We start from the raw sequence: 236,738 nt of genomic DNA on the forward strand, positions 1-236,738 counted from the left end.
CCATTTCCAAAAATGGCTTCATGGAAGAATTTCTAAGGATTATTTGCGTTAATCTTCAAAGCTTTTGTGGTAAAAATAATTTGGGGACATATTGAATTAAGGATAGTCAAACGGGTTAATCATTTAAGGAGATTTTCACAAATTCAGACTCAAGGGCCTAGTGCCTAAACATTCTCAAGAGGAATGAGGAAAATATTTCTTGTGCATTCTAGATATACTTCTAAAATTATGGTAAAATATGTATAACAAAATTTACCATTTTAACCATCTTCAAGTGTACAACTCAGTGGCATTAAGGACATTGATAATGTTGCACAATCATCACCACTATCCATTTCCCGAACTCATTCATGTCAGACAGGAATTCTGTATTTATTAAATCATAGCTCCACAGTTTTCCCTCCCAAAAGTCCCCAGCAACTACTAGTCTCAATGAACTTACCTATTTTACCTACTTGCCTCATATAAATAGGATCATACAATATTTGACCTTTTGTATATGGCATATTTCACTTCACATAGTATTTTCCAGGTTTATCCATGTTGTAGCATGTCTCAGAATTTCATTCTATTTAATGACTGGATAATGTTCCACTGTGTATATGAACCCCATTTTGTTTTATCCATTCATGTATTGATGGACATCTTTTTTTGCCCATCATTTTCCTATTGTGAATAATGCTGTTATGAATCTTGGCATATGAATATGTGTATTGTTCTATATTTTCATAAATAATCTTTTGTGATATATAAATAAATTTTTGGAGCACTTTAAAATTTAGAGATCAGGAGTTTCTATCATGGCTCAGCAGTTAATGAACCCAACTAGTATCCATGAGGACGCAGGTTCAATCCCTGGCCTCACTCAGTGGGTTAAGGATCTGGTGTTGCTGTGAGCTGTGGTGTAGATCACAGGTATGGCTCAGATCTCAAGTTGCTGTGGCTGTGGCGTAGGCAAGTGGCTAGATCTCTGATTGGACCCCTAGCCTAGGAACCGCTATATACCACTGGTATAGCCCTAAAAAGACAAAAATAAATAAATATATTAAGTTAAATACAATTTAGAGATCAAATAGAAATTAATGACAACATACATTTTGAAGAGTTCAATGTTTTATTATCAGCATTAATATTTGTTCATACTGAAGATTCAGGGATAAAATAATGGACAGAAAACTGGAATGTAAGCAAGACCACATGGATATATCATAAATATATAGGAATGTTTTTCTGCTTATTATACTAAAAATATAAAATTACATCAAATTACATCATTATTCTGTACTTAGTCTTTCTGAATATACTTTTGGTATTAAATACACAGCAAGTACTTATACTTCAAGATTCTGCCTTTTTCTTTAGCACTGAAAACATGCTTATCCTTGGTTAATCAGAATCAGTTTCAAAAGGTAAAACTTAAAGGTAAGCATGGCATTTAGTGCTTTAGACTGAAATTCTTGCTGGGCTGGCTGCTTGATGATCGTTCTCGTTCTTTAGTAATTTCCATTTCAATTTTGGCTTTGATTTTCTCCCAATCTATTTGCAGCTGCAGTAGAGGAAAAGAAAAAAAAAAAAGATGATTATATCTTATACGACATTTTTGTTACCCCAAAGTAATCAAGAGTAAATGAAAATAGAATGTATGACTTCCAAAAGATTAGAGAAAAAGAAAGCAAGCAAGAAAAAAGGAAACAATGCTCCAAAAAAATAAAATAAAATAGCATTAAGAACAAGACCTAATAGGACAATTATCACAATAAATAGCCAAGATTCTCAATGATACAAAAGACCAGAATCTAGTTGTAGGTGTTCCACTAAAGATACATTTCTCCAAAGAAGACACAGAGATGGCCAAAAGACACATGAAAAGATGCTCAACATCATTACCTATTATTATTATTTTTTTGTCTTTTCTAGAGCCGCACCCACGGCATATGGAGGTTCCCAGGCTAGGGGTCTAATTGGAGCTGTTGCTGCCAGACTACCAGAGCCACAGCAACTAGGGATCCAAGTTGCAACCTACACCACAGCTCATGGCAACTCCGGATCCTTAGCCCACTGAGCAAGGCCAGGGATTGAACTTGAAACCTCACGGTTCATAGTTGAATTCATTAACCACTGAGCCACGACGGGAACTCCAACATCACTAATTATTAAGAGAGATGTAAATCAAAACTACAATGAGGTATCACCTCATACCACTCATTAAAAAGTCTACAAATAATAAATGTTGAAGAGGGTGTGGAGAAAAGGGAACCCTGCACTGTTGGTGGGAATGTAAATTGGTGCAACCACTATGGAGAACAGTATAGAGGTTCCTCAAAAAACTAAATATATAACTACCATATGATCCAGCAATTCCACTCCTGGGCATATATCTAGAGAAAACTCTAATTCAAAAAGATACATGCACCCCAGTGTTCACTGCAGCACTATTTACAATAGCCAAGACATGGAAGCAACCTAAATGTCCACTGACAGAGGAATGGATAAAGAAGATGTGGTATATATACACACTGGAATATTACTCAGCCATAAAAAGAATGCAATAATGTCATCTGCAGCAACATGGATGGGCCTAGAGATTATCATACTGATTGAACTAAGTCAGACAGAAAAAAACAAATATCATATGATATCACTTATATGTGGACATAATAAAAAATGATACTGGAGTTCCCGTCGTGGCTTAGTGGTTAACGAACCCAAGTAGTATCCATGAAGATGTGGGTTTGGTTCAGGGCCTCTCTCAGTGGGTTAAGGATCTGGCATTGCCATGAGCTGTGGTGTAGATTGCACACACGGCTTGGATCCAGAGTTGCTATGGCTGTAGGGCAGGCCGGCAGTTACAGCTCCAATTGACCCCTAGCCTGGGAACATCCATTTTGCCTTGGGTGTGGCCCTAAAAAGACAAAAGCCAAAAAAAAAGAAAAAAAAAAAAAAGATACGAAAGAACTTATTCATATACATTACTGTATAAAATATATGATTAATGTCAACCTAGTATATAGCACAAGAAAATCTACTCAATGGTTTGTAATAACCTATATGGGAAAAAAGAATGGATATATTTATATTGTATGACTGATTCACTTTGCTCTAAACCTAAAACTAATACAACATTGTAAATCAGCTATACTCAAATAAAATAAAATAAAGAGTCGAACAGGGCCTTAGGTTTCTGCTCCAATACCTCAGGGACCAGAGGGGAGGGGCAGGTAAAGGTGGACAGCTCTCCTCCAAACAAGAGGGAAAATGGACAGCTCTGCCCATCAGGCCGTGTTTCAAACGGGTCAGCTCTTCACTGTTTATATATTGAAGTTTCCATTAGACGCCTAGCTATGAAGAAAGATAGGGGTGCATTTGCTTCCCCAGAGTATAGTCTGCAAAAGTGCCTCCTTTGCAACAACTCTTAAAATAACATGAAGACACAGTAGTAAGACAATGATGAAAGATATTAGAGGAAGTACTGGGAAAGCAAGGCTGAAAGAAATATAAAAAGAATAACTGAAAAGTGATAACATTTTTATCTGTTTCCAGTCAACCATCAGGTCCCCCAAAATCCAGCCCTGCCCCTCCTCTAAATCATTAGTGTTGGTATTAGAAGTGGACTCTGCCCTAAGTTCTATAAACAATTTCTTTAGGAAAAAACATTCTACTGTTTTAAAAACTTTGGTCAGCACTAATTTAGGAACGTCTGTCCTCTCAGGCAAGAGATGGGAAAAATTGGGTCCTAGATTAAACTAACACTTTGAAATAAACCCAAACTCCTGAGATTGAGCCAAAGGTGAACAGGCTTTCACCTCCATGTAGGGGAGCTGAGTGGAATAAGCCTTATTATCGCAGACTGCGATACCACTTGCTGCTTAAACAGGTTTATCTTAAGTAACTGAGACTAATTTAACCTTAACAGGACTTCAAGTCTTTATTTTGTGCTGGCAGTAGAGTGAATTAAGTACTTGGTTCTTTTTTACTCTCCTTTCTCTGTATTTTCATGCAGTAATTTGGGGATATTTTTGGTCAGTTTTTTAAGATTATCATTCCATACACTTGTCTATAATATGTAAAATAGATGCATTAAAAGAATCCTTCTTACAGAATATAAATGCCTGTGCTAAGATGCAAGTGACAGCTCATTGAAAGGCAGAGCAAACACTAGATTATTTGAAAGACTCATTTTTCAATCAGGCCAGAACTTGATGTTTTTTAAATCATCTTAAGAAAACATCATCTTAAGAAATCATCATCTTAAGAAAACATTTGCAAATAGAAAGACAAAACTTGATGAATGCCTTGGCCTTCTTCCAGCCTTAAATTGACTTATATATGTTTCTCAATCAATCACAATAAAACCATAGATTGATGATAACACTAAACAACTGTTGCTTGGCTGTACCAGACGTGCATCAAGTAGATTGATGACATCTATATTAGTTATTTGTTACAGTACAAATGAGCGTGTCAGTGACAGCTATCCCACTGAAAATAAATGTTTCACTTTCACTCTGGCACTTGTCCAGTTTTAGAACAATATTCATCTGATAATTTAGTCTCTGGAAGAGTGTTTTTAATAGTGGGTTTTAGATAAGGATGTATTCATGACAGCTGTCAAGGGATTTCTACACTAAAACACAGCCTTTTCTATTCTACAGAGTGTTAATACAATTTGGCACTTCTTATCCTAGTCCCTAGCCAGTCAATTCTTCTTAGTCACATGGAAGTAATTTCAAAATCATATCCAATGGCTCTCCATCCTCCACCGCTGAAAATCAGATTCCTACTTTACAGAGACTATAGTGGCCAGAAGGCATGAATTCACCTAATTTCCTTCCTTTCACAAAAGCAGGTACATCTGTATCCATCCTTATCTCCTTCCCTTCTGTCTCAGGACAGCCTTTTCACATAAAAGTCCCTGATCTCATCTCTTCGACTCTTTAGCACATCTGCCTTCAATTATCTCCTACACATTTCAATTTCCTTCTCCTCACTGGTTGCTTCTCCTCACCCTTCCCTCCCTATTCTGTCTCTCTACAATCTACCACTTTCATTCTCCTTTTCATTCTCAACTCACCTCCTCTCCCCAGACCACCGTAATATGACTGTATTCCTGCTACCCTTTAGAAACTTTTTACTAACACCACCACGAAGTGTTTTAATTCCTCATCCTAAACACCATCTCTATGACTCAATTACTCATTCAGTGAATATTTAACGCTCCCTATATGCCCAGGATTGCTTTAGGCTCAAGGATTCTGCAGTGAACAAAAAGATAAAAATCACTGCCTTCACAGAGAAAGAAACAAAAACAAATAGTGGTAAGAGTTCTAGAAACAGGGGAGGTAAACAGTGCCAAGGAAGGAGTTAGGGGTGGGGGCGGGTGTTGTATTTCAAATAAAGTGATCAGAGAAGGCCACCCTGAGAAGTGGACATGGAGACCTGAAGATGAGTGAGTGACTCCATGGATATATCTGGGGAAGAGCACACTGACAGGGATGAAAAAGGCCCTGATGTCCGAGCAGTCCCTGGACCTTGCTGACCACAGCTCTTTGAAAAATCTCTCAGTACAATGTTGTTCTCTTCTGGGTTTTTGCTCTCCTTTCTAAATGTCCTCAGTCTTTTTTCTCCTTTATCCTTCCTCTTGGTAACTTCTTACCTGTCAGGGTTCACGGGGGTTCCAACCACAGCTTTTTCATACTTTCCCTAGGAGATTTCATCAACTCACAGCTTCAATTATACCTAAATGGTCATGACCCTAAATTTATCTAGTCCTGATTCTTCCTTTATCAATACCCTTCCATGTTCACATTGATATTTCCATCTGCCCACTAGGTATCTCCGTCTAGATTGGGTCCACCCCACAGGGACTTCAAACTCAAAAAATGGCGTATTTTCTTTTTTTTTTTTTAATTACTCAAATGAATTTATCACATCTGTAGTTGTATAATGATCATAACAATCTGATTTCACAGGATTTCCATCCCACAGCCCAAGCACATCCTCCCACCCCCCAAACTGTCTCCTCCGGAGACCATAAGTTTTTCAATGTCTGTGAGTCAGCATCTGTTCTGCAAAGAAGTTCCGTCAGTCCTTTTTTCAGATTCCACATGTCAGTGAAAGCATTTGATGTTGGTGTCTCATTGTATGGCTGACTTCATTTAGCATGATAGTTTCTAGGTCTATCCATGTTGCTAAAAATGCTGGTATTTCGTTCTTTTTGATGGCTTAGTAATATTCCATTGCATATATGTACCACCTCTTCTTGATCCACTCCTCTGTCGATGGACATTTAGGTTGTTTCCATGTCTTGGCTATTGTAAATAGTGCTGCAATGAACACTGGAGTACATGTGTCTTTGCGAGTCATGGTTTTCTCTGGATAGATGCCCAGGAGTGGGATTGCTGGATCAAATGGTAGTTCTATGTTTAGTTTTCTGAGGAATCTCCATACTGCTTTCTACAGTGGTTGCACCAATTTACAATCCTACCAACAGTGTACTAGGGTTCCTTTTTCTCCACACCCTCTCCAGCACTTATTGTTTGTAGACTTTTGGATGATGGCCATTCTGGCTGGTGTAAGGTGGTACCTCATTGTGGTTTTGATTTGCATTTTTCTAATAATGAGTGACACTGAACATCTTTTCATGTGTTTCTCGGCCATCTGTATGTCTTTTTTGGAGAACTGTCTGTTTAGATCTTCTGCCCATTTTTTGATGGGGTTGTTTGTTTTTTTGGTATGGAGCTGCAGAAGTTGTTTATAAATTTTGGAGATTAATCCCTTGTCGGTCGATTCATTTGCAAAGATTTTCTCCCATTCTGTGGGTTGTCTTTTTGTGTTGTTTAGGGTTTCCTTTGCTGTGCAGAAACTTTGAAGTTTGAGTAGGTCCCATTTGTTTATTTTTCTTTTTATTGTCAATACTCTTGATAGGTGGATCTGGGAAGATGTTGCTGTCGTTTATGTCAGACAGCATTTGGCCTATGTTTTCCTCTAGGAGTTTGATAGTGTCTGGTCTTATATCTAGGTCTTTAATCCATTTGGAGTTTATTTTTGTGTATGGTGTTAGGGAGTGTTCTAATTTCATTCTTTTCCATGTGGCTGTCCAGTTTTCCCAGCACCACTTATTGAACAAGCTGTCCTTTCTCCATTGTATAGTCTTGCTTCCTTTGTCATAGATTAGTTGGCTGTAAGTTCATGGGTTTAATTCTGGGCTTTCTATCCTGTTCCACTGATCTATATGTCTGTCTTTGTGACAGTACCATGCTGTCACTTCTGTTGCTTTGTAGTATAGTCTGAAGTCCGGGAGCCTGATTCCTCCAGCTCCATTTTTCTTTTTCAGGATGTCTTTGGCTATTCTGGGTCTTTTGCGCTTCCAAACAAACTTTAAAATATTTTGTTCAAGTTCTGTGAAAAATGTCCTTGGTAATTTAATAGGAATTGCATTGAATCTGTAGATTGCCTTGGGTAGTATAGTCATTTTGATAATATTGACTCTTCCAATCCAAGAGCATGGTATATCTTTCCATCTATTTGTGTCATCTTTATTTTTTTTTTTTTTTTGTCTTTTGTCTTTTGTTGTTGTTGTTGTTGTTGCTATCTCTTGGGCCGCCTCCGCGGCATATGGAGGTTCCCAGGCTAGGGGTTGAATCGGAGCTGTAGCCACCGGCCTACGCCAGAGCCACAGCAACGCAGGATCCGAGCCGCGTCTGCAACCTACACCACAGCTCACGGCAACGCCGGATCGTTAACCCACTGAGCAAGGGCAGGGACCGAACCCGCAACCTCATGGTTCCTAGTCGGGTTCGTTAACCACTGCGCCACGACGGGAACTCCTATTTGTGTCATCTTTGATTTCTTTCATCAGTGGCTTGTAGTTTTCAGAGTACAGGTCTTTTGTTTCTTTAGGTAGGTTTACTCCTAGGTATTTTATTCTTTTGGATGCGATGGTAAATGGGATTGCTTCCCTAATTTCCTTTTCTGCTTCTTCATTGTTAGTATATAGAAACACTATCCATTTCTGAGTATTGATTTTGTGTCCTGAAACTTTGCCAAATTTGTGGATAAGCTCTAACAGTTTTCTGGTAGAGTCTTTAGGATTCTCTAGGTATAGTATCATGTCATCTGCAAATAGTGATAGTTTCACTTCTTCCTTTCCAATTTGGATTCCTTTTATTTCTTTTACTTCTCTGATTGCTCTGGCTAGGACTTCCAGTACTATATTGAAGAGTAGTGGCAAGAGCGGACATCCTTGTCTTGTTCCTGATCTCAGTGGGAATTCTTTCAGCTTTTCACCATTGAGAATGATGTTCACTGTGGGTTTATCGTATATGGCCTTTATCATGTTGAGGTAGGTTCCCGTTATGCCCACTTTCTGAAGGGTTTTTATCAGAAATGGGTGTTGGATTTTGTCAAAGGCTTTTCCCACGTCTATTGAGAGGATCATATGGTTTTTATTCTTCAGTTTGTTAATTTGGTGTATCACACTGATGGATTTGTGGATATTGAAGAACCCTTGCATCCCTGGGATAAATCCCACTTGATCATGATGTACAATCCTTTCAATGTATTGTTGGATGCGGTTTGCTAGTATTTTCTTGAGGATTTTTGCATTGATGTTCATCAGTGAAATTGGCCTGTAGTTTTCTTTTTTTGTGGAGTCTTTGTCTGGTTTTGGTACCAGGGTGACGGTGGCCTCATAGAATGAGTTTGGGAGTATCCCTTCCTCTGCAATTTTTGGGAATAGTTTCAGAAGGAGAGGTGTTAGCTCTTCTCTAAATGTTTGATAGAATTCGCCTGTGAAGCCATCTGGTCCTGGACTTTTGTTTGTTGGAAGTTTTTTAATCATAGTTTCAATTTCAGTTCTTGTGATGGGTCCATTCATCTTTTCTATTTCATCTTGGTTTAGTCTTGGAAGATTGTACTTTTCTAAGAATTTGTCCATTTCTTCTAGGTTTTCCATTTTATTGGCATATAGTTGCATATAGTAGTCTCTTACGATCCTTTGTATTTCTGTGATGTCTGTTGTTACTTCTCATTTTTCATTTCGAATTTTATTGATTTGAGTCCTCTTTTTTGCTTGATAAATCTAGCTGGGGGTTTATCAATTTTGTTGATCTTTTCAAAGAACCAACTTTTCGTTTCATTGATCTTTTCTATGGTTTTCTTTGTTTCGATTTCATTGATTTCTGCTCTGATCTTTATGATTTCTTTCCTTCTACTAACTTTAGGTCTTGTCTGTTCTTCTCTCTCAAGCTGCTTTAGATGTAAAGTTAGCTTGTTTATTTGGGCTTTTTCTTGTTTTCTTGTATTGCTATAAACTTTCCTCTTGGAATGGCTTTTGCTGCATCCCATAGGTTTTGGAGTGTCCTATCTTCGTTGTATTTTTAAATTTCCTCTTTGATTTCTTCAGTGATCCATTGTTGTTTAGTAGCATGTTGTTTAGTCTCCACGTGTTTGTATTTTTTGCAGTTTTTTTCTTGTTGTTGATTTCCAGTTGTATAGCATTGTGGTCAGAAAAGATGCTTGATATGATTTCAATTTTCTTAAAGTTACTCAGGTTGGATTTATAGCCCAGGATATGGTCAATCTTAGAGAATGTTCCATGTGCACTTGAGAAGAATGTGTATTCTGTTGCTTTTGGATGGAATGTCCTATAAATATCTATTAAGTCCATCTGGTCTAATGCTTCATTCAGGGCCTGTGTTTCCTTATTGATTTTCTGTCTGGTTGATCTGTCCATTGCTGTAAGTGGGGTGTTAAAGTCCCCCACTATGATTGTGTTATTGTCAGTTTCTTCTTTTAAGGTTGTTAGCAGTTGCCTTATATATTGTGGTGAACCTGTGTTGGGTGCGTAGATATTTAAAATTGTTATAACATCTTCTTGGATTGATCCTTTGATCATTATGTAATGTCCTTCTTTGTCCCTTAAAATATTCTTCATTTTAAAGTCTATTTTGTCTGATATGAGTATTGCTACTCCAGCTTTCTTTTGATCCCCGTTTGCATGAAATATTTTCTTCCATCCTGTCACTTTCAATTTGTATGTGTCCCTAGAAGTGAAGTGGGTCTCTTGAAGACAGCATATATATGGGTCTTGTTTTTGTATCCATTCAGCCAGTCTATGTCTTTTGGTTGGGGCGTTTAGTCCATTCACATTTAAGGTAATTATTGATATGTATGTTCTTATTGCCATTTTATTAATTACTTTGGGTTTGTTTTTGCCGCTCTTTTTCTTTCCTTCTTCTCTTGTTCTTTTCTGTCTATAGAAGTTCCTTTAGTATTTGTTGTAAGGATGGTTTAGTGTTGCTGAATTCTCTCAGCTTTTGCTTATCTGTGAAGGTTTTGATTTCTCCTTCAAATCTGAACGAGAGCCTTGCTGGGTAGAGTAATCTTGGTTGGAGGTTTTTTCCTTTCATCACATTGAGTATATCATGCTACTCCCTTCTAGCCTGCGGAGTTTCTGTTGAAAAATCTGCCGATAGCCTTATCGGGGTTCCCTTCTTTATTATTTGTTTCTTTTCCCTAGCTGCTTTCAAGATTTTCTCTTTGTCTTTAATTTTGGTCAGTTGGATTAATATGTGTCTTGGGGTGTTCCTCCTTGGGTTTATTTTGTATGGTACTCGTTGTGCTTCCTGGATTTGAATGAATGGTTCCTTTCTCATGTGAGGGAAGTTTTCAGCTATTATCTCTTGGAATACTTTTTCTGTCTCCTTCTCTCTCTCTTGTCCTTCTGGCACCCCTATAATACGGATATTGGTGCATTTAATGTTGTCCCAGAGTTCTCTGAGACTCTCTTCATTTGGTTGCAATCTTTTTTCTCTTTTCTGTTCTGCATCCGTAATTTCCACTAATCTGTCCTCCACCTCGCTTATTCGTTCTTCTGCCTCCTGTATTCTGCTGTTAGCTGCTTCTACTGAATTTTTTATTTCAGTTATTGTATTTTGCATCTCTTCTTGTTTGTTTTATATCTTGTATCTCTTTGCTCAGTGTTTCCTGTAAGTTATCCATCTTTGCCTCCAGTTTATTTCCAATGTCTTTTATCTTCTTCAGCATCAACAGTCTAAAGTCTTTTTCCTGGAGGCTGAGAATCTCCTCATGGCTTAGCTGTTTTTCTGGGGTTTTTTCTTTCTCCCTCATCTGAGTTATAGTTCTCTGTCTTTTCATTTTTATAGGTTTTTGGTGTGGTGACCTTCTTACAGATAATAGAGTTGTAGCCTCTCTTACTTCTGATGTCTGCCCCCCTGTGGCTGAAGTCAGTATGGGGGCTTGGTGTAGGCTTCCTGATGGGAGGGGCTGATGCCTGCCCCCTGGTAGGAGGAGCCGATTCTAATCCCTCTGGTGGGTGGGGCTTAGTCTCTGGATGGGATTAGAGGCAGCTGTGTGCCTGAGGGGTCTTTAGGTAGCCTGTTTACTGAGGGGCAGGGCTGTGATCCCACCTGGGTTGTTGTTTGCCCTGGGGCTTCTCAGCACTGATGTTGGGGCCAGATTTTCTCAAAATGGCCACCTCCAGAGAAAGGCACACTGCTGAATATTCCCGAGAGCTTTGCTTTCAATAACTTCCCCCATAACAAGTCACAGTCACCCCCTGTTTTCCCAGGAGATCCTCCGAGACCTGCAGTCAGGTTTGACTCAGATTCCCTTGGAGACTTTGCTTTGCCCTGGGACTCAGTGCATGTGAAAGTCTGTGTGCGCCTTTTAAGAATGGGGTCTCCATTTTCCCCAGTCCCGTGGAGCTCTTGCGCACAAGCCCCACTGGCCTTCAATGCCAGATGCTCCAGGGCTCTTTCTCCCTGTGCCAGATCCTCACACGTGAGAGTTTGATGTGTGGCTCAGAACTCTCACTCCTGTAGGTGAGTCTCTGTGAACCAGTTAGTTTCCAGTCTGTGGAGCTTCCCACCCAGGAGGTATGGGGTTGTTTATATCGTGAAATCGCCCCTCCTACCTCTTGATGTGGCCTCCTCTTTTTCTTCTGGAGTAGGGTATCTTTTTTAAGGTTTCTGGTCCATTTTGGTGAAGTGTGCTCAGTCTTTATTTGTGAATTTCGTTGTTTTTAGGAGAGAAGTTGAGCTCCAGTCCTTCTATTCTGCCATCTTAATCCCATCTCTCAAATGGCGTATTTTCATGTATTCAAACTCAAAAGCTCCAAAATTCATATATTCTCATGTTCCTCTCCTAGTCACACATACTAGGGATTTTGAAGTTGTTCTCAAATGCCTCACCTCACCACCTCTCCTCCTACTCCCAAAGCCCTATTAAAATCAGTCCTACTACTGATTTTTTTCTTACATTAATCCTATCCATTCTACCTCCTGGTGAGACTATATTATAGTAACCTCCCAACTGGTCTCTTAGTCACCACCCTCACCTCCCATCCATCTTCCATGTCAGAATTTATCTTTCAAGTCATTCTCTCTCTCTTTTTTCTTTTGTCATTTTAGGGCCACACCCATGGCATATGGAGGTTCCCAGGCTAGGGGTCGAATTGGAACTATAGCTGCCAGCCCACACCACAGCCACAGCAATGCAGGATCTGAGCTGTGTCTGCAACCTACACCACAGCTCATGGCAACGCCAGATCCTTAACCCACTGAGCAAGGCCAGCAGGGATTGAACTTGCACCCTCATGTTTACTAGTCAGGTTTGTTAACTACTGAGCCACGACGGGAACTCCTCAAGTCATTCTCTTGATTACAAACCTCCAAGTCCTCACCATTGCCTTCATTATAAAGTCTACTAACACAGTAGTAAAACTCTTCTATCTGGTCCCATCAATATTCCAGCCAGACAGGGCCCAGGACCCAGGGCAGTCACATACTCCTTCACCATTCTTTGAAGACCCCACACATGTGCTCTTATTATCATATCATTTAATTGACTGACAAAATCCTACTCAAGCTAATTTTGTGGGAATTCCCGTTGTGGCTCAGTGGCTTAAGAACCTGACTAGTATCCATGAGGATGCAGGTTTGACCCCTGACCTCACTCAGTGGGTTAAGGATCTGGTGTTGCCACAGCTGTGGCATAGGTTGTAGATGCGGCTTGGATCCTCCGTTGCTGCGGCTATGGTGTAGGCTGGCAGCTGCAGCTCTGATTCTATTCTACCCCAGCCTGAGAACTTCCACGTGCCACAGGTGAGCCCCTCCCCCAAAAGAGATAATTTTGTGGGGTATATAAATTAATTAAATTAAATAAAAACTAACAAATACTAAGTACACAACTCTCAAAGGGGGCAAAAAAGATTTGTAGAAAATTATGTTTCTGTCTCTATTTAGGAACTGGGATTTTAAAAGGGAAAGTGATCATGTTACTTCCATTCAATAACTTTATATTAATCTTCACATAAATTCAATATACCTGATTTGCCTTATGAAACCCTCAGGTCAATCTCCCTTGTGCTTTGCTACTCTTTCCCACTTTAGAGACTTACCTCTCCCTAGAACATGTCCATCCCCACGTCCACCCTCAGTCAGATTCTACTATCCATCCTCTAGAGCTCAGTTCAAATAGCATTTGCTTTGCTTAGAAAAATCTTTGTTGATCCCCTCACTGTAAGGCAGGTTTCCCATTCGTAAAGACTTATGGGACCATGTACACTATCTTCAAGGCGAATATCACAGTTGAAATTAACAATTAACTGTATGCTTAACTATCGCCTCTATTTGAATATGTTTCATGAGAGTCAGTGTCTGCCAAGTTGACTACTATATCCCAAACACCAAGGAGAGTACATTGTCTGTAGGAGGCACTCAATAAATATTGAACGAATAAAAGGTAACTAATTACTGAGCAAATGATCTATCACTTAACAATCTCTCACTATTTATTTTCTCTCCTGTTTTTCACGTTTTCTTTTTTAAAAAAAATTTTATTACAGTTTATTTACATTGTTTTGTCAATTTCTACTGTATAGAAAATTCACTGTTTTTTCCCTTTCTCCTAGCATAATGCTTTAAACATTTCCTGGTTCTTATACTTTCTTCTTGCACAGAGTATGTATTCAGTAGATTCAGACTTAAAAATTATTTTACAAATACTTACTGAACACCATTGTAGGTCAGGTATAATAACTCTCATGGGTTCTTAGAAGATGGTACACCGTGTACAGATCTCAGATTTCCATATTTTAAACTAGAAATGTCCAAATGACATTTCATTGCTTATAAATATGAATGCATGTTAAACTTCACTTTTCATAAATTTTTATGTTATGCATTGTGAGCCCATTTGAATTCACCAGATTCTATTATAAATTTCTCAGTGTTTTTATTTATTTAATTTTTCCACTTTTCTTTTCTCTCTCTCTCTCTCTTTTTTTTTTTTTTTTTTTTTGGCTGTGCCTGCAGAAGTTCCTGGACCAGAGAGCAGTAGACCTGAGCCACTGTGGTGACAAAGCCTGATCCTTAACCTGCTGTGCCACAAAAGAATTCCTCCCTCAGTGTTTTTAAAATTATCTTTTTCTATTCAATTCTTAGTTCTGAAATAAAGAGTTTATACAATCACAATTTTGGCTATGATAATTTTTAAGTCAAAGATAATTTTAAAATACAGCTTTATGATTTCTAGTTAACTTCCAAATTACATCGATGAAGAAGAAAAGTAGGAAACGAGAACATAGTGCCAAAGGGAGTCAAAGTAACCTATATAGTTTCAGGATGAGAAGAAAACAAAATTCGAAAAAAAAAATCCATGTTGTTCTGATTATTCCACTTTGAACACCGTTGCTACTCCTGTGTTGAGGTATTATATTTTAGTAATAATTGAATACATATATAATGAAGAGGAAGATAAGAATGTTAAGTTTTTACTATCTGATATATTATTTCCTTGAGGGTAAAACTACATTTTCTATGTCCTCAAAAGCGCCTAATGTGAACATAGTGAAAAAAATATTGATGACAATGATAATGAAGAGGAAGCAGTGGAGTATCAATTCACTTAAAAACTATACAATAAAGTAAATTTAAGGTGGGTGTCTTTCTTTTTTTTTTGCTTTTTAAGGCATCACCTGCATATGTAAATTCCCAGGCTAGGGGTCATATCGGAGCTACAGTTGCCAGCCACAACCACAGCCAGAGTAATGCCGGATCTGAGCCGCATCTGTGACCTACACCACAGTCCATGGAAACACTGGACCCTTAACCCACTGAGCGAGGCCAGGGATGAAACCCACGTTTTTATGGATCCTAGTCAGGTTCGTTACTGTTGAGCTACAATGGGAACTCCAAGGTGGGTGTCATTTTTAACATACTCTCATATTTTCAAAACTGATATAAATAAGATTAAGTGACTGGTGTTCTCTGGGTGCTGAGCACTGTAGTGGTGGTGGCTGCTGTCATATTCTGTGAATTAGAGGGAAGCCCTCAGAGCCCAAACTCCCAAAGGATTAATATCAATAGTAAATAGTTCTGAATCAAACAAAACAATTTTTGTGGAGCTTCTATAAATATGTCCCTTCCACCAGGAAATCCACAACTTGTGTCTACCCTGGATCCAGAAGTTGCACTGCAGAACTAAGACTGGCCCCAAAGGCTTTATTACCCTGAAAACTTCTGAAGTTCAGAAATGTGGATCATGACACTCAATAGTCTAAGTAAAGCAAATGGATAATGTTGCCTTTAGTAGGTTTGTCTCTCTACCACTTCTCAAGCTTCCTCTAATATATTCTGCCTCTTACGATGAATCATAACATTCCATTTTATTCTGTCCCCAAGGAAGAGTACTCCCACATAGTCTATAAGCTCTATAACCACGAAGGCAGAAACCATATCTGATTCAATACCCAACGTAGTGCCTGGCCTAGGGTGAGTACTCATTAAACATTTTTTGAATAAATGAATGAATAAAAGCATAAAGAAATCAACTGGTTCACAGAGCTGGAAGTAAGGTTGGCCCGGTCTTGGGATTACAAGTCTCTTGGATCTGCATGGCCAGAGGTGAGCTCCATTTCTGCTGTTTGAGTATAGAAGGATCTAGGCAGGTGGCCACAATCATTTCTGCCCTGGGACAAACTCTCTTGTTCTGGCTCTCCTTGTGGGCTGATATGTACTGGAATGGCTATTTTCTAACTGGACTGATGAAACTTTAAATTCTGGTAGGAACTTGAGAGGCAAAGGGGTTGTTAGCCTTCTTTGGTTCTAGGCAGTGAAGTCTACCTAGGCTAGGCACCTCTCGAATTGCAGCCTACTCCCTAGAATCTGCAAAGTGACAGAGTATTCATTTTCTGGCTACTGCCCTCTGTGCTTATATCTACCCCCTGGAGCAGAAAGGGCAGCTGGTGAAAGACAAAATTGAGGTATAAGAAGCCTTTATCCCAGCCATTTCTATTGTTTTTCTAAAAATTTCAGTTAATACACAACCTTAACACAAGCTGAATATTATAAAAACAGACATGAGTTAATCAAAACATGGCAATGAGTCCAGAAAAATATTCAGTAATATAATTATACAGTCAAAATGTAAGATGGTAACATAGAAGGGGAAAAAGTAGATTTTTTAATAGATTATGGTGAGAAGTATTAGATTTTGTCTCATTAAGTTAAATAATATGTACTTATAAGACACACATTATAAAATACTGCATAATACTTACACCTTCTGCATACTGCAGGTATCGCTTATTAGTTTCCTGCTTACCAAAGGTCTCTAAAAACTTCTGACGGTAAGCAAGCACTGTATCAACATGTGTTTTGTATTTTACTGCCAATTCAAGTGCCCTATAATGAGAAATAAAACAGATTATCAGCATTGCTGAGTTAGCCTCTATCGGCAGTAGAGTTTGGGGGTGAGAGGGTGGGACAAAGGGTCTGTGCTGTTCCCTCAATATGTCATTCGCTACCTTATTCATCTTGCAAATTCCAATTTATACTTCAGGGTCCAGACCAAACATGATCTATTCTCCCTGACCAGCTCTTCTTATGGAAATAAATGACCATTATATCTTATCTTGGATACATAATATTTTATACATACTATTATTACAGCCCTGCTTACAGTGTATTATAATCATTATGAATCTATCCCTTCCACTAACCTATACATTTATTGAAGGGAGATCTGGGTTTCATTTCTCTTTGGTGAGTACCACACAGTGTTATGTATGGTAAATGTTGATTGGAAAATTCATTGAAATCACAGTAAAACTCAAGTGAATGAACTTCCCCATTGTAAGTGGTTTGACTATCTTGAGTGTTTTTGTAACACTGTAATGATATTCTGTTAATAATTCAACTAAATACTATAATATTAAATTACTAGTACAGTAATATTTAAAATACTATGAAAATAAAATTTGAGGGATAATAAAAGTCTGACAAAATGCCTTTTGCCTTCGATTCTTATGAAAAGTTAACAGCCACTTAAATCTTATAATCCAATTAATATCTATTTATCTATATAACTAAGGTTTTAAAAAGTAATATATTATTTAATAGCAGACAACAACTAAATGAATTGCTAAAAATCAGTAGTATAACACCAAAGACACAAAATCTATATATTGATAATTTGGAGGAAGATGAAAAGATTATCCCTCAGTTCCAGGGCTATTTTTACATGTAGACTGTGGATAGCACCTCAGCCTGTGATCCTGTGCATAACTCATATTAGTGAGTCAGGAACAAATGAGTAGAGTATAGCTCTCCTACACTGTTCACGCCACAGCCACAGCAACGCCGGATCCTTAACCCACAAGAGTGAGGCCAGGGATGATCCTGAATCCTCACGGATCCTAGTCAGATTCGTTTCTGCTGCGCCACAACAGGAACTCCTCAGCTGGTTTTAAAGTATGGGAAATGGTCATCATAATAGTCAAAATACCTTTTTTCTCAAGTTCTCTTGCTTTCTAATATGACCAGTCATGTTTTATCAGTCAACTATTATAAACTTGTTGTTTTAGACAAACTGACTACTAACTAGAATTTTTGCAATGTGTTCAGTAGGAAAATGTGTTTCATTCTTAGCATGCTTTGGTTTGATGTAAACTAGTCACTTTAAAAAGTATTTTAGGAGTTCCTGCTGCGGCACAACAGGATTAGCAGCATCTCTGTGGCTCCAGGATGTAGGTTCAATCCCCAGCCCAGCGCACAGGTTGCAATTGCAGCTTGGATATGATCCCTGGCCTGAGAACTCCATATACTGCAGTGCAGCAAAAAAAGAAAGAAAAAAAAAAAGCATTTTAGATACTATGTCTGTAATAAGTGACAACTGATAGACAATTGAGATATTAAAGACTTAATATGAAAAATTATGAATGCAAGTCATGTGTAACACAATGATAATGCCAAAATTCAGTATGATGATTTTTTTTTTTGCTTTTCGGGGCCACAGGTGCGGCACATGGAGGTTCCCAAGCTAGGGGTTGAATTGGAGCTATAGCTGCCGGCTACACCACAGCCTCAGCAACGCCAGATCTGAGCCAAGTCTGTGACCTACACTGCAGCTCATGGCAATGGCAGATCCTTTTACCCACTGAGCAAGGCTAGAGATAGAACTCGCATTCTCATAGATCCTAGTCAGGTTCGTTACTGCTGAGCCACGACAGGAACTCCAGTGCAATGATTTCTTACAAAAATATACTGGCGTAAACAATATTGCTAAATCCAAGTGTCAGTATTTGCTACTCATCACAAACTCCTCACAAAGTGCCCTCATTCCTCTGTGATTTTAAGTCTTTCAGAGAAAAAGATAAATAGGAAAAAAGGTAGAGGTACTAGAATAGAGAGGAACAAAAGTAGGATACAGGAGATAGCAAAAAACAGAGGCTCAAAAGATGAGAAATAGAAGTAAAGATGTCTTAATCTTTCTAACTCTCTTTCATCACCCCCCCTCCCCAATATATCCCAAGGTTCTGATTCCAGTGATGTATGTGCAAGTGGAAAGTAGGATGAACCACCCCTTTAGCACCTCAGAAGTTTCATTTCCCATTTTTTTCTTTATGATTGTACATGATGGGAGAAGGAGTTCTTGACTGCGCAAAACCAGAAGTGTTCTAAGTGGGGAATACACAAGCATCTATTCTGGGTTAAAGCTTTTCAAAAATTCCAAAGTGATACTTTGTCATGGAACATCAATATACTTAATTATGTAGAAGGGACAAAATATGATGCCTAATTTTGCATTTACATTCTAGATACTAAGTATTATCTATTATTATAGTCATTATTACTATTATAAAATATGTATTAATTATCTGATTGAAGAGAAAGGCTAAAAGTAAACATTCAAATGATATGTGCTATTTTAAATGTTCTCTAAAAGCACACACTGGGTAAAAAATGTTTCTTTACCACACTTAGGAGGGAATTTACTCCAAATTATATAAGAGTTATGGGAACAGTATGTCTCTAGCTTTAAAATGGTTATTTGGCAACCAAACAAATGTAACATTAGATTATGGGGCTGGAAAAAATCCATATATCCTCTCTGATTTTAAATAGAAGGAAGTTATATAAAAAGATGTTATAACTTCAAAGTATAATTTTTTTGCATAGCTTGAATGAAGCAAAATCACTTGTTATAACAGTATAAGTACAGATACTATTTTTATTAATACTTCCGTAAAGGATTAATATGCATACCTGGAGTTTCTAGTTTCTACCTCCCTTAACTTCAGTTTCTGAAAACAGATTACCACCAAATGTCCAAAGTAAATGTCAAATAGATAACTTGCTTACATGTAGCCCTTCAAGAATTGCATTTTATTAGGTTGCAGGCAATTTTCAAATTCAAATATAAATGAGAAGCACAAACCAGCAACACTATGCTTCTCAAACAGAAGATTTAAGCAAATGTAGAAATTCAGGGATACTAAAAGCAATCTAATATATTTATCACCCAATACTTCTATCCCTCAGGAATTCTGGAAGGATAGAATTAGAATATCATCATAATTGATAATGGATTTGGTCAATGAATATCAAAGGTTGCTAACATCACACACAAAAAATGACCTGTTGTGAAAATACAGCTAATACCAATTCTGATGGATCTGTAATCAAAAGGAAAAAAAGAAATTTAAACCTAAATGTAATCAAGTTTCTACATTCAACATCAATTCACAGCTAACTTGGGGGCAAAAGAACAAGTTTTAAATGACACGGCAAAGACTCAATCAACAAAGTCCAGATTTTGGGAACTTCTACAGGCCCAGAGGGGAAAATTGTAAGAAAACACAAAAAAGAAATGAGAACCTATAGATTAAAAGAAATTTAAGAAAGTATCAACCAATCACAATGTATGGCTCTTGCTTGTCCCTTGAATCAAACAAACCATAAAACAAAACAAAATATTTACGAGACAATCTGAGAGATAAGAACACTGAATAAAATTATCAACTTTTTAAAGTGTGATCATGATATTGTGGCTGGATTAAAAAGCCTTGGAGATACATATTGAAATATTCATAGATAAAATAAAATGATGACTGGAATTTGCTTTTTAAAAATTGTGGGTAGGGATAGAGGAGGAACAGAGATTATTTACAAATCAATGGCTGTGAAAGCTGAGTATTGGGTACATGGGGATTCATTACACTATTTCCTCTACTTTTTCATATTTGAAAATTTCGATAATAAATAGTTTTAAAGCTCTATCTTTTTTATTCCCTTCTGTTCTCTTTTGCTGAGTCCTCCTCTTCAACCAGACCATTAAGTGTTGAATTCCAGGAGAAATATGCCTGCTGCCTCTTTTTTCATTCTCTAACTTCTTGCAGGTAACCTCGGCCATAACTATGGCCTCAACTACTCCAAAGGCTTTCTCTCAATGCCTAGGACCTCTCCTGAACTTGACACCAGTATATCTCACTCTCTGCTGCACCTCATGAACTGGATGGATGAAGGTAATTAAGACTTAATAAATCCAAACTGTTAGACAGCTTAATCACCACCCCACTCCCCCCTGGCCCAATCTACCATTTAGTACAGCTTTGGTCTACAAAGATACCCAATGTGGGCTTTCCCTGCTGCTAGAAGACATAGACAAATTAAAGCCCTGACAGAATTGCCTGGGATATATACAACACTGAATATTAAAAAAAAGAAAAAACAAACAAACCTCAAAACCCTATTTGATAATATAAACCAGTTCTGGAAGTCTTAGTTTATGAGAATGATTACTCATTCCCAGGAGAAAAGGGAAATACATGTGAAAAGAAAATAAGGTCTTTTTAAAAAGACCACCATCAGAGTTCCCTTGTGGCAAAGTGGGTTGAGGATCTGGCATTGTCATTGCAGCAGCACAAGTCATTGTAATGGCATGGCTTCCATCTTTGGCCCTGGAACTTTCATATGTTGAAGATGTGGCCCACTCTCCCCCCTCAAAAAAAGACCACCATCTACATAAATAGGCATGTAGAAGTCTTTTACTCAAACAATCAATCACATAATTTTATCATTCATCCTATGTTTTAATATATTTGCAGATGGGAATTATTCTACTCTCTAATTAGGCCATTCTTTGGATTATGTTGTTATAAGTTGATTCCTATTTTAGGTCCAAATATTTATCCCTCTTACTTGTACTTTTTATATTAGACATATCATTTAGAATCAAAATTATTATCACAGAAATTTGCTGCTTTTGTTCATTGCAGTATCCCCAAGTGCCTAAAACCTGGCATGCTAGAGACATTCAAATAAATACCTGAAGAATGAATAATAGCTACCAGTCACTGAAGGCTTACTATGGGTCAGACGATGTTAAGAGATTTTCACATACTATTTTAATAATACTGACAACAAACATGTAGTTTTTATTATTGCCACTATTTTAAACACAAATAAATTGAGGCTTACAGAGCTTCAGTAACTTGTCCAAGATCATGGGGCTAATAAGTACAGAACCAGAAATCAAACTTTATCCCAAAGCCTCCATTTTTAACTACAACATTTGTCCTTGTCCCATTCGGCAGCCCTTTTAAACAAGTCAATAAAAAGGATGAGATATTTCACGAAAAGACTGTTGGTGGGAGTTCCCTTTGTTGTTCAGTGGGTTATCAACCCAACTAGTATCCATGAGGATGCTGGCCTCGCTCAGTGGGTTAAGGATCCAGCGTTGCTGTGAGCTATGGTGTAAGTCACAGATGCGGCTCGGATCCCACATTGCTGTGGCTATGACATAGGCAGGTGGCTGCAGCTCTGATTCAACCCTTAGCCTGGGAACTTCCACATGCCATGGGTGTGGCCCTAAAAAGACTGTTGTGGTTGTTGTTGTTTTAAGCAGATCTTCATGTAATATTTAAATACAACTGGTATGATAGATGCTTAATAAATATCTGCTGAATGAATATGCAATAGGAAAAAATATGCCAACTGGTTAAAGAACTATCTGTAGGAAGTGGAAATGAAGGCAATACATAAAAGTTTCTCAAGTTTCTTAGCAATGATAACTACTTCTGCTGATTATTTGAAATCATTCTTATCTAGTTTTTTATATTTGTGTTAAAAGTGATACGAATTATGGGCTTCAATGAAGTGAGTCAGAGTTCGGCGGTGATATGTGAAAAGATCACTATGACTACAGTGTGAAGAATGAACAGATGAAGGACAAAGCGGATGCAGGGAGATGAATGATGAGGTTATACCAAGAAAAACTTGGATCAGCTTAGACAAGGGTGCTAGTAGTGAAATAGATGAATGCCAGAGGTATTTGGGAGGGCAAATGGTTGGCAACTGGAGTAGGTGGCAGGAAAAGGAGGATAAGGAAAATGTCAAAAGTAACTCCTAAATTTCCAGCTTTGGGTAGACTGAAAATATAAGATAGATTACTTTGGAAGAGGACCAAGTTTATGAGGGAATAAATATAAATTTGAACTTAAATATCTAAGACATCCAGTGGAAATGTTGAATAGGCAGGTGGATAATTGGGTTCTGGAAGCAAATATGGGCAGGACAAGAGTTCCCATTGTGGCTCAGCAGGTTAAGGACCCAATGCTGTCTCTGTGAGGATGTGGGTTGGATCCCTGGCCTTGCTTAGTGGGTTAAGGATCTGGTGTTACCACAAGCTGCAGCGTAGGTCACAGATGTGACCTGGATCTGGTGTTGCCATGGCTGTGGCATAGCCCTCAGCTACAGCTCCAACTGGACCCCTAGCCCAGGAACAGCCCTAGAATACGCCACAGGTGCAGCCCTAGAATATATGTACATTTGGGCAGGATAGAAGGCTAGAAGAGAGATGCTGTTTTGGAATCTTAGGTGTATAAATAGTAATCAGAAGTCTTGAATATTGCTCCTTGGCCTTTAGCAATTTATCAGGCAAGCACAGAGGTCTACCAGCACTTGACAAATCCACGGGTTTAGAGTTTAGATGAAAAGCACAGAGCATAAGAGTAGGAGATGCCAGGTAGATAGGAGGAATGGAGGAGCACCCAGAGTATGCTCTTGCCCCATTTCATTTTGTTTTCCCTCTCTCTGAGATCTAACGTATTTATTGACACTTTAAACCTTGTTTTCCAGTTGATTCTATTTCTCCTTTGTTCCTTTCTTATTTTGGTTGGATGATTTCCTTTCATTTTATCCTTGTGTCCTCTTCTTTTTAGTTTTTGTGAATGTAATGTTTGGTTCGGATTTGTGGTTGCCCTGTTTTTCAAGTATGTAAACCCCTTCCTATATCTGCTTGCTTTAGCCTGATGGTCATATGGGTTCAAACATTCTACAAAAAAAGAGTCTACCTTTTATTACTTTCCTTCCCCACATTTTATGATTTTGAGGTCCTTTTTTAACATCTTCATGTTGTCCTTTTTCTGTTCCTTGTGTTTATCATCTCTTTTACAATAGTTTTTTTTTTTTTTCCCCTTTTAGATCTGTATACTGGCTTATTTCAGTGATGGCTTTCCAATTATGATTTCTACCACTCTATTTCTTCTTACTTCTTTTTTATTTAGAGGAGCCCTTTCAGTATTTCTTTTAGAATGGGTTTAGTATTGCTGTATTTTTTTAGATTTTGCTTGTTGGAGAAATTTTTTATTTCTCCTCCTATTTTATTTTTTTATTTATTTTATCTTTTTGTCTTTTCTAGGGCCACTCCCATGGCACATGGAGGTTCCCAGACTAGGGGTCTAATCGGAGCTGTAGCTGCCGGCCTAGGCCACAGCCACAGCAACGTGGGATCCAAGCCGCATCTGCGACTTACACTACAGTGGATCCTTAACCCACTGAGCGAGGCCAGGGATAGAACCCCCAACCTCATGGTTCCTAGTCAGATTCGTTAACCACTGCACCATGACGGGAACTCCTCTCCTCCTATTTTAAATAATATTCTTGCTGGGTGGAGTATTCTATGCTGCAAATTTTTCCCTTTAAGAATTTTGAATATATCTTGCCACTCTCCTGTGGCCTGTAGTGTTTCTGTAGAAAAATCAGCTGATAGCCTTATGGGGGCTCCCTTATAATTAGCGCTTTGTTTGTCTCTTGTTGCCTTTAGAATCCTCTCTTTAACTTTTGTCATTTTTATTATATGTCTTGGTGTGGGCCTGTTTGGGTTCAACTTGTTTGGGGCCCTCTGTGCTTCCTGTATCTTGATATGTTTCCTTGATTTTTCTTTTTCTTCTCCCTCTGGAATCCCTGTCATGCATAGATTGGCCCACTTTATATTATCCCATAGATCTGTTATATTGCTTTCATGTTCTTTCATTTGGTTTTGTCTGCTGTCTTGATTGGGTGATTTCCATGATTCTATCTTGCAAGTCACTAATTCATTCCTCTGCATTATTCATTCTGCTCTTTATGCCTTTAACTCAGCTTGCATCTCTGCAAATGAATTTTCTAATTTTTTTGGCTCCTCCTTTTATTTTCTAGTTCCTTGCTAAAGTAATCTGCATTACTCTTCATATCTGTTCTTAATTCCTTCAGTATTTCCACTATCTCCTTTTTGAACTCCATGTCTGCAGAGGTCTGTTTCATTATTTGCTCCTTCAGGTGAATTCTCCTGTTCTTTTAATTGGTAATGGTACCTGAGCATCTTCACTTTATTATATATATTTTTTTTGTTCTGTGAGTTTACTGTAGTCTTGGAGGGCTATTTATATGCATGAGCACTCCTGGGTATTTTATTAGGGCTTAGTTTTTATTTTTAGGGTGCTTCGCATGCTTCCAGGAAGATGGAAGCAATGGGCAGGGCTAGCACCTAGTCCCTGGTTGCTGGACTCTTGACAGTGGCTAGGATCCATAGGAAGGTGGCACAGGCTGCTCCTAGTTGCAGGGCCCTGGGAAGTGACAGTGATCAGGAATGTGTAGGTAGCGCCTGGACATGTGGCAGTGGCAGCAGCAGGATGGGTGTGTTCCCAGGGGAGTGAGAGCAACAATGGGTGGTGCTCAATTGCAGTGTCCTCTTCTTTTCTGTCCTCTGAAGTGACTGGGACCACAGGTGGTGCCTGTTCACAGACCAATAGTGGTGGTGGGCCATGCCCCCCTCTGGTGTCTGAGATGGCTGCTGGGGATTGTCCCTGCTGCCTGTAGATCATGCAAGAGGTGCTGCATCGCACTTAGCCCCCTACTACCCTTAGCCCACACAAAAGGTACCCACCCGGTCACGTGTAGCCTGCACAAGAGGCACCTGGTCTCCTGTAGCTGGAGCAAGTGGCGCCTCACCACCCATAGCCTGTTCTAGAGGTGCCCCACCCTCTGAGAGTCCGCAGGGAAAGATATTCCTATAGCAGTCTGCCCCTTCTCCTGCCCTTTCCAATGGTCTTGCTTCTCCTGCAGGCCCAGACCTCCTTCAGGGTCCCTTCAGCTGTGGCATTACGCTCCCCAGCCTGTGGCACAAGGCTCCCTAGCCCCTCAGGCTGTCTCCACACAGCCAACCCTAGTCCTTTCCCTGGAACTGACCACTGGGGCCTGAGTCTCAGTGCCCAGCCCCCACCTTGGGTGTTTCAGGCTGTGCTGTCCAAGGTTGTGGTGCAGATGATCTGCGAGGCTCTCAATTTGCTTTGCCCTCCTCAGTCCAGCTGCTGCGTTTTTCTCCACAACTTTGAGGTCCCTCCATCTTGGCTGATCTCCCTGTCAGTTAGGGGGCTTCCCAGGATGTGGGTTCCTTTTTTCTTTAACAGTCCCCTCTCAGGAGTGATAGTCCCATTTTGATTCCTTTTTTCTCTTTCTTTTTTTTTCCTTTTGTTCTACCCAGTTATGTGGAGGGCTTCTTGCCCTTTTAGGAGGTTTAAGGTCTTCTGTCAGCATTCAGTAGATGTTCTGTGCAAATCATCCTACACATAGGTGTTTTTTTATCTGTTTGTGGGAGAAGGTGAGAGCCATGACTTACTCCTCTGCCATCTTGATCCTCTCCTCACTACTATTAATGTCAATAAAATGGAATTCCTAAGTAGGTTGTAAGCTTTTTAAAATAAAAATGATTTTAAAAATGTTTATTATATTGTATAATGTTTATATTGTATGTAAATGTTTATTATATTGTATGTTTATTTCTATTGTATGTATAACATGTTATATAAATAGCAATGCCTAACATTTGTCAACATATATATTTTCTCAAAAGCACTGGTTGAAAATATGCTATAAATATCATTCTTCCCTATTTTTCATGGAATTCATAGCTTAGTAATAGTATATACAATAGTATATACAATTTTCTATTAGTTCTTTAATACAGAGTTTTAAAATATTATTCATACTGTCTCTTTCTGAACTAGTTACTTTAATATTTATGAATTATGAATAAATTGAGGACAAGAACTGGCCTATTCATGTTTGTAGAACCAAAAATATCTTTCATGATTCTTCATATAGCTAAACAATGACAACAAATTTGTGTAAATAAAGGATAGAAACACGGTGGCTGAATTATATGAAGAGTATAGAGCATTAATGTATAAATTTATGTCCATAACAAAATTAACTATCTTTTGTTACTTTATTAGCCATTTTTTGTTACTTCTATTCAAGGGGAAGATAGAGATAGGCTATCTATAAATATTCTAATCTAAGGAAATTATAAGTAAGGAGCCAGGAATTGTAAGATTTATGGGTTATTTTTGAATATAGATAGAGATAAAGATGATGAAAGACATTTCAAACCTGGAGAAGTCAACATGCCAACTTTTTTTTTTTTTTTTTGTCTTTTGTCTATTTAGGGCCACACTCACGGCATATGGAGGTTCCCAGGCTAGGGGTCGAATCAGAGTTATAGCTACCACCTACACCATAGCCATAGCAACTCAGGATCTGAGCCGCATCTGTGACCTACATACACCACAGCTCACGGCAACACCGGATCCTTAACCCGCTGAGTGAGGCCAGGGATCTGAACCCACAACCTCATGGTTACCACTCGGATTCGTTTCTGCTGTGCCACAATGGGAACTCCAACATGCCAACTTTATAACACAGTAACATTAGGTGTATATAAGCACTACAGACTTGTTCACTGAGGGATACATACCTGAGAGAATGAGTAGAGAAATCTAATATGTCATGAAGAAGTGCAACTTGCCACTGAGTCTCAGAAAGAAATCTGTCCCAAAGCCTAATGTGATGAGGAAGGCTACAGACCACTCCATGTTACAAATCTTTATGTTATTTCTTCCTTATCTCCCCAAGTCTCTCTTGGCTCCTCTCCCTGCCTATACCAATCTTTCATTGGATTTCTCTTTTTTTCACTCATTCTGCAAATGTAGTTGATGTCTTCTCACTCCACACATTCCCCAGGCAACTGAATCCATCCTTCTGGCTTCAACTACCATCCATTTGCTGATGACTCCTAAATCTACATCTCTAGTTCAAATCTTTCTTGAGCTCCAGGTCCAATAATCAATTATCATCACATATCTCTTCACAAATATTTCAAATCCAATATCCCTTCCAAATTTGCTAATATTTGTACCATCATCTATCAAGTTGCCGAAATCAGAAATTTTGGAGACATCCTAGACTCTCTTTACTTCTTCACAGACAACTTCTAATCAATCACAATTCAGAGAAGGCAAAAATATTTAATGGCAAACTACTCAACAATATAATTGTGAATAAATTTTATGATATTAGGAAACTACTAAGTACAGTGGAAAATGTAATTTACTAAGTGGTAAATAGAAGAATACATTAAGATCAATCAGGTTTGGAATTGATGAAAAACATATTACCTCTCCCAGTTGTAGAGATTAATATTGATCTGAATCGCTTGATAAACAAGGCCAGCCTGAAGAAGTACTATTTCAGCCTCCTGTATGTTCCCACTAAACATTAACATGTGGGCCATTTTTGATTCTTTAGATGGAAGATTTTTTATAGAATTGATGTACTGAACCTTATCAATCTAAAAAAAAAAAAGAAAAATATTTGAAGTGGATAGTAACAAATTATGGTAAGAAAAACACACAAACATATACACATAAGTAAATGTTATTTACTTCACCAATTGCTGCATAGGCTATTTCTGCAGTAGTCATATCTTGATTAGCAACTGCCATAGCAGCTAGGCAAGCCCATATGGTTTGTTCCTAAAGTGAAATATGAAAACAGTTATTTCAACTACATGGCTGAACTGCCTTAAAATAAACAATGAATTAAAATAAAGTTGTATTTTCATGAAAAAATAAAAAATCACTGAGCATGACTAATAATACTAAAAAATTTACCGAGCATGACTAAAATTACTGAAAAGACTAATAATAAATTAATGATGTGGAAATTTCACTGTGGCTCCTTTGTTGAAATATACTAAGAACACAGAGAACTTTTTTGAATGAAGTTTTTTGAAAACATTCATTTCTAATTATCAAAGGTTTATTTTGAACTTATACTTTTATGACAACTCAAGGTTCTAAGCCCTCCAGTCTTTTTGATGAGATGTCGAAGACTACAACTACAAAGAACCAGAGGAATAGAGAGATTCTCAGACAATGCTATTGTAGCAGACTGCTGCCAACAACACATTGTAAGAAAAAGCATCTAAAAGTTCTTTCACAAAAGTCTACTCTAAGGGAACTAACCAATGTAAAGTAAGACTTCTGTGGTCAAATATGCTTGGAAAATACTTGATTCAACCAAAAAAAACAAAACAAAACAAAACAACTAGCTGCAATTCTTCCAGCCCTTAGCTCTTACTGTTTTTCATTTTGCACAAAGATATTACATAAACTAATACACAGTATATACACAGTTATGGATCTGAAATGTAAAGTACCTTAACAAAACGGCAAAGTCTTACAGCATCTTCCCATTTTGAGCTGCTTACATATTCATGGAGAATCGCAGGATATGGTGATATGCTGATGTGAACCAGTGAGCCATCAGCTCTTCTTACAGTTACCTGATTTCCAACAAAACTCACAATACGGGGATTTTTACTAAATTCACTGTTGAGAAAAGGCAAGGTGCAATTCATATTCTGAGCAAAAAATGAAATTTAGTGAGTTGACCTCGACATTTATCTGAAATCTCCAACCCTCCAAAAGTTAACTCCAGGGAGAATGTATATATTCAAATATGTGTGCATGTATATATATATATATATATATATATACATGCACACATATAAAATATATAGGCTTTTTAGGGCTACACCCATGGCATATGGAAATTCCCAGGCTGGGGTTGAATCGGAGCTACAACTCTCAGCCTACACCACAGACACAGCAACGTGGGGTCCAAGCCACATCTGCAATGTACACCACAGCTCACAGCAACCATGGATCCTTAACCCACTGATCGAAGCCATGGATCGAACCTATGTCCTCATGGATACTAGTTTAATTCACTACCGCTGAGCCAAAATGGGAACTCCTCAAATAAATATTTGAATATACTTGCTATATACACTTAGAGCAAAATATATAAACATTTTAACATGGAAAAAATTATTATGTATTTGAGAACTATGACTAAAAGCATTTGAAATTTTTTTCTAAGTCTTTAAGGTAAATCATACAAATGATAAAGCACTTAGCTTCAACTTTTAAAAGTATAAACATTAAAAATTAAGCTGATTCCAAGATTATTTTCTCATAATAACAAGAAGTGAACTTTAAAAGAAACTAACTTCTTTTCATTAGTTTAAACACTTTTCTATATGATGCCTCTCTGATTTTTTTAATTAAAATTTTTTTATTTGTTTTTTAAATTTATTTTTATTATTTATTTATTTATTTGTTTATTCTTATCAAATAGTTCCACAGAAAAGAAAATCATGAACTTGGAGAATTTTTTTTTTAGGGTCGCACCTGTGACATATGGAAGAATTCAGGCTAGGGATCAAATTGAAGCTGTAGCTGTGGGTCTACGCCACAGCCACAGCAACACCAGATCCCATCCGTGTCTGCGAACTACACCACAGTTCACGGCAATGCTGTATCCCTAACCCACCGAGCAAGGCCAGGGATTGAACCCACTTCTTCATGGATACTAGTTGGGTTCATTACCACTGTGGCACCACAGGAACTCTGATGTCTCTCTGATTTTGATATTCAAGCTAATGTGAGCTTGAATATTAAAAATGAACACAAAATAGATCTGAAATTTAAGTCAAGATTTAGAATTGAGAAGCCTTTGTATTCCTAGTTTGTCAAGAGTGAAAGATCTTATTTCTTGCTCTTTCTTAGAGAATTTAGGAATATAAATGCATTTGATTTTCTGAAACATTTAAAATTTAAAAATAACCTTTTCAGTAATCTTATATTTTTTATATTTAATATCAATTTCAAAATTTAATTCTAGGGAGACATCCTTGAAAGTCTCAAGGTCCAAAGAGAATCTGGGACAGAGTAAATGCTGTCACAAAGTTGTGCACCACAGAAAAATATTGAGTGTCTATATTAAAATCACTAAATCACATTGAAAACACTGAGTTATCATTAAACAACAGTAAGCTTCAAAATTATATTCATATAAGTAACAAATAAATATAATAGTATTATATGACACTTTCAACTTGATTCCATCACTTGAACCTCATAAAACTAGTTTTAGCTGAGCAATTTATTTAGTTGACTAAGTGAAACACACCTTGCAGGACTGAAATTAGAAGGAAAAACATGACACTCTTATTAGTTCATTAACCACAATAACAATCCCATGAAGTAAAATGTTACCTTGCATCCCTTTCATATAATGTTTTAGGCAAAATGTCTCTGTCCACATAAACCGTATTGGGGTAGTACCACACTGTAAATCGAGTATCCTGAAGTCCACAAAGGATATTGCATGTGTCACTCCATGCCAAAGTATGCACCATTGTTCCTTATTTTAAAAAGAATGTGAATATACTATTAGTTTCATTACATAAGTATTAAAAATATATTTTTAAAATCAATCGATGTGTAAGACTCCAACTGTTGGTAGGTATGACTATTTTCTAAGCATATAATGGTGAAAACATGCAAAAATTCACAAAAAAATTTATGGAAATATTTAAATATTTTACCCAGAGCCATTATATTTTTAATCTACATGTCTTTCTTTCAATTCCAAGTCAGCTGTAGCAACTAAAGACTTGCTATTAAAATGGAATTAAGTAGCTAAGAAATGTTATGAGACCAAAGCATTATTATTAAATCTATTCAGGTAAGTAAGCTATTTAGTGTAATATATGACAGAGTAGGCCTGAGAAAACTGAAAGTAATCAAAATTTTAGGAGTTCCGTTATGGCTTAGCGGGTAACGAACCCAACTAGCATCCATGAAGATGGGGGTTCAGTCCCAGGCCTCGCTCAGTGGGTTAAGGATCTGGTGTTGCTGTGGTGTAGGTCACAGATGTGCCTCGGATCCCAGTTGCTGTGGCTCTGGTACATGCTGGCAGCTATAGCTCCAATTGGACTCCTAGACTAGGAACCTCCATATGCCACTGGTGCAGCCCTAAAAAGACAAAAAGACAAAAAGAAAAAAGAAAAAGAAAAAAAAGTAATCAAAATTTTAAAAGTATTATAATTATTTTACCAAGTTTGATAATTTGTTCTTCCTTCCCAAATCGTTTCACTGAAGTGATATAGAGATCTCTATTTTTATCAATGAAAGCAATTTTTCTATCATTGGTAAGTCCCTTTTGATCCAGAGCAATTTCCAAAATTTCATTCTAAAATTAAAAAAATGAAAATTCTGGATTAGTTTCAGTGCTTGACATGAGATTCATTTTATTATTCAATTACAAGAACACTTGAAGCTAAAGTGTATTTTTTTAATTTACAAGGGAAAGATGACTATTAAAACACTATAAAATAATGAATATTCTGAAACTCTGTAAGCTGAGACACACTTCCAATGATCTTCCTGTCCTACCTTTAGTAGACTGGGTGAAAGGATGAGGCAAGTCTTCATTGCATGAGAGGTCTACTTTGATTAATAAGTGTCTTATACCAAAATTTACTCTAAGTAGATGGCCTATATTTTAAGGATTAGTAAGAATGGATTTGTGAAAATATCTTCTGTTTTAAGAGCCTTACATTTTATAAGGCCCTCACATTTATTTCCTGTGAAAGAGGAAATAATCTTGTGAGGTAGGCATTATACTTTGTTTGTAGATGAGAAGACGGAGATCCATAGCCATAAGTGATTCTGCTCAGAAAAAGCTGTTAACAAACAAATTTAGAATTTACAACCCAGACTTCTGACCGCAAGATTACCACTCTATCCATAATAACAAAGTATTTCTGGCATGTTGCATTAATCTATTCTACTGCTATACTAGCTGGTGAAATGAATTACCATGTAATCTGGAAATGGCTCAGTATGAATCCATTTCAATTCAATCCAAGGATTTATTTATGGCTTACTGTGTCTAAAGACTTGCTAGGATCTGTGAATTTAATAAGCATCTTGAAGAGTTCCCATTGTGGTGCAGGGGAAAAGAATCCGACTAGTACCCATGAGAATGCAGGTTTGATCCCTGGCCTTGCTCAGTGAGTCGGGGATCCAGCCTTGCTGTGGCTGTGGCATAGGCTGGCAGCTGTACCTCCGATTTGACCCCTAGCCTGGGAACTTCCATATGCTGTGGGTATAGCCCCAAAAAGAAATAAAAAAGAATCTTTATACACCACCAAGTTATTGTATCTAAGTGTACTATCATGATACCTTTAAAAAACAAAACAAAAATACACACATACTATTATCCAAGTTGATGGATCAGGATAAGGCATATACCAGATCATAATACATTTTTATAAAAATTCTCCTCCAAATACTGTAGCTTGTATTTTATGGAAGAGAAAATTCTGTTTAATGTACATCAAGATACATGTGAAATATAACCCTTGGTATTTTCAAAATGGAAAACTTTCAGAGAAACTAATCTTTACAACAAAGAATTGCTTATCCTCACCATCAAAAGTACCTAGTATATGTTTTTAAACACTTTTAAACAGATATGACCTCCTCTCTAAGAAATTCAAAAGCAAAAAGGGACAATAATAATAATGTCTACATACACAGATAGTGGAGGTGAAGTTTCACCCTTCTCATTCCCTCTTCATTCAGCAGGGCTTCTCCACTATCCCCTTGTACAGTTCTACTACTTCCACTTTGTTCTATTTCTTTGGGGTCACTTGTCACAATAGGACATAAACAGCTTCATGGTCAGTTGAATTTTCTCCCTTACCCTACACTAATATGCATTTAATAAAAGACAGACTTGAGTTATAGTTTTTTTGTAATGTTTTTTAAAAAACTTCTTCATATATATATTTTTCTGCTGTACAGCATAGTGACCCAGTTACACATACATGTATACATTCTTTTTTCTCACATTATGTGTTCCATCATAATTGACTAGACAGAGTTCCCAGTGCTACACAGCAGGATCCCATTGCTAATACATCCCGAAGGCTACATTCTGCATCTATTTACCCCAAGTTCCCAGTCCCTCCCAGTCCCTCCCCTTCCCTCTTGGCAACCACAAGTCTATTCTCCAAGTCCATGATTTTCTTTTCTGTGGAAAGTTTCCTTTGTGCCATACATTAGATTCCAGATATAAGTGATATCATATGGTATTTGTCTCTTTCTGACTTACTTCACTCAGGATGAGAGTCTCTAGTTCCATCCATGTTGCTGCAAATGGCATTATTTTGTTCTTTTTTATGGCCAAGTAGTATTCCATTGTGTGTGTGTGTGTGTGTGTGTGTGTGTACCCCACATCTTCCTGATCCAATCATCTGAACATTTGGGTTGATTCCATGTCTTGGCTATTGTGAATAGTGCTGCAGTGAACATGTGGGTGCATGCGTCTTTTTTAAGTAGAGTTTTGTCCAGATATATGCCCAAGAGTGGGATTGCTGGGTCATATGGTAGTTCTGTGTATAGTTTTCTAAGGTATCTCCATACTGCTCTTCATACTGGTTGTACCAGCTTACATTCCCACCAACAGTGCAGGAGGGTTCTCTTTTCTCCACACCTCCTACAGCATTTGCTATTTGTGGACTTATTAATGATGGCCATTTTGACTGGTATGAGGTGGTATCTCATGGTAGTTTTGATTTGCATTTCTCTAATAATCAGGGATATTGAGCATTGTTTCAAGTGCTTGTTAGCCATCTGTATATCTTCCTTGGAGAACTGTCTCTTCAGGTCCTTTGCCCATTTTTCCACTGGGTTGTTGGTGTTTTGCTGTTGAGTTGTATAAGTTGCTTGTATATTCTAGAGATTAAGCCCTTGTCAGTTGCATCATTTGAAACTATTTTCTCCCATTCTGTAAGTTGTCTTTTTGGTTTCTTTTTGGTTTCCTTTGCTGTGCAAAAGCTTGTCAGTTTGCTTAGGTCCCATTGGTTTATTTTTGCTCTTATTTCTGCTGCTTTGGGAGACTGACCTGAGAAAACATTTGTAAAGTTGATGTCAGAGAGTGTTTTGCCTATGTTCTCTTCCAGGAGTTTGATGGTATCTTGTCTTATATTTAAGTCTTTCAGCCATTTTGAGTTTATTTTTGTGCATGGTGTGGGAGTGTGTTCTAGTTTCACTGAGTTACATGCAGCTGTCCAGGTTTCCCAGCAATTCTTGCTGAATAAACTGTGTTTTATCCATTTTATGTTCTTGCCTCCTTTGTCAAAGATTAATTGACCAGAGGTGTCTGGGTTTATTTCTGGGTTCTCTATTTTCTTCCATTGGTCTGTCTGTCTGTTTTGGTACCATACTGTCTTGATTACTGTGGCTTTGTAATATCGCCTGAAGTCTGGGAGAGAGATGCCTTCTGCTTAGTTTTTGTTCTTCAGTATTGCTTTGGCACTTCTGGGTCTTTTGTGGTTCCATACACATTTTTGGATTGTTTGTTCTAGTTATGTGAAAAACATCATGGGTAATTTGATAGGGATTGCATTGAATCTGTAGACTGCTTTGGGTAATACGGTATTTTTACAATATTAATTTTTCCAACCCAGAAGCATGGAATAGCTTTCCATTTCTTTGCATCTTCTTTAATTTCCTTGATTAATGTTTTATAGTTCTCGGCATATAAGTCCTTTACCTCCTTGGTCAGGTGTATCCCCAGGCATTTGATTTTTTGGGGTGCAATTTTAAAAGGTATTGTATTTTTGTATTCCTTTTCTAATATTTCATTGTTAGTATACAGAAATGCGACTGATTTCTGAATGTTAATCTTATATCCTACTACTTTGCTGAATTTGCTGATCAGTTCAAGTAGTTTTGGGGTTGAGTCCTTAGGGTTTTCTATGTATAGTATCATGTCATCTGCATACAGTGACAGTTTTACCTCTTCTCTTCCTATTTGGATGCCTTTTATTTCTTTTGTTTGTCTGATTGTGGTGGCTAGGACTTCCAATACTATGTTGAATAACAGTGGTGAGAGTGGGCATCCTTGTCTTGTTGCAGATTTTAGTGGGAAGGCTTTCAGCTTTTCTCCATTGAGTATTATATTTGCTGTGGTGTGTCATGAATGGCTTTTATTATGTTAAGGAATGTTCCCTCTATACCCACTTTGGTAAGAGTTTTTATCATGAAGAGATGTTGGAATTTGTCAAATGCTTTTTCTGCATCTATCGAGATGATCATGTGATTTTTGACTTTTCTTTTGTTAATGTGGTGTATGACATTGATTGATTTGCCATGTTGAACCATCCTTGTGAACCTGGGATGAATCCCACCTGGTTGTGGTGTACGATCTTTCTGATATGTTGTCGGATTTGGTTGGCTAAAATTTTGTTGAGAATTTTTGCATCTAAATTCATCAAAGATATTGGTCAATAGTTTTCTTTTTTGGTGGTATCTTGGTCTGGTTTGGGAATTAGGGTGATGGTGGCATCATAGAAGGTCTTTGGGAGTGTTCCTTCTTCAACCTTTTGAATAAGTTTAAGGAGGATGGGTATGAGTTTCTCTTTGTATGTTTGGTAGAATTCTCCTGTGAAGCCATCTAGTCCTGGACTTTTATTTGTAGGGAGCGTTTTATGACATACTCAATTTCATTTCTAGTGATTGGTCTGCTCAGTTGATCTATTTCTTCTTGATTCAGTTTTGGCAGGCTGTAGATCTCTAGAAAGATGTCCATTTCTTCTAGGTTGTTGAATTTGTTGGCATATGGTTGTCGATAGTATTCTCTTATGGTTTTTTGTATTTCTTTAGTATCCGTTGTGACTTCTCCTTTTTCATTTCTTATTTTGTTTATTTGGGTTTTTTCTCTCCTCTTCTTGGTGAGTCTAGTCAGAGCCTTGTCTATTTTGCTTACCTTTTCAAAGAACCAGCTCTTGGTTTGATTGATTTTGTCTACTGTTTTTTGAATCTCTATTTTATTGATTTCCTCTTTGATCTTTATGATTTCCTTCCTTCTATTGACTTTAGGTTTTGGTTGTTCTTCTTTTTCTAATTCATTGAGGTGGTGGATTAAGTTGTTGATTTGAGATTTTTCTTCTTTTTTGAGGAATGTCTGTATTGCTATAAACTTCCCTTTGAGCACTGCTTTTGCAGCATTCCATAGATTTTGAGTGGTTGTGTCTTCATTATCATTTGTCTCGAGGTATTTTTTAATTTCCTTCTTGATTTCCTCATTGACCCACTGGTTTTTTAGTAGTATGTTGTTTAGTCTCCATGTAGTAAGTTTTTTCTCACTTCTTTTCCTGTGGTTGATTTCTAGTTTCATGCCATTGTGGTCAGAGAAGATACCTGAAAAAATTTCTATACTCTTAAATTTGTTGATGTTAGCTTTGTGCCCCAATATGTGATCAATTCTTGAGAATGTTCCATGTGCACTTGAGAAGAATATATATTCTGATTTTTGGGGGATGTAACGTCCTGAAAATGTCAATTAAGTCTAACTTTTCTATTGTTTCCTTTAGAATCTCTGTTGCTTTATTGATTTTCTGTCTAGAAGATCTGTCCATTGTTGTGAGTGGGGTGTTAAAGTCTCCTACTATGATTGTATTCCCATCAATTTCTCCTTTTATGTCAGTTAATATTTGTCATTGGTATCTGGGTGCTCCTATATTAGGGGCACATATTGATGATTTTAATGTCCTCTTCTTGTATGGATCCTTTAACCATTAAATGGTGTCCTTCTTTGTCTTTCTTTATGGCCTTTGTTTTAAAGTCTATTTTTTTCTGAGTATTGCAACTCCTGCTTTCCTGTCTGGTCCATTGGCATGAAACATCTTTTCCTATCCCCTCCCATTCAATCTATAAGTGTCCTTTGCCTCAAGGTGAGTCTCTTGTAGGCAGCATACTGAAGGTTTTTGCTTTTTTATCCAGTCTGCCACTCTGTGTCTCTTTATTGGAGCATTCAGTCCATTGACATTTAAGGTGACTATTGATAGACGTGTATTTACTACAATTTTAAACCTTCTTTTCCAGTTGATTCTATGCTTCTCTTTTCTTTATTTTTTTGGTTGGATGATTTCCATTTATTTTATGTTTGAATACTTTTCTTTTCAGTTTTTGTGAATGTATTATCCGGTTTTGATTTATGGTTGCCCTGTTTTTTAAGTATGTTAACCCCTTCCTATATCTGCTTGCTTTAGCCTGATAATCATATAGGCTCAAACACATCCTTAAAAAAAAAAAAAAAAAGTGAAAAAGAATCTAATTTTTCTTACTTCCATAGCCCACATTGTATGAATTTGATTTTTTTTTCTTTTTCTTTTAACATCTTCATAAGCCAGATCAGTATGCTGGCTTATTTAAGTGGCTGCTTTCCAATTGTGGTTTCCTCCATTCTTTTTTTTTTTTTCTTTGTTTAGAGAAGCCCTTTCAGTATTTCTTTTAGAATGGGTTTTTGTATTGCTGTACTCTTTCAGCTTTGTTTGTTGGAGAAATTCTTTATTTCCCCTTCTATTTTAAATGCATAGAGAATTCTATGTTGCAAATTTTTTCCTTTCAGTGCTTTAAATATATCTTGCCACTCCCTCCTGGCCTGTAGTGTTTCTGTAGAGAAATCAGCTAATAGTCTTATTGGGGTTCCCTTATAATTAACACTTTGCCTTTCTCTTGCTGCCTTTAGAATCCTCTCTTTACCTTCAACTTTTGTCATTTTTATTATAATATGTCTTGGTGTGGGCCTGTTTGGGTTCAACTTATTTGGGGCCCTCTGTGCTTCCTGTATCTTGATATCAGTATCCTTTAGATTTGGAAAGTTTTCAGCCATAATTTCTTCAAATATATTTTCAATCCCCTTTTCTGTCTCTTTTCCTTCTGGAATTCCTATTATGCGTAGATTGGCCAGCTTTATATTATCCCATAGGTCTTTTATACTGCTTTCATGTTTCTTCATTTGGTTTTCTGTCTGCTGTACTGTTTGGTTGATTTCCATTAGTCTATCTTCCACATCACTAATTCATTCCTCTGCATTATTCATTCTGGTCTTTATTGCCCTTAGTTCAGCTTGTATCTCTGCAAATGAATTTTCTAGTTTTTCTTGCCTCCTCCTTATATTTTCTAGTTCCTTTCTGAGGGAATCTGCATTTCTGTTCTTATCCTTTCTTTTTTTTTTTTTGTTTTTTGTTTTTTGTCTTTTGTTGTTGTTGTTGTTGCTATTTCTTGGGCCACTCCCGTGGCATATGGAGGTTCCCAGGCTAGGGGTTGAATTGGAGCTGTAGCCACCGGCCTACGCCAGAGCCACAGCAACGCAGGATCCGAGCCGTGTCTGCAACCTACACCACAGCTCACGGCAACGCCGGATCGTTAACCCACTGAGCAAGGGCAGGGACCGAACCCGCAACTTCATGGTTCCTAGTCGGATTCGTTAACCACTGCGCCACGACGGGAACTCCTGTTCTTATCCTTTCTTAATTCCTTCAGTATTTTCACTATTTCCCTTTTGAACTCAGTCTGTCAGACTGCAGAGGTCTGTTCCATTGCTGACTGCTTTAGATGAGTTCTCCTGTTGTTTTAACTGGGAATGGTTTCTGACCTTCTTCATTTTGCTTGTGTTTTTTTTTGTGTGTTTGTTTTTGGTTTTTTTTCTGTGAATTTGGGTAATCAAACTGTACTCTTACAGGTCTATTTCTATGCAAGAATACCCCTTTGTATTTTTTTGGGGGGTTACTATTTTTTTTTTTTTTTTTTTTTTTTTTTTTTTTTTTGGTGTGGGCGTTTGAATCTTTGCTGTCTCTTTCTTTGGTGTGAGCAGTCTGTTATCCCCAGGATGCTCAGTGTGTTTTCAGGGTGAAGGGGGCAATGGGTAGGGCCAGCATTCAGTGCCTGTTCATTGGGCTCTCAACAGAAGCAGAGACCTGAACGAAGGTGGCACAGGTTACTCCTATTTGCAGGGCCCTGGGCAGTGGTAATGAGCTCTAGAAGGATCTGCAAGGTGACCAGAGAATTTGGCTGTAGCTGCAGCAGGGTGTGTGAGTTCTCAGAGGGGGTGAGAGCAATAAAGGCTTGTGTTTGATTGCAATGCAACTCCTTTGAGGTGATTCAAACCACAGGTGGTGCCTGTTCAGGGACCCCCTAGTGGGAATGGGCCCTGATCGTCTCTAGATTCTGTGATAACTGCAGTGATTTGCCTCTGCCACCTGTAGACCATGTATGAGGTGATCCGTCTTACTTAGCCTACATGGGAGGTGCTGCACAGGCTGTTCCTAGTTGCAGGATCCTGGGAAGTGCCATAGATCTGAGATAAGGGTACTGCCCTGAACATTCAGTGGTGGCAGCAGCAGGGCCGGTGTGTTTGCAAGGCTGCATGAGTACCAATAGTTGATTCGATCACAATACCTTCCTCTGAGATGAATGGGGCTCCAAGTGGTACCTATAAATCATGCAAGAAACACCTGGTCCTGCTTAGCCCCCATGGGATGTGCTGAATAAGGCACTCTTAGTTGCAGGTTCCTAGGAAGGGACAGTGATCCAGCCTCTGGGCCCCTCCCAGAATGTTTGGCAGTGGCAGCTGCAGTGCGTGTGTGTGTGTGCTCCTGGGGAGCGAAAGCAACATCAGGTGGTGTTCCCTTGTAGTGTCCTTCTCTGTGATGCCTTCTGAAGTGGTTGGGGCTGCAAGTGATTTTTGTTCAGATATCCCTAGCTGTGGTAGGCCACGTGTACTTCTGGAATCAGGGATAATTTCGGTGGTTTGCTCCCACCACCAGTAGGTCTGGTCCACCATGGGCTAGCAAGGGGCTTCCCACTGCTGGAAACACCATCTACCATGGGCTAGCAAGCGACTTCTGGTCGTGAGGGGTTGTGCCTGACAGGCTTAATCTAGGGTGTGTAGTACAGCTTCCTGCGGAGCAATGCAAAGCACTGAGCAGCTTCTGACAGGGCTGCGGCCGGGAGCTATTCAGAGCAGCGCACAGCTTTCCTCCTGGTTGGGGCAGGCCCGTACGGCTGCAAAGTGGAGCACAGCTTCTCTCTGGTTGAGGCAGGGCCCAGAGTGCACCTGGAGTACTGCAAAGCAGCACATGGCTTTCTGCAGTGTGCGGGGCGAGGTGGCCCGGGAGCTATGCAGAGTGGAGCAGGGATTTCCCTGGGTCAGGGCAGGGCCAGGAGCGCTGCTAAAGCACAAGGCTTCTCCAAGGTGGGGGTGTGGCCCAGAGTATGGCTTCTCCTCTTCCGACTGGGCAGGGTGCTGTGCTGGACACTCTGCCCTCTGCGATGGGGGTGGCGGGGGCGGGGAGGCGGGGAGGGGGTACTGCGTGCAAGCATGGGCAAAAGGAGTTTTCTATGGTGGTAGCCTGCCCCTTCTCTCCTCTCCCCAACAATGGCGCCTTATCTCTCCTGTGGGTCTGGACCTTCTCCCAGGTTCCCTCCGCAGTGGCTTTCCACTCCCCAGCCCTTAGTGTACAGCTTCCCCTGGCGGCAGCGCACTGCTCCCTAGACTCAGGCTGTCTCCACACTGCCAGCCCCAGCCCACTCCCAGGGACTGATGTCCAGAGTCTAGGTCTCAGCACCCAGCCCCCACCTGAGCTTCTCAGGCTGTGGTGTCTGAGCCAGTGGTTCAGATGATCTGTGCTTCTTTCACTGTTTTTTGGTTCTCAGACCTGCTGCTGCGCTTTCCTGGGCGTCTGAAAAATCCCTCCAATCCGCTGATCTTTCCATAGGTTTAAGTGGCTTCCCAGGGTGTGGGTTGCCTTTCTCCTGCACAGCTCCCTCTCGGGAACGCTTGTCCCATCCTGATTCCTTCTCTCTCTCTCTTTTCTTTTATTCTACCCAGTTATGTCAAGAGTTTCTTGCCCTTTTTGGAGGCTTAAGTTCTTCTGCCAGCATTCAGTTGATGTCCTGTGCGAGTTGTTTTACATGTAGATATATTTTTTTGATGTGTTTGTGGGAGAACGTGAGCGCATCCTCTTACTCTTCCGCCATCTTGCCTCTCCCCGAGTTCTAATTTTGGCTCTGTTATTTTTTGGGGAAGATCTCAGGTTTTAGTATCCTCATGTAGAAAATAAAATTTTTTTTTCTGTATGCTATAGAATGCCATATTTTATTTTTTTCCTTCTCTTTTTTTAATAGCAAATTTTTTATTATAGTATAGTGACTTACAATGCTGTGCCAATTTCTGCCGCACAGCAAAGGTACTTAGTCATATATACATATATATTCCTCCCTTATATTATCTTTTATCATGGTCTATCCCAAGAGGCTGGATATAATTCCCTGTGTATACAGTAGGACCTCACTGGTTATTAGAATATCAAATTTCAAAATCCTTTGTATTCCACACAGGGCAAAGAGATACAAATTTCCCTTGTAATTGAGTGGAGTGTGAGATGAGGAAGTCACCTCCACTCTGCAACATTAAAATTATAAATTTTTTTTTTGGTCTTATTTTAGGTCTGTACCCCCAGCATATGGAGGTTCCCAGGCTAGGGGTCTAATCAGAGCTATAGCCACTGGCCTACGCCAGAGCCACAGCAACGCGGGATCTGAGCCTCATCTGCCACCTACACCACAGCTTACAGCAATGCCAGATCCTTAACCCACTGAGCAAGGCCAGGGATCGAACCTGCAACCTCATGGTTCCTAGTCGGATTCGTTAACCACTGAGCCATGACAGGAACTCCTAATAAAGAAATGTTTATTAAATAACATTATTATTATCTCCTAAATAAAGAAATGTTTATTAAATCTATTAAAAGACTCTCATTTCAATCTTATTACTGCATCTTGAAAAGTTGAGAAATTTACACACTTTCTTTAGGCTTAATCCTACTGAAAAGGAAAAATTCTTACATAGCTTTGATTTTTTTTCTATTTTATCTATTTAAAATTTTTTATTATAGTTGACTTACAATGTTCTGTCAATTTCTGCTGTCCAGCAAAGTGACCCAGTTAGCTATGATTTTTAATGATTATCATGGAGATGATGTGGGGAAATAGGCATCTGATGCATTTACCAGTGGGAATATAAATTGATACACTATCTTTGTAAGATAATTGGCAATATATTAAAAAAATTTTTTTTTCCTTTTTATGGCTGCACCTGCTGCATATGGAAGTTCCCAGGCTAGGGGCAGAATCAGAGCTGCAGCTAAGGCCTATGCCACAGCCACAGCAATGCCAGATCCGAGCCACATCTGTGACCAACACTAAAGCTTCCAGCAATGCTGGATCTTTAACCCACTGAGAGGCCCCAGGGATGGAATTCACATCCTCTGGGAGACAGTGTCAGGTTTTCAACCTGTTGTGCAATGAGGGGACTCTGACCATATTTATTAAAATTACAAATCCTCATATCTTTGATCCAGCAACAATATTTGAAGAATTTATGCCACAGATACACTAACATATGTGTAAGAAGATAATCATGCGAGGTAAATCATCTTGGCAACATTGTATTAGCAAAAGCCTATAAACAACTTAAATGTCCATCATCTGGGCACAAGTTAAATTCTGATACAGCCATAAAATGTTATACTATGTAGTGGGAAGAAAAAGAAAACAGAAAGCACTTTATGTATTTATATGGGAAACTCCAGAAAGAGTGTCGTGTGAGAAAAGGAAAGTGCAGATTTGTATATTATATTTTTGTAAAAGAGGGAGAAAAGGACATATGTCAGTATTGTCTGTGTAGGCACTAAAAATCTCTGGAATGATATAAGGAGATTAATAATAGTGATTACTTATTTGGTGGAAAGGAACTGTCTTGACAAGGAGCAGGTGTAATAGGGAGACTTTCTCACTGTATGCTTGTTTATTCTTTTTCATTTCTGAATCATACGCCTATATTATTCAACTTTAAAAATAATAATTACAAAAAGAAGAAAATATACAGTACACTTCACTAGCAGTACTGAACAATAAAGTTAAAAGCATCTTTAGATGCTTACTAGAAGAAAAACTTACTAGAAGATGAACTCAGGGAGTTCCTGCTGTAGTGCAGTGGGCTAATGATTCGGCATTGTCTCTGTGGCGACGTCAGTTTGAGCCCCGGCCTGGTGCAGTAGGTTAGGGATTGGGCATTGCTGCAGCTGTGGCATGGGTTGCAATTGTAGCTCAGATTTGATCCCTGACCCAGGAACTTCCATACACTGCAAGTACAGCTGAAAAAGGAAAAAAAAAAAAAAAAAAACCCCAAAACTCCACAGAAGAATAATTCAATAAAATGTGTTCATCTGTTTATTTTAAGGCTAAAAATCAGAAACCAATAAATAGTTCACAGTTCAGGGTCTTTTTAAAATCTCTATAGAATTTTTCCCCCAAGTTTAACTAAAGTCTTTAAAACCTAAAACAAACAGACAAAAAACAGGCCAATGGGAAAACTGCAAGCTGTTCTGAAGTATAAACACAGCTTTATTTACTAACACTGATAGGTGCTAAAAGTTTAATCAAAACAGAATATTTTGGAGTTCTCTTGTGGTACAGCAGGTTAAGGATCTCATGCTGTCATTAAAGCAGCTTGGATCACTGCTATGGCTCAGGTTTGATCCCTGGCCTGAGAACTTCCACAAGTTTTGGCACAGCCAAAAAAAAAAAAAAAAAAAAAAAAAAAAAGGAGAACCTTTTATTGAAAAGCAGTAAAGAGCCTGAACAAAAAACATATAGGTCAGATTCTTTTATTCAGTTTACTTGCTTTCTATTACAGAGTTCACTAGTACTTAGTCTTTATGACATGCTTAGGCAAAATACTCTATATAGAATGCACACTGGGTTTTGTTTTTTGTTTTTTTTGGCTGCATCCATGACCTGTGGAAGTTCCTGGGCCAAGGACTGAATGTGCGCCACAGCAGTGATCCAAGGCGCTGCAGTGAAAACGCTGGATCCTTAATCTGCTGTGCACAAGAGGACCTCATACAGTAGAAAACTTTTTGTTCCTGGCTGTTTTGACACAGCTTTTACTCTTTTTGTTGTTATTTTGTTTGTTATTTTGGGAGATTTCTTAGGCTGCACTGGTGGCATACAGAAATTCCTAGCCAGGGATAGAACCTGTGACACAGCAGCCACCCGAACCACAGCAGTGACAATGCCAGATCCTTAACCCACTGCACTACCAGGGACCTTCAAACACACACCTGTTTTAAATATAAAGGTAAATTCCATGTTTTTCTCCTTAAAATGAAAACATTAATTTGAAAAAAGAAATGGCTATTTATATTAAAAACAGCTAATGTCATTACCTTATGAGAAAGAAGCTTCCCATCTCCCAGTGGTTTTCCAGTTGATGCCTCAAAGAGGAAGATTACTTGAAGAAAAGTAAAGCATTAGTTAATGGATTACATTAGGATTTTTGGACCATAATGTATCTACTAGCACAGAAGAGCAGCATCATCAAATTCCTGCCTGGTAAGGGGGTCATATTCTTATGAAAACAGTGAAACTGAGTATGTCTTTCTAAAATACACATTCTCTAGTCAGAATTGTTATTAATGGTATGGCGTCAATGTGCCATAGGATCAACAATGGCAAGTCCAAATCTGGATGTAATTTATAATTTTTATAACTCTGATTTAGACCAACATAACATCAAAGAAAATCATTTGCTAAAGGAAAAATGTATCAAATGCCTACTGTAATACCAAGCAGTTTGTTAGGTGCTGTGTAATAAATACTTTGTCTGGTCTTTGTCCTGGCTTCCTGACAGGGGTCTTCAACAACCCTTAGAATTTTCTGAGTGACAGAAGTGTCTTTGCTACACTAATGGAGAACATCTTGGTAGTTGCCTAGATAGCTTCAGAATGGAGGCTGGTTACCAAAGACCAAGCATGTGATTAGAGAGTTTGGACTTACAGCTCCCTGACCTTTGGAAATGGGAGGGAGGCTGGAAATTGAGTTCAGTCATACAGTCATTTTCAACCTATTGCAACTTGATGTTCAACTTCATTACACTGATGCAAAGGCTCTTGCATGGATCACCAATGACCCTATATGCTGCCAAATAAAAAAGTCTATTTTTGGAGTTCCTGTTTTGGCTCAGGGGGTTAAAACTCAACACAGTGTCTGTGAGGATGCAGGTTCCATCCCTGGCCTCACTCAGGGTCAAGGATATGGCGTTGCCACAAGCTGTGGCATAGGTCACAGATGCGGTTTGAATCTGGTACTGCTATGGCTGTGGCATAGGCTGGCAGCTGCAGCTCTGATTCGACACCTATCCCAGGAACTTCCCTATGCCACAGGTATATGGCCCTAAAAAGAAAAAAAACAAAGTCTGTTTTCAGTCTTCAGGAATCTACTTTCAGTCTTGACCTCCTAGCAACACTGGATATTCCTGACCATCCTCTTTCTTGAAACTCTGATACGGGCCACATATAACACTGTTTTCTCCCGGTTCTCTTTTATTTTGGACAATCCCTCATTCTCTTTTGCTAATTCCTCTGTATTTGGTGATCCTTATTCCTAAGGTTTCATTTTAGGTCACCTTTTTCATGCTACATACTTTCCTGGATTACTTTCATGACCATCGATCATTATTTAAAACACGGTAATTCGAAACTCTCTATTTGCAACACCACTTTCTCAGATGTTTTGAGTAGGCCAAACTGTAAGAATTGCAGGAGATATTGCATTGAAGAAGCCAAAAGCAAAAGTTGTCTCTACCCCCTTCTCTATTTCACCAAAGGCTCCTACTCTCATACATGACAGTAGAATTGGCTGCTGTTCTTGGCTCTCTTAAAGACTGTTGCTGCTTTGGTAATTCTCTATAAGCAATGTCCAAATTTCTCCAGCTCAAGATTCATCCCAAATGGAATAATTTCACATGACTGAGCACACACATAGAATTACAAAAATTAAAAGACAGAAGTGGCACAAGTAATTAGGAAAAAAATCGGACAATTTATACATATCATGAAAGTGTTAAAAATGTAGAACATGGTATTTAAATTCCAGGTGATCACACTTTCAGTATGTTGATTTAGAGCTGTTAGTAAACCTTAAGATATTAAGTTTGAGGTCACTGGCTATATTCACAGAGAAAATCATGTCTTCACAATAAGTTATATTATAAATTGCCAATTTTGCTGAGAAAAATGAAGAAAATACTGTAATAGAATTTTTAATTAGGTATAGAAATGAAAATTTTAAAAATTTGGCCTCCACTTAAAAACGAATGCTTTGGGCATGGCTAAACTGAGTTTTTTTGTTTTTTTTTTTTTTTAGCTATACATACTAATAACTTAAAAAAAAATGCCTTCCATCCTTTTGTTGACTGCATATATTATAAAGAGATAGAGGTATCTTATTCCTGGCCAGCACTGTGAGTTGAGGATCCAGCACTGCCACAGCTGTGGCGTGGGTTGCGGCTATAGCTCAGATTCGATCCCTGGCCCAAGAACTTTCATAAACTGCGGGTGCAACCAAGAGAAAAAAACAAAGAGCTAGAGGCATATAAATGAACTTGTCTAATTGCCACAACTGAAAGTGGTCCTAATCTATGGGAGAGTGACCTGTATTTTAATTTTAATATGTTAACAGAAACTGGCAGAAAGGGCAACTAAGGAGCTGGGAGTTGAAAGAATTGCTTTTAAACATAAGTAACTGCTTTCTAACGTCCCTTCCTTCTATTCTCAATCAACCACACTAACATCACAGTGCATCTGTGCAAGATGGATGAAGAGAAGAAGGAAGTCAAAAGCAGGACCTCTATTACTTAACCAATCACCCATAAGGGGTATTCAAATCCATTTAAAACAAATTTATTGAGCATCTACTATAACATAAGAATACTGTGCTTGGTACTAGAATCCAGCTTATAAAGGCGCTCCAAAGTTAGGAAGGAACCACTGATTTCATATGTGGATAACCCCTTGAAAGGAAATTTTACAGGTTAAAGATTCCAGGTACTTCGACTGCACCTGCCTGCCGGCCTGCTTGCCTTCCTTTCTCCCTCCCTCCCTTTTTTTCTTTTTTTTTTTTTCTTTTCACTGCCACACCTGCGGCATATGAAACTTTCCAAGCTAGGGGTTGAATCAGAGATGCAACTGTCGGTCTACAGCACAGCCACAGCAACACCAGATCTGAGCTGCATCTGTGACCTATGCCACAGCTTACAGCAGTGTCAGATCCTTAACCTGCTGAGTCAGGTCAGGGATTGAAGCATCATCCTCACAGAGACAAGGTCAGGTCCTTAACCTGCTGACCCACAACAGGAACTCCATTAGTTGTGATTTCTATTGTTAGCATATACCTCTGTCTAGCTTTAAATGAATACTAGTTTCTTTAAAATGAAACATAATGAGGAATTCCCTTATGGTCTGGAGTTAAGGACTTGGGTGTTGTCACTGCTGCGGCTCCAGTTCAACCTCTGGCCCAGGAATTTCTGTATGCTGTGGACATGGCCAAAAGAAAGAGAAAGAAACATACGGAAAACATTTTCTTCTCTTTTTACATCAGTTCTACAATACTTTTATTTTAGTCTTTGTATTTATTTATTTATTTTTGTCTTTGGTCCTTTTAGAGCCGCAAGGAGGTTCCCAGGCTAGGGATCTAATCGGAGCTGTTGCTGCCAGCCTACGCTAGCACCACAGCAACACCAGATCTGAGCCACATCTGCAACCCACACCACAGCTCACAGCAACGCCGGATCCTTAACCCACTGAGCGAAGCCAGGGATCGAACCTGCAACCTCATGGTTCCTAGTCAGATTTGTTGCCAACTCCTATTTTAGTCTTTTTAATTTTCTGTTTATAGCAGGACAGAATTACATGATTATTTTGTTGAACAATTAAAGTTTATGTAAGTAAAACAATTTATTTGAACGTAAATCCCTATTTCCGAAAATGTTCGTAATTCTTTCTAGCTCTAAAATTCTACGAATTATCAGAGGATTAAAGAACAATGAAATATCTTTTAGATGTGAAATTAACTAGAAAAATTCAGAGTAACGTATATTCAGTTGGAAACATACATAATTTATAGCTTCTATCTAAAATATATGGTGTTGAATAAGAAAAGTATAGAAACCTCAGAGTGATCATTGGGATTTTCAAGTGTAAGTTTATTGAAGACAAGAATCTGACTTCCAAATTATGATTATTAACAATTACAGAGCCATCTTAAATCTGTCTGCTGTCTGGATAGTATTTTCCTCTTTTTTTAGTTGGAAAGGAAGTCCTTTAAAAACAAAACAATTATCAAATGTCTTCTCTCAGAGAAAGCCTAAGGCATAGAGAGAGCGAACAGCTCAAGGAGAATTATATTTCCTATCAGTATGAGAGGTGATGCTATCTGAAAGTACTGAAAATTTAAAAGTGGGACAGTTTTTGGCTCATGAAATAAAGTCTTCCATGGTGTGAACTAACAAAATTAAGAGCCAGGTCAGATATATTTTTTGTAACATGTCATGGTAATGAACAACATTTAGCAATATGAATTAACAGAGGAAAAACAATTATTTGGTATTTTTCCACTAGCCTTTAGGGACACCTCACTCTCTTTCTTACCCCACTAGCTCCTCCTCCTGATACCCATCTTTAAATATTGGTGTGCCCAGTCACTGGTGGTCTTCTCCATCTATACCCATTTCCCATTCAGGGTGGTTTCATTCAGTGCCGTGGCAACATCTACACACCAATGCCTCCCAATTATACGTCTTGTCTCCAACTCTTTTCAGAGCTCTGAGTTTTTTTATCCTATTGTTTCCTCTCCACCTCTGCTTGCATGTCTAAGAAGCACTTAAACTTACCATGACCAAAAAAGAACCCTGGGTCTGTGTACATCCTCTAGAATTCCTCATTCCCCATTTTTCATCTTGTTCATCCAGGAAAAAAATTAGGACCACATGCTTGCTTCCACTCTCTCATGCCAACATCCTTACCATGGCCAAGTCTTTACCTGATCCAGCTCCTACTTATTTATCTGTCTTCTCCTACCCCTCTGCCTAGGTCATGTAGATCTAAGTCCCATGGCCTTCTGGCAGTTCCTTTTATGTATCAATCATTCCCCCTCTTGCATTTGCTTGTCCTACAGTCATTCCCCTGCCCACTTCTAAAATTCTCTATCCCTGCATCCTGCATTAATTTTCTTCACAGCATGTATCATTAGCTGACTATATTTGTTTGATTATTTGTCCGTCTTAAGCATTGTTATGTCCTCACCTTCTAGAAAAGTACTTGGCACATAGGAAGTACTCAATACCATTTGTTGGATACATGTTGTGATACAACATTGCCTTAAAAAATGATTTCATTCTACTGTGGAACTCCAAAACACCTGAAATACTTATATTTATTTATAAACACTAACGTGGCCTAGATTTTGATATGAAAATTTAAAATTATTCACAACTTTCTACTTCACTAATTTAAAAATGTATAAATGTAAAAATATATAGACAAGCAAAATAAAAAGTACATTGAAGCACACTATATACTATGCTACTAAAAAAAGAAAATATTTTTTAAAGATCAATAAACTTAAAAACATACATTTTTAGGACTCCAGAGTCTTTTTTTCCCTTGGAAGTAGGTTAGAAGAGACTTACTGAATACGATGCTAAGGGAACAGTGGGCAGGAGACCTGGTCTGCCTTGAAGTAGCAGTTTGGGCTCTTATTTTTTGGGAATGGGCTTCTAACCATGCTCTCTAAGTTTCTGCCATGCAATAAGGGATTAAAACATGACCGTTCTGGTTGTCTGATATTTGAGGCCACTCGAGTCTGTTAGAAGTTAACACAAAATGGCTTGTGTATAAAACAGCTTGCACGTCCCCCCGCCCCCCAAGAGATAGACAATGACAATCTTTGGCATTTGGGCAAAGGGAGGATTCAGTTTTGAATTCAAACTCTAAACCAACAGCTGCTGAATATATAAAGATTTCACTCCTTACCACTAAGCTTTGATGTTGTGACAATATCTACCTGTTCCATCATCTGGGTATAATATGAGAACTTTAGTTCTTTAATTAATTCATGCTTAGGACAAATTAGGAAGGTCATAATTCTTTCATATAAAGTGAACATAATAAATGAGAAAATAAAAGTTAATTGATGAAAATTTTACAGTGTTAACAAATTTCTTCCATGGAAATGTGACATGGAAAATTATAAAAACGCACTTACTTTTCTCATCAGCTTTGTCTTTTATTGCTATGGTATCATTACTCAGAGAGACAGTCTGTGCATTTAGAATATCTGTTCTCATTCCAGGAAATTTTGGAGCGGAAAGGAAGCGCCCTTCATAAGAATATAAATAGATACCACCACCATCCACAAGAAGAAAATGTCTAAAAAATAAAGAATAAAAATATATTCTCAAGTAAGAGTTTACTATGTTTTCATTTTTATATTAGAAAATAGTTCATGCTTTGGAAAAATCTAAATCTTACAATTAAAACAATAATAAAATGTAGATATATAAAGAATGAAATACAAAAACAATCTGAAAAAAAAACAGCATTGGTTGTTTTGCTTTGTTTTCTAGTTTTTTTTTTTTTGGCTGTTTCTGTAGCACACAGAAATTCCCAGGCCAGGGTTCAAACCTGTGCTACAGCAGTGACCCTAGCCCCAGCAGCGACAATACAGGATTTTTAACCTGCTAGGACATGTGGGAATTCCATAGGTTTTCAGTTTTTCATGGAGATAGGATAAAAAAAATGAAAACACTCATAATCACCACCTAATACATTAAAGTTTTGATTCATTTTATATTATACTTGCAATTCATTTCCTATCCTAAAGAAAGCATCTCTATACAAAGGCAATAAAAAAAAATCTTATAATTTATACTTCAGTGATTTTAATGCCAGATGCTATTTGTTTCATGAAACAATATTAATACATATTTCACAAAGGACAATTAAATTGCAGCATTAAATTAGACTAAATACTGGGTAAAGTCCTAAAGAGTGAAAATTACTCAAAAATTAACATCGGAGCTAGCATTTATTAAGATGTTAATTGATGAAAATTTTACAGTGTTAACAAATTGACTTTAAAATAATCTGGAAACCATCAGTAAATGTATTCATATCTAAAAACATTTTTTTTATATCAGGGACTTGGATTCATTTGCTGTGCTGACAGCTCTATTCAAGGCATAGAGTCCTGTATATTTTATTTTTTAATAAGCTAAAATGTAAATATTTTATGGCTGCTATTTTTTCCTCTGAAAATTTACAAACATGTCAAAAACAATTTGAACAATATAGAGAAAGCAAAAGATCTCTTGCAATCCTCCTACCTCCACAGACTTATGGCAAAGTATGGATATACCTTAATTTACTTAATTAACACATTCCTGATAGATATTTATTTATTCCAAATTATTCACTTTTAAGCACTGTCTAAAATATGTACACATCTCTGCATGTTTACATTACTTATTTCCATAGTATAACTTCTAGAAATGTAATAACTGTGTCAAAGGGGATATACTTTAAAAAGCTGAACATATATTGTCAAACTGCCCTCTGAAAAGCTGTCCTGATTTACAATAATAAATGGATATGTTGGAGAGCCTGTTTCCTCAGTGCCGAACATATTATTTTTTTTAAAATGTTATGTTCGAAACTTTAATATCCTTGATTCAGAACTATTTCTTGATTCAAGAATTGCTAATTGTTATTCTTTTGCTATGGAAACAAATGGGAAATAAACACCAAAATGAATGAAAAGTTAGTATATAATGGATGACAAATATATACACTTGAATTAAATTAATGCTTGAATACTGGTGCATTGCTTATTTAATTGAAGGGTTTGGCCCTAATACATTAGTGTATGAAAAAATTATTTGCTCATGTTGATAAGTGCCCTTCATATTAGTACATATTCTTTCTTTGTTTCAGTACTAAAAGTTTTTTCTCTTCTAAACAAAACACTAGAGAGCTTTACCCTCCTTATGAGTAAACACTGTTTCAAGGGGCAAACATTTCTTTTCTTCTTAATGGTTGCACCCACAGCATACAGAGGTTCTTAGGCCAGGGACTGAGTCTGAGCTGCAGCTGTGGCAAAGCCAGACCTTTTAACCCACTGTGCCAGGCTGGGGATGGAACCCATGTCTCCGCAGCGACCTGAGCCACTGCAGTCAGATTCTTAACCCACTGCACCACCGTGGGAACTCCAATGGGCAGACATTCCTCAGTATAAAAATAAGACCAGCAATGGGCAGTAAATAAAATAATCTTTAATTATCTAATCATGTATGCCATTAACATATCCCTTTACTAAGAGCATATTCAATAAATACATTTATAAATAAGGTACAAAGAAATACATTTATTTGGAACTGTTCAAAGTAAAAAGAATTTCAGAAATATGTTTTTTAGATAGCTGACATCTTCCCTTTATGTGGCAAATATGTCTTTTTGCTTTAAAAATTTAAGATATAAATAAAATAAATAAATCACTGGTTCAATTTCATTAACAGCTGAAATTTGTTTAAAATTTGACAATTATTTTCTTTATCATTCAAGGTTATCAATATGATGGTTATACTCTTCGGTAACTGTTTAACTGATGGCTTTGATACTCATGAGAATCTGGCTGTACACCAGAATAATTATGCTGTTCAGCTACAAAGTTCTGTGCTTTTAGTTTTCTCTATACTCCCTTGCCAGGCGGTCACTTTTCTTTCTGTCATTGAGCCAGCCTCTAACAGCCCATCAGCACTCCTCTTCCAGTTTGCTATTTATAAAAAGCTATGTGCTAGAAAACCTGATAATAACAATATTAAGGGCTGCCTAGGTGGTGAGTAAAGGGATGAGGAATAAAGTACATGATTTTAGTGCAAAGATTTCATGGGTAGCTATTTTAGGTAATTGCTGGTTATACTGTCATACTTTAATCCTGGTTTTATTGAGTTGCAGCTTTTCTAACTCTGACCTCTGATTCAGTAGGGTATCACTGTAATTGACATATTGATGGATAATTTTCATGAGTAATAGCTATTCCTACTTTACTACAGTTAACTGGCCCAGAATTTCTCAGTCCTATATACATGAAGGTCTTGGTAGAGAATATTGTTTTTCAAACTTCAGATCATAGACTAGTAGTGGCTCATAAAATTAATGAGTTTCAACCAATATGTAAAAACAGAAACAGTACAGAGTAGAAAACATGCAGACAATGAAGTCAAAATTATGTTATAGTAATAATGCCTGCTTTACTCTCATTCTCTCATGTCATTACTCTGATGTCATAATAAGTTTATTCTCATCATTTTTAATAAAGTGATACCTTTTAAATATTTCAATTTAAATTTCTAGTATAATAAATGCAAATATACACAACCCACAAATAACCCTCAATAACTTTTTAAGAATGTAAAGAAATTCTGAAACAAGTTTCAGAACCACTGATCTAAGAGCTTATTTTTTTGGTTTAAAATAAATAGTAGAAAAAAAATAAGTAGTAGAAATAGACATTCCAAGTGACTAATATACCATTCTGTAAATAGCATACTTTAAAGAGTACTTTACTGAAATTTAAAATATTTTTAAAATAAAATTAAAAAAACAAAAATAAAATATTTTAACCCCCCCAAAACAAAAATAAAATAAAGTATTTTAACCCCCAATTTAATAGTGAAACATGATTAACAAATTACCTTTCTGCCTGGAGAATTAAACTAACGGTTCCTTCTTTGAGATCAAATATAAGTGGTGTGTTCCAGTTCTTTATACTAAAAGACAAATAAAATGGGTATTTATTAACATTCAAAATCCCAAATACTTTTAAATAAGTAGATGGGTACTCCTTTCAAATAAGTGTTTTCAGTTTCAGAGTACCTCTGTCTGTATTTCTACTATAGCACCTGGTGCATTATTTTGGGATTATTCACTTACACGTCTGTATACCTGACTAGAAAGCAAACTCTGTTCCCGGCACCTGAAACATAGTAAGTACTCAATAAATGTTTATTCTAGGAACCACAACCTGCAAATTGAGGAATCATATTCAAGTTCTGTCATTTATTAACTCTGTGATCTGGGCATGTCATCTAGTGTTTCTCTCTTGAAAAACAGTAGCAGCATAGCATAGTAAAAGAGGATGGGCTTTTGGCTAGACAGACTGGGATTAGAAATCTGGTTTCGATACCTGTTGGCCATATGATCTTAATAAGCTTAACCTCCTAAACAACAGATTCCTTATTTGTAAAGTGGTGATAATGATGACCTGCCTAAAGTGTCTGGCTAACTGTCTATTACATAGCAGACACTGAACAAACTAAAACTGTAATAACAATAACATGAAAACATGATTATTTTTCCTACAGGTCTCCCAATGTTATTGTTGAGTTGAATGAAGATTTCTGTGAAACATTCTGTAAACTGTAAAATACTATGTACAAGTAAGCCATGACTATGCCTATTGAATAAGTGGATGAATGAATAAACAATTAACTCCTGTAATTTTTACGGTGTAATATGATTCAAAGTAGGGATGGGTGGAGAGAACATTTACAAACTGAAAAGTCCATTCCCAAATAATCAAAGTTGTTTCATAGTTTAAAATGCTTTATTACTCCTATATATTCTGAAGTTTTCTCAATTACTTTCATAGAACCAATTCTTTAAGTCAGATTAAATCTCGTATTCAGATTTAGGAGATGAGGGAAGGGAAGGCTGCAATAAGTAGGTACACATCGGTGGAAATCAATCTTGGCTAATGCAGAGTCTGATACCTATTTCAATAAGTAAATGCATGCATAAAGCCAGTGAATAGATTGCTGCTAATAATTAGTAAGTCTGGGGTTCACAGGTATGAAAAAGCTATTTACTATTGGACTTTAGAAAAACATCACAGCATGCTTCATTTATGCAATCATTAGAATTAACCTTTATTCTTTGTTAGGAAAGCTAATGAGAATAGTATGAGGTTTTTAGTAATGTCCTTACAAAATATCTGAGACTTCTGACAACTGAGATATGTGTATATACATAAACACCCTAAAATACAACGATGATCAGAACAAGAGAATTTTTATTACAACTATTTGAAAAATAAAGTGAAAATTCAACACACAATGCTTATATACGATTTTCATTGTCTGGAACTTCTTTGCATATAGACCAGTATATTGCATACATGTTTGTTATCAAAATTATATTCTTCTTTTTTTGTTTTTTTCAGGGTCACACCCATGGCCTATGGAGGGTCCCAGGCTAGGGGTCAAGTTGGAGCTACAGCTGTCAGCCTGCTCCCGGATCCTTAACCCACTGAGCAAGGCCAGGGATCGAACCCGCAACCTCATGGTTCCTAGTCAGATTCGTTAACCACTGAGCCACGACGGGAACTCCCCAAATTATATTCTTATTACTAAAAAGGGAGCCACAGTTATTAAGAATGTGGATTTAAATTCCAGCTCTTCTTTCAGTAAAGATGTTAGGTAATTTGACTTAGGGTGAGTTACTTAAGTACCTCTATGCCCTTTAGTTTCTTCATTTTGTACAATGACAATAATACTATTTTTATTATTATTCAACACACAGAGTAAATTAGATCATGAACATAATAGTTGTTATTATTTGAAATACCAGTAGGTTTTTTTTCTTTCTTTCTTTCTTGGCTGCGTCCACAGCATGTGAAAGTTCCTGGGCCAAGGATCAAACCCGCACCACAGCAGTGACCCGAGCCACTTCAGTGAAAACACCACATCCTTACCCACTGCACCAATAGGGAACTCCAGCTTTTTAATTTTTTTATTTTTATTTTTTAATTTTTTACTTTTCTTGCCTTTATAGGGCCACACCCACAGAATACGGAAGTTCCCAGGCTGGGGGTCCAATTGGAGCTATAGCTGCTGGCCTACACCGCATCATATCAATATGGGATCTGAGCTGCATCTGCGACCTACACCTACACCACAGCTCAACAGCAATGCCGGATCCTTAACCCACTGAGTGAGGCCAGGGATCAAACTGGCATTCTCATGGAAACTAGTCAGGTTCATTACCACTGAGCCGTGACGGGAACTCCCAGGTTTTTTGATTTAATGAAATATGTTTCCATATGGTGGGTGTCAGCACTACTTCATTCCCACTACCACTCCCCACTATTATTTCACTTTAATAAATATTTTTTACCTTAATAAGTGTCTCAACAACAACAGAGGGGAGGAAGTATTAAATCAGAAAAGAAATTTAATATTTTGATACATATTAACTGGTATGATAAGGATTAGAGTGACAAAAAATTAAATAAAAACTTCTAAACTTTGGGTAAATATTTTAAAAGGCAAGCTTTATAATACAAGTAATGCATAATGATACCAATTCCACAGATTCAAACATTACATCTTTGCCATTAAAACTAGTAGAATAAATCCCTCATTTGGGGCAGTTAAGAGCCCTACCTTTTTAAAACCCTAAACTGAGGAGATCTTCTCTATTTTCCTCAACTCTATGAAAATTAACTATTTAAAGACCTATGTGCACTAAGTGATTGTGAGATTCCCTCACATTCTATAGTCCCTTCCCTATACCTCAGCAGTCCAACTTGGTAGCTTTCTTGACTTTTCCTGAAGTCTCTTCTTTCACATAGGAAAAATATTTTTTGTATTTTTCAGGTAAAACTGAGCTGCTTGTTGCTTTATCCACTTTCTCCTTTGCTTCTTTCATTACTAGGCATGGCTGTTATTCTAAGTTGCTGGTTCTGATTAGCAGTAGATTTACATATAAGTGAGTGACAATTTTAATCGTTACAGCAGTTGATATTGTTAATTAAATTTTAGGATATCTTTGTGTTATGTATTACTGGGCTTCAGCTTACCAAGACAACACTACACTATATGTTTTTCAATTTATTTACTCATCAACAAGTATTTAAGTACCTACCACATTTGGGGCACTTTGCTAGGTACTGGGTATACAGTGGTGAATTAGATACATACATCTTCTGTTCTCAACTTTCTATTCAATGAGTAAACTGTAACCACATGATGTTATAAATACAAGAAAAAAATGTAAAAAAAATACTTATTTACAACTCTTCAAAGTGTCATAGTAGTTACTTGAGTTTTCAGCAGCTTGTATTGATTGTCATATTTGCAGGAATTTTGCAAGCCAACTGTTCAATAAAGCTATTGTTTAAAATTAAATTATATAAATGTACTTTAAGCAAATTACATTCAAAACAAAGATAATAAATACTCAAAACATCACTTCCAGGTTATTTTATTACATCTTACTATTATCTATGCACTTGAGATTATCTACATCTATTGTATCTATATGGTGGCAATTCCATATTGGTTTGCCACTGTGAATCTGTGACATCGTATTGGTAGCTTGAAACTGGCCCATGGCAGAAGTATTTAAATCACAGCAATCAGCAAACACTGCAAATCAGCTATGTTTGTTTGTTTCTAGAAAGGCAGCTCAACATTTATCAGCACATACTTTAAAATACCAAGAGAATATTTAAAGTTTTAGATGCAGGTTTCTTAGATGTATTTTGAATCATTCCCCGCTTTCTAATACAAAGTGTACCAAATATATTTTCATTCATCATTCTGGACAGCTCTGGATTATCAATGTAAACATCCATGATTACCCTGGGCCAGGATGTTAAATCTAAACACCTCCTTGTGTCCTTACTGAATATCTTTCAGCCTGTTGTCTGGCTGCTAATTGTCCCCTCTGCCAGTGGTTAGGTGGTTCCTTTTCCCAAAATTTATCAATATGCTCTTAATTTTCTCTGGGTATTGAAATCAAATCATACTTAAGTTCTTAGAGCTATGAGTAAAGTACGAGTAAAGAGACAGTGTGATATTATAAATGTGATTATTAACTTTTGATGCACAAACTTTATTTGCTCTTTTTTCCCTGCTCATAGCTCACTTTTAATCACTTCATGGTTGAGAGTAAGTTCAGGATAAGGTCATGTTTTGAGAAAGGTGAGTTTGAACCAAACCATGTTGATACGAAAGCTTGAAAATAAATTCTTCCTCACAGAAAAAACTCTAGATTTTTAAGAAATGCAAGATGCTTACGAGAAAACATAACATTGAAGAGACGTTGAAACAACTAAGTGTGCATAGTTCAAAGATGCTTTAATGACTCTATCACGGAACTCCAATAAATCCACTGCATCATTAAGAACATTACGAACCTAAAGAAGGAAAAATGAAATACCAACAAACAACATTAAAATATATCAAACTTTCAGTTAGATAAGTTAGCAAGATTTTGAAATAACAAAAAATTCAATGCACTCTTGATTACCTAATCATATAAAAAAGAATTCAATAGGAACCAGGCATAAGATGACATCTTTGAGCATAAAAATCAACAAACAAAAGTATGGATATAGAAAACTTAGAAATAAGTAGAAAAAGACCTATAGCAGTTTCTAACCTGAAAGCCAATCTGTGTGATTTAGCAGTGGAGTCACAAGGTAAAAAAGGCCATAACATGATACATAAAGTCAAAGGAGTACAGCATATAGGAATTAGAAAGAGACTATATGAATTCTGCTCAAAAAAGTAAGGATATCTCTTTTTTTCAAGGCTAGGTTTTACTTTAAAATTTAAGTTCTAAACAGAGAGATATAATAACTTTAAAAATCAAAAGTGGAGTAGGAGGTGTTAGTAAAGAAACCAACTGCATAGTGCAGAAGCCAAGCTGAACAGAGGGGTTGGAAAGTATTTCCATATGTAAAAACACAGAGATAATATGTAAGAAAGCCAAGCACCAAATAACAAATGGAGACTTGCCTACGATAGTCAAAATTGTTATAAAAGTTTGTTAACTGAATAAAGTTTACAAGGATTTTAACACTTGGCAGTATCAGCCAAAAATCACGAAGTTGGTAGATAACTAGAAACAAATTAAGAAAAATGTTGGGCAAGTCAAATTTATGAAATCTCTGGTCAATACCAGAATGGATTAGACATTACAGTAAGAGGTGAAAATTTTAGAAAAAGAGATTAATTGTTCTTATAAGTTAGTATTTCTTTAAATTCTCCTCAAAATGTTATGATCTTTCTAAATTAATATGATAGTTATAGTATTAATGAAGACTAAAAGGGTATGGAAAAAAAAATAGGAAGAGAAAGTCAAACTCATTGTAAGTACTTCTTCAAAGTACATATACCTATAAGGCATTGTTTTTATTTTCTGTTTCCCAACTGCTATGTCCACCAAACTATTATCACCATGACAAGAGATAGCAGAATTATATACATATATAATCCTTGATCCAGCAATCTTTTTTTTTTTTTTTTGGTCTTTTTAGGGCTGCAGCTGCGGCATACAGAGGTTCCCAGGCTAGGGGTCTATTCGGAGCTGTAGCCGCAAGCCTACGCCATAGCCACAGCAATTTGTGATCTGAGCTACGTCTGCAACCTACACCACAGCTCATGGCAACACCAGATCCTTAACCCACTGAGCAAGGTCAGGGATCAAATCTGCAGCCTCATGGTTCCTAATCAGATTTGTTTCCACTGTACCATGACAGGAATGACCCAACAATCTTACTTGTAGAATTCTATACCAAAATAAACAAGCAAAACTATGAATTAGCATACACATAGGCTATGATTACACATAGCACTACTGGTAATAGCAGAAGATTAGAAACAGTCCAAATGTCTATCAATAGGGGATAGGATGAATAAACTGTATTTACAAAGTAGAATAGTATACAGCTATAAAAACGACTAAGATCTATAGGGCAAGCTCCATGACGTATTGTAAAATAAAAAATGCAAAGATACAAAACAGTGTGTATAGGATACCTTTTATCTTACATACGGAAGTATATGAAGATACATGGGTTTATTTATGCTAAAAAATGTAAAATAGCATTCAGTAATATATATTAGAATAATATTGTTTTTTTTATTTTTTACGGCTGCACCCACACCATATGGAAGTTCCCAGGCTAGGGGTCGAATTGGAGCTACGGCAGCCAGCCCATGCCAAAGCCATAGCAACGTGGTATCTGAGCCATGTCTGCAACCTACACCACAGCTCATGGCAACGCCTGATCCTTAACCCACTGAGTGGGGCCAAGGATTGAACCTGCATCCTCATGGATAACAGCTGGGTTCGTTCCTGCTAAGCCACAACAGGAATTCCAATACCAAGATTATTTTACACTATATTTTATGATATATTCTAGGACATATTAATGTCTTTAGGAATCAAAATTTTCTTGTAAAAGAAAAGAACTGCAAATAACAATCAAGAGTAATATTCCATAATCTTGAATTTGAATTACAAATTTCAGTATATTCTCATGACATATTTTTATCTGTCAAAAACAAATACATTTCAGAGTTCCCTGGTGGCCTAGCGGGTTAAGGATTGGCATTGTCACTGCTGTGGCTCAGGCCACTTCAGTGGCTCAGGTTCAATCCCTGGCCTAGGAACTTTGCATGCCACAGGAGTGGTCAAAAAAAAACATTTTATCAAATCAGTAGCAATGAGCATACCTAACACCTGGATCTTGGTCTCTAGATAATATTTCCTACAAAAGGGAAAAGGCCTTCTTAGAAAAATGGCTGATCTCAAGTCTGGGAGAGGAAACGTTTAAGAAGCCTGGAACACCTTGTCAGAAATGTAAGCAAGCTATTAAAATCATTTCAAAAACACATAGGAGGGAATTCCCATCGTGGCACAGTGGAAGTGGAAACGAATGTGACTAGTATCCATGAGGACACAGGTTCCATCCCTGGCCACACTGAGTGGGTTAAGGATCCAACATTGCTATGAGCTGTGGTGTAGGCTGCAGATGCGGCTCAGATCCTGTCTTGTTGTGGCTGTGGTATAGGCTGGCAGCTACAGTTCTGATTTGACCCCTATCCCAGGAACCTCCAAATCTTCAAATATACCATGGGTGTGACCCTAAAAAGACAAAAACAAAACACAACAAAACACACATGGGAGTCAATTGGCCAAAGATGGGAACATTTGAGCATTAAAGAGAATAATGACTGCAATGGAAAAAACATACTAAAAATGTTAAAAATAGTCCTTATCTTTTAGACATTTCTTAAAAAGTCTTAAAAAATAGTGTTGCCAGGACCAGTGGTAAAGAAAAAGACACTGATATGTTTGCTTCATGCTTTAATAAGTGGAGGAATCAACTGCACAAGGGGAGTAGTCTGACGGCAGGTGCTTTGAAGGAGTTCTTTAGGGAGGAAGAAGTTATCGTGATCTGGAATCAACAATGAGGGATAAGGAAGTCAACTACCTGACTCCAGACACAGTAACATTTGGCATAAAGAAGAAAAACACCTCTACTTGAGAAGGCTGTAGGAGAAAGACTCGTCTCAGAGGTCAGCCAGTTTTGACTTAGAACAAAAATGTGAAGTATACTTTCAGTGAAAAGGCTGAGCTTCGTCAGCAAGGCCCTGGGTATCTACTGCAGGTTGTGTTCTGAACAGTTCCAGGTCTAAGTGAGGGGCCTCCTAGATCTGAGCAGGCTGTAAGTGTAGGTGATCTCCCTTTAAATCTTAGACTTTAAATCCTAGGTTTTCTTTCAGGAAGGGGAAAAGAGAGCTACCCCACAGGCCCCATGCTCTCATTTCAGACAGAGCTCTGGGTCACTTGTCTCACTTGGAGTCCTTTCAATTCCACTGGCCTTCAGGAGCCCCTCTCTGCATTATGCCTGCTGCCTTTTTTTGGACCAGGAGTCAAGCATGTTGGAGATTTTGCACTCAGCATTTTTATTCCATTTCTGGTCCACAGAGATGTTTATCTTGTTTTTAAGTCCAGGTAAGTCTTTTTAAAAATATATTTCATATATTAGCAATCTCTTTTCAGTCAAAAATATTTCTTTCCTTCCAATTATGAACTTATGACACCATTTTCAACAGAAGTCTGAGCTCCCAGAGACTTTTTAAAAGGTCCAAAATGCCACCCTCTTCTAGGAACATTTTAAAGCTAATGGAATGAAATAAAAGTTTCTGCAGGAAGTTATATGGTATTTTCTTTATGGCAACATGATACCTAGGGAAATAAACTGGCTGTTGACACAGGTATGGGCAATTCAATACTTAAAAAAAACTGATTGTGGAGTTCCCATCCTGGCGCAGCGAAAACGAATCCGACTAGGAACCATGAGGTTTCGGGTGTGATCCCTGGCCTCGCTCAGTGGGTTAAGGATCCAGTGTTGCCATGAGCTGCAGTGTAGGTTGCAGACAGGGCTCGGATCCCGAATTGCTGTGGCTGTGGTGTAGGCCGGTGGCTAGAGCTCTAATTCGACCCCTAGCCTAGGAACCTCCATATGCTGCTGGTGTGGTCCTAAAAAGACAAAAAAAAAAGACATAAAAAATGATATTATAAAATTCCATTATTCCAATTATAGACAGACTTCTTAAAATTCACATTGGTTTAACACTTCATTTGGGGGGATTTTTCATTTTTTATTTTTATTTTTTTTGTGAATCTAGAGCACTGGAACTAAATAGGGGAAAAAAAATCCTGGCAATAATAACAAACTAAAAACACACTGATAATTGCTGTCAAAATTTCAAACCTATGGCAAATCCCACATCAGAAATGTTCTGTGCTGAATTTTTTTTTTTTTTTTTGTCTTTTAGGGCGGCACCCGCAGCATGTGGAGGTTCCCAGGCTAGGGGTCCAATAGGAACTGTAGCCGCTGGCCTGCACCACAGCCACAGCAACGTGGGATCTGAGCTGCTTCTGTGACCTACACCACAGCTCATAGCAACGCTGGATCCCCAACCCACTGAGCAAGGTCAGGGATCAAACCCAAGTCCTCATGGATGCTAGTTGGGTTTGCTAACCTCTGCACTACGACGGGAATTTCCTGTGCTGGATTTTTGAAAGTATCCATTTACTCTGTTCAATTAAGGGCAGCTTCAGGATTAACCTCTTGACATTTGTATCACCTAATGCTTCTACCTGATCATATTTAGATTCCTCGGCCTGACCTAAGTCCAAAAATTCTATTTCCACATTTCCAAAATACTCATTTGGTCCTAAACATAAATATAATCACAGCAATAGTTACTATTTATTTTTGCTTTACACATATTATCTCATTTAATCCTCAAAAATCACTTTCATTAACTCTTATCTTTACAGGAGATACAGTGACGAAGAATCAAATAATCTTTAACTATGGCAACGATGAAAAGCCAAAGCCGTGCCCCATGCTAAAATGAGAGTAGCCAGAAAGAGCAACTAGAAAACTTGAGACCCGAGGAATATCTCATCTCCTATACCTGTACCCTCTTGCTCTTCTAGGCACTTCCTCCCAACAAAGACATCAACTATCCCTTTTGGAAAGAATCACCCACTGGAATGCAGCCTAGAGACAAGGGGCAGATTAGGAAACCTTCTCAATCTAAAGTTACTGTGTCACAGAAAAGCTGAGGTCCAGGGAGAGGATAGGGCAATGAAGCCTGTTGTCAGATAGCAACCGACAGGTCAAGGTCTAGATTTAAAAATTGGGATTTAACATGATCTCTGTTTTCTGAGTTAAGAAAAAACAAATCAACCAACAGTCTATCAAGCTTCTAAGGAAATTGTAAAACTCTAAATCAAAAAGTTGTGCTTTTTGTCTCTGCAGCAATCTGTGGTTCCCCTCACAACAACATTAAGGGGGCTGCTTGCAGAGACCCCAGAAAGGGAATCCCCCAATCCTTCCCAGAAAGGCAAACTGGAGTTGCCAAATTAACCAAGCAACTAACTTTACTGCTAAGAAAAAGAGTTCTCAGGATATCCTTAGCCAGTTGGGTTTTTGCTATGGACGTGATCATCACGGGGTGTTGTTTTCCCTTTCCGCTTTCCAAATGGTTTTCATTGCGACCACTCTGTGTTCCCTTCATCATTATATTGGAATATGAGGAGGAGGGGGAAAATAATTAAAATTCCCATTCATTTAGTTTTCCAGACCAGATTTTTGGAGCCGGAGTGACTGGATGAATCTGGTTATCATCTTTTAGAGTGGGGGTGGGGGTTGGTTTGTTTTCAGTTGCATGAGGAATAGCTGCATTAGTTAAATAGTGCATTTCTGAATTTTATGTATATGTGAATAAGGGTAAGAATGTGTGGTAAGTAGCTTGTAAGGGGATTAGTGATTCTCACCTCCATGTAGTCACATCCTTATGTTCCTTATGTAAGCTGTGTGTGGACTGGACCTAGGAGCTTGCTTCTGGTGAACAGGAAAAGGCTAAAGTGATGAGATGACATTTCTGAGTTCAGGTTATAAAAAACTGTGTCTTATGTCTTGTTTGTACTCTCTGTGCCCTTCTTGATTCCTCTGACAATGCTGCCAAGCTGTGAGCTGCTCTCTGGAGAGGCTAATACAAGAAACTGAGGGCGGCTTCCAGTCAGCCACCAAGAAGAAACTGAGGCTCTCAGTTCAAGAGACCTTGACTAACAGAATCCTGACAACAACCATATCAGTGAACTTGGAAGCAAATCCTTCCCAGTTGAGCCTTCAGGTGCCACTAAAGCTGTGGCCATCACTTTGATTGCAGCCTGTGAGAAACTCTGTGCCAAAAAACCCAACTAAGCCATGCCTGGATTCTTGACCCACAGAAACTAAGAGATAATAAATGTTGCTGCTTTAAGCCACTAAGTTTTTGTATAATTTATTACGTAATCACTGATAACTGATAGAGTTATGGTTCTAAACAGCTAAAGGAAAAGCTATAGTGGCTATCTTCTGGTTTCTGTCTGCTCAGAATCAAATGCTGTCTTTTCTGGTAAGTATACCCTGGTTTCCTTTAGGGAACAATTCCCCCCATAATTTAGACGGAGTTGACTCATCCTTCCCCCCATCTCCCAACTAAATATATTTGATCCAAATTTGGCATATGAGATCCAATGCTGAGACTTCTGCTGGAATTACTAGAGGGCTGCTGGGAAAGCATTCTTTGTGTTGGACTGGAAGTTGGTAGAATGTAAGCCTGGAGCCACCGAGGCTACAAAAGACAGAGGTTTTGTAAAAATGAAGCCAATACAGAGAAAAGGAGAGTTGAGGAAGAGAAAGCGATGGAAGTCCTGTTGAGTCTTTAAGCCTCTGAACCCAGTACTGCTTCATCAGTCTTTTTCTTGACTTCATATGGACCAATATATTTCTTTTGTTTCTCCACTGTTTACCCTCATTCAATCAGAAATAAATTTATTTAAAAAAGCAAAATTTCAATATATTCATCTAGGAGGTCCCATGAGAACAGGAACCAAATCTGGCATATTCACAACTGTATTTCCTATTACCTAGCAAGCAGGGATTACTCAATAGTGTCTATAGAACGAGCGAATGAGTGAATTAAATTTTTCTGAGAAAAAACTGTGAACAGACCCAACTTAGCAGAAGTGCTATACAAGTGTTTTATAATCATGGAGAGAGTAACATCCCTTTAAAAAAAAAATGAAAATAGTGTTCTAGTTCTACAACTTTGAAAGATTATTTGCAAACAATATTTTAAGTATAAAGACAATTTGGATTAGATAAGCTATTTTAAAACCTCCACTGTTCATCGTATGTAAAAATCCTCTAATTCTTAGAATGATTCTTCATTATTATTAAAGAAAAACTTCTCTTTTTAAGTGTATTCTCATCTTGGGGCATTTCCGAAATGAAGGCTAGAATTTATTTTAGCAATACTACATTAGCTAGCTCCCATGCACTACATAAATAAAACTGTGCCCAAATCAGCTGATTAGAACTCTCAATGCATTGTCACAGACACAATATTACAAATAATGTTTTGGTTCCTAGGTTAACTAACAGAAATATATATTTATACCATCACTTAGATCCAACCACTGATTTACTGAAAATACAGAAGGGAAAGAAGTATGTCAAACCACACCATGCGGACAATTAGCAAAGTCCAAACTGTGGGGCTGAACAAGCAATTTGGTTTCTTCAAAAAATTAACTGCAGGGAGAAAAATAGAGACAGAAGGGGTATCTATCTAGTCTAAAAGAAACTTCAAAGATATATCAACCAATTATAACATGTAAACCATTTTGGATCTTGATTCAAACAAACTTTTAAAAATGTGACACAGAGAACACAAAACTTTGAACACTTCCTGGATATTTGGTAATATTAAGGGATTATTATTTTTAAGGTATGATCATGGTATTATGGGTATGTTAACAAGGGTTCTTACCTTTTAGCTGTATATACTGAAAATTTCACAGCTGAAATACGGTATCTGAATTTGCTTCAAAATAACTGGGGGAGTGGGAAAGTAGATATGGACATGGATAAGACAGGCTTGATCGTGGATTGACGGTTGTTGGGGCTGGGCAATGAGTACATAGAGATTCATTATACTATTCTGTCTACTTTCATGTATTTTTAAATTCTCCATAATAAGTTTTAAATTTTTAAAATAAGGAAATAGAACAAAGAAAATATATAAGGTACCTAATTATTATCAATGTGGTGACCATATTATCCAATTTAAAAATCTGGATACATAGGATGACAAACACCTGAATAGACCCATCCAAGAAAATCACAAGATATATACTTGCAAAATTTTCAGGTGATTATAATCATCTAAATTCCGAATACTGAAGATAGAGACAAATGATACAGATATGAGAAAGAAGAGGAAGAAGGTAGAGTTCCCTTTTCTTTGGCAGAGGGTTTGCCATTGGCATATTATCTTTGGCCACTCCTACGACCTTTCATCAGCTAACTTTTTTTTTTTGCTATTTAGGGACACAGCTACGGCATATGCAAGTTTCCAGGCTAGGGGTTCAATCAGAGTTGCAGCCGCTGGCCTATGCCACAGCCACAGCAATGAGGGAACCGAGCCACACTGCATCTATGACCTACACCTCAGCTGATGACAATGATCGATCCCTTAACCTACTGAGCAAGCCCAGGGATCAAACCCACATCCTCGTGGATACTAGTTGGGTTTGATACCACTGAGCCAACTAACCTTAAAAAAAAAAAAAAGGCATGTAGTCACCATCCTCCACCTGGATGGGATGGTCTTAGTTTCTGTAGAACAACTCAAAGATAGGCACTTTTGTACCAGGGAGGGCCCTGCAGGGTCCTGCTCGGTTTCAATCCTCCCTCTTCTTAGATTGTTCCTCTCAATCTTGACGGGAACAGGTGAGGGACAAGAAGGGGAATTATGTTTTAGATAGAGGGGTTAACCACAAACTTGGCAGAGAAATTCAGTTTTAAGGGGCCTCAGTTTCATCCCTGCCTAAACCCCATAACTAAAGTTATAGCTATAGGTACTCAAGTTCTTTATCAGTGAAAGGTTTTTATTTTATGTCATGAAAAGGTCACTAATGATATAGTTAAAATATTTCTATTATGGCTGAATTTTTATATACCTGATATAAATATGATTAACAAAGATAATTCCATATTCTGTATTGTAAACTAATGTGAAAAGAAGCAGCATTAATCAACCACGAAACACAATCATACCTGCATGGTCCTTCTTTTGGTTAACGTTACTTGAAAATTCTTCCACTCCCAACGTTGCTCTATCACATGTGCAAAGACAACGTGTCCATTTCCACAGGCTCCAGCGACCTGAGTGCCATCAATTGACCATGCAATATTAAATATGCTGCCAGTGTTGGGCTTTTCTAAAGCATATGACCACTGGGGAGGAAAGAATAAAAATAGAATCAATTTATTAAAAAAACTTAAAGAAGTTTTAAATTGAACAAATGTTAACATTTTAAGATGATTTTTTAAAAGAGCGTGTCTTTATTCTAAAATTATTAAGAAATATTTTTCTTAGTAAAATGATAGTATACTGAGAAGAAGATACAGGTGTAATTTTTAAAGCACACAGTAGGATACATAACATGATAAAAGTGTATGAAGTCTCTCAAGAGCTCTCAAACCATGCCATTTTGGTTTTTTTTTAATTGAAATATAGTTGATTTACAATGTTGTGTTAATTTCTGCTGTACAGCAAAGTGACTCCGTTATTATACATAATTCTTTTTAAACTTATTTTCCATTATCATAGGATATTGATCCTTGTTTTATAGAGTAAGACCTTATTTATCCATTTTATATATAATGGTCTGCATCTGTTAACTCCAAAATACCAATCTTTCTCCCCACCCCAGACAGAGTTTTGATTTACCTGATTTGATTTACTTTTACGCAGTAATACTAAATGGATAAATACAAAGATTCCATAGGGAATAACTTACTATTAATTTATAAGGGTCTCTATAGTCCCTATATCTGAAACTTTATTACAATATTTGTCACTAAAAATTGATATTAAACACACAATTGTAGCTAAAGTATCTGATACAAATATTAAACCATGAAAGTATAGGTAAATAGATTTTTTCTTTTTTTTCCACAGTGCAGTAAGTATAACCTCTTCTAGAATCTGTTTGAGAAAGCAATCTAGGGATATAAGTAAACATCAACTGGGACAAAAGAGATTTGTGTGTATGTGTGTGAATAAGACAGAAAGAAAAAACTTTTTCAAAGGTGGTATTTTATGCATTTTCTTTCATTTTTCAGATGAAACATACATATTTACTAGAAGGATGATTTACCTATTTGACTAAAATTTATATTCTCTTTCCATTATTCCAACCTTACAGCCTATAGTTAAATTATGGTGTTTTTTTTTTTTTCCTTTGCTTTTTAGGGCTGCACTGGCCGCATATGGAGGTTCCCAGGCTAGGGGTCGAATCAGAGCTACAACTGCCGGCCTACACCACAGCCACAACAAATGCAGGATCCGAGCTGCATCTGTGACCTACACCATAGCTCATGACAATGCCAGATCCTTAACTCACTGAGCGAGGCCAGGGATCAAACCCGCAACCTCATGGTTCCTAATCGGATTCGTTTCCGCCATGCCATAAAATCTTTTATGATTTTATTATAGTTGATTTACAGTGTTGGGTCAATTTCTGCTGTACAGCAAAGTGACCCAGTCATACATATATATACATAATTATTCTCGTATTATCTTCCATCATGTTCTGTCATAAGAGATTGGATACAGTTCCCTGTGCTATACAGCTGGAAGATATTTATTTATTTATTTATTTATTTATTTATTGGCTACCCTGAGTTCCCAGGCCAAGGATCGGATCTGAGCCACAGCTGTGACCTACACTGCAGCTGGAACATCGCCAAATCCTTAACCCACTATGCTGGGCCAGAGATTGAACCTGAGTCCCAGTTCTTCAGAGATGCTGCTGATCCTATTGCACCACAGCAGGAAATTGTTTTAATTTTTTTGTTGTTGTTGCCCTTGAGTGGGTATTTTTGTTCTACACTGGTTTTTTGTTTTTTTTTGTGGATTTAAAAAAAAATATTATCAGCTATGGGCTGACAAAAAATTTGGAGAAAAAGGAAAAAATATAGAAAAAACTTCACCAATTCAGACTACTATGAAACAAGACTTTAAATTCTCAATGGAAGTTCACACACACACACACACACACACACACACACACACACACACAAAACCTGAGTAACTCCTACTACTCACTGACACTTTTTTTTCAAATCCTTCCCATCCCCTTCAAACCTGTAACAGTCGCTTAAAAGGCCCCATAATAAAGTCACTATGGAGAAGGTAATGAACAAACTGAAACTTTGCTTCATCAGCAGCATGAAAATTCATATTTTAAAATTATTTAAAGTTTGATTTAAAAATATCCAAAGAACAAAATCAGCCAGAAATATCTTACTAAAGTTAAACAGAAATATTTATCTAAGAACTCATGGACACTTGGTACTAAGAGGAGAAAATGGAAAGAAATTTAAAATATTATCATCACTCTATATTCCTCTGATTTTGTTCAGAATTCACAGCCACAGCAACACCAGATCCAAGCCGTGTGGTGACTTACACCACAGCTTGCAGCAACATCGAATCCTTAACCCACTGAGCAAGCCAGGGATTGAACTGATATCCTCACGGAGACTATGTTGGGTTCTTAACCTGCTGTTCCACAATGGTAACTCCTGGGCTCATTTTTTCATTCACTTTTGGTTTTAGGAATTGCTTTCCAAAAAATTAATTTTTTTTATAATTATGTAAAGTATTTACATGGTCCCAAAGTTAAATTTATCAAAAATATATGTATAAAACACAGTGTAGTCAAAGAAGTCTAATTTCTATCACTTTTCTCTCTCCCAGTTTTTCTTTCTCAATATAGATAAAATTTTTAAATTTTATTTTATCCCTGTATCTTTCTTCACTCTAAGTGTGTGTGTACCAGCATTTATCTAAGAAAGGGGTAGGAGTAGTAATACAAATAGGTCTAAATAGATATGCGGACATTATCTATTGTACTATATGGATACGCATTCCTTTATAGCTATTGATAGTATAACGAATATGTTTTTGTGTGATATGCATATGCATATATGTGGCTTTCAGATTGTTCATCTGAAGCTACTTCTCCAGCAGACTCCTTGAAAAACTTATGGGAACAACATTCCCTGAGTTCTTTTGCATGTTTATACCAGCTTGCTTATGATCTCTACACTTAAAAGTCAGAATGGCTCTCATATCCTATGTTAACCATTAGAATGTTGCTATTAAAGTCTGATGATATTCTGATTTCCTTTCCTTTTTTCTTCTTTAAACTCCTATGGTTTTATTACCATATATCTTGGTGTTGGCCATCTGGGTTGATTTTCCTAGGTATCTGGTATGCCTTTTCAATGTCAATTTCAAATATCTTATGGTTGAGGAAATCTTTCTTGAATAATGGCTTTTAGTATTTTTCTGCCACTGCTTTGGGCTTCTCCTCTGAAGTCACCTATATGTACTTTGAATCTTCTCTGCCTATCTTCTCTATCACTTTCTATCAAACTTTGTATCTCTTTTGTCATTTCCTTGCCTCCATTTCACATTCTATTTATTTTAAGGCATTATCCACAGTGTTTATTTGCTCTGGTTTGGTCTTCACTTGTGTAATAATTTTCCTTTTAAAAAAAAAATTCCTCCTGAGTTCTGTCATTTCTCTTTAAAAGTGCCCATTCTCCAACCACCTCATTTTTAGTTTTCCTAGTTCTGATTCACACGGTTATTTCATGGTTTTTGTCATGTTTTTTAACATTCTTCAACTCGTTTCAAATTAATTGGCTGTACTGTTTGTTTACGGCATAATTCTGTTGTCTTTGGCAACATTACGTAAGTTAACTGGGAGCCTGTTCTGCTGCTTATTTTAAGTAAAATGGGTTTTGCTGTACTTTGGGGAGGGAGAGATGTTCTACCCACCAGGATAGCTCTAGAGCTCTCTCTTCTGTTTTCTCACCGTGATTTTTTTTTTTTAAAGGCTCCATATTTTGAAATCAGCATCACCTACCTCTTTATCTGGACCTATTCTTTTCTTTGCTCAACAGTCTCTGTTCTGATCAATCTGGATTTTACCCTTAGCAATTTCTGCAGTTCAGGGCTTTGTCCTGAAAGGAAGTTTGGGGGTTTTTTTTGGTGGGGGGGTGGTTAATGGCCACACACACAGCATATGGAAGTTCCTGGGCCAGGGAATGAATCTGAGCCACAGCTGTAATCCACACCACAGGTGCAATACTGGATCATTTACCCCACTGGGCAGGGCTGGGGATTGAACCTGAGCCTCTGACATGACCTGAGCCACTGTAGTTGGATTCTTAATCCCCTGTGTCATGGCAGAACTCCCTGAAAGGAAATTTGATTTATTGGTTTCAAGAGTAAATTAGACCCAGACATCTAGCACTGTTTGATCCTTACACTTACTCAGAATTGGATCCTATGGAAGTTCCTTGCCAATTTCATCTGCTGTTCTCAGATTGGCCTTTCTCACTTTCAGGTATTTGTTGGTGATTTGGGAGTTCTTCTTTTCTTGTGGTCTTAGAAGCCTGATTACCTTTCCTCTGCTTCCTCACACAGAGATGCAGATACCATGTATACCTGCCAATGGTACTTTTGGGAAAATCATTTGTATTTAAGGGGTTTATAGAGATACAGTATCACCTAGTTTTGCTATAGTTGCTATCTGCAAGTTTTTTTGTTGGAGTCTTTTACTTTCTCTGTTTTATGAGGAGACCTGAAAAGATTCAAAAACTATGCCACTATACTCAACAACATGGATAAATCTCACAGACGTATAGTTGAGAGGAAAAGGTCAAAGTGTAAATATGGTATGATTTAATTTATATAAAGGTCAAAACAGGCAAAACTGATCTATGGTGGCAGACATCAGAATAGTAGTTACTACAGAGGGGTGAATGAATGGGAAGAGGCACAAAGGAAACTTCTGGGTTGTTGATAATGTTCTATATCAATATGGGTGGTGATTTCTTTGGTATTTATATATGTACAAAAGTACTGGAGTTCCTCTGTGGCTTGGCAGGTTAAGGACCAGGCATTGTCATTGCTGTGGCACAGGTTTGACCCCTAGCCTGGGAATATCCACATGCTCCAGGTACAGCCAAAAAAAAAAAAAAAAAAAAAATTACTGAGCTGTACACATATGATACTATATATGTTACATATCAATTTTTTTATAATGCTGCCTCTGCCATTATCTTTCACCCGTAACCTATTTTTACTGAAATTATACTCATACTTTGCTTTCACAGTTTGAGTATTTTGAAACATAATTGAGCTGAAATAAGTATATATTCTAGTATACTTATAAAAATAAATGATATATAAAAATATATATTTATAGTGATAATTATGTAAAATAAATGATATATAAAATATCTATTTATAGTATTAATCATGTAAAAATACATCTGCTCAATGACTTGTACACATAAAAAATATTTTATTTTTGTATGTATTTTTATTTTGTTATACTGCTTTATTCCATAAATTTCTTCAAAATATAAGCTTTCTTATATATTTAATTAAATGATTTAATACTCATCACTATTTGTGTCTTCACAATACTGGCTAAGTTTTTCCCCCCACAATCCCAAGGAATAAATGGCAAGTAACTCAGTTTTCTTAGAATACAGAATATGAAAAACTAAACATAAATTACTTTTGACTTGGTTATGTGAAAATAATTTGCAAGAAATAATGTGAATGGGCAAAAAACAGAAGAAAGACAACAGAAAAAAAGTAGTTAATATAAAAGAAGTTTAGGGAAAACAAATGTGATCTGTATTCACAATATGCTATCCAAGTAAAACACCAATATTATTATTATTATGCGCTGTCTATGAAAAAGCACTATGTCACTGACCAAGAACATACAGTCAGTTGCTGTTGTGCTTCTAGCAATATACAGGCATGCTTTGTTTTACTGTGCTTCACTTTCTTATGCATTATAGATACTGCATTTTTCACAAGTTGAAGTCTGTGGCAACTTGTGAGGAAGCCTTTCAAGCAACATTTTTCCAACAGCACATTTCTCTACGTCACATTCTGGTAATTCTTGCAATATTTCAAACTTTTTCATAATTATTATATTTGCTATGGTGATCTGTGATCAGTGGTCTTTGCTATTACCATTGTCACTTGCAATGTGGTAGAAACAGCGAAGGGAAGTAGAATTAGAACTGGAACCTAAAGACATGACTGAATTACTACAATCTCATGATAAAAGTTTAATGGATGAGAAGTTGCTTCTTAATGGATGAGCAAAGAAAGTGTTTTCCTGAGATGGAATCTACTCCTGGGGAAGATTACAGAAGTGACAACAAAGGATTCCAGATATAACATGAGCTTAGCTGCTAAAGCAGTGGCAGAGTTTGAGAGGATTAATTCCAATTTTGAAACTATAAAATGCTATCAAACAGATCTGAGTGCTAAAGAGAAATCATTCGTGAAAGGAAGAGCCAATCAATTCTCACTTTAAGGGAGTTCCCCTTGTGTCTCAACAGGTTAAGAACTCAACTAGTATCCATGAGGATGCAGGTTCAATCCCTGGCCCTGCTCAGTGGATTAAGGATCCGGCATTGCTGTGAGCTGTGGTGTAAATTGCAGATGTGGCTCAGATCCCATGTCACTGTGGCATAGGTTGGCAGCTGCAGCTCCAATTCAACCCCTAGCCTAGGAACGTCCATAGGCTACAGGTGCAGCCCTAAAAAGACCAAAAAAAAAAAAAAAAAAAAAAAAAAAAAACTTTGAGAAACTGCCACAGCCACTCCAACTTTCAGCAACCACCACCCTCAATGCTTAGCAGCCATTAATATCAAGCAAGACCCTCCACCAGCAAAAAGATTATGACCACTAAAGACTCAGATAAGGGTTAGCATTTTTTTATCAGCAAAGTATTTTTTAATTAAGGTATGGAGGCATGTAAATAGTTTTTAAAAACATAATGCTATTGCACTAGACTATAGTATAGTGTAAACATAACTTTTATATGCACTGGCAAACTAAAAAATTTTTATGACTCCCTTATTGTAATATTTGCTTTATGGTAATGGTCTGGAATCAAACCTAAAATATCTCACACAACATCTCCAAGGTATGCCTGTATATTTGTCTAAAGGCAGTCTTGAAAAATTGTGAGGCTGGTCAGTTTAGTTGTGGCTCTGGGTAAATATCACTGACATCTGCCCAAATATCCAGGACTTTGGTGGTCTATGGCTAGCCAGAAAGTTTCCCCATAAAAACCCTATCGTGGGAATTCCCTTCATGGCTCAGCGGTTAACGAACCTGACTAGGATCCATGAGGATGCGGGTTCTATCCCTGGCCTCGCTCAGTGAGTTAAGGATCTGGAGTTGCCATGAGCTGTGATGATGCAGGTTGCAGACATGGCTCGGATCCCAAGATGCTGTGGCTGTGGCGTAGGCTGGCACTTTTTAGCTCTGAATTGACCCTTAGCCTGGGAACTTCCATATGCAGTAGGTGCAGCCCTAAAAAGCAAAACAAAACATCTCCCTGGGTAATAGCATCTTTGCCTCTCTTTTCACATTCACATCCAAAAATCTACACTCAACTAGCCAAATTGCTTAGAAAAGAACCTGATATGAACAAGTTCAATGTGTTACTCCCATGATACTATTATATTTTAAGGAATAATAAGGTCTTAAAGCAAAGCAACAAAGCTAATAGAAGAAATTTTGTTATCTATAAAGAGGTGGTAAAAGCCTTTCCCAAACAGTCCATCCACATAACTCATTGCAAAGGTTGGCCCTGTACCACAGTTACAAAGATGGTTTTCTATTACTGCTGTAACAAATTACCACAAGCTTAGAGGCTTAAAACAACACAGCTTTATTACCTTACAGTTCTATAGGTCATAAATCCAATATAGGTTTCACTAAGCTAAAATAAAGGTGGGCAAGGCTGCATTCCTTTTTGGAGGCCCTGGGGAAAAATTCGTTTCCTTGATCGTTCAGGATGTTAGTAAAATTCAGTTTCTTGCAGTTGTAGGACTGAGATCCCCATTGCCATCATGGCCATTTGTAAGTTCTAGAGGCCACCTGCATTGCTTGGCTGTGGTCCCCTTCCCCCATCTTTTTTTTTTTTCTTTTTGCTTTTCAGGACCACACCTGTGGTATATGGAAGTTCTCAGGCTAGAAGTACAATCAGAGCTGCAGCCACCAGCCTACACCAGTCACAGCAACATGGGATCCAAGCGGAGTCTGCGACTTACACCATAGCTCACAGCAACACCAGATCTTTAACCCACTGATTGAGGCCAGGGATGGAACCTGCACCCTCATGGATACTAGTTGGGTTTGTTTCTACTGAGACATAATGGGAACTTGCCCTTCCCCCACCTTTAAAGCCAGCAACAGCAGGTTGAGCTGCTCTTACTTTGAATGTCTCTTCCTTCATCCTCTAACCCAGTCAGAAAATATTCTCTGCTTTTTTAGTGTGCATATAATTAGTTTGGGCCAATCTGAATAATCAGATACCACCTAAAAGTCCACCCTTGGAGTTTCTGTCGTGGATCAGTGGTAATGAACCCGACTAGTATCCATGAGGATATGGGTTTGATGCCTGGCCTCGCTCAGTGGGTTGAGGATCTGGCGTTGCTGCGAGCTGTGGTATAGGCTGGCAGCTGCAGCTCCAATTCGACCCCTAGCCTGGGAGCTTCCACATGCTGCTAGTATGGCCCTAAAAAGATAAAAAATAAAATAAAAATAAAAAATAAAAGTCTACCCCTTAACTACATTTTCTAAGTCCCTTTTGCCATTTAAGATAATATACATAGATTCTGGGGATCATCAGGGCATGGGCATTTGCCCTAAGATTATAGTAACCAGTTTGGGAATTTGAAAAGCTTGTTCATCTTTTCCCTAAAAATTCACATGTAAGCATAAAAACATGAAATAATATTTTTACCTCTTTAAAAAAGTAGTTTGGCGTTTGTGATTTTGGCTTTTGAAAGCTTATTCACAATTAAAAGGAAATAAACAATAATTTGATCATGTTGTCACCTAATGGTAGTAGGACCTTGGTATTATTCATGTGGTACCGAATGATCAGGAATGTAAATATTAAAAACATTTAAAAATTTCTGAGTGAGCTTCTTTTAAAAAGAAAAAAGTATCAAATTGGGTTTATTACATCAAGCAAAATATGCATTTAATATTCTACCTCATGAATTATTCAAAAAACAGTTTCTTTAGGAGAAAGCTATCATTTTTCATGAATATTTCCTAATAGTATGAAAACTTAGACTATGAGACAGAGCTTTCCTCAGAAAAAATATGGACAATCTTAGAATAGCAGGGGAAAGTCCTTAAGGAACAATTTTAAATTGCTAAATCTATAGCCTCTAACAAATGATACTGTAAATAATTAGATATGAACAATGGTCTGAAAAAAATCTGTAGAATTCTTGAAAAGAAGAGAGTAAGGGAAAGTTAATTTCACTAAAGACAATGAAATAGAAGGAAATAATATCTTTTCTTAAATCAAAATAAAGCTTTTTTTTTTTTTTTAGATAATTGGTATCTCTGGCAATGACTAATTAAAATGTGTGAATACCGGTCTGGTTTATGAGGTATTTATAAGTAAAAAAAAAAGGAGAGAGATTTTAGGAGAGGAAATTATCATTTCTCTTCCAAGTAGAGGGTGGAGGAACAATGACACACTGTATATAAGGAGTCATAGCTGGAAGGACCCATGTGTAACAGGAGCTTTTGCATGATTTTAGCATATGTGCATCCAGAGAACATTTGTCTAACAGAAGTGAAGTTCTGTGCTTCTAGACTTAAAAGAGTTAAATTTAGATTTTTAGGTACGAAAACCAGAAAGAAGCAAATTCAAATGTGTGCTTCTTGGTGAAAAAACAACACATGATTTGTTGGTCATTTAAAAAAGGTTTTTTTAAAGGTTTTAAGTTACTCCACCAGAGAGGAGTGGAGTACTTTAACCAAATTTAACCTCATTTAAAATAAGTACAGACATATCTGAAAATTTACAACTACTCCCTTATTTTCTCTCCCACAGTAATTATTAAATAGCTGTTATTTTATAATCTGTTTACATATCCATACTTGAAAGAGGGTGAGTTATTCCTAGAAGACAGATATGGATGTTATTCTTTGAATAGCCAGGGTATCACACAGAACTTAACACACATGAATATTTGTTGAATGAATGAATGTGCCCATGTCCTTAGGCAAGCCTTCCTTCCCAGAGCTCAACCTTGACTTTTAAAATAAAAAAAATAAAAGGAATAAATTAAAAGCCAAAGATTTACTAAACTAGCCTTCTCAAATACATCAACCAAACTGACTACATGGATCAATTCTAGTAAAACTAGTCAAAATGCTGCAAGGTAAGTTATTAATTGAGTTATATTAATTAAGTTTATATGTCATTAAGTAAAAACAGTATATTTTGTTTGGATAGTGATCCATTAAAATGAAACATTTATGGGACACCTACTACATGCTGATTTTAAAAAGATTAAAAGTAAATTCTGGGAGTTCCCGTCGTGGCGCAGTGGTTAACGAATCCAACTAGGAACTGTGAGGTTGCGGGTTCGGTCCCTGCCCTTGCTCAGTGGGTTAACGATCCGGCGTTGCCGTGAGCTGTGGTGTAGGTTGCAGACGCGGCTCGGATCCCGCGTTGCTGTGTCTCTGGCGTAGGCCGGTGGCTACAGCTCCGATTCGACCCCTAGCCTGGGAACCTCCATATGCCGCAGGAGCGGCCCAAGAAATAGCCCCCCCCCAAAAAAAAGTAAATTCTGCAATAGAACTCTGATTTTTTAATTGCTTGCCAAGTTTCCCAATTCTGGACAGCAGGGTCTCATATTATAAAAGAAGCCCAGTTGCCTTACCTTATGGTTTATACCTTATTGCTTTATGGTTTCTACCAAAGTTGGTTTCATAGCAAATCTGAAAATACAATTCTAATTTCCATTATAAAAGTCAGAAAATTATTCATGTAAAAAGAAACACTCTCAAAGGATTAAACTGGAAACTGCCGGCTAATAAAGCTAAGGAGGCTTTGGAAAGCAAATGGCAACCTACTGGGTTGGCTGCCTCCCTCCTCTATTTCCTAGGACCTGTCCCTTTCCAGCAATCCTTATGCTTATTGTGTTAAGAGTGCTGATGGTCATGTTTATACAACATACCCCAACCTGCCTAGACATATCTGATCAGACCAGGCATGAATACCTAACTTAGGCTGGGTCAGTGCCCCCTTCCCTGAGGATGTTTAAAACTAGGACCAAGTTTTTTTTTTTTTTTTTTTTTTTGGGCCACACCTGTGGCATATGTAAGTTCTCAGGCTAGGGACTGAATCAGAGCAGCAGCTGCTAGCCTACATTACGGCCACAGCAATGTGGGATCCGAGCTGTGTCTGTGAACGACTCCACAATTCACGGCAACGCCATATCCTTAACCCACTGAGCAAGGCCAGGGATTGAACCTGAGTCCACATGGATGCTAGTCAGATTCGTTTCCGCTAAGCCATGACAGGAACTTCTAAAAACATAACTTGACTATAACAACTTTTAAAAGTACCTTCCAAATGTTTCACCCTTCTCTTTACTACTTCTATATAAATATACTAGAGTAAGAGGATCCTCAAAAGCATACATCTTTAGCCAAGTTGTATTGATACAATTCATAAAATTATGTGTTCATGAATTAAGTTTAGGTGGAAAATAAAACAGATGCAAAGTTTCTTATTTTTCCTTAAGGCACACTAATGGTTTTTATTATCATTATTTCCTCTAATACACCAGGAATTAGAAAATTCGGGTTTAAATTAACATGCGTTGATCGATATTTTCTCTAATACACCAGGAATTAGAAAATTACAGGTTTAAATTAACATGTGTTGACATGCGTAAATGAAAAGTTACATATATGGCAGTAAGACCAGTTACTGCAGATGATGAATCACTGCAATTATTTTAATTGAATGGTAGAAAAAGTTTATGGAGGGAAGTCTTTTTAATGACTAACTGATATTCAAGAACAAAAAAAAATGAAATGTTCTCTTACAGAAGCAATAGCACCACCTGCTGATAAATAAAAGCAACGACAGTTAATTTAAAGTCTGCCCAAAGGATCTTACATATTTAGGTCTTTTCTTTCCCTTTAATTCTGCTCTAACATAAAATAATACAATTCATTAAAATATTCTGTTTATTTACAATAACTACCTTAATTTTAAAGTTTTTACCTTACATATTTGAATCATGCATTTCTTTAAGAAAAAAGATAAAATTTATTACAGACTCTAGGTAAAAATTATGGTGTTATAGCTTTTAATTTTTATTCCATTAAGTAACTTACTTGTACAATTTATTGTCCTAGCAACTCATTAATGTACACTCAGTTTGTGTCTGATATTCCCTGACTACTTAACCTAAAATAATGCCCTCTCCCTTACCTAGTTTTATTTTTATAGAAATTATTACCACTTAACATATTATATATTCCTTTTGTTTGTTTGTTTATAGTGTTTTGTCTGCTGGAATGAAGACTCTCAAGATCAAGGAATTTATCTTGTTAACAGCTTGTTTTTTTTTTAACACCTAGGGCAAGTGCCTGGCACATAATAGACTCTCAATAAATATTTGTGAAGGAATTAATGAATATGAAAATAAATGCACAAATGACTATGCAATACATTTTTACACTTCCTTGAAAGCTGTGTCAAAGATTTCAAGGATCTTGATAGACTTCGCCAAATTATACTTGAGAAAAGTTGTGCCTCAACTCTTTATGAGGGAGCCCATTTTCCTGTTTTCTGATAGTGGGAAATGGCATTACATAATGTTTATTTGCATGAAATCCATTATTGAAGAAACAATACATTTGGAGTTTCTGGGAGCATTTGCAATATACTTCTTTTATCCTTTACTTATTTTTTTTAGTTAAAGATTTTCTATTTGGTCCCTTTTTATATTTCTATCTCTTTATCTTCTGTTTTTTGAGACATTGTTCTGACTTCCTTCAGTTCTTTACTTGTGGTTTCTTTGAGCTCTTTGAAAATATATAAGGCCATTGATTTAAAGTCTTTGTCTAAGAATTCCAATGCTGGGCTTCTGGAGGGACAGTTTCTCTTTTTCCCTATGAATGGGCCATATTTTGATTACTGGTTGCTGCAAGTTTTGAATTAGATTTCAGAGGTCAGAAAAAGTTGATCCTGACATTTTTTGCTAGATAATGGTTGCTTGAGTGGAGGGACCAATTCTGAGAGGTCTCTACCATTTTCTGTGATATCACTTCTCTTTTGTCTATTTTTAAAGAAGAATTTTTAAAAGGCCTTTACTGCATCTGTAGAATTGATATAGTCATTAAGAAAGGTGCACGCTACACAAAATCATATGAAGATGAAAAAGGTGACCCAAATATAGTATTGGGTGTCCCTTTAGCCACAATAGTTAGTAGTTAGAGACATGGTATACGATTTTATATAAGTGAGATCAAAGAATAAAATGCTCTCCTACAACTTGGTCTTTTTACCAAATAACCTACCATAAATATTTTTCCAGGTTACTAAATATAACCTCTCTTCCCCATTTTTAATGACCTGTTGGAGGTATTCTATTTTAGGTATGTGTGTGTGTGTGTGTGTGTGTGTGTGTGTGTATGTATAAAATATCATCAACCTCCTACATTCTGACACTTTATTTCTGATTTTCACTACTATGACAGTGAGGAAATCGTTATGCATACATCTTTGTGTACTTGTTTAATGATCTCTTTAGAGCAAATTCCTAGAAATGAGATTACTAGGTGAAAGAAAGGGCACTATACCTGATACATGAATATGTATTATCAAGCCACCCCTTAAAAAGGTTGAATCAACCCACATTCCCACCAACAGTGTATAAATGGAGGAGAGTTCACTTCTTCCTTGAGTGAATCTAAAGTTTTTAAGTCATTATTAATCTTTTCAATCTGCAAGGTAGAAATTTCATTAATTTTTATTTTATATTTATTTATTAGTCAAATTGGACATCCTTTCATGTTTTTATTGGCTATTTGCCAATAAAGTTTGTGAACTGACTATTCATGTCATTTTGCTTTTTTCCTGGGCAATTTCTTGAGCAGTGCATCTCTGGCAGGAAGTTCTCACACTTTATTCTGCACTCGAGAATCATAGCTCTCAAATGTGCAAGACCTGATTTTTAAAAACTCATAATCAGTTATTGTAAATAAGCTTTTGCCACATAAAGAATGATAATGGCAAAACAGCTGCTATCAGATCAGCCTTCTCACAAATAACACCTATACACTTCAGACAAAATATAGCTACTTGAAGGCTGGAAAGCAATCAAAAGAGGGAGAGAGCCACTGGAAAACTGGCAATTCCTCAAAAGTTTAAGGTAGAGTTACTGTTTAACCCAGTAACTGCACTTCTAAGTATACACCCAAGAGAAATGAAAACATATGTCCACACCAAAGCTAATACACATTCATAAAAGCAATATTCATAATAACCAAAATTCAAAACAACCCAAATGCCTATCACCTGATGAATGGATAAAAAAGTAATTATATTCATAAGATAGAATATTATTTTTCCATGAAAAGAAATGAAGTACTGATATATGATACAACATGAATGAACCTTGAAAAACTGAAAACACTATGCTATGTTAAAGAAACTAGTCATAAAAGACCACATAATATATATTTCCATTTATATAAAATGCCAGAATAGACAAATCCATAGAAAAAGAAAGCAGATTATTTGTTGCCATGGGCTGGGAGTAGGGTAGCGAGAAATAGAGATTGACAGTAAATGAATATGTAATTGCTTTTAGAGGGAAGGAAAATGTTCAGAGTGTGGTGGTGATTGCATAACACCATGAATTACTGAAAAAACTATAAACTGTACATTTTAAATGGGTAAACTGTATAGCATGTGAATTACATCTCAATAAAGCTGTTTTAAAAAGCAGGCAGAGGAGTTCCCATTGTGACCAAGCAGTAACAAACCCGATTAGCATCCATGAAGATACAGGTTCAATCCCTGACCTGCTTAGTGAGTTAAGGATCTGGAGTTGCTGTGAGCTGTGTAGGTTGCAGACACAGCTTGGATCTTGCATTGCTGTGGTATAAGCTGTGGTGTAAGCTGGCAACTACAGCTCTGATTAGACCCCCAGCCTGGGAAAGTCCATATGCCATGGGTGTGGCCCTAAAAACAAAAAAGGAAGAAGAAAAGAAAGAAAATATGTCTTGAACACATAATAGGGAATATCATAGAAGAAAAATAGGAACTGTGTAAAAATAACCAAATGGGAATTCTAGAATTAAAAAATACAATATATAGGAGTTCCCGCCATAGTGCAATGGGTTAAGAATCTGACTGCAGCAGCTTGGATTGCTGAGGAATTGTATGTTAGATTCCTGGCCTGGTGCAGTGGGTTAAAGGATCCAGAATTTCCGCCATTGCGGTGTAGGTTGCAGCTGTGGCTCGGATTCAATCCCTGGCCTGGGAACTTCCATAGACCATGCATGTGGCCATAAAATAAAATTTAAAAAAAATTTAATATATAAAATCAAAATTCATTGGATGGGCTTATGTGAAGAATGGAGATGATCAATGAAAGAATTAGTAAATGTGAAGATAGATCAACAAAAATCATTCAGTTAGAAGTCTGAGGGGGAAAAACGATTGAAGAGATAGGAATAGAGCCTTGCTGACCTGTGGGACAGTATGAAGGATCTAAAAATTTGTAATTGGACTTCCAGCCAGGAAGAGAATAGAGAATGGGGCAGAAAAAAATTATTTGAAAAAATAATTGCCCAAATTTCCCCAAATTTGGTGATATCATAAACTTATATATTCAATAAGTATAGAGAATCCCAAACAAGACAAATATAAAGAAAGTCATACACTATCAAACTATCAGAAACTAAAGACAAAAAGAAAATCTGCAAAGCAACCTGAGGTAAAGGCCACTTTATATTCAGAAGAGCAATGATACTGAGTCATGTATTTCTCATCAAAAATAGTAAAGACCAGGAGTTCCCGTCATGGCGCAGTGGTTAACGAATCCGACTAGGAACCATGAGGTTGTGGGTTCGGTCCCTGCCCTTGCTCAGCAGGTTAACGATCCGGCGTTGCCATGAGCTGTGGTGTAGGTTGCAGACTCGGCTCGGATCCCGCGTTGCTGTGGCTATGGCGTAGGCCAGTGGCTACAGCTCCAATTCAACCCCTAGCCTGGGAACCTCCATAGGCCGCAAGAGCAGCCCAAAGAAATAGCAAAAAGACAAGAAAAAAAAAAAAAAATAGTAAAGACCAAAAGAGAGCAGAAGAGTATCTTTAAAGTGCTGAAAGAAAAGAAAGGAAAAAAATTTTCTGTCAACCTAGACTGTAAATCCAGTGGAGAGAAAAATAAAAATATTTTCAGATAAATTAAGAGAAAGAAAATTCATCACCAGTAGTTGTGTATTGTGAGATATGCCTAAAGGAAGATTCTTAGGCTGAAGGAAAGTTATACAAGATGGAAAACAGGACCTTCAGGAAGAAATGAAGAGTACTAGAGATGATAAACATGTAGGTAAATATAAAGACTATCTTTCTTCTCATAATTTCTTTAGAATGAATATGACTTTTAAAAGCAAAAACTAACATAGTGGGATAGATATAATACAACCATAGCATAAAGGAGAGGTGGGTAAATGAAATTCATAGACACAAGGTTCTTATACTTTACATGAAATGGTATTATATTAATTCCAAGTAGTATGTGAGACAAAATAAACACCAAGTAATGCCCATTCTCTGGTCAAGGGTTTGAGTAGAGGGGCTGCAATGCAGACTACCCTTCAAACACACACCAGGAAAGAATCCATGGCACTCTCCCCACCAGCCACTGGTTGCTATGGAGACAGTGGGATCTAGCCCTGTGGAACATTCCCACTCTCCACTCAAGTGAACAGAGGTAGCACCTTCCCCCTCCAAACATGGTGCTTTAGGGACTGCGTCATAGAATCCGTCAGATCATTCCAGCTCTGGGACACCAAAGCAGTGGCCCTCCCCGATAAGCTCTGTGAACGCTGTCCACTGGGGACCTCTCTACCATCCACAATTTGCACTAATGACAGCAAAGAGGCAACACAAAACCCCCTTTCAATAAGAGTTGGGGTAGGATTATGGAGAGGAGGGAGCTAGAGTCCAGTACTCCTTAAGCCTCTGTATGAAACACCATCAAGCAGCCTATACATGCAACTGACTTGAATCAACACAGTAAAACCATGACAACTAACTCATTGAGGAATACTTCCTAGGTTTTAAATTTGCCTCTGGGTTAAAAACAAGCAAACAAGAATAGCAAATGACCTTGAAAATGAAATTGGTATCTGAACCACAGTCCACAGAAGTACACCAGGACATGAGTTCTGAGCCAATACAGGTAATTTGCCTGCTTAAATAGAAGATGTAAATAGGCACCAGAGTTTCATATCAGCTTAGCGGGGGGTAGGGGAGTGGGAGGCTTTTAAAAAATTTCCAATTTTATGATGAAAGCTAGTGGGACTATTAGGTTTACTATATAGCAAATGAGTTGGAGTAATATACCTATACAAAAATATAAAAATTTCTGTCTTTTTCAAATAGTCCTCTCATCAGTCTAGTTACATACATGTGCTATTGACATGTGGAAAAGAAAACCATAAATTAATAATAACTAACATTTATTGAGTATTTACTATTTCTAGGCAGTATTCTATGTACTTTATTATGTTTAAACTCATCTAATCTTCGTAACTATTATCCTCGATTTACAGAAAATATATTCTTTTTAGGAACTAAAAAAACCCACACATTTTCTAGGCTTATTATTTCACAGATAACCTGAAAGTTTACACTCATTCATTAAAGTTTATATTATAAAATTACTATCCAATTTCTGCCAAGGAAACCTAGACAAGAATTTTTAATAAAATGTTAAGAACAGTAGTGCACTCAATTAAAAATCGGTTAAGAACTCTCAACACAGAGCTCCCAAAATAGAAATCTGATCAATCTGCAGCAAACGCCAGGGTTTATATCCTTCTTCGCAACCGGATTTCTATAACATCTAATACTGAAATTTTTCCACACAATCTGGCGCTGGATAAATGATTACTAGTACTACTAATTATACAATTTTAAGTTGCAGATTGTGAGAGGGAAAAAAAAAAAAAAAAGAAACAAGGAACTACGTTTAAGAGAGACGTTTCCAGATTGAAGAGAGCATTTATTTCTTAAAAGAAGCTTTGATAGGTTTCTTCAAGAGTTTAACAATTGTGTCATAAAAGTATCTAGCACTAGCTAACTGAAATTTTCTGCCCTAAATTGACACCATTTACTTGGTAAGTAAGAAGAGGTGAAGAATCTCAATAAGCATTGCTCTTCTTACCTTTCACCACATGAACTTGCCTTGACCCTCCAAAGAGATTAGGTCTCATTACTAGGAGCAGCCTGTACCTCCTTGTAAAATTTATTACAACTGTAATTAAATAACTAAGTAGGTAATTAACCATTTAATACCTGTCTTAGCAATAAGAAAGTAAACTCCACAAAGGCAATGTGTGCTTGGCATTTTTAAAAAAAGATGTGCAGGAATTATTCATCCAGGTAATTTAATTTTGACTCAAAATGCTTCATCTTAGTGAACAGAATTACTTCCCCAATAAAGATGTACATGTTCTATATCACCTTAAAAATAATTTCCCATGTTTTAATTATATACATATAAATAGCTTCAAAAATCATATCTTTAAAAAGGAAACTGAATTATATAATTAGAGAACACAATGAATTTTATAAGCAAAATGAAATGAAAGGATAAACCCAGTTTTTCCCCTCTTCAAAAACTATAAAGCATGTTTTTTTAATTTGAAAATTTTAGAAAATAGAGTTTTACATATATGTATAAATCCACCTATCACTTCAAACTCCAAGGATAACCACTGTGAAAATGTATATCGTCAGACCATTTTCTATTCATATATGGACTCATATTTTTTATATAAATGGGACCATCCTATGCATAAAATTTGTAACTTTTTTCTATTTAAAAATCTCACGGGCGCTCTTTTTTTTTTTTTTGCTTTTTAAGGCTGCACTCACAGCATATGGAAGTTCCTAGGCTAGGAGCTGAACTGGAGCTACAGCTGCCAGCCTAGGCCATAGTCACAGCAACACCACAGCTCATGGCAACACTGGATCCCTGACCCACTGAGCGAAGCCAGGGATCAAACCCACATCCTCATGGATACTGGTCGGATTTCTTTCCGCTGCACCACGATAGGAACTCCTATCTTAAAAATCTTTTCATGGCATCATGAAAGCAGACAGTCACTTGCAGTAACTATATTATAATCATTATAACAATTATATTCATAATAAATAATGTCCTAATGTTAAAGGTTTAGATTGCTTTTCATTTGTTAAATATAGATAATAATTAATTGAACATCCTTTATCCTATTATTTCTGTAGGACAAATTCCTAGACCTGGAGTTGGATGAGTGAAGGTAAGCATACTTACGTTTTTTTTGGTTTTCAACATGTTATGTCAACTCGTTCTCCAAAAAGGTTTGAACATATTAATATACACAACTATTTCTAAGTACCATTCTAGGAATAGACAGAACCTAGTTTAATCAAATAACTCATAAAATCTAAATGATAACTATATGAAGGGAGATATTATTCAGATAAAAATTACACAAGAAGAAAAAACAACTGCATGCAAGAGTTCCAAATATTTTCTTTCCTTTCTTTTTTTCCTTTTTTTTTTTTTTTTGTCTTTTGTCTTTTTAGGGCCGCACCCACAGCATATGGAGGTTCCCAGGCTAGGGGTCTAATTGGAGCTGTTGCTGCCAGCCTACGACAGAGACACAGCAATGCCAGATCCCAGCCACATGCGCGACCTACACCACAACTCATGGCAACACCAGATCCTTAACCCACTGATTAAGGCCAGGGATGGAACCCGCAACCTCATGGTTCCTAGTTGGATTTGTTTCTGCTGAGCCACAACGGGAACTCCCCAGATATTTTCTTTTTTTTTTTTTTTTAAGACTTTATTATTATTATTATTATTTTGTCTTTTTGGGGCTGTACCCATGGCATATGGAGGTTCCCAGGCTAGGGATTGAATCAGAGCTATAGCTGCTGGCCTACACCACAGCCACAGCAATGCAGGATCCGAGCTGTGTTTGCAACTTACACCACAGCTCACGGCAACACCGGATCCTTAACCCACTCAGCGAGGTCAGGGATCGAACCTGCAACCTCATGGTTCCTAGTCAGATTCGTTTCCAGTGTGCCACGATGGGAACTCCCCCAGATATTTTCTGTAAAAATATGCAACACAAGAGTTCCTATGTGGAGCATCGAGTTAAGGATCTGGTGTTGTCATTGCAATCACTCAGGTTGCTGCTGTGGTGCAGGTTTAATCCCTGGCCCAGGACCTTCTGGATGCCATTGGTATGGCCAAAAAACAAAACAAAACAAAGAAAAACCCCACAACAGAAATCAAACAAAAATATCCACTGGTAATTCAATGAATGTAAATGCTTTAATAGTATTTAAAACCAGTTATTTTGAAAGAATCAATTTAGAAAGTTCAGACAATATCATCACACACACTATTCACATACTGTAAGTGTTTCCACTTTAGCAAAATGATAGGGCATAGATCATTTCTGAAGACTAGATTCTTACAATATCTAATACTGAAATTCTGCTGCAAAATATGGCACCTGGTAAAATTATTACTACTATTATACAACTTTAAGTAACAGATTACAAGAGGTAAAATAACTATATCCCCAGAGTAATTTTCAATGAAGCAAAAGCTAAGGAAGAATCAGAAGAATTATAACTACACGATGTTTTTAACAGACTTTATCTTTGAAGTTCCTGGGCTAGGGGTTGAATTGGAGCTACAGCCGCCAGCCTACACCACAGCCACAGCAACTTAGGATCCTTAACCCACTGAGTGAGGCTGGGGATGGAACCCTCATCCTCATGGACACTAATTGGATTCATTTCTGCTGCTCCACAACAGGAACTCCTGAAAAACTTTATTTTTTCAATTGGACTACTCTTTTGATATTACCTTCATTGTCATTTACTATTTCATCTTTAAAATTATTTTTTCTATAGTAGGGCAAACATTACCACTTTCAGAACCAAGAAGGAATATAAAACATCTCACATGTTTTACCTAAGTGTTCCTTCAAGCAGATTACTTCATAAAAATAACCACGGTCTGAGGATTACCTCACAAAGATAACCAAGGAACTTAAAAAATATACCTCTCCAGGCCCCATTCTCATGAGATTTTGATTCATCACAATACAAATGGGAGCTCAAGAATATGTATTTTAGCAATGCCCAGATGATACTTATGAGCTCTGAAATATAGGTAATTTAATTTATTATTGTAATGATTACACGGGGATCAAATAAAATTATATCACACAAAACCAGTACAAATTATACCAGGCCATAAGACGGCATTACCCTCAGGCCAGCACCAAGACAGTGAGATACTGAAATTAGAGTCCAAATAATTATTGACTCCATTTTTTTTATAGCAAGAATTTATCTCCTGAACCTGTCTACTTCTTTCCATCCCCACTGCTATTCCCTACTATTCAGGCTAACATCTTTTTCTCGTATTACTGCAATAGCCTCTAATTAGCCATCCTGCATTCGGTCTGCCTCCCCTCTATTCCATCCTCCCTGCTGACCTCAGTAGATTTCATAAAATGCCAAATCCAATAAGGTCACTACTTAAAATGGATCAGTGGCTCATCACTGCCCTAAGGATAAAATCCAAACTATTGCAATCTTACTGAACTTTTAATTTTTCCAACAGACAAGAATTCTTTGCCTTTGCATGTTCTGTTCCCTCTCTGCATCACTGTTCCTGACATCAAATCAATACTTCCAATATTTGAATATTATCATGTTATTACCCACCAGTCATGGCTCTCTATGACTATATTGGTTTGCAACTTCATTGTTTTAGCTGTTCAAAGGAAATCTTATATCGGATGCTCAAATATTAAAGCTAATTAATGTGGAGCTCTTCTGGTTCAGGTGAAGGACAAGGGGCTCAACCTTCTCATCTCTTTTCTACCCCACAGTAAATCCTAATGGGGCTTCACATAAAGTAACTAGATTTTAAAACAGTAAAAGCTGGACTCTTTTAGATGGCAAATACAGATCTGGTCTGAGAATCTCCTTTCTGTATTATCTCCTGATACCATCCCATGTAAAACCTAACTGATGCTAACACAAAAAGCACCATAATTTGATGCACCAGAGGCTCCTTCTGCCTATAACTCTCTTCTCACAACATGTCTCCTTAGAGAACTACTAATTCTCCACGCCTTAGCTCTTCAGTCTATGTGCCACAAGCAGAGTTAGGTTATGTCACACCTTTACTGTGCTGGCAAAAAACAACCTCCTGCATAGCACCTGCACAGTCTTATAGTCTGATTCTCTACTACACTGTCAACTTGAAAGGAAATCTTTACAGTTTTTCATCCCCAGTTTCTAAAATACTTTTTGATAGGCAGCACACATTTGATGTCTTTTTTTTTTTTAATTTTTACCTTTTTTTATTTTTTATTTTTTGCTTTTTAGGGCCATACCCGTGGCATATGGAGGTTCCCAGGCTAGGGGGTCAAATTGGAGCTATACCTGCCAGCCTACACCACAGCCACAGCAACGCAGGATCTGAGCCGAATCTTCGACCTACACCACAGCTCACAGCAATGCCAGATCCTTAACCCACTGAGCAAGGCCAGAGATCCAACCCACAACCTCATGGTTCCTAGTTGGATTTGTTTCCGCTGTGCCACGATGGGAACTCCTGCAAAATCCTTTTAGAAAGTTTATTTTTTCAGAACACTTAACATTCTAAAAATAGGCTTGGTGTTTAAGTAAATCTTTTTTTTTTTTTTTCTTTGTCTTTTGTCTTTTTAGGGCCGCACCCACAGCATATGGAGGGTCCCAAGCTAGGGGTCTAATTGGAGCTGTCGCCACTGGCCTACGCCAGAGCCACAGTAACACGGGATCTGCGCCACGTCTGAGACCTACACCACAGCTCACAGCAACACAAGATCCTTAACCCACTGAGCAAGGCCAGGGATCGAACCTGTAACCTCATGGTTCCTAGTTGGATTCGTTAACCACTGAGCCACACTGGGAACTCCTTAAGTAAATCTTTAATTCAGTTATTCAGCTCAATTCAATGCCCCAAGTTTTTAAAAATTTTAAAATACCTTCATCAAAATGGAAAATGTAAATCATTATGCCTAAATTGACTTATTAGTGAATTACTGAATAGCAACTGTTATTTATAAATAATAGGGAACCACTAAGCTATGGGCTCTTAAAAACTATCTAAAGAGTCCAAAATAATATACATAAAACTAAAACTGACAATATAAAAGCATAATTTATTGTGAAATGAGAATACATATTCTACAGACTTAGAATCATTGATAGAAAATCAGATAAAAATGAGATGATCTAACTTAATATCCTGATGTTGTAACTAAGAAAAGAGCTCTAGGTGAGAGGAAATTTAAAAAACAGATAAATAAACTTTAGATTATCTATGGAAGGTATCATGAAAGGAGGTCAAATATGAGATGGGCCTTAAAGGATAGGAAGAATGCATTAAGTATAAGAGGTGAGGGGGTTTCCTGGGGGTTAGGTAGTTAGGACTTGGGTGCTTTCACTGCTGTGGTCCAGGTTCAATCCCTGGTCTGAGATCACACATTAAGTCGCTACAACTCATGGCCAAAAAGAGGTGAAAGCATTCCATGAAACGAGAAGATGAATAAGGGTGTTAGTGAGGAGCAGAGGAGACTCATGAGCCTGATATGAACACAGATAAAAACTAAGGAGTTGTGGAGGAAAGAGGTAATAGGTTCTATGACACCAGGTTTCAGAGAGATTCAGAATCAGGCAGAGGACTTCATATTTTATATGATAGAAGGCAAGTAACCGAAAAACTTGATGGGTCCTTTATAAAGCTCTAAAAATTATAAATTAATTGTTTTAGTTTGCATTTGAGGAAAATAAGCCACAGAACAATTATGTGATTTCCTCATGGTTAAGAACAGTATGGAATTCTCTTATGAGGGAATATTTTCATATGCATTCAAATATGAATTCTTTGGTTTAAAATGACCTTTTAGAAAAATTACTATAGGAGTTCCAGTCGTGGCTCAGCAGTAATGAACTCAACTAGTATCCATGAGGACTCAGGTTCGATTCCTGGCCTCCTTCAGTGGGTTAAGGATCCAGCATTTCTGTGAGTTGTGGTGTTGGTTGCAGACACAGCTTGGATCCCACGTTGCTGTGACTGTGGCATAGGCCGGCAGCTATAGCTCAGATTAGACCCCTAGCCTGGAAACTACCATATGCAGCAGGTGTGCCCCCCACACCCCCAAGAAAAAAGACAAAAAGGAAAAAACAAAAAGAAAAATTGCTATTAACTCCTTACCAAAAATATGGAATCCAAATTTTTGTATGAATCATTGATAACTAAAAAAGGTTCAAAACTGAACTCTCTATATTAATTGGGTGTAAATTTTAAAACTTTACTTCACCATTTTTCACAATCTTGCTTAAAACAAGTATTTCCAAAAAGACAAATAGTAGAGAATGTACTCATTCTTCAGTTTTTAAAGCGTTTATAAGGTCCCATAAATCTGGAATTGATTAAACCAGTACATTAAGAAGACAAATCAGAAAGATGCGGTCAAATGCATCACTGAAAAGGTTTTTTAAAGATTGAGAACCAGGTGTGTTGTGCATGATCACATTTATGACAGTACATCTGTGATTGCTCACCACTATAACTTACCCCAGTTTTATCACACAAGCGTAAAGTATGAAATGATCCAACAGCAAATAATTCTCCATCTGGAGCCCAGGCAACTGAGGTAATAGGATGCTCATGAGGTTGTGAACTGTACAGAGGGCGGCCATAACTATCCCATACCTACAAAAAAGCAAATTTAAAAAAATCCCTTATAATTGTCATTACAAACAAGTCTGCTTTCCAGTAAAGTATCAAGTAAAGATCTAGAAATCATCACTGTGGAGTCTCCTTATGATACAGTGGATTAAGAAACTGGCATTGCCACTGCAGCAGCTCAGGTCACCTCTGTGGTGCAGGTTCAATCCCTGGAACTTCCACATGCTGTAGGCAACCAAAAAAAAGAAAAAAGAAATCATCACTTTATAATATTAGCAATTATATTTATTTACTATCAATCAAGGTGGGGTAGGGAGGACAGAAGCCATATTCCTAGAAACCTAAATATCTCCCAAAAAAATGCTATAGTAACATTGTGATAATTTTGGATTTTACTAACTCTTTAATCATAAATCTATTCATTTTAAGTACTTTTAAATTAAAAATAGAGTTTCAAGATGTTCAGTTTTTTGCTTAAATATTTATTTTTGATCACTTAGATCTATCAACTTTCCCTGAAAGTATTTATTTCAATTAAATTTCCTTTAACTATAGTTACATTAAGTCTTATTCTTCCTCACAAATTACTCTGGTCTGAAGCTGATTAATGTTTAATAAACCAGTAAGGTTGACTTTTTTAAACTTAAATTGATTAAATAGTCATTAAGGCAGTTCCCACTGTGGCTCAGCGGGTTAAGAACCCTAGTATCCATAAGGATGTGGGTTCCATCCCTGGCCTCACTCAGTGGGTTAAAGAGCAGGCATTGCTGTGAGCTATAGTGTAGGTCGCAGATGCAGCTCAGATCCTGCGTTGCTGTGGCTGTGGTGTAGGCCAACAGATGCAGCTCTGATTCAACCCCTAGCCTGGGAACTTCCATATACTGCAGGTATGGCCCTAAAAAGAAAAAAAAGTCATTAAAACTAGGAGTTGTATTTATGTTGCTACTCATTAAATCAAATCCTCTAGGTCAATGAAATAGACCAATGAGAAAGGCAAAACACTTCAAAATACCACTTAAAATTATAAAATAACATTTTGCTAAATCATTAGAGTTAAAAGATATAACTAAAGTGAAGGACTAAAAGAATATTCTTCTATGCTAAATACTTTTCACTGAAGTTCAATTCTCTCAACCAGGTGATAAATTTACTTATTTATTTATTTACTGGGGGGTCTTTTCTGGGGCCTCACCCAAGGCATATGGAGGTTCCCAGGTTGGGGTCTGATCGGAGCTGTTGCTGCCAGCCTATGCCACAGGCGCAGCAATGCCAGATCCGAGCCACGTCTGCAACCTACACCACAGCTCACGGCAACGCTGGATCCTTAACCCACTGAGCAAGGCCAGGGATCGAACCCGTAACCTCATGGTTCCTAGTTGGTATTCATTAACCACAGAGCCATGAGGGCAACTCCTCTCAATCAGGTGATAAATTTATACATTACATACCTTATATTTACAGTCTTCACCAGCAGATAAAATTAAATCATTGACTGAGTTCCAATCTACTTTTAAAATAATGCCATCATGAGCCTTCCACTATGAGAAAAAAAGTAAGATTATTAATTATAACTTCAAGAACACTGAAAAGTTTTTTAAATAAAGGACATTTTGTGGAGTTCCCGTCGTGGCACAGTGGTTAACGAATCCGACTAGGAACCATGAGGTTGCGGGTTCGGTCCCTGCCCTTGCTTAGTGGGTTAATGATCCGGTGTTGCCATGAGCTATGGTGCAGGTTGCAGACGTGGCTCGGATCCCGCGTTGCTGTGGCTCTGGTGTAGGCCGGTGGCTACAGCTCCGATTCGACCCCTAGCCTGGGAACCTCCATATGCCGCAGGAGAGTCCCAAGAAATAGCCAAAAAAAAAAAAAAAAAGAATATTAAAAAAAAAAAAAAGACATTTTGTCTCTAATGATTCTCTTATCCTCTTCTTGAAGAAGACTCCTATCTTCCTTTCATAGCCATCATGCATAACCTATTTGCTTGTTTTATTTCCAGTTTAACCTAACAAAAAGCACTTTGCACTGTTACATCCACTATATTAACTTACATCCTTATAAATTCCCTCAATTGCCTGGACTCCAGATGGGAAAATCTCTTGCTGTTGAACTATTCCAAGCTTGACATCTGTGTGGTAATAATGGAATGAATATGTTATATACTCTAAAATTTAGCTGAATCCAAATTTTGCTTTCTTTGCACAGTTGATCCCATTATCGATACTGTCTTCATTCTTGCTAATTCTTTTCTTAAAAAAACCCTAAAAAACAAACAAACAAACAAAAAAAAAACCCCAACTTCTAGGAATTCCTGCAGTGGCACAGTGGATTAAGAATCTGACTGCAGCAGCTCAGGTCACTGTGGATGTGCAGGTTCAATCCAGAGCCCAGCACAGTGGTTTAAAGGATCCGTCATTGCCACAGCTTTGTCTCAGATTCAATCCCTGGACCAGGAACTTCCATATGCCACAGGTGAAGCCATTAACAAAAAAAGAAAGAAAGAGAAAAAAAAAATTCTGCATGAACATCTTTTTAGTACATCTTTTAGTACTCTTTACTCTTTTCTGCACATTCACCTAATCTTCATTCTCTTTACCATCATGTCCCTGTAGTCACTAACTACTGTGAAAACCTTCCATTGCACTTACTGTATAACAAAAAGAAGTTTTCCACAGATATATATTCTATACATACATACATAGAATGCATAAATATTTGTGTATATATGTCATCCAAAAACTGGCAATCTAGAAAATAAGCATGGATATCTTCTTGCTCTTAAATATAATCTATGTGCTCATTTAGCTGTTATCACACATGTAATTAAAAGCCATTAATCTATCTATGTTTAAGTAAAATAATATAGCTGAAAAACAATTTTTTTTCTTTTTTTTTTTTCTTTTGCCTTTTCTTGGGCCGCTCCCGCGGCATATGGAGGTTCCCAGGCTAGGGGTTGAATCGGAGCTGTAGCCGCCGGCCTACGCCAAAGCCACAGCAATGCGGGATCCGAGCCGCGTCTGCAACCTACACCACAGCTCATGGCAACGCCAGATCCTTAACCCACTGAGCAAGGCCAGGGACCGAACCCGCAACCTCATGGTTCCTAGTTGGATTCATTAACCATTGTGCCATGACGGGAACTCCAATTTTTCTTGAAGAGTCTAAAGTACATTTTAATGTCTAAGCCAATTAACTTTGTATTAGGAGTGACTGATTTTAAGGGCTCTATAGATCCTTCCCAATCTACTGCTCTTAATAAACACAGTATAAAAGATAAAATTAGGGTCAAATAAGCAATAATTCATAGCTTGCTTTATTCAAGATACATAAAAATATACATCCTCAAAAAACGTAGGATAAAGCAATAATTTTTCACAACTTACTGCTAAATTAATCCAATGTCCTGAAATAAACTAAGACAAAAATAAGAATATATAGATATTGATATAAATACATATAGATACACACATGCAGAGATTCCCAAGAATTTCATTTCACTTATTAATTTTTTTGGCTGCACATGCAGCATGCTGAAGTTCCCGTGCCAGGGACTGAACCCATGCCACTGCTGTAGTGTGGGTTTGGTCCCTGGCCAGGAACTGCTACATGCTTCAGGTGTGGCCAATAAATAAATAAATAAGCATTCTTTTTTGTAAACAAGTATATACTTATGCCCAAGGAGAACTGCTGCAGCTTTGGTTTTCCAAAAGGAATAGATTTGCACTAAGTTATTCATTATACTTTAATTCCTTCTCCACTCCAGCTAAATTTTGGCAGTGGATACTTTTCTTTCCCTCCACTACCTCTTGGGCCAAAGGTTTTACTGAACCACAAAACTATAACTTAATTTATCAGTGGTGATATAAGAATCTTCCTGCGTTTCTTTTATATAAGCCTGATTACAGGTACCTAAAAAATCAGAAAACTGTAAACTATAAAAGACTCATCTTGCTTGTTTTTGCTATATAATTTCAAAGCACATTTTCAGAGTATAAGTGGTATGGAAGACTTTGACTAAAGGCAGTTAAAGCCAGTCCTCTTTCCTAGCTCTTCCCTTTGCCCCATTTCTTCTCTTTCTGTTGTTCCATAGTTCTGAGCAGAGTGTTCTGTGAGCACTGTAAATGCAAATGAATGTTGACTATACGGAATATGTATAGCCTAGTCTACAAAGAAGTTATTAATATGGAACCTCAAAGTCACCTCTATGTCCTTACTCTCCAAATTCTGTATCTACGCAACTGTTAAACCTGATATTTCTCTTTAAAACTTTTATCCCTGCTGTAGCCAGTCAATCTGCAGCTCCAAATCCCCTACCCAGGGCCTAGTCGTTACACCTTTTAACTAGCCTCCTTGGGCTCTAATTTATTATAAGCTGACTAAAAGGCAGAAATAATACAATAACACCATAACATCAATAATAACAACTACTCTATATTGGATGCTTATTGTGTGCATTCAATTTTTTTATTATATGCACCATCATATAACTTTGCAACTTAACTCATTTAATCCTCACAACAATTCTATCAAGTAGGTATTAGCATCATATTGAAGAAATAAGAAATCTGAGGCTCTAAGATATTTTTATAATTTGCCCAAAGTCACATACAAGTAACTGAACATTTGAACCCGTGACTAACTCCAAAGAGACTATTCTGATTACCCACACTACACTGTGTCATTATCAAAATATGAAGAAAATGATTCTGCCTTTTAACACTGAAATCAAATATCAAAACCCCTATCAAAACATAGGTTTAAACGTTTTCCATTGACTTGTCCTACCCTGATCTGTCTTAACTGCCACTATTGTTTTGCTTCCATATAATTGGTAAAATTATATACATCCAATTTGTTCTAAACATTACACTGACTTTCCCTCCACTCTAAAAATATTAAATGAATTCTACGGTCTTAGAGAAAGCTCAAGGATACTAAACAGACAATGAAGAGGAAGAGGAAGATCCTAGAGATGATGATTTAAAACACAGTTGAAAAGAGCTCTGTCTTTTTATTTTTTTATTTTTATTTCTTTGTCTTTTTAGGGCTGCACCTGTGGCATATGAAAGTTCTCAGGCTACGGCTGCCGGCCTACATCACAGCTACAGCAATACGGAATCCAAGCTGCGAGTGAGACCTACACCACAGCTCACAGCAACGCCGTATCCTTAACCCATTGAATAAGGCCAGGGATCGAACTGGCGTCCTCATGGATACCAGCCGGGTTTGTTACTGCCAAGACACAATGGGAACTCCTAAACAAGCTTTTAAAGTTTTATGATTTAGTCTTGCTTTGTTTCAAATCTATACATGAGAGGTTGACTCTGATAAACTTAAAGATGGATATTGCGCCAAATCAGGTGACAATTTAGTAACTCAAGACGCATTTGCGACTTACTGGTGTAATGCGAATTGGAATAAGGGAGAAGTGAACCTTGTTGGAAACATAGCCAGAGCTATTCTGTAATAAAGGCTGATAAAACCACACAGTTAAAAGCCTTAACTATAACAAGACCACCCAGAAGGAAAGGACTCTGAAGAAACTGACCTCTTACTTAGCAGTCTGCCAGACACTGATAGCAATTTACAAATGCCTGAGAAGTACCTGTAAAACTTTAGCATTTGGTTGAAGAGGTTTAATGATCAGCTGCTTGCCTGCTGTGTAAAGAACCTTTTCTGAATCAGGGCCCCATGCTACTGAATACACTGGTGTTCCTATAAAAAGGAAAAGGAAAAAAAAAACTGATAAGCTTTAGTTATTATGCTTTATATAAAGGAAAATTGTTAAGAAAATCAAAAAAGCAATATGGGGTGTCATTTCATTTCCTCCTTATTCAACAGCCCATCCAAACAGAATATACAGTCTAATACTGAAACACAGACTGGGTCAATATTGACCATTCAAAATCTACAGCGAGCAACTGATAAACTATATTTTTACTAATTTTGATCTTGCTGAGAAAATGTAGAGTTTTAAGGAATTCAAGAGCATGCTACAGAAATACATAAAATAAATACACCTCATTATTTTAAGATATAAAGAGGTATCAGGCCATGATTTATCATTTCCCATCATCAACAGCTATTGTGTAGTGGTTTGGTATGATTTCAAATCCACTCATTTCCTGACAAAAATGAGGTTGTTTTTTATAAGGAAAGCTGTTTTGCCGTAAGAGCGAAGGTGTTTAAAAAAAAAAAAGAGTGAAGGTGTTGGGTCAGGATATCCTCACTGACATCTGAAGTTGCTGATAAAGCATTCTGTGGTTCAGCTGCTGAGGAACACCACTGGGGGTGATCAATAAGAACAAATGGAGAAGCAACTATGGGGAGGGGACATTTAGACTATAAATACCCAGAAGCAGTGAGGACTGAGAATGCTTGGCCTCAGCAAGGCAACTCTGCTGATCTAAATAGCTCTCTGAAGACCTAGGGGCATTAGCTCTTGTCAGGGTAAGACCCCTTATTGGCAATAGTGAAAACAGAGTGGCAGCCCAGTCAAGATCATTTAGCTGGTCAACACCTGAGTCTTTGTTCCCTAGCAACGTGCTCCAACAGCAACAATTGACTTTTGCTTTTGTGACTTCAGCTCGTGCATCCATCTTCTGAGAGCCAACCTGTAGAAAGGTATACTTCAACTAAACTTGGACTTTATTGCTTTATTTATCATTGGTTTAGTTTATATTTTCTTTATTGGCTTATTAAGAGACATTATCCAGTATGCTATTTGCATATGAAATTATTATAATTACTACAGTAAACCTGTGTTAAACAAAATATTGGCAAAGACAATCTCTGTCTCTGAGCATAATTTACCCCAAAACAAAACAGTCATCAGTGTTTAACTCAATGCATAAGTTGATTTAAGTTTTCCATACAAAAATACACATGGCATACTCACCTGATAGATTAATTCCCATTCCTGATGCTGCTGCAGGCAACAGAACTTCCTCTCATTTGCTGCTTAAACAGTAGTCTAATGGACAAAATTTACCCTGCCCCCCGAATAACCTCTCTCTCTCGTCTATGAATTCATAAAAACGCAAAGTAAATATGAGGTTAGGGAAAGTTTTGCCATCTATTAAGTATGGCTTTGGCCTGAAAGTTAGGCTAAGATATTACCAGCATAATGTTGACTCCACTTCTAGGGGAAAGGTACAAGTATGATTTACCCACCATACTATAAACGACATTAGATTTCATACTGTTTTCATTGTCCTAGGATAGGAATTTAGAGATTCCTAGCAGAGGAATCCTAGAGTTAGGATTTAGGTATTTTTTAACTCAAATACTTTCTAGATTACCTAATGTCTTCTGGAAGGCGATACTTCATTTGAGCATACTTCAATACCACATCAATTGAGAGCATTAAATTATCTATACTCCCCTATCTGACCCAGTTATCTATCCATTAGGAAAGTGAATCAAGGTTATATAATTAATTTATGAAATATTAACCCATTTATATTTATAAAACCAAGCTTTTAAAAATTGTCTAGGATTCCTAAGTCAGACTATTGTAGCAGTTGACTTTTTGTGAATGAATAAATCTTTAAGGAATTTACATTCTCAGTAAAATGAAATCCTAACCTGAAAATTTGGTAGCAATCAGTAAGGTTTGTTTATTTAAATGGAGAAGCCAACTGATGCTAATCAACAGGGAGTAATCAGTAATCAACAGGAAGTAAATTTTAGTAAGATAAATGCTTGTGTTTAAGTGTCACCATGCTCCTTTCATGTCATTTTTCCCCCCACCAAAAATAATTCAATTGTGAACAAGTCTCAGTGGTTTGCAGGACTTAAGAAGTCTGATTTAGACTTAGTCCAAAAATCTCCTGAAGCATTTCGTCCATGGCATAAGTCAGATATTATATTGGGTCTAAATATTCTGTTCAGTTAGTGATACCTAGGATTGTCCTATATCAGAAGAACCTACAGATGGCCAATGAGATGGCTGACCTCAGAAGGCACTTCTTCCATACTTGGTAAGAACATTTTCTTGGAATATTCTCTGGCAGAGCCAGGAGCTGACCTAGGCTTCAAAGTAAATCTCCAAATGAAAAGAGTTTTCAACTCAAACTCCCCAGAAAATGTAAATCAAAATTCCAGATATTCCAAATGTGATTCTTGGTGAGGAATGTAAGGGAGCAGGGGAAGAAAGTGGTAGAATTATAGGTGCCTTCTTTATTTCCATTATTACAGATGTAATTATTGTGCAAAAAAGTAAATTTATATATTTTAATTATAGACCATCAAATCTTCATGGTTAATTACATTTTAAATTACATTAATTACATTTTCCTGAGTGTATACAAACTATGACAAACATCTACCCCCAAAGAAATAATTCAGTAAACACAACTCCCACTGAGTTATACAGGATGTGACTCTAGCCTTTTAGTCGTGGTAAAAGGCATGGTTTGGGGTATAGGATGAGGAGCTAGGGATGCTTATGTCCTCCTTAACATTGAATTTGTGGCCCCATTAAGTCAGCTGTGTAACCATTTCCTTGTTTATAAACCTTATAAATCTTCAGAATAATTATCTCCCCTATTGGGACATGAAGATTATTCATTTCCTGCTTATACAACATTTTAAAAACAATAATAACGTTTAAAAAAGGTATAGAAACATACAGAATTAAAAAATAAGCTTATACAGGAAATTTTAAGTAATTCCTTTGTTATAACATGTGGTTTTTAACCACATTCCTTCAATAAAAAAAATTAATATGGAATTGTTTATGATAAATAAGCAATCCTAAAATAAGATCAGCAGCTAAGTCCTTATCTTAACCGCCAATATTCTAAATAGATATAACATCAAGAACTAAGAGAACTCTTAATTATATTCACTCTTTATATTTATAATAAAATGTTAAGTGTGAAACTATTGTATATATGAATGTTTTTATCACTATGCAACCTCTGATTTCAGTGGTTCTGGAAAAGGTCATTATTGAAGGTAGATGAATTAGCTTCATAAAGAAAATAATGATCCCTGTAATAAAAACTCATCTCACTAGCATTTGAAACAAAGCTGTAATATTTAAAGTGTTTTTTAAAATGTACTGAATTATCCCAGTGCTACATATACTTTACTTTGCAAAGTCAGTATGGAAGTAATAATATAGCCTTCAGGTTAGAAAACTTTACAACAAAAAGTTTACCAAATTATGTAATAAGATGTAATTAATTTCATCATTAACAAAAAATGGACCAAAACCAAAAATAGTTTTATAACAATTAATTTCTTGCTTTGTATATTGGGAATTTTTATTTATGTTCCATTTCAGCTAAGGCTCAAAAAGATCTTGTTTTTCTGACTTTGTACACTGAGATCATGTGACCTTTTTGACATTTTTTAAGAAACCACATGCACCTGGGGTTGTGTTAAATGTCAGACCCTTATCTCTCCGTAAAACAAATTATCTAAATTCTTTCAACATGTTGAAGGCATTTTAAACCACAGAAGAGGAGACAAAAATGTATTTCAATTGCTTTAAGGAAGTACATGGTCAAATATACCATGTTTTTCACATTCATACTAAAAGGTAGCCCCTAAAAATGTTGTTTTTGCATGTTTTTAAGAATGCTTTTGAAAAAAAACTCTTCACTGTTACAATGAAGCATTAGCTATCTTTGCCTTGAGTGCAATATAGGTCTACAATGAGTGAATATAAGAACTTGGAGCAGAGTTTGGCACTATAGAAACACTAATCTGTTAGTTACTACTACTACTACTTTGTAATGCAATAAGCAACCATTTGTTATTGTGTTGTTCATGGTGGTAGGCACTCAATTTCTTTTGGTTGCCAAATCATTAAAAATTCAAACACACACACACACGAAGAATTCAAAAAACAAAGAATTATGGCCCTTTCATTCTATTTACAGGGGCACATACTAACAAGTAATCAAGTGGGATTTATTCCTCAAAAAACAACTTTTTGGTTGTATATGTCACTGGGTCAGTACAGCAAAAAAAGCTTAAATGAAGGCATTTGTTTCTTTAAAGAGTTTCTATCCTCAGACACCTCTCCCTTGGGGACCTCACCTTCCCCTATAGCTTCACCTTTTACCTTTCTGTAAGTGACTCTCACATTAATATTTCAACCTTTACCTCTAACACATTTCCGCTTGCCCCAAAGACATGACAGAACTTCCAACTCTACATATTCGTATATCATTCCTCCACATATACCCATCATTTATTCTTCCGTCCTAATTCTTTACCTCTTACAGGGCTATCCATTCCTCTCAGCCACTGAGAACTATTCACTTTTTTTCAACTACTCTCATCACTGCCTCTGTTCAAGCTTTGCTGCACATTAGCATTTCAGTAACCTCCATACTAGCCACCCAAATTTAACATCTACCTCCTCTAATTTAATATATATTATTGCTAAGATAATCTTCCTAAAAAAACAAAAACAAAAAAAATAGGTCTTATTTCTTACTCACCTGCTCATTTTTTTAAGTTTTTTTTGTTTTGTTTTGGTTTGGTTTTTTGTCTTTTTAGAGCCACACCGGTGGCATATGGAAGTTCCCAGGCTAGGGGTCCAATTGGAGCAGCTGCCGGCCTATGCCACAGCCATGGCAACCCAGGATCCGAGCCACGTCTGCCACTTACACCACAGCTCACAGCAACAGGGGCGGGGGTGGGGTGGGGAGGGGAAATCTGAGCCGAATCTACGGCCTATACTGCAGCTCACAGCAATGCCAGATCCTTAATCCACTGAGCAGGGCCAGGGATCAAACCCTGAGTCCTCATAGATAATTAGTTGGGTTCATTACCGCTGAGCCACAAGCAGAACTCCCTTTTTTTTTAAAAGATTTTATATGCTTATAGAATAAACTCCAACCCCCTTCATTTAGTATTTGAGACTATCATGTCTTGGTCTCCCTGGCAGGTCCATCCCTCACACAGCCTACATGCTGGCTCAAAGGGATTGCTCTCTCTCATCTCACTTCCATGCCTGATGCCGTTCTGCCGCCATACCTCTGATCATCTAACTTCCTCCACAGATTTCACTTTATTGCCAATGAGCCCATTTCCTTACCTAATTTCTTTATCCTTCAAAGCCCAATCAAGAGATGCTGCAATATTTGTCAGGAAGACTTTCTGATACTTTCTTTCCCCCAAAGCATTCATCTCCGCCTTCCTGCCCCCCCCACAATGTCTTAAAGCAATGAGCTCATTCTGCCTTATGTTTACTAAATTCATTATAGACAGGTTCCATGTTTTGTCATCTCATGCTTCCATTTGAATTTGGTATGGGGGAAATGTTCTTAAAGATCTGCAGTATTAATTTCTTCCAATTTTAACCTATAATAAAATATACAATGTAACCAGATAGGGAGGGCTTCCTTATAATTATCCTCAGCCTACACATTATTTTACTCTAATAAGGAAAAATAACTTTTTATATCTGGTTCCAATTATCAAGAAATGAATTCAGGAATTTTTCTATTAACCAAGGAATAAGTACCATTAACATAAAAATGTAAAAAAATCACAGGATGATTTCAACATTGTTTACATAATTTCAAGTTTTACAATATAATTTAAGCTTATGTTATTTCATTTTTGTGCCAAAATTTAGTTTTTCTCCTCAAAGAAGCCAGGAATCCCCCACCTTCACCTCCCTTGGTCTTTTTACCTGAGCCTTTAGCATTTAGCTCTCAGTAGTTCAGATTTATAATAACCCTAAAACCTGTGGTCTGTAATAAATCAAACAAACCTTTTAAATAACTAGGGATTTTCAGGTGTTCCCACTGTGGCTCAGCAGGTTAAGAACCCAACTAGTATCCATGATGTGTGTTTGATTCCTGACCCTCGCTCAGCGGATTAAGGCTTTGGCTTGCCACAGGCTATGATGTAGACCGCAGATGCAGCCTGGATCTGGCAGTTGCTGTGGCGGTGGTGTTTGCCAGCAGCTGTAGCTCTGATCCAAGCCCTAGCCTGGGAACTTCTATATGCCGTAGGAGAGGCCCTTAAAAAAAAAAAACAAAAAAAACTAGAGATTTTCCTTCAGGGTTAATGTAATTATAACTTAACTTCTCTAATGATTTTTCCCAGAGATAAAAAATGAAAAGTCTATGCCTTATCAGAAAAGTATGGGTGGCACCAATGATCAAAAAGTAGAAGCACAGTTCTATAGTGAATTTGTTATTCTTTTCTTTTCTTTTTAGGGCTGCGCATGTGGCATATGAAAGTTCCCAGGATATGGGGTTGAATTGGAGCTACAGCTGCCAGCCTACACCATAGCCACAGCAATGCCAGATCCAAGCACATCTGTGACCTACACCAAAGCTCGCAGCAGTGCCAGATCCTAAACCTACTGAGCGAGGCTAGGGATCAAACCTGCATTCTCATGGATACTAGTTATGTTTGTTTCCGTTGAGCTACAACATCAAATCCTTAATCTAGAAAAAGATACCAGATTATTCAGTTGAAATATCAATAGGGGAGTTACTGCTGTGGCACAGCGGAAACGAATCCAACTACTATTTATGAGGATGCAAGTTTGATCCCTGCCCTCGCTCAGTGGGTCGGGGACCCAGCGTTGCCTTGAGCTGTGGTATAGGCTGCAGATGTTACTGGTATCCGGTGTTGCTGTGGTGGTGGCCTAGGCCAGCAGCTATAGCTCTGATTCCACCCCCTAGACTGGGAACTTCCATGTGTCTCAGGTGCAGCCAAGAAAAGAAAGGAAGGAAGGAAGGAAGGAAGGAAGGAAGGAAAGAAGGAAGGAAACAAGCAAGCAAGCAAGCAAGACCAATAGGTTAACCAAGATAAAATCTACCTAATTTAGTTTGCTCATTAATCTCATAATTAACATAACCTTGAGTAAGAACAATAACTAAGCTTCAAATAGGATAAAAATAATTAGCAATTTCACAGCTATTTGATGCTAAGGAAATTACAGCTATTTGGAATGTTGATGTAAAATACTACTACATGATTAGATGAATATATAATGAAATTACTCATACCATATGACATAATCTGTATTTTAGCTTTTAATAGAATCCTATTTATCTATTTGGGAGGAAGGAAAAAAAAAAAAAAAAAAACAGCACCATCCAACCTCTCCAAAATAAATACCAAACACAAAAACTAACTCAAAATGATCACAGACCTAAACATAAGCACTAAAACTATAAAACTCTTAGAAGAAGATATAGGTGTACATCTCCATGACTTTGGACTGGGCAGTGGTTTCTTAGATATAACACTAAAAGTAGAAACAACCAAATAAAAAAAATAGATAAACTGAATTTCATCAAAACTTTCATGCTTCAGAAGATATCATTAAGAAAGGGAAAAGGAAACCCACAGAACGGTGAAATCACATATCCAAGATGCAAATCATATATCCAGTAAGTCCATTAACCAGAATATATAAAGAACTCTTATATGTCAACAATAAAAAGACAGCCCAATTAAAAAATGTGCGAAGACATTGTAAACCAACTATAATAAAATTTTAAATAAAATAAAAATGGGCAAAGGATTTTTAATAAATATTTCTCCAAAGATCTACAAATGGCCAAAGAGCACATGAAGAGGCTCAACATCATTAGCCCTCAGGAAAATGCAAATCAAAACTACAATGAGGGCGTTCCCACTATAGCAGAGTAGGTTAAGAATACAACTGCAGCAGCTCAGGTCACTGCAGAGGCATAGGTTGGATCCCTGACCTGGCACAGTGGGTTAAAGGACCTGGCATTGCCCCAGCTGCAGCATAGGTCACAGCTGCAGCTCAGATTCAATTCCTGGCCCAGGAACTTCCATGTGCTGTGGGTGCAACCATAAAATAATTTTTTTAAGTTAAAGAAATTAAAAAATACAATGAGATACCTATACTTTACAGTCACTAGGATGATTAATGATAAACAATAACAAGTATTGAAGATCTGGAGAAATTGAAACCTTCATATATTTCTAGTAGGAAAATGGTATAAAATGGTATATTCACTTTGGAAAATAACTTGAGGAAGATTTTAATTTACTATGCAAGTATTTCTGAGATAGTTGACCATTCAAGTGAAAAAAAAGCAAGGAGAATACTATAATAGATATGGTATGCAACCACTTGTTTATAAAAAAATAATAATATATGAAGACATCTGCGGAGTTCCCATCTGTGGTGCAGTGGAAATGAATCCAACTAAGAACGATGACCATGAGGTTGCGGGTTTGATTCCACTCGCTCAGTGGGTTAAGTTGCTGTGCGCTGTGGCATAGGTTGTAGAGGTGGCTTGCATCTGGCGTTGCTGTGGCTGTGGCTGGCAACTGTAGCTCTGATTAGACCCCTAGCCTGGGAACCTCCACATACAGTGGGTGCGGCCCTAAAAGGCAAAAAGAAAAAAAAAGACATTTGCCACACAAAAAAATGGTAACTCCAGCTGCCTGTGGGAATGTTTTCTGAATGGCCTGGAAGATAGGGGTAATACTGAGAGACAACTTTATATCCTTTTTTATGCTTTAAATTCTGAACCATGTGAATGTAGTATCTATTAAAAATCAATACTTAAAAATAAAGGAGGAGTTCCTGTTGTGGCTCAGTGGGTTAAAAACCCCACTAGTATCCATGAGGATGCAGGTTTGATCCCTGGCCTTGCTCAGTGGGTTAAGGATCCCACATTGCCTCAAGCTGCAGCATAGGTAGCAGGTGCAGCTTGGATCCAAGAGTTGCCGTGGCGGTGGTATAGGCTGGCAGTTGCAGCTCCAATTCAACCCCTAGCCTGGGAAGTTCCATATGCCCCAGGTGTAGCCCTAAAAATAATAATACTAATAACAATAATAATAATAAAATAAAATAAAGGAGTTCCTTCTATGGCACAATGGGATGGGCAGTGTCTCTGCAGCACCAGGATGCAAGGTTCAATCCCTTGCCTTGGCATAGTGGGTTAAGGATTTGCAGGTTACAACTGTGGCTTGGATCTGATCCCTGGGCCAGGAACTCCATATGCCATGGAGCGGCCAAAAAAAAAAAAAAAAAAATCAATTCAATTTAATTTAAAAAGATTTAAGTGCTCCCTGCAAGGCACATACAATCAAATTTTATGATCACTATTATTGAAAATAAAATCTGCAAACCCAAATCCCTTCAGAGATTTATGATGTGTTCTACCATGTAATATAAATGAGTGAAGTATGCAGAGTAAACTTAAAATTCAATTAAAAATGAGCCGCTACTGAATTCCAGCTGATTATATTTATTCTGGAAAGCAGACTTAATGTTGCCAGCTCTTACAATTTTTCAAAAGATACCACAAGTCCAAATATGTATGTAAAATAACCTAATTTTTAATATTGAACCTGTACCATGCTAGTGGGCTAGAGTCAGCCCACAGGCCAACTGCTTATGACCTCTGAGGTATACAAACACCTTAATTTATGAATATATTGGACTTCCAATCTACCTCTGCAAGTTTGGGAATTTTAAATGCATTTTCTCTGTAAGAGTGAAATAAGTAGCAAGGTGGTTTCCAGACCCATTATATAGGCAAAGTACAGTACTAAACCAATAGCACTATGATTAACAATGTTTGTATTAAACAACTTATTCTAAGTTTCAACTTTAGACTTTGGAAAGTCCAAAATGGTATATCCAAGGGGTAATAAAAGGGAAGGAAATGATTGGGAAGAATTTAAAGAAAGAGAAGGAGCCTTAGGAGGTGACTGGTGGAGGATCTTAGGCAAGAATTCAGATTACTATAGTGGGTAGTGAGATAAGCTTTCAAAATTTCTCTGAAGATTTGTGTCTCCTGTAGATAATATATCCAGTAAAAGAGAAAAGAAAGGGAAAAAAAGTTATGTCTCAGCAGCAGCAACAGCTGAAAAGAACTGCAGCCCCAGCTCCAGGTGATTATGAAGATCTCTACAAAAGAATTCTGTAGTTGCTCATAAGTCAGACATCATCAAGTGAGAATGCCAAAAAATTAGCTCTAACAAAATTGTAAAGCCACAAGCTCACGGCTACTAGAAGATTAAATAAAATTTATTTTTTAAAGGTATATTTTACTACTAAAGGAACAATAAATTGACATTTTTTCCAAACTGAAACCCACTTATGAATGTTTCTATGAACTCTAAATTTTCTACTCACAGATAAATATTCTATTTAGAGATCATCTACAGCCAAAATTTAACCTCTGGAGATAACTACTACCTAGTTCTTATGGTTACCTTTGCTAACATTTGGTTAATGTGTAGCTAAAGAAATGTAACTATTTTAACACTATTCTAAGATCAAATATGATTTAAAAAATGAAACCCCAGGGTTCCTACTATAGCTTCTCCGGTTAAGGACCCGACATTGTCTCTGTGAGGATGTGGAATCAATCCCTGACCTCCCTCAGTGGGTTAAGGATCCAGTGTGGTTGCAAACTGCAGCGTAGGTCACAGATGCAGCCAGGATCTGGTGTTGCCATGGCTGTGGCATAGGCCTGCAGCTCCAATACAACCTCTAGCCCAGGTACTTCCATATGCTGCAAGTGCAGCTGTTAAAAAAAAATAAAAAATGAAATCTGGAAATTTTTGGAAGTCAGCTATTAGAGTTGTTTCACAGTACAATTTTATCACATAATTCTGAAGAAGAGTCTGCAAGCTTTTTGGCAGCCTGTCTTTGAAGATCATATGATAGGCGCTCAGGACAACATTAAAACTGCTTTATTGTTCCTAGGGAAACCTAATTAGGAAAATAAACCTGCTACATGGAAAAAAATCATATGTAATCTAAATCCCAACAGAAATGATGACTTCTTCACAATTAACATAAAAAAAAAAAAACAAGATGCTGCTCTAAGTAGTTACAGTTTAACAAGTTTTGAATCATCAAGGTATTTGTGTCTCTCCATTAGTATATAAATCAAATACACAACAATTTAGAAAGGGTGCTAATATTATAAGTCATTAGAACTTTTATTTTATTTTATTTTTGTCTTTTTGTCTTTTCTAGGGCCGCACCAGCGGCATATGGAGGTTTCCAGGCTAGGGGTCTAATCAGAGCTGTTGCTGCCCGCCTATGCCAGAGTCACAGCAGCGCCAGATCCGAGCCGCGTCTGCGACCTACACCACATCTCGTGGCAACTCCAGATCCTTAACCCACTGAGCAAGGCCATGGATCAAACCCTTAACCTCATGGTTCCCAGTCAGATTCGTTTCCACTGCGCCACGATGGGAACTCCCCAGAACTTTTAAAGTAAGGAGATAATATCAATGTTTTCTATTACTACCCTTTTTTTGCCCACACCCACAGCATGTGGCAGTTCCCAGGCTGGGGACTAAACCTGCACTGCAGCAGTGACAATGCCGTATCTTTAACTCACTAAGTCACCAGGACACTGCAATATTTTCTTTTTATTTTGTTTTATTTATTTATTTATTTTTAGGGACACACCCTTGGCATATGGAGGTTCCCAGGCTAGGGTTTGAATCGGAGCTGTAGCTGCGGACCTGCACCATGGCCACAGCAACATGGGATCCGAGCCACATCTGCAACCTACACCACAGCTCATGGCAACGCCAGATCCTTAACCCACTGAGCAAGGCCAGGGATCAAACCCACAACCTCATGGTTCCTAGTTGGATTCGTTTCCACTGCCCCACGAGAGGAACTCCCTGCAATATTTTCTATTATTATTTACTTAACTAGACACCCAATCCTATTCTAGATAGGATATGATCATAATGCTTTGAGATTATTTTAAAAAGAATCATTAGCCTATAAATCCATTTATATAGAAAAAACCCTTGAGAGTTTCTTATATTTCTTGGCTCAAACAATACAGTTACCATGGCCCATAAGGCAACTTAGAAAGTAAGAGGAAAATGCATAAATAGAAATGAGCAATATCAGATTCTGAACCTGAACAAAATCAGTCTTAGGAAGTATATTAAACTGTTTTTACAGGAAAATGTTGACATTTTAATTGATTATAATACATACCTTGCTGAGCTAAAGTTGATCTTAGCATTCCAGTCTTAGACCAGATTTTTATTTGTCCATCTTCTCCAACTATAAAGAGAAAATAATTGATTTTTTATCTCTAGGAAATAAATTTAAACATTAAATTTGATTATAGAAATCAGCAGTATCTGTATTAATGCACAACATGAGTTACTATAATTAAATGACATTGCTTCACAACTATAAAACTTAACTGAAATTACTTTGAAACAAGTTTATCAAAGTAGCCTAACTTCCATAACAAAAAATTTTCCCATTAATCTTAGTAGACTTATGAGTATATTATTCAAAAATGCTTTCATTTTCACTGAAATCTCCATCCTAGAATTCTAAGAAAAGTGCTTTCAGTGTAGGAAGAGTTGTAGCCAAATTCCCGTGAGTTGGGAACTGAATGCAGTGAAGTAAAAGCTTACTCTTTTGAACAGTTTGCCTGCAAGGGGAAGAAAGAAAAAGGAAATTGTAGCTAGAAAGCTATTTGTCAAAGGAGAGATTTTTATGTTTTTTTCTCAGTTTTCAAGATGGATGACATCTGAGCATATTTATATACTGGAAAAAACAAACACTGGAAAAGGAGAAGTTGAGAAAACAGGCAAGATAAGGGACAACTCACTAATAAAGTCCTACAGAAGGCCGAGGGGATAGGTACATTATTTTTAAAACAAATTCTTCATTATTCCCCCTTTAAAGAACTAAAGCTCAATCCTCTCTTCAGTCTGGGTAATACTTAGTGACTTGCTTCTACTAGAATAAGGTAGAAATGATACAGTATGACTTCCAAGGGTCAATCATAAAATATAGTGTGGCTTCTATCATGCTCTCTCTTGGATCACTCAGAGAAAAGCTCCAATTGTCATGTTGTTAGAATACTCAAGCATTCCTATGGAGAGGCCTCAGTTGTAATGAACTAAGTAAGGCCTTCTGCTACAGTCATAGAGGAAGTAAGAACATTCAAGCAAACTTATGGAGAGGCCCATGTTGCAAGGAACTAAGTAAGGCCTCCTGCAACAGACAAAGAGGAAGTCAGACCTCATCTTAACAGTCATGTGAGCAAGCCATCTTAGACGAAGATCCTCCAGCCCCATTCAACTTCTGGATTCTGAGACAGAACCGCACAGCTAAACTGTTGCCCGTCCCACAGAAACTGTGAAATAATACAAGTTTATTATCTTAAGTCACCAAATTTGGGATAATTTGTTATGCAACAATAGGTAATAGGTGACAAATCCTTGCAGTAGGACAGGATACAGAAGAGGGAGTAAAGGTCAGTTAAAAGAGAATATTTTGAATTTTAAAGAATTAAAACTTTTATTTACTCCATACTTGACTATCCAAAACTTTCTTTGACAAGACATTCTCCTTAAGCCATATAAGAAAACTAATGACATTCTGAATTACAACATTATATAGCAGTCTAGAACAACACTGTACCACAACAATAAAAGTCAATAGACTATTGCAAAGTGAAAATACTGCTCCTTTAAAAAATTTTTCTTTGGAGTTCCCATTGTGGCACAGTGGAAATGAATCTGACTAGGAGCCATGAGGTTGCGGGTTCGATCCCTGGCCTCGCTCAGTGGGTTAAGGATCCGGTGTTGCCATGAGCTGTGGTATAGGTCTCAGACGAGGCTTGGATCCCAAGTTGCTGTGGCTCTGGCGTAGGCTGGCAGCTACAGCTCCGATTAGACGCCTAGCCTGGGAACCTCCACATACCGCCGGTGTGGCCCTAAAAAGACAAAAGACAAAAAATAAAAAAAATTAAAAAATTTTCTTTAAGAAATTCATTTAAAAGGTGTCATTTTTGCAGATAACCAACCTGTAACTAATGCAGTTCCTTCATAGTTCCATCGTCCTGCAAGTACTGCTCCACAATGAGCTTCCACACTTTTTTCCACTCTTCCTAACTTAGAAATCAGATGAAATTTGCCTAAAAGAAATTATACTTGAGAAGTTTATTTTATTGAATTAACTTATCCAGTCAACAAATATTCCTGTTGAGACTACTACTAGACTAGTTAGCATAGTACTAGGCATCAGAGATACAAGGGCAAATAATATAATTCTTACTCTCAAGGAACACACAAATCTATTTGAAACAGGCACAAGATTATAAAACCTTGAAACAAGTGGTATGACAAAAACATATACATATAATATTATGACAGTTCAGACAGACAATAAATTCTGTTGGGATATGGTCAAAGGGGGCCAACAGGAATGTCAAGAAAGCTCCATTTAAGTAAAGTTTTGCTGTCTTGGATTTATTTTTTTAAACAGGCTATAGAGAAGCTAGAAAAGGTGTGGAGCAAAGGAATCAAGACAGTTAAATGATGTTAAAAGATAAACTGAGACATATTAAAAACATATTCAGAGTTTATTTTTGCAAAAATCTATTCCAATTCAGCAGTGCCAAACCATAAATGGTTAAGAACACTCCACTGACAGGAGCTCAGGGAGAGGCTTTTATAGAGAAAAAGTATAAGGGCAGTAAGGATATTATTGATTGAATACTGCTTAAAGCCTAGTTGGCTGTTTGTGACTGGTTATTTAGGTTTAAATTTTGTAACCTTGAAAGCAGTCATTTATAGGCTTAGATTTTGGCTTGCTTAGGTATACAGCTTTTAGAGTCATCCCAATTCTAAAGACTTCCTTGTTTAATAACTGATAATACCAAATTTTAAAATTCTTGCCTTTTTGATTTTGCACTGTGCCAATTACTTGGTTGCTGTCCACAAAGGTCACATATACATAGGCCAGAAGTAAAAGAGGTAACTTTAAAGGACCTAAGCAAACTATATGAGATGTCGGGAGGACAAATCAACTGTACAAAAAGAGTAAGTGCTACAGGAAGCCAAAAAAAAGATCAGTGTGGTTTTGAATGATCATAAGTCTAGTCATATATAGTTTATAATAGAAAAAACTAAATAAACACAGTTGCTTCTCTGTATCAAAGGTTCTGCATCCTTGGCCTCAACCAATTAAAAAAAAAAAAATCCCAGCAAGTTTCAAAAGTAGAACTTGATTTTGCCCTGTACCAGAAACTATTTACGTAGCATTTACACTGTATTTACAACTATTTATGTAACATTTAATTGTATTCGGCATTACGAGTAGTCTAGAGATGAAGAAGGATGTGTGTAGGTTGTATGCAATTATATGCCATTTTATATAAGGGACTTGAGCATCTGTGGATTTTGGTATCTGCAGGATTCTTGGAACCAATTCCCCTTGGATACTGAGGAATAACTGTACAGTGAAATTAGAAACTTTTCCCCAAATCAAAAAAAGTACATATTTTTAGCAGTAAGAAAACAATGTGGCTTGCCTAGTCAAATTTTGCCTCAGAGGATTTATTTTGGTTTAACTCATTTTTAACTTAAGGCTTAAGATTTTGGCCTAATATTAACAATTCATTACAAATATATTTAAGTCAGATGCTTAAGATGGCTTTAAAATGTTTCTCTGAAGACCTCAAATACAGACAGCTTTAAAATATTTTACACCCAGCACCCTGTAGTTGTTTCACTGACCCCCAACCCATTCCCACCAACAAAGTCATTCCCTCTTTTTACACACAGTGCACATTATTAAAGCAATAAGTATTTTATTGGGCTGTGATTCTTTCCAGGGTTTCATCAATAAACCACCCCTTTCCTTCATTTAACCAACCACTACTGCCATCTACTTTTCCTCATATATTCCTTTTAGTTTTATATTTACTTCTGGGTCATTTTTCAATATAACAAGATTACTTTGAATTCAACTGTGCTATTACTGTCTTTATGAGACAAACTTAAAGTTAATTTGGATATATATGTGTGTGTGTATTTTTTTTTTTTTTTTTTTTTTTTTTTTTTTTTTTTTTGCTTTTTAGGGTAGCACTCACAGCACATGGAGGTCGAATTAGAGCTACAGATGCCGGTCCACACCACAGCAAAGCCGCATCTGCAAGCAACCTACCAACCTACGCCACAGCTCACGACAATGCTGGATCCTGAACCCACTGAGCAAGGCCAGGGCTCAAACACACAACCTCATGGTTCCTAGTTGGATTTGTTTCCGCTGCGCCACAATAGAAACTCCAGGATATATGTTTTTTTAATGCATTGCTTTACAGAGAAAATAGAATGAGAAAAAATATCAAAAGAGGAAATTGTAAAGATGACATATAGGGTGTGGCCATTACTTCATCCAAGTCTGTTTCACTAAATGTTAGCATATTGCCTAGCACAGAATATCCATATACTAAATTATTGCATGCAATGAGTGAATCTATCACCAAAAAGATTAAGCAAATAACTCTCGAACCAGAAATGAAGGGTCCAGAAATTTCCTCTCAGCCTATTCTGTATTTTAGAAATTTTATATATTTAAATCACTGATATTTCTTTTTTTTTCACCTTTTTCTTTCTTTCTTTTTCCCCTTTTCCTTTTTTCTTAATTTTAGGGCCGCACCTGTGGCATAAAGAAGTTCCTGGGCTGGGGTCAAATAAGAACTGCAGCTGCCAGCCTATGCCACAGTCACTGCAACGCCAGATCCACGCTGCATCTGCAACCTATGCTGCGGTTTACAGCAACACTGGGTCCTTAACCCACTGAGCAAGGCCTGGGATCAAACCCAAGTCCTCATGTACATTAGTTGGGTTCTTAATCCACTGAGCCACAACAGGAACTTTTAGATGATATTTCTAACCCAAAATACCTAATACTGACTTTCTGACAAGAACTGAAATTATTCTTGCTTCCAATCACCTCAAAGAAGACAAATACTGGGACAACTAAGGTCAGCCCTTTGCATAGATTTGGCACTCTAAATCTTTGGCCTTTGTAATTTGTCTAATAGTTACAAATGACTTGAATAGCACACCCAGAATAAAGCATAAACATAAGATTAGATACATCAAAAATATTTTTAAACACAATTATCCTTTTAACTATTTTTGTTCTTCTCTCCAGCTTTTCCATAACCTTTAAAAAAGGCAAGACCAAGGGAGTTCCCTCATGGCTCAGGAGGTTAAGGATCTGGCATTGTCACTGCTGTGCTCTGGTTATAAATATGGCATGGGTTCGAGCCCTGGCCTGGGAACTTCCACATGCTTTAGGCACAGCCAAACACAAACAAACAAACAAACAAAAACAACCATGCAAGACCAAACTAGAGAAATAATTTAGTTCCAATTGTTTGCTAGGGGTGGGGTTGGGAAGAGAATATAATCAATACAATTCATTTACTGAGTTTATTGACACAATTTATTGATTAAACAATAGATGATTTAGATTAAAATACGTTCATTTTTAAAAGCTGAGGTATAAAATTAATCTCTAATAGGAGTTCTCTGGTGGTTAAGGATCCGACACTGTCACTGCTGTGGCTCAGGTCACTGCTGTGGCATGGGTTCAATTCCTGGCCTGGGAACTTTCACATGCCACAGGTGTTGCCAAAATAAATAAATATATAAAATTCTTTAAAAATTAATCTCATTAAATAAAAGATATATTAAACTAAAAGGAAGAAATGTTATTAAAGAGAAAAAGAACAAAGGAAGTAGATTAAAATTATATGAAACATTTCTTAAAATTAGAAATGCCTTCAGAAATGTCCATGGAAACATGAGAAGGGTTGGAATAGGGTGTTAGAAGAAAGGACACATGAGCACTTTTGCAGATTGCTTAATAGCAGAAATGTTTTGGCAGAAGGTTGCAAAAAGTCACAGAGACTTGTAACCACTAACTTCTGATAAAAAGAAATGAACACATAAATTATTTTTAAAGTGGGATTTTAAAATGTACATATTAACTAATCAGAGAATATGAGGATTACTTTAAGATATCTAATACAATGTATATAAAATTCAACTTTCACTAAACTTAAGAAGTGTTTACTGGTTTTACAAAAAAAAACTTTATATCAGAATTCCTTTACATAGCAGCTCCCCTAATGCATTTAAAAAAATTCTTTTTTAAATGTAAAATCTATTAATACATTGTTAAAGAAATAGCTCCTTGAAATAGTGGGATACAGCTGTATGAAATATTCAATAAGAGGTAATAAGGTTGAAAAGAGAATTATTGGTGAGACAAAATATTCAGCAAAAGTCTGCTTTATGTATCTTAGGACCTGCCCTCAAATCCTATGCATTTTGAATGTTACCACTAACACAGAGGAGGGAGGGGGTGTGACAAAGGGAACACTGGAAGAGTGATGAGCAAACTCAAAAACTGTAAACTTTTTTGCCAGTCTTAGGGGAGAAAAATCAAGAGAAGAAAGTTGGTGCCAACTAGAAGAGGGAACCTCCTAAGCAATTAACTAAATCTTGAAGAATTTTTTTTTTAGGCATTGGGTTAACATCATACAGTACGAAAAAGTCCTATAGATCTGGTGTACAACATTGCGCTTACTCTTTTTTTTTTTTTTCCCACTGTACAGCAAGGGGGTCAGGTTATCCTTACATGTATACATTACAATTATATTTTTCCCCCACCCTTTCTTCTGTTGCAACATGAGTATCTAGACAAAGTTCTCAATGCTATTCAGCAGGATCTCCTTGTAAATCTAAGTTGTGTCTGATAATTACTCTTAAAAACTATAAAAAATTCTTACGTAAAAATTATTAAATAGCATTGTACACTTAAAATTCTGTTGAGGGTATATCTCATACTGAATATATATTTTAAACTAGAATAGTACTTTTTTATAGTATATGGCTAACAAAGAATACAGCACTGATATATAAAATGACCTCAGATGTTTATCTTGAAGGAAACCCCTTGACCTTCTGATGGCATCCACTTTCTTTTTTTTGAACATTTCTTTTTCATTTCTGGATTCTGTTTGCTGTCTTACTCTACTCTTCCACTTCTTTTCTTTGAACTATCATCCTATGCCTTCTGTTTCACAAAATCCCAGATATCCCTCATTCAAGTCTAAGAGAAAATATTCAGCTACTCTGCTTTGGTTCTCTCGTGTTCCCACATCAATTTGTGGCATGTTATGTTACCTTTTTTTTTTTTTTAATGTGGCATGTGGAAGTTCCTGGGCCAGGGATCAAACCTACGCCACAGCTGTAACCAGAGCCACAGCAGTGACAACATGGGATCCTTAACCCAATGCACCACCAGATAACACCTGTTTTTAATATATGCTTAGGTTCTTATTTCTTAGCTCTGTCCTCTGAAAGGGCCTTGAAGAAAACACACACCCAGTGAAATGAGCACACCTGGTGCTCTCATCTTGGCTTTTTTTTTTTTGCTTTTTAGGGCTGCACCCTTGGTATACAGAGGTTCCCAGCCTAGGAGTCCAATCGGAGCTGTAGCTACCGGCCTACGCCAGAGCCACAGCAATGCCAAATCCAAGCGCATCTGCAACCTACACCACTCACAGCAATGCCAGATCCTTAACCCACTGAGCGAGGCCAGGGATCGAATCCACAACCTCATGGTTCCTAGCTGGATTCGTTTCTGCTGCGCCACGTCAGGAATGCCTCCTCTCGGCTTTTAAATACCATTAAGCACCGCACCCCCCCCCCCAAAAAAAGACAAGTCTCCTTAGAGAAATGGCTGATGAGGGAGCTGGAACTAGGAAAGTACAAAATGGTCTGGAACATCTTGTGCTAGCAAAGAAGTGCTCAAAAAATGATGAGGAAACATACCCACCCACGCCCCCTGACCCCCACCAAAAATTCTTTGGAGCTAGCTTGACGGAGTTCCAACCAGCCAGATCTGAGACAACTTTAACAGCAAAAATTTCAAATATATGACTTCCTTGGTGGCTCAGTGGGTAAAGGATCCAGCGTTGTCACTGCTATGGCTTGGATAACTGCTGTGGCATGGGTTCAATCCCTGGCCTGAGAATTTCCACATACCCTGGGCACAGCCAAAAAAAATTTTTTTTAAATATAGTAACATGATGATCAACAAATAAGAGTTTATAAGTCTAATCTGACATAAGTAAACAAACAAACAAACAAAAAAAATGGGCTCTTCCTTGCAGGAGAATACCAGTTGATCAATACAGAAGAAATTGTGGAGTTTAAAAAAAATCACCATTTTGGCAACCATCTTAGTAATAAATGATTCAGCCAAGAATCATCAATGGATGCTAAGATAGTGGGAGGAAGTTTAAGGAGGAAAAGAATATTTTTATACAGTCTGAGAGTATCCTTTCAGAAATTATTTATTAGAAGGAAAAAGAATTACAGTAAATTAATTTAGTGAACACAACTTTTCAAAGTAATCAAAGTTAATGTCACCAACAATGGGTCAAACCAGCATCATGAATCTTCCAATCTGATGCTTTAAGTATTGCTGCTAAAAATGTATAAAGTGAATTTAAACATGAAGAAACATCAGACAAACATCAACTGGGGAAATTCTATAAAAACAGCAGGCCTATATTCTTCAAGCAGTCAAGATCATAAGAGAAAGACTGAGGAGATGCTCCAAATTAAAGGAGGCTAAAAAGATAGGACAAAAACAACGTGTTATTCTGTACCAAAAAAAGCATATTTCTATAAAAGACATTAGGATAACTGTTAAAATTTGAATATGAATTGCAGATTAGATAACGGTATTACATCAATGTTAGATTTCCTGATTTTGATCAATGTATTGTGGTTAAGTAACAGAAAATCCTTGTTCTTAAGAAATGCATTGAGGTATTTATGGTTAAAATGTCATGTCTGTAAATTACCCTTAAATGTTTCAGAAAAAAAATGTGTGTGTATGTGCATATGTGTGTGTGTGTGCACACATATGTAGATAAAGAGCACCAATGATAAAGTATATGGGACAAAATGTTAAACAATTAGTGAATTTGGATAAAGGATTTTTTGAAGGAGTATACTGCACAATTCTTACAGCCTTTTTATAAATGTGAAATTATACCAAAATTAATAAGTTTTTTTAAGTCAACCTTTCATTTTATCATCTGAGATAAACTAAATTCTGGATGTGTTCAGAGTCAATCTTCCAAGCGCTAGGTACTGTACTAAAAACTTCCATAGAGTATCTCAATTAATCAAGATTCAGAAAAATAAAGTTAAAAATTCTGACTTTAAGAGAACTGGAAACTGACAGGATTATCTGCCATAACATCCCTTTTCTGCTGTGGTTACAAAAGCTCTCTTTTCCTTCTCCTTCCCTTACCACAGCGGCCTGAGGCCTACACAGTGCTTGCTCAGACAATCACTGTCCAATTCCCTTGGCTAAAGTGATTCACTCAGTGATGGGCACATGACCCAAGCATGTCTTGGAATCTCTTTGCAACCTGACTATAACAGATACTAAGAGGCACTCTCTCTGCTGACTTTTCTTGTAAGATCAGCCTTGGGCTGCTGGCTGCCATCATGCTCACCTGGGGACAGCCTATTCAAGAGATGGTGAGAACAGGGGCCTGATGCAGCTGTGTTTAAAGACCTATCCCTAGAGCTAAGTAAACCAAAGGCTGCATCTGCACATAACTTAGCCAAGTAAGTTTCTGATACTTTTGATAAATGTACTCTTAACTGATACAGTAGGTAAAGTAATACAGTTGAAAGAGTTTTAAGTTGTTTCTAAGAAAGTAAAAACATTCCCTTAAAACATAGAAAAATAATGCTTTTGACTCACCAATAAAGCTATAGTCAAATTAAATAAATCCCCTAACATATACTAAAAAATAAAGACAATACTAATAGCTTACTAAATGAGTGTGTGTTGTATCCATATATTTTTACTGTGGTTATGTTATATAGCTACATTCAAAGAAATGAGAAACCAAAACTGATAAAAGCATAACAATTCCTGTGAGGACAGAAAAAGTAAAGCCAAAGATTCAGATTCAATCCCAGTTCATGTCAGTTTAATTCAGTTTCTTCTATGACAATAGTTTCACAGTCTTTACACAAAGCCAGCTGACTACATAGGAAATGGATAAACAACTCAAAACATAAGTTGTACTAAAATGTTATACTTTTAAATACAAAGATGTATTATTAACATCTATTAAACATTATTATAACATTTATTAAAAACTTACCATCAGAACTTGTGAGGACAAAGCTTTCTGCTTGAGTTTGTTTCTTTGTGCCTAAACTTTTCGGAAACCAGTGAAGATCTATTGGGTAAATATCATCAGGCAGCTTTACTATTTGACTTGTTTCACTAGTTAACAAGTTCCACTTCACAATCTGATGATCATCACTACATGAATACAGTTCTTCAGCAGTAGTCCAGCCCACACAGCTTACTAATTCTTGATGTGTCATTATGTTAAAGAGACATAAAATACACAAAAGTCTTAAATCTTAATACAGTATTCTGTATATGCAGATTATAAGAAGAGTAAAAAAATAGTCAGATGTTTCAAGCTTCTTAGCCTATTTTTTGTTTTAGCTCTTTCATATTTTTCCCATATAAGGGAAGAAAAATAAGCATCTACCTAAACAGTTGTAAGAAGAATGGAAAGCAAAATAAGAAATCCAGGTGCCAAAAGAGAAAAGAACAAAGATTTGATTACATGAAAAATTCTTGTGTTACAAATATTCCATAAACAAAGTCAAAAGATACATAAAGACATCTAATAGATCAAAAGGTATAAAAGGATCTATTCTGATCCTGTTGGAGGATAAGCATGAGAAAAAAGAACTAGGCCTGTTTTTTGCTTTGGGTTTTTTTTTTTTTTTTTTAACTACACAGCCACACCTCCAGCACATGTAAGTTCCCAGGCTAGGGGTCGAATCAGAATGGCAGCTAAGACCTATGCCACAGCCAAGGCAACATTGGCTCCAAACCATATCTGCAACCTGTGCCGCAGCTTGTGGCAATACCAGATCCTTAACCCACTGAACAAGGCCAGGCATTGAACCCACATCCTCACAGACACAATGTAAGGTCCTTAACCCACTGAGCCACCATAACTCCATGCTTTTTTAATTTACATATATCTGTATCATTTGAATTATTAGAATAAGCATGTATTATTTTGATGTTTTTAAAAATCAAGTGTTGGAGTAACCGTTATGGCACAGTGGGTTAATGATCTGGCTTGTCTATATGGTGTTGCCAATTTGGTCCTCAGTCTGGTGCAACTGTTTAAGGATCCAGCATTGCCGCAGCTGTGGCATAGGTCACAGATGTGGCTCAGATTCAGTCCCTGGCCCAGGAGCTTCATATGCCACAGGTGTGGCTGACAAAAGAAAAATAACAATAAAATAAAATAAAAATCAAGTGTTAAAAGAATACTGAAATCTATCAGTAAAATACCTGCTTAAATGACACATTATAAGTTTACCTAGGAAAAAATCTATAGCTTAATAGCTGAAACTAAAATCCTACCAAACATCCTGATATTAAATTCAGGAAGTAATTCAGTTACAATATGCTGCACCTGCAAGGTGATATGAATCCTAAAATTCTTACTTTAACCTCGGTCTCTGATTTATCACGTGGATTTCTATACACTGAGGTGTTCAAGCAGCCGTCATTCACTCCATCAGAACAGGCTGCTTACCCTAGCATAAATGTGTATCTAAAGAAGGCACCTCAGATTGTCATTTATGAGAGATGCTTTCTCCAGCTTATATATGGACTGCCTATATTACCACATCATTCCTGGTTGGGTAGTTTTCTCTTTTGTTGTTATGGTATAATCATTTTACTTCCTCCTCTTCTCACCAGTGCTTCCTATTGGTTCATCTAAGCAATCAATAAACTCTAAGGAAAAATAAAGAGACAATGTGCCATAATTATTCTGGGATGCTCTAAGATTTTTTTAATACTTCAGAATATGACAGATTAAGCAAATAACCAAAAAGGTAAAAAAGAAATTATAGAAAGGTCTTAAGAGTCTGCACAAATAATAAGGTGGCATTGGAATACACAGAATTCAAAATAGAATCTAAACAAAAGGACCTGGATATCACTGGACCATTATGAAAAAAATTCTTCCAGTATAATTGCTATAGCTTAAACAATAGGTAAAATCTTTAGAAACAGAAAATATTAGGCAAAACCTAGAAAGAAAATACACACACACTCCCAAAACAAAAAACATTACGCTTATCCTCATAAAATTTGATATAAGTATACATCAGACATACATGACAAGTCTTCAAACTAATAAGCCAATGAAAATTATAGGAGAAATGAGAGGACTACTAGAGTTAAAAAAAAAAAAAAAAAATCAGAATAAGAAAGTCTTAAAAAACTGATATTCTTCAGCTTCAAAAGGTAAAAGTACGGAGTTCCCGTTGTGGAGCAGTGGAAACTAATCTGACTAGGAATCATGAGGTTGTGGGTTTGATCCCTGACCTCGTTCAGTGGGTTAAGGATCTGGAGTTGCTGTGAACTGTGGTGTAGGCAGCAGATGCGGCTCAGGTCCCACGTTGCTGTGGCTGTGGTGTAGACTGGCAGCTGCAGCTCCGATTAGACCCCTAACCTGGGAACCTCCATATGCTGCAGGCGCGGCCCTAAAAAAGCAAAAAAAAAAAAGTAAAAGCAAACAACGGACATAATTAAAATTTATAAGACTGTAAATGGTATGAACTCCTGGAGGGCACACCTTGAAAAGAAAGTAAAAATGATTTAAGGAGGAATAAAAGGAATTATGTCTTCACTCAAAAGGTAAAAAAGCAGACAAGATAATACAAATTCCAAACGTTTGATCAAATGTCTAAAACAGTGATTTTCTATTTCTGAAGGATCATATTTTCTTCATTCCAAATCTGCTGCTGATCAACATTTTGTAAGATAAAATAAAAATGAATTACATTATATTCATTATATTTGAATGTTGTGACTATGGAATTACTATAAAAATGTCTTACCTCTTACTTTCAATATCTCTACTTACCCCTTCACAGACCTGCAATAAAGTCCTCAGATGATACTGTGAAAAGCACTGGTCTAAATAAGACTAAAGGTAAAGGGGCTAACAATATCCTCCTGACACATAACTGGAAGTTCTTACCGACAAAATATGGGGTCATGCTTCTGAGAAAATATTTATAATTGCCACTTTCTGACATGAAATAATAACGGTCTGACTACTCATATTTCCCCAGCTTATCATTTTACTCTATCATGAGTATGAAGAAATAGAGCAGAACTCAATGAAAACATACCAGATCATACTAACAAAGAAATTAATTGATTTTTAAAAAACTTCTTTTTAAGATCCCACTAAACAAAAACTGTTTTTTTATGTGCTTAAGTACAGTAGTATTTAAGTAGAATAAGAAAAATGTCAATAAAAATGTGAAAGTAAGATTTAGAGCAAATAGTTTGCTTTAGAGAGTTATCTGCACACATGACCTCAAATATTTGAGAAACAATTTAGCTAAACTATCATTTAAAAAATTAAAAAAAAAAATCCATTCCCCAAGTAGACTACAAAATAGAAGAAAACTTTTAACAATGAGGTTTATAAGTATTAAAAGGATATGTTTTGGTTCTTTTAAAAGAGATATCTTCAATCTCATGTCTCCACCTTTCAGCAAAAATTAAAATGCCACTTGATTGTATTCACTGTAAAAATAAAAGTTATGGGGGGAAAAAGAATCCATATTAAAAACAACAATCATTGAACAACTATAAATGTAATAAAATTCATTGAGTTAAAAATAAAATAAAAACAAACACATGTACACACACACAAAAAAAAGCAGGCAAAACATATTAGCACCCCAAAGGACACCGCAACACCTTCAATCCTGCTGGCATCAAATACAAGGAAAGAGGAAGAAAACTAGTCAGTGTGCTAATTCTGCCAATGAGTGACTGGAAGCCTTGGGTTGGATGCCACAGTCTACAACTTTCCTAAAATAGTTCCACAAGTATAGAACACCACTAAATCTGGTCAGGTAGATAATTTCCAAAGGCTGTCCTGAGGCTTAATCAAAAGATTCTTTAAACTGGGAACCCTTCAATGGCAGGTCAATGTTGGTCCTGTTGAATGTTACAATAAATTCCAATGGTCGGATCGAGGACTAAGATAAGTTTTTGCAGGTCTTAATTATGGAACCCATACAGGAATACTATGACAGCGATCTAATCTGAGATTTACATTCTATTGGAGGTAGATGCAGTACCCCACAGTGATGGCTACTATGATGGCAATGTGAAAAATAAATGAGTTATTTAAGAAAGAGGTAATAAATCCTTTATAAAAATTATACAAAAATTACAGAGTAAATGCCAAACAAAAATTTAGAAAAAGAAGAGTAACACTCTCCTAAACAACCATGCTATCGAAAGAAACAAATCAAGAAAATGTTAAATTGTCTCAATCCAATTTAAAGTTGTGGAATTCTTTCTGAGTAACATCACTAACCTAGAGAGAAAAAAAATAAAGGGTAATTGAAGTAAAAAAATCCTCTTCACCAAGTAGAAAATTACTGCTGGAGTTCCCGTCGTGGTGCAGTGGTTAACGAATCCGACTAGGAACCATGAGGTTGCGGGTTCGATCCCTGCCCTTGCTCAGTGGGTCAAAGTTCCGGCGTTGCCGTGAGCTGTGGTGTAGGTTGCAGATGCGGCTCGGATCCTGCGTTGCTGTGGCTCTGGCGTAGGCTGGCAGCTACAGCTCCGATTAGACCCCTAGCCTGGGAACCTCCATATGCCGTGGGAGCGGCCCAAGAAATGGCAAAAAAAAAAAAAAAAAAAAAAGAAAATTACTGCTAACTGCATCAAAGGAAGTGCTGAGTACCAGTAAGAATTCATTGTCCCTACCTTAGATAATTTCTCATTCCCTCCAAATCTAGGGAGACAGTTTTAAAAAATGTTTTATTGAAGTATAGTTGATTTACAAGGTTGTGATAATTTTTGCTATACAACAAAAGTGATTCCGTCATACACATACACATATCCATTCTCTTTTAGATTCTTTTCCTACATAGATTATTATAGAATACTGGGTAGAGTTCTCTCTGCTATATAGCAGGTCCCTGTTGGCCAATCATTTTATATACTTCAGTGTGCATATGCCAATCTCAAGCCCCCAGTCCATCCCCCTCCTCCTCACTTGTCCCTTTTGGTAACCATAAATTTTTCAAAACCTGAGATTCTGTTTCTGTTCTGCAAATAAGTTCATTTGTCAGGAAAACTTTTAGATTAACAAGGTGGTAAATACAACTGTATTTCAAAGCACACCTTTTTCACTTATTCTACTCAGATTTGTCAGAATGGAGGGGGGAGAACACCATTCCTGTGGATTAGGACCACAGGAAAAAATCTGAGGTTTTCTATCCAGCCAGTATGCAACTAGGGTCAGAAATCTTCTCTCTCCTCCAGTTCATTCAAAGAGATTTATATTCAACTTCAAAAGTATTAATCTGTGTATAGCAGCCAGAGCAAGAACACATTTTCTTTAAGGCACACTTCCAAGACTCACTTTTGGTCCTTAGGAATTTTAACATCTTTCTCAAAACTCCTTCCTCCCTTCTTTCAGACATGCTTCAATTAGAGGGGAGAAAGGTAAAAATATTTATAAAATGCTGCTTTTCACAATAATTCAAATTCACCCAACTTATAAGGATTTTAAAGGAATAAAGGCAGATAAATTGTTGATTCTGGGAGTTACTGTCGAACTAATCAAACCTGCATCTTCATGGGTACTATTCGCGTTCATTATTGCTGAGTCATGATGGGAACTCTACATTAAATAACAGTTCTTTTTTTTGAATCATTTTTATTTTTTCCATTATAGTTGGTTTACAGTGTTCTGTCAATTTTCCAGTGTACAGCAAAGTGACCCAGTCACACACACATACATACATTCTTTTTCTCACCTTATCCTCCATCATGCTCCATCACAAGGGACTAGATATAGTTCCCAGTGCTATACAGCAGGATCTCATTGCTTATCAATTCCAAGTTCAATAGTGTACATTAACAATTCTTAAACTCACATGGGGATACAACAACATTATTAACCTAGTGGCCCAATCTGGGATTTTGTAGGATCTTGTAGGGGGTAGATAACACTGCCCAACAGTAATGGTTACCCACAGTGGTAACATGAAAAGTAAATGATTACCTATTATTAAAGCCATATTACTACCTCTTATAAAAGTTATATAAATCAGCATAATTAGCAGATAAAAACGTGGAAAATAAAAGCACCATTCTCCCATGCCATGCCATCAACACAGCAATAAGATAGAAAGAACCAAGATTATTGACTTTGAAGTGAGTCCTATCAGTCTTGTATTACCTATTTAGCCTTATAAGTAATAGAGAATAAAGTTTTATCATGTTTTAGTTACTGTCATCAACAGCTAAACCTAATAATGAACTAATGCAGGTAATTAAGAGTCTTGCATGTGGAGACTGAAGTAAACAGGGATGTAAGGTATGATGGAATTGTCCCAGTGGTCAAATAAAGGTAGATAATCAATTTAAATTGTAGCCTTCTTCCAGGAACTGGTCTCTTAGGTATTTCGTAATGTTGATGCAGAGTTCTATAATTCAGGAAGGTGCAATCTCACTAGGAGCACATAGAACTCTGGCAATTTCTTTTCAATCCTGCTAATAAGGCTGTTAGGATTTATTTTAATAGGCAGTTTAGGAAGAGAAAGGAATTGCAGAGTTACAGAGGGAATAAATACTCCTCAGCCTTTTCTTCTAATTTCACCAACCTTAAACTATGGACTCAGGCCTTGTACCTCCTCTTCTGTACCTATCCCACTGCCATGGTCTCACCCAGTTTCATGGCTTAATACAAATTTAAATACATTGACTACCTAGTGACAATTCCTAATTTATATCTCCAATTTAGATCTCTCTGTTGAATCCCAGACTTTTATATCTTATTCTTTTACAATTCTAACTGAATACCTGACGTATCAAACTTAAGATCCAAATCCAACTTCTGATCTTTCCTCCAACTGTGCTCCTCCCACAGCCCTATGCACCTCAGTAAACAGCAATTCCATTCTTCCAGTTGCATAGGCCCAAAACCCTGGGATCATCATTGACTCTTCTCTCACATCCCAAATCCAATTTTTAAAAAACAAAATCTGGGAGTTCCTGCTCATGGCACAGTGGGTCAAGGACCCAACTTCAGGAGTTCCCATCAAGGCACATTGGAAACAAATCCAACTAGGAACATGGCAGCTACAGCTCTGATTTGACCCCTAGCCTGGGAACCTCCATACGCTGCAGGTGCGGCTCTAAAAAGAAAAAAAGACAAAAAAAAAAAAAAAAAAGAACCCAACTGCAGCCCCTTGAGTCACTGTGGGGGTGTGGGTTCAATCCCTGGCCCCATGCAGTGGGTTAAAGGATCCACCCTTGCCACATCCACTGCATAGGTCAAAGCTGTGGCTCAGATTCAAACACTGGCCCAGGAACTTCCATATGCCATGGATGTGGCCATAATGTGGAAAAAAAAAATCTATACACTCTACCTTCAAAATATCTGATTTTCATCACCTCCATTGTTATGACCCCAGTCCAAGGTGCCTTCATCTATTAATGCGAATTACAATTAACTTCAATTAGGAAGCCTCTTAATTGACATTCTAATCCCCTCACAATATATATTCACCAAATCAGCCAAGGTGACTTTTAAAATAGTTTATGGTGCTTCTCCACTCAAAACTCTTCAACAGCTTCCTATCTCATTCAAAGTTAAAACAAGGATCCTTACAATGGGGTTGAAAGCTTTCACTGATATGGACTCCTATCATGATGATTAATTCTATGTGTCACCTTAGCTATGCAATGGTACCCAGTTATTTTGGCAAACACAAGTCTAAATGTTGATAAAATGTATTTTTTAGAGGTGATTAACATTTACAATTAGTTGACTTAAGTAAAGCAGATTATCCTGCCTAAACTGGATGGGACTTGTCCCATCAGTTGAAGATCTTAAGAGCAAAGACCATGATTTCCCAAAGAAGGTGGAATTCTGCTGCCAGACTATAACACAGAATTTTGCTTGAGTTTCTAGCCTTAAGGCTAAAGACTTCAACATCAACTCTTTATCTGGAGAGCACTGATATACCCATCATTTCTCTGACCTCATCTCCTATTTCCTCTCTTTTTTCTTAAACTGCTCTGGCTACACTAGTCTCAATGTTTTTCTTCTTACATTCTAAGTATGCTCCTGCCTCAGGGCCTTTGTACCCAGGCTTTCTGCCCAGAATCCCTGACTCGAGATCCCTTACTCCTTTCTTCCTTCCTTTATATCTTTGCCCCAAAGTCATTTTCTCAATAGAGCTTCCCTGTGTACCCTATTTAAGGCTATCTGTCATACTCTTTTACATGCGTTTCCCCTTTCAAAAATGTAAGCTCCATGAGGGTAGAATTTTTATCTATTGTTTTTTAAAGAGCATTTAAAATTTATACAGTGTAATTATGCATAAATGGTAGACATGAAGTAATGCATGTATGAGTGTGACAGGGATAAAGAGAGCCTCAAGGTGCTAAAATTCTGCTATTAGACTCCTCAGGAGAAGCCACAACAGGGAAACTTACAGATAAAGCTTATTGGTTATAATTATTATCCATGTAATATATAATAATATAAAATAAAAGTATAGTTGCAAGCACCTCATACATTATTTTATACTTTAATCATCCCAACCATAAGTGGAAATAAATACTACCTTTCCCATTTCATAAATAAGGAAACTGAGGTATCATAAGAGAATTAAATTCAGGCCTTTTGGCTGCTCTCTCTGTTGAATCAATGGACCCATGGTCTGACAACAGAGACCAAAATCCCAGTTGTATGAGGCCACTACAGTCTGCTGGAGTGGCTGGTGCTGAGCAGGGTCTCGTGGGCTAATGGGCTCTGGGCTCTCCACAGCTCCACAGCTTCTTGTACCAAAGGACACAAAGTATGATAATAAAGATAAGAGCCACAGCAGCAACACCCAGAATGGTGGGCCATCAACGCTCCTGCATCAACAGCCCTCTGTTCCTCTACCTCGGGAATCCTTATAGGCACCCAGGTCTGGTAGGTCCCAATCCCCACAGGCAGGACACTCCCAGACTTCTGGACCTCCTGGCTCAGGGGTTCCTCATCTTGAACCCACAACAGTCAGATACTCTAGGGAGAGAAGCTAAAAGCCTTGCATGTCAGAGTGACCATGCCCTCCAAGGCCTGGCTACTTACATTCATTACTGGTGGCACTGTTCTCTCCATGAAGTCCATCAGGACTCCAATATCTCTGCAGTCTTCCACAAAGCTCTCCCTGCACATAGGCCCAGTAATCCTTGCTTTGAAAGCCATCTATCTCCTAGGACTTCTCTATTTTCACAGCTGAGGTCTAAGCCAAGCATTGGGGCACTGTCCATCCCTGGGTCTTTCTTTGGATGACAGGAGAGGAAGAGCTCCCCATTGCAGCAGAAATGCTTGAAGCCCCTGCAATATCTTCTTGGATCCCACAGTCCTGAATCTCCTGGAGAGAATGCAAGCTTCTCTTCTCCCACTGCAGGGCCACGATCCCTGCTAGAAATTTTCTGAGGTCCTTCCTATTCTCTGTCACATCTTTGGACTCTGTGTCTCACATCTCAGCTCCCAGGACTTCTGATCACAGCCCCTGGGGCTCTGCCCACCTCTCTCACAGTCAGAGTGCAGGAAGGCCTGACCATCCAAGTGTCTCAGCAAAAAAAAATCTCAATTATGCAGATGCACCCTGGGATAACTATGAGGTTATAACAAAGACTATGGAGTCCTGTTGATCTTAGAGAGCCTCCCGGAGAGGCAGGAGGCAACTGGAGTTCCTTCTGGGAATGCAGACACTGGCACAACCATCTTTCGGAATTGGTTCCACCACGAGGATACTGGTACTGCCAAGTACCATTCTGGAATCCTCAGAATGTTTGTCTATTTTGTTTGCTCCTACATTCCCTGCACCATCCTTTTGTTCCCACCACCAACAATACTTTGACTACCTTTTTTACTTTGGAGAATTTCCCACCTTATAAATGAAAAACAGATTATTTCCCCTCTAGCCCTCCTTATAGCTAGGACACCAGGCAAATTACCTAGGCCTTGCCAACTGGACATATTTGTGCCATATTTAGACTTTGAAGCTACCAATTCCAAGGAAGTATTATATAAGGAATCTATCCTGGGGAGAATTCCTACTTTGTCACATACATATAAATACACCAAGATACATATATAAATTACTCAATCCTGTTTATCACAGAACTCTATATAGTATTATCAAAAATGAGACATTTAAATATTCATCATAGATTAAGCACGCATATTCCAGATATATATGTTTATAAAGTGGAACAGAATTAGTACCAAGAAAATAGAATTAAGAATTCTACTTAAGGAGTTCCTGTCGTGGCTCAGCGGCTAACGCACCTGACTAGCATCCATGAGGACGCGGGTTTGGTCCCTGGCTTCGCTCGGTAGGTTAAGGATCCCATGTTGATGTGAGCAGTGGTGTAGGTCACAGACTGGCTCGGATCTGGCATTGCTGTGGCTGTGGCATAGGCCAGCAGCTGCTTCTCCCATTTGACCCCTAACCTGGAACTTCCATATGCCATGGGTGTGAAACAACTAATGTTATTTTTTTCATAAGATCATCATTCTTGTTTTCTTTGCACTACTGGAATTTACCCCCTTCTTATTGAAACTCTCATGTAGTCATCTTTCAAATACTATACTTTGTTTTCTTACTTTCATAAAATAAGGTTAATGATACCTACTTCACAGGTTGGTTATGATGATTAAATGAGATAAAGTAGACATGAGATTTTTTTTTTTTTGCCTTTTTTTTAAGGCTGTACCCACGGCAAATGGAGGTTCCCATAAGAGATTTTTAAAAAGACATCTTACAAATGTCCAGTGGAATGCCTAAAACACAGTAAGAACTTAATAAATAATAAATATGCAGTGAAAATTGGCATTTTTGTCACCCTGCATATATTCACTCTTTTCCTAGCTACAAAGAATATCTCCTTGTAACACCCACTTCCTCACTCTTAGACCATAAGGCTTGAACAGAGCCAGCATGAGACTCAGACTTAAGTCAACTAGAGCATTCCAATAGAAACTTTTATTCTACTAAAAGATGGGAGGGAAAGACTCTCCTTACCCCTAGGTCTCTAATTTTAGGCGATCTGAGGCTGGAGTTACTACAGCTATCTTACCACAGCAAGGGGAAAGCCTGGTGGTGCCAGAGGCCACTATGAGAAGCCTGAGAATAAGACAAGGGAATGCAAAACAGAGCAAAGAAAGAAACAAAATCCTGGTGTCTTCGTTTGAACAATGAATCCAGTAACTCACCTAACTTTGTGGTTATGAAAGATAATTTTTTTTCCTCAGGACAATTTATGTATTTATTTATTTATTTTAGTGCCACACCCATGGCATATGGAGGTTCCCAGGCTAGGGGTCGAATCGGAGCTGCAGCTGCCAGCCTATATACCACAGCCACAGCAAACATGTCTGCAACCTACACCACACCTCACGACAGTACCAGATTCTTAACCCACTGAGTGAGGCCAGGAATCGAACCAGCATCCTCATGGAAAGTAGTCAGATTCATTTCTGCTGAGTCACAACAGAAACTCCATCCTCAAGACAATTTAAACAGGGTTTTCTGTCAGTTTAATCTACAGGGTCCCACCTAAGACATTACTATAACTACTTCCTCTTCCTAGAGTCTAAGAATGGACATTCTCTGGTGCTATCCTCTCTCTATTCACAACCTTAAATTTTTAATTTTAGTGTTTCAACTATTCTTGTAACTCTATCTCACCTTATCTTCTCTCTTGAACTATATTCCCTGCCTCTACTGCCCACTGGATATATCTTTCCTAATCTCAACCTATATGAATAAAAACGACATTTTTCAAAACAGTCTATCCCTTAAAACTGCTTCATTTCCTCACTTCCCACTTTTTTCTATGTTAGGTAGGTGAGAGTTTCAACAAGACTCATGTACTAGGGGGCTTATAATATCAAGAGGCTGTGTCTATATCCAATTTATTCATCTTGAACAATATTCTCTAAGTACTTATACACTACTTACATAAATTCATCTTTGTTATTCATTTTGACTTATTTTTAATATCTAATTAATCCAAATATTTATAATTAATTATAAACTTGGTTAATATTTTTAAACATTTACCCACAAATCTAATTTCAGACTTTGTGAAATGCTGCAACCACATTAGAAGGCAGACAAAAAAGCTCATGTTGCTATAATGATGATAAAATTTAACTATGCATTTCAAAAATTGCAAATGTTGGAGTTCCCATCGTGGCGCAGCAAAAACGAATCTGACTAGGAACATGAGGTTGCAGGTTTGATCCCTGATCTCGCTCAGTGGGTTAAGGATCCGGCGTTGCCGTGAGCTGTGGTATAGATCGCAGATGTGGCTTGAATCCTGGGTTGCTACGGCTGTTGCGTAGCCAGCAGCTGTAGCTCTGATTAGACCCCTAGCCTGGGAACCTCCATAAGCTGCGGTGCAGCCCTAAAAAGACAAAAGACAAAAAACAAAAAAAAAAAAAACAAAAAAAAAAACAAAAAAAAACCCTGCAAAAGTTAATTTTAATTATATTCCAATTTTTCCCTTTAAACTCATTCTTATTTCTCCCTATAGGGTACAATTTTTTGAACACAAAAAAGTAAGGATTCTCTTCTTTGCCTTAAATTATAGATAATGGTTTTTAGCAGATGATTTGGGACCAGAAAGATGAGACTTGGTTATACCTTCCAAGACTGTAACCTAGTCCCTCCCAATTGGACCAGCTTCTTTTTATCCAAAGTACTGGCAGAGATCAATCAAGTCTTTATTTCTTATTGACTCTATTCTCTTCTCAAATCACTTCTTCACTTATTCTGAGTGTCCTACTGTCACTCCATATTTAAGCTCCACTATAACTGTTTGCTATGAATGTCTTTCCTACATTACAGACACTAGTCTAAACTTGTTTAAAAATATTCATTCTGAGTGGAGCACGGTTAGATTCAACTAAATCTAAAGCTATTGGTCACTTTATTGGTTTATTGAAATTACATTTCTTACTCATTAGTCACTAAGACCTATCATTACTTATAGCAATAACAAAGGCAGCAAGACTAGGATTTATTTGTGACATCTTTCTTCTTATCCCCTCATCACTAATCCAGGGATTCATAAAGAATAGATAGAATCTGACTGACTTTTAGTCTGGCTCAGACTCTTAACCATTAAAAGCTACAAAAGCTACAGATTTTCCCCTGCAAATATATTCAGATTTTTTTCCATTCCACTGCATAGGCACTTTTAACTTCCCACACGGAAGTAAGTACAATTCCATGTACGGTAATAATCTCAGCCATGCCTGATCTCAGTTTCTTAACACATTTCACATAAATAGTTAATTTTTTTTATTAAGTCATTCCTAAGCTCAAATTTTTTCTAATATTCTAAAAATGTATCATATGTAACATCCTTGATCTGGCTTGAAGACCCTTCGTAAGCTAACCTTCTTCTAACTTGACATACCCATTATTCATCCTTAGCACATACCCTGATAAAATCAATGGTAAAACACAGCAATATCAAATGAATATAGTGTGTGGGATAGACAATCATAAACAATTCTATGAGGTAGGTATTATATGCTGATTTTATAATAAATACTCTCAGAGGGACTGATAAATTGATAAATTGTCTAAGTATGTAGACAAAAAAACATGAGATTTGGGATTCTGTTATCTCTTACATCTTTCTACTCCACTGTGCTGTCTCCCAAATACACTACCCAATTTGGTCTAGTCTTTGCATTTCTCTTGGTTAATATCTCTCCAACTCAGGGTTAGTTATGTTTTACAGACTTCAAAAATCCAAAAGATTCCAGATGCTTTCAAAGAGAATTACTACATTTTCCTCGCACACCTACGGGTCAAAATTTTTTTTCATTGAGTTTACTGTCTGTAGTTTGTCCTTCGAAAACAATTTTTTTCAACTTCAAATATAAAGGTATATTACAATAAGGAGTCAATACTTACTCAAACCACACCAGTCTCCCCTCTTCAACAAATTCTTACACTTGTGGGCAGTGGCCTCTACATGTCTTCTTGGGAATCACTGAACCTGAATATGCTCCTCAGGGCAAGGGTCATACATACTTACTTAGAATGACAATTTAAATTCATGCATAAAGAGGATTTATTGGGGGTTTAGTATGTCAGGCACCAAGTATTAAAAAGCTAAAAGGGGGAATAAAAGAGTTCCCAGTTCTCCATGTCAAGTACTTTAGAGCTGCTGAACAAATGCTTATTGGAGGTAGTCAAATCAACCAGTGGTTAACATTTGGGGGATTAGGATCGTGTTTGAGAATTTGATAAAAGTTCTGGGAAACTCCTCAGAAAAATTCACAAGCAGACATAATTCTGTACACAGCTAAAGGGGCAAGGGGTTGGAGATGGAGAGTGGAGGAGAGGTGGTATGAACAATCGCCTACCACCAGATCCATAAACTCCAGGTTAAAAACTCACTAACAAAACTAAATTCTCTGGGAACAGAAATACTACCTTGATAATCTTTCTTATGCCTGACACAGTGCAACGTGTACAAAGCTACTTAATATTTGCTGATCGATAATTTTTTCATAAACATATGATACGAGCAAATCGTTTCTTCTATTACGGAGTCTTTCAGCCAAATAATTTTAAAAGCCAGAAACCCTCTTTCGCTAGTGACGCTAACGACCTAATACTAATAACTCGAAATCCTTATTTTGCTATTTACTACAAGATCATTCACCAATCGAGGTCTTCTCCTTGTTGTCCCCCTACTCTCTCCAAAGACTTAGGGCTTCCTCTGCATCCCAAGAGCTACGTCCAGAGCCCCAGTGCTCCAGGGAGATGGAAAATAACTGATGCTCCAAGCTGCAAACACCCTAAAAGCAGGAAAAGTGGGTCCAGTAATGGCCACAACCTCTAAACTCTTTCCTCACTTCGTCCAGAGATAGAGATTTACCTTAAGTAAGTTCCAGGAAAGCAGTGGCGATCGCTCTCACAGGGGTGCTACCAGTTACCAAGAAGCCTCGGATCTCTTCGTCACCATAGCGACTTCTGAGAGCAGAGCGAACTCCCTCTTCCCGCGATACTTCCCGCCGCGTCACCCGAGCGGGCCCGAGACCCCGCCCCTAGCGAGCCCGCCCTCTTGTTAAGGAGCGTTATTGGGCTTCTGTGCCCGTTGTTTAGCTGTGGGCGGGGTCCCATTCTGTTTTCTTCCTCTTATTCAAAACTCCCAAAACTTTTTAAAAATATATTTTATATGAATGTTGTTGTCCATAGGCCCAAGGAAAACATTGCTTCGCTTTTCTTTTTCACTTAGAAATGTCCTCTGCCGCCAGGGTCCCGCCAGCATTTCGCGCATGCGTGTAAACGACATGAAGATGGCGACCATAATCGCCGCAGTTTTTTCAAATTAGTGGGTCCCAGAAAGCATTGCGCGCATTTGTAACGAATTTCCGTTCGAGTTTGTATTTTAGGCGCCATTTTCGAGTGAAGGACCCGGAGCCGAAACACCAGTAGACGCGGGGGGGTTATACAACCGTTTCCAGCCTTGGTCTGAGTGGACTGTCCCGCAGGTAAAGTACCTCTTTTCCTGGTAGAGTTGTCACACTCTTACTTCCTGCCCCGTCTGCCGGCACCTGGGAAGAAAAGGCCTTGAGCTGGAGCGGCCGAAGTCTAGGCTGAGGCTGCCGCCGGGAGGTTTCTCTCGCTGTCACCCCTCCCCCCTCAGCCTCTCCTCAGCATTCGGGGCTCCCGCGCGCTTCTTCTGGGCGCCACTTCTTTGAGCTACTTGGGCGTCGCTCAGGGGACGCGAGGGATCGGGGGCTTAAGCTTCGTGGACTTCTTCTCAGAAAACTTGGTCCCGATCGGACTGTAGGGTTTCCCCTTGCCCCGGCCCCCTGCCTCTCTCTCTCTTCTCCCAAGGGACTGATTACCCGATCTGAGCCCTTACTGGTGACCTTTCCTGGTTTATTGCCTAGCGGGAGTCTGCCGCGGACACCGGAGGTACAAACCCCTGCTGCCCCAAGGTGATTTGAACCGGAGCCGGCACTGCCGGCCTCCGATTTGAAAATCGCGGGGGTCGACCCCATCCACTGGTCCCTATCGGGCAGTCGTGAGGACACCTCAAAGCCCGCGGGCGGTCAAGGGCTCCTAGAGCTAAATGGCGAGGAGAGGATAGTGGGCGGCGAGCAGCCGGTTCTTCGCTGCTCTCGGAAGTTGAGAGCCCCTCAAGCCTAAAGTTAATACGAACTCTTCGCTCTCAAAGTGTGTGCGCTTGTATTCCTAGCCCCGGGAGCGTGGGCATGTCGGTAAACGCCAGTTTACTTCGTTTAGAAATTACGTTAGAATATTCTTATACCCTTACCTTCGTCGGGGGGATGGGAAGGGAACTTTAGAAAATAAAAAGAACTAAGCTTGATTCCCCAAGCACGTCTAAGTTTTCCCACTTGCTTTGGACTTAGGAAAACGGATCCCGCCTTCTTGGCACCTCGAGGGGTTTTGTGCCTTCTTTCTCGAGGACCCGCTGGCGTTGAGCAGGGTTTTTAAACGGGGCTTTCGGAAATAGATGGACGGAATTTTCCCCGGGTTGGGTGGGGTGGAGGCTGGGCCCATCCCACCGCCGGGCCAGCGGAGAATGGACCCTCAAGGTCCTGCGGCTCGCGGGCTGACTTGCCGCCGGCTCTTTCTCGGCCCCAGCGACCATGCCCCGTAAGGGCACCCAGCCCTCCACTGCCCGGCGCAGAGAGGAAGGGCCGCCGCAGTCCCCGGACCGCACCAGCAGCGACGCGCAGCCGGAGTCGCCGCCCGGCTGCTCGGAGAGCCGGGCGCCTGCCACCGCAGGTGAGTAGCAACCGCGGGAAAGCGCATGGGGGATCCGGGTGTGTCCGCGCCCAACCCAGGACTGTCTGGTGTCTTGGGGCGCGGGCAAGAGGGGCTTCGGGGTTGCGGTGCGAACATCTCGTGTCGGTTCCGTAGACCCACTGAAGAAAGCGGTCTGGCGAGTTTCACAGATTAGACTATGCAGTTTCGGTGTAACGGTCCTGGAGGGGGATGGAGGCGAGTAAACAGCTTCAATTCTTAATTTCTGTTTATTGTCTTCTGTTTCCGCGGAAATCGACACTATTAGCCAGTAGTCAGTGGACTTTCTTTCAGACGGAGGCGGCGTGACTGTATGTTACTATGATGAAAAGTTGCTTGACCCTAACTTCACCTCCGTGGTCTTAAATTGTGTTTAAAGAGAAGATGATAATTTGCTCGAAACTACTGTAGTTTTTGTGAGTCCAGGAATTGGGTGACATTATGAAACCCTTGTGACAATGTCGCTTGAGCTCTTGCGTGTCCAAAGTTAAGGCTTCAGGTGCTCAGAGATGTAGAGAGTTGGCTCTAGAGCCATAGGATTTTACTACTTGTTTAGGCAAGGAGCAGGCTATCAAGTAAGTGGTTGTGGTTTCTCCAGATTTGCTTTATGATATAGTGTTTTGACTCCTAAGAGTTATATTTCTATAGAATTTTGTGACTGGTGGCATTTCTTTTAAGATTTTTTTTTACCCGAAAGATTCTCATTCCCTGTGAGTTTAGGATAATGCTATATTGAGTGAAAATAGAGATTCCTAGGTTTCATAAATAATATCTCTCCAGAGATAGCAGGCAGTAGTCCTCCGAACTAATTACACTAATGGAGGCTTTTTTTCCTTTGCCTTCCCTTTCTTTTAACTTACTTAGAGACTCCAAGTGAGGAAATTGATAATAGAAGTTTAGAAGAGATTTTGAGTAGCATCCCTCCGCCGCCGCCTCCAGCAATGACCAATGAAGCTGGAGCTCCTCGGCTTATGATAACTCATATTGTAAACCAGAACTTCAAATCCTATGCTGGGGAAAAAATTCTAGGACCTTTTCATAAGGTATTTGACCTTTTAAAATAACTTTTGTGAGGTAATGGGTCTTTTATTACAAAATGTTTCAATTTCATAACTGTTATATTTATCCTGATTGATACAGACCTTTTGTTTTCCTGTGCTTTAAGAACTGAAATTAGCCTTTGCTTATCTGGTTACCTTTGGTACCTGTTTATAAAATTCTCCTCACTGTATAGAATCAGAGGGGGGTTTGTTCCAAAGCAGTAGTTTCTCTTTATAAAAGTGAATTTTAAAAAATCTGAGTTAGAATTAGGATGTCTTGTTTTAAGGTGTTGAAGCTTGTAATAGAGGAGAACATGATGTATGAAAACTGCTATCTTTTAGCAGTGAAAACTTTTAAACGTTTGTAGTTTTGCTGCAAATTGAAAAAAAAAATTCAAATTAAAATCAGTAGTATTAGGGTGACCTTTAACTTTTTTTTCTGTTCTTTTTATGCAGCGCTTTTCCTGTATTATTGGTCCAAATGGCAGTGGCAAATCCAATGTTATTGATTCAATGCTTTTTGTGTTTGGCTATAGAGCACAAAAAATCAGATCTAAAAAACTCTCAGTACTAATACACAATTCTGATGAACACAAGGATATTCAGAGTTGTACTGTAGAAGTTCATTTTCAAAAGATAATTGATAAGGTAAGGGGCTTTTTAGTTTTTTGCAGCTTCAAGGAACACAAAGGATTTCAATACATTGCACATTTTATTATTTTTGTGTTAAATTGGCTTGTAAAAGTTAATATATGGTTAAAGAAAGCCAATATTGGTCGTGTTATCTCCTTGGCCCTATTTTCTTTTTGAGGAGTGGTTCTGGTGGCCGTTAAACTTAAAATATTAAAATGTTTAGCCAGAGAAATGAATCATAAGTAGCTCATAATATTGCTTACCTTTTTGGAATAAAACATTGAGCAGTTTTAGTCCTGAGTACCAAATAGATATTGTTACTATAAATTTTGTATTCGTTTTTAGAGTAATCTTCTTATTGCTTTTAATTAAATTACCTAAACTTGAAAATGTTAACAGTTGACTCATTTTACCACCTCCATCCCTTCAGTTCACATTAAATTTAATGTTATTAGTAGTTCTGTGTATATGTGACATGAAAGAGCTTTGCTTCAGTTTGAAGTAAACTACCCTTTTAAAACGGGAAGGATAAGCTAACATGTTTGTTTTCTAGAAAAGGAGACAACTATGGGTAAAATGTCTGTTTAGATTATTTACATGGCTCCATTGGTATTGTTTTTTTCCTTTTCTATTTAATAGTTAACTTTGGAAACGAATAGTTCAAAATGACTGGTACCTAAAAATGTAGACAACTATATAGTGAAATGAGGATATGATTTGGCCTCTAGGTCTTATTTGGGGTTTTTTTTTAATTTTAATACAAAGAGCTTTAATTAAATTTACATGGAGGTATGTATTTTGTTTCTTAGTGCTTTTTTATTGTACAGTTTCGGTTGGAAAATAGATTGTCAGCAAATGAGATTTGATTCCATAGCCTATTAATTACATTTGATTTGTGTAAATTTTACAAGCCATTATTTCAAAATGATACAACTTTTAAAGGAAAGTGAGTTTTAATATTAAAGCAGACTTGCACTTCATTTTTTTAAAAATTTAATTTAAAAAAAAAAAAAACCCTGCGTGGTTGTCACCTCGTTGCAGTTCTTTTTACATACAATTAATTGCATAGTCTTCATCAAAAAAAAAAAAAAAAACTAAGCTGTATCACCCACTACTTTCCTTTTTCCTTGAATCATCTCTTGCAGCCTTTTTTTTTTTTTTTATGAACTAGTAATCTGTCAACATGGTTTAATTTGGGTGAGTTTGTTTTGGATATGGTGAAATTCTTGTCCCCCTTCATCAGTTTTTTGCTCAAATATGTTTTTAAGCTTAAAGATGGTGTGTTTTCTTTTTTGTTTGGTTGGTTATTTTGGGTTTTTGTGGACTATGAAGAAAGGATTTTTAAAAATTGGAAAATTGTTTCTATTCTTTCCTATTTTCTTTGCTAAGAAGAGTGTTTCTGAGAGCTATTATCAGTTTATGTGCATGTTCATTGATGTTTTTAATCCATAAAATTGATTTCAATGTGAAGTGAGTGAAATTTGAAGCAAACCTGATTTAATACCAACAATTGTTTTCTGGTTTTGTTTTTCCTCAAAACAGGAAGGGAATGATTATGAAGTTGTTCCTAACAGTAACTTCTATGTATCCAGAACAGCCTATAGAGATAATACTTCTGTTTATCACATAAGTGGGAAGAAGAAGACATTTAAGGATGTTGGAAATCTTCTTCGAAGCCATGGAATTGACTTGGACCATAATAGATTTTTAATCTTGCAGGTAAGTTTATTAAAGAAACATTAGAGGTTCTCTCGTCCTTGTTTTTGTAGGGTTTTTTGTTTCTCCCCCTGCCCTCTTCCCTGCACACCCCGTAAAGTTTAAGGAGTTTTTCCCTTTTGGATGTATCCTGTATTTTTGAGGCCTTAAAGTACTGTAGCAGCACATCATGGTTTACATACTACAATCAAGATGCGAATCATTATTTGCTGCTCTAGAAATTTAAGGAAATTCATTCAAAACTATTTTCATCATCATGTGTTAATTTTCTGTTTAGATGGACTGACATACTTGTTCCGCTCTAGCAGCACGTAAATATTGGCGTAGTAAAATAAATATTAAACACCAATATTATTGTGCTGCTTTAGCGTGACAGGGATATAGCAACTATCATTTCTGTTTGAATTTTCCTTTTAAGATAACATTTTAAATGAGATGTGTTATCTTGCAATAGTCCTTTTCCTGTACTTCTTATTCATAGTCTCTACTAATGTATACTCAAAGAAAAAAACCTCATATACTTGGTGTTTGACAAATTTAACCTGAAAACCTAACTAATTTATCTTTTGTATTTTTAACACTTAGAATGGTCAACTAAAAGCTCATTCAGGTCCTTTGTTTTGGTTCAAATGGCCTAGTTGAACCACTACTATTGGAAGATGAGAAAGTAACTGATATTTCATTCTTAAGTATCACAACTCAGAGTCTTTTTAAAGGGGTATAAAATTAAATGCCTGGTGTTAAACTGATTTATATTAGAAACCCTGTATTCTTTATTGAGTTGAAATATATTCTACCGGCATTGCTTGATAAGAAAACCCCTTATCTATGTCTTACCTTTCAAAAGTTTTTAGTGTAAAACATAACTTTGCCAGACATACTAAAATTCCTTTTTGACTTGAGGCTATTTTTCTTTTTCTAAGAATTTTATTAGTACAATTGAGTATTCCCAGTAAGAAACTTATATAAAATGTTGGCCCCCATTTCCATTTTAGTTTTTATTCTCCAACAATTTTTTTAAAAGAAAATATTACTTTTAGACATACATGGTGTGTGTATGAAGTAAAGACATATTATTCTGGGGTGAGTTTATTTTTTGTTACTAATGCACTTGTAATACTTCCATAACCCTAGCTTATTTTAAAATGGCTGTTGGGAAGTCATCAGCAGATATATTTCTAAACAAGATTTGATTCTACATAAATGTGGAATCAAAACTATGTGTTGTAAGTGAATTTAACTGGTTTTTGGACTCTTTGGATTCTGGGGTTTGATTTGGTTAGTTAAATAGATGAAAAAGTTATGCCCCTTTATAATACTAAATTTGATAATGGTACTGTTTTGTAGGAGTCTATACTTGTGTTTATCTTTTGTTTATTACTTGCTATTTATTTACTGTCACCTAGGAATAGTCAAAATTTTACGTCTGTTCATAGACTCATCAAAATAAAGGAAGACTGCATTTTTAACCCTTAATAAGGGTGATTTTTTTCCTGGTCAGTCTTTCTGTACATCGTTCAATAACAGGAACCTAAATAAAGCAACAACTTCACAAAAAAAGTAAATGAGTAATTTTTAAATTGTCAACTTTATATTAAATTTATCTTCATAATAATCTCAACCTTTTTATGTTAACAGTTACATTGTTTAAGTTATTTTTAATACCAAGATAAACTTCCCAAGTTAAATTCAATTCCATTTGATTAAATTTATAGATAAGAACCTTAGGAACTCACAAGTTAGGAAGAAGAGAAACAGGGATTGGACTAGGTAGAACTGGTGATGTTCTAATTCAAAAGTTTGAGGGAAAGTGGCAGTGGTTTCTATGGATTTTTATTTATTAGTTCCTTATCAAAATCTTAGATTCCTCTACTAGAGATTTAAAGCATTTGAAGGTAAGTAAGAATGCAGTTTTTGTTATCTTATTTCCCACTAAATAACTTTTGTCTTAACTGGCTGTAGTCTGGGAGGCTGGGAACTTGGAGATACCATAATATTATGATCTAAGACATAAGTGATTACTTAAAATAAAATGTATAGGCTATTTCATAGTGCTTAACAGCCTAAGTAATCTAAATTTACCTAAAGTAAAAATTTATCTTTAGCAATTCCCACCATGGCACACTGGAAACAAATCCGACTAGGAACCAGGAGGTTGTGGGTTCGATCCCTGGCCTCGCTCAGTGGGTTAAGGATCCACCGTTGCCGTGAGCTGTGGTGTAGGTTGCAGTTGCGGCTCAGATCTGGTATTGCTGTGGCTCTGGCGCAGGCCAGTGACTACAGCTCAGATTAGACCCCCTAGCCTGGGAACCTCCATATCCTGAGGTGTGGCCCTAAAAGAACCCCCCCTCCCCAAATCTTTAAGATTAAAAAGCACTAAATGTTAAAAGTCTGAAAGGGTAAACTTTTTTACAGCATATATATGTGTATGTGTGTGTGTTAGTGTTTAGTAGGTTCTTCAAGTAGGCGTTTTTAGTATTTGAAATCATTTAAAATTTCATCAGTTGACCATTTAAATGAATTCCTAATGAGTCACTATGCTGAGATGTTATAAATGATACAAAGATGGTTGAATTCTGTTTCTTGTCCTTAAAGACACTAAACATGCCTTGAAAAGGTGTTAGATTATGTTATAATACACCATTGTGTTTTTTTGTGTCTGTATATTTCCTGATTTATATATACCTTGTTTGGGAGCCTTTTTTCATTGTTACAACTGTTGGTGTAAACAAGTAGGGTTTTATTAGCTCTGTGTAGCATTTCATGGTAGCTCTGACTTATAAATTAGATTTAATTGGCTTAGGTCCATTTGTTCCATTCAGGTTTAGAAGAATGATAATCTTAATGCTTTATTGTAGTTCAAAGTTGTGTTAATGATTGCTGTCTCTGGGGTGTTTTTGTAAACTCCTAAAAAGCTACAACTATTAATGTAATTTTAATCTTGTCAAAGTATTTGACTTTATAAATGCCCTTTTGTCTTCATATTGTAAAATCTAAACTAAAACTTAAAACAAGAACAAGGTTTTTTTTCGTAATGATTAGTAATTTGGAGATTGGATTAACCTAGATCTGGGTTGTTACCCATTTATCTCTTCCTTTTTCTTTCCAATATAATTCTCCTAAGCCTGAGCGTAACATACAAACTTCACTGGGTTCTATTCTTTTAGCCTGTAGAAAAAAGTCTGTTCTATATCAAAAGAACTTTTTTTGCTTTATCAGTAACATTTTAATTATCCAAAAGTGTCTTATTTAATAGCCTCAACTGTGAAAGAAAATAGGAAGCTACCCTTATGTATGCAGAATAGCTATCAAGCAATCCACCTGCAGAAACACTGTCCTTTCTTTTTTTATGTTTTTATTTTTTGCTTTTTAGGGCCGAACCTGCAGCATATGGAAGTTCCCAGGCCAGGGGTCAAATTGGAGCGGTAGCCACTAGCTTACACCATAGCCATAGCAGTGCCAGATCAAAGCCATGTCTGTGACCTACACCACAACTCACAACAGTGCTGCATCCTTAATCCACTGAGTGAGGCCAGGGATCGAACCTGTGTCTTCATGGATACTGGTCAGGTTCTTTACTGCTGAGCCACAACAAGAACTCCCTTTATACATTTTAGATAGATAATCTTGGTCATTTGGTTTCTTGGCCTCTGCTAGTTCCCAAAGAGCAAATTAGAATAAAATTTATTAGAAGAAGAATAACTTACAGTGTAGTGGGAAAATGGAGAAAATCAAAATATTAACAAGGCAAAATAAAAATTCAAAGCCTAGTAATTCTGGACCATTTCATTTTGATGCAAACACCCATATTTACCTTAAGAATCCTTCAGGCCTTATTAAGAAAGAAACATTTTATTATAGCTTTGTACTTGAGCTTCCTGTGGTTCCTGCCTGCTAAAATTTGGTTTCTGTTCCAATAAACATAAGGAAACGTCATACCTATTCATACTTCTTAGACCTTTAAGCTGTATTTCTGTAAGTTAGATATTGAAGAATGCTGTAAATGAATCATAATACCCTGGTTTGCCATCCACTTCAATAAGTTAAAATTTAGGCCTTGGATATTGTAAATATCCTCTTGAAATATGTTGGTATTTTTTTTTATTAACTCCTAAAAACCATAGATATTTTCCCACAGTTGATTAATGTCCCTGATGTAGTGTGAATATAATTTAAAATACAGAAAGTCTGTAGTAAAGAGTGAAAAAAATTATTTAAAATCTTGTTTAGTATACTTAAGCTATAGAAAATACAGGTAACAAACAGTGTGGGTGCCTATCAAACTTTGCCAGCTTCAGATGCTGCCGTTATAGCAACGTAAAACATTTTTTTGTCTCATCATGCTTCTATATTTATGATTTGGAGCTTTGAGTGAAGGGTGACATTAAATTCATGTTGATGCTTAAAAATTATTTCTGAAATTTATTGAGCTTATATCCCTAGTTTAAAACTACATTTTATGATTTCACATGGGATACGTTTTCTGAAAAATATGAGTTGCCCTCTAGGCACAGACTGTCAACCCACAGATTACTTATAAAATGACACAAAATGGAAAAAGAATGAAGAACGCTCCTAGTAGCAAGTGATAAGGCAGGCAGAGAACATCAAGGAACAGAACCACAAGAAAGGTCCCAGGTTGTCATTGAAATACCACAGCAGTCCTAAGAGTCAAGTGATGTGTTCTAATAACTTGTTGATTCAATAATGTTAATCTGATAATCAGGTTTTTTAAGTCAATACCATATAAAAATCTAAAACTGAATATTATATGGGACTTGAGATCAAACTATATTGATTCATAAATGTCCTTTCGCTTTAAAATGTTTTTTCTACTGGGCAGTCTTGTTGATTGAAAGGAAATCATAGCTGTGTAGCCATAAGTATTACACTTAACTCATAACTTTTGGTTGTCTGAAAAATGTATACTTGCACTATACCTTATGGCAGTTTGACTCAAGACATGCAAGTTCTCTTGGCATAGTTTTTCATTTATCTTAAAATAGGTGTTCAGTGATTCAGATCGAATTAGGATAGAATATTAGAATATCAGTGTCAAATATTTGGATAAAAAACACTGACACAAAAGAGTTAAACGGACTACCTCCAGATCAGTGATTCTCAGCTGGGAGTAGTTTTGCATCCCCACTATCAGGACATTTAGCATTGTCTGAAGACAGTTTGGGCTATTAGAGCAGAAGGGAACCTTGATGCTGCTGGCATCTAGTGGGTATAGGTCAGAGATACTATTAAACATCCTGTGATGCCCAGTATAGTTCCCCACAACAGAGTACTTGGCCCAGAATGTCAGTTATGTTGCTCTTGATTAGCCCTATTTAGGTAAAGCTGAGTAAGAATATTGGCTTCTTTAATGGCTAGAGTCTCTCCTGTTGTGATCCAAAGTGTTGGACGTTCCTCAGGCTTAAATCCTTTCTAAAACTTAAAGCTTTGCCAAGAACATTTGGAAAGAACTGATAATTGAAAGCAGAATAAATATATTATATACAAATAAATACATATTTTAAATATTTGTTAAAGCAATAATTCATGCATACCCAAAGTTACAGAGATAAAACAATAATTCATGCATACCCAAAGTTACAGAGAAGATCTTAAAAAGAATAGCTTATTTGGGTAGCATTTCACTTTGTGTTTTATGTTCATGCCATTGTGCAAGTACAGAAAAGTGATGTTTGAAAATGTTAAAAAGTATTCCTTTTAATGAGTAGATTTTAAAATGAGCTGTTTTATCCTGTCTTTAAGTTATTTTACTTTACATAATTATGTTGAGACTTTTAGTAAATATGACAGTTTGTCATTAGCAAGTCATACTGCCAGTTTTTAAAGTTCATTCATAAACAGGAGTTCCCATCATGGCTCAGCAGAAACGAATCTGACTAGGAACCATGAGGTTGTGGGTTTGATCCCTGGCCTCACTCAGTGGGTTAAGGATCCAGCATTGCCATGATCTGCGGTGTAGGTCGCAGACCCAGCTCAGATCTGGCATTGCTGTGGCTCTGGCGTAGGCCAGCGGCTACAGCTCCAATTTGACCCCTAGCCTGGGAACCTCCATATGCTATGGGTGTGTCCCTAAAAAGCAAAAATAAATAAAAATAAAATTTATTCATAAACAAATATTGTAGATATTTAAACTGATAAATGTGTATGCTTTTAATATGAAATTAAAAAAATTTTTTTTCAACCTTTGCTATTTTGCAGAAATAAAGGGGTAGGTATGTTTTTTTCTACTTGCCTGTCCCTTTTTTTCTGTTATTATAATATAGAGTACAAGCAGGTTACTTGTCTGAAGTAAAATAGCATTTTGCCTGAGCATATTCAGACAAAATTTTCTTCATCAAACTATATGGCTATCTGGCAGTCAACCTTGAAGGTTACAGATTGTGGATTTTTTTTCCTTCTTTTCTCTTTGTAATATCAACTGCATAAATACAAATTTATAATGTTAATCTATGATTTTAATTATAATTCATAAATTGTTTTTAAAATGCTTGCAGGCAAAAGTTTTACAGTGTTTGTCAGGACCTTTCATTTTCAGTTGAATTTCTTCTATTATTACCAGAAGAGCTAGTAATATTTCTTTTTTCATTTAATAGTCTTATTTCTAGAAAGTTAGAACATTAAGTTTGAAACATTCTTATGAAGCCCAGAACTTGTTAGGGAACTCATGATACCAGGTTTATGGAGAAATCTTAATAATACTACCTTGTGACAGGATTCCTATTATAGTTTAACCATGAAGGGTCTTTTTGAAAATTCTGTTTTAGATTAGGAGCTCTAATTATGTTATTAATAGTTGAAAATGTTACAGTTGAATTATAGATTATATTAATAGCTTGCTAAATTTTGCTTAATTAAATTTTTTGCTAAATTTTTTTTAATTAAATAAAACTAGTCATTTTATTTATGTTGAATGAACATTCTAAATGAGGATTCTTCCTTTGGCCCTGTGTGTATGGGTAGGTTGGTGTTATAGGAGTTTATGTAAGGGAGCACAAATACACATTTCTTAAGTCCTTATGTAAAAGTAGAACTCTTAAGAATATCAGAGAGAACATTTTTATTTGTATCTTAAGTCTCTTTAAGCAACTGATTTATACTATTTACTTCTTTATAACTGTTGGGTTTGTTAATTGACTGTTTAATTCTTAACTAAGATTGATGTTGCTATATACAATGAGTGTAAAATATGACTTTTTTTAAAGGGTGAAGTTGAGCAGATTGCTATGATGAAACCAAAAGGCCAGACTGAACATGATGAGGGTATGCTTGAATATTTAGAAGATATAATTGGTTCTGGACGACTAAATGAACCTATTAAAGTCTTGTGTCGGAGAGTTGAAATATTAAATGAACACAGAGGAGAGAAGGTGAATCTTCTGTAGACGTTTGATGTAAACCAGAATGTTTATTAACAAATTTTGCTGAGCCAGATAATTCAAGTTACAGTAGATCATAATTATTCAAGCAGTGTTTTACTATTTTAGATTAAATTTTATGTTTTTCTTATTGGCATTTCAGATGAACATGGTTTTCTTAATGTAATTTGTGTGTTTATCTAATGTTATATTTTAAATTCAGATTGTTCAAATACACTTCATATGCACAATCTCTACACTTTTAATTTTTGTAGTTAAACAGAGTCAAGATGGTAGAAAAGGAAAAGGATGCCTTAGAAGGAGAAAAAAACATAGCCATTGAATTTCTTACCTTGGAAAATGAAATATTTAGAAAAAAGAATCATGTGTGTCAGTATTATATGTAAGTATTTAATTTTTACATTAGTTTCTGGCATTAAGTCTAATCCGTTCTCTTTTCCTGTGCTAGAGAAATGTGAAGACTAAAGTGAAAAAATAATAAAAATTGTTTTATGTGATGAATTTATTAAATTAGGATTACTTACTGTATAGTATTGAAGTTGACTTTTAAGTATCCTACTTTAAACTGAGAAGTGGGCTCACAAATATTATTATTCTCGGTAATTTCAAAATGTATGCATTCTTTTAATTCATATAACAGGTGTGATTTTGTTCATATGGAACCTCTTTTGTTCCTAATTCTAGCCTTGACCCTGACCGCTCTTAATAATTGTTAGTTGATTCTAGTTAGGAAAAATTTAGAAATAGCTGGTTTTATTAAACAGTTAAGGATTTTTTGCTTTTTAGAGCATATGGAAGTTCCCAGACTAGGGGTTGAATTGGAACTATAGCTGCTGGCCACAGCCATAGCAACACAGGATCCAAGCTGTGTCTACAAACTATATACCACAGCTCACGGCAACGCAGGATACTTAATCCACTGAGCAAAGCCAGGGATCAAACCTGTATCCTCATGAGTACTAGTTGGGTTCATTACCACAGAGCCACAACCGGAACTCCCAGTTACAGAATTTTAGAAAGGCAATTTAGGGTCTCTGATTTCTCTTTTTCCTCTCTCTAGTTATGATCTGCAGAAACGAATTGCTGAAATGGAAACTCAAAAGGAAAAAATTCATGAAGATACCAAAGAAATTAATGAAAAGAGCAATATACTCTCAAATGAAATGAAAGCTAAGAATAAAGCTGTAAAAGATGTAGAGAAGTAATAATCTTTTGGAAAGTACTAAAAGTATTTAGATTTAGTTAATTTTATTAAATGTATGTGTATGTGTCTACATATAAACTTAATGCCAGCACATGAATGTAATATATTTGCCAGCATTATGAAATGGTCTCCTTTTCAAACAAAAAACTTTCTTGCCCTTTTATCTGGTTGATTATCAGATTGCCTGCCCAACACTGGTCTTAAAATAATGGGGAATGCTACCCCCTAGTGGCAGAACATGCTAACACAAAACAGCAAAAATAAGCAACCTGGCAAGTGGTTTTAAAGTTTATTATTACTTTTCTCATGGCAATATCAAGTTGAGAACAATACCTCTTATTTATGCGGTTTTCTTTTTTATTCTTTAAAATGAAAATTCTTTTGTCCTTTTAGGGCCGCACCCGTGGCATATGGAGGTTCCTGAGCTAGGGGTCAAATCAGAGCTGCAGCCACTGGCCTTCACCACAACCATAGCAATGCCAGATCCAAGCCGCGTCTGCCACCTACACCACAACTCATGGCAACACCGGATCCTTAACCCACTGAGCAAAGCCAGGGATCAAACCCGCAACCTCATGGTTCCTAGTCGGATTCGTTAACCACTGAGCCACGATGGGAACTCCAAAAAGAATTTTTATAATCAAATTTTCTTATACCTAGACATCATTGTCACAGGGAAATGTAATGTTTCCCATCCAGTCTAGAAGGACAAAATAATTCTCATAGTCACACATTTTAACAGCTCCCTCCCTCAAATATGGGGGGAGAGGAGGGTCAGCTTGAAATAGGTAGTTTGAGATCCTACCTTTATGAGGACTTAGATACATTTACAGGCAAAGTATTTTAGTCATTTTAGCTTTAAAATATCTGAAAACCAAAAATAGTGACTTAATTTGCTTACTTTGCTAGGAAACTGAATAAAATCACAAAATTTATTGAGGAGAACAAAGAAAAATTTACAAAGCTAGACTTGGAAGATGTTCAAGTTAGGGAAAAACTAAAACATGCTACAAGTAAAGCCAAAAAACTGGAGAAACAACTTCAAAAAGATAAAGAAAAGGTAGGTTATAGGGGAAGAAAATCCTTAAAATTTTGTCGGTATTAGATCTAGTTTTCATTATTTTCATGGATGTGCTTGCCCTTCATTACCTGAGAGAATGAGTTGGGATTCTGAATGTTAAGTGTTTGGGGATTTATCTCTGAGCCTCATTTTTTTTTCCCCAAAGGGAAGTCTTGCATCCATTGACTGAGTTTTAGAGCTTATGCTTCTGATACACATTGTTGGTAAAATATTTTCCAGATCAGCAATTCCATTTTGGTGATAAAATAATTTTCTTCCTGGAGTGTAGTGGTTCAAAAAGGTGTTTTTTTTTGTTTTTTTTTTTTTTTTTTTTTTTTGGCTATAGATCATAGACTTTTAAAAATGCTACCTTCCTTTATAGAAATTAAGAATATCAGAGCAGGAATTTCCCCTTAAAAAGGAAAAAAAGTGAAGCTAGTAATTTACACCAAGGGGTTGATTAGCTATTCTGAGTTTTTAAAAAAAGATGACATTTAGACCAGAATGCCTAACTTTCTAGGAGCCAGCCTTTCAAGCTGTAATAATAGCTTAATCAGATATTAATAAGTGTGACACCTAGAGCCCCTCCCCTCAAAAATATTTTGTACCATATAATTACATGGTAATCATAATAGAGACTCTGCTTTACCTTGTGAACATTTTTCCAGATGCATTTGTTCACAACATACTTTTATGTTCAATACAATAATTCATGTGAAAACATTTCTGCTTTTTATGGCTATACCTGTGGCACATGGAAGTTCCAGGACCAGGGGTCAAATTGGAGCTGCAGCTATAGTGTACACCACAGCCATGGCAACACAGATACCAAGCTTGCAACAATGCCAGATCCTTAACTCACTGAGCAAGGCCAGGGATCAAACCCGTATCCTCACAGAGACAACATGGGCCACAATGGGAGTTCCAAAAATGTGTTTAAGGAACACCATTTTCAGAAATGTTGAATTTCACTGGTAACAGAAAATCAGAATAAAATAACATGGATTTGATGGTATAATCCCTAAATTGGGCAGATGAAGCCACATTTAACTGTAGTAGAGATATCAGCCTTTAGGCATCAAATGTAGGTAAGTGATGGAAGGTATTAATGGAATAAAATAGTTTTTCATGGTGACTTGAAGGGTAAAGTTATGAGAGATCTTAGGATTTGAGGGAAGCTATAGGTGTAAAGGTATTTTTTTGAACAATTGAGGGGTTCTTTAGGGAATTTTTTGTGATCAGACCATATTCATAGGTGAAGAAGGATAATTACAACCTGAAATTGAAGCAGAAGGAAGAAAGCTCTAATGCCCAGCCAGGTAGAATTGTCTTCCCTAAGGAACCAAAAGTTCATAAAATTAGCTTTACCATTGTACTGAGAATATAGAAATTGTAGTGGGTGGTTAAGGAAGTACTTGGTAAAGCAAGCTGGTTCAAACCTAATTACAAAGAAAACCGCAAAGATCTAGAACATCCTTTTAAATAAATCAAGTATTGATAAAATTGTACAGCCTGAAGGTACATGCTCCTGGTAACTTTTTAATCTTAGGTTGAAGAATTTAAAAGTATACCTGCAAAGAGTGAGAATATCATAACTGAGACAACAACTAGGAACAATGCCCTTGAGAAGGAAAAAGAAAAAGAAGAGAAAAAATTAAAGGAAGTTATGGATAGCCTTAAACAGGAAACACAAGGACTTCAGAAAGAAAAAGAAGTAAGATTCTTAGTTGTGTTTATTTTGGTGGCTTGCAGGGTGGGTGATGACTTCCACAGCATGTGAAAGTTCCTGGGCTATGGATCAAACCCCTGCCACAGCAGCAACCCAAGCTGCTGCAGTGATAGTCCTGGGTCCTTAACCCACTGTGCCACAAGAGAACTCCTGGCTTACCTGTTTTTTGGGGTTTTTTGTTTGTCCTTAATTTTTATTGAGGTGAAATTCACTAATATAAAATTGACATTTTTGTTAAAGTGTATATTGTTTACAGTGTTGTGTTTCTGCTGTACAGCAAAGTGACTCGATTATTACATATATATACTTTTTTTAATACTCTTCCAGTATGATTTATCATAGGACATTGAATATAGTTCTTTGTGCTATACAGTAGGACCTTGTTGTTTATCCCCTCCATGTATATAATACCTTACATCTGCTAACCCCAACCTCCCACTCCATCTCTCTCCCAACCCCCTCCACTTTCACAACCACCAGTCTTGTTCATAAGTCTCTTTCTGTTTTGCAGATGGTATCATTTGTGTCACATTTCATATTCCATATGTAAGTGATATCATGGTTTTTTGTCTTTCTGACTGATATCACTTAGTGTGATAATCTCTAGTTGCATCCATATTGCTGCAAATGGTATTATTTCATTCTTTTTATGGCTGAGTAGTATTCCATTATGTATATATATACCACGTCTTCTTAATCCGGTCATCTGTTGTTAGACATTTAGGTTGTTTCCATGTTTTGGCTATTGTGAATAGTGCTGCTATGAACATAGGGGTTCTTGAATATTTAAATTACAGTTTTGTCTGGATATGTGGGATTGCTAGATCATATGGTAACTCTATCTTTAGTTTTCTGAGGAGCTTTCATACTGTTTTCCACAGTGGCTGTACCAACTTCCATTCCTACCAAGAGTGTAGGTGGGTGCACTTCACATTTCTCTTTCATTTGTTAATTGTGACAACTAACACAATTAACAGTGTGAGGTGGTACCTCATTGTAGTTTTGATGTGTATTTCTCTCTCTCTTTTTTTTTTTTTTGTCTTTTGTCTTGTCTTTTTAGGGCCGCACCTGCGGCATGTGGAGGTTCCCAGGCTAGGGGTCTAATCAGAGCTATAGCCACTGGCCTACGCTAGAGCCACAGCACCACGGGATCCGAGCCACATCTGTGACCTACATACACCACAGCTCACGGCAACGCCGGATCCTTAACCCGCTGAGTGAGGCCAGGGGTCGAACCTGAAACCTCATAGTTACAGTCAGATTCATTAACCACTGAGCCACGACGGGAACTCCCTGCATTTCTCTAATAATTAGCAATGTTGAACACTTTTTCATGTGCCTATTGGCAATTTGTATTTCTTCTTAGGATAAATATCTATTGAGGTGTTCTGTCCATTGTTTGATGGGGTTGCTTGTTTTATTTGTTGAATTGTATGAGCAAGTTTGTATATTTTGGAAATTAAGCCCTTGTTGGTTGCATCATTTGCAGATACCTTCTCCTATTCTGTAGGTTGTCTTTTCATTTTGTTTATGGTTCCCTTTGCTGTACAAAAGCTTTTAAGTTTGAATAGGTCCCATTTGTTTATTTATTTTATTTTTATTGCCATGGGAGACCAACCTAAGAAAACATTGGTACAACTTGGCTCAAAGAATGTTTGCCTCTGATCTCTTTTTATGGTGTCATGTTATATGTTTAAATTTTTAAGCCATTATGAATTTATTTTTGTGTATGGTGAGAGGGTGTGTTCTAATTTCATTGATTTACATGTAGCTGTCTAACTTTCCCAACACCACTTGCTAAAGAGACTTTTTCCCATTATATATTGCTTCCTTTGTTGAAGATTAATGGACTGCAGGTGTGTGGGTCTATTTCTGGGCTCGATTCTGTCCATTGGTCCATATGTCTGTGCTAATACCACGCTGTTTCTGATTACTGTAGTTTTGTATTGTCTGGCATCCCTCCTGCTTAGTTCTTTTTTTTCAGGATTGCTTTGGCAATTCTGAGTCTTATGGTTTCATGTAAATTTTTGGATTATTTTAGTTCTGCGAATAATGTCACTCATTTAACTTTAGCTTTTCCTTTTTTTTTTCTTTTTTTTTTTTTTCTTAGTAGTATGTCTTGGTATAGGTCTGTTTGAGTTTAATTTGTTTGGGACCCTCTGTGCATCCTGTATCTGGATTATCTTTCCTTTTTTAGGTTTGGGAATTTTTTTGCGGTAATTCTTCAAATATATTTTCAGTCTCTTTTTTATCTCTTTCTTCCCCCTCTGGAAACCCTATTATGTGTAGAGTGGCGTGTTTTGTATTACCCCATAAATCTCTTATATTTCTTTCTTTCTTTCTTTCTTTCTTTCTTTCTTTCTTTCTTTCTTTCTTTTTTTTTCCAATTTGGCTTTCTGTCTGGTGTCCTGATTGGGTGATTTCCATTATTCTATTTTCCAGGTCACTTACTCATTCTTCTGCATTATTCATTCTGCTATTCATTGCCTTTAGCTAGCTTTCATCTCGGCGAATGAGTTTTCTAGTTTTTCTTGGTTCCGCTTTAAATTTCTAGTTCCTTCTTGCAGTACTCTATTTCTATTGATAGCCTTAGTTCTTTTAGTATTTTCATTATCTCTTTTTGAAATCAGTGTCGTTTAGACTGAAGAGGTCTGTTTCATTTTTCTTTCAGGGGAATTCTCTTGGTCTTTTAACTGCGAGTGGTTTCTTTGCTTCTTCACTTATACTTCTCTTGAGTGAGTTTAGGAAAAACAGTTGTCTACTGTAATCTTGGCAGGATATTTATATGTGGAAGCATCCCTGTGTAGCTTGTGTGGGTTTGATATTTTTGGTGTGAGGGCTGTTTTTAGCATGGATGTCTGTTGCCTCTTTCCTCAGCATGTGCTGGCCATTATTCCCTTGATAATAGTGGGAGTGCAATCCAGTGGCTGGTATGTGATCTGGGGCTTTCAGTAGTGGAGCATGCAGTGGGAGCAGAAGCAGCTCTCAAAGACTCCTGGAGTTTGTGTAGGCAGTGTCCTGCCAACTGAGAGTACACAGAAAATAAGGCTGTAATGATGGGTCCTACCCCTCCCCTCACATACCCCCAAAGATGGTGCCTGGCCTCTAAGGCAGCCTGGGCTTTCAGATGTGGTTGCACTAGTTTCTAGTTCTTCAGGCTGTTTCTACCTAGCCAACCCCAGTCTTCTCCCTGTGCCTGATTTCCAGAGTCCAAGCTTTAGCCCTCAGCCCACACCAGAGTACATATGTCTCAGGCTGGGGAATGTAGGGCAGTAGCACTGACCATCTCTATAGGTCTGTCTCTATTCTGACTGCTGCAAACCAGTTGGTGCATTCTCCTCTGACGTTCTGAAGCTCGCCCTCTGTCCTGGCTGGTCTTCCCAAGGAGAGAGGACTTCCTAGGGTGTAGGAAGCTTTCTTTCACATCTCCCTCCCTCAGGCACAGGTATCATCCTGATTCCTTTCTCATTTCTTTTTTCTTTTTTTCTTTTGCCCTATCCAGTTATATGGAAATTTTCTTGATCTTGCAGAAGTCTGAGGTTCTTCTGCCTGTGTTCAGTAGATTTTCTTTGAGAATTGTTCCACATGTAGTTGTATTTTTGATGTATTTGTGGAAGGAGGTGAGCCTCACGTCCTACTACTTTGTCATCTTGATTGTTTTGGCCTTTTTTTTTTTTTTTTTTTTATAACTTAGAGATTGTTTTTGTAGTAATAGTAAAAAATAAACTATTTTGGGCTTTTGATATCTTACATTCCTAAAAATAGCCTAGACACTTTTGTTTTCTGCTTTCTCATTTAAAAAAAAATAATAACTGAGAATGAGAACACACACACACAAACATATATATACCTTTGTTAAATGTTGATTTTGCCATCGGATTTTCTTCGTCTTCTCTTAAATTATTTTCTTGGTAATATAACTGTTTACTACATATAAAAACTTTGGACCACACTAACCATAGGTTGACATTTGCTTCTGTAGCTCTTGTGTAATAGTTTTAAAACCATAGCTCTCATGTCAGTTCTTGGTTCAAATCCTAGGTCAGTCACTTATTCATTATCTCTGAGTTTGTGCAGGTTTTTGTTTGTTTTTTAGGGCCGAACCCAAGGCATATGGAGGTTCTCAAACTAGGGGTCGAAACAGAGCTATAGCTGCTGGTCTACACCACAGCCACAGCAACTCAGGATCTGAGCTGTGTCTGCGACCTGAACCACATTTCAGGGCAACGCTGGATCCTTAACCACTGAGTGAGGCCAGGGATCGAACCTGCAACCTTATAGTTCCTAGTCGGATTCATTTCCACTGTGCCATGGTGGGAACTCCTATTTTTTTTTTTTTTTTTAAAGTGAAATAAATAAGTGTTAAGAGAGAAGAAAGAGAAGATAAGTGTGGAGAAAACAAAGGCAGGCTCTGGGGGGTGGGAGTGAAGAGAGAGAGGGCTTGTGCAGGTTTTTATGTCTCTAAGATATCATCCTCAAAGTAGGGAAGAAAATATTACCCATCTTGAGAATCTTTATGAAAATAAAATGTATGTATACTCACATAAAGTGCCTAGAAATTAAGGAATTGATAGGGAGTTCCAATTGTGGCTCAGCGGAAACAAATCTAACATTCATGAGGATACAGGTTCAATCCCTGGCCTCACTCAGGGGGTTAAGGATCCAGCGTTGCTGTGAGCTGTGGTGTAGGTCACAGTTGTGGCTCTGATCTGGTTTTGCTGTAGCTATGGCGTAGGCCAGCAGCTACAGCTCTGATTCTACCCCTAGCCTGGGAAACTCCCATGTGCTGTGGGTACGGCCCTTAAAAAAAAAAAATTAGAAAAAGGAGTTGATAAATGGTAGCTATTATATTGTCACTTGGTTAAAACAAGAGTGTGAGGTGGTCGCCTTGATTTGTCTTACCTTCCCAACAAAAGTATAGGCATAAAGTTTAACTCTGTATTTACCATAGCCTTTTTGGCAACACTGAGCATATTAAGTAGATATTTTAATAGATAACAGTGATTGAGTTAAATTGACTAATATTACTTAAGTCAGTTACATAAGACCTTTTTATGTTAACGATACCTCATTTGGATTTTTTTTTAACAGACTAAATTCATTCTCTTTTGAAATACAGACATGTCCTAATATCACATTACAAAACTCTATATAAGTAGAGTGCCCATGTGATAAACTGACAGAGGATAAATACAGTAGCTTTCCTGATGGAATACTTTATAGAGATAGATTTTCACATTTGCTCACCTAATGTATATTAAGTACTCTGTGTACCTTGGCATTTTGTCTTAATGACAAAGCCAGGACTTATATCCAGGTGTCTTTATATTCCTCAGCATATGTAGTAGCTAAAAGCAGAGGCTCTGACACTTATCAGTAACTATTGAATTTTGAGCAAGTTATTTAAATTCTGACCTGAGCTTCCTCAAAATGGACATAATGATTGTTTTATGGAATTAATACATACAAAACATTCAGAATAGTGGGTAGAAAGTAGCCTGGAGCAGTGTGTTCATGATTTTTAACATCAAATATTTAAACCGATGATCTTATATAACCTTATATTCCTGGTTCTAATGCCATTACTATAATAAACAGATGCTTTCCACATAGTCAATTACAGTAGCCCAAAATTTCTATTACTTAAATTATGACTTGTGTTGGGGATTGCTTTGCCTTACCTCTAAAACACAACGTTTTCCAACATAAATATACTTGAGGAATCTTTCTGCTGAGTGGTCCTTATACCTTACTGTTTCAAGTGAGGTAATATGGGAAGACCATGGAATCTAGAATTTATATCCAAATTTTTATTCTTTCAACAGCTTTTTTTTGGGGGGGGGTCATTTTAACCTCTACATTGAATATGCTAATATTTACCTCATTAAGCTCTTGTTGGGGAATCAATTGGGAAAAGACTTTATACAATGAACATTTGCAACTAGGAAAATACTGTTCATCCATTCCACTCATGAGATTGATTTCTATATATTGTGCTTGTAGAATCCTATTAAGTTAAATTTAAAACATATTGTTTACCTTTCACTTTAGGCTTGAAATATTTATTTCAGATTTAATGAGATCTATTATTTTCAGAGTCAAGAGAAAGAACTTATGGGATTCAGCAAATCAGTAAATGAAGCACGTTCAAAGATGGATGTAGCCCAATCAGAACTTGATATCTATCTTAGTCGTTATAACACTGCAGTATCTCAATTAAGTAAAGCCAAGGATGCTCTGATGGCAGCTTCTGAGACTCTCAAAGAAAGGAAAGCTGCAATTGGAGATATAGAGGCAAAACTCCCTCAAACCGAGTGTGAACTAAAAGAGGTAAATTTTGCTTCTGTATTTCATCTGAACTCTGTTTATCAGCCCTAGTTTTGTTTATTTTTGTATATATTTGCGTACATAATTTTTTTAATCTCAGCATCTAAAGTGACTGTTAACAGCTTTTTTTTTTTAATTCAATGTAATCTTTCCCAAAAGAATGGGGAATTTTTATGTTACATCTGGTATGAATTGAAACTATCAAGAAACTATTCTCCCCTGAAGTGGCAAATAGCAACACTGCCACCACCGTTATTTCCTATGGAAATAATTTAAATAAGAGTAAGTTTGTGTTTTCCTAAATTTAAGTGTAAACAGCATATTCAGGAGTAAAGGAAAAACACAAATCAGTTGTATGTCTGTATGAAGAAATATACAAATCATCTACCTTAGTGTATTTTTACTGGTTTTGAATTTATGGATGTAGTCTCTTTGTTGGCAGTGCAAGTTGTTAAACTCATCAAGACATTTAGCTTAACTCAATTGATGCCCCTCATGACCTTGAGTGATTTAGGCATCTAAGAAATTTCATAACTTTAACCCCCAAAGCATCATTAGGCAAGATGGCAATAGATGGCAATGCTGATTGAAGAGAAATTATACTGAAAGTCTTTTTCATTTTAGTAAATGCATACCACTTGGTCATCAGAGAACTTAATGACCATGTAGAATTTAAATGTGTATTTAAATGTCATGTCCACTGACCACTTCTATCTTCCTGGTGATTTCAGTTTATTTTTAGATAAATTTTATCTATAACTTGAGCTTTTACTTTAAACCGGTATGACTGGTAATAGAGGTAATAATTTAAAGCCAGGAGATGAAGGTGAGTATCAGAAAAATGGCTGCTCTAACTTGAGGATTGAGAAACAGAGTTAAGATTTTTGTGCGCATGTATGTGGTTCCTTTCTTGTTGGCAGCCTGACGTTTTTGTTTAGCAGTAGTACTATTCATTTATCATGCTTTCCTTCATTTGTTTTACTTTATTTAATTAGATGTAATAATACATGTTGTATAATAAGTTTCCTTTTATATAGAAAGCAAAGTTCAGTATAATCATAGCTTTGCCCAGTCACCCTTATCTAGAATTTTATATTGAGATCTTTAATTAGTGTAAGAATATAAGAATTAGGACACACTTATGCATAACTATGTGGTGCCAAACTGGGATGTCCACAACCCCTCTTCTGTTTGCTCTGTCAGTCAGTGCACAACTCTTAGAATAACGCCATGTTTGTATTCCTTATTATTGGCCTAGATAATTTATGCCTCTTTTAAAAGAGAAAACCCCTCCATATTTTTCAAAATCAAACCAGCAGTTAAAATATGACAGCTCAGTTCTGTTTCAAATGTTACTGGTCTTTCCTTTTTTTTTTTTCTTTAAATATTACAACTAATTGTATGCTATGATAGGGTGTATGCTTCTGGGATTCATTTTCTTTATTTTTCATGTTTAGAAAGAGAAAGAACTTCAGAAACTTACACAGGAAGAAATTAATTTCAAAAGTTTGGTTCGTGATCTTTTCCAAAAAGTTGAAGAAGCAAAGAGTTCCTTAGCAATGAATCGAAGTAGGGGGAAAGTCCTTGATGCAATAATTCAAGAAAAAAAAACTGGCAGGATTCCAGGAATATATGGAAGATTGGTAAAGTAAATTTATGTGTAAATAACTATACGTCTTTCTCAAAGACATTGTAAATAATTTTCTTACTTTACTTGAGCTGCACGTTGAGTCTCTTTATGCAAAATAATAACATTTACTTTCAGGAGTTCCCATCGTGACTCAGCAGTTAGCAAACCCGACTAGCATCCATGAGGTCGTGGGTTTGATCCCTGGCCTCACTCGGTGTGGGTTAAGAATCCGGCATTACCATGAGCGATGGTATAGGTATAGGCTGTAGACGTGGCTTAGATCCCACATTGCTGTGGCTCTGACACAGGCCCGTGGCTACAGTTCGATTGGACCCCTAGCCTGGGAACCTCCGTATGCCTTGGGTGCAGCCCTAAATGACAAAAAAAAAAAAGAATAAATAAAAGACATTCACTTTTAAGCATTTTGCTTTTCTACTCAATCATGAAAAAACCGTTGTGGAATGGATTCTTCATGTTAAAAATGGTTTTTTCGTCTTGTTCATGGTTATTAAATGTATAACAATATATATTGATTTTGTAGTAAGAGACACAATAGCATATCTTAAAATAAGTCATCAGTCTGAATATTATGCAAAATTATCTCTTCCATGGAGAAACTATTTCATGCAGGTGAGGATGGATAAAGGCTAAAATAAGGTGAAATGAGTTATAAATGTACCTAGGTTGGAAATACAGCTTTGAAGTAAAACTATTTTATGCTCATGGATGATTTCGCTTGTATTCAACTCTTACTTTTTTCTCTTTTCAATTTACTGTTGTTATTTGATAAAGGAAAGATGAAGAATATTAATAGTTAAATAAAAGAAAATTGAACTAGTTTTTTTGGTTTTGGATAATTATGGTCATTTTAAGAAAATGACCTGATTCTAGTGACAAACTTCACAAAACTACTTTTTTCCTTTTTTTTGAAAAAAAAATTTGATAAATTAAATTCTGGATTTTATATCATTTTACTGAAGGCTGTGGCTAGAGTTTAGGGAAATCAAGGGTGATAGGACCTAAAGCCTGAATTCATAATCCTGAAGTAGGAAGGGAGCTGTGGCCCTGGCTGGAGGGTTGCTGGGAGGAAACGGGGGAGATAAATATTTCAACACCATTCATCTACCCTGCCATTTCTAGCTGGTGCCTCACATTGTCTAAAGCTAGAGAGACAGAGGAGCCAATTAATGCAGTCTCTGAGTCAGCCTCCCAGAGAAGGAAGCAGAATAGAGAGATTCAAAAGGGCAAATGAAAATTACCCACCATAGTTGCTTTCAGATCTGCATGTCAGGTGACTTCCACTTTACTTTTTGAAGATAACACAATTTGATCATATTCATTTGCTCTCAAGGCAAAAATGAAGCTAATTGGTTAATGCTCCTTGATAGCTGATTTATTAATAGACATAATCTTAGATGACTTCCAATAATTTGTTCTTATTCTGAAGTTATTTTGCTTTATAGTATTTTTCCCCCCTCAGCTGCACCTGCAGCATATGGAAGTTCCCAGGCTAGGAATCAAATCCAAGCCAGAACTGGAGTTTCCCTCGTGGCTCAGTGATTAATGAATCCGACTAGGAACCATGAGGTTGCTGGTTCGATCCCTGGCCTTGCTCAGTGGGTTAAGAATCTGGTGTTGCCATGAGCTGTGGTGTAGGTGGCAGATTCAGCTCAGATCCCGCGTTGCTGTGGCTCTGGCGTAGGCCGGTGGCTACAGCTCCGATTGGACCCCTAGCCTGGGAACCTCCATATGCTGCAGGAGCGGCCCTAGAAAAGGCAAAAAGACAAAAAAAAAAAGAAAAAATCCAAGCCAGAACTGTGGCAACGCCAGATCCTTAACCCACTGCAGCACAGCAGAAACTCCTTGTTTATAGTTCTTTTTAGGTTTCAAGTCTTCACATGGTACATTTTCAGTTACATAAAACAAAAACAGTTCTCTCATTTTATGCTCATTAAATATTCAAACTCTATATCCATAAACTTTTTTTTTTTCTTTTTCTTTTTCCATTTTATACCCACACGTGGCATATGGAAATTCCTGGCCATGGGGTCAAATCAGAGCTGCAGCTGTAAGCCTACACCACGGCCCTGGCAACACCAGCTCCAAGTTACATCTGCAACCTATGCTGCAGCTTGCAAAACTGGATCCTTAACCCACTGATTGAGGCAGGGATCAAATCTACATCATCACAGACACTGTGTTGGGTTCTTAACCTGCTGAGCCACAAAGGGAACTCCCATAAACTTCTTTTTTTTTTTTTTTTTTTTTTTTGGTCTTTTTGCTATTTCTTGGGCCGCTCCCACGGCATGTGGAGGTTCCCAGGCTAGGGGTCAAATCAGAGCTGTAGCTGCTAGCCTATGCCAGAGCCACAGCAACGCGGGATCCGAGCCGTGTCTGCAACCTACACCACAGCTCACGGCAATGCCGGATCGTTAACCCACTGAGCAAGGGCAGGGATCGAACCCACAACCTCCTGGTTCCTAGTCGGATTCGTTAACCACTGCGCCACGACGGGAACTCCCCATAAACTTCTTTAAAAGGTAAATTAAAAATTCTAGTAATGATTGCCTCTGCCGAAGGGGAAGGTTGAATGTGAGGAACACTTAAATTTGTTGTTATATACTCATTTTGTTCTTTGTAAAACCATATGTAGGTATAGTTCTTTAATTAAATGCAACCTGAAAACTATATGAATAGTAATAAAATGATCCTATGCCTAATACCTTGCTGATTGTGCTTTTTTTTTTTTGCTTTTTTTTTTTCCTTTTCCTTCCCTTTCTCTTATTAGGGGGACTTAGGAGCAATTGATGAAAAATATGATGTTGCCATTTCATCCTGTTGTCATGCATTAGACTACATTGTTGTTGATTCTATTGATACAGCCCAAGAATGTGTAAACTTCCTAAAAAGACAAAATATTGGAGTTGCAACCTTTATAGGTTTGGATAAGGTGGGTATTTATAATCTATCCAGAATTTAAAGTGCCAAGTGGGAAGCCCCATTGCGCCTTAGCAGTGACGAACCTGACTAGCAACAATGAGGATGTGGGTTAGATCCCTGGCCTCACTCAGTGGATTAAGGATCTAGCATTGCCATGAGCTGTGGTGAGATTAAAAGACGTGACTTGGATCCTGCATTGATGTGGCTGTGGCGTAGGCCAGTAGCTACAGCTCCCATTCGACCCCTAGCCAGGAGCTTTCATATGCTGCACATTCCGCCCTAAGAGAAGGCAAAAAAATGAATGAAAGTGCCAAATGTTTTGGTTATGGTTGGTGGAGGGGGGCGGTTTGTGTGCTTGTGAGGTTTTTTTTGTTGTGTTTTTTTTTTTTGGTTTTTTTTGTTTTTTTTTAAAGGGCTGCATCTTTGGCATGTGGAAATTCCCAGGCTAGAGGTCAAATCGGAGCTGCTGCAACTGCTGGCCTACACCACAACAATGTGAGATCTGACCAGTGTCTATGACCTATATTGCAAATCGAGGCAATGCCATATCTTTAACCCACTGAGTGAGGCCAGGGATCAGAACTGCATCTTCATGGATAATAGTCAGGTTCTTAACCTTCTGAGCCACAATGGGAACTCCTTGGGTTGGGTTGGGTTTCTGTGTTGGTTTTTTTTCTTTTCTTTTTTTAGGGCTGCACCTGTGACATGGAAGTTCCCGGACTAGGGGTCAAATAGGATCTGCAGCTGCCAGCCTATGCCACAGCTCATAGCAATGCTGAATCCTTAACTTACTGAACGAGGCCAGGGGTCAAACCCACATCCTTATGGATACTAGTTGGTTCATAACCTGCTGAGCCACAACGGGAGCTCCTGGTTTTGTTTCTGAATCTTAGCTTTTTTAAGCAAACACCTGATGGGTTTGGGGATTATACAGGACTCTGGGATTATATGGTTGTGAAAAAACTTTTGCACTCCTTACCCTAAAGGAATATAGATTCTAAAGTTAGAGTGACTGGTAATTTCATTTTAAACTTCCACCATCAGTAACTAAAAATATGTGATATATTTATACTAAAACTATAGAATCCTTACATTTAGGAGAGCAAGGAGTTAATGTCTTTAGCAGATTAATGCAGTACTAAATACAGGTACAACTCATAAATTGCAAGTAATTTGAAAAAATGAAAGACAAAATTAATAATCTCTGGTAGGGGATAAAAATTTTAAATATTTTAAAATAAAAGTAAAGTAATAATTATATAGATCTTTGATCTTGTATCCATGTCCTTATGGTTAATACATGTATATTACTTCTATAAATGATACCTAAAAGAAATTCTGTATTCTTTGTTCTATTTATTTATTTACTTATTTTTACTTTTAGATGGCAGTGTGGGCAAAGAAAATGACCCAAATTCAAACTCCTGAAAATACACCTCGTCTATTTGATTTAGTAAAAGTGAAAGATGAGAAAATTCGCCAAGCTTTTTACTTTGCTTTACGGGATACCTTAGTAGCTGACAACTTAGATCAAGCCACAAGAGTAGCATATCAAAAAGATAGAAGATGGAGAGTGGTAACATTACAGGGGCAGATCATAGAACAGTCAGGTAATGTTATTTTTTCCTCTGCCACTGAGTTTATTTAATCTTGTTGGGAAAACATCTAAGTCTGACTTGTCCCTCTGTTCCCCAGGTACAATGACTGGTGGTGGAAGCAAAGTTATGAAAGGAAGGATGGGTTCATCAGTTGTTGTTGAAATCTCAGAAGAAGAGGTCAGCCAGCATACACAAAATTAATAGTCAGGTCTTGCTATATGTAACATACATGTAAAATTCTTGCTATAATAGTCAGGTCTTGCTATATGTAACATACATGTAAAATTAATAGTCAGGTCTTGCTATATGTAACATACATGTAAAATTCTGCCATTTCAGATGTACTGTACTCAAATTAACATTGAATTTTCTATAAAGGAGTAGTATATAAGCTGTGGGACTTTATATAAAGCACGTTAAAGTTCTAAAAATAAAATGTTCATTAGAAAGTTTATGTTCAACATATGTATCTATTCCTGTTAGGACATTTGAATCATAATGTATGTAATCGCTCAACTGACATTGGTTTCTTTGCAGTTACTGCTGTATCACATAGTTGTCTTTTTCTTTGCTTTCCTTTTTTTTTTCTTTTTTGGCCACCCCATGGCATATGGAGTTCATGGGTCCAGGGTCAGATCCAAGCCACAGATGTGACCTAAGCTGCAACTGCAGCAACACTGGATCCTTAACCCACTGTGCCCAGCTGGGGTGCAAACCTACATCCCAGTGCTCTAAAGACACTGCAGAACCCTTTGTGCCACAGTGGGAAGTCTCATAGTTGTCTTTTCTATCTCACAATAATTCGTTAAGGTATAAATATAACAAAGACTTCTGATGCATGTTTCCAAATTTTATTTTTAAATATTTTATATTCCCGCAAGTATAAGAAAATGTCAAAATGTTCAGGAAAAACTGTTGTTCCATTACCATCCTCAGAACAATATATATACTTTTCCTTAAAAACATGTACTTGGAGTTTCTGTTCTGGCTCAGTAGGTTATGAACCTGACTAGTATCCATGAGAATGTGGGTTTGATTCCTGGCCACGGGCTAAGGATCCAGCATTGCCATGAGCTGGGGTGTAGATTATAGATGCAGCTCAGATCCCATGTTGCTGTGGCTGTGGCCTAGACCGGCAGCTGCAGCTCCATTTCAACCCATAGACTGGAAACCTCTATATGCTGCAGGTATGGCCCTAAAAGGCCCCCCAAAATTAATTCTTTAAAAGTAAACATGTACTTGAATGTCCTAGATACCTAACTTTTTCCAAAGAGTTCTCTTGATTTTTTTTTTTAATAGTTTATGTTCTTTAAAAAGGACCAAAAAAAAAAATTCTCTTCATCTGATTCTGTGATGCAGAAGTTAATTGACCACCTGCTAAGCTTTAGGATTTGGAATTGAAACTAGACTGGTTTTGTTCTAGTCTTTAAGATTGCAAGTTTGGGTTTTCTTCATTCACAAGTTGACTTTGGTATTAATCTGAAATGACTCTTAGAGTAAGTAAACTTATGTCACTGGTATTCTTTTTAGGTAAATAAAATGGAATCACAGTTACAGAGAGACTCTCAAAAAGCAGTGCAAATCCAGGAACACAAAGTACAACTGGAAGAAACAGTAGTTAAGTTAAGGCATAGTGAACGAGAAATGAGGAATACACTAGAAAAGTTTACTGCAAGCATCCAGGTACTTGGTGTTTTGTTTTTTGTATTTTTTTCCTAATCAATTTTAGCTAAAATTATTGGAATTCAACAGCAGTTTGGCAGAATCATTTTGCTATTTGCTCACAGTTTTCAAATATAGGGGAGGAAGAAGGGCGGGTCTTTAAGTCGTAAGGCCTATTTTGTTTCCTTAAGTACTAATGGATAAATGCCCTATCACAGTGATGTCCAGCCACAGCCATTTCTATTTCCATTTGTACTTCATGGAAATGAAATGTGTCTTCCCTTAACTATTTAATAACCCTTTTTTTGTTTCATTCTCATTTCAAACTGAAATGTTTACAAAGTTTCAAAAAAGCAATGCATGCCCTCAAGTCGTCTTTAAAAAACAAGATTTTATTTGAGTTCCCGTCATGGCTCAGTGGTTAACAAATCTGACTAGGGACCATGAGGTTTCGGGTTTGATCCCTGGCCTTGCTCAGTGGGTTAAGAATCCGGTGTTGCCATGAGCTATGGTGTAGGTCACAGATGCGGCTCAGATCCCGCGTTGTTGTGGTTCTGGTATAGGCCAGCGGCTACAGCTCCAATTCGACCCCTAACCTGGGAACCTCCGTATGCCGCAGGAAGCAGCCCTAGAAAAGGCAAAAAGACAAAAAAAAAAAGATTTTATAAAATACCCAAAAGATTATCACCTTTAATTCTTACGTGTATTATTCAACTTTTAATGTAACTATCTAGTGTTTAAGTGTGTGTGTATGTATATGGTAGATACAAATCAACATTTTGAATATGCATGCGGATTTTTAATTAGTCTCATGCTAACTTATTAATTATGGTTTTCTTGACAAGCCAATGTAAATTTGCTTTGTCTACAGTTGCATTGGCATATTTTTTTTTACCCTAATTTGGTAAAAGTTTTTCTGTTACTATGTACACTACTATGCTTAAAATATCTTTATAGGCATCCCTTAATACACTCATCCAGTTATTTCCTTAGGGTAGAGTCCTAAAGTTATAATTATTACTTAATATGTGTAGCATATGTGAATAATTTTTCCAAGTCTTTGAACACACTAGGTACTCCTCAATATGTTGTAAGTTTGCTACTCTAAAATATGTCATAATAATCTGTCTTTGTAATGAGTTTGCATGTTTCATGTGTTTTCTTGGCCATTTTCATGTTTTCTTTTGGTGTTTTGTTTTTTGTTTTCTTGCTTTTTAGGGCCACACTTTGGGGCATATGGAGGTTCCCAGGTTAGGGTTCGAATCAGAGCTATAACTGCTGACCTACACCACAGCTCATGGCAACGCCAGATCCTTAACCCATTGAGCAAGACCGGAGATCAAACCCACACCTCATGGTTCCTAGTCAGATTTGTTTCCACTGCGCCATGACGGGAACGCACATTTACATGTTTTCTACCCTTTTTCCTATTTGTCTTTTTTTTAAAGATTTTAAGTGCCTTTTTTAAATTAAAAATGTTTAAAGTAAATGTTACTGTTAAGTTAAAATACTGATCTTGAATGTTAAAACATTTCTGTAGCGTTTATCAGAGCAAGAAGAATATTTGCGTGTCCAAGTTAAGGAACTCGAAGCTAATGTACTTGCTACAGCCCCAGACCAAAAAAAGCAGAAATTGCTGGAAGAAAATGTTAATGCTTTCAAAGCAGGTATGTTTAAGGATACAGACTTCCCCCTCTCCCCAAAATATGGTCAAAGACAGGTTTGTAATATTTGAAATGTTTAAGATAGCAGTTCATAGAGTAAAAAACAGCAGCTTACATATGTAAAGTAACAACTCTGTTTTATGGTTTTTTATTTTTTCATTTTCAAAAGGCTATAAAGTACTATATTTTAAAATAAGTACTTAATATGACAGACGAGAAAACTGGGGCACAGAATAGTTTATATAATCTGCCCCAGGTCATATAGCATTTGGTTGTGGTATATGAATTCAGGACCAAGGTAGTCTGATTCTGGAACCTATGCTCTTTCTCTTTTCTCTCTCTCTTTTTTTTTTTTTAATTTTCCAACTGAATTTAATTTTGAAAAAAAAAAAAAAACCACTTAATAGAAGAGTATCTGTGTTGTGCCTCATTTGCAAAACCTTCAGGAAAAGACCAAAGTAAACCTCCCAAGTAAAATGTAGACCATCAAATGAATTGGCAAATTAACTGTAAACATAACCTCAAATCAGAATTAGGGAGATAAAAGGGGAAAAAAACTTCTAAATTTCTTTAAAGAGGATGAAATCTTCCACAGAAAACTAAGAGTATGATAGATTTTTTTTTTTCTTGTCTTTTGTCTTTTTAGGGATGCACCCACAGATTGAGTCTTTTTTTTTTTTTTTTTTTTTTAAGTACAATATAGTCTTAGCTGGAACCCATGGTCTTTATTTTACATTTTGTAATACTATGGCCAGATCTTCCCAAGAACCCTTCAAGATAGTAATTATTGTGTCAAAACTTAGACATTTTTCGTTCCAGAACATTTCCTCTTGTGTACACATAACATGTGAGTGTTCTACCAAAATAAAATCTTTAAGCAAAAAAGGGAATTAGTTCATAGACTCAGTCAGGATTGGATTTGACATTAAAATTTCTGATCATGCACTTGGAGCATCCCTGCTTTTTTGTTTCCATTGTGGCTTCAATTAAACATAGATAGATATGCATCTTATTGCAAGAGGAGGAAATGGTTGTTAATAATGACAAACCCTTTCCTGGCCTGCAGTTCCTTAACTAGTGACCCCAACAAATACAAGAAAGGACCCCTGTTACAGTTTGGTTTGTGAGGAAAAGAAGGCAGATACTTGATTGTTCATCCCAAAGAAGTAGTTAGAGTGGAGTTGGAACAGTTACCCAAATGTTCGGAAAATGGGGGTGTTTTCTTCCGGAAGAAGAAGAGGTATAGTTCTGTGACCTACATCACAGCTCATGGCAACACCGGATCCTTAACCCACTGTGCAAGGCCAGAGGTCAAACCTGTGTGGATACTAATTGGGTTTATTACCACTGAGACACGATGGGAATTCCAACACTATCTTCAAAAAAATCATTGAGACAAATAGTCAAGAAAGTACCCTATAATTTTCTCTTTTTTTTGGTCTTTTCTAGGGTCGCACCCAGGGCATATGGAGGTTCCCAGGCTAGGGGTCTAATCAGAGCTGTAGCTGCTGGCCTAAGCCACAGCCACAGCAACGCAGGATCTGAGCTGTGTCTTCAGCCTATACCACACCTCACAGCAATGCCGGATCCTTAACCCACTGAGCAAGGCCAGGGATCGAACCCGCAACCTCATGGTTCCCAGTTGGATTTGTTAACCACTGAGCCATGACAGGAGTTCTAACCCTAAAATTGTTTTTGAAAGGAGTTTCTGGGCATGAAGCCATTAAGAAATAAGTAGATTATGTTCACAGCTGAGCAAGAGAATTTAACCACATGTTATATTGACAGGGTATTTTGGTTTTGTGTTATAGGGTTTTTTGTTTTTGAGGTACTTTTCCTTTTTTTTGGTCTTTTTAGGGCTGCACCCACAGCATATGGAGGTTCCCAGGCTAGGGGTCGAATCACAGCTGTAGCTGCTGACCTACACCACAGCCTCAGCAACACCGGATTCTTAGCCCACTGAGCGAGGCCAGGGATCAAACCTGAATCCTCAGGGGATACTAGTCAGATTCGTATCCACTGAGCCAGGAGTGGAACTCCGAGGTACTTTTTCTTAAATGTCTAAAATTTCTTTTGCATGCATCATGTTAAGTCATGTTGACTGAAGAGATTTACATCTAGCAAGTGATGCTCCTTAGCCTAGAAACACGAATTTTTTTTTTTTTTTTCCAGAATATGACAGTGTGGCTGAGAAAGCTGGTAAAGTTGAAGCTGAGGTTAAGAGGTTACACAACATCATTGTAGAAATCAATAACCATAAACTCAAGGCCCAACAAGACAAACTTGATAAAATAAATAAGCAGTTAGATGAATGTGCTTCTGCTATTACTAAAGCCCAAGTAGCAATCAAGACTGCTGACAGGTACAGTATATATACCTACACTGTCTTCCTGTTCCCTATATCCACATTGGAAAAGAGGTTAATACTTAAATGTCCATTAAATGTTTCTGTTACTGTTACTTATTAAGCCCATCTGACATGTTATTACCTAATAGGATTTTAATAGGTGGACATATATAAAAAACATTCTGACCAGTTTAAAACTGATAAAGCAGGTATGCTTTAGCAAAGTGTGATTCTATAACTCCTCAGTTGTGAGGATATGGAAGTCAAAGTTTTGTATCTCTGGCTTAGAGGAGTAGGTATAAATCATTTAAATAAATCTAGGTCTTAAGAGAATAAGGATGAGCTCTCTTAGCAAAATTGCTGTAATTTAAATTTTTAATTATCCAGATTATTCCATTGTCTCAATTTTTTTTAATATTCTTAGATCTTGTTTATAAAAGTGTTTCTGAAATAAAGCTAAGTCTGTATATAAAATGTTTGGATGTAAACAAACATCCAAACATTTTAAGACAATTTTTTGTCTTAAAATTATAACATTGGCTGCAAATTGATTCTTTGGTTATTCAGTTATTGCTGTGTCTTTTGTTCAGCGGTAAGGTGCTAATAAATAATAAGCCTTTTGGTTTTGCCTAAACATAGTTAGCAAAGTAATTGTAACTTTATTAAGAGAAAATATAGTCAGGTGTGTGTGTGTGAGAGAGAGAATGTTGTGGTCCCAATCATCCTTCCATATCCATCCCCCTGCTCCTGCCCCTTGCCCTTGGAAGCACTTGTTTCCACTGACTTGATCCAAGAGGTGTTTGTTTATTTGAAGGTAATAGCTTCATGGGTGTAAAGATTTAAGAATCTCAATCAGACAAGGAAATGACAAAAATAAAATAATTGAGTGAGACAACTTTGCTTCATAGTCTAAGATCAGATGATATATAAAGGCTTATATAAGAAGTTTCGGAGTTCCTGTCGTGACTCAGTGGTTAACGAATCTGACTAGGAACCATGAGGTTGTGGGTTCGATCCCTGGCCTCGCTCAGTGGGTTAAGGATCCGGCATTGCTGTGAGCTGTGGTGTACATTGCAGACGCGGCTCGGATCCTGCGTTGCTGTGGCTGTAGTGTAGGCCGGCGGCTACAGCTCTGATTCAACCCCTAGCCTGGGAACCTCCATATGCTGCGAGAGTGGCCCTAGAAAAGGCAAAAAGACCAAAAAAAAAAAAAATTCATTAATTTATACTGAGTTTAATAAAATATACAACATCCCACAAATGTTTGTATAAACATTTAAGAACTAATTGAAGGATTTTAGCAAATCAATTTTAAAATCTATGATAGAAAAAGATGTTGCATTAATGTCATGAAGTGTTGTTGACACTTCATGACAGAAGCAGAATAACAAGTTAAACCCTACCACAATTTTAATATATCATTTTGCTTGTTTAGAAATCTCAAAAAAGCACAAGACTCTGTCTTTCGCACAGAGAAAGAAATAAAAGATACTGAGAAAGAAGTAGATGACTTAACGACAGAGCTAAAAAGTCTTGAGGACAAAGCAGCAGAAGTCATAAAGAATACAAATGCTGCAGAGGTAAGTGGGGGAGAGAACAGTATTTGAAGCAATTAGGAGTTAATAGACATCAGTATCTTGCATAGTAAGCACTCAGGTTAGAACTTATAACTATATTAACTTTTATATGTACAATAAAAATGAGTGCTATATTGTAACTTTTATTTAAATAAAAACACTTAAAACGGAAAGGGCATAGGGAGAGATTGCTAACTGCTTCATTTTTGTAATGTGAAAATCCCTGTTCTATTTGGAAAGATCATATCTATAGCAGCTATTATTGATTTTTAGGAGTCCTTACCCGAGATCCAGAAAGAACATCGTAGCCTACTTCAAGAATTAAAAGTAATTCAAGAAAATGAACATGCTCTTCAAAAAGATGCACTTAGTATTAAGTTGAAACTTGAACAAATAGATGGTCACATTGGTGAACATAATTCTAAAATAAAATATTGGCAAAAAGAGGTGAGCTTGTTACTATTAGTTAATTTTAACTTTAAAATAGCCTTTATGAAAAAGGGTTGGGGTTTTTTGTGTGTTTTTAAGGTATGTTGTGATTCCATGATACATATAATCACTTCTCAGGTTTATAGGTGACATAATGAACAATACAAAGTTGTTATTATATATGGAAAAGTATGAGTAATGATGAATTAGTCAACATTTTCACCCCAGGGCTGATATGGAGAGTTAACAGAAAGTTACAAGAACACTTGGGAACACTACCACAACTTTTCTTTAAGTCCTTTGTAAAAGTGTTGATCTACAAATTAGTCACCACTCCTTAGAATACACCATTGTAATTTATAGGTAATTTATCATATTCATTTGGGGATTTTTTTTAACAATGAAATACACTGTGGTTTCCTAACACTCAACTAAATTAAACTTTTTAGATTTCAAAAATATCATTGCATCCCATAGAAGATAATCCTGTTGAAGAGATTGCAGTTCTAACTCCAGAGGATCTTGAAGCAATCAAGAACCCAGATTCTATAACAAATCAAATTGCACTTTTGGAAGCCCAGTGTCATGAAATGAAACCAAACCTTGGTGCCATTGTAGAGTATAAAAAGAAGGTACAAATGAGCTATTCATGTGTAATGGTCAGAAAATCTGTTTATTCCTTAGCCTAAATTGTGGGCTTTAATTTTATATAATTAGCAGCATTAATTCTCATCTCAAATGTGTAACTGGATGTTTTTCTCATAATAATATTCTCTTCATAGGAAGAGTTATATTTACAACGGGTAGCAGAATTGGACAAAATTACTTATGAAAGAGATAATTTTAGACAGGCGTATGAAGATCTTCGGAAACAAAGGCTTAATGAATTCATGGCAGGTTTTTATATAATAACAAATAAATTAAAGGAAAATTACCAGATGCTTACTTTGGGAGGCGATGCTGAACTGGAGCTTGTAGACAGCTTGGATCCTTTTGCTGAAGGAATCATGTTCAGGTTTGTAATTATGCTGTATACTGAGTTGTGGATCCTTCGGTTACATCTCTACATATTCTCCAAACAGTGTTTTTTAGGGGTGGGATGTGAAGGTTAGATCTATAACTTGTTTTATCTGATAAATACCAGTTTGCTTACATTATTGGCAATTGATAGCTTAAACCCTGTAAAACAGTAAATACTTGATTTTACAGAATATTTGTTTACTTCATCTTTTACTTTTTGAGCCATTTCAATTTAAGATCAGAATTTTAAAATTTCAAAGTAATAATTGCATTGAAAACAAGGGAAGATAGTAAAAACTGCCTATTGGCATACTGTTTAAATCGTAAATTTTTGGTAGGTGTTCCTATTCATCCTCCAATAACATTTTTATAAAATAACCTTCAAAGAGTTTAGATTTGTGAAAAGCAAATTAGAGATTCTCAAAGAAGCAGCCAGTTACCAGAAACAAATCAGTCTTAATAACTTCAGCTTTACACGTAATTTGACAAGAGATTTTCTTCATTATTTCAGTGTTCGACCACCTAAAAAAAGTTGGAAGAAGATCTTCAACCTTTCAGGAGGAGAAAAAACGCTTAGTTCATTGGCTTTAGTATTTGCTCTTCACCACTACAAACCCACTCCCCTGTACTTCATGGATGAGATTGATGCAGCCCTTGATTTCAAAAATGTGTCCATTGTTGCATTTTATATATATGTAAGTAATCATTTATTTAGAGGTTTCATTCTGAAAATTTTATGGGTTCCTGAAATATAATAGAATATAATAGAATATAATATAATAGAATATAATAGAATTCTTTGATTTCTTTCTTTTGAACTTTTTTCCTATTTTCTAACCCCATATCCCATGGTATCAGAAAAAAACCAAGTCTTTTATTTGAGCCAAATACTTCTATTTTTGGAAAACTAAAATATAAATGGATAACGTGAATTAGTAGCAGAAACACAGCTAGAATCTCCAAGCTTCCTAGATCTTTTTTCCACTAGAAGACTATGCAATCATTGTTCCAAATACCCAAATTCTTTTCAAATCTAAACATTGTTTTATGGATTGTCCAATTTGTCATTCTCGCTTTGTTTAATTTACTGCCAAAGGATTATTTCAGGGAAGTAAAGCTTGAATGTTTATTATATAATTTATGTATTACCTAATTTTCCTAATTCTTTTTTTCTCCTTAGGAACAAACAAAAAATGCCCAGTTCATAATAATTTCCCTTCGAAATAATATGTTTGAAATTTCGGATAGACTTATTGGAATTTACAAGACATACAATATAACAAAAAGTGTTGCAGTAAACCCAAAAGAAATTGCATCTAAAGGACTTTGTTAAACTTTATATTCAAGATTCTTGAGATCAAATCAGCATATACTTACTATTTGTAAAGGGTTATAAATTGTATAAAATATATACTCCTAAACTGGATTATATAACTGGTTTCTGTTTTATGCTGTTAATTGAGACATGTTACAAGTCTAATAAAATATTCTTTATACTTTTAGGAGATTGTAAGAAGCTGACAATTTTGTTAGTGGTAGACTACAGAGGAAATAAATTTCTGAAGGGTCAAGTGACTTGCCCTTAGTCCCAACCTGCTACCTGCAGAGTTAATGTCAGTTGATGATCAATAAAGTTTAGATCATGTTACCAAGACATGTCATACTCTTATTCACCTCTGACCTACACTGGAAAAGCTTGCCAACTACTATTGTAAAATTTGTAAGGTCTTCCACTTAATTTAGATAATCACTATTTATTACCCAAATAAGGATGAGAATTTAAATATTGTACATTCTTTGAGTTCCTGTTGTGGCTTAGTGGGTTAAGGACCCAACTTGTATCCTCCCAGAGACAGGTTCAGTCCCTGACCTCACTCAGTGGGTTAAGGATCCAGCTTTGCCATAAGTTGTAGCATAGGTCGTGTTGCCTTGGCTATGGTATAGGTTGCGGCTCCCATTCCAGTTCAACCCCTAGCCCAGGAACTTCCATATGCTACATGCGCAGGCGTTTAAAAAAAAAAAAAAATTTTATATAACATTCTTTTCTAAAACTTAATGTGCATAATTGTTTAAAACATTGCCCAAGGCCAGTAAACGGTGTCTGAAATAACTAGGATATCTTTTTTTGTCTTTTCTAGGGCCGCATCTGTGGTATATGGAGGTTCCAGGCTAGGGGTCCAATCTGAGCTGTAGCTGCCAACCTACACCACAGCCATGCCAGATCCGAGCCATGTCTGTGACCTACACCACAGCTCACGGCAATAGTGGATCCTTACCCCACTGAGCAAAGCCAGGGATCAAACCTGCAACCTCATGGTTCCTAGTTGGATTCGTTAACCACTTAGCCACAATGGGAACTCATTTGTTGAAAAAGGAAAAATTCCCAGTACAGTAGCTTTAGAAGAAAGAAGTATGTAAGGATTAATTTCCTTAGTGTAAGTGGATATTAAGATGGGAGTGCTGTTTGCCCATCATATCAAGAGTTTTGTTATGTTACACTGTATTAGCTGTAGAATATTACGATGCTACTGGAAGAAAGTGGGCAACCACTTGCTTTTCAGAAGGAGTTTTGGTATTAAGTCTTTGCCTAGCTCTTCAGTTTCTAGATACTGATCCTGAGGAATTAAGGAGTTAATTATCTCTTTATTCAGTGCACCATCGTTTAGGAACTTAAAAACCAAAGACAGTTTGTATCATACCCATTTAAACTGTAAATAAACTAGCATGGACTTTCATATCTGAAATTCAAGAATGGTCTTTTTTTGGCCATGCCCACAGCACTGGTGAAAAAAGAGGTGAATGGAAATTACATTTTAATAACCAATGGAGTAGTAGAACTTAGTACTAACTTTTTAAAGAGTTAAAGTAGGAGTTCCCACCATGGCTCAGCTGTAACGAACATTCCTGGTATCGCTAAGGATGCAGTTTTGATCCCTGTCCCTGCTCGGTGGGTTAATAAGGCACTTGTATTTGCCATGAGCTGTGGTGGTCACAGACGTGGCTTGACTCCTGTGTGGCTGTGGCCGTGGCTGGCAGCTGTTGGCAGTTCCAATTCGACCCCTAGCCTGGGAACTTAAACATGCTGCACATGCAGCCCTAAAAAAAAAATTTTTTTTAAGGCAAAAAAATTGAAGTAGGTAACGCCTACATAGCCTCATGAACATTCCAAAGCAACCACTCCTCAGTTTAAGCACATTAAGCCACTCAATGCAAATATCAAAATGAGTTTATTAAAATATACAGTTGTTATACATACAACTTAGAAATATTTCAAGACTATATACTTTAAAGTTTACAATCTCATCCTCCTGGTAAAAATACAAAAGAGAACAAACAGCATGTATAAAGGATCAGTCATTTGTATATTTGACTATATTCGTGCACACTACATAAAACTTAACCAAAAATAGTTTTTATCTACTAAAAACTGGCAAGTTATAAAATACTAATGTCAGACCTAAAAGGCATCAATTTTTAGCTGTGATTCTTAGACATAGATTCACAGGCATAGATTAGAAAACCCTAATTTTGTAAAAATCTTCAATTTCCTTTTTTTTTTTTTTGGCTTTTTAGGGCCAGACCCAAGGGCATTGGAGGCTCCCAGGCTAGGGGTCGAATTGGAACTACAGCAGATGGCCTACACCACAGCCACAGCAAGGTGGGATCTGAGCCACTTCTGCGACCTACACCACAACCCACGGCAATGCTGTATCCTTAACACTGAACGAGGCCAGGGATCAAATCCAGATCCTCATGGATCCTAACTGGGTTCATTTAACAGCTGAACCACAAAGGGAACTCCTTCAATCCTTTAAAAGTAGCACAACAGATGAATTCTGAAAAGAATCCATGAGGTCTCAAACTAACTCTATGGCCTTGGGCAATTTTTGTGTAAGTGAGGGTTAATTCCTATTTCAAATATGTGAGATTAAATGTTAAATACATAATAAATATTTCAGTGCTTACTAAAAGTACATGGCTCTTTTGTGTTGTGACTAGTACTTAACTTCCAGGGTAAGTGTGTAGCTGAATATATATATATCTCCTCTTGTTCATTATACCCTCCACATGTTCTTTGCCCACACAACATATTGTTGTGCTATTCTGATTCTCACCATAAATTAACAAAATAGTCATACACCTTGGTGTCCAGACTTATCTCAGCAGATAAGACATCAGGAGTATTTTAGAACTAGTGTCCTGATTACAGCCATATTTATCTGTAGGACTAGGAGTGTTCCCTGATTTGACCTGTAAAGTCTGAATTAAGTAAGGCTCCTAAAGATGTGATCTAAGCAACAGCCAATTTGGAATTTCTAGAAAGCATATAAGTTTGTTACGTGGACAAAAGGGCCAAAAGTCCTACCACAAAGCACCATGATTCCAGTCCCTGCTAATAAAAGGAAACCAAAAGGGATTTGACTTAATAGCTAAGTAGGCTCCCTTCATAATAAAGTTCAAGAAAATAAGATCAAATTATTGGTACTTTGGCATTAGTATAAGAATGTTTGACAGAAAATTTAAGACAGTTTAAAGACGGTTAACATGCCATCTAAATCTGAGGGTGGAATTACCAATAACACTTGTTCTAATTTAGAGTTTTTAATCCAAGAACTGATTTGACTGACAAGACTAATGCTACACAAAAGTCAAATACAATCCTAACATAAACCACAGAATAAAAACAAATATTCGGAAATGTTACTTGTTGGTCCTTAATGGCACTTTATATTTCCAAAAGCAATAATAGTATTAGGAATGAATGTTGACCAATTATGAGGTACATTGATCAAATGCATTTTTTTTTTTTCCAGCCGAACCCACAGCATATGGAAGTTCCCAAACCAGGGATCAAATCCAAGCCTAAGGTGCAACCTGTACCACAGCTGCAGCAATGCTGGATCCTTAACCCACTGTGCCAGACCAGGGATTGAACTGGTGCTTCCAGAAACAGGCCGCCAGATCATTCATTAACCCACTGTGCCACAGCTGGAACTCCTAATCAAAACACATCTTTACCTAAGCAATCTCGTATCACCTTTAAGACTGCTGCTTGAATTTAAAACCTCACCATCCTTAATTTGCCCATTCCAAATTGTCAAGCCATGTAATACTAAAGGCTTATTGTACTTTCTAGGATTTAGCCATCTTTTAATTAAAGGCTGCATATACATAAAGAACTGCAAAGCCAAGCACTGCATTATATAATGCTAAAAGACAACATTGGTACAAGAATGTTTAACTGTCACACTGAGTCAAGCTCTCAGGCCAATAAAAAAAAAAAAAAAAAGGAATAATGTATTAATACTCAAATAATCACTAAATTTTATTCTAGTTTTCAGAAAACCAGAGACATTGTCTCATTTCTAACTTTTGACCACACATTTTCAACAAAAGCATGAAAGTTTTAACCTTTCTATACTATTTATATCTGTTGCAAATTTTAGCTTGCCATTTTATCCATGCTGTCTGTATTCCTCCTTTTAGCAAATGGTTGTTAGTGTCTGCTGTACAGAACAAGCCTATTTAAACAATTCAGGTTTGAATTTTCAATGAGAAATTATTTTCGACATGAATTCCTTCAGTAAATATAAAGTGTGACAAAGTATATTCTTTAAATCATGAAGATTGTTAGATAAACTTTGGTAAACAGATAGGGAGACCTCAGCAAAACATGTTGAAGTGACTTCATTTAAAAAGGTTATTACGTGTTGGTTAAAGAAGAGAGTCAGCATCAGTATTACTGAAATTAGTGTAACTATAACAAGGTTTAGAATCTTAAAAAATTCAACTTCTTTTACATCCTTATCAGGCCAGGAACATGGCATCCTTTTTGAAGAAATTTTCATTTCAGGAATGAGAAGTTCCTTAATTTGTCCAATTTCTGTTCTGCTCCAGTCTTCTTTAAATACTTGGCTTACTCGAGGATAAATTTCAACAGGCTGTACCTCAGGAAGTGGTCTTTGTTTCAAAAGCTGCACACGTTGGCGGATGTCATCAACTTTTTCAAGAAATTTAAGTGGAGATTCTTCTTGTAAAGATGCTGTCATTGTCATTAATTCAAGCTGCTGCTCTCTCATTTCTTTCATTCTTTCAATTTGTGGAGTACATTCTTGATTAATCAGATTGTCAACATCACAAAGAGCAGTTAGGAAATTTTTTTTTTTCTGTTCTAATGTATCACTAAGCTCTTTAAAATACTGGAGAACAACTTCCTTATCACCTTGAACCATTTTCTCCAAATGAGATCTTTGTTCTTCCAGCTTTTCAATAAGATGAGTAAGATCTGTCCAGTGTGTATCAGTTAACTGGTCAAGCAGTTTTTGAGGTGTGTCCTTTTCTTTTATATAGGCACTTTGAAGATCATCTATAGGATGACCATGATGTTGACCTATAGTCAGGCAATGACCACAAACTAATTTTTTATCCAGTAGACAATAAACATTCAGTGGCTGCCTGTAATGTTCAGGGCAGGTGACAATATCTGGATGGTCTTCTTGCTGGTACTTTTCAATAATAGCCCTTAACGCAAAATTAACAGGTAAAGATTCAATACCAGTTGGAGCAATTTCAATAATACTTCGGCAGTTAGGGCACTTGAGTGGAATTCGTAAAGGTCTCCATATATAAAAGTTACCAGATGCCTGTAGAATGTCTTCCAAACAATTTCTACAAAATGTATGAGAGCATGGTAGTACACGAGGATCTTCAAAAATACTATAACAAATGGGACATGTTAACTCATCCTCAAAATTGTGCATTTCCTGTCAAGAGAAAAAAGTATTTTAAGTCTACATATGACAAAGACATACGCACATGTTACACGTTTTAGGTGTTAACCTCCTGTTAATATACTGTACTTCTCATTTAAAAGAGGATAATTAAGGTATTTACTAAGATTCTTTTTTAATTAGTCTTCTATATAATGTAATCCCTAATACTGAATAATTAATCATCTTTATGGAATAAAAATCATGCTAAACAATTTTAATTTGTAATAAAATGCTTCGAATTAAAGCTTTTTAAGTTTGTTTCTATGTAGTGAAGACTAAGTTAAATCCAAAGTGCTCTTGTAATGGATTACATTTAGAATGAATAAGCAATGAGGTCCCTGTGCTATATACAGCACAGGAAACTATATCCAATCTCTTAGGAAAGGCCATGATGGAAGATAATATAAGAAAAGGAGTGTGTGTGTGTGTGTGCGCACGCGATTGGATCACTTTGCTGTACAGCAGAAATTGGCACAACATTGTAAATCAACTATAATTTTTTAAAATGTAAAGATTTTTTTCTAAATACAATGTTGTGTTTAAGTCTACATAATGATTTATAACTAGTCTGTGCAACTTTTTACATCTAGGATACTAAAATCAAAACCATTCTCGGAGAGTTCCCGTCGTGACGCAGCGGTTAACGAATCCAACTAGGAACCATGAGGTTGCAGGTTTGATCCCTGCCCTTGCTCAGTAGGTTAGGGATCCAGCATTGCCGTGAGCTGTGGTGTAGGTCGCAGATGCAGCTCGGATCCCGAGTTGCTGTGACTCTGGCATAGGCCCGTGGCTATGGCTCTGATTAGACCCCTAGCCTGGGAACCTCCATATGCCGCGAGAGCGGCCCAAGAAATCGCAAAAAGACACACACACACACACACACACACACACACACAGAAACCAACTATTCCCAAATAATGAACAGGTAAGACTAAATATTTCTATTAAATAACCAGTTAATTTTTAGCAAAATTATACTCAATTCATACTCCTAGTTGGTTCAACCATAGTTTCTAAAGTTACTAAATTTCTATTCTATAAATTCCTTAGCTTCTTGAATTCAAATACTAGTATGTGTGAATCAGCATAGTGTGATATTCAAAGTAATGATAATTCGAAGATCTGGAAGGGAAAAACATTTCCGAGTTGGTTCTTGCAATAAAAAAGTTTGAGTGGGAGTTCCCACCGTGGCTCAGTGGAAACGAATCTAACATCCATAAGGGTGCAGGTTCGATCCCTGGCATTGCTCAGTGGGTTAAGGATCCAGCGTTGCCATGAGCTATGATGTAAGTTACAGACGCAGCTCAGATCCCTCATTGCTGTGGCTGTGGCGTAGGCCAGCAGCTACAGTTCTGATTCAACCCCTAGCCTGGGAACCTTCATATGCTGCAGGTGCAACCCTAGAAAGACCAAAAAAAAAAGTTTGGATGATGAAATGTTGGTTGTGTTAACTATGAATTACTTATCACTAGAGCATTAGTGGTAAAGAACACTGTTGCTATCTTTCCTTTGTAAAAGAAATCCAGCAACAGTTCAGAGACCCTTGATTTCACAAGTAACTTGACCTCTGGGCAAGTTATTGACATTTCCAACAACAAAAGCCTGACAGTTTCTCATCCTACCACCTTACAGTCTTTCTTTGCACCTATCCTCACTGCAAGCCTGTAAAGAACCTTAAAAGGCAAGACAAAAAACCCAGGGACCATTCATATAAAATATAAAGCCTACCAAATCTTCAACATCTGCAAATAACTAATCAAACTTTTAATAAACATGACCTCTTTAGACTTTTTAGCTCTGTGTACCTTATCTGCACCATTTGCAAAACCAAACTCTTATTCACTAAGTCCTTCCCAGATTAGTTCCCCTACGAATTCACTAAACACTGCTCTTCTGCTTCATAACCCTTAGCTAGATTTTTATTAAAAGAATTCTGTAACATTTTTATATACATTAGAATAAAGCCTGTAGTAAGGGCAGGAATTGTGCCTAACACAGAACTTGACACACAACAGTCATACCTATATTGTTTGAATAAACACTGCTCCTCAAGAAGCCAATATTAAGATTTTTTTTTTGTTTGTTTTTTTAGATAGCAAAGTCTCTACTTAGTAAAACTACCAAGAGTCCTTCAGAAGGAGTTCCTGCTGTGGCATAAGGGGATTGGCAGTGTCTTGGGAGTGCTGGAACACAGGTCTGATTGCCAGGTTAAGGATCTGGTATTGCCATAGCTTTGGCTTAGGTCAGAACTACAGCTCGGATCTGATCCCTAGCACAGAAATTCCATATGCCACAGGGCAGCCAAAAAAGAAAAAAAAAATCCATAAGAAAAACTCCACTTTAGAAACCTGCCCACAAAAAAAAAAAAAAAGAAAGAAAGAAAATACTCCACATACCAACAATATTAAGAGTCCTAATAAGGGGAGTTCCCTGGAGCCTCAACAGGTCAAGAATCCAGCATTGTTGCTGCTGTGGCATGGGTTTGATCCCTAGCTCAGGAACTTCTGCATGCCACAAGCATGGCCAAGAAAAGAATGCTAATGAGCCAAGATGTGGCACAAAGAGACTAAAAAGCTTGGACTGTGAGGCATTCCAGGAAACAAAAGTAACTGGGCAACAGTACAGAAGATGACATTCACTGCAGATGTATTCAAGTGCCTACATGTTAGGATGCCTTTATACTTTATACCTACAGACAGCTCTGAAATCATGGAAAACCACCTAAGAAAAATGCTTCTCATAGTTTATTTCAGTGATGTCAGAATTCATAACAAAGGAATAAACAGAACAGCACTTAGCAAGGAAGACATAAAATGGGACATATATTCAATTTAGATATAATATTAGATTTATTTAATGTTTAAGTACCACAACTTAGCCCTAAAACACAACCAACCTTTCCCCCCAATGCTTCCCTTCTATGTTCTGTATTTGTCAAAAAGTTAGAAAACAGAATTTTCCCTGGGAACCCATTTTAAGACCCCCCCCCCCCACCGCCAAGCTCAACTTTCTTTAGAATGAGGATATTCAGGACAATATTATAAAGAAAACATCACCTCTCTGAGTTCCCAGTTGTGGCTCAGAGGTAACGAACCCAACTAGTATCCCATGAGGTTGTGGGTTCAGTCCCTGGTTAAGGATCTGGCGTTGCCATGAGCTGCCATGTAAGTCACAGATGCTGCATGGATCTAGCATTGCTGTGGCTGTGGTAAAGGCTTGCAGCTGTAGTTCTGATTCAGTCCCTAGCCTGGGAACTTCCATATGGTGCAGGTACAGCCCTAAAAAGCAAAACAAACAAATAAAAAAGAAAATATCATCTCTTGAACCTAAGTTCAGTGGAAGCCAATATGGTCTCAAGTTATTTCCATAGCATATTAAACTTTTGATAAAATTTAATCATAAATGTGCACATAACTTCAAGATATCTATATCAAGTATACTCTTGGACCACCCTCTTCCAGCTGACTTATTAAAAACTGATTTTAGGCAACAAATTCATGAGAAGTCACAACTGGTTAGAAGCCTAGTTGATATTAACTTTGTAAGGCCAGGAGAAAAAACTCTGATTCTCAAAAATGAAAGACCCCTCACCCAGCCTTTCTAAGAAGCTATTGCAGAGAGAAAAGAAAAGCAAGAGTTCTCACCAGGAAACTGAAATGAAATCCTGGACAACTACACAGCAAATCTAGAGAAAAAAGAAGTCTGGAGACAGAAATCCAGAAGGATGTCTTTAAGGAAATGGAACTGACAAGATGTTTCATGTGTCTGAACATACTGAGAAGTAATGAGAAAACTACATTTAGGGAAAAGTGATGGAATCACCAAAGAGGAAACACTGTAACATATTACATAGCCCAGCTGTTCTACTAGTCACAATATTATAAATATTAAATACCGAATTTACCAAAAAGCATGACTGTTGGGATTGAATGTGTCCCCCAAAAAGGCATATGTTGAAATGCTAACCCTTAAGGTGATGTAAGTAGAGTCTTTGGGAGGTAATCGGGTCATGACAGTAGGGCCCTTATGAATGAGAATAGTGCCCATTATAGGTAAGAGGTACAGGGACTGCTTCCTCTCCTTCTCTGCTCTCTGCCTTGTGAAAACACAACCAGAAGATGGCCATCTGCAAATGAGGAAGAGAGCTTTTGCCAGAATCCAACTACACCAGTAACCAGGAACAGCCTCCAGAACTATGAGAAATAGATGTTTGTTGTTTAAGCCTCCTAGTCTGTGGTATTTTTGTAATAACTGCCCAAACTAAGAAGATGACAAAATTATATTTGGAGGATGGAATAAGAGAAAAAAAACAGTGTTTATGAACTAAATCTTAACCTCCCCTTATAAGAAGTCAATATGAATCTAACAGTGAAAAATCAAGAAATCATATTAAAAGCAATTATTTAGGAATACAGACATAATGCCAAAAAAAACCAACTAAAGGCAATGGAAGTGATTGCTTCTGGAGAGCAGAACTGAGGAGTGGGGAAATTAAGGGCAGGGGGCTGCTGTTTTCCACTATAAACCTAAATTCTACTGTCTTATGGTCAACTAACATGCAATTAACAGTATTTTAAAAAAAAAATTTTTTTTGGCCACAGCATGCAGCACCCTGACATGGGATCTCAGTTCCCAGACCAGGGACTGAACCTAGGCCATAGTGATGAAAGCTTCAAGTCTTAACAATTAGACCACCAAAGAACTGCCTCCAAATATTAAAATTTTAAAGAAAGAAATAAAGACAATCCCACATCGACCCAGGCAGAAATATAAGATACCTTAAAAAGGAAAACAAAAACATAATGGTCTCAGAATTTTCTGGGAGACCATAACTTCCAAAGATGGCCACAATTATCTCCCACATATGTTCTGCAATGTGACTTTGCTGGTACTCTCACATCAAGAGATGAATTCGGGGAGTTCCCGTCGTGGCGCAGTGGTTAACGAATCCGACTAGGAACCATGAGGTTGCGGGTTCGGTCCCTGCCCTTGCTCAGTGGGTTAACGATCCGGCATTGCCGTGAGCTGTGGTGTAGGTTGCAGACGCGGCTCGGATCCCGCGTTGCTGTGGCTCTGGCATAGGCCGGTGGCTCCAGCTCCGATTCAACCCCTAGCCTGGGAACCTCCATATGCCGCGGGAGCGGCCCAAGAAATAGCAACAACAACAAAAAAAAAGACAAAAAAAGACAAAAAAAAAAGAGAGATGAATTCGACTCTCCCCTCAAAAAGATCTGGGCAGGACATACGACTCCTCTGACCAACAGGATACAGTACAAGTGACACCATTTCAGTTCTGAGTATAGCCCTTAGCTAGCCTGGCAGATTGCTGCCTCTTTGCTATGTAAAGTCTAGGCTACTTTACTGATGAGAGAGGCCAAATGAAGAAGCAATGAGGTGCCAGACATGTGAGTGAAAAAGCCATCTTAGACATGCAGCCATCCAAACCTTCAGATGTTTGTTACACAGCTGTAAAGAGACCATCTCCAGAACAGGGAATGCTAAAAGAATGTCCACAGGGTCTGAAAGGAAAAGGCTATGACCAAAGAATTCTCTATCCAGCCAAGATGCAATTTATTCATGTGAAATAATAAAAATAATCTTACCAAAATCTATAGGGTTAAAACAAAAAAGTTCTACAGGGTACAGCAGAAGCCACATTCATTGCCAGGCAAAAGTGACAACATAAAAATGATTCAGTTGGGAGTTCCCATTGTGGTGCAGCGAAAACAAATCTGACTAGGAACCATGAGGTTGCAGGTTCGATCCCTGACCTTGCTCAGTGGGTTGGGCTCCGCTGCTGCCATGAGCTGTGGCATAGGTCAAAGATGCAGCTTGGATCTGACGTTGCTGTGGCTGTGGCGTAGGCCAGCAGCTGTAGCTGCAATTAGACCCCTAGCCTGGGAACCTCCATATGCCGGGGGTGCGGCCCTAAAAAGAAAAAAAGCAAAAAAAAAAAAACAAAAAACAAAAAAACCCCAAAAAACTCAGTTGTTCCTGTCGTGGCTCAGTGGAAACGAATCTGACTAGCATCCAGTGAGGATGCAGGTTTGATCCCTGGCCTTGCTCTGTGGGTTAAGGATCCAGCATTGCCATGAGCTATGGTGTAGGTTGCAGATGTGGCTTGGATCTGGCATTGCTGTGGCTGTGGTGTAGGCTGGCAGCTACAGCTCTGATTTGACCCTAGCCTGGGAATCCATATGCCATGGGTACAGCCCTAAAAAGACAAAAATAACAGTAATAAAAACAGTAAATAAAAAGGATTCATCTAAAAAAGAGGGGAAAAAAGAAAACCAACCTAGGAAAAGCAGAAGGAACTAATGAACAAAACAATGAATTAGAAAACAGAAAATTGTTAGAATTGATAAACCCAAGAGCTGGCTCTCTAAATAAACGAGCCATTAGTTATCTATGACAGGCAGTTTCCAAGATGTCCCCCAGTGACCCCCACCTCCTAGCTGTCACATCCTTTTGTAATCCTCTCCTCTTGGGACCTAGTGACTCCTAACAAATAGCACACAGCAGAAGTAACAGGCTATCATTTTTTTAAGACTTTGTAATTAATGACCATGGCTTCTGCCACTCCATCTCTTAGATCACTCTCACTGAGGGAAGCAAGATGCCATGTTGCAAAAAGACCAAGGTCCACTGGTGTAGCAGGAAATTAAGGCCCTAAGAAACTGAAGCATCAAAGAACTACTACAAAGTGAGCTTGGAACCGGACACCTCAGGTCCAAGTAAAATCCTGCAATGACTGCAAGCTCATGGGAGACCACCAGCCAGAGGCAGTCAGCTGAAGTATGCCTAGATTCCTGACCCAAAGAAATTGTTGTCTTTTTTTTATTGCTGTTGTTTTAAGCTGCTAAAGTTTGGGATAGTTATGCAGCAATAGATTAATATACTATCCTAAACAAGAGGGTAAAGAAAGAAAAAAAAATATACTAAGTTAGCATTGAAAGAAGGAAATAAATCAAATACAGAAAAAGCCAAAATTATGGAGAATACTTTGCATAAGTCTATGCTACTATAGTTGAAAAATCTACAAGAAATTAATTATTCTCTATGTCAGTTCAAATACCAAAACCGCCCAGAAAGGATTAAAGCAAACTATGAGAGAACTTTACAAGTGTGAAAGATGCCACTCTGAAACAAGCGAAAGGAGGAAAATTTCTCTGGTGAGTTCATTCAAGTGGTTAAGAAATAATATAACCACTATATTATTATAAATATATGAAGATAGTATAACATGATTTCAAAACCTAACAAAGATAATACAAACTAAAAATAGGCCAATTTACAAAATGGATAACTGATGTAAAATCCTAAATACAATATTAGAAAAAACAAATCCTGATCACATTAAAAGAATACAGTACAGGGACAAATAAGGTTGTTTTCAGAAATGTAAAATTAATTCAATAACAGAAAATTACTCAGGTCAATGGAGAAAAACTGTGTGACCACATTAGATGTGAAAAAAGCAGATAATATAAAAACTGATAAGCACAGTCCATAAAGTGAAATGTTGGTTGCCAGGGGCTCAAGGGAGGAGGGCCAGAGAGTTACTGTTTAAGTGAGTACACAGTTCCAATTTAAGAAGATGAAAAACTTCAGGAATTAGATAATATGTTCACACAACAGTGTGGAATGCCCTTAATGCCATGAACTATACACTTAAAAATACTTAAAATTCGGAGTTCCCGTCGCGGCGCAGTGGTTAACGAATCCGACTAGGAACCATGAGGTTGCGGGTTTGGTCCCTGCCCTTGCTCAGTGGGTTAATGATCCGGTGTTGCCGTGAGCTGTGGTGTAGGTTGCAGACGCGGCTCGGATCCCTTGTTGCTGTGGCTCCGGCGTAGGCCAGCGGCTACAGCTCTGATTAGACCCCTAGCCTGGGAACCTCCATATGCCGCGAGAGCAGCCCCAGAAATGGCAAAAAGACAAAAAAAAAAAAAAAACTTAAAATGGTAAACTTTGTTCATTTTTTTCCAAAAGTGGTAATTTAATTGGATTTTAGAAGCATATTAAAATGGGATATGATTAAAAAATAATTTACTACCTTTTTCAACTGTCCATTATCTTGAAGAGATATAAATTTATATATATACATATTTTTATTTTAAAACAATAAAAAGCTTTAAAAATATTTAGTGTATTGCCTGTTATGCAACCTGTCTCCTGCTAAATTAATTTTAGAATCAGTTTATATTATTCTATACTTTTAAAAAGCAAAAGAACAAATTCAAATAACCCAAGTGAAATGTTATTTTTCTCCAGTGAATACTAAAAGCCTAAGTACAAATTCATAACTTAGTTCAAGATTTCCTGCTTCCTTTTTAAAAGTTACCAGGAAGGAGCACTCCCATCGTGGCCCAGTGGTTAATGAACCCAACTAGCAATCATGAGGAGCCTAGCAACCATGAGGACTTCCATCAGCCTCCCTCAGTGGGCAGGCTTGGATCCAGCGTTGCTGTGGCTGTTGTAGGACGTTGCTGTGGCTGTAGTAGGACGACAGCTACAGCTCTGATTCAGCCCCGAGCCTGGGAACCTCCATATGCCTCAGATGCAGCCGTGAAAAGACAAAAGACCAAAAAAATAAATAAATAAATAAGTAACTAAGAGGAGTTCCTGTTATGGCTCAGTGGCAATGAACCCTACTAGTATCCATGAGGACGCAGGTTTGATCCCTTGCCTCGCTCAGTGGGTTAAGGATCCAGTGCTGCTGTGAGCTATGGTGTAGGTCACAGACGCAGCTCAGATCCTGCGTTGCTGTGGCTGTGGTGTTGGCCGGCAGCTACAGCTCCAATTGGACCCCTAGCCTGGGAACCTCCATATGCCGCTGGTGAGGCTCTAAAAAGCAAAAAAAAAAAAAAGGAAGAAAGAATAGCTACTTGGTCATTAAAAAGGAATGCAGATCTGCAGATCAATATGTAAATACATGGTAAAAAAGTATCCAGATAACCTAATAAATTCAACTTGGAGATCGCTATGTGTTAAATGTATTTGTCTGTATTAAGATGCACATATCCTTTTTTTTGTCTTTTGTCCTTTTAGGGTTGCACCTGTGGCATATGGAGGTTCCCAGGCTAGGGGTCCATTCGGAGGTCTTGCTGCTGGCCTATGCCAGAGCCACAGCAACACCAGAGCAGAGCCGCATCTGCGACCTACACCGCAGCTCCTTAACCCACTGGGCGAGGCCAGGGATCGAACCCGAAACCTCATGGTTTCTAGTCGGATTCTGTTTCCACATATCCTTTTAAAATTTCTAGGAGGACAAACAAAACAGTTAATAGTGACTAACGACTAACTTTAAGCTATAGATCAGATTAGGGAGTTGTTTACTTTTCACTTTATGCTCCATCTATATGTTTGCATTTTATACACCCACCAACATATCTTTTTTCAAAAGATTTAAATTTTTCACCTTACAGTTTGTCATACACTCAGTAAAAATTTACTGAAAATTTCTTTGATATTCACTTAATTTCCCAGAACTTACCACTTTGTTGACCTTCTGGTTTGAAGACTGAATATACTCTATCTTCTCCAACTTTTTCAGATGGTTTTATTCTTATTCTAAAATAAAAATAACTTTAATGTTCTGGATTTACATTCTCAAAAAAATACATTAAATACGATATCATAGGGAATGGCTGTTATTTCACTGCCTTTGATGTTTATGCTCTCTAAGCCTGTGTTTTCAGAAAAGTAGTGACAAACATCAAAAGCTGTGGAGCAGCAGGAGCGGCACCAACTGCACCTGGAAAATCCCAATAATCCTGTGACCAAGTAAGTTGTCACAAAGGACCTCTTATTAGAGCGTCAACTAACTTCGGAGCTCTTGAAAATATTCGCCAACAATGGTGATGAGGGAGCAAATATTCACGGTCATTTCAGACTGCTGAAAGCTAGTCGGAAGACAAGAAGCATCCATTTAAGTGAAGATTTTTGCCAGCTTAAAATTATAAATCTTGATTTAGGTTATTCCCATCAATACGTCTGTTCATCTCTTGGTTCAGCCATTTAAATGTTGAGAGATCCTGGGTCAGTTTTACCTAATGCCTCTCAAAACTGAGGTCTCACATCTGTAAAATGGGCATAATTACACCTACTCCTGTTAAATCCAATGAGAACCTCTCGAAAAGAAGAGGCCTAAAACAGCGCTACCCTTCCCATCCCCTACCCCAAAGCTAAGGGCAACTCCCCCCCTCCCGCCGCGGGGTCTCTCTCCCAACGCCCCGGCTCCCTCGGCTCCGAATCCCCGCGAGGTCTCCCAGCTCGGCGGAGCCCCGCTCCTCCCACCCTCACGCCACAGAAGGGTCCTTCCTCACGAAAACGCAGTTCCACACCGGAAGGGGGCAAAGAGGTTCTTCAAACGCTGCACCTGGGACGAACGAGAAGCGATGCGGCACCCAAGCCAGCCCTCTCCATCATTAAGCCCCTCGACTCTCCTCCAAACCCCGCAGGACACCAGCCTGCGCTACAGGGGAAGAGAGGGACCCAGAGCCGCCATCTCCAAAAGAAGAGAAGCTCTTAGACTCACCGTGGAGACGAGCGAACCAGGTACCTCCACCGGCTGAAACAGCTCCACAACCTGCAGTGTGAAGCTAAGACCAGCGCAGCGTACCCGCCCTCCTCCGCCCTGAGGGCCTTCAGGTGCCCAGACGGGGCGGGGCTCACGAGCCTTACAACGCAGGCGCAGTGTCCCGGCAACCTTCAACTGCGTGGCACCAGCCAATGGGAAAGAGCGCGGGGCCGTGGTTCGAAAGTAAACTGCCGACAGCTGGGGCCGGGCGGGGCGGGGGCGTGATCGCGTGGGCTGGGCGCGAGGACGGGCGTGGTTTCTGCGCCTGCGCACTATGCATGGGTTGCCACCCGGGAGCTAGGCAGGCGCGCAGCAGGGAGCCCTTCTGGCGGCGTTGACTCCTGCCTTGGAGGGCAACTGGGCGGTGTTGCAGGAGAGGCGGGGTCTAGCGGAGGCCGATGTTTTTTATAAAAAAGCTTCATACCACACCTTATTTAACCTGGATTTAAGCCGGCACGTCGTAAATGTAGACTTTAAAGGGCAGCGTCTTTCATCTGACCTCACAGGTTCCCTGAGCCCTGAGGGCAGACGCACCCCACTGGGCAAGCTCTGTCTTCTCCTGAACCCTGGTTTCCTTTTGTTTAGGGACTCTGGACACATAAACCCACCAAAGTAGTTGGTTCTAGCAAAGGAGGAGGGGGCTTCTGATTATTGAGAATTCTCGTGTAGTTAAAGAGAGCTGACTCTGGGAGAGCTAGTGGGACCTTAGGATTCAGGATCTCCCTGCATCTCTCCTTACTCTTCCTCCCGCTCCCCAGCCCCGCGCCCTCTTTCCACGCTGTGAAATTATTGCCTGGAGATGGCTGTTGCGCAGAATTCCTGACTTCCAATTCAATTTCTCCACCAAGTTCCTATTTCACTTTCTTAGTCCCAGACTCAGAAAACGCACAGTTCAGTAAGTCCTTTACCCTTTTTCTTGAGAAATCGTATCCAGCTGTATGTGGCTCAAGACAAACTCATCACAGCTTGCCTGTCTTAACAGCAGATAGAAGTCGATCACGTGTGCAAAATAGAACTGTTAGCCTCCATATACTGTGTATTGCCAGTACTTTCAGATCTTATGCTCTTATGCAGTAAATTACAGAAAAATAGTAAACAGAATAAATCACACTAAGGTAATAGCAGTGAGTCTTGAGTCAACCTCCTATATGTTTACCAATTCAGCTACTGAAAAGATTGCTTATGATGTGTGGATTCCACTGTAATGTGGTGGAATATATACATGTAGGCTTTATTGTGCACACAAATTTTTTATTTAAACATTGGTGTCATCCTGATAAGGAGTTTTCCTTTTTGTCAAAGCAATACGTTAATATCTTTCCATAGCAATAAATGCAGCATACTTTTATATTATTTTCTCTTTTAAAAAATGTAAGAGTGGGCGTTCCCGTAGTGGCTCAGTGGTTAATGAATCTAACTAGGAACCATGAGATTGCAGGTTCCATCCCTGGCCTCGTTCAGTGGGTTAAGGATCCCGCGTTGCTGTGAGCCGTGGTGTAGGTCACACACGTGGCTCGGATCTGGCGTTGCTGTGGCTGTGGTGTGGGCCCGCGGCTACAGCTCCCATTGGACCCCTAGCCTGGGACTTCCATGGGCAGCGGGTGCAGCCCTAAAAAGGAAAAAAAAAAAAAAATGTAACGGTGATGTTAACTAGGGACCTTAGGTAATTATGATGTAGGTTCTTCACTTTTAACAAATGCACCACTCCAGAGAAGATATTGATGACGGGATGAACTATGCATGGAGAGGGAGCAGGAAATGCATGGGAATTCCCTGTACTTTAGCCTCAGTTTTGCTCTGAACCTAGATAAAAGTCTTGATGATTTTTAAAATTTTAATCATTAATGTCTTAATATTTTTTAATTTTAAATAATTTTTTGAACAAACAAGCACAAGCAGATACTAGTACTTTTTTTTTTCTTATTGCTCTTATTTCTCACACAAAGCCAGCATACTTTTTTTTTTTTTTTTTTTTTTTTGGTCTTTTTGCCATTTCTTGGGCCGCTCCCGCGGCATATGGAGGTTCCCAGGCTAGGGGTTGAATCGGAGCTGGAGCCACCAGCCTATGCCAGAGCCACAGCAACACAGGATCCGAGCCGCGTCTGCAACCTACACCACAGCTCACGGCAACGCCGGATCGTTAACCCACTGAGCAAGGCCAGGGATCGAACCCGCAACCTCATGGTTCCTAGCTGGATTCATTAACCACTGCGCCACGACGGGAACTCCTAAATAATTTTTTAAAATGTAAACCCATTACAGTTAAAATGGATAAATATGGCTGAATAATGCTTTGAGTTACATTTTTTCTACCTGTTTTCTCTCTACATTCCTTAACTAAAAAAAAGTTTTTTACTATAGCAAGAAATAGTTATCTCTTACTACTCTTTTTTTTTTTTAATTATTCTATATAACTGAGCTTTCTCTTACTATTCTTAACTGGCTTTTGTTTTCCAAAAATCTCAATCCGGGTGTTCTCTTGTGGCAAGGGGGTTAAGGATCCGTCACTGATGAAATGGATTAGAGAATTACACAAGACTAGCAAAATAAAAACTATGTGAATTATTTGTAAGAAAAAAATCTTAAAATTCAAAATGTTTGGATAATTAAAATAAATATGATGATGGTACAACAATTACGAACAGAATGTCCTAGAACATTGGATATTAAGTGCCTAAATTAAGAGATCTCTAAATGTATTTACACAATTGAGCATGTAAAAAAAAAATTCCACTTCTCCGAAGGAAATGAAAAAAAAAACAAAAACTGCCTTGAAAAGACATCTGCATCCCCTTGTTCATTACAGCATTATTACAATAGCCAAGACATGGAAAAAAACCTGAGTTTGCAACCTACCTCACAGCTCACAGCAATGCCGGATCCCCCACCAACTGAGTGAGGCCAGGGATGGAAACTGCATCCTCATGGATACTGGTTGTGTTCCTTTCTGCTGCACCACAAACCAATATTTGTTTTTTGCCTAAGTTCACAGTGGGAAAGATACAAAGAATACAGGTCTTGTACTCAAGTTGCTTTTCTAAGTGAACACCGAGATATATTTAAATGATAATATCAGATAAAATGTAACTGGAGTAATTGTACAAGGAGTCCAGATCTGAAGCCATGGAATTCCTCAGATTGCTGGTGACTAGTGACCAGTTAAATGGAGCTGCACATAGGTGACCTGAGTTCCATAGAAGGGTTTCTATAGTAGATACAAATCAGAATGTCTGCCCACCTCACAATTAGATCCTTATTGGTCGTAACTGTACTACACCACCTTTTCTCTGTTTCCTATATTCAGAGTGGTTGGATTTGCAGCAAGCAAGACAAGTCTGAGATTGGCTAATGTCTTCCCAACCCTGGTTGGTATCACAGCTGAAAAATCAAGAAACATTCATCTTTTTAGAGTTCTGTTGTGGCGCAGTAGGTTAAGGATCCAGCATTGTCACTGCAATGGCTAGCTTGGGTCACTGCTGTGGCATGGATTCGATTGCTGGCTGGAAAACTTCTACATGCCTTGGGCGCAGCCAAAAAAAAAAGAAAGAAAGTTTTAGAGACAGGGGAATAAAATATGTCTGTTGTTCAAATCCTCTCCTGAGCCACTGCCCTATTCTCTTTTAAAGGAGAAAGATGAGGACTTTTCTAGTTACGAAGTCCCCTCTTACTCGACACATGACAGTGTACACATAATCCTACATATTCAGAATGGCAAATGCCAAATATACATGTGTGCTAAGGCCCTAAAATAGTTTATATGAATGGTAATATATAGCTCATTTTCTTTCCTTTTCGGGATGCTCTTAGTGTTTATAATAACCAGAATTCACTTTTTTTGTTTAACATTTAGGCAAGTTTGGACATAGAAGTATATGTTGTGATCCTTCTTGTAACCTGCCTCATTTCTGAGATTTTTCTAGCAATATATGAGTAAACACCAATAAATTTTAGAGAAAGCATTCAAAAGAGTAAGAGGTTGTCATCTCACATATGCAATAAAATTAATTACAATGGCTAATGTTTACTGAGCACTTACTAGGAACTAAGCAGTGTACTAAGTAATTCATTATTTCACTTAATCCTCAAAACCATTCTATAAAGTAGGTACTATCCCCCCCTTCTTTTTTTTGGGGGGGGGGGCTTTCTGCCATTTCTTAGGCCGCTTCTGCAGCATATGGAGGTTCCCAGGCTAGGGGCAACGCCCACTAAGCAAGGCCAGGGATCGAACCCGTAACCTCATGGTTCCTAGGTAGATTCGTTAACCACTGCGCCACGACAGGAACTTCTCCCTTTTTTTAAATGGATGCACCCACAGCATGTGGAAGCTTGATCCCAGGCTATGGGTCAAATTGGAGCTACAGCTGACGCCACATCCACTGCAACACCAGATCCAAGCTGCATCTGCAACCTGTGCTGTAGCTTGTGGCAACACTGAATCCTTAACCCACTGAGGAAGGCCAGGGATCGAACCCCCATCCTCACAGACATTTTGTCGAGTTCTTAACCCACTGAGCCACAATGGAACTCCTATTTTTAAACTTTAAAATGAAGCACAAAAAAAAAAAAAAAAAAAAAAACAAGGCCTCTTTATCCTAACTTTGCAAAAGAGGGAACTAAATGTCAGCAAGATGAAATAGCTCCCTTGGGGCTACCCAGCGTGGTTCTCTGATCCCAAAGCAGGTGCTGTTCACATCAGGCTGCATGGTTTCATTTTCTTCCTCACCTTCTGCACTGCTCTCCTAGGGCTGCTATAACAAATCAATTAAAAAAATCAGTGAATTGAAACTAGAAATTTATTCACCTGCACCTTTGGAGGCCAAAGTCCAAAATCAAGGTGTCATCAGGGCTGTGCACCCTCTGAATGCTCCAGATCATACTCTGTCCTCATCTCTCTCAGCTCTGCTGGCTCCAGGAGTTCCCTGCCTAGTGGATGCATAACTCCATCTTAGCCTCTCTCTTCACTTTGGCCATCTTCTCTGTGTATCTGTCTTCTCCTTTTCTGTCCCATTTAAGGACACATGTCAGGGTTCCCTGGTGCTCAGCAGATAGAGGATCTGGGGTTGTCACTGCTGTGGCAAGTGTTTTATACTGGCCTGGGTACTTTCGTATGCCGTGGGCACAGTTGAAAAAACAGACACTTGTCATTGGATTAGGGTCAACTTGTGTAATCCAGAATGATCTCAACTCAAAATTCTTTTTAAAATTTTTTTACTATTTTTCTTGTTACAGCACCCCCCTAGCATAGGGAAATTCCTGGGCTAGTAGTCAAACCAGAACTGCAGATGCCAGCCTATACCACAGCCATGGCGACACCAGATCCTTAACCCACTGCATGAGGCCAGGGATCAAACCCACATCCTCATAGAGACAATGAAGGGTTCTTAACCCACTGAGCCTCAATGGGAACTCCTCTTTTTTAAATTTTGTTTTCAAGATTTTTAAATTATGCCTGCAAAGACCCTTTTTGCAATAAGGTCACACTCACAGGTTCTGGGGGCAAAGACATGGATATATATACGGGGGACCACTATTTAACCCACTATCCCTTCCTAATGAGACCTGTGAGTATTGCAGTGGTCACTTATATAGCGTTCAGGGCTTCACAGACTCACATAAAACTAGATAGAGAGTGAATCTCAGAGATCACCTCCTCATTTTCAGCAGGGTGAACTTAGGACTGAAGGAGAGATGACTCACCCAAGGTACCACAGCAGGTGCACAGCAGACTCAAGGCCCCTAAACTTCCTGACACCCTAGCAAAGGCCACTTCACAGGATCAGAGGATGACTAACATCTGTCACTATGTAGTTGAGAATGTTTTTCATCTCATGCCGTTTTTCATCTGTCAAAGAATCATGATAAAAAATAATTACTGTTATGTCTCTGTGACAAATTTCTCTCTGATCTCAGGCCTGGGGGTGGGGGTAGTTTTTTTCATGGCTTCACATAGCTATGAAGGCTACATAATTATATCTATTTGTGGCAGCTGCTCTGTATGGTATCAGGTCCAAATCTTAGAATCTGACCGATTTCCTCCTCTCTCAGCCAAATAAATTGCTTTTCCTCAGAGAGTTTTTGTTTTAGACATTTCAATTGCAGCTTTTTGTGTGTGTGTGTCTTTTTTTTTTTTTTTTTTTTTCCTTTTCTAGAGCCGCTCCTGTGGCATATGGAGATTCCCAGGCTAGGGGTCTAATTGGAGCTGTGGCCACCAGCTTGCGCCACAGCCACAGCAACACCAGATCCAAGCCGCGTCTGTAGCCTACACCACAGCTCACAGCAACGCCGGATCCTTAACCCACTGAGCAAGGCCAGGGATCGAACCCGCAACCCCATGGTTCCTAGTCAGATTCGTTAACCACTGTGCCATGATGGGAACTCCGAATTGCAGCTTGAAGATACAAGCTATCAAACACTGAAGTGCACTGTGAGGCAGAGCACTCCAGGAAAGTTACAGAATACAAGGGCTTCAAGTCTTTAGCTCTCACCTCACCTTCAGGGAAGATGTGTGGGGTTGGGGAGACACTTTGTAAGGAGGACTTCCCTTGGAAAGGTTTGTGGGTGTAATTTTAGTCCTGCCTCCATCCCCTAGTGTCTGCCCCTCACCTCAAGCCTAGAGAGGAGGGCTCAGCTGTGCCTACCCTGTGTTGGAGGAATTGAGTGCACTGGTATTTACTAACTACCCAAGAAGGCTAAGAGGTGATAGCCAGAAGGAAGAATTGCAGCTCTGGGACTGGCCTGCATAGCCAGAGCTGGGGAAGTGTGAGTGCTCCCAAGCTGTGTGGGATTCCCTAAGGCCCTGCCCAAATGCAGCAACTAGAGGGGCAGTCAGCCTTCAGCAGAGAAAGACTGAAAGTGCCCCAGTCCTCCTACAGATTATGGAAAGCGTGAACAAGGGGCCACAGGGAGCTTATCCACTGGCCCCAGCAAACTCAGATGAGATGTCCCCAGATAGAGACTTCCAAGAAACCATGAAAGGACCCAAGTGTCCAAAAACTGCCAAAGAGTAAGTTTCCGTGTGGCACAGCAGGTAAAGGATCTGGTGCTGCAGCTGTGGTGCAGATTGCAGCTGTGGCACAGGTTTGATCCCTGGCCCAGGAACCTCCACATGCCTTGGGTGCAGCCAGAGAAAGAAAAGAGTAAGCTCTGAACATAATTCAGGCCCCAAGAATGCCATCCATGCTCCCACAGCATCAGTCAAGTGAGAAATTTCTCCTCCACTTTCTGCCCCTATCTGGGAGGGACTAGAGACAGGAAGGACTGGGACTGAGGTAGTAGGGGTGGGGAAGCGTGAAGAGGAAACAATTTAGAAAGAAGCCTATCCTGTAACTTCCCCAGGAGTCAGCAACCCCCCTGCAGCTGGCCTTACCAGAAGGGGACCAAGGTATAGTTTCTGAAGTTAGAAGCTTAGATGGCAGGACTAATTTCTTTCTTTTCTTTTCTTTTTTTTTTTTTTTTTTTTTTTTTTTTTTGTCTTTTGTCTTTTGTTGTTGTTGCTATTTCTTGGGCTGCTCCCACGGCATATGGAGGTTCCCAGGCTAGGGGTCGAATCGGAGCTGGAGCCACCAGTCTACGCCAGAGCCACAGCAACGCGGGGATCCGAGCTGCGTCTGCAACCTACACCACAGCTCACGGCAACGCCAGATCGTTAACCCACTGAGCAAGGGCAGGGACCGAACCCGCAACCTCATGGTTCCTAGTCGGATTCGTTAACCACTGCGCCACGACGGGAACTCCAGGACTAATTTCTGAAATGAGATTGTGTTTTGCAATTTAAAGAAGCCTCAGGACTTTGTGTTACTTAACAGTGACCAGAAAAGTCAAGACTGCTGGCACTGTCACCCAGGACCAGGGGAAGAATTTTCCCTATGCAGTACATTTTAAAGGAATCCTCAAAGAACCAAGTTAAAATTCCTACATAGTTGATATGTTCTTGTTCAAATTATTTGTTATGCTGTGTTGAAAACAAAAGTCCCAATCTCCACCACCTATCAGAGAACAATTGGAGATCTATTACTATTAAACAAAAAGATATTTGTTATAGTGGGACAATGTTGGCAGAAATGGTTCCCAGCTTGCGACGGCTTCAGCAGCCACAGTTCACCAGTGCCCCCCTCATTTCATGGACCTCTCATCGGATTGCTCTCTCCTAGGAACAAAACAGTCTGTTCACATTCCCATGTAGAGCAGCTTAGCCACTTTTTATTAGGTAAGCTTCTGACTTCCACACCCACAGGGGCAAATTATTTTTCCTGAAAGGAAATTTTTCTCTCTCTGCTAGCAATTCTGGCATTAACTGAAGAGACACTATGTTTTTCATTCTACATCCATTTGACAGCAACCAAAATGAGTTGTGCGTTTATAAAGATAACCTGTCGTGTGCATTAATAATCTTTTCAGCAAAAATTATGGAGCTGTCAAAACCATGGAATTCACATGTATGGTGAGACTTTGCTTGGCTACAGTTCAATACTTCTAGTTCCTAGTGGTTATTAGGAGGTTAGCAGCTTCAGACTCACTCACAATTTCCTTATCCTTGTTCATAAAGTCTTCTCAGTCCAGCTGTAGGGTTGACAAAAGTAGACAGTGCCAGATTAGAGGCCAGGTTACCAACAAAAATTTATTTGATGACATTTCAAACAAGACAAGGGTCTGTGTTTCATAAAACTGGGAAGCCTTCTATTACTTAAAATTATTCAGCTGAAGATTGTTCTGTTAAGTAAGTCAGAGATGATTAACAATTATTTTTATGACTCAAGTGGTCCTAGATTATGAAGAATTACACAGCATTTGCAATTGACAAGATAGCTACCACAGGAAAAAATCACTTTCTGAAACAGTTCCTTGTTCTTGTTGTAATATTCATATATTACATATTTCAAATTTTCTCAAATATTATTGTAACTTTTCAAAATCTTTTTATCAGCAAAATTTTTCACTTCACTTATTTTTGATATTATGTAGTTATTAACTATACATATTTTATCTTTTATTTCCATGACTCATTTATTTTGCAACTATATGTTTGTAACTCAATCTCTCTCAACTATTTCTTTTCTCGCCCTGTCCCTCTCTTCCCTCTGGCAACCACCTTTGTTCTCTGTTTCTGTTTTGTTATGTTGGTTCATTTGTTTTTTGTTTTTTAGATTTCACATGGAAGTGATATCATACAGCATTTGTTACTCTCTGTCTAACTTATTTCACTTAGCATAATATCCTCTAGGTCCATCCATGTTGTCACAAATGCCAAGCTTTCATTCTTTTTATGGCAGAATAATATTTCATTGTATATATACCATACCTCCTTTATCCATTCATCTACTGTTGGGCACTTAGGTTGCTTTCATATCTTCACTATTATAAATAATGCTGCACTGAACATAGGGTACATATATCTTTTTAAATTAGTGTTTCTGTTTTCTACTGATAATACCCAGGAGTGGAATTGCTGGATCATATGATAGTTCTATTTTTACTTTTTTTTTTTGAGGATTTTTCATACTATTTTCCATAGAAGCAGCACCAATTTACATTCCCACCAACTGTGCACAGGGGTTTCCTTTTCTCCACATTCTTCCCCATGCTTGTTATTTGTTGTCTTTTTGATAATAGCCATTCTGACAGGTGTGAGGTGATATCTCAGTTGATTTGCACTTCCTTGATGATTAGTGATGTTGGGCATCTTTTCATGTGCCTATTGGACAACTGTAGGGCTTCTTCAGAAAAATATTTATTGAGATCCTCCATCTATTTTTTAATCAGTTTGTTTGTTTTTTTAAATGTTGAGTTGTATGAGTGCTTTGCATATTTTGGACATTAACCCTTTGAATATACTGTTTGCAAACATCTCCGATTCAGTAGGCTGCCTATTTGTTTTGTTGACAATTTCCTTTGCTGTGCAAAGTCTTTTTAGTTTGATATAGTCCCACTTGCTTATTTTTGCTTTTCCCCCCTTACCTGAGGAGATATATCCAAAAGAAAATTACTAAGACTGATGTCAAAGACTTTACTGCTTATCTTTTCTTCTGGAAGTTTTGTGGTTTAGGGTCTTACGTTTAAGTCTTTAATCCTTTTTGAATTTATTTTTGTTCATGGTGTGAGAGAGCTATCCAAATTGATTCTTTTGCACATAGTTGTTTAGTTTTCCCAACACCATTTGTTGTCTTTTCCCCATTATATAGTTTTGCCTCCTTTGTCATAGATTAATTGCCCATATAAGTGTGAGTTAATCCTTTTGGCAAACACCACCAGAATAATTGCTGGATGCAAAATTCATCGATCTATGCTAAAATTAGAGTGGAAGTATTATGAGGAATAGGATATTTTCCCAGTCTGAAAGTCTCTCCCCACAAATAAATTTACAGTGGAGAAATCTAACAGATATCATTAACCAAGTGATCAACGTTAATATCATCAGTCATGAGACAAAGAAACTTGATGGCTCCTGATCCAGTCCACAGAGAAGGGCACAGCATCACTCTGTGTTAATCTTGCCAAAAAGAGAAAACATCAGACAAACTCCAACTGGTAATTTGAATACTAATCTCCCAAAAGTCAAGTCATAAGGAAAGACGGAGGAACAGTTGGAAGAGGCAAGAGAGCAATGTGGGATCCTGGGACAAAAAATGAACAGTAATGGGAAGACTGGTGAAATATGAAGAAGGGCTTTAACAGTATTGTACCCATGTTCTGTACTATGGTCAATGGTTTTTGTCTTCCCTCCCGATGTCAACATAAATGACAACTCCTGCATGTGCTGAAGGAATGATCATGTGGCCCAGGCCTGCCTATGCTGAGTATGCTGTCCCCTCCCACTTAGATCATACTAATTAGTTGAAGTACAGGCCCTCAACACGAGTCAGTTCAGTCACAATCCTCCCTGGACTTTGTCCCTTGTGCAAAGAATTGTAATAAAAAAAAAAATCCTACCATAGTGCCAGTGTGCTATGAGCCTTGAGCTCCAAGGAGTCCTCTCTGCCTCCATTGGAGAAAGTCTCTCAGACTGGGCTCAATACAGAAGAAAGCAGAGTGGGGACAGGGAGAGAGAGAACAAAAAACAGTATTTGAACCTTTGGATTCAAATAACTACATCTATCTGTCAGTTACAAAAATGGATTTGAATCCAAGTTACCTTTGGATTCAAATAACAACATCTATCTGTCAGTTATAAAAACCAATACACTTTTTTTTTCCTCTGAGCTGGTCTGAATAGTTTATGTCACTTGCAAGCAAATGAGTACTGAGCACAAAATAACTCTAAAATCAGTGGGGTAACAAATGTCATAAATAATCCTCCTTATCCTTGAAAACCAACTGTGTCCAAAACACAGTAGTAGAAACCAGATCTGTTTAAAGAAAATACTTGAGCCATGATTAGCACAGTGTGATTAAGAATTCCCCAAACATTTTGTTTGTTTGTTTGTCATTGCTTTTTAGGGTTGAACCTGCAGCATGTGGAAATTCCTGGGCTAGGGGTCGAATCAGAGCTGCAGCTGCTGGTCTACACCAGAGCTATAGCAACATGGGATCTTAGCCACATCTGTGACCTACACTGCGGCTCACAGTAATGCTGGATCCTTAACTCACTAAGTGAGGCCAGGGATCGAATCTGCACCCTCATGGATACTAGTCAGGTTTGTAACCCTCTGAGCCACAATGAAAACTTGAAGAATTCCACAAACATTTGTTGGGCATTGTCATATCCTAGGCCCTGAACTAGATACTAACTAAAAAAAGGAAGAGCCAACTCCTTCATGCTTCCAGTATCCAGAGGTGACGATCTACTGCTAGTCTTCCTCTAGGTCCTAGAAAACTTACAGAGAACCAAAGAGAAAGTCAGATACCATATGATATCACTATGTGGAATCCAAAATATGACACAAATGAACCTATCTACAAAACAGAAAAAGACTCACAGACATAGAGAACGGCCTTGTGGTTGCCTAAGAGGGAGTGGGGGAGGAAAGGATTGAGAGTCCGGGATTAGCAGATGCAAACTAGTATATAGGATGGATAAACAACAAGGTCCTACTGTACAGCACAGAGAACTATATTCATACCTGTGACAAACCATAATATAAGCAAGTATGAAAAATAATATATCTATATGCATATATAGATGTATAGCTGAATTACTTTTCTGTATAGCACAAATTAACACAACATTGTAAATCAGCTATACTTCAGTAAATTAAAAAAATATGTAAAGAACATGATGGAGGATAATGCAAGACAAAGAATGTGTATATATACATGTATAACTGGGTCACTGCTGTACAGCAGAAATTGACAGAACGTTGTAAATGAACTATAATAAAAAATTTTTCTTTAAGTAGAGAGAACTAATTCAGGATCTTATCATGAAGTCAGTTTTCCCTTTGTTTTCACCCTAGTACCTTACCTCTGTGATTAGTCCCACAATGCCTGTGCCTGCCTTTTTTTCCATGAGGCCTTGGCTTGATAACACATCTGGGTTCCAGTTCTGCAGAGAAGTGGGTGCTTCCAACTCTGCTGATTCCCCTTGAGCTTCTGTCCTGTGGCAGCCACCCTGCTACTCAGCTTCCTGGTACCAAGCCCTGCCTGACCAAATGTGCATTATTATCCTTTTTTAGTCTCGCTCCCCTGACACCCAGATGGGGCTCTAAATAAATGAGGAATTATTTTGGTTGGAAGTAACAGAAAACCAACTTCCAAGCAAGGATTAACAAGAGTTAGACTAATAATTTATTAGAAATCTGAGTGAGGTGAGCAGTCGCCTCCTGTGTTCCTTCAGCAGTTCAGTGATCTCAGTCTTAGCACCTCTGCAGTTCTCTCAGCCTCGCCCTCCCTCCAGAAGGAGGGTGCCAGGCTCTAATGTCTGCCTGCTCATTAGAAAAGGTACAAGAGAGGAAGGGACGGTGCCAGCCGTGGTTGACCCTTTTATCAGGAAAGAAAAGCTTTTCCAGAAACTCCTCAGCATTCCCCTATACATGTCTTCTTAGCCAGAATCATGTCAAGGGGGCTGGGATGGGCCCTAATAGTCCTTCCGAAGTTGATTTTTTAAAAAATACATGGACATAAAATATATCCTAGAAATGCAATGGAAATAGGGTTTCTTTAAAGAAGGCTATTTACTGTGTGAATGAGACATTACATGGGCTTCTGACAAGGAATCACATATGTAAAGAAACAAATGTTACTTACAAGACAATTTTGCAAATGTCAATTTGAAGGAGCTGGAAATACAAAGAGCATTAGTCCCTGTTTGGACTGGATTTGTGTACGTTAATTGATGTTACAACCATTTTGATAGTTTTTTGGTTTTTTTTTTTTTGTTTTGTTTTGTTTTGTTGTCTTTTTCGCCTTTTTCTAGGGCTGCTTTCGCAGCATATGGAGTTTCCCAGTCTAGGGGTCTAATCAGAGCCATAGCCACGGGCCTATGCCAGAGTCACAGCAACGCGGGATCCGAGCTGCATCTGCAACCTACACCACAGCTCAAGGCATCGCTGGATTCTTAACCCACTGAGCAAGGCCAGGGATCGAACCTGCAACCTCATGGTTCCTAGTCAGATTCGTTAACCACTGCGCCATGACGGGAACTCCTTGATAGTTTTGAATGTTACTAAAATGGCCTGTCTTTGTGAGCAGTCAGCCCTGACCTATGTCCCAATATGGAGAAGTCCATATATGGGCTGTGGAGTGAAACCGCTATAAGATGGGCAGTCTGGGTGCCCACATGGCCACATTCATTACAAGTTTCTGTCAGAAGCTTGTTAAAATAGGAGTTCCTATTGTGGTGCAGTAGAAATGAGCCTGACTAGTATACATGAGGATGCAGGTTTTATTCCTGGCCTTGCTCAGTGGGTTAAGGATCCAGCATTGCTGTGGCTGTGGCATAGGCTGGCAGCTATAGCTCCTATTCGAACCCCTAGGAACTTCCATATGCCATGGGTGAGGCCCTAAAATGCAAAAAAAAAAAAAAAAAAAGAAGCTTGTTAAAAGAATCTTGTTACCAGACAGTTTACTTCAATTCAATTTCAAATACGCACTTGCAAGGGATAATCTATATTTGTTGAACATCAACGCAATAAAGCTGAATTTTATTCCAATGTCAATGTCATCTTTATGATAAAGCACTATTGTGAGAAAAAAGAATCTATACATGTATGTGTAACTGGGTCATCATGCTGTACAGTAGAAAATTGACAGAACACTGTAAATCAACTATAACGAAAAAAAGTAAAAATCATTATATAAAGCTTTTCCCCTTTTCAAGTGAGAAAATAATCTCTAGTTTTATGAAACAGTTGAAGATTAAAGTATGAAATAAATCTGCTTTCTAAAAATATTCACAAAACTAATGCAACTCCCTATTTAAAAAGAAATTGGAGTTCCCATGGCAGCTTGGCAGTAACAAACCCAACTAGTATCCATAAGGATGCAGGTTCGATCCCTGGCCTTGATCGGTGGGTTAAAGATCCAGCATTGCCAGGAGCTGTGGTGTAGATCAAAGATGTGGCATGGATCTGGCATAGCTATGGCTTTGGTGGAGGCCTGCAGCTGCAGCGCTGATTTGACCTCTGGCCTGGGAACTTCCATATCAGCACTAAAAAAGACCAAAAAAAAAAAAAAATTGATACAGAAATGGAGAAAATGGAAAGTGTAATAATCCCACCTTTTGGAGTAATTACTGTTAACAATATGGTAAGTTGTAATGAAACAATGTAAACAGTTGCCTCTACGTTTTTTTTTTTTGTTTTTTTTTTGTTTTTTTTTTAAGTTGAAGGTATACTGGATAATGACCTGACTTGTATAGGCTGTGAAATGATTACCACAATAAGTTAACATCTATCATTTCATATACATGCAAAAAAATGTTTTTTTCCTTGTGATGAGAATTTTTAGCATCTCTCTTGGCAACTTTCAAATACACCATAGAGCAGCGTTAACTATAGTTATCATGTTATACATTACATCCCTAGTACTTATCATTGGAAATTTGTACCTTAATCTTTTGACTACCTTAATTCAATTCCCTCAGCTCTCCATATTTATATCTATCTCTGAGAAGATCTTAATAACAAAGAAATGGTGATAAAATTTGTGTTTGCAGAAAAGAAAATCATGGACTTGCAGAATAGACTTGTGGTTGCCAAGGGGGAGGGGGAGGGAGTGGGATGGATTGGGAGCTTGGGGTTAATAGATACAAATTATTGCCTTTGGAATGGATTAGCAATGAGAGCCTGCTGTGTAGCACTGGAAACTATGTCTAGTCACTTATGATGGAGCATGATAAGGGTTAGGGTTAGGGGTAGAAAATAGAATGTGTACATGTATGTGGAACTGTGTCACCATGCTGTACAGTAGAAAGCAAAAATATATTGGGGAAAGAACTATTAAAAATAATAATAACATATACATTAAAAAAAAAAAAAGAATTTGTGTTTGGCAGCAGAACCTGGGAGAGGCCAGTGGAAGAGACAGTTTTTTGTTTTGTTTTTTACGTTCTCAACGTATATATTAAAGAAAAATAGAAATGAGGTGTTTGCATTGTTGGAAGCTATTTTCTTTTTCTGTTTTGTTTTTAATTCAATGAATTTTATTATATTATAGTTGTACAACCATCATCACAAACTAATTTTAGAATATTTCCATCCTAAATCCCCAGTCCAACCTCCCCACCCCGCTTTGGTAACCATAAGTTTTCAGCACTATCTTCTCACATACACCTCCTAGAATAATGACAATAAAAGCAAAAAACAAACAAATGGGACCTAATTAAACTTAGAAGTTTTTGCACAAAGGAAAAGGAAGCCATAAACAAAACAAAAAGACAACCCACAGTATGGGAGAAAATATTTGCAAGTGAAGCAACTGACAAGGGATTAATCTCCAAAAATACAAACACCTCCCACAGCTCAACATCAAAAAAACAAACAACCCCATCAAAAAATGGGCAGAAGATCTAAACAGACATTCCTCCAAAGAAGACATACAGATGGCCAAAAAACACATGAAAAATGCTCGACCTCACTAATTAATAGAGAAATCAAAACTACAATGAGGTACTACCTTACGTCAGATAGAATGGCCATCATTAAAAAGTCTACAAATAAATGTTGGAGAGGGTGTGGCAAAAAAGAGAACCTTCCTGCATTGTTGGTGGGAATGTAAATTGGTACAACCACTGTGGAAAACAGTATGAAGTTTCCTCCAAAAAACTAAAAATAGAATTACCATGTGATCTAGAAATCCCACTCCTGGGAATTTATCTGGAGAAAAACATGACTGGAAAAGATATCTGTACCCCAGTGTTCACTGCAGCACTATTTACAATAGCCAAGACATGGAAGCAACCTAAACTCCTCTATTGACAGAGGAATGGATAAAGAAGACCCACTTTCGAACTTTGACAAGTACCAGGGAAAGTCGAGTCAGAGTAAAAACCTCATTGTCCCTCCCAGTCACCAAGGGATGAAGTTAGTGGACATCTGCATAGTAATGTTGCTTTGGACTTAATGAACACAAGGCCTTATACTTTGTGTGTGCGTGTGTGTGGTCTTTTGGCTTTTTAGGGCTGCACCCGTGGCATTTGGAGGTTCCCAGGCTATGGGTCAAATCAGCTGCCGGCCTACACCACAGCCACAGCAACACAGGAGCCAAGCCGCATCTGTGACCTACACCACAGCTCATGACAACGCCAGATCCCCAACCCGCTGAGCAAGGCCAGGGATCAAACCCTCATGGACACTAGTTGGGTGTGTTAATGATTAAGCCACGACAGCAACTCCAAGGCCTTATATTTTTGAATCCTTTCTTATTCATAACTAGAGAGGCTTCTGTATTCTCAGGTGTTCTTTGTATTTGCTCAACATCTGATGGATTGTGAACACTGGCTTTATCACAGTCTCCTCAAGAACAGACAATATGTAACAAATCTCTTCTCTGAGAACCTTTCTCCCCAGCCAGTACCATTTCTTAGAAGACATGCAGTGTCTACACTACATGCAGTGTAGAAGTCAGCTGGGTGTGAAAACCCACCCCACGGCACCCCATCCCTTGAATTTTATTTATTGTTTGTTTGTTTATCCATCCCCTGAGTTTTAAAGTGAAATTCCTTTAAATCGCCTCTCACCCTCAACTCCTAACACCTGGAGAAATCCTCAAGGGTTCCCCTGGGATCTCTGAGACCTTCCGTGCGTTTGGTTTTAAGTCCCTTTGGCCCATGGGTAATGACTCTATTTCACCTCCATTCTCTCCCCAAATGCAGAGCTCAATCTTATTTCCAGTTCCCACAGGAAATCTCTTCCTGAAAGCATGTTCTATTTAAAAGGTCTTTAGCAGAGTTTTCAGGATTGCATCACACAGCACCCCGCCTGCCACCATCTCATTGTCCTCCCCCTTCTCTCATTTCCTCCTGGATCTCCCTTTCCCCAGGCAAATTCTTCCTCTTCAGTTATTCAGGCATATTCCTGTTTCTTGTAACCTAATGGTTTCCAAAATTTGACAGCATCTCACCACCCAGGAGTGTGTTAGAAGCACAAGCCCCCAGGCCTACCCCAGGTCTACTGAATCAGAAACTCTGGGTCAGGGGGCCAGCAATCCAGGTTTTTTGTCTTTTCTTTTCTTTTTAGGGCTGCATGTGTGACATATGGAAGTTCCCAGGCTATGGGTCAAATCAGAGCTGCAGCTGGCAGCCTATGCCATAGCCATAGCAACACCAGATCCAAGCTGCATCTGTGACCTACACCACAGTTCAAGGCAATATCAGATCCTTAATCCACTGAGCAAGGCCAGGGATCAAGTCTGTGTCCTCAAGGATACTTGCCAGGTTCGTAACCACTGAGCCACAACGGGAATATCCAATCCAGATTTTAAAAAGCCCCACATGGGCTTTGATACCTGCTAAAGTTTAAGAACTTCTGCACTCAGATCCAGGCCTTAGATTCTCCCCCATATCTGCCTCTGAAGTAATTTTATGAACAAAGAAGCACCCTGAACACCAAATAAGGAATCCTCACACCAGCTACCGAGAAAATAAGTATGTCCCTATCTTCTTGCATTCCATATCCATTATACTACATTTGCTTCTTGCTCTTCTTGCTGTTTCCTTCTGATCTAACCCTTTCTCCTCCCTGTTATGGAACACAGAGGTGGAGCCAGAAGCCCGGCCATCCCAGATCACAGCCTGATTCACTGAGTTGCCAAGCCACTCCAGAGTAAGCTGGGTGGGTCCAGACTGTGGGTATCTGATAGGCAGGGGATTCATGACAGGACACTTAGGTGTCCAGGTACAAAAGCATGTGAGAATAGGGTGTGCCTGGAATTAACTAGCAAACACCAAAAGATGAGAGGTTGAAAGGTTAACATAAACTAGGGCACTCCCGCTCCGCATAGGTAATTAAAGACTTTGAGTTACATTGGAGGACAGAGGAGATACAGGAAGGGAAGAGATATGGCAGCACCCCCAATACTACAGATCGGGGCCATGAATGAATTCTCCCCAGAAGTAGGGGATCCCCTCTTCCCAGAGACTGATGCCATTTCCAAAGAATGGAAGAGACCTAGACTTCCCTGGGCTGAGGCACCCTAGAAGCACGGCTGGCTCTCTATAGGATCTGAATTTGCTTTCCCACCCCACCTCCAGTCTGTCTGTTTCCAGGAGTCTCCTTGTGGTAAAATGTTAACACTTGAGGACTCTGGGTGATAGGTATATGGGAATTTGTTTGGTACTATTCTCTTACAACTTAATGAAAGTCGGAAATTGTTTCAAAATTAAAAAGACTTTTAAAAGTTGGGGGTGGGCATTAAGGAAGTGGTGCAGTGGGTTGAGGATCTGGAGTTGTCACTGCCATGGCTTGGGTGGCAGCTGTGGTAAAGATTCTATCCCTGGCCGGGGAATGTCCACCACATGCCATCCTATACAAACAAACAAAATTCTGTTTCCAAGAAAACAAATTCCCCATACACTCCACTTTTCTGCTAAAAGTTCCCTCCATTTCTGAAAGCTGACCTTTCTTGGAGAAACCATGTCTCCTGCAGCTCTCTTCAAGAATACAACTATTTCTCCCACACTTGGGTGCCTGAATACCCCAACCCCATCAGTGTGGGCACAGAGGAGAACACATTTTGTGCTTGCTCCTTTATTCCCCACCACCAGCAAAACTTCATCACTCCCCCCACCCAATTTCTCCAGTAGATGTGTCATGGCCCCAGAGGTCACCTCACATGAGCTCTTGCTCTTCTCTCCAAGATTGTGAAGAGAATTCACGGCCTCTTCAAGCCATTAGAAGCTGGCCCTGGTGGTGCCCCAGCTACTCTGTGGCCCAGCCAGACTGGCCCAGGTATTGCATAGAGGTGAGGCCCCTGTCTCCAGTCTGTTTCACTAGACCCAGAGTCTTACAAGGCCCTTCATTATCCAGTCCCTACAGCTTCTGCCTGAGCCTCTCAAGGATCTCCATTTCCTTTATCTTTCTCCATTTCTTCCACACACCTAGGCAACAAGGTCTTTTTCCTCTTTCTTTTTTGTTTTCCCCCAGCTTTACTGAGATACAATTGACAAATAATGTTGTGTAAATAAAAGGTGTAAAATGCGATGATTTGACACACATATACATTGTGAAATGAGGACCACAATAAGGCTAGTTGACTCACACATCACCTCACATAGTACTTTTTGGCATTTTTCCTCTTTCAGATATTCTCAATATTCATGAATAATGAGAACACAAATGCACACCAGGGGTTGGAGTTAATTTGCAGCCCCACACAACAATAAGCTTTTGTAGTTTTTTATACTCTTAACCACTTCTATCTTCTAGAAAGGCTCTATTTTAGCTTTTAGAACACCATATTCTTTGATCTTCTGCCTTTGTTCTGGTCCTGAAGTCCTTTTTGAAGTCCTTTTCTATGCCTAAGCCTATATGCTGATGTTCCTTTCTTGGGCCCCATTTTCCTTTCATTCCATACATTTCTCTTGGCCAATCTTATTCACTGTCATAGGTTCAGTTCCTATAGACAGGATCCCTAGAGCTATAGATTTAGCCTAGAGCTTCTTCCCTGCTCCAGAGCCACAGACTTTCCTGCTCACTGGACATCTCTTTTTAGATGTCTTCCAGGCACCTCATCATTAACATGTCCTAACTCACAGTCCTTCCCACAAACTAGTTCTTTGTCTATGGTCCCCATCGCAGTGAATGGCCCAATCACCCATTCAAGTAGCCCAAGACTGGGGGGGGGGGTCCCTTAGTCCTACTTCCTAAAACCAGTAAATTACATACTCTCTCTCTAACCAGTAAATTGCGAAGTCTAGAGTCAGTCCCTGATCTCTTGGTTCAGATGAACATGATTCCCTCTTGGATTCTTATCTAAGCAGCTCACCGCCTAGACTTTTCTCTCCTCCAAGGCAGTGCCTTCCAATCTGTCTCTCATCATAGTTCACATGGAAAATGACACCTTTGTACAGCACATGGGGACATCCATTTGAAGCTTCTGGAAGAAGCTGTCGGGTTTTGCCTATTGCCCCAGAGGCTAAAGGTTCATAATCTGGGTTTACTTCAAAGCCATTCATGCGACATGGGGAAGCTCTGGGGTAATTTCTTCACCCTTCTACAGTCAGAGTGGGCTTCACCAGATTTGCTGTCCTGCTCAGAATCCTTCTGGGGCTCCCCAATAGCTTGCCCAGCTCTTTAAGATCTGGCTCTGCCTTCTTCTCTAACCCCCTCACTCTGTTTTGCCTTCTCCTTACATCCCCTTGTTCATGTTCCCACCATACCAAAATAACTGTCCTTATTACCTAGAGAGGCTTGCGAATGTCAGCCCCTTGCACAGTACTGGGCACCTCCCCTAAGACTGGCACTCACCACCCTGTAAAATGTCAATTCACTGAGGACGGGGACTAAGCCCAGAGCTGTGCCTGGAATGCTATGAGAACCCAAACATTTCTTGGAGAATGAGTGAATGAATGAGTCAGCATTTGCAATTGAGCACTAAACCAGGGAGGAGAAACTTAGGTCCCACTAACCCACTGAACCACTCTAGATACCTCTGTCTGAGTCTCAGTCTTCTCATCCATCAAATGAGAGCACTGATCTCTGAATTCTCTTCCAGCTCCCAAGGTCAGTACTCCCAGGGCTCTTTGGATCCCACAAGTTCTGCAAAGCCATGCAGTTCTTTCCCTTTGCAAATAAATGAAGGTTTAAGTTTGTAACAATTGTCACAAATACCTGCACTAGTGGAAATAAGAAAGTAAGGAAATGTAAATAGTATCTTTTAAATAATACTTTTTAAGAATTCCAGGAGTTCCCGTCGTGGCGCAGTGGTTAACGAATCCGACTAGGAACCACGAGGTTGCAGGTTCGGTCCCTGCCCTTGCTCAGTGGGTTAACGATCCGGCGTTGCCGTGAGCTGTGGAGTAGGTTGCAGACGCGGCTTGGATCCCGTGTTGCTGTGGCTCTGGCGTAGGCCGGTGGCTCCAGCTCCGATTCAACCCCTAGCCTGGGAACCTCCATATGCCGCGGGAGCGGCCCAAGAAATAGCAACAACAACAACAACAACAAAAAAGACAAAAGACAAAAAAAAAAAAAATTCCAAATTTGGGGAGGAGAGCAAACCTGGATTTCACTACCCTCCCACCACTAGTGTTCTGTGTTGTGTAAGACACAGTGACACAGAGAAGGTTCCAGAGTCCCTGTGCTTCCTCTTTTCCCGCCTCATTCCCTTATCTTCCCTCCTCCTGGACCTAATTCATTTGGTTCCAGAAACAAACAGATACACTGTTTCTTTCAAGGCTATGAAATAAGGGGCAAGTGAAGGAGATAGAGAGATGGGTAAACAAAGTCTGAGACAGGCTCCTCAGTAAGTCCTTTCAAGTTTACACTGATCTTCCCAGACTAGTCACCAAACAAAAAGCTTTAGTCATCATGAAGAAAATGGGTTACATTAACGTTACATTTTATATTGGGTAGTGACTTTAAATGAAAACAATGCTAATAAATGACCCAGCTCAAGAAGAAAGGAAAATGTCAATCTTCTGATGAAAAAGAACCAGTCACTGCTAAGGAACTTTCATCTTGAAATTCTTTTGGTGTTTAGGACTGAAACCAAGTCTCAAACCAAAATGGCTGCTCCTATTAGGGTTTCTGCCAGGTAGAAATTTTATAGTTTAAAGACCTTGCTAATAATTGCTGACCGTAATAATGCTGGCCATCAAATACTTAACCACTGAGTTGTATTCACTGTGGGCAAATTGAAGCCTGTGTAATAGTATTCTTGTTAATTTTTATATTTGTTTAGTTTGAGAGAAACTATCACTATAATAACCACATATACCTATACAAACACATACTTACATATAACTAACCCTCTGGTGTGTAATCTAAATCTTATACTAATGATTATTTTTATTTCTATAGTCCTTTTAATTCTGTAGCTTCATATTTCTTATTTCACCTTCACTCCTGTTTGCTTCTTTTAAATTTTCTAATATATCCCATAGAGAAGGAGACAGTCACTGAGATTTGATAGACCGAGAAACTTTAGAAACAGGACAATTATTGGGACTGGAAAGTGAGAACAAGGAGTGGTAACTGAGGAAAGTGGGTGAGGGGGAAGTGTGAAAATTAAAATGAGTTCCTGCTTTAGCAGCTTGTCATCTTGTACGTACCCCTGCAGATAAAATGAATTTTTTTTTTATCTTTTTGCCTTTTTCTAGGGCCACACCTGCAGCATATGGAGGTTCCCAGGCTAGGGGTCCAATTGGAGCTGCATCTGCCAGCCTATGCCACAGCCACAGCAATGCCAGATCTGAGCCGCGTCCTCGACCTACACCACAGCTCATGGCAACGCCGGATCCTTAATCCACTGATCGAGGCCAAGGATTGAACCCCCAACCTCATGGTTCCTAGTCGGATTCGTTTCCACTGTGCCATGATGGGAACTCCCTAAATGCTTTTTTTTTTTTTTTTGGCTGAAGAACAAGAGATGCCAGAGCTGTCTGGACAAGCCTGCCTCCCAAGGGTGCTGCCTGCAGTAGGATGAGCCCAGAGCTCTAATTCCTATAGTTCCAGAGCTGGAAAGGAGAAACTGACCAGCCTGAGAAAGAGTGGGGACAGTGGTTTTGGTCCACAAAGGGTGAATACCAGAACCAGCCATGATGCAGAGCTTCCAGGATTAGGGATGTCCTACATGGGGTACCCCCTTCCCTAGGAGCTCACCCCACTGAGGGGCCTCCTAGGCTTAGCCTGGTGCTGAGGGAAGGAGTGTCCTGCTAGAAAGACTTGAGGCCTTTGCCCCACCCCATCTGTGGGCACAGTCACTCAGTGCACAGCATTAACTGTCTGTGATAATGAGAGCCAGCCTAAAAAAAAATGACACCAAATGCCAGTGAGACACAATGGCAGCAGTGGCCATCTGGACTGAGTGGACACAAGAGCTTTCCTGGCGCAAGGAGGTCGACCAGATCCTTACGAACAGAGCAGGCCTTTGGGTGTTTGGCAGATGAGGAGGGATAAAACTTACCTGCTTTAAGATTCCTCTGTTTGTGTGAAAGCCCATCTTTAATAATTTAGAAGAGTTCTGTTTAGGTCTCAGGGGCTTCCTGCCTGTCACACTGCAAACAACCTACTTGAACAGTCAAAACTGTGCCTAACCTTGATGGGGGCTGGAGGTGAAGGTGGCCTGGCCCACTGAAGAATCGTCTGGAGCGCCAGCTTGCATTTTATCACAGGTGATTACCATTTTCTGTTTAAAAGGGGAGTGAAAGGGATAAGAACTCAGAAGAGAGCACCATGGCCACCTGAACACTGCATTGGCTGCTTGAGGTCACTTAGAGGCCTTTACCTTCCCTTTACCTTCTCTCCCTCTGGTGAAATCTCTATGTATCTGGTGGTTAAGCTGCAATGAAGCCACCCACTGTAACAAAAACAGAAACTTTTTTTTTTTTGGGTCTTTTTAGGCCCGAACCTGTGGCACATGGAAATTCCCAGGCTAAGGGTCAAATTGAAGGTGAAGCCGTCGGCCACAGCCACAGCAACCCGGGATCCAAGCCCAGTCTGCAATCTACACCATAGCTCATGGCAACGCCGGATCCTTAACCCACTGAGGGAGGCCAGGGATTGAACCCCCATCCTCATGGATACTAGTCAGGTTCATTAATCACTGAGCCATGAAGGGAACTCCAAAACAGAAATATTTAAAATGGTAAAACATTGCCCTGAATTTCTGCTTATCTTTTAGTCTTTTTTTAGAAGGGATAGTGAGTCAGTTATTATCATTTTGTTTGAGAGTAAGTAATTATAATAATAATTTAAAACAAATTTTAAAAACTCAACTGGGCCCTTGATAACACAGCTGTGGGGTGATTGTCCTAGGGAATTTATAGATTCATGGCAAAGTAACAATAATACACGTGCATTTACTAGCAAGCAGATTAATTCTTTTCATTTTTTCGTGTATTCAATACCTAGTAAATGCAAGTATAAAAGAATGGCTAAGGTTACATTAAAATAAATAACAATATGAGTTCCTTGAGCCTAGGGAGAAAATTCTCATCTTCCAAACTGGTATATTTCAGATGTTTGATTTACATTGTTTGGAATTCAAAATACATTTTCCCACAGACGTGGCAAGGACTAGACAAATGAGGAGGAAGAACATTCTTTTTTAATAGTGGGTTTTTAGGCATTCAAACAGTTTGACATTACAACTTCCTACTATGGAATTTGAGGAAAAGAAAGGGAAAAAAATGGAAGGGTGGGAGCAATTCTCAGAGTAGGTCATGAAGCACAGAACAGGTGGATTACTTTCCAGAGTAATGGCCCTGTGTGGGGGCCACATAGCCACCTCCTCCATGAGACTCAGAATACCCGTGGGAAGCTTTTTTACACCATACAGCTATTTCACTTAGGTGAGCTTTCAATGAATAGATGGATTTTTTTTTTAAATGGGACCATCTTCATTTTAAATTAAATTCTTTTTCTAAAATTAACATTATTTTACTTTATTTTATTTTATTTTTTGTTTTGTTTTGTCTTTTGTCTTTTTAGGGCCACACCCATGGCATATGGAGGTTCCCAGGCTAGGGATCTAATTGGAGCTGTAGCCGCCAGTCTATGCCAGAGTCACAGCAATGCAGGATCCGAGCCGCGTCTGCGACCTACACCATAGCTCATGGCAACATGGGATCCTTAACCCACTGAGCGAGGCCAGGGATGGAACCCTCAACCTCATGGTTCCTAGTCGGATTTGTTAACCACTGATCCACAACGGGAACTCCTTAACATTATTTTAAAGGCAAATATTAAAAGTTATTTAGGGTCTCCAACTCTCATTCATCATTTATGAATAAAAATGAATCTCATGGCTTAGTGGTTAACGAATCTGACTAGGAACCATGAGGTTTTGGGTTTGATCCCTGGCCTTGCTCAGTGGGTTAAGGATCCGGCGTTGCTGTGAGCTGTGGTATAGGTCGAAGATTTGGCTCGGATCCCCTCCTTGCTGTGGCTCCAGCGTAGGCTGGGCTCGGATCCCTCCTTGCTGTGGCTCCAGCGTAGGCAGGTGGCTACAGCTCCGATTTGACCCCTAGCCTAGGAATCTCCATATGCCACGGGTGCGGCCATAAAGACAAAAAAACAAAAAAACAAAGAAAAAAAACAAAAAAACTATCTCTCAGGCCAAATACACAGTGGAAGAAGTAGATAGATCCATCTATTTTAAACAACTCTCAATTCACAGTTCTTTTTATCCCAATTCGGCTATGAGTGAATAACAATTATTTCAAGTTATAAGAATAGCATTTAGAAAAGTAAACAATTATGCTAGTCATCACTCTAGTTATTTAATGGCAGCACATTGGCTTATTTAACAGGTAATATTTTCTTCATATTCCTTCAAACACAACTTGAAAAGCAGTGATTAGATTCCTCATGAAATTGAATCCAAGGTTAATTAGGGAGTCACCATATAGTTTTATTTGCAGGAAACAAATCAAATCAGTAATTCTATAACTCCTGTCTATAAGCTATTTGGGAGTATTGAATATGGTGTGAACTAGATAAATGACTACAAATGGATTATAATTTTAGTATAGCTAAGTATTTAGTATGTTAATATTAATAGCTGCAGATTTAATTTTGGATAAATCAAATCTTAGTTGGTGCTAAAAGCCCAGGGGTTTGATATCTACTTGATACTCATTACACAGATATGTTTGCTTTTTGTTTGTTTGTCTTTTTGCCATTTCGAATCGGAGCTGTAGCTGCCAGCCTACACCAGAGCCACAGCAAGGAGGGATCCCATCCGTGTCTGCGACCCACACCACAGCTCACGGCAGTGCCGGAGCCTTAACCCACTGAGCAAGGCCAGGGATCAAACCTGCAACCTCATGGTTCCTAGTCGGATTCGTTAACCCCTGCGCCACAACAGGAACTCCCCAGATATGTTTGCTTTTATCGCCAAAGTACCTCTGAATTGTGCCTGTAATCAAGGGAAGCCAGCCGTAAAAAAGCAGTGAAGGCGACTGAGAAATAGCTCCAAGTACACCTTCCCTTGAATGAATAGTCTCAATTGCCTCAATACATGAAGAGCAAAGTATTTTGGTTCTTTTTAGCTATATGGACATCTCATCTCATTTCACAAAAAGCTTAAGGCAAACAACCCTTTTTTTTTTTTTGCCGTATCCACCGGAGTGGAAGTTCCCAGACCAGGGATTGAAAACCCACACCACAGTAGCAACTCAAACAGATGCAGTGACAATGCTGGATCTTTACCCGTTGTACCACCACAAGAGAACTCCAGGCAAACTACCATTTTAAATTCACAATTTGAAAACTGATTCTTGAGGAATCCATAGAGAGGAAGGAAATTATCTTTGAAAACAATTTTCAAAGTTGAACTATCTAGTGATAGTGATCCCTATGATTCCCACCTTCTGGTGTTCACTCCCTTGCATGAGTCCCTCCCCTGAGTGTGGGTAGGATCTGCAGCTTGCTTCAAACCAGTAGATATGGCAAAGGATGACACCCCATGATTATGTTATTTTATGACACCATCTTGCTAGCTTGCCCTCACTCCCTTGCTGGCTTTGAAGAAGCAAGCAAGCACTCATGCTGTGAACTGTCTGTGAAGGAACCTTCACGGCAAGGATCTGCAGGTAGCCTGTAGGAGCCACAAGCCTACAGCTTCCGGGAATGGAAGTCTACCAACACGGGAGCCTCAAAATGGATCCTTCCTCAGTCGAACTTCAAGATGAAAATACAGCCCAGACAATACAGTGGTTGTAGCCTGGTGAGACCCTGAAGGAGAGAACCCACTACACCAGGGCTGGACTCTCAGTCACAGAAACAGTGAGATCATAGATGTATGTTGCAGAGTTCCCGCTGTGGCTCAGTAGTTAGCGAGCCAGACTAACATCCATGAGGATTCGGGTTCAATCCCTGGCATCACTCGGTGGATTAAAGATGTGCCGTTGCCTTGATCTGTGGTGTACATCACAGATGTGGCTGGGATCCCATTGCTGGAGCTGTGGCATAGGCTGGTGGCTATAGCTCTGACTGGACCCCTAGCCTGGGAACCTCGTGGGACCCTAAAATAACAAACAAACAAAAATCGTGGAATTTTAAAAGTCTCTTTAGGTAGTGCTCAGTCTCTCATGGAAAGAGCTGCTGAGGCTCCTGCTCTCCTGAAGTTGGATGATGGGGTATTCCTCTGTGACCTTGTGTAATTGATTGGGGGAAGGTAAGATCCTTGGAACCATGTTTGGTTTTTGGTTTCATACCTGGAAGCTGTGCAAAATCCACACCATTCACTCAGTTCCTCTCTGTGCTTCTGGAACTGGTGGCTAAAGTCTGAGGCTGGTGTGAGTGGGCACTGGGTTCCCCAGCTTTCCCTGCTGCCTACAGATCCCTGAGTCTCTGCCATACCCCCTCTTCAGTCTCTCATCCTGTTCTCTACCCCAGCCTCTGGGTGAGTCACCCCACTCTGTCTCACTGGGCCTCAGGGTAAATATTCTGCTTCCAATTCAGGGTCTGCACCACCTGGGAACTGTCAGTGGATCAGGCAGCAAGATTCAAGGGTCTCTTTCTGTTCAACCACATTACATGACCACAGAGATACAGAAGCTCCCTTGTTGGTGTGTGGCAGCCTCGGAGGTGGTGCTTTCCAAGAGTCTGAACAAAATTGTGTTCCATCCTCCTCCTTCCTATTTCCTTTCTGCTTCCGCTTGAGAGATTTAGGGAAGAGCAGGAATAACAAAGACCATTCAGAGTAGCCAGGAGAGGAGTTCCCCTGTGGCTCAGTAGGTTAAGGATCTGGTGTTATCGCTATAGCATCTCAGGTGACTGTTGTGGCATGAGTTCGATCTCTGGCTGAGAAATTTCCACACGCCATGGGGATGGCCAGAAAAAAAAAAAAAAAAGAGTGGCCAGGAGACGCTGTCTTTGTTCTCAGTGGTCCCTAAAAAGCTTTTAGGCAAACCATCAAGGCAGAATGTTAGGGAGACTTAATTAGGGTTTTCAAAATCAAACCCAAAACACCACAGAATTTGAGTGAGTAATCTAAAGAGATATTGGAAAAATTGGAACTACAGTCCTAAGAAAAGAAGATGGAATATGAAGAGAGGCAAGCAGGTGGTCCTGAGGTGGTACCACTTTTCCTATTACTCCTTGGTATTTATAGCAAGTTTGGAACAGCTGGAAGGACTGTGCTGTGTAAGCAATGGCTCTACACTGACCCTGTCAGTTCTTTCTCAGACCCTTGCACATTCATTGGCCTGGATTTAGGTTTAGAGTTGCAAATGCAATACCTAATGATAAATATATCATCACATCATTTACTTATATATATATTTATCATTTATAAATAATAAACACATGCACACATATAAAGCAATCTTGGAGTTCTTTTGTGGAACAGCAGGTTAAGGATCCGATGTTTTCACTGCAGCAGCTCAGGTTGCTGTTGAGATGCAGGTTTAATCCCTGGCTCAGGAAATTCCACATGCCATGGGTACGGCCAAAAAAGAAAAAAAAAAAAGGAAAATAATCCTTTATTATAATCAACTTGAATATAAGCTCCATTTGATCAGGGACCTTGTCTTAATATTCCTAGGATTTAGGGTCTAGAACAGTACTCAAAAAATAGGATGTGCTCGGAAAAGATTTGTGCCTTGATTAACTGATTATTGTGTGCTATGTTGAAATTCTTTTCTCCGCATATCCTATATTGAAGGCAATAATTCTGTAGTGTATTGGCTTACTTAAAATATTCCATGTAGGAGTCCCCTGGTGGCTCAGCAGTTTAAGGCTCTGACATGGTGCAGGTTCAATTCCTGGCCCAGGAACTTCTACATATTATGGCATAGCCAAAAAAGTTCCATGTAATAGTACATTTTGGAGCTGTACTTTAGATATGTAACAACTCTTATCACAACACTAGTTTTCACTAATTAAAGATGCTTTTCCAGAGTGTGTGTGTGTGTATGTGTGTGTCTGTTTGTGTGTGCTTTTCCCACTATCAAAAAAATGTAATCCTGCAATTATGGCAAAAACATATATGGTCACATTTGAAATATCAAATAAGGCATTAAGTTGAGAACAAAGTTATTAATATTAGTTTATATATTTTTTTTGTCTTTTTGTCTTTTTAGGGCCACACCCACGGCATATGGAGGTTCCCAAGCTAGGGGTCAAATCCCACAGCAATGCAGGATCTGAGCCACCTCTGCGACCTACGCCACAGCTCACAGCAACACTGTATCCTTAACCCACTGAGCGAGGCCAGGAATCGAACCTGCAACCTCATGGTTACTAGTCGGGTTCATTAACCACTGAGCCATGACTGGAACTCCCATATTAGTCTACTTTTTTGCCATTTGATGTATCAAGTGTTTATGAAGCATCAATTGTGTTGACTGAAATATTTGACACTTACGTGAACCCAGTCCTTTCAGATGGGGAGCCAGAAAACTTACACTCTATGGAAATAGCTAAGTGACAATACAGTGAGTGTGTGATTAAATACTCAAATGAATGATATCAATGGTGAATGCTCTGGGAGGATGAAAGGAAAAGGTGAGGTCACTGTGAACTAGAGAGACAAAGGAGGCTTCAGGAAGAAGTCTAGTCTGAGCTAGACCAAATAGAGGGCCTAGCTCTGGTCCTCCTTTGGTTGCATGCCCCTACAAGAGTGAGGACTGTGGAGAAATGGATTCCCCCTCTTCTGGGCCATGCTCTGTGCACTGGGGCCCCAGGATTCTGGCCAAACACCCAGCCCACTTCCAGGACTTCTGGCAGCCACAGGCAGGTGAAGGACTGAGTAGAAGGTGGAAAAGGAGCAGGGAGGACCAAGGGCCTGAGGCAGAGGACACTGGCTCTTCCTGTACCATCACATCCTGGCACAGAACAAGAATTCCAAATGAGAACACAGACTTCCATATTATCACTGAAGGTCAAGGGAGGAAAATAGAACACACTTTCTTTTTTAAAAATTTAGTTTAATTTATAACACGTAGATATAAGTAGTGTTGATTCAGATTTGTACTTTTGCCTTAGACCTGACAAATGTTAGGAGCAAAGGCTGACCAGAAAGCCTGGGGAAGGGGAGGAGGAGAGTGGAATGAGAGGGAATATCTAGGAGCAGGGCTGTGAAGTGAGCTCTGTGGGCCGTCTCATAGTATGGAAAGGAGATGGGAATGGCTCTTCTCTGTGACTAAGAAAAGAGAAGAGCTTACCTGGACTTGTATATATACATGTGTGTAAATCATAAGTTCCAGGTATCTATGGTAATTTTGTGGGCTATCTGTCTCTACTGCTTAGATCAAAAACAGAACATTTCTTAAGACTAGTATAAAAGGACAAAAGAAAGGCGTGGGGTGATAGATATGGTCTATGATAACAAACGAAAGAACCTGGGACTAAGTTAAATGGACAACAGTGGGAGAATTACTAAGTGAAAGATCCATATTGTGAAGCCCCAAGCACCCACTAACAATCACATTGGAGAAGACCATTTTGAGACTTGAGAAATTGTTCATGATATAAGTGAGAAGAGCAGGTTATAAATTGTAGTTAGAATCATATTAAGTTTTTTTAAAAAATATACTATGTATATTAAAAAAACTGAAAATAAATACATCACAATGGTGGGTAATAGACATTTTTTAGTTTCCCATATTTCAAAATTTTGTGATGACATGTATTACAGTTGTAAACTGCTATAAACACACACACAAACACACCACACACACACACACACACACACACACACACACACAATCTTGGGAAAAGACAGAAAAAGCAGAACTAAGAACTGTGGCCAGGAGTTCTCGTCGTGGCTCAGTAGTTAACGAATCTGACCAGGAACCATGAGGTTGCGGGTTCAATCCCTGGCCTTGCTCAGTGGGTTAAGGATCCGGCGTTGCCATGACCTGTGGTGTAGGCCTCAGATGCAGCTCGGATCCCTCATTGCTGTGGCTCTGGCGTAGGTCGGCAGCTACAGCTCCGATTAGACCCCTAGCCTGGGAACCTCCATGTGGAGCAGAAACAGCCCTAGAAAAGGCAAAAAGACAAAGAACAAAAACAAAACAAAACAAAACCGTGGGCAGAGTATCACAATTCAATATGTTGATGAAACATGTGTTCCCATATGAGAACATTGTTGAAATGTTGAAATGAAAATGACCATGTAAAAGAACAAAGAGAAATAAATCCTTAAAGGTAAGGAGAATAAGTGAAGGAGGGAGTCATCAGAAGAGAGGCATCAAGTGATTTCGAGACAGTAGGAAGCAGGAGCAGGTTAATCAGAGAGGAGGAAGCCGGTAGTCCAAGTCTGAAGAGACCAAAGTGGAGATGAGAGCCACTCTCAGGTGGAAAGTTGAGGAGGCTCTAGGCCAGGAGAGGCTGGTGGACTGGAAACAAGGATACACTGAAGATTAATATTTGGCCCCTTAAATGCCCCCCACCCACAAAGGCAAGTAAACAATTGACATTTATCTTGAAGGCAACAAAATGTAAAGAAAAGCAAGTGGGCACTTACCTAAAGAAATTGATCTGCCTCAGAAGAACTGAGGCTTCTTAATCTGAAATGTTGAGGCTCTCAGTGTGATGATTAGCATTTTGTCCACACACTTTAAAGCAAAGTCCACAGTCAACGAGGACTACCCAAAGCATGCAGAATTCTGTCTCATCAGTTTAAGAAGAGGCCACTTGCAGAAAAAGACCTGCAATGCAACAGCAGAGCAAACTTATACTAGCGACCAGAACAATCAAACTTAGGCTTCAGTCTCAGAAATGAACAGAAAACCAAAGATCACTGCATGTATGAATTCCAGTGGCAAGAAAGAGAAGAGCCAAAATAAGCAAAACACCTGATCACAGAAAAAACAAATATAATTTAGGGAATAGAGGGGCAAATAACCTTGTAATTATTGTTTTGAGAGATTTAAGAAGTTAGTAACCCATAAAACATGAACAGAATGCAACAAAGAAGGAACATTTAGGAGTACAAAGGAAACCCCTGAAAATGAAAAAAAAAAAAAATTGCCAAAGTAAAAAAAGAAAATTAATTAAAGGAATGATAGGTAAGAGTAAAACCAATCCCAGAATGTTAAGAAAAAAAAAGAGAGTGGTGAAAAGTAGCATCAGCATTTATGTTCCAAAGAAAGAGAAGTGAGAAAATGGAGAACAAATTTTCTTTTTTTGGCTGTGCCTATGGCATATGGAAATTCTGGGGCTGGGAATCTAACCCACACCACAGCAGTGACAGCACCAGATCCTTAACCTGTCGAGCCACCTGCTGAGCCTTCTGAGAACGAATTTTTAAAATTAAAATAGAGTTGATTTACGTTGTGACAATCTCTTCTGCACAGCAAAGTGACCAGTCATACATACATAAATGTTCCTTCTCTCATACTACCCTCCATCATGTTCCATCCCAAGAGATTGGACGCAGTTCCCTCTACTGTACAGTAGGACAATTTGTTGTTGTTGTTGTTGTTGTTGCTATTTCTTGGGCCGCTCCCGCGGCATATGGAGGTTCCCAGGCTAGGGGTTGAATCGGAGCTGGAGCCACCAGCCTACGCCAGAGCCACAGCAACGCGGGATCCGAGCCGCGTCTGCAACCTACACCACAGCTCACGGCAACGCCGGATCCTTAATCCACTGAGCAAGGGCAGGGACCGAACCCGCAACCTCATGGTTCCTAGTCGGATTCGTTAACCACTGCGCCACGACGGGAACTCCCCAATTTTTTTTTTTAAGAGACAAAATGTTTTCAAGATCTGAAGAAAGACACAAGTCAGTCTTCTTGATGTGACAGACGAAGGAAGATCATGATAGATAACATCATTATGAAGTTTCAGAACACCAAATCCAAAGAGATCATAAAAAGATTCAGAGGGGAAAGGGAGATAAACAGATTACAAATGAAGGAATGAGAATCCAACTGTCATAAGAGTTATCAAAAGAAAAAAATCTGTGGCGTTCCCCTCATGGCTAGTGGTTAACGAATCCGACTCGGAACCATGAGGTTGCAGGTTCAATCCCTGGCCTTGCTCAGCTCAGTGGGTTAAGGATCTTGCATTGCCATGACCTGTGGTGTAGGTCAAAGATGTGGCTTGGATCTCGCATTGCTCTGGTGTGGGCCAGAGGCTACAGCTCTGATTAGACCCCTAGTTTGGTAACCTCCATGTGCCGCGAGTGCGGCCCTAGAAAAGACAAACAGACCAAAAAAAAAAGGAAAAGATCTTCAATAATATTAGGTATCAGAAAATAAAATTATTTCTTCAAGGCTCTGAGAATTCTAGATTTGAAGGAAGAATTCTATAGTTGGCCAAATTAATGTAAAGGTAAAAATAAAGATATTTTCAGACATATAAAGACACTAAAAATTTACCTCAGAACTGTTTCTGAGGAAGTTATCTGAGGATGAATGTCTGTAAAAAAAAGGAATAAAAAAGAGAAAGACATGGGATCTACCCAGGCATTATCAATCCCCAGATTACCTCTTGCAATGAGTCTACATTAGGGAAGAAAGTGGAAGGCTCTGAAAGAGCTACCACAGGGGAAAAAGGAGATTGTGATGCTAATTTTGCAGAGAAGTAAATACAATGCTACACACTACTTGGCTCTTGTAATGAGCTATATGTACAAATAATGTAAGCCTATTCATTGTATTTCAACTTTTAGGTTCAAACCATAGTCAAGACAGACAAGACAATTATAGAATATGGTTAAAGACATACAAGATAAAAAAAATGGTTAAAGAATAAAATGAAAAATCTAACAGTTTATAGCAACATAATTCATAATAGCAAAAAAAAGTGAAAATTACCAAAATGTGTACGACGAAAAGACAAAATACAGAGTTCCCACTATGGCCCAGAGGGCTAAGGATCTGCCATTGCTGCAGCTGTGGCATAGGTTGCAGCACTCAGATTCCATTCCTGGTCCAGGAACTTCCATATATTGTGTGGCCAAAAAAGAAAAAAAATATGTGGAGTTCCCATTGTGGCTCAGTGGGTTAAGAACCAGACTAGTATCCATGAGGATGCGGGTTCCATCCTTGGCCTCACTAAGTGGGTTAAGGATCTGGCATTACTGCTAGCCTCAGCATAGGTCACAGCTGCTCAGATCCTGTGTTGCGGTGGCTGTGGCATAGGCCACAAGTGCAGCTCCAATTTGACCCCTTGCCAGGGAACTTTCATATGCTGTGGGTGTGGCCCTAGAGAGCAAGTGAGAGAGAGAGAAATGGTACATTCATACAATGAAGAATTATTGGGCAATAAAAAGGAATAAATGTAATGCTACATGGATGAATCTCAAAAATATGCCTAATGAAAGAAGCTAGTTACAAAAGACCATGTATTGTATGATTCCACTTCCATGAAGTGTCCATAACAGGTAAATCTATGGAGACAGAAAGCAGATTAGCGGTTGTGTAAGTCTGTGGAAAAATGGAGAATGACTGCTAATGGGAAAGGGGTTATTTTTTGGGGTAATAAAAATGTTCTAAAGTTGTGAGGTGATGGTTGAACAACTCTGTCAATATAGGAAAAACTAACAGTGCACTTAAATGGGTGTGAATTTTATGGTATTAAATTATATCTCAACTCAATTTTTTTTTTTAAGTAAAGTTAACAAAAGTTGGAGGGTGGATGAAGCAGAGAGAAGAGTTTAAATGATAATACCCATATCTTACATATCAGGGGGTTAAGAGATAATGTTGAAAACTGACAGAATAATAAAATGGAGATTCTGGGTTTTTTTTGTTTTGTTTTGTTTGCTTTTTAGGGCGCACATGTATATGGAAGTTCCCAGGCGAGAGGACCAATCAGAGCTGCAGCTCAGAAGAAACTCCTGTCCTGGTTCAGCAGAAACGAATCTGACTAGTATCTATAAGGACGCAGGTTCAACCCTTGGCCTCACTCAGTGGATTAAGGATCCAGCATTGCTGTGAGCTTGGTATATAGTTTTCAGATGCGGCTCGGATCTGGCATTGCTGTGGCTTTGGTGTAGGCTGGCAGCTACAGCTCTGATTCGACCCCTAGCCTGGGAACCTCCATATGCTGCGGGTGTAGCCCTAAAAAAAAATTAAATAAATAAAAATAAAGTACAAAAGTAACAAATAGAAGAATTCAAAAATAAATTCTTGGCGTTTCCACTGTGGCACAATGGGATTGGCAGCATCTTGGGAGCGCTGGGACAAAGGTTCCATCCCTGACCCGGCGCAGTGGGTTAAGGACCTAGCATTGCCACAGTTTTGGCTTAGGTTGAGACTGTGGCTCAAATCGGATCTAATCCCTGGCCCCAGAGCTCCTTATGCTGAAGGGCAGCAAAAAACCAAAAACCAAAAACCAAACAAACAAAAAAACTTATCAAAAACTGGTAAGAGAAGGACAGAAGTGGGGGTAAAAATGAGTGAGTTAAGTCTGTCTTTCATATTACAAGGAACATACACCATCTAAAGTTGGTAAGATGAAAACTAGAGATATATGCATATTATTCAAACTTTTACATGTAACCCCAATTATAATAAAAAGTAGCTGCCTCTGGGGAATGAAAGTGGAAAGGAGAGAAATATTATGATGTTTCATTAAAAGTTCTTTTGTACTATTCATTGTTTGTTTTGTTTTACCATGGGCCTATAGTGCTTTGACTAAAGTAAAAAGAGAACAAAATTTACTGTGATTACAAAATTAGGGAACTAAAAGAAAAATATTTATATGGCTCCCCAAATATGCTATCTTGTATGAAAACACATTTTACACATATTCAATCAAGCCAAATAAAAATTTGTTTCCAGACCAATGTCAAAATACTGTGCTCTTCCACAAAGCCTTTAACACTGCCACCATGTGGCAGAAAAAGTGAAATTTTATTATGTAGAAATTACATATTTATTTATGTTCACCTGGTTCAACATTCTAAAATTAGTTTAAAAAGCATCATGTGTTAAAAAGTATCTCTTCAACCATGTCCTTGGAAACCCAGTTTCTCTACATAGATAAACCAATGTTAATATTTCCTTGTGTGTATTCTTCCAGAGACATTTTAATCACATTCAAGCAAATATATTTATATCTAATTACACACACACAAATAATACTACACAGGTACATATTTTGCTTTTTCTGTCTTTTAATATTTTGGAGGTTTTTCTATCTCAATACACAAAAAGCCTTCCTTAATTTTATTAGTAGGTATAAAATATTCCGTTACATGAATGATGATTGAGGGTTAATTCCAGGCTTTTTTTCCACGTGATACTGCAATGAACACCTTTGTATGATGGAATTTCTCACATTTGGGAAGGATACGTGTCTTTATAATTTCGAGAGATTTTATCGAATTCCTCTCCACAATCTAGACCACACTTGCAGTTTTATTTTTAACTTTACTTACCCATAATAAGTAAAATTAAAAATTTTTTTGCTTTTTTAGGCCTAACCTGTGGCACATGGAAGTTCCTAGGCTAGGGGTCAAATCAGATCGGTAGCTGCTGGCCTACGCCACAGGCACAGCAATGTCAGATCTGAGCCGCATCTGCGAACTACACCACAGCTCAGGGCAACGCCAGATCCTTAACCCACTGAGCGAGGCCAGGGATTGAACCTACATCCTCATGGATACTAGTCCCCACTGATCCACAACAGGAACTCCAGACTGAGTATATTTTCATATGTTTAACAACCTGTATTAATTTGCTAGGGCTGCTGTAACAAAGTACCACAGAGTGAGTGGCTTAAAACAACAGAAATTTATTGTCTCATAATTCTGGAAACTAGAAGTGTGAGATCAAGTTTTTGACAGGGTTGGTCCCTTCTGAGGGCTGTGAGGAGGATCTGTTCTGGGCACCTCCCCACCTTCTGGTGGGTTGCTGGCACCACCTGGCATTCCTTGGCTTAGAGAAGCATATTGCCATCTTCGTTTTCACATGATGTTCTGTGTACATGCCTCTGTCCATATTTCCTTTTTATAAGGACATCAGTCATACTGATTAGGGCCCACTCTAATGACTTCATTTTAAGTTACCTCTTTATAGATCCACTCTCCTAATACTATGTGTTAGACTTCAGCATATGAATTTTAGGAGGACACAATTCAAATTATAACAGAACCTGTATTTTTCTTGAACTGTCCTTATATTTTATCTATTTTCTTTTTTCCACTTTTTAAAGTTTTATCGAAGTATAGTTGATTTATAATATTGTGATAACGTCTGCTGTACAACAAAGTGATTCAGTTATGCATGTACACGTATCCATTCTTTTTCAGATTCTTTTCCCGTATAGATTACCACAGAATATTGGGTAGAGTTCCCTGTGTTACACAGCAGGTTCCCATTGGCCAGTCATTCCATATACCACAGTGTGCATATGCCAGTAACAAACCCCCAATTCATTCCTCTCCTCCATCTATCCCCTGTGGCAACCATAAGTTTGTTTTCTAAGTCTGTGAGTCTGTTTCTGTTCTGAAAATAAGTTGATTTGTATCCTTTTTAAAGATTCCTCATGTAAGTAATATCATAGGATGTTTGTCTTTCACTAACTTCACTTAGTATCATAATCTCTAGGTCCATCCATGTTGCTGCGAATGGCATTATTTCATTCTTTTTTTGGCTAATATTCCATTGTGTATATGCACCACATCTTCTTTATTCATTTTTCTGAAGATGGACATTTAGGTTGCTTTCATGTCCTGACTATTACAAATAGTGCTGCAGTGAACATTGGGGTGCATGTATCTTTTTGAATTGTGTTTTTTTCTGGATAGATACCCAGGAGTGGGACTGCTGGATCACCTGGCAGTTCTATTTTTAGTTTGTTGAGGAAACTCTGTACTGTTTTCCATAGCGGTTGTACCAATTTACATTCCTACCAACAATGTAGGAGGGTTCCCTTTTCTCTGTACCCTCCCCAGCATTTACTGTTTGTAGACTTTGATGATGGCCATTCTGGCTGGTGTAAGGTGGTGCCTCATAGCAGACTTGATTTGCATTTTTTCTAATAATTAGTGATGTTGAGCAACTTTTCAAGTGTTTTTTTGTTTTGTTTTGTTTTGTTTTGTTTTGCCATGATGGAGAAATGTGTGTTTAGGTCTTTGCTCAGTTTTTTTTTTTGTTGGGTTGTTTGTATTGATGTTGAGCTGCAAGAGGTGCTTGAATATTTTTTCAGTTGTTTCATTTTCTCGCATTCTGTGGGTTGTCTTTTTGTTTAGTTTTTTTTTTTTGTTTTCTTTTTGTTTTGTTTTTGTTTTTGTTTTTTTTTTTTGCTGTGCAAAAAACTTTTATGTTTAAATAGATCCCATTTATTTATTTTCTTATTTTCCTTACTCTAGGAGGTGGGTCTGAGAAGATATTCCTGCAGTTTATGTCAGAGAGTGTTCAGCTTATGTTTTTCTCTAAGAGTTTTATAGTATCTAGTCTTATATTTAGGTCTTTAATCCATTTTAAGTTTATTTTTGTGTATGGTGTTAGAGATTATTCTAATTTCATCCTTTTACTTGTAGCTGTCCAGTTTTCCCAGAACCACTTAATGAAGAGATTTTTCTTTTCTCCATTGTATATTCTTGCCTCCTTTGTAACAGATTAGTTGATCGTAGGTGCATGGGTTTATTTCTGAGCTTTCTATTCTGTTCCATTGATGTATATTTCTGTTTTTGTGTCATACCATATATATATATATATTTTTTTTTTTTCTTTTTGCCTTTTCTAGGGCCACTTCCCATGGCATATGGAGGTTCCCAGGCTAGGGGTCTAATTGGAGCTGTAGCTGCCAGCCTATGCCACAGCCACAGCAACACAGGATCCAAGCCGTGTTCTTGACCTACACCACAGCTCACAGCAACGCCGGATCCTCAACCCACTGAGCAAGGCCAGGGATTGAACCCACAACCTCATGGTTCCTAGTTGGATTTGTTAACCACTGTGCCATGACGGGAACTCCCATACCATATTATTTTGATGAATGTAGCTTTGTAGTATAGTCTGAAGTCCAGGAGTCTGATTCTTCCACCTCCATTTTTCTTTATCAAGATTGCTTTGGCTATTGGGGGTCTTTTGTGTTTCCATATAAATTAAAATTTAAAATCCATTAAATTCCATTAAAATTAAAATTTTCTGTGAATAATGTTATTGGTAATTTGATAGGGACGGTGTTGAATCTGTAGTTTGCCTTGGGTAGAATCGTCATTTTGGCAATATTGATTCTTCCAATTCAAGAGCATGGTATATTTTCCCATCTTTTTGAGTCATCTTTGATTTCTTTCTTCAGCATCTTACAGTTTTTAGAGTACAGGTCTTTTGTCTATTTAGGTAGGTTTATTCCTATGTATTTTATTCTCTTTGATGCAATGGTAAACAGGATTAATTCTAATTTCTTTTTCTGATCTTTCATTGTTAGTATATAGAACTGCAGGGAGTTCCCATCATGGCACAGTGGAAACGAATCCGACTAGGAATGATGAGGTTGTGGGTTTGATTCCTGGCCTTGCTCAGTGGGTTAAGGATCCAATGTTGCCGTGAGCTGTGGTGTAGGTCACAGACACGGCTCGGATCCTGTGTTGCTGTGGCTCTGGCGTAGGCCATTGGCCACAGTTCCAATTATACCCCTAGCCCGGGAACTTCCATATGCCATGGGTGTGGTCCTAAAAAAAAAAAGAAAGAAAAAAGAAATGCAATAGGTTTCTGTGTATTAATTTTGTATCCTGCAACTTTACCAGATTCATTGATGAGCTCTAACTGTTTTCTGGTAGCATCTTTAGGATTTTCTAGGTATAGTATCAGGTCACCTACAAACAGTGCTGGTTTTACTTCTCCTTTTCAATTTGGATGCCTTTTATTTCTTTTTCTTCTCTGATTGCTGTGGCTAGGACTTCCAAAACTATGTCAAGTAAAAAGTGGTGAGAGTAGACATCCTTGTCTTGTTCCTAATCTTACCGGAAATTTTTTTCATTTTTTCACCATTGAGAATGTTAGCTGTGGGTTTGTCATATATGGCCTTTATTATGTTGAGATAATTTCCCTGCAAGCCCACTTGCCACAGGGTTTTTTTAAAAATCATAAATGGGTATTGGGTTTTGTCAAAAGTTTTTTTTTTCTGCATCTATTGAAATCATATGTTTTTTATTCTTTGATTTGTTAATATGGTGTATCACACTGACTGATTTGCAGATATTGAGAAACCCTTGCATCTCTGGGATAAATCCCACTTGATCATGGTGTATGATCCTTTTCATGTATCATTGGATTCAGTTTGCTAGTATTTTCCTGAGGATTTTTGCGTCTACATTCATCAATGATACTGGCATGTAATTTTTTTTCTTTGTGGTATCTCTGTCTGATTTTGGTATCAGAGTGATGCTGGCCTCATAGAGTGAGTTTGGTAGTGTTCCTTCCTCTGCAATTTTTTTGGAAGAGTTTTAGGAGGATAGGTGTTAACTCTTCTCTAATTAAATGTTTGATAGAATTTGTCTGTGAAGCCATCTGGTGCTGCTCTTTTCTTTGTTGGAAATTTTAAAATCAGTTTCAATTTCCATACTTGTGATTGGTCCATTCATCTTTTCTATTTCTTTCTGGTTCAGTCTTGGAAGATTGTACCTAAGAATTTGTTCATTTCTTCTAGGTTTTCCATTTTATTGGCATATGGTTGCTTGTAGCAGTCTCTTATGATTCTGTGTATTTCTGTAACATCCTTTTTCATTTTTAATTTTATTGATTTGAGCTTTCTCCCATTTTTTCTTGATGAATCTGGCTAAGGGTTTATCAATTTTGTTGATCTTTTCAAAGAACCCAACTTTTAAATTCATTGATCTTTCCTATTGTTTTCTCTTTTTCTATTTCACTTATTTCTGCTCTTATAATTTCTTTTCTACTAACTTTGGGTTTTGTTTATTCTTTCTCTAGGTGTAAGGTTAGGTTATTTGAGATTTTTCTTGTTTCCTGAGGTAGGCTTTTTTTGCTGTAAACTTCCCTCTTAGAACTGCTTTTGCTGCATCCCATAGGTTTTAAATCATCGTGTTTTCATTTTGACTCTAGATAATGTTTGATTTCTTCAGTGATCCATTGGTGGTTTAGTAACATATTGTTTAGTCTCTGTGTTTGTGTTTTTTGGCAGTTTTTTTCTTGTAGTTGATTTGTTGTAATATTGCATTGTAGTCAGAAAAGATGCTTGATAGGATTTCAATGATCTCAAATTTACCGAGGCCTGATTTGTGCCCCATAATATGATCTGTCTTCAAGAATGTTTGATGTGCACTTGGGAAGAATGTGTATTCTGCTGCTTTCAGATAGAATGTTCTATAAATATCTATTTAGACCATCTGGTCTAAGGCATCATTTCAGGCCTGTATTTCCTTGTTGATTTTCTGTCTGATCTGTTCGTTGCTGGAAGTGGGGCATTTTATCTACTTTTCTATGAAATTTAAAAACTGGAGTTCCTGTCATGGCTCAGTGGTTAACAAATCTAACTAGGGACCATGAGGTTTCGGGTTTGATACCTGGCCTCACTCAGTGGGCTAAGGATCCAGCGTTGCTGTGAGCTGTGTTGTAGGTCGCAGATGCGGCTTGGATCCCACATTGCTGGGACTGTGGTGTAGGCTGGTTGCTACAGCTCCAATTGGACCCCTAGCCTGGGAACCTCCATATGCTGTGGGTGTGGCCCTAGAAAAGGCAAAAAAAAAAAAAAAAAAAAAAAAAAAAAAAAAAAAAAAAAGACAGGAGTTCCCGTCGTGGCGCAGTGGTTAACGAATCCGACTAGGAACCATGAGGTTGCGGGTTCGGTCCCTGCCCTTGCTCAGTGGGTTAACGATCCGGCGTTGCCGTGAGCTGTGGTGTAGGTTGCAGACGCGGCTCGGATCCCGCGTTGCTGTGGCTCTGGCGTAGGCCGGTGGCTCCAGCTCCGATTCAACCCCTAGCCTGGGAACCTCCATATGCCGCGGGAGCGGCCCAAGAAATAGCAACAACAACAACAACAACAACAAAAGACAAAAAAAAGACAAAAAAAAAAAAAAAAAAAAAAGACAGAAAAAAAGTAAATTTAAAAAACTAGGATCTTTTTATGTTAGAAAAGTTGGTCCTTTCTCTAGGATACTTAAAATACTTTTCTCAGGTTTTTTTTTGTTTTCTTTTTTTGTAGATGTTATATGTATTGCTAACATCAGACATCAAAAGTGAAAAGATAAATTCATATTTACTTATAAAGATTCATGGACTGATAATGAGGAAGCAGGCATATGATTGCCTTATAGCAGCCTAGTGTGGTTTTATACCCTAATGAATGAATCATTATAAAATTTTTATAGCATAAACTTGTTTATTACGCTGTCCATTTTATTGGCACATAGTTGCATGTAGTAGTCTCTTATGATCCTTTGTATTTCTCTGATGTTCCTGAAGTTTTTTTAATGAAGATTTTCCTTCACAGTTTATTTTTTATATAATTAATCAATTTTTTTTGGTCTTGTTAGGGCTGCACCTGTGGCATATAGAAGTTCCCAGGCTAGGGGTCAAATTAGAGCTGCAGCTACCAGCCTACACCACAGCCACAGCAATGCCAGATCCCAGGCACATCTGTGAACTACACTGCAGCTTGCAGCAATGCCAGATCCTTAACCCACTGACGGAGGCCAGGGATCAAAACCGTGTCCTCATGGATACTAGTCTGGTTTGTTACTGCTGAGCCAAAACAGGAACTGCCAATCGATTTCTTGTTTATGGTGCTCCTGAGTTTTTATACTTACTAGAAAAATCCTCCCTTTATAAAATAATACTCTCATGGCTTTCCACTAGTACTTTTATAATATTAGTGGTTTTTGTTTTTTTACTTTTATTTACTTGGATTTTCCCTGGTATGCATTGTGAAATTTAAAGCCAATTTTCTTTCTGGTTGGCCAATTTTCTATTACTATTTATTGAATAATTCATCTTTCCCCATTTTCTTGAGATACTGCTTTTAATATATAGTACTATGTTCCTAAATGTGTTTGGATCTATTTATGGGTTTTCAAAAAACTTGGCTCTATTAAGTTATTATTAAGCCAGTTCTACACTGTTTTAATTAATAATTTATATTTGACTCCTGGAAGAGCTAGTAAGTACTCCTTTTCAGAATTTTCATATACATGCCTGCTCATATTTTTTTAAGAGATCAAATTGAGAAGACTGATACATTTGATGTCCTATTTAGGAAATTTATGACTTACTTTTTTTTTTCTTTTTAGGGCTGCACCTGAAGCATATGGAAGTTCCCAGGCCAGGTGTTGAATGGAATTGCAGCTGCCAGCCTACACCACTGCCACAGCAATGTGGGATCAGGGCCCCATCTATGACCTACACCACAGGTCACAGTAATGCCGGATCCCCAACCCACTGAGGGAGGCCAAGGGTTGAATCCATGCCCTCATGGATAATAGTCAGGTTTGTCCCCACTGAGCATGATGGAAATTACAAGAAATTTATGACTTTTTATTCAAGTCTCTATTTGTGCTCAGCAAACATTAGCATTTAAAAAAAATCTGAAGTATATCTTATATATATATTTCATCCTTTTCAGTGGACAAAGTTCTGTGAATCTTGAAAAGTGAATAGTTATGTAATTGCCTCCACAACCAAGATATAGCACTTTTCCATCACTCTTGAAATTTCTCTCATGCCTCTTCATGGTAAGTCTCTCACCCACCTAGTCCTTCAGTGTTTTATTCTTAGTTTTCCTGTTTCAGATTGACATAGGCTTGGAATCAGACAATATGAAGCCTTTGAATCTGGCTATCACTTAGCATATCACATTTGAAATTCATGTTGTTGCATCAGTTTCTTTTTTTAATGACTCATAATCCATTACATCCATTCACAAGTTGAAGGAATTTTTGGGTTGTTTCCTGTATTGAGTGATTATGAATAATGCAGCTATAAACATTCACACGAGTGTTTTTCTGTGAATGAAGTTTTCATCTCATTTGAGTAAATACCTTGCAGCAGGATTGCTGGTTGTAGGATAAAATATATGTTTAACTTCATAAGAAATTGCCAAACTGTCTTCAGAAATAACTGGACCATTTTGCATTCTCACCAAGAATGTAGGAGAGTGCCAGTTGCCTTGTATCCTTGTCAGCATTTGGCATTTTCAGTTCTGTTTTTAAAAATTTAGCTGTTCTAATATAGATGCATAGTGGTATGTTGCAGTTTTTATGTACATTTCCCTCATGGATTAATAATGTTATTTACATAGTATTTTTCATGAGGTGTCTATGCACATTTTTCTCATTTTAAATTGGGTTATTTTCTTATTGTTGAGTTTTTAAAGTTTATATATTTTGAGATTCCCTGCAGTGGCATTTAAAGTTTTCTTCACCTTATCTTGCACACTTCTTGTAAAGTTATTTGGATAAAACTCCAACTATACACATATTTTCATCTTATCTCCTGTATGATAATCACATATGTACACTGATGCGGAAGTGGCCTGATGGAGCTTCTCTGAAGCAGCTGCCATATTGAGGATGACCTGAAGGCGCAGAAGGGAACTGTTCCCTAGGTCTCTGGGCTCCAGTGGTGAATAATAAAAATGGACAACTGGCATCCAGAAGTGTCTTCCTGCAACAATAATCTTGTGGTGCCACTTCAGTGCTCTCTATTGATGAAGCTCAACATTGTGCTAGTTGAATGGAAAAACATTTACATGGTCCAGCTTCAGTGTCATAAAGTAGGGCAAAGAAAGGTGGATTTGGAGCTGAAAGACAACTAATAATGGACAGACCTCTAAATATTTTTTAGGCCATTCCCTCTCCTCTACTTCTATTGTGCACTGCCCTATTCACTACCCTCTTTTCTCATGCCCAGCTGCTTGAAGAGCTTCCAAATTGGTCTTCCTGCCCCTATCCGTATCTTCCCAAAACCCATGTTAACAAAGTTGACAGACTGATTTATTTAAAAGTCCAAATTTGACAACATTCACCCACATGAAACTCCTAAGTTTCTTCTCCTAAATAAAGCATATTATGTGTTGCTTGTCCAACTGTGATGTTAACTTTGAGACCAAAAATAATTCAATTTTCCCCTCTCTGACACTGCTCACAGGGGAAGGCCCTTGCCCCCACTTCATCTGGCTAACTCTTGAACCAGTCAGGAGGTCCTGCTTCCTCCTAGAAGCCTTCCCCAACAACTCCTTTTCCCCCAAGTCTGGATTAAGAACCCATCCTCTTTGCTC

General features: G+C 38.0%; 3 protein-coding genes, 2 non-coding genes and 1 pseudogene across 16 annotated transcripts; 3 read left to right on the forward strand and 3 right to left on the reverse strand.

The window, feature by feature from the left end:
- Positions 1-1,095: 1,095 nt before the first annotated feature.
- On the reverse strand, positions 1,096-135,960 carry IFT80 (intraflagellar transport 80). Of its 10 annotated transcripts, XM_084990101.1 has the most exons (21): positions 135,840-135,960; positions 123,748-124,421; positions 122,498-122,609; positions 120,934-121,149; positions 112,735-112,845; positions 110,901-110,969; positions 98,550-98,659; positions 94,396-94,485; positions 92,834-92,971; positions 68,048-68,227; positions 58,647-58,765; positions 54,261-54,335; positions 50,774-50,937; positions 44,899-44,963; positions 31,868-32,003; positions 31,025-31,172; positions 29,122-29,293; positions 28,346-28,435; positions 28,079-28,251; positions 16,583-16,706; positions 1,096-1,546 (listed from the first exon to the last, which is right to left on the reverse strand). In XM_084990101.1, the coding sequence occupies exons 6-21, from the start codon at positions 110,926-110,928 to the stop codon at positions 1,436-1,438; spliced, it is 1,923 nt and encodes a 640-aa protein (XP_084846227.1). In that variant the 5' UTR covers positions 110,929-110,969; positions 112,735-112,845; positions 120,934-121,149; positions 122,498-122,609; positions 123,748-124,421; positions 135,840-135,960; the 3' UTR covers positions 1,096-1,435. The 10 variants fall into 10 exon arrangements, 6 of the variants coding, with proteins under 6 accessions (XP_084846227.1, XP_020925390.1, XP_084846229.1 ...); XR_014824243.1 differs by lacking the exon at positions 122,498-122,609 and having other exon boundaries at positions 44,899-45,781; positions 48,044-50,937; positions 120,934-121,155; positions 124,339-124,421; XM_021069731.2 differs by lacking the exon at positions 122,498-122,609 and having other exon boundaries at positions 120,934-121,155; positions 124,339-124,421.
- On the reverse strand, positions 129,504-136,084 carry LOC146397562 (MHC class I polypeptide-related sequence B-like; annotated as a pseudogene).
- Positions 136,085-136,361: 277 nt separating this feature from the next.
- On the forward strand, positions 136,362-175,365 carry SMC4 (structural maintenance of chromosomes 4). Of its 3 annotated transcripts, XM_021069729.2 has the most exons (25): positions 136,362-136,455; positions 137,579-137,722; positions 137,858-137,938; positions 138,605-138,783; positions 139,237-139,428; positions 140,956-141,132; positions 148,353-148,517; positions 148,781-148,908; positions 149,587-149,727; positions 150,640-150,790; positions 152,340-152,504; positions 158,616-158,849; positions 160,304-160,489; positions 163,265-163,426; positions 164,801-165,026; positions 165,112-165,191; positions 166,545-166,697; positions 168,217-168,343; positions 170,513-170,702; positions 172,123-172,267; positions 172,538-172,711; positions 173,143-173,325; positions 173,476-173,708; positions 174,225-174,408; positions 174,894-175,365. In XM_021069729.2, exons 2-25 carry the CDS (start codon positions 137,584-137,586, stop codon positions 175,044-175,046), a joined length of 3,948 nt encoding a protein of 1,315 aa, XP_020925388.1. In that variant the 5' UTR covers positions 136,362-136,455; positions 137,579-137,583; the 3' UTR covers positions 175,047-175,365. The 3 variants fall into 3 exon arrangements, with proteins under 3 accessions (XP_020925388.1, XP_005670009.1, XP_013837623.2); XM_005669952.4 differs by lacking the exon at positions 137,858-137,938; XM_013982169.3 differs by lacking the exons at positions 137,858-137,938; positions 138,605-138,783.
- MIR15B (microRNA mir-15b) lies at positions 141,268-141,365 on the forward strand. Its single transcript, NR_031533.2, has one exon. It is a non-coding gene; the product is annotated as a microRNA mir-15b (primary transcript).
- Positions 141,425-141,501, forward strand: MIR16-1 (microRNA mir-16-1). Its single transcript, NR_035366.1, has one exon. It is a non-coding gene; the product is annotated as a microRNA mir-16-1 (primary transcript).
- Positions 175,366-176,921: 1,556 nt separating the features above from the next.
- TRIM59 (tripartite motif containing 59) lies at positions 176,922-191,175 on the reverse strand. The gene is made up of 3 exons (XM_005669954.4): positions 191,027-191,175; positions 189,983-190,059; positions 176,922-180,477 (listed from the first exon to the last, which is right to left on the reverse strand). Exon 3 carries the CDS (start codon positions 180,472-180,474, stop codon positions 179,263-179,265), a length of 1,212 nt encoding a protein of 403 aa, XP_005670011.1. The 5' UTR covers positions 180,475-180,477; positions 189,983-190,059; positions 191,027-191,175; the 3' UTR covers positions 176,922-179,262.
- Between the last annotated feature and the right edge of the window lie 45,563 nt (positions 191,176-236,738).

This window comes from Sus scrofa, chromosome 13, assembly GCF_054392235.1.
Source record: "Sus scrofa isolate SSC_HxYL_T2T_F1_AM1 chromosome 13, Sscrofa_HxYL_maternal_Yorkshire_Landrace_v2.0, whole genome shotgun sequence".
In the NCBI taxonomy this organism is placed as follows: domain Eukaryota; kingdom Metazoa; phylum Chordata; class Mammalia; order Artiodactyla; family Suidae; genus Sus; species Sus scrofa.

Coding starts and splice junctions, on each gene's coding strand:
- IFT80 (XM_021069731.2), bottom strand. CDS start 124,375: ATGAGATTGAAGATATCTCTTTTAAAAGAACCAAAAC. Junction 68,228..92,833: donor GCTTGTGTGATAAAACTGGG/GTAAGTTATAGT, acceptor TTTCCTCCCCAG/TGGTCATATGCTTTAGAAAA. Junction 28,436..29,121: donor GACTTTGCCGTTTTGTTAAG/GTACTTTACATT, acceptor ATTTCACTTTAG/GAACAAACCATATGGGCTTG.
- SMC4 (XM_021069729.2), top strand. CDS start 137,584: ATGCCCCGTAAGGGCACCCAGCCCTCCACTGCCCGGCGCAGAGAGGAA. Junction 148,909..149,586: donor CATGTGTGTCAGTATTATAT/GTAAGTATTTAA, acceptor TCCTCTCTCTAG/TTATGATCTGCAGAAACGAA. Junction 168,344..170,512: donor TGTTAATGCTTTCAAAGCAG/GTATGTTTAAGG, acceptor TTTTTTTTCCAG/AATATGACAGTGTGGCTGAG.
- TRIM59 (XM_005669954.4), bottom strand. CDS start 180,474: ATGCACAATTTTGAGGATGAGTTAACATGTCCCATTTGTTATAGTATT.